The following is a 265,508-nucleotide window of genomic DNA, read 5'->3' as shown; positions in this document are numbered from 1 at the left end:
AACGTGGTAGGCTGGCTGAAAGGGTCAGCCGCGGCCTTTAAGAATTCAAAGTTGCATTGCAACTGCCTTCAGTTTTTCTTTGTTAAACCTGAATAGTTTGACGCTCAGCTCTGACTAGAAAAAAAAAAAAAAGGCAACAAAGGCAAGTCGTTCATAGTTTTTGATTTAATGTTGTCTATTTTCCCCCAACTAAGTGTTTGTGTGCGTGCACTTCCAGGTGTATGCGACCAAAGTTTTGGGATCCACGTGGCTGAGTTGGCTTGTTTCCCGCCATTGGTGGTCGCCATGGCGAAGGAGAAGGCAAAGGAGCTGGAGGAGTTTCAGGAGTCGGCGTCTGCGACGGGGGACGAGCCCGAGGCCAAGAGACGGCGCAGCGACAAACAGGTAAGCGATTTTGAGGAAAAAAACGAAACCCTTCAGACACCAGGTAAACATAATTAGTGTGAACCCCTAAATGCCACAAGCTGTGCATATTTTTTAGAAAAATAGTTGTAATGAAAATGATAAAAATAAGAAATATTCTGTCAAAAAATACAACCTCATTCATCAAAATTTTGCGGCCCATACGATTCCATCTCTGGCGATTCCCCCGCAAAACGACTTTGTTGTCGTGGCGACGCAGGCACAAAACGACGCCTCACGTCCGTCGTCCGTCTTCTCCCGTCAGGTAGGAGAAGACTTGGTCCGAGACTTCCTTGAGGAAGCCAAGTCTCTTCCCGCCGACGCCATGACGGAGGAAGAGGTGAGGGCGGCCTTGAGCCGCATGAAGGAGGCGCTGCTCGCCAAAAACAACTCGTACGTCGCCGAGCTTCTGGCGCGCTCGCTTCCCGTCACGTCTTGATCGTCTTTAACACGCGCTTGGAGTCACCTGCACAAAAACTAGATCCACCTTTTTGAATTTTCCTCTAACGTGCAACAATATAAATAAATAGAAAAAAAAAAAGCTATTTTTCACCCCCCCCCCTCCCCTTGGGTAATCTTCGTTTCTACAGTATGTTGTACAGTTTTGTCAATAAAGCTTTGTTACCGCAAGGTCATCTGACTTACACTTTAAAATCATTTTGATGCATTTAAATCCAATTTTAGCTGTGACATTGGTGACATTTTGCCACTTGAAGCGTTAGGAATTTAACAAATCTTTTGCCGCGGGCTCAACTAGACAAAGAAATGCTGTTAAGTTTTAGTCTAAAAAAAAAAAAAGTAGCCTTTAAATAAACCAGTGTGGATCCTTTAAGTCAGTATTAAGAACAGGACAGCAGAAGGAATTCCGGAAAACCTACATATAACAAAGAAAAGACTCCTCAGTTCTAATAAAGTTTTATTTTCTTAGAAATGGCCAGTTTCCCGTTTCTCTTTTTTGTTTTACCTTCCAAAGAAAGAAGGAAAAAAGTATACCCCCCCTTTTTAAAAAAAAAAAAAATCCAACTAGCATCTACATAATGGTTATTGAATACTTCACAATATATTAAGTCTAGATGTTATGGTACATGCATACGATTCAGGCTGCATGAGGAGCCACAGTCACCACGATACACTTGGGGGGGCGATTCAAGGAGGAAGGGTGGGGGCTGCAGATCAACTCATGGGGGTCCAGTTTAAAAAAAAAAAAAAGAGCTCCGACACATCCTATTGGAACCCTCTCCACAAAACACTGACTGCATCAAACTGTACACACGCACACACACGTTAGACACATTTGTACAAGAGTGGGCGGAGTGGCCCCACCTGTCAATCAAGCCCAAACACAGAGAGGGTTCTTTAGTGTTTAAACCAGATTCTCTTTCACAGAAAGAACTTGCGCACTGGCTCGCCAGGGAGCGTCTGCAGCCGCTTAGACAGGGATGAGACGGGACAGGACGCTAACCAAAGAAATAATAATTATAATATATAATAAAATAAAAGACATTCAAATACAGTCAGCTTTTTGCTTGGAAATACAAAACTACATGATAAAGCATTGAATTAAAATCCACTGATCATAATGTCTTTTTTTTTTTCCCCCATTCCTTTTTTCCTTTTCTTAAAAAAAAGCAGAAGTGCTCCACACCACACAAAAATCACATACACACGGAGGAATCTCTTCAGTCTTTCCTCTGCCTCCCCCTAGTGGAGCTTTGCCTGCACTTCCTCACCTTCTGCACCGTACATCTTAGCGTCTCTATGGGGTCGGGTGCAAGGGGAGGGGGTGGGTAGGTGGGGGGGGCAATTCTGCGTGTATGTGTGCGCGATATCATGCCGCCAGTCCCGTCGCTCTTGTTCAATTATGCTGCAGCGTGTTGGACTCGATAGGCGGCGCAGAATCGTACAGAGTGTCCGTGTCGTGCGTGGGCTCGCCCGCCAGCGTGCACGGGTTGGACAACGTGCCCGCGCCGCAATCGCAGAAAAACCTGGAACGGGGAGGGTTACAAAAATGTAGTGCAAGTCAAGCTCAAAAAAAAAAAAAAAAAAATCACGTGGCCTCACCTATCGTGCCGTATAAACTCCACGTCGTGTCCTTGGTGGCATTTCTTGATGCAGTTGACGCAGATGGCGTTCCTGTCTGTCGTGTTGCAAGTGTGACACCTGCGTGACAAGACGCCGTTGTCAAGTGCGCTAGGGATAGACGAGACCAAAGGTGCTCTCCTCACCTGTAGAAGTCGTGCATGGGGTAGCTGGTGTAGCTGGAGATCTTGTACAGGCACTGTCCTCGGCTCACCGCTTTCTCGATGGCGTCCTGGTTGTTGTTGATCTTATTGTCTGATCACAACAATCACGAGTTTTTTTTACGGGAAACTGGACCTTTTGACAGAGTTTTGTACCTTTCATGGTGACGTTGACGCCCGACGCCAGAAAAAGACCCCCGAATCGATTGTTGAAGATCTGGTTGCCCTCTAGGGTGGCGGTGGCGTGGTTGGTGATCTCGATACCTGGAGGGAGGACGGCCGGTTTGAGCGGGACACATTTGCAACTGCTCACTTTCAGCCCTTTGTGATTGTGACCTGCGGCAAAGCCGTCAAAGATGCGGTTCTTGCGTAGGATGGGGTGACTGTTTGTGCTGATCAGAACGCCCGCCTGAGCGTTGCGGAAGATGTCGTTCTCCTCCAGCAGACCTGCGCGCACGCGACAAAAGTGTTTGCGGCGCGAACGCACGTGTCGTGCGGTGTTGCGACCGTACCTCTCCCTCCGTTGAAGATGCAAATGCCGCCGTCTCTGCCGTCGTGTATCTTGTTGCGCCTCAGCGTGGGGTTGCTGTCCGTCTTGATCCACACGCCCGCCATGGCGTTATCGAAGATCTCGTTGTCCTCGATGAAGCCCAGACCTGAGTTGTAGACCAAAATGCCGCCATTTTGTCCGCCCCAGATCTTGTTGCGCCGGATCTTTGGGTTGCTGCCCGTCCTGGCAAGAGCAAGCAAATCACATTAAGTCATGTTTACATACGTAGCTTTTTTTTTTTTATGCATGCAGCTCCTATTGATCATCTACAAGTTACCTTATTTGGACACCGGAGTACATGTGATTGTAGATGTCGTTGTCCTCTAGCACGCCATGGCCGTTGTCATAGAAATACACGCCCACCTATGACATGCCAAACAACAATTGGAAACCCTTTCCTAAAGCACAATGTAACAGCACCACCAAGTGGGGACATTGTGTTATTGCACTCTGACCAAAACCATTTTTTGTTTGCCAGTGTGCTGTTTGTGGGACCTGTTTGCCGCTGTGGATGCGGTTCTTGCGCAAGACGGGGGTGCTCCCCGTGGTCACCCAGACGCCGGCCAGCGTGTTGCTGTACACCTCGTTCTCCTCGATCACCCCTTGGCCCTTTTCGTGCTGCCGGTCGATCACAGTGTTTATTTAGCCTTACGTCAAACTAAGAATTAAAAGCAGGGTGGGAAAAAAAAACGCTTACCACGTAGATGCCGCCGTGCTGGCCGTCGTGGATCTTGTTGTGGCGCACGATGGGGCAGCTATTGGTGCGGATTTGGATTCCCGCCAGGGCGTTGCCGTAGATGTCGTTGCTCTCTATCAAACCCCGCCCGTCGCCAAATATGTACACGCCTCCCTGGTTGCCATTAAAGATGGCGTTGCCTCTGCGTTGGCGACAAAAACATCGCATTTTTCAAATCCATTAATCAATTCGGGCCGCTCAAAAACTTGCGAGCCTCCAAAAGAACCCCTTACCGTATCGTGGGGTCACTGTTGGATGTGATCCACACGCCGGCAAAGTTGTTAGCGTAGATCTTGTTCTCGATAAACTGTCCCCGTCCCTTCTCGTGCACGTAGATTCCGCCCGTCTGGCCGTGGTGGATCTCGCAGCGCACCACCGTGGGGTTGGCGTACGCCTTCACCTCGAAGCCGGCGATGCGGTTCCGGTGAATGTTGCAATTCTCGAAGTAGCCCTGGAAGCGCACAACCATGAAATGACAAAAAAGACAAGGGCCATCCGAGCGACTGCAAAACGTATTTACCATGCCGTGATCGAACGTGAAGACGCCCACGTCTCTCCCGTGGTGGATGTGGTTGCGTCTGATGATGGGGTTGCCGTGGTTCTTCACCCAAATGCCCGCCAGTGCGTTGTTGCTAATCTCGTTGTCTTCATAAATGCCCTGAAACGGCGCGTACGTCCTCGTTAGCACTTTTCTTTCGCCTCGGCTAGCTAAGGTGCGCTTACCTGCGCGTGATCCGTGATGTACAAGCCCACGTTTTCGCAGTCGCTGATGTTACAGTGCTTGATGGTCGGGCACGCTCCCTGGCCGCTCACGCACACGGCCGAACCCACTGAAAGGCGAGATCGGACGATCAGGGAGTGTTTTGCGAACAGAGCGCAGAAGGACGTAGCGTCACGTCGCCGCGTACCTGTGCACGTGGAGCGGATGATGCAGTGGTCGATGTTGGGACTGCAGTTGACTGTGATCTCCAGACAGTGATGCGCGTTGTGGTGCTGCGCCGACTTGTCGTCGGGGTTGAACTGAGAAGGGAGAAAGAAAAGTCCTTTAGTCCTTTCATGAAGAGTTTTTTATTTTTTTTTTATAACTAAATAGTCAAATATTTTTTTATTGCTACTACGACAAATCATTTGTCACTCTCGCTAACCTTTATGGTCATGTAGCCGACGTACGCGTCCTCCGAGCCCTCCATAAAGACAAACGTCGAATCTCTGGTGTTCTCTATCACCACCTTGTCCGCCACTTTACCGGGCGCTGAGGGCGACGAGGGCAAGGTTAATGTCAACGTGCCTGTCGGGACGTGAGAAAAGTGCGTACCTGCGCCAATCATAGTAATGGGAGACTCGATGTAGATCCACTCGTCCGTGTAGATGCCCGAGTGGACAAAAATGAGGCCCTCAAAGTGGGCTTCCTGCACCCCGCCCAGCGCATCCTCGATGGTGTCGTAGTACTGAAAGGAAAAAAAAAAACTTTTCAGTCAAAAGTATTGGGATGCTAGCTAAAAACCACAGTTCACGCTGGACTCACCAGCATGTTCTCCCTGCCCTTGTACCTGCCCGGGTTGCTGTAGAAGTGCTCGGCGAAGCCCGGCTTGACGTGGGCACCTTTGTACTGAAACATAACGGTAACATCTCAGTGACGTTCGCCAGCTGCGCTTGTTCTACGGTGCTTACCAATTGTTGGAAGCTCTCCTTCCAGGGGTTGGGGTGTTCGTGCTCCTCGGGGCTGACCTGGTAGAAGCGCCCTGACTCGGGGTGCATCATGGGACGGGTGTACTCAAACACCTCCATGTAAAGACGCTTCCTGGGAGAAGTAAAAATAGGAATACATCAGCCTCCCGAATTAAACCAATAAGGCGAACCCTCCGGGGTATCTGCTGACCAGAGTATGGGGTCGTTGGCGAGCTGGCTGAAGCGCTTGCAGACGCACGCCGCCCGGCATAGGTCTTGCTCCAGCAAATAGGAGAAAATCTTTAGGACCACCTCGTCAGGGAGCTTCTGCTGCAGATATTGTTCCGCTGGCGCTGCTGAAAAAGGAGCACAGCGACATGTCAGGAGGGCGAGGGGAAAACGACAGCCATGTCGCAAATGAAATAAGACTGAATGGAAAAAAAACAAACCTGGCAAGTCGTGGCTCTTACCCGACACGCGTGCCCGCTTGGCCCGATGGCCGAAGGCCTCTGTGGAGGACGTGGATGCTCCCTGCAGAAGAAGCACACGCTCCAGCTCACCACACAGAAAGGCATACGCTGCGACGAAAAAGACCAAACCTCCATCAGGCCCTTGCTGGGGCAGGAGGAGGCAGCGGCGGAGGCTGCGGCGCTCCTCTTGGGGAGCAGCGTCTTGCGTCTGAGTTGGTAGGGACTATTCTGAGCTCCCGGACCAGACTCCTCAATAGCCATCTCTGCTGCGGCTGCTGCAGGAGCCTCCTCATCTGCACACATCATCAATGTGGTTATAACGCACATAGATGGAGGGGGGGGGGGGGGGGGGGGGGCAAAAGGGGCAGGGCTGAACATGAACTGCAGTGTTTGATCGGGGACAGAACGTGCATTTAAGCGTGGTGGAGCTGGCTGACAGTGGCTCATGTAATGCAGACAAAGGTTGCTTGTGATTGAGAATACTGTCATGGTGATCAAGAACGCACACGTTCATTTTGCACGGCGTGATTGTGCTGCAGGCCAACGAAAAGGGGGCCGATAGAACGCCGGGCTAAAGCCTCCAAAAGCCAAGTGCGTAGCAGGCAAATCCGCGGTGTAAACAAATGCAGCTAGCAGCAGCGGCGGCGGCTAGTACGCAGAACGGGGAAGGAGGCAAGCAAAAGGGGCCAGAAAGTCTTCAAACCGCCCTACAAAATGGACACGGCAGCAGAGGCGCATACATCAGTGTCCGTGCGACGGTTTTGGCGCAGTGTTAGCCGATCGTCGTCGCCCCGATGACGGCCGCTTCATGTTTTTGTTCCACCCCAAAGATGGCAGTGCTGCGGGACGCTGCAGATTTACACCCTCGGAATCGTTCGTGACAGCTGGGAATGCGGCGAGAGAGACAGCAAAGGGGGCAAAAAACCGTGGCAAGGGTGTTCCCGAAAGGACAGCCCTCTTTCTCCCCTCAGCACGGGCCGAGTTAAGAGGGCCGATCTCGTCGGCCGTCTAGCTCCATACGCATTACGTTAAGCGGAGACAACCCCCCCAACCTTCCGCTAGCTGGTAGCCTAGCCGCGCTACAGTCAAGCCAAACAAAGCGCGGCCTGGCCTGGGCTACACACAGCCAAGCCACGGTCTTTCCTGCACAGACCGGGAGGCGATCGGGCGCTAGCGCCGTGCCCGCGTCAGAGGGGACGAGGGAGTGGGCTGCGTCCTGCTTGACGCGGCTTTTAAGGCCCTTGGCTTACCTCTGTCCCCGTTGTTCCGCTCGGGCTGCACCGGGCGCGGCCTCGACACTCGCCTGGGTCTCCGGTTGGTGGCTCTGACGGAGTTCATCTGGGGAGTTGGTCGCTGGTTAAAAACACAGAGCTGTCCTCGAGCTGAGCCGACGCGCGTCTAAATTTAACCCTCAGCCCTGCACTAGCGCCCGGGCAGCCTCTCTCCGGTTACAGCGAGACAACTGCGACAGAGATCCCGCTGCTATTTGGGTTGCAATTGGCCGTTTTTCTCCGCCGTGTTCCTGCCTCCCCCCGTAACGCCGCTAGAGCCAGCTCCGTCTCTGTCTGTTGCAGGAGGAGCCATTAACTCACACGGGAAACAATCGCGAGAAAAAAAGAAGAGCCATGTCCCTCTGGCCAATCATTGCAGAGCTTTCATATTCACCGACCAATCGAGTGACGCCTAACAGAGGCTTTTTCGAGCATTTATTTTAGCTTTAGACGCAACCAGCCGGCGCTTGACAAATAGTACAATACATACATTCATACTTTATTTTTAAACAACCATACAGTAAAAATACACCTTTTTCGTCTAAATAGACGAATGACGTATCGTATAGCATTCATCTTCATCAAATAGCATACTGCGTCACAGTGCTGACTCTAAATCGATTATTTAATTTCCGGTAGCTTCTTGTGATGTTTTTTTATTTATCAAAAGACTTTTTAAATAAAAACAAATGTACAGTGGATTTATTGCTGCATTACAAAATATTGATTCGTCCAAAAGGAAAACGCGAAACACAGTCGTGACGTCACCAATTAATAGGTACGTACAAAATACGTCGGAAAAATGTCATTGAGACAAATATCGATCAGTGTCATAAATATTAAAATTTTATATCAACTGTTACATTAGAAATTTCCTTTAATTTAAAAAAATACTTATTTTGCACAATATCAATAAAGAATTGCAGACTTCTCGTTTTCCCCACTTGGGGTCGACATTTAGCCGGAACACATTTTTTCCACATCTAAGCATGACAAACATGTAATCCTTGCTAATATCCATTGGATATTACTTTTGGAAGCAGATATTAAAAACTGGAAAAACGACTCACTTACTGTATTTGACTATCTTTTTAAATTAGAAACACCAATATTGAAATACAGCTTGATTTCCTAGTTTGTTGTCTGAAACAAATATCCAACAACTGTTTAATTTTCTTTTTTTTCTGCACCGAATAGAATGTAGCACCAGACACAAAAACTTGTAAGAGTAACCAAATATAGTTCACATGTGGAAGAAAATAATTTGTCATTTAGAAGTAATACTGCAATCCGCCACAAGACGGCAGACTTATCTATACATTGTGGCGGAAACAGTCAGGTGAGCGGCCGTTCTCGTGTAAAAAACATATAAAATGGCAATTAACATACCCCTATCAATGTCTGATAAATTGATTATTTGTTAGGACAACGAAGTGTACATGTATATTATTGTCAAACTAGCCCTCATGTTGAGCTCCGGTTAGCACTTGCTGAGAGACTAAGCCTAATGCTAATGCGCGCCAACAACTTGTTTTAGGTTAACTAAGTCTTGGTAAATAAATTAGTGAAACCCAATCAATGTCCTATTAGTGTGAAACAGCTTTTTGTCATGGTGTATGTTATTTTATTGTGATAAAATAAGTAGACGAGTTCTAATTAGTGATTAGCATGATGCTAGCAATAATCGGGAGTGGTTAGCCGCTACACTAGCATGTACTACGTGACGTAATGTCCATTGTTGACTGCCAATTGTGAAGCTAGCTAACCTAAACTGCTAATATTGCTTTTAGTTCATTCATTTTGGTTAAGTAAAAGCTTTAAAAATGTACACAGTTGATTGAAAATGGTTCATATCAATTATTAAGATACAGATTTGTGAAATATGAATGTATACACTGTAGTTATGATACTATAAATGATTTTTTTGGGTCTACCAGATCATTTTTGTAATGATAACCTCCCCTTGATGCTTTTCTTGCCAGTCAATAAAAAATGGTATTGTATTATATGTGTGTTATGTCTGTTCGTATTTGTGTGTGTGAATGGGTCACTTTGTTACTGTTTTTTTTTTTTTTTTTTTTTTTTAAGCGGGTGTTCATGCACAGCTTGCAGGTCTCCCTGTTGGCGGCTGGGCTCATATTTTTAGCAGCGTCGTCCTATTTTCTATCTCCATTTGACATTATCGCCACACACACTCGCGCTCCAGCTTTATATATTTTTTTCCAACTCCCTAATTCTCATGAATGACTCAGCTTGTGTCGTGCTTTCGATTTTCTCTTCCCATGCAGATTTTATTCCTGGTGGAGGTTTTAGCGAGGAAACAAGTGTTTCTTGGGCCTCTCATCCCCCGTCGTGCTTGAAGGATTTAAGCGCGTGCACGTCTGCCTGATGTCAATTGAGTGCAAAGCGCTGTGTTTAGAGAATGGCGGACAAGTCTATGTTGTCAATGGCCTTGCAGAGGCTTTCATTGAAGGAATTCAACACATCCTCTAAAATGTACAGGTACTTGTGTTACTGGCGGATATAATACGTGGCTTTTCAAGATTTAAAAATAAATACAGCGGTATCCTACCATAGTGACATAATTCAATGGAATGTAACAAATGAAACCTTTTTCACCTCATTGTCCTGATTGGCCACCTGAGGGCAGTATAAATACTTATGGACACGGAGCCAGTAGATGGTCAGTATGTTGTAATATTTGTAATTTTCTCTAAATGTGTTACTCCCCCTTCTATCCATTGCTTAAAAGGTTAACCACTGACTAGACAGGAAATTTGTCAATGGCATTTTGCATTGTTGATTAGCAATGCGCTAAGTGGTCTTTGCTTAGGAATAAAATATTCAAAGTTTTGATTTCAGATACAAATGAAAAAAGTCAATTTCTTTATCAAATGTATTTATATTTTCCCGCCTCGCCACTGTCCCTGACTGGAATGGGGTCCTTTGTGTCCTTTCAGGCCGCCAAGCAGATTGGCAGCGGACGGCATGTTTAATGGATTAGTGGCGGCACGGCGAGATGATTGAAGTTGGGACGGGCCCATGGGACAATGGAAGGCCATTTGATCGAGGGAAAAAAAAGTGATAGGAAGAGCCGATGCTGGAACGGAATCCGAGAGGAGGAACATTACACCGGTAATACTTTCACTACACTTGTTCCACCGTTGATCTTACGAAGCATAACTGCCAAGTCATCCCCTAATTGACCACCACATTGGCCTTCTTATTCATATTTAATCACCGCAGTGGAAGCTCACATGTACCTGCGTGCGCGTTATTTCAAGCTGATGAAATTAACACTCAAGTAAGGAGGCGACCGGCGGGCACGTTCCCACCTGTTGTCGGCCGCCAGTTGTTTGTTGACTTGTCGGACGTGTTACTTGGGCGTGTTAAGCGTCAAGTCGTCATGAAAAATATCTCCCGGCTTATGCACGTAATCCGCTCTTAGCGGCTTTTCTGTCCGCGGAGCCTTAATTCTCTCACGAGGATGCTGCAGGGGGGGGGGGGTCCACGATGGACTGGGGTATGACCAAAGCTAGAATTTCTAACTTTGACTCTCAGGCAAAACAAAACAAAGCAGGTAGAGCAGCTTGAGATGGAGACCAAACGGGAATATCTTTAATTATATTTTACAACAGTTCTGAGAATTGTCTGTGCTCCACCACATTTGCACAAATTCCTGCAGAAACGTGTCTTGGCGGTAATATCATACACACAAAATAGGACGAGGATTCTCTTGGCCCGAGTCAATATTGAGCCGGAACATACTGTCACAAATGAACATGATTAAAAAAAATTGGCGCCAGAGAAGAACACAATAGAAAGCATCCATCTCCTGGTGCACACAAAAGCCATGTGCTGATAGTGGCTTCCATGGCTGCTGTCAGCTCCTCTCTCACTCTCTCGCTCTCTCTCGTTCTCACAGGAGGCAAGCGTCTGATTGGCCGCCGCGTCCCAGGGAGCGGGATGCTGGAGCGCGAGGAGGAGAGTGCAAGATGCGACGACCGATTGCTGCGGAACTTCCTCGCAATATGTTAGTATCGGGCTCTTCTTTGTTTTGTTTGCCTTTTTTCTTATAAAATGGTGGCCCACCGCAGTTGCCGCCCGCATGGAGCCCTTCCTCGCCTCACCTCTGGAATGATGTGACCCCCCCCAACCTGGAGCGGGCTCACCATGCCGGTGATGAAGGGGCTCCTGGCCCCCCAGAACACATTCCTGGACAACATCGCCACTCGCTTCGACGGCACCCGTAAGTGTCCTGCGTGACTTCAACGTTCAATCTTTCTTTGCCGGCGACGTGTAGTGACAGGCAAAACGATGAATTGCTCCTTCACTAGATGGCAGAAGATCCACCTGTTGCCATTCGTTCAGAACAATAACTTTGTCTTCAACTTAACAGGTTCCCTAAGTACATCTGTGATTGAGTTAGGATCTTCAATTTCAATCGATGTGAAAAATATATATACTCAAATGATCAGTCCATCGTTCTTTACACTTTTAATCCGCAATAAAAACAAACAACAAAAAGACAATTTAGTTTGTTGTGTAACACTTCAAAAACCCTATATCATATTTTATTTTTATATTTCACTTTCTGGAATCAAATATCTTAAGGAACACGCGTGAGTAACCCTAAGTTCAAACTTGGATACCAAAAGAACTTTGCGCCCCAAAAAGAGAGGCAAAAAAAAAAAAATGCAACGTCAATTACACTAAATGTGCATCCTTATTGACTATCAAACGATGCATTTTATTTCCTTTCCCTTCAAACGTTTAGGAGCCACGTTTGCGGCAGCTTTGCTATGTTGTTTTTTTGCTTCTGCCTCCTCGGGGGAGCACGTGCCTCGTCGTAGGCCACGGCCGTGGGGGACGCGTGTGCGTATCATGTGTGTTGTTCCAACTCTCCTCTCGCCTCCGTAGCCACCAATCCTCGGAGGCCCACGCTAAATTCACGGTTAAATATGATGCAATTTTGCCAAATTATTTTACAGTGTATTTGTTGTCAGAATTACAAGGGGGGAGGCGTGCATCTCATGCCACTTGCCCACCGGCGTTATAATTAACAAGGGAATCGTGGCGTAGCATGTCGTCGTTGCTGAAGCCTTAATTACATACAGCAGGTCGGCACCAGCAGATTATTATTTTTTTTATTTTGACATGATTCAATTTTTTCTGAGTGGCGTAGTTTTCTTTGAATAATAATTGCTCACAATTGTATTCAGATGTGATTCAGCTGGCTGGCTGAAGCACAGCGCAAAGGCCTCGTCCCCGAGCCAAAATGTCCGCCGCTGAAAATAGCTTGCATCCTGTTGCCCGGGTGACGGGTCACCACCTCTTGGTGGGTCATCCAGTCAGTCGCAGATGGCAGAGAGACCCTTCCAAATTCAAAGTCATTCAAGCGGATTTGAAACTCTACTGTTCAGGTTGGCCCCGCTTCTTATTTAGCTCAGTGCCTAAGAGGCCATTTGTCCATTTATTTTAACGACCAAGCAAACGCCGACAACAATTCATACGGTGAGTTACAAATATGTTGAGCTATGTGAGAAGGGAGAGCACAATGTGTCAGATGGGCAAAAAACCTGCAGGGAAAGTGCCGACTCGGCAGCGGCGAATGTCAAAACACTGGCTCGGATGTGTCACTCTTAGCCGCTTGTGCGCACACGCATATTTTTATATTTTACACAGCCACCAAATGGTTCGCGTCAATTCAACTACGCTGTTACGTTAACTTTTCCGTGCTTTATTGCTCTCATTAGAAAAAAAATCCATTAACATTCTAATTAATTTTATTTCGCCAAAGGCATTGATTGGAGATTGACACGTAAAAAGAAATAATATCAAACTGAGTCTGAAAAGCAATTAGATTTCAGGTCGATGCTAAAGTTAGCACCAGTGTCTTTCTCAATTAATCAACTCTTTGGTCTTACTATCTTTTTCGCGTCATGTCATCAGCGGTAGAGTTCGGGAAAAAAAAACTTACAAGCTTATTTTGACTAAGAGCACAAAATACATTACTGCAATAAGTTTTGCATGAAGGCCATGGCGTCGGCTTTTAAGTTGTCGTCCTCACACACATAACCTTTACCTGTGTTTGTGTGTATATTTGTGCCATTTAAACGTGTACACACATTCTCACCGTGACAGCGGCGTTGTGGAGCCAGCTGCAGGCCTAGATAAGAAGCCCTTTTGTACCCGCAGAGCAAACACCTTTCACTTACAAGACGAGCGAGCGAGATGTCCTTTTTCTCGTCGCGTTTGCACGCTTTTGGCCTACCAACATGAAATGGAACACGTTTGCTAATCGGCGCGCGAGCGTGTGACGACGCCAAGCGGTCTAATCTTCTGCTGGAGATTGCTCCCAGTGTCCCCGCCCCTTCCTTAACGACACATCTGCACCGACTCGCCGCCGCTGTAATCTGACTGCAGTGGTGGTGGCATGCGACGTTTCGCACCACTTTCTTAAAGGAGACATAATGACCCCCCCTCAAAGGGTCTTAATAATGTTTCCAAAATAGGCCAAGGATGAAAAAAAAAAGCTGTGAAATTATACAATGTGAAGACGTGACCTCCTGTCATTGACATAAGTCGAAAGAAAAAGCGAATAAGTTGTTACATGGCCTATTTATCATTTTAAGCATAAAGCTGCGACATTAAAAAAAAAAGAAATTTAAAAAAGCAAACAAAGTGTGAGCTAATGAGCCAAACAAGTGCTGCAGCTTGACATTTGGATGAATTGCACCCTCATCTGCTCTTTTATGGCTTTCTTCCGTCATTCTGTCTTCTAACAGCAATCATAATCGTAATCATGCCGGCGCGGCCTGGTAATCATGTGGCTAATAAGGAGCCGAGGCTGGTGTGTGGAGATATTAGCGTGCGAGATGATGAGAGTGGCAAATGGCGCCGCTTTAATTTGCCCTCAAGACTTGCTTTGGCTGCATTTGTTTGTTTGTTTTTCTCAGTGGCGACTTCAGATGGACTGGAATCACTTTGCCTCCGCTTAAATCCAATTTTAATATATATTGGAGTGAGAGCACTGAGCAGAAAGGAAGCCTAACCTCTCACGTTTGTCTTTTTCCTCGTCTCGTGGGCGCTGCGGACGTCAGACAGCAACTTCCTGCTGGGCAACGCTCAGGGCCATCGCGGGTACCCCATCGTGTACTGCTCGGACGGCTTCTGCGAGCTGACGGGCTTCACCCGCACCGAGGTGATGCAGAAGAACTGCAGCTGCCGCTTCCTGTACGGCGCCGACACCAGCGAGCGCGTGGCACAGCAGATGGAGAAGGCCCTGGAGGGACGCCACGAGTACCAGGCCCAGGTGCACTTCTACAGAAAGGACGGTAGGTAGGGCTTATATGGAACGCTCTCATCATCGCAGTACCAGGCAACTCAAAAAGATCAACTCCTAAATTTTTTGTGTCAGGCGTGGCCTTCTGGTGCCTGCTGGACATCGTGCCCATCAAGAACGAGAAGGGCGAGATGGTTCTCTTCCTCTTCTCCTTCAAGGACATCACCGACAGCCACGGGAAATGTCAGAACAACAGCACCAAGGAAGGTAGACGAGATGCTCTACTTCTTAGCTCAGCAATGAATTGAAGTCGTGCAGCATCAAATATTAGTATTTTGATGTTTTGTTTTTTTTTTGTGTGTGCTAGTTTTGGAGGAGGACCAGCGTCAGCGGCGAAAGGGCAGCTCGCGCCTGAGCGAGGCCCGCAAGCGAGGGCGCACCGTTTTGTACCAGCTGACAAGTCGCTTTTCCCGCCGCGCCAAAGGCGACATCAACCTGGGCGGGGTCAGTACGCCACAATACAGAAACTGTTCAAATTTGTTTGGTCCAAGTTTGACCGGCGAGTATTTTGCCTCATGGCGGCGTTGCGTCCACGTTTGCCAGAACATGATGGATCGTCCGTCGGTGCCGGAGTACAAGGTGGCTGCGGTGCAGCGCTCTCGCTTTCTGCTGCTGCACTACAGCGTGTCCAAGGCGCTGTGGGACTGGCTGATCCTTCTGGCCACCTTCTACGTGGCCGTCACCGTGCCCTACAACGTCAGCTTCATGCCCTACCACGACAACGTCACGGCCGCTCGCTCCACCATCGTCAGCGACATCGCCGTCGAGATGCTCTTCATCACAGGTTGCCGTTATTCTCATCTAGATCCGAAATCTTTATAGGTTTTATAAATGAAAATAATTTTAATCAAATAAAATAACATCCTGAATTGATCACATTTGGAATATGATGTTTATTTAGTCATTTGTCATTCAACAAAATAGCTTTGACTCCAGATTGGCGTTCATAAATCATGTGTGATCATTTTTTTGGTGTTGCAGACATAATCCTGAACTTCCGCACGACCTTTGTGAGCCAGTCGGGTCAGGTGGTGTACCAGTCGCGTTCCATCTGCATCCATTACGCCACCACTTGGTTCTTTGTGGACCTGGTGGCCGCTCTGCCCTTTGACCTCCTCTACGCTTTCAACATCACAGTGGTGAGGAAGCCGAAGCGAAGACCCGTAATGCACTCTCGCGCGAGTGGGCAAGGCGAGCCAAAGCTCTTCTTCCTTTCATCTCGGGGTATGGCAGACGTCACTGGTGCACCTGCTGAAGACGGTGCGGCTGCTGCGGCTGCTGCGGCTACTGCAGAAGCTGGACCGCTACTCGCAGTACAGCGCCATGGTGCTGACGCTGCTCATGTCCGTGTTCGCCCTGCTGGCCCACTGGATGGCCTGCGTCTGGTACATGATCGGACAAAAAGAGCTGGAGACCGGCCACACCTGGGAAATAGGTCAGAGCACTCGTTGCGACCGGAAAGTCTCGCTTTCGAAATGAATAAGACGAAAACGCACGTGAAACGAAAGGCGGTGTGGCGCAGGATGGCTGCACGAGCTGGGCAAACGTCTCGAGACGCCGTACGCCAACAGCACGTCGGGCGGTCCGTCGGTGCGCAGCGCCTACATCGCCGCCCTCTACTTCACCCTCAGCAGCTTGACCAGCGTAGGCTTCGGCAACGTCTGCGCCAACACCGACGCCGAGAAGATCTTCTCCATCTGCACCATGCTGGTGGGCGGTACGTACGCGGGCGCGATCCCCGGCCGGCCGCCGGAAGCGTCCGAGGACTGACGGCAAATTCTCCCCGTAGCGCTGATGCACGCCCTGGTGTTCGGCAACGTGACGGCCATCATCCAACGCATGTACTCGCGCCGCTCGCTCTACCACACCCGCATGAAGGACCTGAAGGACTTCATCCGCGTGCACGGCCTGCCCCAGCAGCTCAAGCAGAGGATGCTGGAGTACTTCCAGACCACCTGGTCGGTCAACAACGGCATCGACGCGAACGAGGTACCCGCTCGTGACTTTTTTTGCTTTTGAAATGATTTCGCCAGTAAAATGTAGGGGGAACTATTATCGTTAAAAACGTTCCGCACCTCCTGCTTGTGTGCAGCTGCTGCACGACTTCCCCGACGAGCTGCGCGCCGACATCGCCACGCACCTGAACAAGGACATCCTGCAGCTGGCCGTCTTCAAGGGCGCCAGCCGAGGCTGCCTGCGCTCGCTCTCGCTGCACATCAAGACGTCCTTCTGCGTGCCCGGCGAGTACCTCATCCGCCAGGGCGACGCGCTGCACGCCAACTACTTTGTCTGCTCCGGATCGCTGGAGGTCCTCAAGGACGGCGTGGTGCTGGCCATACTCGGTTCGTACACGCCGCCGCTAACACGCAAGCTAAGGACTCGATGAATATAGCCTCATTAGAATTAAAAAAAGAGGAAGCCTTTTATCTTGGCCCCGGGTTGTATTTTTGTCGCTGTAGGAAAAGGCGACCTGATTGGCTGCGACCTGCCCGACAGCGAGCAGGTGGTCAAAACCAACGCAGACGTGAAGGCGCTGACCTATTGCGACCTTCAGTACATCAGCGTGCGCGGGCTGAGGGAGGTGCTTCACCTTTATCCCGAGTACGCCGGCGTCTTCGCCTCCGACATTCATAATAACATCACCTACAACCTGCGAGAGGGAAGCCAGGATCAGGTATCAACACACATACTGGATTGCGGCAGACGACTAAGTCCGGCTTTTTTTTTTAAATGACAATAATTTGTTTATGTAACATAGCACAGCATCTTCATATGTCGATGCTTCTTTCATATCCAACTTGTCTCACGCCACCTGTTCAGAGTTTGAGGGCAAACAAAATGACGTCCAGCAGTGACGCAGTGGGACACTTTTCAAGGGCAGGAGACGCACCGGGAACCCGTCCAATTCCTCAAGCCATGAGTTTGAAAAGATGATAAAACGTTGCCGAGGAAACAGGCCGTAGCAAAATCAACCGCAGTCCAATCTGGCAGATGGACGGCTATTTTTAGGATTTTTTTTTTTTTTTCCAGAGTCAGGGAAAACCCTTCAATCCTGCCTTTAAGCTCGTGTTTCGTAATAAAATGCTGGAAGGGAGATGAGGATGGTGGCAGTCCCAATGGCGTGGTGTTTAATGACCACGACTCGGGAATTGTTGAGGAAAAGTTGCAATTTGATGGTTCAACACCAAATGCTCGCCATCCACCGACTTTGTTTGTTGTTGACTGAAATCCAAATGCACATAAATTGTGAGCTTCACCTGGCTATTTCTTCTGTCTGCAGGGACTTGGCAGGTTTTCAAGGTCGCCCAGGATCCCGCATGTGAGTTCATTGCCAAGCCTTTTCTCTCCCTGTTAAGAAGTGTGTGTGTGCGTTTGTGTGTGTGTGTTTTGTGTGTGTGTCTGTTTTTCTGGGACACAGACTTCCCCTTCAGGTGGGAACTCATTTGGAGTGGGGGAAGAAGGTCGTGGTGGTGGGGTCCCTGTAGCTTACAGCCAGTTAACTGCTTCAAGAGTTCCTTTTAAGATGAACTCTATGCTTGCCACCAATCTTTATATTAAATCGCACACGTGGAAGTGTTTATTAATTAATTTCCAAGATCACTAACCTGGAGCACAGCTGTGCCAGAATCACAACAGAGCCTGTTCTGTTTTTTTGGGGGGGGGGTAAATGATTAAGAGTTTTACATAAATACTGACATAGGTTATTTCTTTTCATTCCTTGATATAAATCATGCTATTTTCAAGGCAACTTATTTATTTTTGTTTTATTTGAGGTAAAAAAAAATGCCCAAGATTGAAATTCTCATTTTGGAGTAGAAATGTGTGGAAAGCCATTTCTTTTGTGTCCACCAGGAAACGCGACTGAGTTCCTTGGTGGAAACAAGCAAGCGGGAGGATTCGTCCCCGTCGGCGCGGTCGCGCCGTAACCTGCTGCTGCCCAACCTGAGCAGCCCCGTGCGCCGCACCTCGCTGGGAAACCTGCTGGGCGACGAGCTGCGCCAGTTCAACGCGCTGCGCCGCTGCCGCTCGCCCAACCTCGCCCGCAGCTTCCTGAGCCACGCCCCCGCCTCGCCTCAGACGCCGCCGGCCAAACCGGAGCGGGCCGCCTCGGGCCGTGAGTCCGGCGAGGAGCTTAAGCCTTCCGAGCTCCTCATCCCCACCGTCACCTGCTTTGGACCCTCTGAACTCAGCCCAAGGTATACTCAGGCCCTTACCACCTCCAAAAATCTGTTGGCCAGACGTCCTTTCATTGAACGCACTCGCGCTGTGTTTACTTGGCTCAAGGGTCGTGGATGGCATCGAGGACAACAGCCACGTGTTCCATTTCAACGTGGAGCACGGCGGGCCACAGGCCAGAAGAGGAAGCGGCGGAACACAAGGTATTGAATGACGACCACCCGCTCGCCTGCCATCTGCGTCCGATCAGGGGAGACGACCAAGTCCACATTGGGCCAACACTGACATTCATGCACCATCTTCAATTTCACCATTTCAAAAAGGCAATTTTGCAAGAGTGCAGATGTAAAATGAAAGATAAAGTGAAGTTAGAATTTTTCAAGAATGAAGTTGAAATATGGAAAAAGAAACCCCTGCTGATTTTTCCGTAGAGTCCACACGGGTGAACGTGCGTCTCTTGCTTGAAACTGAGGAAGTTCAGCAGAGCATCAGTCTACTCCACCAAAAGGTAAGAAGCTACTTTGCAGGGGGGATGGAAAGACAGTCAAAAACCTTTGAAATAAATGTAAATGTCAATAATGCATTCTTGCCCACCCAAAAAAATGAAGGTTGTAATGCATTTTTATTGAGAAAAATAGAAACTAAGATTTGAAAAATTGCAAAAAATCTGCTGGGGAATCAAATAACAGTCAAACTAAAAAAGGGCAAATAAATGCAATCAAATGTTTTGTGTACCAAAACCATGCTCGCAAATGGGGCCACTCGTACAGTATGGCAAGACGCCGCCGTATTATTAGTGGATCCTCGTTTGTCACCGGCAAAACCGTTTTGTGCCCCCCAAAATGGATGATAAATAGGGCGCAGGCAGCTCCAGATGGGCTCAGGTAGGAGCGCTGCGAAGCGACCATTCATTAATCAGCAAGACCCTCTGGAGAGCTGACTCAACATTGTAGAGACCCCCCCCCCTCCCCACCCCACCCAGCCAAAAAAACTGATGACGAACCAGCCCTGTGTATTTTTCCATTTGGCGGCGTCCCTGTGGATTTGAAACGGCTATAAAGCGGATTTGTCCACTTTTCTCCGCACAGATGGGCTCGTTAAACCAGGAAGTGTCGGAGCTTGGCAACGGCCTGCGCCGTATCACGCACCTCCTCCAGGCCCACGTCAACGCCCATCACAACTTGTATCTCCACCACCAGGTGGCGTCCCCCCAGCCAGGCCTCCCCAGCCACCCGGCCGCCGCCCACTGTCACGCCGCCACCTTGGCGGCGCCGTCATCGTGGACGCCGGGAGGCTTCCCCGGTGGAGGCCTGGCGGGCCCCACCGCCATCAGTCGGTCCCAACCCGCTTTGTACCCGCGGCCCGACGCGGACCCCCCCGCCGACCGCCCGTCGGCCGGTTCCTACCCTCTTCTCGGGCTGTTGCAACCCGTTGACTGTTTCGCCCAAGACTCGCATCCTCCTTTAATCCCCGCTTGTGCGTCCCCATTAGCACCCCAACTGGGCCCACTCGGTCGCAGTCTAGACCCCCCTAGTCTCAGTCTAGACCACCCCAGTCTGGAATGTCTGCTGAGCGGTCGCAGGGAAAGCGAAAGCACGTCCAGGTCCAGCGTTGGCGTTCAGACTCAGAGTAGCGAGCAGTCGTGGTGTCTGGATCTCACGGACTAAAAAAAAAACAAAACAGTGTTTCAGAAAATAAAAACAGAGAGGATGATTTTTTTCCCGCTGCTGCTCGTTGGAGCCCGCTGCTTACTGCTCTGCAACCGCTAAAGTATATGATCACAGCACTTAGCTTGCTGGATGAAGAATAAACATGGCATTGTCTTTTTTGCTTTTGGGTTTTTGACAACTTCCATCGGGTCACATAACTTTTACATTTGCAGTCCGCCGAGGTAAGAACAACTCAACCGGAGGTTGAAGGCAAACATTTCGGCAAACAGTCTCCATTGACAAAAGAAGTCTGCCATTTTGCCTTGAAGCCACCTTTAGAGATTCATTTGTGGACATTACCAGAAGTCCAGGGGTTCAAGTGAAATAGTTCTATAGACAAAGAGTATCAGATGACCTTTGAAAAACTCTGGATCCTCACAATATTGCTTCATGCTGTACTTTTCTGGGTGACGCTATCAGCAATGTGTTGCAATGGATTATTATTTTTTTTTTACCTCTAGCGTATGTTTGTGTACTATTGTGTAAGAAAGTACTTTCCTTGATAAAAACCCAAAACAAACAAACAAACGGCGAAAGGGTTCATAATTAACTTTTACGCCAGATTGGCTAAGAAGGTCGATCGCATATAAAAGGAGGCCAAGCAGAGACGAGCGGCACCCCAGCCGGCTTCTCACCTGAACAACATGAAAACTATTCTCGTTGCTCTTCTCGTCTTTGCGCTCGTCAACCAAGGTGAGTACGGCGTGCATCGTTCACAGTCACACCAATGGGCTTCGTTGCGCCCATTCAAAACATCTTCCTTTGTCCAGGCGAGGCACTCAGGTGTTACTGCGGAGGACGCCGTGTTTGTGCGGGAGGGATGGAGACATGCGTGGCTGGAAGCGATGCATGTGCCGCTGTCATCTTTGAAGTCGGCTCCTGTAAGTCGTTTGCTCCAATCTCCAAGCATGTCGTGGTGTATTTTTTTTTTCAGAATTTATTTTCATATGATTTTTTTTTTTTTGTCCACAGCTCCCAGCTACTTTAAAGGCTGCAGCTCGTTGTTTAACTGCCAGCTGATGAACAAGCCCGGCATTTCCAGAGCTGTCTGCTGCACCACCGACTTGTGCAACAGATGAAGCTCAGAATTGGTAACGGCATTTGCTACTTACATCACTGGATGAAGAATAAAAACATGCTTTGGCTGTGAGCTTGTCTTTAGTAAAATTTTTTTTTTTGGGGTTGGGCGGTGAAGTCACAGAGAGCATACTCCATTTCAAAGAGCAGGCGTTTGCCACTTGAGAATGGGGTGGAAATCAGCATTCAAGCCATTTCAGCTTGTTTTTATGTTTCACTTACAAATGTATTTCATTTTTTGTGTGTTTTTATGAGTGAACTCTCCAAAATGTTTGCCTTTGACCTCCACAGAGTTGACCCCATCCTATTACAAGGCAGACTTTTCTGTTCATTTAGCGCCCTCCGGTGGACAAGTTGGCCCACTGCACCCACAATTCATTTGAATGGAGGGCACCAAACCATGGCTTGCCCCCCTTGCCCTCTATTGTCTCTCTCTCTCACTCTCTCTTTTTAAACATAAACTCAAAATTTAATTTATGTAAAGTTAGGGAGTGATTTTGTGCCCCAAATTGAACAAATGTGGAGAAAAAAAGACTACAAATAAGGTTTTCATTTTTTTTTTTTTTTTTTTTTTGAAAAAAGTCTTTATACTGTACATCTTCAGACAATTTTGTCTCTTGCGCACACACACGCACACACATGCACACTTGTGCTATTCACCATCTTTGATTAATTTCTGCAGCTTTCATAACTTAAAATAATTTAAATTGAAAAAATAAAATGGGCACTTGAAGAGGAGGATGATGATGTTTACTGAGCTCAAACGTGTGGTGTGTGCGTGACTGTGAATTTGGGTGATTTTTTTTAAAATTCTGATATTTGATAGAATTAAAAGTCTGATAATTGATTGATTGACCAGTTAAATTTAAACCATGCAATATAATAACTTATATTTCTGTCCCTTAATGTTTACAGTGAATCCCCACTTATTTGTGGTTTCACATTTTGCTGCTTTTGTGCCCAGGCTAAAGCTGTTATCTAATATCAAAGTAGTGCTTTGGTGCCAAGCAACAATGTCATGTAGGTTGCGGCCTTGTCTGGTAGGAAAAAGTGCATCGCTGCCATCTTGTGGCATCATATAGAAACCTTTTGGGGCAGTCATCAAATGTGGATTTTCGCTATAGAGCGGCGGTTTGCCGTGTAGGTCAGAGGTCAGGGTTGGGAGTCCCAGACGAAGGCGTCGTCGTGCAAGACTTGCGCCAGCTTGCGGTTGAAGGGGGCGTAGAAGTGGCGAAGGACGTGTTGTGTAGCGGGCAGCATGGGGCCCAGGTTCTTGTCAGCCGGCCTCCTGCTGTTGGAAGCGGGGCTTCTGTTCAGCTCAGACTCCATTGACTGGCTCAGTGGCCCTATTGAAGCAAAAATGGTTCATTGTTAATATGACTTTATTTTCATAAAGTATAAGCTTGCTTTTGTGCATATTTCCAAACACTGAAATGCCGTTACAACGTGACGTGCAGCTTGAGCCGCTCATTAACATGCGGTTAATTGATCCTGCAGGCTCACCAAGGCCGAGGAAGCGGAAGACGGTGTGCATGGTGAACTTCCTGTTGGAGGCGTGGTCCTCCAACCTGAGCACCAGAATCTGCTCACGGCTGAAGACGCTCAGCCAGTCCAGCAGGTAGACCACGTAGAGGCCCACCTGTAATCGCACCTGCACACGGCAAACAAAAAAACTTTTTTTTATAGATTTATTCAACCTTTTTAAATGTTTCATGACAACTATTTAAATTTTTTCCATTATAGTTTTTGCTTTGTACGCTCTCTATTGGCCAGGTCTGACTACTGCACCCCTTGCAGGTGTCAAAGGTTAAAAGCAAGATGGCCGCCGCAAGTTGAGGTGTGCGGATTGAGTTAAGAAAAAAACTCGGTAAGGTTTTTTAAAACATTGTTTGACATCCTCTCTTATCTTCAAGCTTGAAAGTAAAGATGAGAGAGAGTTGATGTATTTTCAATCATTCCCCCCATCCAGCATCCATAAGCCGTTTGTAGACCTCCACGCCTGAACTAACCAACAAATGGTGAGTTCAATGCTTCTCCATCTATCTGTTTGCGAGATAAATTAGAAATTGAGTAGGATGTCCTTTAATTGAATAGTGGATTTTCCTATTAATATTGAGTCGCCCACTAAGCGCTAGCTGACCAAGTGTCATCGTTTGGCCCGGGAACTTTTCTCGCTGCCTGTGAGGACAGCTGTAATGCATTGTCCGCGCTCCGGCAGGCGTGAGGCCATATTAGCGAATGCGCAATTAGGCCATTGGCGGAGCGTAGTGAGTCCGTAATAAGACAGTCTGCTCTGGGGGCACTGGGACGGGGGGGGGGGGGGGGGTCTGAGTTGAGACTCTGGAATGTGGCTAGCGCGGCACTCACGGGCATGGCGTTGTTGACACTGGTGTTGTAGACACAGGAGCGAAGCGTGTAGTCGGCCAGACAGCCGTCCAACAGCTGCAGGGACTCGGACACCTTCTCGTGGAAGTCCTCCGCCGACTTGTTGGCGATGCCGAAGTACAAGTAGTCCGAGTAGAGCCTGAAGAGACAACTACGTGAGGGCCGCAGCTAGATGATATCTTCAAAATGGATGATTTTATAAAAAGGTTGCTGGCGTACCTTTCCACCGGGTCCCTGAGCATGACGATGAAGCGGGCGTCGGGCTGCAGGGCGTGCAGGAAGTCTTGGATGAGGAAGGGCGGCTCCCCCCCGGTGGTGGCGTTGTCGTAGAAGTACACCCAAGCGTTGTTGTCCCACATGGTGGAGGCGCTGGCTTCGCCTGCCAAGCGCAGTGGACATATGGCAATTTTGAAAAAAAACTTTTGTAGACATTCAAAAGAATAACAAGGCAGATAAAGTTCTAGTATGCACATAGTACGAATAAAGTTCAGCCCCCCCAAAAAATGATTTATCCCACCGGCGGGCGGGCGGGGTCCAATTATCCAAAGTCAGAGGCCGGCTCATGTGGTTGCACATGAAAGGTTGAAGGCGGCCATGCGGCAAAGTGGCTTTCCAGAAGGGCGTCACTCTGGCCCAAGACTCTCTCTCTCTGGCTCGGTGTGTGAATACTGATCAGCAGATTTAGCGCCTTACCCGGGATTATTTATTTAAAGCGAGAAACAAAACAGACAAGCCAACTAAGCCGCGCTCAATAGTTGCGACGTGATCTTTTTGAGCTCGGATGATTTGACCTTACCGATGATGACATTGGGCCGACTCGGCGTTTCGCTGTCGTTGGCCGCCGGGCTGCCTTGGATGAGGTGAGCGGCCTGGTCGAACAAGTCCAGGTAGTCCTCCACCGGGTAGCGGTCGTGGAAGCCCTCGCTCAGACGGATGATCCCTAAAAGGGGGGGGGGATTGCATCCATGATATTTAATTGTAATAAAATTAGACCGGAGTCAAGTCATGTGACTCGAATCTCCCACTTCTGGGCCTAAAGCAGCCGAGAGCGTAGTTTGTAAGCGTATATTTATTTGTGTGGCATGCAAGGGAGTGATTGTCGTAAAAAAAAATCTTATCTTACACTACTAATTATCCCTGGTTTTAAATTTAGGCTTCTTTTACGAGTTTCTCACTAAAACGGCGTTACAAGCATCTGGCGAACTCACCAAACCTCTTGCGGGTCCACCAGTGCGGCTCTTTGAAGGTGGAGAACTTGACGTCGGGGTGCAGCCGCAGGCGATCGTAAAGATCCGTGGTGCCGCACTTTGGCTGTCCGATGATGTAGAAATACGGCAGGCAGCGGATGCGATAAAGTTTCCCGTCGCGGCTCGACAAGTGTTTTTGGAAAGTGCTCCTCAAGCGCTGGAAGACGGTGCGGAAGCTTCGTGCGTAGCGCGCGTATAAGTTGGAGCGGTACGGGTCCGAGGTGACGTTGCCGGCGTATTCCTCGTACCAGCAAGGGTTGCGCAAACCTGCGAGGAATTGCCGGGGGATGACTGAAAACATCTGAAATGAAAAACAAAAGAATTCAGCACAGCTTAAAAAAGTGCAATATCAGCACGAGCCAAACAGATCAAGCCGATCGATATCCGTGTAATCAATTGAGTATTTTCGAGATCCGAATGCGAAACGATCGCTGAGGCAATTCTCCTCATTTCAGATCGTCTCACCGTTAAAAACCCGAGAAAGCTCCTTCAAACGCAATTAACAACCAGACACGTCAGGCGCGGGATATCGATCGTCCCTCCCGTGTGGCGTCCGCGCTCCTTTTCATTAGCGCGTCGGTCGAGAAATGAGTTATGTCGCAAACAGCCCGGGCTGAAGTCGTTATCGTTCGAATTAACGGCCAATCTGAGACGCGGCCGAGGCGGGGTGCTGGCAGCCCCGACGGAAGACCTGGAATGACTTTCAGATTTTCGACACTGTAGTCAGTCTCTCAATTGATCAGCGTGACAAACAGCAACATTACACTCTGGCCGTCAATCCCAGACGGACTTGACGTTGTTGCTCACGTACGTGTCGCTCACTGCGAAGCAGAGCCTCGAGCTCCGGCGGCCGTCTGCCAGCGTGGAACTCCACTTTGGACTCGATGGACTTGACCACCAGCTGAAGGTGCGCGTAGTCCTTGACCAAAGACAGGTTGAAAGCCGAGAAGGTTCCCGGGGGGTTCACCAAGTGGTGATAAGGCGACGGCGTGAGCAAAAGGTCCTTCCTGTCCCCCGTTAGGACGTACGAGGCCATGATGACGAAAGTGACGGCCACGCCGAGAAGCACTCCGCACAGGCGGACTTTGCGGAAGTAGCCGGGAGAGCCCCGCCTCCTCGGGAGCTCCGGCCTCACCTGCAGGACGGCGAACAGGTTCATGGGAGCCTGGTCCACCTGTAGGAGCAGCGGTCTCTTGCCGTAGTCGTCCCCCCCTGAGTCCAGCAGGGTGTACTTGTAGTCCATGTGGGTCATAGTCCGTGACTGCTGGAGTCCAGAGTTTGGAGGAGGTTGGGTAACTGTCCATGCAGAGGCCACCTCATCCGCTGACGCCACCCTGAGCGGAAGAGATTGCAGCTTTGATTCATGTTTTTCGTACACGTAAGCGCAGTTCGCGTGAGACAAAAAACGGGAAGTTGCAGCGTTTCATGAATCACTTCCGTATGACATCACATGATCGTAAGCATTTAAATATATTTGAAAAATTCTGCCACTTTGGTTCAATGTTTGGCTCTTTTTGGCCATTTCCAGCACAAAGTCACTATTGAAGTGTTTGAAGGGATTGCTCCCCCCCCCCCTGCATGGAATGGCAATATGGAAGCAGCGATAAGAACATGGGGGGCCGGGCTTTGGTCCGACATCCAATCCAACAAAGCCAGTGTGGCTTGGCCGAGAAACGATTTCATCAGAAAATCGTATTTCTCACGCGGATCAAGAGTTAGGAATTATTATTTTTTTCCTAGATAATAGAGGTCAGCGAATGCAACACGGTTTTGAGTCACTTGTGCAGACGTGATGGTGTGAGGTTGTGCATCAGGCGATAAACAAGTGCTGTGGAGGTGACTCATCACCCCCCCCCTTCCCTCCCGGCCACCCCCACAGACAGGTGCACCCCCATTCCCCTTATCTGTGGAGCCGATAAGAGGACGCCTCATCCGGTGTCATTTACCTCGCCATCTTGACACATCAACACAGGCGGGGGAATAACGAGAAGAACCCCCCCCCCCCCACGCCTCTTCCCGGCTTGCCGAAGAAGCTTTTTATCGATGAAAAAAGACGAGAACAGCTGTGACTAGTCAGATAGGAACTTGTTTTTTGTTTTAAAGACCAAAAAAAAAATGAAAACATCATTCCGAGCCTGAAAATGGAGGCCCACCTGGCACTGGAACGGTACCGTGCAATTTAAAAGGGCATCAAATTTGCACAGCCGAGTTTTGGATCCGTTAACAACACTCAATTTGTGAGTGACGAGTGTAAACGGTGCGTCTTAAGTGTGTCAACAAAAGAAATCAATTTCCACTAAGGCGTTAAATGAAGTGAGAGCAAAGCTGACAGTCGAGCGTGAAATTAATCCGACGCGACGAGAGAAAAACAGTCGGCGAGCGCGTTTCCTCCTCAGCCCGACCACGTGCGCGAGATGCTACACGCTGTTATGTGCACGCTAACCCTGCATATGGCGAGTCGTTGGATTGAACTATTAAAATTGGTGACAAATACAGTGGATGTCAAAAGTCTACACACCCCTTGTCCTATTTTTGCAATTACAAAAAAAATCTGGAGATTGTTGACACATACAATAATACTCGCCAGAAATTCCTGCGGCAATGTTGGCTTCTTGGCATTGAAACAGGGGTGTGTAGACTTTTTCTATCCACTGTTAGATGCGTGTGCTCAAGTGGCTTTTCCGATCCGCATCAGGCTCCCACTTATCTTTTATTCATCCTTTCATCTCGCTCAAGGCCGACGCTAGAGGGCCAACGGGGATCTTTAGCAGCGTAAACAATCGCGGAAGCTAAAAGGGAAGGAAAAAAAAAATTGTTTTTTTTGCAATTTTCCCAGCTGTTCCGCTCCGTGAAGAAATACGCACACACACTTTGTGTTTACAGCCTTGTCATAATTAGGAGTCTGCCGCCGCACAATTTCTTAAAGGGCAAGCGCTGATCACTTGCTGGAAAATCAAGAATCAATTCACGAGGGTGGAAAAAAAAACACACAATGCATGTGGGGGTGCTCTCGGGGAATGCCCCCCCCCTTTCCAAAACAGACGGCGACTTATCACGCGACTTGTGAATGTATTATTTGACAGGGCTCCAGCTGCACACACACACGTCAAAGTTTGGTGTGACGTGAGGCATTGATGGTGCGGGCTGAAAGGAGGTCGTTATGCGACCGAGGCGCCCGCAAAACTTTTCCACCGGCTCCGTGTCAGGCGTTCGAAACGAGCGGAAGCGGCTCCTCGCTGCAAAAAGCGCGCGACTCTCCCACGCGCGTGTGGAGATGACGCTCTGCATGAAAACGTACCATGTGTTGCCGGCAGCCGCTCACGCCGCCGCCGCCGGGATGCAGCAACTTGTCGCCTGGCCGCCGCTTTCCATCCCCACGTGGAATTTGCGATGAAATCCAATGCGAGGGGATTGTGTGAAAACATACGCCGAGTCCGAGCTGATCCGTCTCGCTTCCTTGCTGCCTGCTTGCGATGTGAACACTGACATGCTCTCTCTCTGCCTCCCCTCTGATGGGAGGGGGAGGGAGGGAGGGAGGGAGGTCTGGGGGCAGGCAGGGGCAACCCGCCCTCCATCCATAGGCGAGCCATCCATCCCTTCCTCCCCACACTGCACCCACGTCATCCTCTTACATACCTTTTCCATTATGCGCACACACATTTTTATGCGAAAAATTAGTCAATGAAAGGAAAACACTTTTACAAGTGACGGAAAAACCAGTCGGCCATATTAAGTGTTTTCACTCGCACTCTACTTACTATTGACACACTCACACACGACTGAGACGTTCTTAGTCCAACGATAACCTTCATATCGATATTTACGTTCATTCCGTATGTGCACGTTATTACGGTTACAAAATCGCCTCCTTTTTTTCCTCCCATCACGCTCGGATTGTTGTGATGTTGAGAATCGATGGTGTGTGACAACGGGGGGGGGAGGAGTCGCTACGACCACCAGCTGCAGCCCAGTGGCTGCTTATTCACTCCCAGTCATGCAAACGTGCTTTTAGAGGCGGCACGAGCCATTAGATGATGTCGTGCGCAATATAAGCCAGCGTATCTGCATGCATCGCTCAGTGCACTCCATCAGGTGATTTATTCGAGGAGCAGGCCCGTGCGTGCGCGTGTGCCATTTGGACGACACATCCATCAATGCAGCTCGCGGGAATTTTCCGGGATTTCATTAAAAAAAAAAAGCATTTGGAGATGAAATGAGATTTAAAGATATGATGCAAATGCCCCCCTAAAAAACAGTATGAATAAAGAAAGACTTTTAAATAGAGCATTTGAGAAAAAGCCAATTGGAATGAATGTATTCAGCTTGGAGCGTGCTTTAATAAGGACTCGCTGCTGCACGCTTTTCAAATAAGCGTCAGTTTGTGTTGGTCTTCTTTATATGATTATTATTGCAGGCGTTTATTGCAAGAAGCGGGCAGACTCCTCAGGGGGTCTGGCTTCCTCACTGTATAGATTTTTTTCCACAATTTCATCATCGGGCCTCATGAATCCTTCTGTGGCTCCGTGATGATTTTGTCAACTTTTATTAAAAAAAAAAAAAAAAAGTGGTTGTTTTTGAGGGAATTTCAACCTTGAAGTGATTCACCCTCTTTATTTTGTCGTCACTGTTTTGTTGCTATGTCTGGTTTTGGCACCCCGGGGGGTTTCGGCCGCCGGGGGGGGTAGTCTGGTGGTTCGGCTCGCGTTTGACTCAGCGTTTTTTTGCTTCCGAGGAGAGTGTGTGAAGGCCGTGCAGTCGTGACTACGTCTTGACCCTGATCCCAGGCGAACTCGCAGTTGTTGGCTTCTATTAAAAGCGCGGCGAGTCGTTTCACACATCCCATCGTGTTTAGTAATCGCGGAAAATGCAAGAATGCTATTCTACGGCTAGCTTTCATTTGCTATGCTCACTTATAGCGTAACTGGTCAAAGCTAAGTTGCGTTCGTTTTGACAGCGTGACTGTACTAATGAAGGTCATGTTCCAGTGCCGTACAATAGAAGCAGTGTTTCAATCCTGACATGGGCGGGGGGGGAGGGAGGAGCCCCCCCCCCGTCCCACAGCTCACTGGAAGGGGTCACCCGCCGAGCTATTTTAAGGCCCAACTATAAATATAGGAAACGTTCGTCGATGCGGGATGTAACACTCGACGATCTGTTGTTCAGGAATTTGCGAAGATGAAAAAAAAAAAAATCCGGAGCTCGTCACCGAGGTGCCGGAGAGCTGAGCGGAAAAGCAAACGTCTCGGACGGAGGGGGAAAATGGAGGCGGGAGGGGCAGCCAATTCTGCTTGCTACGCTCTGTATAACATACTTGACAGATTGTAACATTCTGCTGCAAAAATTCCACCCTTAAATCTTGTCACCTGCGCTGTCGAAAGACGTAAATCGAACAACCGTTTTGGAACTCAATTTAGTCTTGCAAATTTGGAGCGATGGAGAGGCCGCATCGATATATATATATATATATATATATATATATAAATGTCATTATATTTTGAGCGCTTCGGTATTCCGTTAAGCGCTCATTCAATCATTGGCAAATGGAATGTGGAAAAAAAAAAAAAGAACACCCATGGGATTATCCACAATTAGTAATGCAACCTCATGAATATTAATGAGCATCTTTATCAGCCACGCGCAGATGACTACCTCGGGCTCTTTTGAAGGCACGCCGAGGCCTCCTTTATCGCCTCAAACTCACTATTTTCATCTCACGCAATCGTAAACAAGCGGAGGTGTGAAAAAAAGAAAAAAAAAAGCATGTTGTGTAAGATGCTGTAAATGTGAGAACGGAGTGATCCTTGCTAGCTTTCATTCTGGTCCGCTCTTTTTATTGGATTATGATTTGTAGAATAAAATCCCATCCTTCTTTCTTCTACCACTCACATCCAAGTGCCGCTTTCCTTCCTGTCAGTTAATTAAAATAAGTGTACATCTCCTGGAGATCCATTTGGGACGTTGGCCCATTTCTTCCACGAGTGGCCTTTTCTCTCCTCGTGTTCCCGTGAGACAAAAAAAAGTTGCTCGAAAAGTTTCTGGAGCTATCCAAATAACTACTAGACGGCCATGTTGGCAATAACAAGTCACTTCATCCCCCCCCCACCCCCGCCCGCACAATTTTTTTTTTCATCCCTTGTAAAGACAGCAAGAACCAAAAAGTGACGCTTGAGGCGACTAAAAAGCGGAGAACAGAGCGGACTTTCATTAAAAGGCGACTATTGAAGCTATAAATCAGCGGCGTTATGAAAATGCAAGCGTGGAATGTGCTGTCATTGGAGATGTTTCCACCAGAGGATTACAATTATTTCGCTTTTCTTCACTCTCCGTGCTTTTTATTGACTCGACAAAAGCGCCCTCGCTACAAGTCGCCGCTTTACTACAAATTTTCAATCGATACGTTCAATCAAATTTGATAGATCTAAAAAACAACAAAAAAGGCAGGCTTTGTGTTTGAACTCGGCCGTACGAGGGGCATACTAATCGCAAGCAGGTCCAGTTGCTCGCCACGCTCGGCCGAGTATGCTTGATTGTGAAACATCACACGGCGTCGCTCTCGCTCTGGCACGTAGAGGAGAAGCGAGGTGGCTCACTGCCGTGTCGTCGTCCTGCAGGCTCCCCTCTCGTCGCTGAGTGCTTGCTTATTACTCAAGCTGGCGGCGGCTTCGCCGGTGTCGCTGAACTCGCCGTGCAGCCGGAGCCGTTCCATGCATACAGATGCGCCTCTCCGCTCGGAGTACGAGTAATGAACGCGATCTGTGCTCGAGACACTTCCGGCCTTCCGTCTGCGGCTTTCGGCTTCCCCGAATAGTCACAGGCACATTTTACGGTGAAATGTACCCATTTTTTTTTTCTTTACGGTCGTTTGGGCATTCACGCTCGCCTCATGAGAGTCCCCGGGAAGCCAAACTGGCGTTCCGAGGGCCAAAAAGTTATATTAGGAGGTGTGGCGCACCAGCTGGAACGCTTGAGCGACAGGATTTGGTTTTATGGCTGCCGCTATGATTAAAGGGGAACAAGTCAAACATTTGCCTGACAATAATGTCGTCTGTGCGGCCCAGCTTGTCTAAACACGGCATTCTGATGAACATGAAGTGGAAAAAGACGGCCAGGATGAGAAGTTAGCCCCGAATAAATGTAACATTACAGAGGGACGGACTCGGGGGGGTAAAATTGCATCGACAAAGTGTCCTCGGTACTAAACCAGTGGACATAGTGCCAAAGGTGCTAATGGAAAGAAAAGCTCCCAGGAGGCAACGCGGGCTCCTAATGGCCGTGCACGCTCGGGCCTCATCCATACAGAGTGCAGCTATTCCCCACTGGCAACTCACACGGGAAAAAATGGCCCATGCGCAATTCTATTTCAAGATGAAGTGTCATTTATCAGCGCGCTCCCAAGTCGTAAACTTAATGCAGAAGCGAGCTACATTAATATCATTTATCAGTGGTAGAGGGAGAAAAGCTATTACTCATCATTCCCCCAAGTCGACGTTTCTCGGCTGTAGGGCTCGATGTTTTTATGAATTGAAATCGTTTGGCCATTTTGTAATATTTAGCACAAAACGGAATAGTACCAGAAGGAAGTGATTAGCCATGAAAAAATGTCCGCCGAGTCCGAGTCTATCAACGTTTCACTCGTCAACGTCGGCCAACCTGCCGAAATCGAAGCTCGTTTACGAAAAGGGGCTCGGGCGGCGACGCATGGCCGAGCCTGGAGGGGCCTCGCTCGCGTTGTCACCTGGCGACAAAAGACCGCTCGCTGCTGCCAACCTGGAATTCCGCTCATATTTCACAAGCAAACTCGGAGGCCTCGCTCGGCTGGCTGCCATACGGAATAATGAGCTGTCCCGTGAGAGCGCGAGCGGTCTGATTGAAGACACTGACTGGGCGCCGTTGTCCTCTTCCGTAGGCCTCCCGTTCCAAAACGACAACTGCGGATCGTCTTAGCATCATAGTTATGAGGCCAACTTTTAGATTTGACTTAGGAAGTTGCAACATAATTGCTGTAAGATTGACTCATAACATGATTCAATTAGTCTTAACTGATAAAAATGTTAAAAATGTAATTCTTGGTTAGTCTTACTTTTCACTAGTACAATAAATGAGCCACACTATTCTAATGTACTCATGCACCTGTAATGTTTAGTTCCCACGTTGCCTTTTTTGCAATTGAGTGAGGTCACTACCCCACCTAGTGGCAGTCCTTGTTACTGCAGAATTGCCAAACGTTCCATTGTCATTTCTGTTAGAGATTCACTTCACACCATTGTTGGCTGCAATAATTTATTGAAATAAGTTCAAGATTTCTTCAGTCTTGGAAATTAAAATATGCTGGTACCTTGAGTGACAGACAGTAACCATGGTTACGTGATGCTCTGCTATTGTAACTGTGCCCATCCACATGGATGCATTCACTATAAAAAACACCACTAAAAATCTGATCCTTGAAATCCTGTGTGCACTTCTGATAAGTCACACGCAATGTAACTAAACAAAATTCTAAAGTCAAACCTTCAAGTTTCTGTTCCGCTGCATCTTGGAAGTAGTTTTTCAAATTTTTTTTTTAACCAGTAACACTGCAGGGTGAACCAATATTTGCGCATAAACTTTCCCGGTACCTCTCTCGGCTATCGTCAAAAGGTTTTGTATGTTTTGATAAGCTCTCTATTTGTTTAATTCATCACTGCATAATTGCAGTTGAACATTCACGAACAAGTCATACTTGTTTAAGCTTGGGGCTTAAGTGCTTAGCCATTTTATCTGTAACACTCGTAACGCTTGTAACTAGTTCCTTGAAAATCAGTCCTAAACCAATATGCTGAGTCAAGTGAAGAGGAACAAAAAACAGATGAGTGACACGTGTGGTACTTTTTAGAGCCCGGCGACGGTTCTGTAGATGATCTCGATGCACTCTCTCAACTGGGGCTCGTTGATGGTGAGGGGCGGAGCCAGGCGGATGATGTCGCCGTGGGTGGGCTTGGCCAGCAGGCCGTTGTCGCGGAGGCGCAGGCACACTTTCCACGCGTCGTAGTCTGAGCGGGGAACGACACGTGGCTCGTCAGCGCCCCCGTTGGGACAAACGCGGTCAAACGGCGCGGCTACCTTTGGTCTCTTTGATGACCACGGCGTTGAGCAGGCCCTTGCCTCGCACCGTGCTCACAATGTCGGACGGCAGCTTCCTCAGCTCCGAGCGCAGCAGCCGTCCCATCTGCTCTGCGTTCTCCGCTAGCTTCTCCTCCTCCAACACCTGCAGAAAAGTGTTAGTTGTAAGGGTTCATTTTTTTTGTTTGATCAAATAAATGACTGACCTCAAGGGAAGCAATGGCAACCCGACACGCGATGGGGTTCCCTCCGTACGTGGAGCCGTGCTCCCCGGGCTTGATGGTCAGCATGACCTCGTCGTCGCACAGCACGGCCGACACCTGACGCGTACGCAATTGTTAGGCCTTGCACAAAAGTTAGAAAAAATAACCAAAAAGAACACTTACTGGGTAAACCCCTCCCGAGAGCGCTTTCCCCAGGATGACAATATCTGGCCGCACTTGCTCATGGTCAACGGCCAGACGCCGCCCGGTTCGCGCCAAACCCGTCTGCACCTCGTCGGCGATCCACAGGACCTTAAATACATTTTAAATCAAGTTTTTAAAAATCAAGTTTGACTCTTTAGGCTAGCATGAGGCTAAAACGGCATCCTCACGTTGCGCTGCGTGCACAGCTCCCTGACTTTGGTCAAGTAGCCGTTGTCGGGCACCACCACGCCCGCCTCTCCCTGGATTGGCTCCACCATAAAGGCGGCGACGTGCGGGTCTTCGAGGGCTTTCTGCAACAGACCAAAACATGGTCAAGCCTATTTTCGGTTTACGCCGAGAAAATAAGCAGTTGCACTTTTGGTACAAAAAAAACAAAACAACATCTTTGGTACAAAACAATCCAGTTAAACCTCAGTTCACTCTTATTTTGATTACTAGAATCTAAAACCAAACCTCAAGCGCGGGAATGTCGTTAAACGGCACAAGCTCAAATCCGGGCATGAAGGGGCCAAAGCCTTCGTAGCTGCTGGGGTCGGTGGAGCTGGAGATGGCTGCCAGCGTGCGGCCCCAGAAGTTGCCATCTGGTACACAAAGAATATATATATATATTTTTTTTACTACATGCATTGCAAATTGACTTCATTTGAAGTTTCACTGACCAGCAAAAACAATCTTGGCTTTGTTCTTTGGCACGCCCTTCACATTGTAGGCCCACTTACGAGCCAGCTTGCAGGCCGTCTCGCCGCCTTCCACACCTTTGACAAGATGGCCGTCAGCGTCTCTCACGTGCTCCCAAACGGACGCTCGCGCTTTTCCTTACCGGTGTTCATGGGCAAGACCTTGTCGTAGCCAAACATAGCGGTGACGTACTCCTCGTAGGTGCCCAGCACGTCGTTGTAGAAAGCTCGGGAGGTCAGCGTGAGCTTGGAGGCTTGGTCGGTGAGGGCGGCGATGATCTTGGGGTGGCAGTGGCCCTGATTGACGGCGCTGTAGGCGCTCAGGAAGTCAAAGTAGCGGTTGCCTTCAACATCCCACACGTAGATTCCTGGATCAGAAGATAATACAGTACTTAAATTCAATTCCTTGAGTTTTCTTCATGCAGCGTGTTAGCTCACCCTCGCCCCTTTCCAGCGCCACAGGGAGGGGATGGTAGTTGTGCGCGCCGTACTTCTCCTCACGAGCGTAGATCTCCTCCGAGGTGAGCGGCTTGCGTGAAGAGGCGGGACGCACCGCTGAGTGGACGCCACGGTACGGCGCAGAGCTCCTCAGGCTGCGACTGAGCTGGATAATCAATGACTTCATGCCGGTGTGCGTACGTCTAAGGCAAAAAGGTGGAAAACATCAAGGGTAGCTGTGCAATGATGACGTCCCGGCTGTTTTCCGTCTTTTTTTTTTAAAGTCTTTCAAGCACAGTAAACATTGTATGCTTTGTGAAGCGTAGTTAAAAGGCGGTGACCACCACTTAGCTCCCACTTAGGAAAGAAAGAACCCCCCCCACCTGCAAAGGACAAAATACACCTAGGACACGTTGTTAAATTGTAAACAGCACAGGAGATAAGTGTCCTAACTTTGGCAGTTGCTCACTTGCCCCTGAAAGATGATAGGCTTAAAGGTCCAGCCTCCAAACACACCCCCACACAGACGTTAGAGCACAGAGCTAAATTTTTTTTTTTTTTATATATATATGCAATGTAATGTCATTTATGATCAAAATCATCACATCCACGTTGGGTATACATTCACGTGGTATTCCACGGTTTTAGCTAGGTAGCTAAGATAATCTTAGCTGTCAAGTGTATAAATAAGGCAGAAGAAGAGAACAAAGCCAGTACCAGAACGAGGTGGAATGTAGTTTAAGAGCGTTGTGTGTCTGCTTGTCTGCTGGGTTTATCCTTATTCGATGTAGATCGGTGCCGAGCCGGTTAGATCGGATTTCTGATCCAAAACGCCTCCCAGGCACGGAAATATACTAAGCGTGACGTCACAGGAAACGCCCCCATGTTGTAACATTCGCCTTGATTGCAAGATTAACAGTCCGACTCGTGATGTCTTTATTATTATTATTACTTTGTTAAATTTAATATGTGTCGTAAATCTGTTTATTTAAACGTATTTTTTTGTCTTCTAACGTGATCGTAAGAAGTTGACAGCTGGTATCACGCATGCGCAGAACGGGAGGGGTAGTCGTCATGGCGGACACTTGCTGGCCGAGCTGCGCTACGAATTTAAAAGGCGTCATACTGGACATGTGCGGAGTTTTGTATGACAGCGGGGAGGGAGACGGAGTGGCCATCCCTGGTTCCATCGAAGCCGTGAGGAAGTGAGTTTGTAACTGTAGGTACCAGATCTACTCGGTTGGTCAGATTGGCTCGGGGGCTCGCCCTTCTTGGGAACGTCACACTTTCTGATTGGCTGGAAAAGTGACGGATAAATTGTGATTGGTCTATTGTGCGGAAATGGGATTGTGGTTCCTGACCATCTCATCACCGGATACTCTGGCTTGCTTTTATGTGTTAGGCTCAAAGCGTCCGACCTGAAGTTGAGATTCTGTACTAATGAAACTCAGGCAGCGAGAGAGAAGTTTGTGGCCAAACTCCAAAGATTGGGATTTGACATTTGTGTCAATGAGGTCTTCTCTCCTGCACCTGCAGCTGTTGCTGTGCTGAGGCAAAGAGGGCTGCGGCCCCACCTGCTGGTGTATGATGGTACTGCCTGCTCATACGTCAAGTGGTTTTTAATTTGACTTATTATTCGTTTTATTTTCCATCTAATACTAAAACAGTGTGAAACAATTATTTTTTTCCTGAAACTCATGCTGCTAAAAAAAACAATTGTGATTAATGGTCCAAAACACAAAACTAATGTAAATGCATGAATGAATTAGTCTCATTTTTTTTTTGTGTCTTCCGACAGCGCTTCTGCCTGAGTTTGACGGTATGGACACGAGCGATCCCAATTGCGTGGTGATCGGTGACGCGGCTGATAAGTTCTCTTACGCCAACTTGAATGAGGCATTCAGGGTCCTGATCGGCCTGGAGAAGCCAACCTTGTTCTCTCTCGGAAAAGGGTATTGTGGATATTATTTTTATTTATCATATACATTCTTCATAGCGTGGTTAACACTATCTGTCCACAGAAAGTATTACAAAGAGACGGATGGTCTGAAGCTAGATGTGGGAGTTTACATGAAGGCTCTGGAGGTACAGTGGCCATCACACGAGATGGGATTGCTAGTCACCATGACTGGATGCTTCTGGGTTTGTCTTCATCTAGTACGCCTGTGACGTGGAGGCCGAGGTCATCGGGAAGCCCTCCGCCACGTTCTTCCAGAGCGTTCTCAACGACATGGCTCTGCAGCCACATGAGGTGGGGATACTTTGCGTAAACCCAGAAGCAATATGCCGGACATCACCTTGTCATTTGGACCACAGATTTGTTACTACAAATACATTTTCATTGCTCCGGTAGGTGATGATGATTGGCGACGATCTGGTGAACGATGTTGGCGGCGCCCAGCAAGTCGGAATGAAAGGTGTGCAAGTCCGAACGGGAAAATACAGGTTGGTGGATTATGGGAAAAAACACAACACTAATTATTCATTAGAAAAAACATTTCTAGACATGCTGTAAAATACCGTCTGGCTCTCTGGAGAAAAAAAACACTTTCACTTAGTTGTCAACAGAGGGCGCCAGACAACAGTTGTTTATTCCACTGATGTTCTTTTTTTGGGTCAAACTTATAGATGAGTACATTTTATTGAGATGCCTCCAAAAATAGCACAAGGGAATCTCTGTACGGTTGACATATTTATGATACGAGGCTGCTCGGGTGCCTTGGTGATAGAATAATTACAGACTCATGCTGGTGATTACATTTGTGAGGGAAAAAAAGTGCTTTTGTGGCGCCGGGGTGGGTGGGGGGGGAGCGAAGTGTGCAAGCTGCGTGTTAAAATTCCAGTTTGTGCCATCTCAGGAGAAAACTAGGAAAAAGCACGTCTTGCATGACTTCAGTTGGTGGATGCTACAGCAGCAGCAGCAGCAGCCTGCTTCAGCTTTTTTAGCTTTTATGCGCTCTAAACTCCAGTCAGATGTGGGAAAACACAGCTGTTTCCACATGGAGCAGATGCCGCGCAGACCTCTGCTTCCCATCAGGCTGGAAGGAAAAAGAGCCGGCCGCAAATAGGCTAGCCGGGCCTGGACCAGGAAAAAAGACACAAATCACTGAAAGTTCTTATCGTGCGGCTTAGAGTAATCAGATCGGTCAACACTCCGCACATCATTTATTCATAATAACCGCCAACTCGTACAATAGAAATAAACCAAAACGACTGGAAAAGTCACACCCATAATCAATCGTTCTTGTCAATTGAAAACAATGACTCGAAATAACCCACAGTCATTGTTCAAACGGCCCAGCGCGAGTATGTTATTCAAATAAGTTTCTTTTCCTCCTTCCCACACATTTAACGACACAAAGTTGATGGGATTATCTTGTTGGGCCTGCAGGATATGTTTCCAGAAGGAACTCGTTGGTTCATGTGTGTTTCTTGATTTAACTTAGCTGCAGAGAGAGGAAAAAAAAGGCTTCAAATGGAGGCTGTAATCAGTTTCACATGTAGTGTACATGCAAGGCCGCATCCCCCCCCCCCATCCCTCCACAAGAACATGAGAGTAGCCGGCCACATGATTAGGAACACCTAAATAAACAAGGGAGGGTGTCGGGACATGCTGCGCATTCTCATCGGAGTTTGGCAGATGAGAACGCACGACAAACATTTTCGCACAGCAGCCGCCGTTGCCGCCTTGAAAACGGTTTACAGTGTAAATCACAAGGCCCGGCGGAGCGCCCACGCTTGGCTGCACGTGAAAGCTGAAGTCAGGGTTTTCCAGCAGGTCAGGCGGGATAGTCTTTCGGGAACGGCTCAACAGTCAGGAAGTGAGAGTTTTTTGCCCGTGAAGCATCACAAAAACCCAGCGAGAACAAAAAAAACAAACGTTGGATGATGATGATCTTTGTTTCCATTCACTTCGAGGACACGGACCGCAAGCACTCTTTCGGTTTTGTCGGCGTGGGTTGTAATCGGTGTCATCAGGTGTCGCTAACCTCTTATCGCTTATCTGGATGGCACATGTTGGTTTCTCTTTCACAGATTGAAGCGCCAACAATCGTGCCGACGTTACAATATGCCTTGCATAATGTATTTGCGGCAATATCATTGACGCTTGCTAATTAACTTCCAGACTAATCCATGTTGTTCCACTCCCTCGCTTGGATCCGAATCGGCAGCTACGAGCGAAACGTAAACGCAATCAATTTTGGCAACGATCGTCCGGCAGACTCCGGGACGCCGTTTTGTCCTCTGACCCGTCGGTCTCTCCGCGGTTAGCATTTGCATCCGATGCTTTAAGTGGAATATTCCGCAGAAATCACCGGTTTGAAACATCCGTCTGCACTCTGGCTGCAGGCTTTCCTGCTTCCTCTTGTTGCTCAGATTCCAAGCGGAGCGTGTCGGACAGTCCTTTGTCCGTCGGAATGCTGCAGATATTGCAAACACCTTGCTTGACTTATCATAACTTTGAAACCAAATGTGGTTTTACTTAGTAGCTACTATGTCGATTTTATGCTAACTTCCTACATTGCCATTACCGTTAGCCAGTCCACACTGCCTGAATTTGGCACATTTTTCCTTTTTAATTATGTGTGACTCAGCAGTCCCTTAGCTGCAACAAAACGCTCTTGCGCGTTACGATATTGACGCGAAGGAGACTGAGAAAGTCGTCAGCAGCCAAAGCTGCATCTGAGTTGGTGAAAATATTTTGTCCAGGAAGGATAACAGTGTGTTAAGAGAAAACAAAAGCCACGGGCATAAGACTCAGCCCTGGGGAACGCCGGGTTCAACGAGTGCAGGATCGCCAAGTGTTTATAATAAATTGCTAATTCCCCATCTAAGTAGCGGTGCACGGTATGGAAAACTTTATTAAAAAGAGATTCCAGTGTGTTTGTACTGCTTTTTTCGCCTAGTTGTAGTGTTTGTTTTTTATAAAGGACTATCTCGATGTTAGAATTAATGAAAATTGTTTAAAGCCCAAGATTGGCAAACGCTAAATTGAAGCTCTAACAACCCAAGAGTGAAACTTCCTGCTTGTTCAGCTTGAGATGTGTTTGCGTTGGAAAGGAGCAAGAACGGTTTTGTCCGTTTGGGGATCCTCCATCTTGTCTCGCTCTCAGGCCTCCGCCCGCTTAAGCAACCTCAGCTGCTCGACTTTTGCAGTCAGGTGGCCGAAAAAGCCATTTGAGTGTGTGTGAAGGCCGCAGATTTAAACATCTGTCACCGTCTGTTGACATAACACTGCCGCCTCAGTTGAGTCTGCAGCCCCGCAGCTGCATCGTGCATGCGAGCAGAAAGACGCTTTTGTCTTTCTTTACCTCATTCAGAGCATTCTTCGGGGCCGCGTTTAAAACCTGTGACATCACACAGCGGCGGCCTTCCCTTTCCCCTCGGAGTTTGTTTTCGCGAGGGTGAGAAAGGTGCTTTTCTCGCCAAGCGTGCACTGTGAAAACCTTCTCGGCAACAAACTGACTCGTGGGTTTTTCCACCCTCGCGTTGGCAGCCCTATGACTGTTTTTCGGCGTTCGGCGCCGCTTCGCTCATAAATGGGATTCCCCCCTCGGCGAAGCCAGGTGAAGTTATGTACGACGTTGTGTTATTTAGAAAACGAAAAAAGCAGATGTAAGAGATTATCTGATGAGAATGACCTTGAAGTATGCAGGTCCAGAAGGACTTGTCAGACCAGAAGTAGAAGATATAGAATGCTACGTTAGCTTCTGGCACCAGCCGCCGCCTGGCACTTGTGATTAACGAGGGCGTATCCGGCACGTCACCACCTTCAGACCAAAATCGGGTCACTCTTGAGGTTTCCATGTCGACCCTCATTTGGGTCTTATCTGCATTCTGTGCTAAAAAAAAAAAAAAGGCCCAATTTAACGGTTTTCTCGAAGGCAGCTGAAAGTCACATTTGAAGCTGACACTTGACACGTCTGCTTCAAACATTAAATGGAACATAATATGACAGCGAGGCAACGCTGTGACTCATTTGTATCTGCTTCCAGCTCACGTCAGTCATGTTTACGGGAGCCCGCTTCTCATACGGCACCATCCACAGCTGCTTTGAATTTTGATGCTTTTTCTCTCAATTATGTGTAACTCTGCTGTCCACTTCCAAGATGGCTGTGAGCTTCTAGGTGCGGCACCTTCTGGGGTTTATCACAGGATGGTGACAAAAGTCCCCGCTCGTCTCTGGCCGATCATTGACCGACTTGGCCGAGCGTGAGTCATCGGAGTTGGCTGGCCGGCCGGCATTTTGTCGAATGACCTCGCGGCCGTGTGAAAGTCACCCAGGGCCCGCTATCTCGCCACGTCACATGTGTGCCGTCCCTTTCGTATTCCGTAGACCTGAAGGACGCGTTACCTCATCGGGTAACACAAGATGCTTTGTCTTAAATTTTGCATGCGGCCATTTAGCCTCTCTCTCGCTCTCTTCTTCATTATTCACAAGATGTTTGTGAAGTGGATCCGTCGTCGAGGCCGCACGGGAGACCGGGACCATCAGCGGCTCGGTTCACGTCACCCAAACGTCCGACGGCTGACAGACGTGCGCAAACACACGGCAGGCAGCGCTTCCCCGCGCCGTTCACCATTCAATAGCTTCTCTTTGCAAAGCCCAGCGCCTGGCCTCCTTTCTGGCGGCGTGCAAATATTTGCCGCGGTGCCTTGGCGAGCTCTCGGAGTGCAGCTTAATGGCGGTGTGTGTGCCACACACTCAGCACATGGGGTGGACGCGGGGGCCCGGTGCCCATCTGGAGCCTCGACCCGTGGCTCGGTCCAAGACAGAGGAAGGGGGGGCATTTAGGCCTCCTCTCCATAAATGAGTCTGGGGGCAGTCATGCGGATGAATGAAGGAGGCCTCTCTTGTCTTTTCAAGAAAAGGGGGGCCTGCATGAGGGTAGCGATCGCATTTCCCCCACCAGCTGATTACGCCGCCTTATCTCCCAACCATCGCTTGGCACTGAGCCCAAACATGGCCGCCACCAGCGTTGTCACTCTTTCCAACTGTTGTGTAGGATGTAGATACCAAACTAATAGCATAAAACTTATTTTGTTAGATTTACACATGTGCTTTTTTTACAGACACACACACACCTGCTGTTTTAACCAGGCTTTGAGCGTCCACATAGTTTTGCAGCGTTCATCATCTCAGGGTTCACTTGAGTCTCACCTGTAGCTAGTTTGCACCCGTAGGCATCGAGACAGCTCCGCATACTTTGTTGACGTGCACTCTTGTGATCTCCTGGGAACAATTTAGCACCGGAATCTTCCGGTAGACACCCTGTTATCAACTCTTCTCCTTTTGGGTTCTCCTCAGGCCCAGTGACCAGAGGCACCCGAGCGTGACCGCCGACGGGACGGCCGACAACCTGGCCCAGGCTGTGGACGTGATCCTCAACCACAGGGGGGAAACCCTAAGGTGATTTAAACCTTTGTGTCAATTATTGAAATTAGAAAAAAAAAAATCTGGAAACTCAAAAAAGCTACTACTTTATCCATAAACGTTAGACTCAATAAAGATCTTAATGATCTGTGACAGTTATCAATCAGTCAGATGTTGGGATAGTTTAATGTCTACCCGGAATTCCCTTTTTTCCTACATCTGGGAACGGGAAGCCGCTTGGCCGCTGAGACGACAACCGCAAGCCAAGTGTGACCAATCGCCCCTGGAATCTCCTTTCAAAGCGTCTCACCATCATCGGCGTCACGGACAAGCTTTTCCCGGGGGCCCGGCCGCCTCATTGTTACATCATTAACCGCTCGTTAGCATTCACTCCGGCGTCCCGCGCTGAGGTTTAGCCTCGGCGAGAAACTGGGCTCGGGCAGGCCAGCTGGAACAAAACAAAAACGATTGTTGGAAGGCGGCTGCCCCGGAGCTTCCAGCGTACCCGAATGGATCCAGCGCCAAGAACAAAAGCCCATTGGCGAGTGATTCATTGAAGGCTTCGTGGTTCACTTCACCATGAACTGACACAAGCTTGACTGTTAATGGGCAATTCGAGTTCATGAAATGCTCCAAAAAGGACGCAAGCCACGCCTCTTTCTGATTGGCCAAGGAACCCGCTGCAAAGTGCTAGCAAGCTCATTCTTAAGCTGATGATCAATGCTAAGCTGACTGACACTTTGAGCAGACAAAGCCTGGAGTCTGTCTGTTAGACCTTCTCCATCCCAAAAATTCATCTCTTAGATTGTGCAGGTGTAGCTAATGCTATTTCAGAAGAGCAATAAATCTCACAAAAAAGCACCTAAGGCAGAAGTGTGAAGTATTTGGAGTGCACTCTTGCCCTTGACCAGGAATCAGCGTGTCAACTCAACTCTGCACACCTGCTCACTTTGAAATCGGTATTTGAGATTTTATTTGAAGCTCCTATCGCCCAAAGCTCGCTATGTCTAATTTACTTCAAATTTGTGGTTCGCTTCTACAGGAAAGGGTGTGACTTGTAGATTTGACGACATGAGCGAGCGTCGGGCCAACTGTCACTTGATAAGACCTCAAAGAACACTTCCTATCGTTTGATTGCTACGGGGTGGTGGAGGTCGTTTGCTTGCCGTTGAGGTTGCCGCGAGGTTAGCAAGGCGGCCTGACACATGGCCCGCATTCACTTCTCCCACAAAAAAAAGACCCTTTTGTTTCCCCCAGTGCAAGGAAGCCTGCGTGGGCTGGGGGTTAGGCCTCTGGGGTGAACAGCAGTTTAGCTCCGTCACTCCGGCCGTAATTATCACCCCCCCCAAAAAAAAAAAGCGACCGACATCATCCTTGTTCGGTCGGCTTCACAAACACAGGCTCATCAAGTACGCTGTGGCTTGTCTTTAAATTGGGTCACTTTGCATTGTTGCATTAAATACAAAATAACTTATTAAAACTTCAGTTGGTATCCCGCAGAGATCCTCTTTAGGTCCTCTCCCGATTCTATTCTTCACTAGCTAAATCAAGAGAAAGCATACACGTGGCACTTTTCAAACTGTTTATTCATATAGAAATACGCTTGTCGTTACAAATTGTAAAATATTAATGCTAGTGAAGAGAAGCCACATTTTTCCCGTTTGTACAAACCTGCCGCAAATTCTCCAAAATGCGATAAGGCGAAGGGTTAGGAAAAAAAAATTAAGACTTGTTATTTCACCTGGACATTCCACACGTCCTGATTGCTTTGTCTCCTGAGACACACTTAGAACCCCTGCGTAGTTCGGGGACAGCTTAAGACCACTCCCAACAAAAAATGAGTGCATAACAACGTCCGTAAGACTTTCAAGTCTCAATTCCGCTCGATCTGCTCAATGTCCAGCTCGCCTCCCAGCAGACAGGCGTCCTTCTCGGTGCCTCTCCAAAGTGCCACCTTATCTTTATGAGGCGTGGAGAGCCGCTCCACCTCCCGCGTGGCGAGGCCGCTCGGCTCGTGCTTGGTCATAGGCGCAACGTCGTCCCAAGCGTTGCCAGTAGAAAAGTCCTCGCTGTGTCCGGACTTGCCTGAGATTCCCGGGCAGCTGAGGCTGTGGAAGTTCTGAAGTTTCTGCAAAGATGGCCGAAAAAGAAAAATGTTACAGTTAAGAACTTCTAAGTGCGACAACACCACGTGCGGCACATGTGATTGTGGCACAATCAAGGCATACATGGAGGAGGACCTTGAAAGGACCTCGTGCAGAACGGATGCCAGGATCCTGACAGCTGCGCATTAAGATGATCCCATCTTTACGCTTTAATGCCGAGAAGACGGAACAGCTGCCTCGCGCGTGACGGAAAAAGGAGCCCAGTCAGAGCTAGCTTACGGAATCATCCAACGGGCCGTGCTGGAGATGACTAGAAAGACCCTTCGTGAGAACATCTACCAGGTTCATCATCTACTCTGACCTTGACTGGCCGTCTATAGAAGCTGATTGATATCTCAGGAGCCTGGCCTGGCCTGTGATCTGCCCGCTGAAGCTGAATTGATCCCAATCAATATCTCTTTACAAACACGCTCCACTGGCGTGACCTCTGCCGCAGCTGTTTCACTCGCGTTTCATGACTTAGTGACTGTCTGAAACTAGTTTGACCGCCTTTCCATGTCGGCAAGGAGTGGCGTCACAAGCTCTTGCTTGAATCTCAGGGATTCCACTCATGCGTATCATGGCTGCTCCACCAACCTGAGTCATCTTTGCCAGATCCAGCGAGGGCCTTTGCATGTCATCTGGCCTCCTGCGCTTGACCCCGATCTTCTTGTCATTGAGAACGCAGGGCTGCGAGCGGCTACGGGCCAGACCCCCCGGCCCTCCTCGGCGCTCCAGCTCAGGGGTGGAGTCGGGCGAGCTGACGGGCTCGGGGATCTCTTCCTGAGAGAGGTAGAAGGGCTGGGCCGGGGCGGCGGTGAGGCTGAAGCTGGAGCTGCGCTGGATGGCCGGGAAGCCCGTGTGAGGCATTCCGCCACGGTGGACGCTCCCACCGCTGTGGCACCTCCTCTTTTCAACCGCCGTCCACACTCTGGATCCCTGGGGTCTCCAGGTGGAGCGGTGCAGCTCGTCGAAGCAGGAAAGCGAACGGCATTGACGTTTGCTAGGCGGCGCCGCCGGGGAAGATGCGGCGGCCTCCGTCAAGCTGAGGTCCTGCAGAAGGCTGCTGATGGTACCGGACGCGGAGCCCACATCCCAGCCCCATTGGGAAGTGCTCCGGTGCACCTCGGGCAGGACGTCCCAAAGACTCTCCAGGCTCGTGCCGACCGGACTCTGCGGCGAGGCGCAGCCGCGTGCCACCTCGCACCATGGCCTTGTATCTACAAAACATTCAGCAGACGCGTTTAAATTCCTTCCTCAATGGAGTCTCACCGGAACCTCAACTGAGATAAGACGACATGTCATGACTTTTTTTCTTACCCGCAAGTTCACGAGGGAAGAGCGTTGTCCCCTGGCTCATGGTCTGCGCCCGCAACTATGGAAGTAAGACCAGAAAAATCAAGCAGGCATCTCGACGTCATTGCATGTGGCCCAGAGGGCAGCACAAAATTCTTCCTCTCCTCCTCCACCTACGTGATTTACAAAATGAGTCAGACTTGCTGAACGTCAACGACTCTATTGTGACAGCCAGTGGAGGAAATGGAGAGCGGGTGACAGAAACAGACGTAGCTGACGGAGCTCCAGAAACTGAGCCATGATGCAATTCAATGTAACGGCGAGACGAGCGTCCCCGTCTTCTGAATTTCATTTCCCATCAAAATTGGACCTGTAATTAAAGTCGACACTCACCGAGCCCAACTGTGCGCTTTTGCACGTTACATTGTCGCCGCCCTTTACTGGCCTCTTCTTGCAAATGATCACCATGGCGACGCACATCCCGGTCCTGAGCTGTTCCGGTGAGTGTCAGTCAAGTGGGCCATGGCCAATGTTCACTCCTTCAACTGCCAATTCTGATGGAGAGACACACCAAGTTGAATTCATAACTATAGTAACTTAGTAGCTTTTAGTTCCAAGTTCCTGGAATTGTCTATTTCTTTTTTTTTAAACATATTTACCTATACTTAACTACCACCACAGGCTCTCACCGCCAAGTCACCAAAACCGCGGAATCCGACACTTGTTTTGTTCGAAAAGGACGACTCACAGCCGTCCGGGAGTGAAAGTTATTCTCAAAGTCAAAGTTGTGTAAGTCAATCCTCATTGTTGGGGGGGGGCGTCCAGAAATAGCCGACCTTGCGGTTATCAAAACAACCTTCCTGTTCGTGGAGGATGCGAGTAGCATGTAGCAAATTTGCTAATACTCACTGAATGACATTTTCATAAATGAAAAGGAAGAAAAAAAAGGAACGTCTCAAGTGACTCAAAAAGAAAGTACGTGAATAGTGGCCTACTTTTTTTAGCTTGGACTCTGTCTTGTGTCATAATGTAGAGGGTGTGTTGTGACAAAGCACGCCATAAAAAAAAAGACACGCTACAAATAACCAAAGCTAATTGATGGTTGGACCAGTTTTTCGGACGCAGCATGCCTAATCACTGTGGTAATTCACTCAAAGGCCAGTTGTTGTTAAGAATTAAAGGGCAGGTGCCAGGGTGACGGACTAAAAAGAAACATAGGCTACGTTCACCTACATCTATTTATGAATGAATGAAATGAGGCGCTCATCAGACGTGGGGGGGTACGGGGGGGTCCTCCAGCTTGCAGCTGCCCGCTTACCATAAACACAAAGACTCAGCATGGCCACCAAGCAGTGGCGCGCTCCCAAGGGGGCCGCTGTTTAATTATCCCCCCCCACACACATATAATCGCCGCCACTGTATACATTGGCGCAGGAGCGACGTCCAAAACGGAGGCCATTAAGGGCAAACAATTGAAAACACAAACATCCTCCTACCCGCGCAGCACGACAACACCGAGCCCTGTCAGAAGCGCACTCGTCTCTTTTATACGAAGCTTCTGCAAAACTGCTAATTCAGAGCCTCAGCCTTTTTCAGAGAACCCACGTCATTATTATGATATTATTATTCATAAACCTTTCAGAATAGAGAACAAGTTCCCAGTAATTCAATTCGTAGAAATTGTTTGCTAAAAAAAAAAAAAACAAGTTTCGCTTTCCTGTGACATCATTCTTTTGCCTCACTCTTCAGGCATGATCAATCTATTTATGTTCAATCCAACCGGGCCGATCTTTAATCTTGTAAATTACTTCCTGATTGATTCCCCTTAATTCCCACGGAAGGTTTCCAACTTTGAAAAGGCGGCCTACAATCTTGGACTATGTATAAATGTTATGTAAGTAGATCATCTGCAGAATCATACAAATTTTTTTTGGGGGGGGGGGGTGTCCCACCATTAACAGCTGAGATCCCCCTCACGAAAGGAGAATTACTTTGCCGTGACGAGCGGCCACAGAATGTTACACGCAGGCTAGAGAGCAAACACGAGTTCTGTGGCGATCCGCTCGGAAATGGATCGTCTGCACTTGTAAAAAAAAAAGAAAGAAAGGGTCAAATGTGCAGTGTAATATTTTCCACATGTATTGTCACATCGAGGAGTTCAAGGGCTGCGTTTATGAGCCCCGTCGTGACTGACTGACTGACGGCAACGAGTGCTTAAACTTCTGGTTCTGCTGGACTCATAAGACGGCAACATTCCAGTCTAATAGCCTTTACTTGAACACACAAGTCACAAGAAAAAATAACAATAAAACACGTTTTTAAAAGCTCTCGGCGAGGTGTTGCAAAACCTTTCATTGATTGTCTTTTGCGTCACATCGAACTTTCTTATCAAACAAGCCGTCTGTATTCATACGGAAGTAAATAATACAAAATAGACCAATTTTTGCACTAATGTGGCAAAGTTTAAACTTATTTGTATGCTATTTTTGCTTCTAACTAGGCACGAGCCATTATCAGATTATTTTATTATTTTTTATTAATTCTAAAAAGTTACCCCCCCCCACACACACACGCCACCCTCAGGTGGATGCCCGAGCCCCCCTTGCGTCACCCCTTTTCACGCCACTGTACCCCATGTGAGCTCCCGACTTTATCTTCCATGACAGAGTAAAAAAAAAACAAAAATAAACGACATACTTTTCGGCATCTATTTAGGGAAGTAAATGAAAACTCCTATGCGTGGGGGAAAACACAACTTCGGTGAATTGACGCACACTATTAAAAGAAGTACACATTACAGACAAAAGAAACATGATCACGGTCCGGTAAAAAAGTTTTCAAAACTATATAAAGTTATTATTTGACAAACAATCACTACCTGTATTGATCGGGAAAACATGTAAAAGAGTTAACAAGTTAGTAAACAGAGTTCGTATTTACGACTATTGTATTGACATAAACGCAACAATAGTCAAAACATGAGTCGGGTGTCTAACATTACCTTCTAGTTGCTTTTCAGTGTCGCTGGATCATATTGAGATCTGGTCTGCCTTTTTAAACATTCAAACAGAAAATATAAAAATGCAAAGCCAGCGTGTGTCAAGCACGCAGTAAATAGGTTGAGGGATAAAGTGCAACATTTACTCAAGTCCTCTGCGCTACTATAGTGCGTTCCAACGTTGCTCGTGACATCACACACTGGACGAAACCATTCACGGCCTGCCGGGAGGGGTGACACATTCCCAACGCTAAAGTCGCCATCCGAACAGCAATACGTGAATTCTTCTCCAACAAACGCTAGCATATTTGTAGTTATTCCAAGTGAAACACTCATATTTCCAACTTGTGTCCCGTTTTGTCTATTCAATACCCATTTCGAAAATATGACCATTCAACGTAATGGATCAATCCGGCCGTGCTGTCATGAAAAGTAATCCATTATAGCACACACTAAAGTTCTTCCATAACAAAAAACTTCTAACCTGGTAACTTTACCATACCAATGTGACGCAGTGGGGGTTAGTAGTGAGATCTAGCTTTTTAAAACTCCAAGAATAAACTTCCTTGAAAAGGGTGGAAGGATGATAAATACATTTATGGCAAACAGATGTCCAGGAAGTGACCTTTAACATTGCTTTAACCCCATCATGAGTACTCAAGGAAGAAAAGTCTCACTGTACTAACCACATCTTGTTGTTGTTTTTTTTCAGAGGTGAAAATACAGTAGATGTGATAAATACTACGCTGATGTACAACCACCAAACAATGACAGTAGGTATAATGCTCCCCTTTGATTGACAAGGAAGTGTTTGTGATATTGTTCCTCAAATAGCATTTTGGGCCAAGTTTTTTAAAAAATGTTTTAAACAAATAAACATCTTCTCAGTCATGCACATCATTTAGACTTATTTGGAGCCGTAAAATGTCAAAAACTAACTTTAGTGGTGTTTTTTTCACATGTATTTAATACATTAGGTTGATTAGTAAGTTAGTAAATATGGAATTGAAGCGATAAAAACAATTTTAGTTCTTTATGATGCAATGGTTGCATATTATTTTGGACACTTGTTGTTTGTGCTGCATTTATTTTGTGATTCTCCATGTATCCTATGTATTTAGAATGTGGTTTGCCAAGTCATGTATGTCACCCCTGGCAGAAACCCTTTTGTTAATCAAGGAGTAACATCTGTTGCGTGCCACTAATCCCCCCCGGTGGCCCCCCCTTCTCGACTGTCTGCCTTTCGCCTTAAAGGCAGACAAGATTTGTGCTTGGGGGTGCAAACGTCTTGGCATGTTTATGACACACTTGCAGTGTGTTCATCTCTCCCGAGGAGGGCGCTGTCTACCCGTCACAAACGTGAATGAAGCTTTTGTTTACATTTCAGCTGAGCTTTCTCGGTTGCTGTAGACATCTTTTTTTTATTGATGGACTCTGTCAATCAAGGAACACGTTTATTTTGTCAGTTTGATTCAAGATACTATTTTACAGCCTGTTTTAGAACTTGACATGTTGATAAGTCTTATGTCTGCTTTCACACAGATCCGCAAACACACTGATGGCAGGGGAAAGAAGAACCAACTCCAGCAATAAAGGATAAAAGAGTTGAAAACAGACTTGGATTGGACTGTTGCAGGGCACTTTAGCGTGCGCTCTCCGCCTTCTCGACATCCATGTTCGTCTCCACCATTTTCCACAGGGCCCGGATGTTGCCCTCACCGAAACCGCTCGACCCCCGGCGCTCGATCAGCTCCAGGAAGAAGGTGTCCTCCTCAAAGATGGCCTTGGAGAACACCTGCAGGAGGTATCTGGGGAGGAGATGACACTGTTGTTGAAAATAGTGATGGACTCGTATCATCCATTGTGAAGACACTGATCAAATGATCACCTCTGCGTCTCGCTGTCTGACGAGGACCGTTGCTCCGGATCGGTGTCCACAAGAACGCCGTGCTGCGCCAGCTTCTGAACGTCCAGTCCCGCATCCTCAATCTCCTGCAGTTTGCCTTGCTGTCATGCCACAAGTTTGAAGAATCAAGAAGGTTATTAGCAGAGATTAAGCATCCATTTCGGAGAGTCAACTATTTGGGAAAATTTGAACTTTTAACTAAAAACGAATTGCACAAACTGGGTACAATCAAGGTGAATACGAGGCATTGCATGCTTTGAAGTAAAGAACCAATGATCGTTTGAGTCAAGTGTGGGGAAAAGTAATTATGAAATAGAGCCCTGAGCGTCACCAAGAGTTTAAAGCCAGTGTTTTCTCACCAGTTTTGTTTGAAAAGTTCATATGACTAGGAAAGGAACCCTGGGGCACGCTGAGTGAAGTTTGTGTAATGATGATTACTGTAATTATTTCTGTTGGCGGCCTTGGAACCATTTGGTGTTTGCACATACTTCGGTATAGTAGGCAGGTGGCGGCGAGAAGAAGGGCACGCCGGCGTCGGCCATGTTGCGCACCGCCTCCACGATGTCCCTGGTGTACAGCCCGATGTGCTGGATCCCCGCCGCTCGATGCTCCTCCAAGAAAGTCTTCACCTGGTTACTGCCTGGAGGGCAGTGCAAGAACATTGAATAAATAAATGTAATTCAAACCATGCCATCTTGTTTGCTGCTGTTGTCACCTTGCTCAGGCAGCGATTCTGCAACGACAAATTTGCAGTCGGGCTGGTCTTGCTGTGCCCCGGGCAGCGAAAGTCCGGACTCGTCGCAGTTCCAGTATGTCATTGCGGCTAAGCGGAGGCCGATGCCCTTCTGGTGGATAACAAAGCCGCCGTCTGTCTGGTCGTTTCTGCAAAGATGCCACCTCGCATCAACTGGGAGAACATGAATTGTTTTGTGCAAAAGGCATTTTTTAAAATTGGTTAGACCTGAATGGCCTTCTCACCGATGGATGAAGAACCTCTGGAACCCAAAATGTTGTTGGTACCAACTCAGGACTTGCTGGCTGCTGCCGATGGGACACACATACGTGATGTGATCCACGTGGGTGCCAGCCCACGGAAGCTGCTGCTGCTCTTGGCAGCCTTCCATAACCACAAAGCCGGGCAAAAAGCTTCCCTGGTACTCGCTCTTATCAATCAACGTGTGACACACGTTGCCCACTATAGAGCGTAGCACAGCGTAGGTGACCTTCCCCTGGTGGTCCCGCACGGTGGTGGGCGGCACCGGGAAACTGCAGCCCAAACGCCGAAGAGCCTCGAACGTACCGTGAACGTCGTCCACCTCGAAACACACGTTGCACACCGTGTCCACCGGGTAGTGCGGGGAAATATCGTAAAGGCATCCCGCCGGTTGCTGCTCTTCCGCCTGCTGCTGCTGCAGCGGCGGCGGTTCGACATTGAGCCGGGGAGAATGGACTCGGTTCGCCCTCTCATTGACTATAAATACCGCCGCTCCAGTCCTGAAGACCAGCTGCCGGGTCCGCTCCGTCAGCCTGGAGGCGAACAAGTTGAACTTGAATTTGTTAATAAAGTCGCTGGCCAGTTTATCCACATTGGAGACATGCAGAGAGATGTGGTGCATCCGTCTCATGTAGGCAGCCATGTCGGATGTGGGGAAATTGTTAATTGGGTGGGTCTCTTAAACTAGTAACAAACAATGTTTTGGTGACGTATTGTCAATATTTTAACAGCATTATTTTCCATTTGCGGTTATTCAAACGGCCAAAGGGATTATGGGGAAAAAAATAATCTCTATACATATTAGCCTGTCAAATCACTCGCGGTTATGTGACATTCATCCTGTAGTGTTGCATAATATCAGTTTGTTTTACTTTATGCACTGCCACAACTTTCATGTGCTTATATGCAATATACATTTACAGTATATGTTAATTCCTAGGTTGCCATTTACCTTGTCGTCCAAGGTTATTCATTTATTATTACCTTATTGTTAACAACCACACAATCCTTTTATTACTTGTTTTTTTTTTCTGAGCGCTTACTGCAATTCATTTGAGAGCATGATCAGCCTTGTTTAAAAAAATGTAACCAAAAAACACTAAAAAAAAGGAACTTATTCAAGTGCCTTGACTTCCTCGACAATTATGTCACAGTGTACTTGAACGCCTCGTGACTTTGTCGCGTTCTCTTTTCCCTCGACCCGCCGTGAACGTAACGCCGTTGTCTTCCCACTTTTGTCCAATCACAGCGAGCGCTGCTCCAGCTGATTTGTGACGTCACCAGGCCTAGCTTTATTTTGGCTCAAGCTACGCTTTCGTCTCCGTGTCGCCGCCATTAAACAACATAGTCCGTGTAAAAAAAAAAGCCTAAACAAAACAAAATAAACAAAAGTCTCAGCTGACGATCGGGATATTTCTTCATCAGCTTGGTGATCGTGTCCATTGAGGTAAACATGAGAGAGTACAAACGGCGGTTTATTACATCGGTTCGGGATAGATTTGACCAACAGTAGGCGGCGGCGGAAGAAGAGGAAGGGGGAACGTACAGCAAAAACAAGACGGGTTTGTTGTGGTTCTCCTGACAACACCTTAAGGAGACGGTAAGAGCGTAGAATACTTCATGGACACTATCAAATGTTCGGATCCTGTCATTGCAAAATGCGTCGTCAGGCTAGCGGAGTATGCTAAGACAGCTAGCTCGTACTATAGTTTATTTAAATACCAGCTGTCAGTCATTTTCCTCGCTGGCTACATCCAATTTTTAATACACCAAAAAATAGCCACAGTGTGTCATCTCTATTGCTGAATTTAAATCAGTGGATTTGGTCGTTAAAAATTGTATGTCATTTCTGCAAAAAGTGCAAATTTATCACAATAGTACAGTCCTTTCCCACGCCTACTCATTGAAAAAAATAGTTTGGATTTGCAATCTATCTTGATCTTTTCCAATTTGGATTCAGATGTTAGAAGTAGATGCACATGACAACAAAAAGTTGACACCTGTTCCGCCCCGCAGGTGATCGACAATGACGGACCCGAGGGACAAATGGGCCTGTGACTACTGCACCTACGAGAACTGGCCCTCAGCCACCAAGTGCACCATGTGCCGCGCTCACAGGTCCCGGGGTCCCATCATCACGGAGGAGCCGTACAAAAGCGGGTCCGACTTGGACCCGGCGCGAGGCTCCTGGGACCTCCCCGCCAACGAGGGCGGCAGCGGCAGCCTCCTCATCTGCCCGGACTCCAGCGCCAGGCCCCGCGTCCGTCCGGCCAGCATGGCCGAGATCGCCACTAAGTGGTCCTGCCAGATGTGCACCTACCTGAACTGGCCCCGAGCCGTCCGCTGCACACAGTGTCTGTGCCAGCGTCCCAAAAGCGGCAGCCCTACCGAGTCGCCCCACACCTCCGGGTGCCGCCCGGCGCCGCCCCACTCTCCCGTGGACCCGTGCGAGGAGTACAATGACCGCAACCGCCTCAACACCCACCAGCAGTACTGGATGTGCCCGTCGTGCACTTATCAGAACTCGCCCATAACACTCGTGTGCGTCGTGTGCGACCACCCGCGGGCTATCGAGCTGGCCGCCCCGTCCGCCGAGCGCTCGCCCATTATCAACGAACAGGACCGGTCGCGATGGAGGGGGAGCGTGGGCGGCTGCAGCACCGGCGTGGGTCCTCTGGCTCAGAGGAGGTCGCCTCCCTTACCCAAGAGGGAGGACAACGTCCAAAGGGACTTCCAGAGGATCGAGCTGGCGGCGGGAGCGGTGAGCGGCAAGGAGGAGCAGGAGATGGACTTTAAGAAGCTTAAGCAGATACGAAACCGGATGAGGAAAACGGACTGGCTCTTTCTCAGCGCCTGCGCTGGTGAGTTTGTCTCTCATCTGCTCCACGCAGAGATTCATTAAAGGGTCAAAATGGTTCCGGCAAGAAAAATCCTGACGTATTCTGAAAAAAATCAATCGATTCGCACCGCTTTTCAAAGCGGCCGACTGGCCGTGCTTGTTGCGCCGGGCGGCGACAGACGGCGTGCGGGAGAGCAGGACACGGCTCCTTTGTGGCTTCTCGTGAAGAGGGCCTTTGAGGAGCGCCTGGTAGCCCAGCTGCCGGACTGGTCATCGGCAGAGCGGCCCGCAAGGACCTGGACGGCGCTCAAAACCCCCCCTCCCCACCCCTTCCTAGTAAACACCTCCAAAATAGAATGCTAGGGCAAAACACACGGCAAATGTTTTGCTGCCGTACATTAATCAACAGGGTGATATAGCCATGAAATAGAATTTCGCAAAAGTCCAATGTCTTTCTTTTCCTAGCATTAATTTGCATTCATTTGAAAATAAGTGCAGCCTCTTAGAAATTTTAAACTTAATGCAGGTTTCCTCCTGGAGATATTGTTGACAGCTAATGCAAAAATGTCCTTTTGGTATCGAAAGTCTCCAAGTGTTGCGCAATGTTTTCTCACGTTTGTCGGCTTGGCGGATGTAAATAAAGCTTAGCAGTAACTCGAAAGGTTCACTTTGCCAAGACCTATGTGACTGTCAGCAAACAATCCACGTTCCCAGCGCTCCAGGAAGTGTCCGGCGCCTCTGAGGGCGGCCGAGCACTTCCTCGAGTGCAGCAATGCTGAAAGTCCATCCGCGCATTCCAACTGATTATTCAGAATGTTCTTTTTCATTTGTTAAAATCAAAATTTTCTGTGACTGATTTTACTGCGTATATTTCGTTTGCTTTAACACAGGCGTCGTGGAAGGAGACCTGGCGACGGTGGAGGCGTACAAGTCGTCGGGTGGCGACATCGCGCGGCAGCTGACCGCCGACGAGGTGCATCTCCTCAACCGGGCGTCTGCGTTCGACGTGGGCTTCACGCTGGTGCACCTGGCCATTCGCTTTCAGCGGCAGGATATGCTCGCCGTGCTCCTCACAGAGGTCAGTCTGCCGCACGCTGTTGCCGAGCAATCCATGCATCCCCGGCGTTCGTTCCCCTTCAGGTCAATCAGCAAGCGGCCAAGTGCATCCCGTCCATGGTGTGTCCCGAGCTGACGGAGCAGATCCGCAGGGAGATCACGGCGTCGCTGCATCAGCGCAAAGGCGACTTTGCCTGCTACTTCCTGAGCGACCTGGTCACCTTCACGCTGCCCGCCGGTAACTCGGGCCCTCCGTTTTGCAACGGCGCCTTTTGCGTCATTCTCCGTCTTCTAACTGCTCCGCCGGGCTCCCCCGCAGATATCGAGGACCTCCCTCCGGCTGTCCAGGAGAAACTGTTCGATGAGGTTTTAGATCGGGACGTGCAGAAAGGTGAGCCGCGTGTTTATTCCGAGAGCTGCAAATGATAATCAGCTCTGACGCCATCTTGTCTTACCTGCGCAGAACTGGAGGAAGAATCGCCGGTTATTAACTGGTCGATGGAGCTGGGCACACGTCTGGACAGCCGCCTCTACGCGTTGTGGAACCGCACGGCCGGGGATTGCCTCCTGGACTCGGTTCTACAGGCCACGTGGGGCATCTACGACAAGGACTCGGTCCTGCGCAAGACGCTCCACGACAGCCTGCACGACTGCTCGCACTGGTGAGTCGGAAAAACAGTCAGCCTGCCTCATCTTGTTAAGAATCACTTCTATTTTTTTGCTTAGGTTTTACACTCGCTGGAAGGAGTGGGAATCGTGGTACTCGCAAAGCTTCGGTCTTCACTTCTCCGTGCGGGAGGAGCAGTGGCAGGAGGACTGGGCCTTCATCTTGTCCTTGGCCAGCCAGGTGAGCATCCTGTAGGAAGGTGTTGCGTGACGGCCATTTGAAGTCGCATCATAACATGAGAACTGTTTTCTTTTTCTTTGCCTTTCCCTGGGTGCAGCCCGGGGCAAGCCTGGAGCAGACCCACATTTTCGTGCTGGCACACATCCTCCGCAGGCCCATCATCGTTTACGGCGTGAAGTACTACAAAAGTTTCCGAGGGGAGACGTTAGGATACACGCGATTTCAAGGTGAGCGCACGCACGGTTTGGCCGACAACGTGGCTCTCTGTCGAATACAACACGCATGGTAATACTTGATGCAGGCGTGTACCTGCCGCTGCTGTGGGAGCAGAGCTTCTGCTGGAAGAGCCCCATCGCCCTGGGCTACACGCGCGGCCACTTTTCGGCCCTGGTGGCCATGGAGAACGACGGCTACGGAGACAATCGCGGCGCGGGCGCCAACCTCAACACGGACGACGACGTCACCGTCACCTTTCTGCCTCTGGTGGACAGCGAGCGCAAGCTGCTGCACATTCACTTCCTGTCTGCGCAGGAGGTATGCTCCCGTCGGATTGGTTGATTAAAACAAAGAAATGAATTGGACCTGTCGTATTTGGTCCCAAATCTGCCCCTCGCCCTCATGTCGGCTTTTCCCTGCAGATGGGCAATGAGGAGCAGCAGGAGAAGCTTCTGCGCTCGTGGCTGGACTGCAGCGTGACCGACGGCGGCATGCTGGCCGCCATGCAGAAGAGCTCGCGGCGCCGCAACCACCCGCTGGTCACGCAGATGCTGGAGAAGTGGCTGGACACGTACCGACAGATACGACCCTGCGCCGCCCTCTCCGACGGCGAGGAGGAGGACGACGAAGACGAGTGAGTGGCAGACGCTTGGAAAAAAAAAAAAAAAGACGACAAAAACAAATGCGCAAAATGTCACAAGGACTATTTTCTTGCATGTGATGCAGTCTTCCCAGTACTTATTATTTCATCCTTAAGAAAAAGCGCACTAGTTTTTGGTTGTTGTTTGCAACTTGCCTGACAGACATTTAGCTGAGAAAGCCCCTCGACCCCACCCCGGCCTGTTTGATCATTATTGATGCTATTTATTCTTTTTTTTTTTTTTTGCACAACATAACAGCTGCATTCTGTGAAATGGGGGGGGGGGCACTATACTGACATTTTTACATTGAGACTTAGTCGCTCAGAAGTGGCGGTGGCCGGGGGGGAGAGAAGCAAATGCTTTCTTTTTGGACAGAGTGCATTCATACGCTTAAAGTTGATTCACTTGCATCTTGTCTTTTTGTTTTCTTTCACTTGTGTGTCTGACATCCGGAAGGCGCAATTGCCTGCTGGAGCTCTTTTAATGTTAGTCTGAAGAAAGAAAGATTAGGAATTACAATAATAAAATAAGATTTAGTCATTTATTAATTAATTTATAAATTTTATTAATTCATACAAGATTTAGTGGGCAGCTAAATGATCAATTTAATCCACCTTCAACAAGCTTACCACTCAGGATTTTTACAGCTATATATTTAAATAAAAAAAATATGAACAAGAAAAACAATCATCTAAAGCTAAAGTCTAAATGCCTTGTTCTAAAGATGCAATATTATCAATTCAGATTTATTTCCAAACTGTTTATAAAAGTACCATGTTATAAATTTACTATAAACCAAAATGCATGTATTATTTAAATATATACCTTGGCAATGTACTATTTGAATAATACTAAATGAAACCAATGTATTTGAGCGCCCTCCTGTGGCCCTAAAGTGAAATAACACAATTTAGCAACAAGGTATTTCAGAATATTTTTTTACTTTAATTTTTTTTTTTATTGGAACTGCACTGAATGCTAAATGTTCACCTGATACAAGAAACAAATACAAATACTCACGCTAAAAACAAAAGCAAACTTTCCAGGGGGGGGGGGGCTGCCTTGCTCTGCTATGCCAAACTACAAACGGGAGTTTTCCGCTATTGCTTTCGACAAGAGTACAGGATGAGCCTGAACAAAGAAAATAGAAGGAGGAGGAGTAAGTGGGGACACACGTGACGAGGCTTTATAGGAACATCCAAGTGACAGCAATCTAACAGGACTCTGTCAAAGTCTTCAAACACTGGACTGGAGATGTGAATTGTATTTTGTCAGTTCTTCCCCCAGGTCTCGGAGAAAACTGAGGAAAAAAAGAGGCGGGGTTTTCCTGAGTCGTTAACGTTGTCATCACATTGGAATTAATCAACAATCAAGTGCACAATCTTTTGTTTTACTAATCACTAATTGATTTTGTGTTTACAACTATGGGGCCTAAACAACACACATTAGTTGGAGAAGATGGCTGGGTCAAAGGGTGGCGGCTTGGGGATAGAGAAGGGTTTAAAAAAAAAAAAAAAATAGACGCTGGGTTGCTGATGCATGTTCCCAAGACTGCAGTCCCCTCTTCCCCCCCCCCGAAAAATAAAAATATATAAACAAGACGTTCCAAGTACAAATTCCACTGGAACCTGTCGGAATGGGGGCACTGTCTCTTGGTCCCGGTTGAAGGGAGGGAGGGGGGGTGCTGCAAGGGGCTGGGAATGAAGAGGGGTGGGGGGGCCTGGTGGTCCGTTCTGGCCGCTATTGCTCGGTGAGGTGCTCTCTGGGCTCGCCGTGTTTGGAAGGCTGGTTGGGCGACGGGGCCTGCGAGGGGTGGGTACCGGAGGGCAGGGTGTGGGCGATGGGCACCCCGCCGGGCACCATGCCCTCTAGCGCCCCGGCAAGGCCGCCTGGTGCCACGCCCACCACGCCCGGTGGGTATCTGGTGGAAGCAGAGGACAAGTTACTTTCCAAAACTGCACAGTTAGAATGAAAATTAGTTACAAGGTCGGCGGCGAGGCTCGGGAACGGATCCAACAAGTAGAGAGCCCCTTTTGACCTGGCAGTAAGTAGGCGGAGCATAGCGGGAGAAAGGAATCAGCTATCTATATTCATTCCACAATTGGAGGACATTTTCTGCCTGAAAATAAAATGATCCCAAAATATTTGGAAGACAAAATAACCCCCAACAACTTGCTTTATATTTGAAGTAGGTGACTGAGAATCTGTAACAGACACAACAAAATATTCTAAAATAAATCACTTCTTGGAAAATCTCAGCACTTGAATTGTCTTGCAATCGTGGAATGAGCCATATGTTTACTGGGGGGGGGGGGGTTGAAAGGTAAGTTTGGGTGGCGCTCTAGCAGCCACTCCCGGTGCATTTACCTGCTCCCCATCTAGGCGTTTATTTTGTCTTGGGGAAGGCCGGTAGCGACGGCCGGCAGTGTTTGGTTGACGTGGCTGCGTGGAATGACAACAACGCAAGCAGACATGACGACAACGCATTCGCACCTCACACACTTCCACTTCAAGCGTCAAAAGCACGTCACCGCCACATTTTCTGATTTTGCGTGCTTTTGGTTGGACAGCGATGAAGTACACAACATGAAACGAAATTATTTTGGATTTTTCGAATGGTAATTACTCTTCACACTGTTTCTCAAACGACTTGACGAAAACTGCCTTTTCATGTCGATTAAATATGTCAATTATTCATTGTGAGCTCACCTGTAGGCTGCACCGTTGAGTTCGGGATGAACGGCGGGTTGGTCCATCACGGCCCAGGGCGCCGTGGTGACGAAGAACTCCTTGTTGACGCAGTTTCTTAAGCTGTCCGGGATGCGGCCTGTTGCGCGACACCAGGTAAAGGACGCGTCGGTCGACTGCCGGCAGCCCGAGCGTGCGGCCAAGTGCGCCACCTACCTGTAATGGCTCTTCGGATCTCCGTGGCGGCGGCCTCCCTCATCTCCAGGGACGCCTGCTCGCTGTACCAGGCCGTGTGAGGTGTGCAGATCAGGTTGGGCGCGTCTTTCAGGGGGCCTTGAGCAAAGCTGAGCACAAACGATTTCAGGATACTTTGCACGGCGAGAACATTCATGGACCTCTAAGTTCTCCACTGACCTAAAGGGCTCCGTTTCATGGACATCCAAGGCGGCCCCGCGTATCCTCCCCTCCTTCAGGGCCTGGGCCAGGGCCTTCTCGTCCACCAGGCCGCCCCGGGCTGTGTTTACGAGGAATGCTCCCTGACGCATCTACACAGAAACGCACAAGGACGTAGAAAATGCGGCAACATTCGGAGCGATAAAAGCGCACGCACCTGTTTGATGGTGAAGTCGTTGATGAGGTGGTGGTTGTGCTCGTTGAGGTTGCAGTGCAGGGAGACGCAGTCGCTCTGGTACAGAAGGTCCTGCAGGGTGTAGACGCGCTGCACGCCCAGCGAGCGCTCCAGCCCGTCCTGCAGGTACGGGTCGTAGAACAGCACGTTGAAGCCGAACACCTTGGCGCGTACCGCCACCGCCTGCCCCGAACGACCTGATGACAACAGACCGTGCTGTTAAAGATGATTTATGGAAGAGACGATGTGGAACTACAGGACAAGATGTGTTCACTCACCGAATCCGATGAGGCCCAGGGTCTCGCCACGGATGCGCGCGGCGCCGGACGCAACCTCCCGGATCTGCTCCACGCTCTGGACCCGCGTGCCCTCGCGGAGAGCTTGGTAGAGCCACGTGTTCCGCCGGTACAGGTTAAGCACGTGGCACAGGGTGGAGTCGGCCGTCTCCTCCACCGCCGCGGATGGGATGTTGCACACTGCGATGCCTGCGGGTGAGGGTGGATAAATCAGTATTTTTGTATTTGAATTGGAAATTAATTTTTTTTAATTTTCATTCATGAATTTTTATTAGGCATTTTCACAATATTTAGCAATTTAAAAATATTTGCATGAGCCATTTTGTTTTCTTTTTTGCCTTAGTTTTGTTGATGTAATTTACTTCCACGCCACTAGAGGGACTCATGCATTGCGCTGGGAAGCGTCGAAAAATCCGCGGTGAACTTGAACATGGCGTTAGTTGACAGGTAGTCAACAGTTCCGTGCAAGAGCAAAGGCACATGTCTTAAAACTCCATTTATCAGTGCCATGAATGGACTATATAGTGTTTATTCAATTGGATGGGTGGAGAACGGCATCATTTGGATTCATTTTGGATTATTGCACGTGGCGTTTGTTTGGAAATTCTGGATGTGAGGAGGCCAACGCCCGATTGAGGTATTGTTTGATCAACTGTTTTTTTTTTTTTAAATGGCCATTATTTATTGGCGTGCACACATTTGCAAAAAAAACGATGCATTGATAAGATTAAAAAAAAATCGCTTTGCACGCTGAGACGAGTTTGTGGAACAGTGCAAACGCTGCTGCATCTAAAAATAACTTCCATTGGCTGATATCTTTTTTTGTGTGTGTTTGCGAGCTTCATTGCCAAGCCAATTGACCTTTCGTGGACATAATAGCTGTTGAGGCAGAACGCCATCTTAAAGTGACTGAACTTGGTAAAAGTGCTGATGTAAAATCAATGCTTGAAAAATGTGTGGTTAAATTACCATCAAATGCATTGCTGGAATAAAAATAAGCATGTTAGAAAAAACAAAAAATCTTACTTTGGCAAACTGAGTAACAATTAGACAACAGTTTGGCAATTTGAATAGGTTGTGTGTATGCAGACTCAATTAGAGACATTTTTCCTTTTGCATGATTGTAATTTACCTCCATGCCACTAGAGGGACTCATGCATTATACTGGGAAGCATTTCAAACCTATGGTGAACTCAAACATGGCAGCAAGCCAACACTTTTTGACCGCGTGCTTGTCATGTGGATTTTTCCTCCCACGTCTTCAAATGATTGTCCCATCCTACCGAGCTCTCCGGCTGCTTTGATATCGATGTTATCGTATCCGCTGCCGATGCGAATGATGATGCGCAGTGCTTTGAACTTCTCCAGGTCTTCCCTGGTCAGCGTGATGGTGTGGTACATCATGGCCCCCACCGCTTCGTTCAGCACCTGCCAACCAAACGAGATTGTTCAATGTGAGCTCCATGCAAATGTTGGCTCAGCTTTCTTTTTTGTTTTGAATATATCCCGCCCGTTTTAATGGGAAAGTATAAAGAAAAAAAAAACATCGGCAAGATGCAGCAAGCGATCTGCGAGGCCGCGTGTTGTTTTTGGAGTAATAAAAGAGCCACGAGCCAAAGTAATTACAGCGCTGCACGCGGCGCTCCGATAAAACTCGGGTTACCTTCTCGTGAATCTCCTGCGTGGACTGCGCGTCGCAGAAGGCGACGGTGGCCAGGTCTTTGAGGATGGGCATCTCCACCGTGCAGTCGCGTCCGTCCAGCAGCGCCACTAACGGGCGCGGGTGCATGGGCCCGTTCATGATCTGAGGCCGGATGCCTGCAAAGATGGGCGATATTTTATTCGCAGGAGGAAAAATTGAATTGACAAGCTGAAAGAGACTTGATCGTGACATTGATTCCGTTAAATGTCACTATTGTTCAAAGGTTTCTCTGCGAGAATGTAGGCTCACTATTTGGCGAGATCAGAGACACTTTTTGATAGTCTTGATCAATTCTGTTAAATGTCAGCAATTCAAACGACAGTAATTGCGAACGCACCATTCGGACAGATCAAATACATTTGCCAGTTTGATCCGTCGGATGAAAAGTCTGAGAGCCAGAGAAATAGGGGGACCACATTAGCACGAAAGAAGGATAAAAACAAACAAACACAACCCAGGCCGTTAGACCGAAGCGCTCTCAAGAGACGCATCGGCGACAAAGAGGAGAAAAGGAAGGAAGGAAGGAAGGAAGGAAGGTGGCGGGCAAGCGAGCGAGCGGTCCGGCACTGCGGAGGAGGAAGAGGAGGAGTAGGAGGATGAAGAGGACAGTAGCGGAGGTGTCGTCTCTCAGCCTGTTGTCATGGTGATCACTTCATCGCCTTTCAAAGTACTTTGACTTGATTTCAGGCCCACGACGGACCTCGCCGTGAATGTGAATGTCCTCAGACCAATTAAAGACCCGCTGACAAAAAAGTGAAAATACAGTCTTTTCATTTGGCTAAGGATGGATTTAGCTAATGTCGTTTATTTGAACGGCAACAAGAGCCAGACAGAAGTGTAAATAAAAAAATCTAGCGGCGGGTAAAGTTACAGCCTTGAGTGTGTGTGTGTGTGAGAATCATGCAGCAGGCTTTCTGTCTTTTCCTATCTCTCTCTCTCTCTTCCCTCCGGTGTGATAGCATCTCTTGTTTGCTCACTTCTCCCTTTGGCGGTCTTTTTCTCGCCTATCAATCCTCAGCCGTCCCCCCCGGCAACCGCTGCCCCCCCCCCATCCATTTCTTATTCTGTCTTGTTGGCAAGGGGAGAAAAATAACCCCAGTCGTGTCACCGACCTTTGAGTGACAAGCCAAGGCCGAGACTTTTGGCGTTGATACGAATGTTTGAGAGGTCTCGTTTCTTTACGAGATCTTTAGCCGCGTTGACTTTACAAGTGTGCTGTCGCTACGTGCTTCCAAGTTAGCTGCGGCCAATAAATATGAATTGACTTGATGTCTCCGCGGCGTTGACGGTCACTCTCGTTTTCCCTCTTGCGTTCCCGCTCGTTGCTCAACTGTTGCCTCGCGCAGAAGACGGCGGCAGCTGTCGCAGCGGCGCTTGCCAAGGGAGCGCAACACGTGAGCCAGCTCACAACCACCCCAACGCTAATAACCAATGAAATAGCATATTTAATATCGTATGATCATAATGATAATTCAAAAGGCAACAGGGCAAATGGCGGCTTTGTCGTTATTTGGAGACTCCTAAATGCCAAAATGGAAGTGAAGTCGAAAGACTGCCGCCGCTGCTTCTGCTGCCCTTGGTGGATGGAGCCAGCGACACTTAGTCAGAGTTTGGCAGCCCAACGCAGCAGCAGATGAGGCCAGAGTTTCCATTATGTGGCCAGCCTTTTCCTACCACTGCTAGGGAGGGAGGGAGTGGGGGGGGCAGTGTTGGTGGGTGTTTGGCGGGCGGAGAAGAACCAGGAGGGGAGAGGGAAAACACATTTACCAGCAGACGAGCTCTCTCTCCGTGGCATTATCTTCATCTGCTGCTGACGGCTACCTAGCAACGGCAAGCTGCTGATTGCAGGTGGCCAACGTCAACTTGGAGCTTGACCACCCAAAGCTGAGTTAGCCGGCTGACGGCCGTTGCCAAGTCGTACCTTTAGTTGACGAGACCCAAGTTGCCAATATTGCTAGCCCATGACGGATATATTTATTTCTTTTTATCTCTATTTTGCATTGTTTTCCCTTAGCGAAGGGCTGGCTGGCCTTGACACGGACACAACAATCGCTACCTCACATTCTTGGCGACTGGCCCACAGATGTGCACATAGTGGTGTTCCCGCTTTTATTGGGCCAGAGTTCGTACCCCCAGTCTGCTGAATGACTCATTTACAAGAAGAAAAGGCTCCGGCAGCCGGTGGCAGCGCGAGGTCACGGCGTGTGTTTGCGAGTGGGCGCCCACCCCCTGAAAAATTTACGCACAAAGGACGCTTGTCCCACACTGTGCCCCACCCAGCCGTCCGCCGCACCGTCATGGAGCGCACGCCTAGTTTCTTTTATTTGATTTTGGGGGGGCCGGAACAAAAGCTAATGTCAACAGCCTGTGCGCCAAGTTACTACCACGCTAAGTGCTAGCGCGCGGGGATGACAACACGGTGGGCAAGCCCCCCCCTCCCTCACGGACCCTCTCCCCTTGCTCCGTCCCACATGCTCGACTTTATTAAAGGAAACATGCCGCTTGCCTGGAAAATGTTGCCGCCACATTCTTCCTCGCGCTTATAAACGTCGCATGGCGGGGGGTGAGAACAAACCCAGTTGAGGGAAGCAAAAAAAAAAAAGTGGAAAACGATAATCCAAGTATGACCCCTGCTCCCCCAGAACCCCTCCGGCTCCTTCCCTGACCCCCCTGGGTCTGGAAGCTTAGATCACTGGGATCGCAGTCGCATCATTTTGGTCACAGAGATGCAATTTTGGTCCTTTAAAAAGTACCCCCGTGGATGAAAAAAGGCGGCGGGCGGAATGGCTGCTCCTTTCTCCGACAGCGGCGCTCGCCGCTACATCGGGTCTGGACGCGCTCCGGCAGCACGAGACCTCCCTCCCTCCCTCCCTCCTCCTTCTTCCTTTTCCCTCCTTCTTCTTCTCCTCCCTGCTTTTTTGGGGTATGTTTTATTTCTGATCTGGACTGCTCGCACCCCTCCCCTCCCTTCACGCACACACCCCTCTCCTCGATTATTTGGTTTCCTCCACTCCTGCTTTTTTGACAGCTGCATATCAAGCAATTTGTATCCGCTCGACAGTTTTTAGGAGCCTTTTTGAAGCTTAGCAATTTTACATTAAAGTCAATGTAAAGTGAAAACAAGGCTTGTAAATCATTTTGCTATATTCTTGAAAGAATAATGGGAAATCGCTATTAATGAGTGTAGTCTGATTTCTTGGGATGGCGCCTTCGCAATCCCCCAAGCTCATAAATTAAAACAATATTTGTGCGTAAATTGTGGAAACGGGAGACATAGGGGACACGCCCTCCCCCGCCGCGTCCAAGTCGCTCTGTCGGCTGCAGGTGGCCTCCAGATGTGGTGACTTGGGGGGGGGGTCACTCTAGTACATTTTAGGACCTTAGCCCCCCTTCTTTAGTCCCCCCTCTGCAGTGACAGGAGCCATCTGGAGTGACTTCCACAGCCATGTGTGGCCTCCTGATCATAGCAGCAAATAAATTACATTCACGTACTCATCAAGTTGATACCGTGAGATGATACCATTTCACACGGGACTTGCCCTGAGGGGCCCCTTGCTGTGTTTGTTGCATTGATTTACAACACAGGTTGCAGATCAAACCTCAAGACAAGGTTGGGGGTGGGCATGACAAGAAGCGGCGCAAATCGGAAGTTGTACTGTTCGTCAAAGCCGACCAGCTAGTTGGATTAAAACCAAACGCAGTACTTTATTCTCGTTTTATCCCCATCTTTTTCATCCCACCCCCTCAGACTCGGAGACCAAGGTAAATATGCGCGGCAGGTAAAGTGATGGGTAAATCTTAAAAGAGCCCGGTGGCGAGATATGCCACTCTTTACACCCCCCCCTTTTATATTTCACGCTGAGAGAAAGAGAGGGGGTTGTGAATAAAACACACAAGGTTGGCCAACACTTCACAGAGGATATTCAATATCCATGAGCTTTTTCATTTCACACTGATGAATAATTCAGGGTGACCTGCCCACAGCTGAGAGAGAGAGAGAAAAAAGGAAGAAAAGGAGAGAGAGAGGTGGGGGGGAGACACTCCAAAACAAAAAGAAAGAAAAAAGGATGGACGAGGTGTGCAGTTGTCTGTTTTTGCAGCTGTTGCATCAACATGCAAAGACCGACGTCTATGCACTGCTTTTGTTTTATTATCCCTGATTTTGTTGTTGTTGTTTTAGTCGTGGCTAAAAACGAGGCTTTATTCTTCTCTGGCGTGAGTCACCCCTCCCTCACTAGAAAAAAAAAATCATGAAAAATTCAAGAGTATAATGAAAAGCAAACATTGCTATCACCTGGTGGGCCTTGCACTAATTTGTGTAACATCTTTTCACTTTCTGGAGAGGTCAGCTGGCACACACGGCAAAATGTGTTCCTCATTTGCTGACACAGTCGAACATGGAGCAACGCATCGCTCCGGTGGAGGGATCCACTGAGATTTTTTTTTAAGTAATGTGCCAATCTGTGGCACAACCTGTTTATCAAGGCCAAATTTCTCCCCATGTCCTGACATCGGCTCGGATGAAGAAAGACCTGGACCGGCCGCCGGCCAATCACACCAAGACAAACAAACCAATGGCGACGTTGAACTCGTCAATGAGAATAAACATGCATGTTGGAATATGTTTGTAACCTCAGAACTCTGACATGCTAACAAGCACTTGGTCACCGTGCTGCCCTGCTTAAATACACAAAGATTCAATTGCTCCCTTCTACACTGGCTTACATAACTGTCAGCGGCAACGTTGACGAATTCCAGACATTTTTTTTTTCCTAAAAGGATCTGCCATTTTGACAAATGTCCCAGGAAGTTCCGAATAACACCTGGGCGCCGTCAATTGATATTGCCCTAGGCCGCTACAAATTCTCCCGAGTGAAGCCCCGCCCCTTGAACACGCAGCCCCGCTAATACTCCAGCTAAGAAAAGCCCGGCTGAAGATCCTCAGTGGATTATCTCCTGAAGGAAGCCACGTGACGACACACAATTCAACACCTGCGTTAAGCCAATGACGCGGCGAGTTGACGTCACGTGACGTGGAAGCGACCCACCTGCGGTGCTGCTGCTCTGCGGGACGCCACTGGCGGACAACTCCATGGCCGAGGCGCTCGCTGCCTACCTACTTTGGCTGGGAAGATGGTAACTGTCACGACTAAGCCGGACTCCACTGTTTAATACCATTATTGACGCTGCTTAGCCAACCAAGACGTCGCCCTGATGCAAATCCCTCCTACCACCTGATACTTTAGCCACAATCTTAAAGGAGACATATTGAGTGAATTCCAAGAATCAACAACAGTCGGGCCTTGGTTCGAATGAAAACCAGTAGGCTGGAGCATCTCGTACGCTTCGACCACGGCGTCATTGTGTGGGTGTTAATAAGTAATAGGTCTCTCAAATGTAATCAGTCATTGTCAAAGGAATAATGCGTCGCCATTCCTAAATAGGCATGTTTGAACATAAAGGGGGGGGGGGGGGGAAGGAGGGATGCGAGACGAGAGCCTCTTCACCAGTCGACAAGAGCTCCGGGCGTAAAAAAAGAAATCCCTCGAGAAGTGAACGGCAACAAAGAAGTAATTATTTGCGCTCAATTTTCTCTGGCTCGGAGCAGGGGAGAAAAAAAAAAACACAGTAGTGTCTCTTTTCCCCCACTTTCCTTAAATGTGAAGATTATCTACCTTCTGATTGCAACCGGAGCTCAGGTTGCCTGGCAACACGCAATTAAGAAGTATGCTTTCTGATTGTCTGTGTGCAAGGCCCCGGCGTTATCAGACGAAGTCACCCAAGCAACAAATATCAGCGCCATGTAAATGAGTTTGTTGTGCTGCCAGGGTGGCATAACAAAAAAAAGAAATACTATAACCTTGGGAAAAAACAATTTTCTTCACCCAGATTGATTGAACTAGACGCGAAGGAAAACCTTTTCATCCATAAATGGATTTCCAAATCAGCGTCATTGCTATTTAACTTTGATTTTTTTTCTCACGTCAATAAAAGCAAAATAAATATGCATTTATTAACCTTTAAGACGAAAGAGCAGGGAATTGAAGTTCAGTGATTACTGTCAGAAGGATGTTCGGTGAAATGAATAAATAATTAAGATGTACCGCAAATGAACAACAAGGTGTCTATAAAAACTGATTCCTATAATAGCCTATATCTATCATTAGACTAATTGGATTTACAGGCAGTTAAGCACCTGATTAGGAGAGAGTGTAGAGTAAAATAACAAGGACGGCGATATTTACCGGAAGAGAAAGACGCTGGATGCCTGATTTGGTTCAGTCTTCCGAAAAACTAGACTACCGAATAAGACTCAAGTTGATTCTCACCAAGTAAAAACTAAATGTCAATCAACGGAGGGGGGGGGGATAAAGAGAGATTACTGTACTTGTGTCAGGTGTGGTGGTCATGGTCGAGACAATGACTGGGGGACCCGTGCGGCGTCCGACCAACTTGGTGTTGTTGAGGTTTTGCGCTTGGAGAGAGGCGGAGGAAGCCGTGGCAACCGCGTTAGCCTCGGCAGCGGCATTGATCCCTTTCCGGAGGAGTTGCGGGCTGTGAATAGGGCTCGGAGCTGCTATGGGCGAAGCCGGGGGGAGGTTGGGGGCTCGTTTCATCAGCTCCATAGGGGAGTAAGAGCCTGAGAAGGTTTTGGGCGCAGCTCCAGGAGATCCCGGGGCAGGAAGGGGCTGTTGGCCAAGAGCAGACATAGCGAGGCCGGTGTGGGCGTTGTACATGGAAATTGGTCTACCTTGGGGTATGGCGCTGCTATATCCTACGGGACTGACTGGTAAAGCTCCAGCTGCCAGGGGGCGTGGTGCTGGATAAGTGGTGGTCTCCAAAAGATGTTGAGACGGAGCACTGCTGGGTCTTCTCCCGAGAAATTCTCCCAGTCTAGGGGATACCGTTTGGATAGTTGTGGGGGGTTGCTGCATCAGGCCGGGATCCATAGTCAAACCTTGGGGCGGCACGTAATAGTCGTTGCGGTGGCTGAAGCTGTTGGATCGGGTACGCGGTGCCGTTCCAGAACTCTTGTAATTCAACACGACACGGGAAAGAACGCGGGCCTGGGCCAAGTTGGGAGCGACGGAGCGGACGTCATGGTCTTCCATCATACCCAGCATGGAGAGGGAATCAAAGCCATGTTGCAGCAGGAGAGTGATGGTACTTTCAGCCAGACCTTCAGCTCGCAAAAAAGCCAAAAAGGAAGGATCCACCATCCTCTTAGGGTCCGCAGCACTGGGGTGGTGGGGAGGCAATCCGGAGGACATTCCTGCCGTGGCAGCCATCATGGCTGCACTAGGATCATAGTTCGTCTCATAAGGATGTCTTTGGGAGGCTAAGGCTCCGTAAGCACGAGGGAGAGTGCCGTCCATTCCCTGCGAAGTTGGGTCCCCCGCAGAATCGGTGGCGGCCGACTGACGGGGTTCCAGGGACAAGCTTCTGAAATGGTTTAATGTTTGCTGAGCGGAGACAGACTGCTCAGCGCCGTAATTGGGAAGATGGGGCTGAGGTCCGTAGTTTGCGGGTGAAAGGGAGCTGCCAGCAATGCGCTGAGCGTCCAAGATAATCTTAGATCCCAGACTTTCCCTGTACAAACGGCTCAGCTCATGAACAGGAAGGGGAGGAGGAGGAGGCGGGGGAGGAGGCGGCGGGGGTGGAGGCACAGGGATAGGTGTAGAACCAGAGGCCTGCACGGAAGGTGCGACTCTCGCTTGATCCCATAGAGGCTTCAACCCCCTCACGCTCTGTCCGTAATGCGAGGCTGACCTCGTGAGAAGGTTCTGGTTATCCCTGTAAAAGCCAGACTCTTCAGGTGGTTGACCCGTCGAAGCGGCCTGAAAATAACCATGAGGCGGTGCGGTGCCACGGCCTGACATGGCTTGCTTGAAGTAAAGGTTGTCACCAAGATCCAGCTGCGGAATCTTACTCGTGAGCTGTCGCTGCCCTGGTTGGTGAACCGGATCACACGCCGACGATCCGAGGACCGGAACCTGTGTCTTGAGATCCGAGTGTTGCGGAAAGCAACCTTCGCTTCCACCTCCACTTTGTGCCAATGAAGTCCTTAGGTCAGGAATGGTTCCGCAGTAGTGACAGCGACTTATGGCCCCGTCTCTCTGGTCCTCAGACCAAAACGTACCCCACTGGCCTGGAGAACCCCCGAAACGCGACTGCTCACTTGGGTTAGGCATCAGGGAAAACAAAATGGACTACTATAGGAGCGGAAAATAGACATGTGTTGTGTTTCAACTCTCCAATTACATGCACGCCTATCAAAAAGGGAGGAGCGAAGAATGAAACACAACCCACACCTGATCTCCACCTGGAGGCTCCCCCTTATCCTCATGTTCATGCGATCAGGTGGCACCCGACTAAATAATTCAGCCCTCGGAACATTAGAACTTCATACAACTTTGGGGCAAGGTGCTACTACTGCTTGTGCTTGCTTGGATTACTTTGAAGGCCAAAGCACTCCAAGAAGACAACACTAGCGTAACGACAGGGAGGGAAGGAGATGCGCTAATCCAATCGAGTTAACGCACGTCATCTACACTAGGCGCTACGAGGGATTAGCAACCAACCAAAACATGCGCAAATCTGCAGAGAACTTTGCGTCCACCAGACGCCATCTTGAGCAGAAGGATCATCGTAAGAGAGTCACTGGCTGTGCGATGTAACCATACAATAAAATTTTATTTTTACGTCAAAAGGATGAGTGTCATCTACCTGTTCCTCAAAGTCACCTTGCTTAAGCTCCAGATACCATAGAAAGTGCATGGACACAGGATGTTTGCTGTAGACCAACTCTGGAAACGAGATAATTCGGCGCTTTTCTACCCGAGATGCTGCCGTTGGTGATAAACTTGTGTTTACTTGCCGAGAGCGAGTGCAGAGCAAACAAGTGGCAGGAGAAGAACGGCGAGCGCTGATAAATGTGCTTGGGGGAAAAGGAGCTGATAAGGTGCTGAGCGGACAAGCGTTGACTTTGTCACCTTCAAAACACACGGTGACTCCATCTCCATCGTGAGACTTTGTTTTTATTTTACCGATCGAATGCAATAAGCGTACGGGCCGAAGGCTGCTCGAAGCGCAACCCCAATATCATGTCAAGTGATTCATTTCCCACAGTTCATTGGCAAGAAGCAGCCAGTTGCCAAATTTATCTTGTACGCCTCTCTTGAGGTCTGCTCCATAATTAAGTGAGCATGCTATATTACACTGGTGCAACGGGGACTAGCATGAATTATACAGGAACAAAGGAAAAGTGTCAAACGACGATATTTGCTGCCAAAACGGCAACAATGCGCCAGATGTGATCTCTTTCTAGACTTTCCTGGCGACTTTCAGGAATGAACGCGCGACAGCGGGGCAACTTGATTCAATTTCGACTTTCTCGAAAACTTGCTCGCGTTTGCTTGACGCAGCGGAAACCTTTTGAACGGCGACGTTTTACACGTGATTATTTGCCTTCTACTTGTCAAGCCCGTGGCCCGTGCTGCCTGCAGCACAGATGGGGCCGACAGAAGGGGAGCGGCGACGGCCCACTTGCTTTCTGCTCAGACGAGGGAGGGGGGGTGCGTAGCTAAGCCACACTAGAAGGGGGCGGGGCTACGCGAGACGGGGACAAAACCGCAAGCCGCAACGGCAGAGTGGCGCTAATCTGACGTTGAAGTCTGTCCCCGGAAACTAAAAACAAGTGACTAGGTGATTTGTTAAAGATGGCCACATTTTTTCCCCCCCAATTTAACTGAGAGAGAAGAGCGAGCATCGCTCCTTCATCTGCTCTTCATCTTCCTGCCAACGGTGCCAACCTGGATCAAGATGAGTCACGCCAGAGAGGATTTTTAGCCTCACGCCAGAGACAATAACCGGTCAGGGCCTCGCTCGGTGTTTGTTTTTCTCCTTGAGCCGAGATTGTCGTCATGGCGGCCTTATCGTGTCGCTCCATGCGATCGTTGGGACAACTTTTTTCCACTTCTTTTTACCCAACGAGAGGCTCTGCCAAAACCATTTTCTCTATTTTAGGCGGGCTATTGTTTTGGATTCTTATCTAACATTGTATTTTTCTATTAATTGTTCATTTTGGGGAAGGTGTTTTTCTTGTAATTATGGTCTTTTATATTTCCACAATGAAACAATATTTGTGTAATATGTGTTTATTTTTCATAAATTAAATTTTTTGTATTATTTAGATTTTTTTTGGGTAATATTTGTGCAGTTACTCTATTGTTTGTCTTGTCCAAAATTCATTTTACTGCGATCCCTACCTTCACAAATTCGGTCCAGCCGTTGCCTCTTGACTTTGTGTTTGTCGGTGAGAGACATGGCCCCCCCAAAAAAGGACGTCTCGGCTCAACGGGCGGCGGGCGCTGGGGTGGCTTGGGCTTTATGACCGCTGACAAGGTTCAGATGCCTCTAGTGCACTGTGGGCACTGCTCCCCGGGGCATAACGCCTCGGCGCATATACCTAAAGCAAGAGGAAAAAAAACAAAAATAAATATTCTTGACTGCACAAATAATAAGAAAAAAAAACTCGGGAAAATGTAACAACACACGGAGCCCAGTAGAGGGTAGTTAAAAGCAACTCTGTAACTCAATCTCCAGGGAATCAATGCCGTGTCATTCCCCTTTAACAACTTTAAGCGGGAATTTCTTCTTTGCTAATCGCGGCCAATCGTGCACAATTGCGTTGTTGTTTGAGAGAAAACCAAAAAGTCAGACGAGCTGGCTTTTTTTTTTTTTTTTTTTTTTTATCTCCTTGCTGGCACAAATACAGTGCAAGTACAGCAAAAACACACACACACAAAAAGGATTAATTGTTGCACTAAAAAAGTGCTTGTTCAGTACCAGAGGCAGCCTTCCTCCCACCGACTACACAGACGTTTTTGTCTGATGCAAGCAAGCACACAAGCATCACAAATAAAACATGGGGGGGAAGAAAAAAAAAATCCTTGCCTGAGGACTTTCAAGTCCTCTGTGAAAGGAAGCAGTCCAAAAGCACAGCCATCAAATTGTTTACAATGGGGAGGAAACACTCTCAAAAAGTTAAGGTAGCTGCAAATGGCAGTTGGAACTTCAAAAATGATTTTGTTGATGTGCACACGATACTAAATATTAATATATTTTAATGCATGCTGCATTTTTAGGTGATGTATTAGAATGCAAAATGTGCCAAAGAGGGCAAAATGAAAATGAGATGTTGGACGGCTGGCCACGGCGGCTGTCCGTCAGTGGGGGGATTTGGCGGCCAAGCGGTGGTTTCAATTAGCCACGAGCCGAAACACTTAGCGGCCTCGTTAGTCGATTAATGGATTTCGCCGCAGACGGGTACTTGACAAGTGATCGATCGCCATTGTTGCTTGTGGTCATTTAAGCGAGTGCTGGTGAAACGTTCTTGCGGCTCTTTGGACATTTCCAATATTTAAGAAGCATCAAAAGACTCGGCGGTTGCCGTGAGGAGTCTGAAATATGTTGCTCTTGGATGTTGGGCCATGGGCAAGCACGATCATCGGCCTTCGATTGATGAAGGGGGTGGTATCAATTAGCATCCAGCAGAAAAACACTTAGCTGCCTCATTAGTGGATTAATGGATTAGTGGCAGACGAGTACTTGACAAGTGATTGATCGCCCTTGGTGCTAGTTTAGAAAAGCTCAACCAACCTCAGCAACTTAGCAATCTGATCGATTGCTCTTACGAAGACAAAGCGTCCGAGAGAAACTCCGCTCAGCGGGCATCTCTGGATGCGACTGAATTATTCAAAAGGTCACGACCACCTACTTGCTGTGTGAGCCCGACGCTCGGATGCTGCGAGGGAGGCCCGATGCCAAAGGAAGTAATTCGGAGGACTCATCAATTTTACCCTCAAACGCATCCAGAGTTAATTGGCTACAATTAATTAGCTGACATTAAGCCACCGGGGGTAGTTGGAAGGTTTATGATAAATCTTAGGATGGAAGGTGATGAGGAGACACTTGCGCTGATGCACGAAGAGCAATACATCTCCACGAGTGTCAGTCAAGTGTCACGGGGCTGAGATATACTTCCTCCGATGCCAGAGTGATGGATGAGTTCGGAAAATCCATACAGTCGTCTATTTATATTCCAAACAACCGGGCACCATAATGTGAGATTTCCGAACGAGTTCCGCAATATGCGTGGGCAGGTGACAACTTGACACAAAGTAAAATTGGCTGGAAAACCGTGCCAAGAAAAATGCTTCCCACTTGCGGCATCGGGAATGATGCTTGCGTTTAAGAAAGCTATCTTCGCCGAGAACTAGCCAATCGATACGCTTGCAAAGTTCCAGCAGGCGAGGTTATCTGTGTGTAGCAGAAGCCAGGAAAAAAAATCCAGAACAGGAAAAACCGCCTGCAGCGTGCCAACCTGTTTAGCACAGGGAAGGTGTGGCGTTACCCAATGCCAACAGCAAAAGGCCAGCCGGGCTCAGCCGGCCGCTCGGTCCCAGCTCAGCTCCCTTTGCGTCCTTCCAGGAAAAGGTGATTCAGAGATTCCCACTCCTAAAATTGAGGTGCTTCCACCCCCCGTCCTCTCTGGAATGTGCCCACAAACTTCCCGCGGGATGGTTGAGACAGCCTGTGCTGCTGTACACGGGGCTTTGCATTGGGAGCGTGCCAGTTCAAACAATGTGCTGATAGAGTCCAGAGTACAAGCGCTGAACCGAGTTGCAAAACACGGACGAGGACTCGCGCCGGCAGGAATGCTCAAAAGGATCATTCCAGGTTTAGAGTCCTCAGTTATGGCCCGCACTAGTGTTCTGCCGTTCGATTCTGGGGCGAAAGGTGACTATCCTGCCACCAAGCAACCCCTGCTGATCACGACGGGCTCACAAGACAAGGTTGACCCCCACCCCCTCCTCATCCCTGTTCTCCCCCAAGCACATGGTCCTATCATCTCCAGCTCGACTAATACACCACGCTTCAAGCCACCAGCACTAACACACACAGACTGGCACTTCTCACTCAATTAATCTTGGCCCAACCTTGCAGCTGGGAGATAAATGGTGGTGGCGTCTCAGCAGCGTGCTCCTTGTTTCGCCGTATGTAGAACAGGTCTCCCGAGGATGGCCAGCCCTTCCGCCACGGATCCCAAGTGCTCCCACGCTAAACGATGACTGTCAGGATGGGCTTGACACAGCATTTTTTTTCCTCCCTATTGGCCGTGTTACCGTCGTGCGCGGATGAAACTGCGAGTCAGGATTCCGAGACGGAAAAGCTTCAGTGACAATGCCGGCGTTCGCGTGACGGCTGTAGTAGTCCATTTCCCAAGGCCATTCGAGCTGAAAGCCTGCCGTAAATCATGCCAATGAGCCATCTTATCCGGACAGACATGACAATCCTTTTAACACTTGACACCCCCCCCCCTCCCAGCTAGTGATTATGGTCTCTCCCATCTAAGGACATCGCATCTGACTCCCCCTTTCGTTTTCTTTTACAGGCTCCGCTTCAGGCTTGGATGCAGGTGTTACAGTTACAAGTGAAAAATGACCGTCAGAGTGCACTTGGCCCGACGGATTAACTGCCGAGTGAAAAAAAGTGCTGATGGGCAACAAAAGAATGGAAACAGCGATTCATCACTGTGACACGCAGATCAAAGCTGTGCGTTTCTCAAAGCGCACTGCTTGAGTTACTGCGGAGCGCCGGCGTGGAGGCAGTCACTGAGATAAAGATGCCTCCAACCTTGGATTGAGTCCAACGCGGCCGCATCCTCCGCGTCCAAAGAGGTAGCGCGTTCTGTTTCCTGAGTGGTCTTTTTTTATCAATTTCTTAAGCAAAGCACCCCCCACCCTAAAAAAAAAACTGAACACCATTGTGTTTATGATGAGACGGCATTTCCGCGGGTATCGGTGCGGAAATGAAATCACTTATTGCACAAGTGGCTCGTTTTGATTTTTAACGCTGGGCTCACAAAAGGAAAATAAGGCTTGGAATGAAAGTAGGGTCAACAATTAATTACTGTCATTAATTAGAGTAACTGAATATTGGTAAGTAGTGCAATTGACATAATCGTTCATTAGCTAATTAATTGATTGAGCAACTCTGCAATTTTCCGAGTTTCTCTCTGCATTTGAACAACAACTAGCTGTGCTTATCCACGTGGGGCATTGAAACGGATCCGATTCATTTTGCGCGAATGGGGGTCACATAGACATATACTAAAATAGCCCAACGAGGCCTCCTCCTCCTCGGGCCCAATTGCTCCCACGCAGAGACACGTAGCAGTCGATGGGATGGATGAATGGATGAATGACGCAGATTGAAAAGAAAGAACGAGCGCCTCAGGGTTGAGGTCACGGCGCAGTTTCGGCGGCAAACCGCTTGTGAATGTTGCATTCTCGTATTAATATTATATCCTTGTGACATTGAATTGTTTTCTATGTTATTCGTTCCTCTGCAAACGTCCTTAGTTGGCCTCGGTTCTCTCTGATACAAAATGTTTCCCGACGCACACACCTACAGCTTTGCCAACAAACATGACCGAGACCTCCTCCTTCTTGGAGTTGGACTCCCACTCACCTCTACCTGGCTCGCTCAGTGTGCTCTACAGAAAAATCCGACCCAACCTCGTGTTCAAACAGGACTACGTTATTTACAATACTAGTTAATTGGCGTCACAGGCCGCAATATGGCGGCGGGTCTTAAAAGATTAGTTCAAATGATCTGAAACAGATTCTGGCAGACGGCTTTGTGAACTCTCTGGGATTCCAAAACTGTCTTTTGAGGTCCGACCCCCAGCCCCCCATCCATCCATCTGGTCCCAGACTGAACAGCCCCAGCACTTGCCACATACAGAGGGGCCGGATTAAATCAAGTGCTGAGAGGAGCAGGTCCCCAATTTCCCTTGCAAGAACCACTTGAGCGTCTGCTGTGCACCCCCTCCTTATTATGAAAGCAGAAGGCTGAAGTCAATCGGGGAGGGCCCTCGGGGATCGCCCCCCTCCCGGTGAGCGCCACCCCGACAGGGTGAGGGTGGGACGTGACCAAGATGACCGCAATAACGGGAGGGCTTGTTTGGCCATTGTTTAACAGCTGATGGAAATTGGAAGCGCGAGGCAACGGGACACACATTAAGCGCGCTTGAATGATAGCGCAAAGCTAGCTGAATTAACTCCGTATATCAAGCCTGGTCGGAGGGGCCTGATCTAATTGGGGGGAGGGTCGAGGGGGGGGAGTAACCCAACATTTCTATCTTCCGCCATTAAAGTTAACCACTTCTCCCCTCGCTCTCTCTCCAGAGCCATAAAGCTGCCAGGAGGACGCCTGATTTATCCCGCACCCTGGCCTGGGCTTCTGTCTTAACTATCGCATGCCTTCAATTAATTTTTTTTTCCTTTTCTCCAGCATCCCCTCTCTCTTAAATGTGATGAGATTGCGGCATACCACAGTGGAGGAGAGGTAGGGTCGTTTGACAAAAACTGCTGACTCGGGTTAATGCAGAATTTCCTTAATAAGTGCTGAAACCTGCCTGCGAAAGCACAAAGAAAAATTTCAAATGACTTTCCCCTGCTGCAGAGGTAATTAAAGAGTCATCAAGCCGGCGTGTTATCAACCAAGTAAATGACGGAGTGACTGAAGCAAACACAGCGGAGGCATCTTTACGAGATGGACGACACCAAATCCATTTGTCCGCCTACCCGCCGCCCACTCGTCGCCGCTTTGTACCTTTCAACGCCGCCAGTCAGACAATACTGAGGCTGAAACTTCCAGCGACCAAACAAGCCACTAGTCCATCTCAGGAGGATCTTAGGTACTTCCCTCCAGTCACCTGATAGCTTTCAGTTTTCCCTCCGTGTTGTGTCGGGAGCGTCGTCTCTCTTCCCACGAGGTGGTCGGATGGATTGTCACTTTGTCTCGCACGGCTTTTGTGCTCGGTAAACAGAAAATATCCAAGCGAGCCAACACTACTTGTCTTTTCCAGACACACCCTTACAAAACATGGCACAGGGTCTTAATGAGGCTCAGAAGCTTTTGGAATTTCTCCCGCCTAATTTGGCATGCTTCGTTTGAGCCGAGTTCTCTCTCGCACGCTCTCCGCAGACCTCACATCCTAAAACGCCGAGGCTTAATGAATCGACGTAAACAAAGGACAAACAAAACTTTGCACCGCAAATATTGTTTTCTCGAGCCCCCAATTATCTTCAGTCTCAGTCCGAAAGCCAATCCGCTGTGCTCCCTCCGCACAATCCGCTCTGCTTGAACAATTGACTTTTGTTCATTAAAGTTTGTAGGATACGTGGATAAGTCTCATTTTGACGATTGTTCCTAAAGTTTCCAAAGGCCTGCGTGATATAAACAAAAAGGTACTATGTCATACGAGTTAGCCCCTAATGGTGACATCCATCACATGGGTTCTGGATGTCAAGGACCCACAGGAGCTTCTGCTAAACGTAACCTCAGGTGATAGAGCTCCATTGAGCCGTCTGCTCTCTTAACAGCAACCGGGCTCGGGCCCAAGTGGAGCAGACTCATTGCATTTCTCAACAGGCAATGTGAGTGGCCCTTGGTCTTGCTCTACTGCATCTTGCACTCAACTGGACCGATCAAGTCCTGAGATTAGGATTCAAATTAGCATTGGCATTCATTAGTTCAAATGGTATGGCTAACGCCTAGTACGAGAGTCAAGCTCCCAAAGAACTCAGTTAATCTTGCGTAACTAGGACATGAAGGCAACATTTTGTAAACACGAGGCGGCCGTCTCCTCGCCTCCCTTTGCGCGCTTTACGCAAGCAAACTCCGCGAGTCATTACCCAACATGAGCTCATCATTAGAGCAATCATCATTCACTGTTATGGATGATGTAATTGCGCCATTAATCAGGGGGGGGGGGGGAGCCACAGCGGCAATATACGAGTCTCATCGTCACAAATGCGAACGTTAAAAGACACGGCGGTTGTAGTTTAGCGTCGGATTTACACGTCACGGATCGAGGGACGTGATTGCGAAATTTGTAGATGGGAATAGGTTCTGATTTTGATCTGTAGGGATTCAGAAAATAATTTACTGTCTTAAACGCTGTCAAGAAATGTATCGCCGGGCGGGCAACAAAAACGGCGGGAACCGTACTCGGATATTTTCCTCGGCTGCCTTCCTCCCCCGGATTGCACTTAAGGCGATGTCTTTCTGAGTAGCTTAAGAGTGGGAGAGCTTGAGAATGTATATGTCGCACCCCAAAATGGGACCTAAGTGCTTGGCGTCTCAGTGGCAACCTACACACATAACAACAAAATGGTTTCTGGCTACAGTTGAGATGCTGGCAGAGCTTCATAAGGTTTAACAGCGGCTGCCGGGACCCAAACACAATACGCCCGGAACGGAGAATGGCAAGAAACCATTGTAAGGAATTTCCGATGTGATGCTTGGGGGAGCTTATGCGTTCACCTTGTTGAAGTGACATTTGAATAAGCGGCAGCTATTTTCTCTCGTTTCTCGACACACACACCTCATCTTCCCTTGCCGCTTCTTGTGTGTCGCCATAATTTGAAGCTGTCACAAACAAATCCTCTGCACAGAACCTTGCCAAATGTCAGGTCCCATCAAACTGGGATGACGGGTTTCGGAATTTAGAAAAAAAAAACAAACGGGACCTTGGAAACTTTAGTCGAAAAAAACACGGGAGTCTGAGCGCCCCGTGAATATTTATGAGCGTCCGCCATTCACTTCTTGGAGACGACAGACTGAGCTTGCTGATCTGACAGTCGCCTGACTCCAAATATTCTAAGTATGGCTCAGCTCCAGCTTACGCCATGTATGTATTCCATCGGTTGACGGGAAACTATGCGAGCTCGGGAAATTGAGTTGTTTGCTTTTGTCAAGTATGAAAGGCTGGTTGAGTTAGCACACTTTGACGTGGTTAGCTGCTGTCTCCATTTTTAATCAATGACAGCTTAATGAATTGGTATATTAAATTTGCCACTGAACCTGATTTTTGGGCGGTGTTGATGTGGCGGGCTGGACTTGGCCCTTAACGAAGCGACGACTAAAATCTGCCTTGTACTCTTAACAGGAATGGGATGCCCTGTTGGAAGGACACATTTTTCCAATGACATCATCACCAATGATGGATCCAAAACGGCCTTCAAGATGGAGGGAGCTCCTGTCTTGCTGCCTGCTGTTTGCGCGGCCATCGTCTAATCTGTGCTGTTGCAGCTGCACATTATGTCACCATGTCCAGCAGGCCAGACTTTTTTCCAGACAAGGGTGGGGGGGATGGCGGCGGAGCAGGGGGGGGCTCCTTTCTCTCTTCTTTTTCTTGCACCGGGCAAAGGATCAGAGGCTTTAACATGGCTGCCAGGGAGGCAACAGCCATTTAATAACAATGCAATCGTTGCTCACAGCGGTAGTCCGGTGTCGCTCAATACACCCCGCCGTGTGCAGATGGTACATTGTCTGCGCTATCCCAAAACATTACCCGTCTCTCTCCGAGATTTGTCGTCGATATTTAACCCTCTTCCTGACAGAATCAACAAGCAAGAAAGAAAGGCGGGATTTTTTTTTTTTCGCCTCCCGCAGCGGACGGACATCTGGAGGAGGCGTTTCCGTGTACAAACAGAAAGAGTCCAGGCCGCAATTGTCAAGCGCCCAAGGACGTAACAGGCTTTCATTAGCATACAAAAAGAGAGAGATGGTGGTGGTGGGTGGCGGCGCTTCCGTTCAAATCAACACACTTAATGTCGCCATAAGGCAGTCACCTTGCCAAGTTATCCCGAAAACTCATTCGAGGGCAATTACGCCACATTTTGATGAAAACGACCGGCGAAACGGCGTCGCGGCGGCCATTTCGCAAAGGTGGATGTTCATTACGTGCCAGCAGGGAAGAGCTTGGCCTTAATAGAGCGGCGGCCATAAACATCGCTCATCATCACCGGGCCTGCCATTTGATCTCCCGTCGTGGGGATTGCAGGGGCCGGGCATCTTCATTTCGCCGTGTGTTTACTCGCTAATGGACTCGGCCCAAAAAGTTGCTAGCGGCGGACAAAGCCGACGCGCCCGACGGAGCTGTGATTAACGAGTGAATTACAAAAACAACTCGCGGTCACCTTCCTTAACTTTGTGATGGATGTTCCAAACGCGGAGATTCCGACGGCTTTGGGTAATAATGGCGACGCTCCACCTGTGCGTCGCTGCGTTCCGGCTCTTCTAATCGGAATCAACGCTTCCATAAATCAGCAAATGCCGCAATTAGCAGTCATAACACTTTAGCCGGCGGGCGATGCTTTACGGCCTGCCCGACGCGAGCGACTGTAGTCGGGCGTCTGCGAAATCTCTGTTAAGCGCTTGCCCCACTTTGTCTCCGCCGTCACGGGCAGTTTACGAGGCTGCAAATGAGGCTCGCCATCTGTCCCACCTCGATGAGAGTTTTGCGCAGCTTTGACATGCCTGACTTCCCCCTCGTGCTGCAGCGCAAATGTTTGGAGACATTACATAAGCAGCGAGACCTTCACTCGGCTCGACGGGGGGGGATGAAGAGCTCCTCTTTGACTCCTGAGTAGCGGTGCGTTCAAGCAAACAATGGCACTCCTGGTGTGATCCCGGGTTACGTTCTGGGCCTCGTCGTGACTATCCCTTGTTGATATTCTTCAGGGAATGGACGGTTTAGCTCAGTGACCCTTACCGCTGTGAGCTGCACCCCTAGAAGGAGTCAAATATTTTCTGCCAAAATGAAATGCATAGCGAAACATATAGGACTTGTTGGAAACTAAGGTAGCAACCCCATTGCTTCTTCTGGTCTTGGCTTTCAGACATGATCATTAGCAGGACTGATCTGCATATACAAAGTGCTGAGCGGCACATAGCAGGAGATAAAATAGCGCAGCCACGCCGCCGTTACCATGGCGGCCCTTCACCCCCACTTTGCTGCCTGCGCTGTAATTAACCGTGCTCAGCAATTTTCCTCCTCTGTATTGGGCTCATGTTTTCCTTATGTGCATAAGAAACAGGCTAATTCTCTCAAATGAGAATCGCTACTGAATTGCTATTCAACGAAAAAAAAAAAAACACAAGGCCAAGCGAATGATGGCCAAATAATAAGCATGCCCCAATCCAATAAATCCACTTAGCGGTTCTGTAAACACTTGAAAAAGAAGCCTGTTGAGTTCTTATCTCCAGAATAAAAACCAAGGGCAACACAGGGGTGGATATCGCAAATCACATTCCGAGGACATGAAATTAAGCCGTCCTCTCAAAACATTTGGCCGTTGCACAGTCTAACCTTGAAACCGCATTTATCTTCTTTGTCAGGGGAAGCCATAACCTCCTCCAAGCTCCTCGAAAAAAAGGAGCGCTTTCGCGTGACTACAATGGCTCCGGCGAGGTAATTATTCAATATGATCCTTGGCTGCGGCTCGTGATACCTTGTAATTTCATTTCACTTAGGTCTGTTTTGCGGCGCAACGCACAATGAGGCGTCCCAAAAGGCCACTTCCTCCGTAAGATAATAAAGGCCTTTTGTGCTCGCCTTTGAGAAATCCTTGGTGGATTACGCCAGAGCACATCAATTAATACGCATTAAATGAAAAGAGTATGAAGTTGTAAGAATATAATCGCTTTGAATTTAGTCCGCCTGACGACGCGACGTCATCCACGAGGGGTGTGGAGGGGGGGCTCCGTGCTTAACGAAAGGACGTGACCTAGTAAAGATAGAGGTAGCCCGTGTTCGCTCGCCGACCACAATGACTTGCGGCAAAAAAAAATAGACAGCATCGATAGGCTGGTGTAAGACTTATCGCTGGATCTTCTCCCTTTGAGGAGCTCAGCGCTTACTGTCACTGCGATAAGGACATCCATAGCTCCAATTATCCTCTCACCTACACAAAACACAATCGTATCAACTGTCAGGAAAGTGGGCCGAGCAGATGACACGAAGAAAGTTCGATGCCTCCGTTCCACTTGAGCACTTTTTAAGTTATTCCCCGCCGTGTCCGAAATAAAAACAAACGCTTTATCATTGCCTAACCATTCTAATGACTTTTAATTAGCCTTATTTGACATCCACGTTGCAGACGGCACCAGGTAATAAATATCGTACCGTCTGATTAAATCGTGCTTTTGCGAAGCTGTCAAAAAAAAGCACGAGCGAAACATGTCATTTGTAATATATTTGACGCCTCAGCCCGGAAGGTACGCGACGGCGCTGACACACGTTGGCTCGCTTGCAGGCACTTGTAAGGGAGAGCCGCTGCCGTAAATCCCAGCTAATGGTGGCCAGCGAGGGAACTTTTTAACGCGGAACTTAGAGAAGCCGCCGTTATTCACCCATGGAAGGAGAGAGCACAAGGAGGGTGGCGAGGGGGGGATGGGGGGGGCGTTTCAGCCAAGGGTTTGACGGATGGTAATAAATATTGCACGGCGCCAACAGGGGTCCCTCTTAGAGAGCCGTTCAATTGCCATGAGTGATAGGTCGCTGCTGGGCAACACACGGTGGAGGATGGCGGAGGGCGCATTCCTCTCCAGGGGGAGTCTGTTCTAGTAGCTCGACAGCAGACATTTTTTACCGCTAAGGGAGAAGAGGAAAAAAACAGGAAGCGGGCCGCTCGTTTAACTTCTGTCGAATAACTTTGTAGGATTAACAGCCCGCTTTGATGGAGTTCATGGAACTGTCCACCATTTTAACTACTTCCTTGGCAACAACAGAGCTGATGGAGGACCCCTGTGTATCTGGACAGTGGGGAACTCAACTGAGCCCATATTTAGTGCAGACCCCCCCCCCAAAAAAAGGGCTTACCTTAAACAGTGAGCTTCAGCTGTTAACTTCCTACCATTATTAAGACCATTCTCTGGATCATCTTAACAGGTTTACCACGATGCTTTCTTCATTGACAGGACCCAAAGGAACCTTACCTGCCTGTGGAACTTCTACTGGAATCTTCCATCATGCAGAAGATCACTGTCAAGCCAGCGTGCTATCAGCCAGTAGGCCAATGCGAGGTACTCCTCTGCTAACATGTCTCCTGAAAATGAGGAGGGTGTTTGGGCGGAATCTCTGGGTGGGTACTTTTTTCGGCTAACAGCTTTAGTTATGGTCTACTGGGGGAAAGGGGGCGGTGTGAGTTACTGGGGATTTACTCTATAGTTCTTCTACCAAGTGTGAAGGTTGTTCAACAAATAATGATGACTAATTTCAGGAAGGAAATCTTACTATTTTTGAAGCTGGTGCTAAACCACAACAAACTGCAGCAGCAAACTCTTAGCGCAGACACTAGCTTGTTGCATAAAGACAGCATAAACAATCCATAACAAAGAAAGTGTCAAAGACCTGGAGGGCCTCACTCACCAGGGGAGGGTTCATGGCGAGGGCATCTGACAAAACACAAGGTCAGGGTCATTTCCACACGACAGATGCGACAATTTAGCGGCTAACTGTAGTGTGTTTAAGTAATTGGGAGCCATTTTCTTCGTGAATCTTTTACACCGATTTGAACATTCCATAATCACATTTTACCCCTAAACCTTGTATTATATAGTAATTAACAAGTCCACTATTGTTATTACGTAGTTATAAAAGTCTAATCACAGTATGACGCCTTTATACCTGCTGTTGCATCTTCATGTGACTTTTAATCGCCGGGTCAGATGACCTTTTGAACTAGAGCACTTCGCGTACCTGCCCGAAAAATAGGAAATACGAGGACTGGCGGGAAAAGGTCAACGTTTTTCTTTACTACTCACCGCGCTTGTTTTGCGGCGACATGAGGTCCGAAGAATGGCCGGCATATGGTTGAGCTCTCCCGAGGAACCTGACTGAGGTGACCAGCGGGAGTTGTGGTCGTGCCGGATGGCGCCCACCGCGGCACATTTTGAGGACCACCACAACTATTTTAACGGCTTTAAGGGGCCATTCGTCGGACTACATTTCTAACTTCGCCATGCTAACATGTTCGCTATTTTGGCTTAGATGGAGATACGGGGGGGTCAAGCTAGCCCTCGCAACGGAGCTAATGAACCAAGGTGGCGGACATTAACGCGGGGGGAGGCGCCCTGTCAGTTGGACCGACCCGACGCTTCCCTCCACGGCAAGCTGGCCACACATGGCCGCTCGACCGAGGGGAGGCTGCTTCCAAACATCGCCGCGAACTGAATTGAAACACCGTCTTCGCTCCAGTTACCTTCTCGAACTGTGAAAACGGGGTAAGTTGACTTTTCCTAGGCGCACGTCTTCGTCGTTGTCGTCTTCGTGGTGGTCAACAGCGGGGGCAGCATCATCCGTAATTCAGGATTCCACTTTATTAATCCTCCAGGAAAAGATGGAATCGTCTTCCTCCTCCTCCTCTTCTTCTTGCTTCTCCGACCGTCTAAAATATGCCGAGATGATACACGTTTACCTCCTTGTTGATCAAAACCGGAGTCCAAGTGTTCCGCGCCGCTTTATTTTCTCCCCTCCGCCTCTTTTTTTGCTCACTATGTGCAACTCTTGTGTGTGTTTTCTTCCCTCTCTCTCTCCCTCTCTCTCTCTTTTTTATCAAGGCGGGGTCTTGGCTCGTTCAAGCCAATGACATAAACCAAGAAGCCCCCCTCTCTCCTCCTCTTTTTACTCATATGGCCAAAGCATCTCTCAGCCTCCAGCAGATTTGCACTCTAACGATCCTTATCTGACAGTCAGCAATGCATATGCTTGCTTTTTGCTGCAAAATATTGTATCGTGCAAGATGCCACACCAGCCTCACATTTTGACGTCTTCTTCGGCCCATCTCTCCTTAAAAGATTGTAAAACAAGTGTACTAACCATCAAACTAACAAATAAACTATCCATACAATCATGTCACTAAGTATAGAACCAGGTAAAACTAATAACTAACAGGTACTAACTTTATGCGTCAATAACAGTGAAGTTATTTTTTTCAACAATGTAAATGTGTCACCACAGCATAGTTAACATTCAAAGCCAATCTAATAAACACGTGCACAATGGCTGCAATTCTGGTGCACGAAATTCTTTAACGTGATAACACTCCTATAAAGTAGCCCATAGTTCTCTGCTCATAGTTGCAGAGTCAATCGTGCGGAAGCGATACGACCACAGACAAACATCGTCATTCATTTTCTTCATCCTTAACTTGGTGGGCAAAAGTGCAATAATTTATTCCATCATGGTGTTTAAAAGTCGAATAGTGAGTCATAACAAGTTTGATGCTTCGGCACAATATGTTAACGTCTCACCGCCGTTTGTACGGACTTATGATATCACTGCGTTGATATATGTAGGCCACGACAACTTCCTCCCGTCCACTTCCCTCCTGTCATTAATATGCAAATGAGGTTGTCATTGTTGCGTGGCGAGAAGAAAGCTGTCATGTCGTTGCTTGTGTTTAGATTTTTTTTTTCCCCCCCTCGGTAAACATGTCTTATCTTTGTTTAGCCGCAGAAACAAACATGTAAACATTGCTTCATTAGTATCCGTCGGCCAGCTATGCCTTTTAATATGCTCATTTTATTGTTGCTCTCCTGCTGATTTGTGACCTCCTTTCTTTTAATTCCTTGTAGACCGTTTTTTTTTAAATTCAAGTTCCTTCAAAAAAGAAAAACTTATTTCAACCTTTTAATAGGGATCAAAAAGGGTTCCGGATGCAACTAATCAAAAGGGGTCGTCGCCATCTCATCAAAGCTAGCGTTTAATGAACGATGTTGTAATTATTGAAACAAGATCTACATGCAGATACACCGAGCTGTGCTAATGGACTTTGCTACTTCAAATCAAAGACATGAAAATAATTTGGGGGTTTTTGTTGTTTTAATGTTGGTCTGCAACGTTATATGATCGCAATATAACAGAATATCAAATTTGGGCTGTTGAGTTGATGGCCTCCCAAAATCGTGCCAATTTCCATCGTTAAAACATCCCAGATTGAAAAAGGGGCCCTTTCAATTACAATGCAGCGTTTTCAAACGACAAGACGCACATAAAATCCAAGACGCTTGCCCGTTTATGACTTTCGAGTGCTTTGATGGAAAATGCGCTTTATTATTGCAGCGACACCCAATTTGTTTCCCCCGGCGAGCTCTTGTTGTTTATTTTCATTGCCTTATCTTTTACGTTGTGACGCGTTGTCGTTCACGAGGAGAGTGGGAGAAATATGCCGTTAACGCTCTCTGGCCCCTTCATGAATCATCCCTGACATGGAAATTCGAGCGGGAGATGGATGGCGGGATACGGGCGCGCCGTTAACCCCTCCACCGCCCACAATCAATGAGACTTCAAACAACATTCAATCCAAAAGCAAACAGCGCAAGAACGCCGCATTATCTTCAGCCCGGCTGATACATTTATTACTCTATTGATATTGATTAGTGTCTTTGATGCATGCGCTCGTAGAGGCAGGACGGTTTCTCTGATAGAATGCCGAGATGAATACTTTAAGCCAGTACTTTGCAAACTCTTTACTGCAAGTATGAACTGGAAAAAATGGTTGACTCGCTTTCCCTAAGTACAAGTATAAAAAAAAAAGTGTCAGGTCAATTAAAAGGCTGTAAAGGATAAAGGTGGTGCAATGAAGTGTTTTCTTTTTAATATAATTAGCAGTTGTAGTACTTAGCAGTATTTGATCCTATTTCATCGTGTCTTAAAATTTCACATTAGCCTGCACATATTCAAATTTACTGGTAGCTCCAGAAGTTGTTTTTTTTCCCATGTTCAATTTTGTTTTGTGCTTTTTTTTTTTTGACAGAAAGGACTCTGGCAGTTGAGGGGTCACCATGTTGTGTGAAGTTTTCCTGGAGCAGCAGCGCTGCCGGGCAGGAGCCAGCGAGTGTGGCAAGAGCGGAAGTGGCGTCCTGCTGGGAGACGCAGTCTGGTGTGGAGGTAATGGGCAGAAGGAGGGGACCAAAAAAAAAAAAAAATGAGGCTTGCCTGTGGCACAAAATAAACGACCGCCATCTTGAGTTTTCAATAAGGATAAAAAAAAAAAACTAATGAAATATTGCAACATTTGTGCCACTTGCTCCATCACTGCGTTAAAAACAATCTAAATAGAAGACGGGTAGAAAAATGGACACCAGCCTTCAGCTTGTCTCTGGAAAAATCATTACGCCGTGCGAGTATCCGCCAAGCCCGAGCTTGCTGACTTCTTATTGCGCCATTAATAACTTTTTTTGCGCTGCCAAGCAGACATCATCAGGCTCGCTCGAGGGAGGCGGGAGGCGCTAAATTAAAACCATCAGTGTTACTTTTTCAACGCTTTCTGCAAAAGATCTCTGAAAGCAGCAAGTTGTTGGAGATCCAAGTGTCAAATTAAAACAAAAAATACATATATATAGTTAATTTCAATATTAGGCGCCAACCTTCAATTTTGTAAATTCCCGATGCATTCCCATGGAAAGATGCCAACTTTGAAAAATCCCCAAATTCTATAAAGAGTGTAAGCAGTGTCCATTTGCCTAACGCCACCACGCGCAAGCCAATGAGGGACGAATCCCTCGGCATCATCGGACGGTCGCTGTGGAAACGGAGCTGGCGAAGGAAGTAAGCCGACGTATGAAGGAACGCAAAGGGCGGCTTTCATGTCAAAACAGGAGAGGTGGCACAAAGTGTTAATCTGTGAAATTGGATGAATTTAAATTGCCTGGCAAATGGGATTAAAATGTATTGGCTGTACTTGGAAAAGGGGCTGAAAGGAACGGCTATGCGTGTTACACTATTAAAAGAAGCTCCCCCCCCCTCCCTCGCTGTAATATACAGTACATTTCAACCATCGGGAGCTCGGGGGAGGTTCAAGTGTCAGCTCGAGAGAGAGAGAGAAGCTGCGTAGGACGCCAGATGCACACAATGTAAACACGGAGCGTGACCTTTGTCTTGAGTTTCGATCCCGCCCACGGCGTAGGTACCGCCGAATCTGCTTTGCTGCAGTAAAAAGGCAAAATGTCGTAAACTGCAAACTCACAGGTCAACAAGGTGACCTTTTGAAATATTGGACGTATTTTAAACAATCCCCAAAACACGCCGTCAACTCATTAGCATTGATCGTATTCGTGCAGAAGTAACAAATATCTGCAAGGCGACGCCACTTGTTAGGATTACTGTACAAGGAGATTATATACATTTTTTTTTTTTTTGCATGAACAGTCCCTTTCATCAATCCAGAGGATAATAACTCTGCATCTGCCTCAACATTTTTGTGTAATTATTCCACTTCCAGGCGCTGCAATAATTCCACAGCGTAAACAAGCAGCAAAACCGACACCCTGCGTGCTTTTTTTTTTTTTTTTTTTTGGGGGGCGACGGCTCGGCTGGTAATGAGCTGAAGTAATTAACCGCTGCCACCCAAGGGTGAAAGGTGCTCGTGGTACATACTAAGCAAGTCCGAGTGGGGCTAATAATGAAATCACATTCAGTCCCTCGCATCCCTCATGGCTGTCAATTGAGTATCTGCAAGGAGCCACATTTTTGGAAAAAAGACAAATTATAAATACTTGGAAGCAGAAATGAAGAACGCTTGACATCTTAGCATTTCCTCAACGCAATCTGAACACAAATTGGCCTTCTCTTCAACATGATAATTATTTGCATAATTCATTCAAATTGTTTCAAGAGACCTGTGACAGGTGAGGGCATGCAGTTCTCCATTAGAATCCATTTTTGTTTTGCCTTTGAAAAAGCCTTGTATATTGTTTACTGATACTCTGCCTGAACCTGATTTGGCCTTCACTTTGACGTGCATGTTTTATCGGCGTTATTCATGTGAGGCAAAGTACTAATGTTATTATGTTTTTGCTCCCTCGGCAGTCTTAAGGATGAACCATTCCCCCTCCGCGCCCCGGCGCTGTAAATTAATGGCAACAAGGGCGCGGCATTAGGATGCAAATGAAAAGACCTTCAAACGGCGTTCACATTTGGAGCCAAAATGGCGGGTAAGTTTTGCTCGACCGCCTTTTACGAGCCTCTCATCGGTATTTTCTTTTTTTTTTTTTTTTTTTGCGGGAGGAGAGGAGGTGCTGTACTCCAGTTGTGTCGGCACGTTGATAAAAAGCATTAGGCTCATTTACACGTGTTCTCCGCTGAGCAAATATTGACTCATTTTGGAGTAATAGTTTTTTATTTTTTTTTGTTTGTTTCACAAGGAAATGTGCAAACGTCTCTCGCTCTCCCTCTCTCGCCACGCTGGAGACATTTCTCCAAACGACGGCATCTGCTAACTTCTCCGTTTAATTTCCCTCCCTAGCGTTAACAGAGTGTTTCTGGCGCGCGCAGATGGACGTTGGCATCAAACTGTGAACGAGACGCGTCGCTTTTATGGCCTCGGAGGCGATTAAGCAAAAAAATAAATGAGAGCTCATTAGAAGACGAGATTGTCTCATTTGAAGGGTAATAAATAAAAAGGGCATCACATCAGAGACTCAAGTAGCTCTTTGCAAGCTGGGAACCATATTTGGTTACTTTAGGGCCCAAAATGGCTGCCTCGCTATCCGACACTAAAAATATATGATCATATATGATCGTTGTGATCTCGCGACGTCGAGTGCAGGCCTCCCCCAAGGCCAAAGAAATTATTTTCTATCTCGAATGAAATTGACTCATTGGCTCTTAGGGACAAAGAGAGGCAATGTGGTCTAAATAAGGACGTTGTGGCCATTTTGCCAGAAGAGTAAACAATGCAAGCTCTTTTACCCGCTGCCGGTGGTGGAGCATCGCTATGGCAACACCCATTTCCCGCTCATATCTTTAATGAAAAGGTAATGAGAGAAACATAACAGTCCCAACTTCATTACAGCGCTAAAGATTGGGCAATAAAAAAAGTCAATTAGCGTGTCCGTCATGTGCTGCGGCTGCAGTCAAGAATGGGAACAGAAGGTTTCCTCTGCCTGCTCATTAAAGATGAATATGATAGTTTAAAAAAAAAAAAAAAAACTTCTCGCCTTTCACCACTTCCAACAAGCCTCATTTAGCCTCCCAATTTTAAGCCCACCTGCATTTACAAAGCCCACAATGTCATCTCGTACATTTTAATTGGCCACGTGTGCGATTTGTCCCCTGTAACAATTGGACGACGACGGGGATCAAAAAATCCGGCGGCCAGGTATCAAAGTGAAAACACCCCCCCCACCCCCCTTTCCTCTGCAGCCTTCACGCCTCTTCCATGGATAATTAGGAGAACACTTTATTTGCTATCAAAAGACATTCCCTATTAGTATTTTATGTACAATATATGGACTTACCTTCGCCGATGGCTGACTTTTAATCCGCGCTCCACTGCAGGCCGGTCTAAACGAAAACAAGTCTGCAATTATACGTCTTCCCCGGGGAGCCGCCATCAAACACCGCAATGAGGAATCCCAATCACGCTGATGTAATTAAGCATTGTGCAACCTCATGCATTATGTAGCATTTAGCCGCTTGCTAAGTAGCTAATAAACGTGACTCCCTCCCCCCCCAACACCCCCACATAAAGACAAGGGGGGCTTTGAGGTTGCCATTTTGAGTGGCAGCTGTGAGTCTGGGGGTGAGGGGGCACGCGCAAGGTCGCCCGCATGAGAGGGACTGTCAAGATCTCAAACCCTTGTCGCATTTTTAAAGTGATACGGCGCTACTTTAATTTCATTTTGGAACGTAACAGCAGGTCGCTCGCCCCAATTGTACAAGGAAATTACGCATTGCCTTGTTGCCTTGCCGAGCCCACCCTTGGTGTTCCGCCACCCTCCCCCTGGCAAACGGGCATATGGCGCTAAAAAATTTCCGTGAAAAAAATTCCTTTCACCCTCCCTCGCTTCCCCGCAAATGGAAAATGTCATGTAACACATTTGCATGGTGTGATGCGTGATGAAACGCTGCTGCAACGGGAACTTTATTTGTTTTATTCGCCGAGGCCGTCTTAGCGCGCAGCGGGCCCGGCGTCCACGCCGAGCCTTTGCGAAATCAACAACGTCCGCCGATGACTATTCGGCGCGTCACTGTCAGCCGTGGATTTATTTCCGCCCCAATATGAGACCCCTGCTCACTTGTGTCAGAACGCTTCACTGAATTATGCATGCTTTTCACCTTGAAGGACATTAGCGGCGGAAAGACTTCAGAATATTCCCAGTCGTCACTAAGGGATGATAGTCGAGTCGACGGCTGGCTTATTCATATCTATTTTCCGATTGACCGTGCTACCCGTCTCATTTAGAGTCAAATATTTGCGCACGCTGAAGGCACCGCTGCAACTTTGCTGTTAATCGACCTCAAACTGTAATCATCATTGCACCGTTGATTAGTCGCTTCAAGCCCGAAAGGACAAAATGCTCCCCCTTCGTGAAACGCATTCCACAAAAGCAGGCAGGAATCTTACTTGGGATTTGCACCCTGGCTGCCTCCCATGTAGGTCACGGCTTATTGGTAAAGAAAAGCTCTTGAAAGTTCTAACCTCCTTTTCTACCCCTGTTTTTTGAATTGTTTGTTTGTTTGTTTGAACTCAAGATTTTTTGGGGTGACGAAGCGCTGAGAAATCGGGAGCGACGTCGCCACCTCGCCGGGTGGCACTCGTGCCAGGCGTCTTGTTTTGTGCCGGAGATTAATGTTGCGTCAGTCACATTCTTTGTGCAAAACGGCTCGCCCGGAATCTGGCGACATTGCAAACCCAACAGCGGGGGGGAATATATAGGAGCGCATCATTCGGGGACGCAATGCTAAATTTATTTGACGTGCGTGGCGTCCCGCTGTTTTCCGCCAGTCGACGCTCGCTTGCCGTCGGTGGCGTCATTAAAGCTCCTCGTGGGCGGGACGTGGCTCGTCCTACAAGGCAGGTTTTCTCCCCCCCCCCCCTGCCCCAACAAGGCTTTGCTCAGGGGCATGACACATTTCTGAGGGGCTTTTGGATCTCCTGGCCTGATAATTCCTTTAATTATTCAACGCTTGGCTGGCAGATGAAGTGAGGCCTTGAATAAGGAAAAATCTCGGGGGCAGTGCACACGACTTGCATGAATTCCCTTGGATTGGACTCGATGCTGTTCTTGGTTGTCATTGGTCAATCCGTCCATCCGTAGAAAGAAGTCACGCATACCTCCAGGTGGCAATGGCCAAAAGTAAAGCAGCCTCTGTTATTTGTCCATGAGTCTGCTCCACTTTGAGCATCCGTCCCTCGGCGGCCACGCCACACTCTGCCCGTGCAAATAAACAAACCCGAGACCAATTAGTCTTTGTTGAACCCGTCGCACGATAATGAAGTTCATGAGTGCGCCAGTCGAGTCGTTAATGATGCCTGCTGCCTGAGAGCGCAATGACCACAACAATACACAAACGCCAATGTAGGCTCTGACTGACAATTGTATTCACACAGGAGCTGCACACTAGTCGATTTTCTGCTGAGTTTTAGGTTAGCTGATAAAAAAAGTGTTGCCTTTTGGCTATTTACATAATAGCTCAACTGAAAGCATTTGTTAATAGATATTTAATCTGAACTTTAACCCATACTTTGGCCCCAACCTTAAACTATTGCAATGTATGGTGAGTTGAGGAGCTTCATTTCACCTTCTGATAGAAAATAAATACTTTTCTGCCATCTTGCGGCCTCTAAAGGCAATTACAAACATTTAAGATGCTCAGCGCGGAGCACAACTGTTTGATGATGAAATGCTTTTAAACAATTGATTTGAAAGAGAAAAGGGAGGATTGTGAGGCTTCACTCGCTCTTGCGGGATTAGAATGGCTTCTAAAAACAGACAATCTCTTCACTGTTAACTTAAAGAGGAGAGAATTGTGAATAACAGTCATTCTGGTGATGACTTGTCTATGGGTCGAGGTCGCCCTCTGCTGGAAGGTTTTATTTTGCCACAGTAGACCTTTTCAGAAGGATCTTAACATATTAACATCATGCTGACATTTTCATTCACAGTCTCATTGCACTCCAAATGAATGGCACAATGTTGATGAAGTTTGTAGCTTGGGCTGTAACAGAGATCACACGCATGGTGTATAATCTCATTCTGACATTTTCCCTCATTTTCTTCTAATTGATTTCTCTTTGCAGTTATTGGCGGATGCCTCAGCTCAACTGCAGCGTCAGGCTAGTGATCCGCCGCCCACCGGTGGTCTCGACCCCCTCCCCATCCCTCCAAACCCATCTGAATTAATAAGTGTTCCAGGTACGTATTGATTAGCCAATCGATATCTTGTTTGTGTCGTGCCACGCTGGCGTGATGAGTTTGAAATGGAAACGGCACAAAGAAAAGCAGCTGCTCCTTTTTCAATCACTTTTCATTTAAATCACAAGACGCGACTGTGATCGACGGCCGTTAAAGCTGCAAATGGGTAATTACATTTCCTTCCCATGCTTCAAAGTCTCAATTCTACCGTAGCCAACAAAGTGATTGTTTTTGTTATCCACGCTCTTTTCATTTAGTTATTTGCCGGTGCTGTGTGGAAAACAGAGAAAAATATCATTCCATTTTGTAGCGCTGTGACGAGACTGTTGAATGGTCTTCATCGGGTCAGCCTGAGTGCGGTGGGGTGGACGTTGCAGATGTCGAACCATTGCCGCTCCACTTGCTTGTGCGGCAGCAGGCCGTTACGCGGCAGGAAGGGGCGGCGGCGGCGGTCGCGGCCGTTCGCCACCTGCCAGAAGTGCCGGTCCTTGAAGAGGAAGAGGGCGTTGTGCGCGTATGAGAAATAAGCCGCGTCGATGTTGCCGCCTGGGTGGTCGCCGTTGGACACCGGCGGGAACACCTCGCGGATGGCTTTGGGGAAACCCGGCGCCACGCCGTTGGACTCCACGCTAAAGGCGTACACCTGTCAGAAAACCGACAATTATTATACGTTTCGACCCTGCCGTCAGCTGACATCCTTACGAGAGTGTTTTTGAAGAAGTAAACCCGCGAGTCTCTTCGGTCATAAACGGCCGTGTCGATGGGACCGGAGATTCCCGGGAAACCCTCTGAGATCTTCCTGGGATAGCGGTGGCCCTCAGGGTCCTGCGTGACGACCTTGTCGTTGTCGCTGTCGTACTTCCAGAACTGGGTGCCTGTTATTACAAAAGAGGTCTGAACTTTGGAAGATGTCTCTAATCACTCGGTGATCAAGTCTACCTTTGAAGAAGTAAACGACATCTCGTTTCTGGGACCAAACGTGCACGTAGGCGTCCACGCCGTCCTCAGGGAGCCCCCGCCAGCCCATCTGCAGCGGCACCGGGTCGCCGAAGCGCGTCCGGTTGTTGCGGTTCTCGTACAGCCAGTACCAGCCCTCCCTCATGAAGTAGGTGTTGAAGCGGACCACCATCTGGCCGTAGGGGGTCCTCTCTCGTCGGATCCAGTCGAACACGGTGCTGAAGCGGCCCCTGCAGGCCCCTGCGAGCAAAACGCAAACAGGCTTTGAATGGAGAACTCACCGTGCCCGTCCAGAACCCGGAGGCTGCTCACCGTAGAGGTTCTGTATGGCCTTCCTGTCCATCCAGCCCATTTCAAAACCAGCCTCCTGGGGCAGATAGCTGGGCTGCATGATGGATCCAGGTCTGTAGATGTGGGGAAGCCCTAAAACGTGCCCGATCTCGTGAACCGCCACCTAAAAGAAGACGTCCACTCAAGATGATTGACGGAGCCGTAAGATCCAGGCATCCTTTGACGCTCACCTTAAGAAGGCTGATTCCACTGCCGGTATTGGGTGCCGTAAAATGTTCATCGTCGTCAAAGTGGATGTCGCCCAGGAACCAGGCGTGAGCGAACTCTTGACCGCTGCCATCGAACCTCTGATTGCAGCCAAGATGTCTTCCTGGACGGCGTACAAGACAAAACAAGGTGAAAAAAAAAAAACCATCAAGGATTTTTATCATTATTATTTTTCCATACCTGTGCCAAAGCCCAGCCTGATGTCAATGTCCTCCAACGGGGAGCGGTTGTCCTCCATGAACTGGAGCGGCGACACCTCGCTCCACATCCTGAAGGCCAGCCTGAAGATGTAGCGCTGCTCCTCGATGGACAGCTGATTGCTGTAGCCTTCGCCTATCAGCCGCCACTTCAGGACGTTCTTGCTGAAGGCCACGTGTCCCGCCTCACCCAGGTCCCGCTTGTGCCTCCTGCTCTTGTGCACCAGGGCTGCCAGGTGGCGCTTCCTGCGTGCTACCGCCGGACTCGGGCGTATCTTTGCCCAGCTCTTGTCCGTGGAGGTGTTTGTTGGTGTCAAATCTGAGCCCAAACCGGTGGTGTTGGTGTCCAAGAGGCCACTTATTGAGCCATTAACATTCGCCAGGTATGTTTCAGAGTCATTAGCGACACTCAGCGATGTGTCACTTGTTGTGTAGTTGCTCTCAGTGTTGTTAAAAGTCTCCTCACTGGTCCTGTTTTCAACATCCAAGGCTAGACTCTGGTCGGGTTCAGGTTCGGTGCTGAACACTTCAACGGGGTCCTCTGGTTCCTCCTTGTCGGGGACGCCACACCTCGGCTTGTTCATGGCCTCCCTGGTGGCGTCGTCGAGCGCACCCGTTACCGGCAGGCCGAACAACCTCTGGAAGTTTTCAAGTGCCGCACTGAACGCTTGGTTTTCTTCGTCTTGCGAAAGGCGATCCCTGGAACTAGGGACTGAGGTCCCCTCCTGGATGCTCACTTGGAGCTCATCCAGGAAACCCTCACTGTAGTCCAGATCCTCGTAGCTGTCCCGTGTCTCCTCCCACCTCACCGGCTTCATGAAGCCATATCGGGAGAGGAACATCTGAAGGAGATGGGGATATGTCAATGTCATGGGGGTTCCTCTCCTGTTTTGCTGTCATTTTACCCGCACTGTATTTTTTCCTGACTTCATATCAACTTACCTCTGCTGTGTACTTGTCCGTTATGCTCTGGGCATGCTGGCCGTTGAACATCTGCAAATCCGAGTGATCGCGATGGTGGAAAAGTTTCTCGCCGTTGCTCGTGCAAAGAAGCAAAGAAGTGATCAGCTGGATGGAAGTCAGCATCGTGGTGGCATTTAGCATTTGTGGTCTGCTCAAAAAAAAAAAGTTTTGGCCGTGTGGCTTTATAGGACCAACCAGCACAGGTGTGGTCACCCGGATGGGGAGGTCGTCCCACAGCGTTGTGTGAAAAGCAAACTTGTTGTTAGCTCCAAAGAGTGCTGTATAATGCTCTGCTGGTTTTGAAAGAACTTTGAAGAACACCCACTTTGAACAGTCAAGTCAACTCTTTAATTAAGAAAAACAAACAAACCAACAATACAATCCAGTTCGATAACAAAATAATACACACTTCTGTAGATTTTTAGGCTTGAGTGCAAAAGCTCAGGTGGTCATTTGAGCGCTTTGCAAATGGCCTCCGCCAGGTGCTGTGCCGTGGGCTTCTCGGCGGTGCAGCTGACGCTCAGACCCGCCGCCTGCACGGCGTCCCGCGTGGTAGGCCCGATGGCGGCAAACTGCACACGACAGGCTCGGTGACTGATCAATTCAATTGTGCGTCTTTGTCATCCGTGCAGGTTTACCTTGATCTGCGCGAGCCGCTCACCGGCCAGCCCGCGCAAGGCCGGCAAGCAGAAGCTGACGCCCGACGGGCTGAAGAAGGCCACGCTCGCCGGGGGGCCCTAAGGGTGACGTCGTCAAAAATGGAGGTATGTTTATATTATATTCCCAAGCAGTGTGCCTCCAGATACATCAAGAGTCGGGTCTGACCTGCGCTGCAAAATAGTTGCTAAGATTCTTCACCACGTCAGGATGCTCGGACGTTTGATAGATTGTCAATGTCTCGAGGGGAACTCCTAGGACATAATCATCACAGGATTAGATCCAATAGGGGGGGGGGGGGTATCTAAAAGGACATGCTACCATTCTCTCTCAAAGCTGTAGGCAGAACTTCTCTTTTGATGGAGCCGCAGGGGAAGAAAAGTGGAGGGATACTGGTGTCCTCTCCTACATGGAGAGGGAAATTCTCAATTGCATTACTATACAGTATTTCTAAATAAGGCAACAAGATGAATCACACATTTTGCTTAATATATCCCGACCCTTCTTTTAATGTCAAAATAGACAGAAACCACGCCACCGTACGTTCAATGATGACGCGCGACAGGACCTCCGCCGTCCCCGTGTCCTCACCGAGGGGGTTCAAGCCAAGTTGGCGTACTGAAGGGACGAAGAAAAAAAAAAAAAAACCATAAATGTCAACATTTTCATTTAGTTACTTCCTACCACCCGCAACTACAACAGCCCCTCGTTTCCAAACATTATGAAAAGCTCTGTAGGCCGTAAAAGAACAAAAGGTGGTAGGACACACTTCAGGAAGGTGTCCCACCTGCTCAGGAACAATAACCAAAGCGTCGCAACTCGTTGTGACTTGTGCTAACGGCACCTCGCGTGTTCATGTCGGTGGCAGGTGACTTTACCTAAGGCGCCCGTCGCTTTGCCCACCACATAAACGGACTTTGCGTTCCACTTCTCTTTGGCCGTGCGCTCCCATTCTGTGGAAAAACGAAACCGTTACATTTTGCTTTACACATTTCTCAGAGGTGTTTTTCCACATTTCGAAGCATGGCTGAGTTCTCCAGCTTGTCTCACCTTCTCTTCTGTCTTCCAAGCACATCTTCACTGCTTCCACTGCTCTCGGGCTTGTAAATATGAGGCCGCCGTGTTTTTCTGGTTGGAAAAGCTTTGGGGAAAATATAAATTCTCTTGAATTTAAGATGACATTTTTAACAAAGAGACTAAGAGAGGGAAAAATGTCTCGCTACCTTATCTGATAGGGTATTTAGTGAAACAAACTTAAACGAGAGCACAGGCAGAAGAGTTGCTTGCAGGCCACGTGACGTCATCTCCTGCAGAATTGTTAAAAATAGACAACCAAGTATTCAAATATGACAAAATGATATGGGTTTTATTATTTCGTGCCTCTACCTGGATATAAGGATCGGGCCCTTGCTCTCCATCTCTTGGCTCCTTCAGAAGCAGCACGTTCATCTTGAATTAAAAGCTGCAGAAATGACACACCATAAATTAACTATTCATCGATAATGCAATTGAGATTTGCAGGACAATGAATGGAACTGTCATCAAGACCTCAGTGAAGTGAGAACGAAGCAGGGCGTGAATGCACAGGAAGCTAAACTACACCCAACAACTGTCAGTTTGCTGATAACAACATAGAAGTAGCTGCAATGCATTTGATGAGCTTATTCGCTCACAAATTATTCAATAAAGCCGCAAAACAGAAAAATTAAGGAGAAGCCACTTACTTGCATTGCCTGTAACGTACCGTGACATTTGTTTCACCATTGTCGCGATGACAACATTGTTATTAAAAAATGTAAGCAACACTTTCTCGCTTGCGGACAGCTGTCAGCATATAGACCACATATTGCAAACAAATGGGGGTCAAGTTATTTTAAAGTTTACTAATGTACTCTTCTCAAGCACGACTTGCGTGTAACAGCTAATATAAACTTCTAAAAAGGCCATAATTCTTGTTCTCTGAGAATCTTTAACAAATATCTGACTGCAAATTGCGAATGAAACACAGTTTAAGTAAGTGTCACCCCCTTTTGTGATTAGTTTATTCCAACTGACGATCCGAGTCGCCATTTACTGACGTAACTACGGCGAGTCGGAGGGACTTAAATAAAATGGCTTCCGTGTATACAGGTTTCCTCTAAAGTGTCGCAAAACATGGCGTCAATAAAATGCAAAGGATGAGATAACTATAAAGGTGAATTGTGTTTGAGTAATGCAAGCCCTTTGCGTTCACTGAATGCTTTATTCCTTATTACAGCGAGCCATTGTGGCTGTGACGTATGGGAATCCCCGCCACGCCCACTCGTTGACAACCGCGGTCGACGAGCACGCTCGATCCCTGTTTGCAGCATGGCTTCGTCAGCTAAGAAGAGAGCGGTAGGGCTCGGGGAGAACCCCCAGGAAAGCGACGACAGCTCGGACGAGAGTCCGGGGGAAGAGGACGACTCCTCCGGGGAGGACAGTGAAACGTCGGTAGAGGAGATTTACGAGGTGGGCATGACATTTTCGAGCCGATTGAATCAATGCTCGGCCCCGCTAGGTTGCTAATGCTAACACAGCCGTATGACAACAATGTGTGAGTTTAACCTCGTAGTTGTGCTTAGAATCTTTTTTTAGTGTTTGTGCACTTTGCAGGTGCATTAAAATAAGCAGATTTGTTTGCGCTTCAGGAGGTGACTGTAGATTTTGAAGCGCACGCCGTTTCGCACAACGACTTCAACGGCATCAAGAAGCTCTTGCAACAGGTTGGTTGTATTCGTTAACATTTTTCTTTTAAATATTTAAGTGTGAATGCGTTTTGACCCCTCCGGTGATTTGTTCTGCCCCAAGCTGTTTCTGAAGGCCCACGTCAACACGTCAGAGATGACGGACATCATTATCCAGCAAAATCACGTCGGAAGTGTCATCAAGGTGAGTCGCTGCTATTTTTAAATTTTATAAAATGTTAGTATTTTATTCATGTTATCCTTTATTTGAACTATAACTGCCAATTCCAGTTATTATTTTTGTATTTTGAGAATATTTTATTGACTGTATTGAAATTTAAGCCTGTTTGTATATTTTAAAACAATTAATTTGACAAAGATTTGTATTTTTCCTAAATGTTTTGTCAATTTCATTTCCAAGCAAGCAGAGGTGCCCGAAGACAGCGACGACGACGACCCGGATGAAGTGTTTGGCTTCATCACCATGCTCAACCTCACCGAACAAAAGGTAAGACCGTTGGCCGCTATTTCCCGACAGTCTGCGACGTGCATTGTTGTCGCTGCAGGGCGTGCAGTGCGTGGAGCAGGTGAAAGAGTTGATCCTGGACCAATGCGAGAAGAGCATGGGCCGTGGCGCCGCCGAGCAGCTGGAGCAGATACTCGACGACACTGCCAAGCCTGTCGGCCTCCTGCTGAGCGAGCGCTTTGTCAACGTGCCACCACAGATCGCCCTGCCGCTGCACAAGCAGCTACAGTGAGTTGCTCCACCTTGTGTATGGATTGGTCACTGCTGGGTGGGTATCAAAAAATTAGTTCTGGTTTTTGAAGAAAGGCATTTAAAAAAAAAAAATCCCTATTAGTCAGATATTTTACAAGGAAGAAAAAATGCAATTAGAATTATTTTTTTCCAGAATCAAGCGTCCTAACGACCTTTATTTTTAACAGGAAGGAGATCTCTGAAGCTGAGCGTACAAATAAGCCCATCGGGAAGTACCACTACTGCCTGATGATCAGCAAGACATGCAAGAGCGTTGCCACCGAAGGCCCCGCCCCCAAGGACGAATACATGTTCATCAACGCCGAGGAGGAGTTCTTCTATGAGGTACTCGAAACAGTGCTACATTACATTGATAGTGCCAAAATTGTTACATGCCTGGCAGTTATACTGCTACGCTAGTGAGAAACATCTGCTAACTGAGATCAAACTTTCTTCTCGCAGCACGCCGTCTCAGAGTTCCACTTCTCGATTCAGGATGAAGCCGATACGTGCCTGAGCGGCCGTTGGTCCTTCGATGACGTTCCCATGAAACCATTCCGCACTGTCATGGTAATCCCAGTCGAGCGAATCCCCACCATCATGGACAAACTGAAAGAATATCTGACCGTGTGACGACTGGTCACATCATAGAATAAATGGCGGGAGGAATTCCCAGAGAAAAATGGACATTATTATTATTATTATTGAGATTTCATGCGGTTATCCGCTGGGATAGACTGCACTTAAGTGGGAGATAAAACTTTTGTCAGTATTCTGAAATAGTTTATTATATATTACATGACAAGGAAAGTTATTGGGCTTTATAGAGAAATTTTACAGTGTTTTAGATTCATTCGGTTTTCTATCCAGTGCTATAAAAAAGAATTATGATTATAAAATGTTGTCAAATTCTGATGACGATTCCGTCTTTAATTGAATTTCTTCAAATCATGCTATGCAGTTATAAAATCCTGTTTTGCAAAGTTTTTCTGAGTAAAAATGCCTTCCATGAGCTTCTATTGTTCCAAACTCTTCACTTCCACCAACAATTATGCTTCACTGGATGACACAGCGATCAGTCGACTGCACGTTGCTACTGCTGCTGTCGTCGGTGAGGTTGCTGGCTTTGTTTTTATTGTTCTCGCGAGTAGCGTGTGGCTCTAACATGTCCTGCAGGATGTCTTTGCTCTCGCTGTGGGGCAGGTTGTAGAAGTAGTAGAGCGGAGCCGTTTGGGTGAAGCTACAACAGAGAAAGAAAACTTCAAGCTAAGCGTGTGACGGGAAGTGTCCGATTCTGCAAAACTTACACTTGTGGTGAAATCTCTGTGACGATCCTCATGTAGTTGTTTTGTGCCAGCGTGTACTCGTGGAACAGCACCCACTCGGGCAGCCCCAGCTTATTGAGGTACGGCCCGTAACCCGATCGCGGGTGCACCTGGGCCACGTGCTTGTGCGCGAGGATCAGGTAATTCCCTGAGCCGTCTACATCCCGAGCGACCTTAAGGAGGCCAGAAGATGGAAAATGGAGCGTTCAGGAGGTATTATGGAATTTGGCCGATGTACCTGCATGAAGAAGCCAGCGAGCAGGGCTCGCTTCAAGTTGGCTGCGTTTTCCCTGCTGCCGAATGCTGGTTCCGAGACGGGCAGCTCGATCCGGTTTAGCGTGTTGGTCAGCTCCGCCCTGATGCTCTCTGCCGTCCGGAGAGCCGAATAGTCCAGGAAGTTGTCTCGGCACCATTGTTCTTCACGGATATCTGAGGGTAAAACTGAAAATCTTGTAATAGAACAAAACCAAGTGGCTAACACTTAGACCGTAATCTTACACGGATCCTTCTGGCTTCTCTTGAAGGTATCGAAGACATTAATGAGGGAGAAGTGGTCGCCTTCATGGTGCCGGAATTTCCTGTGGCACTGTGAGGCTTCGTGGCTCATTCCGGGCGGAGGTTCCAGGAAGCAGTTGGGAGCTGAAAAGAAAACCCTCCAATCCAAGGTACAGCAATCAAGTGTATTTTTTCTGGCTGGTACCTGAAAGCATGGCCGCTACGGTCAGCATCTCACTGACGCAGTCGAACTCGCAGGACGCCAGCAAAGCTTTGGCCAGCTGAGGCTCCAGGGGGATTTCAGACATGATGATGCCAATCTCGGAGAGGTTGCCGTCGTCGTCCAGAGCCGCGAGGTAGTCCAACTCTTCCAGGGCCTGCATGAGACTCTCGGGATCTGTGCCGAGGGAGGACAAAAACTCGCCCATTGGTAATCAAAATAGAAGTAGTTTGAGGAAGTTCCTGTGCTGTTCTGTATCCATAATGATTGACACGCAGATTGACCAATCACAGCTCAGGAAGTCAAGAAAGGTTGTGTAATCAATAATGAGTTGACCCCCTTTTGGCCCTACTGTCAAACAATGGCGGGCAGCCGGCGAGTGTCCGCTCGGGTCAGTCACGCCTGGATGAGTCCAAACAGACTGAGCACAAAACGTGGGAACCAGACCTCCTCCCTCTGGATCTTGGTAGCAGACAATTAGCAAGCGTTTTCCCGCCGAGCTCACCGGGTCGGTCGATGAACTCGCACTGGGCCAAACCGCCGATCTCCATCCTCTTCAGGAAGAGAACGGTGGCCGTGATGTTGGACTCCAGGATCTGCGGGGATCTCCATGTGGGAAGTTGGTTGTCCTCCGCGTATAAGCAGAAACATTTACCTGTGACAGAAAAAGCTGAAATCAGGACAGTTCCAGATTTCCAAGTATTTGACACCAACCAAAAATAGCTGCTAACTAACTGCTGCTCTTCCAGATATGCAATGACTGTACCTGCTGGTCCACACAACCTCCTGCGTAGTTCTGCCTGGCAACGACTGATGGACTGGAGCACCTCGGAGTTGGCCCTTATTCTCGGATTGTACACCATTTTTTTCTGGACTCCGCAGTCGACGACAAAGTTGACAGAGTCCATGGCCCACCACGTATCCTCTGAGTGACGAGTGGCGAGGAAAACTCTCCTGGTTTTTCCGCCTGGTCCTCGCTCATCTGGAGGAGGCCCGAGTCCTCCCCGGCCGGGACCCAGGACGGTGGGCAACATTTGACCGAGGTGCGCTCCAAGTCTGCTCCCTTCTTTCTGCAGGATGCCGTGGGCGCAGTTCACCTCCTGTGGAAGGAGTCAGACCTTAGACTACTTTTTGGTTAGATTAGTTTCAACAAAAACGCACCTCCTCCGATGCCAAGAACACCACGACGTCACCATCCTCCCTGGTGCGGTGGATCTCCAGAACCAGCCTCAGAGCAGAATAGAAGTAGTCTTTTCCACCCCCACTCCGTACCACCTTAGGCTGACCCGACAAAGGTGACTCCAAGCTGAGGGTCGGGGCTCTGCAGAAGTGATTGCGGAGGCTGTCCGTCAGCGGCGGTGCGGCGAGGACCACCACCCGCAATTCGGGCCTTTGCACCACGATGTCCTTCAGGAGGCCCAGCAGGAGGTCAGTGCTCACCGTCCTCTGGTGGGCCTGGTCAATGACAATCACGCCGTAATGCTCCAGAAAAGGGTCGGACATCATCTCTCTGAGCAAGATGTCATCGGTGCAGTACCTGAGAACACAGATTTTCTCAAAGGTTCTACTTAAATATCACGAACCTGTTTTTGCAATAGATGGATAAAAGAGGTGCCGACCTGAGAACAGTGTCGGAGGAGCAGCACGTCTCCCGGCCGATTTGGTAGCCCACTTCGTGGCCCACGGCTACGTCCATTTCGTCGGCCACGCGTAAGGCCAAGTCCACAACCCGCTGCTCCACGTGCTGCGTGCACACCACGGTGCCGTAGCGGTAGCCGGCCGACAGGCACAACTCTGCGCACCACTGAGGGATCTGCAGAATTAAGAAAAAAAATCTACATTTCCATCTGGTTGCAATCACCAACAATGTCAAAGGAACATTATTATGTCTTTGAAAAAGCAATCTGGAGTTAAGATGACCTTATGTGTGGGCTCTTATTTTGGTGATGCTGTTGCACTACCTATCGTGCCCTCACCTGCGTGCTCCTGCCGGCGTCGGCGTGCGCGCACACGAGCACAATCTGATCGTGAACGAGCGCGTCTTCCAACCTTCGCCGCAGCGTCCACACAGGCAGCGTCCTCCTCTCCGTTAGCAGCTTGTAGTACCGCGACGAGAAAGGTAAGCCGTCGAAGCGATTCAGCTCCAGCTCATCCCCGAAACAAAAGGAACCCAAAACGCATGCACCCTCGGACTCGCATGCACTTTGGTGCTTGCTTTTGGCGTCGTCACTCATGTCGCGTTGCAAGTCGGTGCTCCGGCGTCCCGACTGCACTTGTTGCCCGACACTGCCCCGACTGAAGCCCCACCCGCAGCCCGCTTTGCTGTCCCACGTGTTCTCGTACTGGTCAAGCTTGCATCATTCAAGACCAAAATCTACATGCAAATAAAGCAATTATTGTGGAGCAAATTCAGTTAGTAATAGTCAAATATTTAATATTATATAATCAGAGGCAATTAAATGTGATCTTATATATTATTTTTTTGTCACATGAATTTGATACGATTGCACCAAAAATGACTAGACACAAAGAAAAGGACACTTTGGACAGTTTTTACTGCACATGGAATGTATCAAACATTTGGCTTGGAAAAACATGTGTTCACCTGGAACACACACACGTGTGCGCGTGCATGCACACTGATATATATATATTTTTTTTAAAAAAGCAAAAAGTAGTAAAAAATAGTGCATGGACACAGCCTAAATTGTATCAAAAGTAACAAGTTCAGTCCCATTTTAGACTTTTTTTTTTGTCGGTTGTTTGATGTTTCACTAACAAAATTTAAAAAACAATTTTGACTGTCAACACACACCAAATGACTAAACTGGAAAAAGTCAAGGTTGCTCACAGGTAAGCGCTCATAACAATCACCTTTTTCTTTTTTTAAACATAAATGAGAGAAGACAAGACAACAAACATGGCTGTAACTCTTGGCTCTTAATATAAAACAACAAAAAAAGTGTCAGGCACAGTGCACTGCGTGGCAACAAATAAATAGGGATCAGACAGATAAATAGTTCATTTGCGTGTACCTGAACTTTTAGCACCAAGGTGTGCCAGGGCCGCCATTTTGAAGGCGGTCCTAAGTGCAAACAAATTCACCTTCCGCCGCTGTGACGTCATCATCTGCTGTATTTGACGTTGGCCACCACGCGAGGCTTGGGGAGCGTGGCTGGCTGCTTGGCCACACTTCTGACAAAAACACAAATAGAAGGAAATAATATTTGTATTTGCCTATAGATGCCGAATGTATGAAGTGGATTATGTTTTTGGTGAACGCACTTTGCCGGGTGTGGGCGCTTGGGTCTGGGTCCAAGTGCAGGGTGAGAGGTCCGGGGGTCTGCAGGTAGGGGCTTCTGAGGTGGGCCAGGCCGTTCTGCTTCCTGACGCAAGAGGAAAACAAACAAGAGGATGACATAAAATTTAAAAAAATAAACTTGATAGAAGAAAACGTGTGCTAATAGTTCTTCTTGTTATTATATAATTCTATACAATGTTATTTCTAATTCATTAATGAACAAATGAATCAATTAATTAAATCTTGAATTAATTTCAAAGTAGTTTTATATTTTATTATTTTGTGCGTGAGGATAAGTGGTTCGTAGAATGGATAATGTATGTGTTTAAATGTTTATTTAAACTCAGATAAATAGTTCATTTATTTTGGGTGGAAAAGAGAAGAAAGTATGAAATAAACTATAAATTACAATTACATTTTAAATATAAATATACAAAACATAAATTCGATGATCGAAGAAAATGTGTGCTTCGTAAATCCTGGACAATGTATGACGTGTGGTACTGAAAAAAAAGTGGCACTTAAAACGCTCCCTCCATAGACTTAATGGTAAAGATCGCCCTCCTGTGGAATCGTCCTGGTATTGCACTCTAGTCAAGTCTATGGAGGAATTGTTTTTAATATTAATGATAATGGTGATAATGACAATGACAATAATAGTTATTATTGTAATTATTGTAATTATAATTTTATATATATTTTATATATAAATATATATATGTTTATTATATGTTTACTAATTTATTTTGGGTGGAAAAGAGAAGAAAGTATAAAATAAACTATAAATTACGATTACATCTTAAATATAAATGTATAAAATATAGATTTGATGATCGAAGAAAATGTGTGCTTCGTAAATCTTGGACAATGTATGACGTGTGGTACTGAAAAAAAAAGTGGCACTTAAAACGCTCCCTCCATAGACTTAATGGTAAAGATCGCCCTCCTGTGGAATCATCCTGGTATTGCACTCTAGTCAACAAGTCTATGGAGGAATTGTTTTTAATATTAATAATGATAATGATGATAATGACAATGACAATAATAGTTATTATTGTAATTATTGTAATTATAATTTTATATATATTTTATATATAAATATATATATACATAGATATATATATAGTATATATATGTTTATTATATGTTTCCTAATAATTTATTTTGGGTGGAAAAGAGAAGAAAGTATGAAATAAACTATAAATTACAATTACATCTTAAATATAAATACATAAAATATAAATTTGATGATCGAAGAAAATGTGTGCTTCGTAAATCCTGGTCAATGTATGACGTGTAGTACTGAAAAAAAAAGTGGCACTTAAAACGCTCCCTCCATAGACTTAATGGTAAAGATCGCCCTCCTGTGGAATCATCCTGGTATTGCACTCTAGTCAACAAGTTAATGGAGGAATCGTTTTTAACAATAATAATGATTTAACGAAGCACACATTTTCTTCGATCATCAAATTTATATTTTATATATTTATATTTAAAATGTAATTGTAATATATATAGTTTATTTTATACTTTCTTCTCTTTTCCACCCAAAATAAATGAACTATTTATCTGAGTTTAAATAAACATTTAAACACAAACATTATCCATTATACAAACCACTTATCCTCACGTACAAAATAGTAATAAATAATAAAACTACTTTGAAATTAATTTAAGATTCACTTAATTAATTTATTTGTTCATTGTTGACTGATAAATAAAGATATAACATTGTATATATCTATATAATTATAATAATTATAATCAATAATAACTACTCCTATTATTATTATTATTATTAATAATAAAAACTAAAATATTATCATCATTATCATTATTAATATTAAAAACAATTCCTCCATAGACTTGTTGACTAGAGTGCAATACCAAGACGATTCCACAGGGGGGCGATCTTTACCATTAAGTCTATGGAGGGAGCGTTTTAAGTGCCACCTTTTTTTTCGGTACCACACGTCATACATTGTCCAGGATTTCCGAAGCACACATTTTCCTCGATCATTAAATCTATATTTTATATGTTTATATTTAAAATGTAATTGTCATCTATACTTTATTTTATACTTTATTCTCTTTTCCACCTAAAATAAATGAATAGTAAACATTTAAACACATACATTATCCATTATATGAACCACTTATCCTCACGTATAAAATAATAATAAATAATCAAACTACTTTGAAATTAATTTACGATTTAATTCACTAATTAGTTTCTTCATTAATGACTGTAAATTACAAATATAACCTTAAATACTGTAATTCTTATTTTTGGATGCTCACCGTCTTGCAGACGTTGAGGCCGGCAAACGCCCCAGCCGTGCTTCTCGCCACCGCCACGTGAACGTGAGGATGAAGATGAGGAGCGGGCGGTGGCGGCGCCGGGCCCAAGGATACGCTCAGCGTGAACGGCTGGTACTGGGGCAAGCGGTGCAGGCTGTGCGACGGGTACGGCGGCGGTGGCGGGAGCTGTGGCCCCCTGTGAGGGGGCTGGAGTGAAGATGGAGAATTGTCAACATCCAGGTAAGAAGAACTCATGTCAAAAACAGTGTTGGGATTAAGTTTGGGACAGACTGGGATCATCATGAGGTGACCCACAGCAAAAGAGGCCGAACCAAGCCAAAATATGAGCTCTTGCTGTTTGGACCAGATGTTGGAAGAGTACATATGAGCTCATGTGCCCCCCCCCTCCCACGACCACCGGAGGAAGAGGAGGATGACCTCACCTGCACCGCACTCCACTTCAAACATCCTCGGGAAAACCTCCATGATGAGAACCACATGATACAAACTCGACTAATGTGCAGCAGCTGGATGTGTGTGTGTGTGGGGTATATCGGGGTGGGGTGAGGCATGTCCCGCCATGTGATGACATCATCACCACCAAACGTACCTTGAAGATGGTGGCGCTGTGGGGCAGAGGCGGTGCCGGTCGAGATGGGGACGGCGCACCCGTCGGCTGATCCCGTTTGGGAGTGGATGCCGCACCCGTTGAGGCCTTTACAGATCTAAAGAAAATACATAAGGGGGATCAACTACAAGAGGACACACAATTGGCTTTTCAAAATATACCTGAGCTTGTCAGTTGGGTCCTTCTTGGTGCTGGAGAGCACCCACCCAAGACTTTTCCGCTTGATGCACACCACCACTGCAGCGCCCACCAAGGAGAGCAGCACCGCCAGGACACCCACCGTCACACGGATGCCATCTGTCACCCCAAATAAGCCCAGAATCAGATTTGAGCAAAATGAGATAAGCGTGACCTTTGAGTTTACCTGCCAGTCGGACGGGACCGCTGTCCACGCTGCCGCCGAAACCGGATGTGTCGCAGAAAGGTGGTGCGCGGTGCGCCTCGCAATGACAGTTCTTGTTGTTGTTGCACACCTGACAAAAAAAGGATGAGGCTCATTCCCAAAATCTGATGATGAATAGTGACGCCATTGTGCACTCACCCCTCGCCCGTTGCACTTGGCGGCACACTCGTGCACGCCGAAAATGCTGACGTTCTGGCACCGGCGGTTTAGGCACATCTGAAGAAGAACCCCGAGGTGATCCCTCCAAACAACAAAATGGACCGTCAAGGTTTTCTCACCATTCCGCTACCACACTTGGTCCCCGTCAGCACCAGGCCCGGGTCTGGCATGTCGTCGCCCAAGTAGACGTGCGTGCCGCGGCACAGGATCCGGCCGCCATCCTGCAAAGGGATGTTGGTTTCTATGGAGACGGCGTTGGTGCCGATGACGGGGCGGTTGGCGCCCCCTTGGCACTGGACTTTACCACATTGGGCGTCCCTGTGAAAACGGACGCAAGATTAGGGACACCTGCAGAAGCCATTGAGATGGAGTTGGACACTTTCGAGCGCCTCGTTGTTGCGGTGCGAAAAAGTGTAACCATAAGAACGATGCTTTACCGTGCGTCACATTTGGCAAAGGATCCTTTAGCGTCTTTGCCACAGTTGCCGTAGGGATCGCCCGCCGAGTTGACTCTCTCAAAGCAGATGCCGGGCGCGGCCTTGGCACCTACAACGGCGAAAAGTCATTGCCGGCGGAGCGGGGGTGGGCTCTTCCCCCTCCCCCCTTCTGCCCTTACCTCGCCCCCACAGCGTCACGCACTGCTGCTCGTGCGTCTGGCACACGCCGTTGTAGCAGTAGCCGTCGGCGCCGCTGCAAGCGTGCCCGTCGTGTAGGTAAACATTGGCGGGGCAGTGTGGGCCGACGCCCGTGCAGAACTCGGGCAGGTCGCACGAGTTGCCCGACTCGCGGCACGGCGTTCCCGCCGGCTTCAGCTGCGAAAGACGAGCATGTAAGCATTTGGCGGCGGAGGTGGGCGGAGCGCCGTACCTGGCAGTCGTGGCAGCACTGGCCGTGGGCGCACACGGCGTGGCCCTTCAGGGTGCACGTGGTGGCGTTGCAGCACGGGTTCAGGCATTCCTGCCCACACAACATATTGCCGCTTTCCATTGTGCTGTAAAATATTCAAAATCAAATATTTCCACAGAATTGGAAACCTCGAGTTCGCCGCAGTCGCACTCCTCGCCCTCCTCCACGTAGCCGTTGCCGCACTTCTGCCCGCCGTAGAGCACCTTGACCTCGGGCATGTTGAAGAGACACATGCCCACCCCCTTGTCCAAGCTGGCCACCAGATCCTTCTTGCTGCAGCTGCTGAACACGGTAGGAAACGGATACCTGTGCACAGTTGCAAAAGTCTACACACCCCTGTCTTTTTCTAACACTGTACAATCCAAATGAAATATTTTAGAGAAGTCCAAATCGATGACTTGCTCACATTCTTTGTCATACTACTAAATATGAAATGCATGCATGATGGAGTGTTTTTAATTTCGTTTCTGGATGCGATAGCGCGTCCACGCCTGTTTCATAGTTTCGTATTGACCTCCTCCTCAAATGACATACGTGCGATGCTATCAACAGATAAAGAAGTAAACACAAAATGTTCCGACTGAGATGAGGCACACCCAAAAGTTCAACCCGAGCGTCGCATTCGATCACCCTTTAAATATTCAGACGGAAAAGATAAAAAGTAGTCAGATGATCATAAAGCATCCATGTTAATTAGAGGCCAGGAAAAAAATCTTTGACTATGCGGGGGTTCTCTGTTGTGCAGCAGATGAGCAAAACTGATGACAATGGCGAGTGTGCGTTAATCCTCACGGCCTTTTAAAAACATTCAAACGCGAGGGTGGGGGGGTGCAAATGTCACCAACAAAAGATAGAAGAGTTGCGCCTTTGAATACACCAGTGCCTTAATCCCGGATTTAAAAATCGCACACTGCCACGTGAAGCAATACGGATTATTTGCGCCGCAAATAAACGTCACGTCTTATTTGGACCTGATTAATATTTCTATGTTTAGCACCTCGGCGTATTCCAAAGCTGATGTGCAAACAACAACGCCGGATATTCAGGCCAACTTGGGAGAAAAAGTGCAGAAGGAGACGCTTTGGAAGAGTGCTTAAGTATTTATCAGTCGCCACGGAGAGATTTTTTTTCCGACATTAAACTTGCATGTGTGTCAAAGAATAGCGACTGGCTGAGAATAAAGTGAGAGTGGCCGGCCGGGGAACAAGACACAACTCTTTTTGTTTAATCTACCAAGAATGACAAAAAGATGTATTCATATTTTATCCCCAAAAAAAGTTCATCTTGAAGAGTTGGCTTGATTCAAAATATCAGTTTGTGAGCAAAAAGCAGAGAAAATGAGCTTTAAAAACGGCCGCTCACCCGGTGGAAGGAGTCATGATGCAACCGCCGCGCTCCGCCGTTACCCGGCAACCGCAGCCCCGCTCGGGCGTGTCGTGGTTCATGCCGAAGTTGTGGCCCAGCTCGTGGGCCAGCGTGACGGCCGCACCTAGGGGGTTGTCGGAATGATCCTGAAAGGGAGGCGGAGCTTCAGATGGGCTAGCAGAAATGAGCAACACGTTTGGGTATCTTCAACCAGATGTATTGTACGGTTCTCCAGGTGAGCCTAATAAATGTGTGTCATCAATTTGTGCCATCTGGGATGTGGAGAAACATCTGGACGTGGATTAAAAACCAAGATAATGACAGGTTACGGTTTACTTCGGAAACATGACGTACCATGACGATACCTCCGGACTGCTCGGCCGTGCACATGCTCATGATGGGCGCCATGCCGATGGTGGTGCCTTGGAAGTACACCCCGCTGAGGAAGGAGAATTATTTGAGGTTGGAGTCATTCCATTTCCAAAGTCAAATCGGACCTGATGAGCTGGGCGTTGTCGTGGGCTTTGCGAGGCAGCAGCTTGACTTTCCTCCAGTCCAGGAACTCATGCAGGGTGGTGAAGGGGTCCTGCGTGACGGGACATTTGTCCATGTCGCTCCAGACCTCCAACCCCACCAGGGCCACGCGGATGTTCAAGGCCCTGTAGAACTGATCCAGAAGCGCTTAATCACGAATCACCTGAATCAGCCCCGATCGGACGCTCACCTTGTCCACGTAATTGGCGATCTCGGCCAGACGCTGCTTGACTTTCTCCACGTCCTTGCCTTGCTTCTGAAACTGAGGCCGAGCGTCGGGGATGGAAAGGAAATTGGCGACGGCGCGCTTACCTCCCGGTTGTCGGCCACGATGATCAGCTCCACGTACTTGGTGGTGCTCTGGATGTGCCGCTTGTGCTGGAATAGGGCAAATTGTTGTTTTGCTAGGTGACTGGTTGACCCGGATTGGCCGAGCATTGCGGACCTCTTCCAACTTCTTATCAGAATCCTTCCTGCTGGCAACCCCGCGGCCGCGACGTGTCGAACTTCCGAACCCGAATCCCACAGCTGTTGTTCCAATAACATCGGAAAACAACATATTGCCTTCCCTCAAGTCCCGTCGGAATGGGCCTTCTTCCATTTTCATAAGATTAAGGTCTTTTTTGACAACTTTTTACCGCAGGGACTGTTTGCGCCTCAGAGCGTTAATGCTCCGATAAAACGGAAATAACAGCAACGACGTCCGTGTAGCATCACCTTTCATGAGCGATTCAGGATGAGTGTTCTCTTGCCAGACCCCCCCTCCCCCCCCCCCTGTCTTCCAGGACGCCCCTTATCTCAGCCGCCTCAAGCAGCCTTATCAAAGAAGTCCCACAGCTTATCAAAAACACCCGTGTGGACACATTGAGTTGCATCCCTCTCGGGCAAAACCACTTGTCTTTTTATCCGTCCATTGTGTGTGTGCGTGTTTTGCTTCGTAGAAACTTTTCATATTGTACAAGTTGCAAATTGTATTGAGTCCTCCTTGGCAGTAGTTGGCGCTATAGAGCGGCGTTTCTTGTGTTTTGCATATACTTGTGAATACATGCGACCTTAATTGACCGATTGTCCGATTTTTGGATCCCCAAAGGGAAATAATCCCATTTGTTGTTTGCTTATTGTTAACGCCTGCGCTTAATCATCATCGAGCAATTATTGGAATATGCCGTAACAATAAAAGGAGAATTGTGCAAGAGCGTTTTGAAGCGCCACATGTTTGGCGTCTGTCCCGACAAACATGCACGCATCCAAGGGAATGATTTACAAGAGATGGAAATCACGAATGGGGGGGTGGAAAGTCCCTGACGTGGGTGATGCGTAGATCGGAATGGTAAGCGTTTCCTGCCTGTAGCCATTGATCACGCCTAGCGTGGCGTCCCAATCTCTAAAAGAGGTCGGGTGAGGTGGGCGAGTTAAAAGCAGATGCGTGCGCCGCCGTTTAGCACCGTTCCCGCAGCTTTTTTTGTCTGCCGGTGCGCCGTAACACTAATGGCTGCCATTAGACCCACCGGAAGGGCCGGTTGAATAATTCAAACAAGCGGCGCTGGGATAGAAATATAAAAAGACAATCTCACGAATGATTTGCGGTATCTACCATGCAGATTTTCATCGGGTCAAATTCAGGCGAGGGTTAGGATTAGGGTTAGGAAATCCTCACCCTGGTGCTGAAGGATTTCAACGGGTCGCCGTCCGGCAGAGCGACCGGTTCCGACCCGTTGGACAGATGCCCGCAGGTGCCGGTAGTAAGGTGGAGGTGTTGCGTTGAGTAGATCCAGTGAGTGCCGTGGGTGCCGTGGGTTGCTGGTTCCACCATGTACGATCTGCCGTCCACGGATATCAAGCCCCTGAACACATTTTGTGTCAATCATGCTAATATCACTCCGCTAATCCCGAAAGAACGGCGGACTCACCTGAGTGTGGAGTTGCAGGTGCTCAGGCTGACGTCCGAGTCCGGATGGCGCTCCACCTCGCCGTGGTAGTAGCAGTGAGCCTTAATTAAGTAGAAAACTTTTTGCAAGCCAGGCTTCAAACTCAAAATTCAAGCCCGACAGTGATGTGCGGTGACGTTCAGGATTCGAAACGAAAAGCCGGGCATGCGTGTTTTAACGAGAACAAGACCGAGCGGTGAATATTTCATCTCTTTTGACTTTTCAGGCACACTTAGTCTACAATTTGACACTTCCATTTTACCTAATGCTTTTTTATGCATATATCCATTATAAATGAGTTAAGTCTCCCCCCCCAAAAAACTGCCAGTCGCTTCTCTAACCTCATCGGACTCATCCAATATTAATGTTGTTCAAATAAAAACAGTCTTTCTAGATAAACACTATAATAATGAATAATTACATCATATAATATATGTAAAATAATAAACAAATAAATATAATATATAATAATAAATACATTTATAATAATACATTCTCGTAAGATTCCAGCTTTTCTTTTTGGTGTGGCTGGAATCGTTCTAAATATAACAGGAGCCAAAAGTTCCATACCAGCGAGTTGTGCGACCCTGTGATTGCGGTGCCGTCACGTAGGTAATGAGTTTCTTTGTAGTCGCTTGCAAACAGACCCCTAGAATAAAAACCAAAGACAACAAATGATTAGCGATGACCTTGAGGGGCACCCGCAAAAAAAATCAATCGCGCTGTGGGGCCCGCAAGGAAGATCTCTTAAGATGCCTTTTAAGAAGCGCCGCCGCTTCAAGGATACGTAAATTGAAAGAGCAAAAAAAAAAAGCATTTCATCATCAATAAAGTGACCCCGAGGTGAGTCAGAGATGCATTTACACTTTCATAATCTTGACAACGCCGCAAATCAACACGATAAATGGAACCGGCGGGCGCCGTTTTTCATTGTTTTTGGAGGCACGCATTCGCCCATGTGATGCTAGACACAATAGCACCAAAAAAAAAAAACCAAATAAAACACATTGGGCCATAAAACACATTGTCAGCAGATTGAAGAGTTCAAATTACTTTTGATCTATTCGATGGGGGAAAACAACAGCAGCGGAAAGCCAAAACAAGTTCGCCGCACAACAACTAAGACGAAGTGGGGGGGGGACTAACAAAAGTTTTGCAACGGGAGTGAGGACAGACTGTACACGTCCAGGAATTAGTCAGGTCCCTCCTTGGCAATTTGTCATCCGCTTTGATACGAGACAAAATGGCGCTGTTAATTGACCTTTTTTGTGCACCGACACCTCGGCGGCCATTACTCTTCTTCCGAACGCCATCGTTTCTTTGGCCTCGTGTCTCATTTGTTCCAGACGGCGCAAAACTTCTTGACTACATTTTCCGAGGTAATTGTGACAAATGTGAGGGGCATCAAGTGCATAAAAGTTTCGGTGCGGATCAAATGGAAATATGCGGAGCGGATGAAATCATTTAAAGAGTTATGTGACCCGTAAAAGCTAATCTTGGAAGGCCAATTAGCACAATAAAAGCCGTCAGAGAGATTCACGAGGCAATGTGCTTTTAATAATATCCCGGCTTCACTTGTGGAAAAAAGTTGTGAATGGTTTCACATAGAAGGAAAAAAAAACTGGGACTGAATAATTTTTCCAGAAGCGCGGGAAGCGATCCAGTCCCGCTGGCTGCGATGTGTCTGACATGAGTGCCAAGTGGAGCAGACAATTCCCAGCGATTACTCCGATCCCATCACTTCATTCCCAACATTGCCTAGACAGGTTCTTTTTGCACTCCCAAAGTCAGCAGAAGCCACGTCCGCTCGAAAACTGTGACTCATAAGCTAATAATTATTTGAAAGCTAATCTTTGCGACAACTCGTCACGGCAGCTCCATTTATTCCGACGGCCTCGTTATTATTCTTAACACCCGCCTGGCGTGGAGATGCGGCGAGACGCTCGGACGCGATAGCCATTAGCATCGGAGGCTACGCAATCATCACAGTGACACTCGGCCTTGAGATTGATGCGAGCGAGCTCAGGCGTGCCCCTGGAAATCAATTAAGTGTCATCTCTGTGCAGCGTCTGGAGGACAGATGAGTCGAGGTATCCCAATTACAGGCCTGGCGGTGATGAATACCTCCCCCTCAACAAAAGGATTAAATAATTGCGACGGGGAGGGGGAGGCGATGACACCCCGAGATGATTTAGCGAGATATTCACACGCACACACGCAGGTCTGTGCAGTCTTGAGTTTCTCAATTGGCTGCTTATGCGCACACAACGAAGTCCATTCACCTCGTTTAATTGCAAAAGCAGGCCAAGCGTTCGGGGCAACGACTCTGACCTTGCGGAGGGAGCTGACTTACCGGACTGTGCCGAGTCATCAAGTTTGACTGTTGAACTTTGGCTAGGTCTAGCAAAATGTCATGTTGCCGTTTGTTCCGCGAGGCCCGGCGTGAACCTGCTGCGCTGACTTTATTATGAGCTCGTCTGGGACGCCGGCGGCTCGGCTCGGCGCCGCTGATAAAGTCCAGATGTCCAAACACAGACAACATCGGCAGTTGCGGGGGGGGGGGGGGTTGTTTTCTTGCCGCTTTGTTTCGGAGTAAAGGCTGGAGGGTGTAACTTACTGGTTTTTGCGCAGCGTCAAACACAGTTGTCGACCTTCCGCCTCGATCCGCAGCTTTAGCGACGTCGGGTGATTCTGCTGAGCGACGCCGGTACGATTAGTCGGAGGCGGCCATTTTAGGATGCGGCGGGCCTCACCTGAGATTGCAGCAGGTGCATCGCTCTCCACTCTTGTCCGACCAGCTGAAGCGGGACCGTAGTCTCGTAGCGCTTCTGATCGACGCCGGGTCCGCCATACCCGGCCCGACTATCTGTAAAGAAAAAAAATAGTTTGGCTTCCACGAGATAAAAACCGAGAACGGACAGAAGGATGTTTTGCAGCATCGTCCAGGATGCGTTTGAGGGATTAGTTTTGTTCCTAACAGGATTTTCGCTCTCTCTTTGGATCTGTGCATAGTGACGGCTGGTAGGATTAAATTCATCGAATGTTTTACGCAAACAGTCGGCGTGTTTCTCAGAAGGCAGACATAGTCTGACTGAAGCGGAAAGAGAAGTCAGCGGTGGTAATCAGCTCCCTCGCTGTTTGAAAAAGTTCCAAAGAGCAGCGGGGGTCCGTCGGCGGCCAACATGCCAAATTGACCGTTTGCTCGCCTGTCGTCTTCCAAGTATAACATTCTGTCGAAACCCGGAGGGGGGGGGGGAGGTTCCGCAACAGCCGGCGAGACTTTTGACGTGTAACTTGGCTCGGCTCTCTTGACGCGGGATTTATCCTCAGCTGACGAGTTGGAGAGAAGAACGGAACAAGCAATCTTCTTCCAACTTTGGGAGATGATTCAAGTTTTTTTAAAAATCTCATTACCAAGAATCACGTTCGTTTGAATGAGATCTGAGCCGAAACGTAGAAGGTAAATCGAGTCAAGGGTCTTACGGCCTGCTGTCATTTATTTTATTTTATTTTTCTCCGTCCTTAATAAACCGCCCTGGCTCGGCAAGGTCGACATGCACGGCGCAATTTGCTCTCCCCGTTTTCCCGTCTCCCATGACTCACACTGCTTAATTGCTGAGTCTGCTTTTTATCCAGCATTAATAACTCCCCAGCTGAGCTTTGTTCAGCGGGAGAAAAAAAAAACACCTCCCGCTCTCTGTGGAGTTCATCATGCTGCCCCCCCACCTCGGCCATCATTAGTGGTGGCGAAGGTTGGTGTCAACACAAAGAAGGATTTCGACAAGTCTTCAAAGTTTCCTGAGTGGCAAAAACACTTCATTTGTTCTCCTGCCGCATAAAAAAATAAACACAGGAGGAACTCCAGGTTTTATTTCGGGCTCTCCGCATGATAAGCTTCCTTTATTGTAAACAAAGACACCTTGTTCCGGTTTATATTAGCAAAATAAATCAGTGCTAGTTGGTGGACCGAAATGTCCCAAGTTATTGGTGTGAACGTTTGGTCGGCACACACTTGGCGTAGCTAATTAGCCTTTTGGCTAATCTAAAACAGTCACATTGAATTAGCAAGCGCTAAAAAGCAAAACACTCTTCATATTCATTTCTGAGAAATCAATCCAAATGCAATTTTGTGTTGTCTTGTTTTCGCCCTGCAACAATGGAAGCTTGTGTGCAATAATTCATTGCGGTGGAAAATAATCGGGGTGGGGCGGAGGCAATTGGAGTTGATTGTTTTTTGCCTGCGAAGGACGTTTATGAATGAGGATCATCCATCAAGCTACTCTTTCAATTAGCATCATTTGTTAGCGCCGTGACATGCTTGTCAATCACTGCCGAGCACTCTCTTGCCTGAATTTCAAACCTGAACTTCAGAACTGTGAGCCCATGTTGCCAAAGTTGCGTCTGGGAGATTTTCCTGGATAGACCCCCCCCCCCCCTTGCACAAAACCTCCTCGTTCATCATTGTGGGGTTGACCTTCTTTCTTTCTGTAGTCTCAACTCACCATTGAGCCAGTTTCAACTCATCACTATTCCCTGATTTGTTCCATATGCGCTCCTTGAGGTTCGCCTCCCTCCATCAAACGCATTCCTACTTTTCAAAGACATTTTCTTTTCAAGAATCGGACAGATTCTCCAGATCCTCAAACGTGACATTGGCGTGTGTCCTTGTACGTCTTTTTTTTTATGTCTGTAATTAAGGCCACTTTGTTGATGTGCCCGTCGGATCCCATTTCAGGGTCCACGCGGGGGGCCGCCGCCTCATCAAGTGCCCATTGAGGGAGTCATGCATCGGATAAGCAAATGCATGGTGTCATTTCATGGTTGATTTTTATGTGAGCTGGTCACTCGTCTGTTCGGCAGTTAGTCAAACCGCGAGTAACAAAATGTAAATTATTTGACTATTACTCTTTTATTAGTCCTTCATTCTGAACATTTTTTCCTTGCTGCTTTCTGATAATTAGCCACAATATTAAAACTATCGAACTTTGAGTTGTTATTAATCTTCTATAGGTTACATAAAATATGCTATTTAATGTTCCTTAGTATAATACGGAGAATTTATTTCCATTTCCATGCACAGTCCTCATAGACTAAAATGTACACGCGACTATCGGACATTCTTTGCATGGTGAACGCGTGCGCGCGCATTCCATCTGGCCGTGCGTCTTACCTCCCGTAGGCTGATGCGCGCTCACGCACGCACACGCCAGAAGTGCCGTCCAAAGCCCTAAGTTTCCGCCGGCCATGGCGCTGCCCGCGCGCGGATCAGTGCGGCCGAAGCGTCACCTTCATCCTCAGCATCCTCATCACCACCATCAGCATCATCAGTAGCATCACGCGCGTCAAATGACGTCGCCAAACGTGTTCAAGTTGGAAGGGAAATCCCGTGCACGGCGAGTCGTTTGTCGGGGAGTCCGTGCGGGAAAAAAAAGGTGCGAGTGGAAGGAAGTGGAGACGGAAATTTTGACAGAAGGAAAAGGAAAGAGGAAAAGAAGCTGCAGCCGCTCAAGTGTTTTGTGAGTGACTGACCATTTGCGTGACGCGTGGTCCTAAAGCCCGCCCTCTCCCCATGGCAAAGATCCTTCAAGCAGAGGTGTTGCCCAACACAAGGAGGATCTTTAAAAAAATGGGCCACGTTATCCAAAAATATCTTTTATTCAGATTTCCATATACAACTTCACTTGTAAAGTGGCACGTTGAATCTTGGAAATGGGAGGTGGCTTAATGTTGAATCAGAAAAATTGTGTAAAAACGGATTTTCCCCCATTGGTCAAAATTAGAACGGAACTTTGATTCATCTGCTGGATCTACAGTACAATAGCTTGTCTGCATGTAATATCTCAGTTGCCACATTCATGCACTTTGGCTGAGTTGTGCAATAAAGGGCCAGTGTGCGCTGGGACAAAGACGCCATTCAAGTCGGTCGCTCTTCATTAAAAACGTGGCAACGAGGTCACATTCAGCCATCTTGCCGCCTCACAGCTTGGCGCTGGCGCCACGTGATGGCCGTTTGTGTTGCGCAATGAGCGGTGTGCAATAAGTGTGTGTGCTTTTTAATAAGGGAAATGACATTATAATATGGTACTTGGGGGCAGTATGATACGAACATGTGGGGATGGGCATAAGCAAGTCAGTCGTTTTCAGACAGCATAAAGAATATCGTTAGTGTCAGTCTATGTGTGTTGCTGCACCGTTTGTGTGCTATAACAGCAACACAGTAGCCTGTCTATGGCGATTTGCATATTATCATTATTATTGTCATGATTATTGTTGTTATCATCACTGATACAATCCATAGAACTTCCTGTCAGTCGCCATTCAGTTGCTGCTCCTGTGTAGAATCTGATCCAAAAGTTTCTAGAAATTAGAAAATGAGTACGGAGTAAAATTAATTATAATCACAAAAAATAGGATCGTCCATCCATCCACCCTGTCATTGGTTTAGCAAACAAAAAAATGGGCTCGTAGCTTTAAATTCTGGCAAATGTTAGACAACATCGTCCTCTAGCGGAAAAAGAAGAAAATACACCAATGTATCAAATGTAATATTTTTGGGTACCTTTTTGAAAATGTCCATTCGCTGTCTGTTGGTCAAACAGGCCTCCTTCTTCTTTTTCTCTTCCTCTTTTTGCCGCCTCACATCTGTTATTGGCCTGGTATAAGAATTTGGAAATAATCAACATTCCTCCAATTTCGTATTCCCTTCAATAATAAATGCATACATCCAAAATTACTAACCGATTTGATTTGAGCTCCTTGGCTCCCTCCCTGGATTTGAACAGATTATCTGGAACACAACATATATATTATATATATTTATGTATGTTATATCAAGTATATATATTTAAATCTTATGTAAAATGTATAAAAATGCAGCAATGGAAATAGTAGTTGTAATTCTCTACAATGGCCACAAGACGGCAGTGAACGCATGTATATGAGTTAATAATGTCCAAAATGTACTTTTTTTTTTTCTTTATCATTACACACCGGACTTTTTACCTTTTGGGGGTATTGTCTCCTCTTACCGTTGCTGGAGCGGGCCTGTCTCTGGCTGCGAGTGGCAGATGTTTGGGAGCCTCCTGATCTGGAGCGCTTCTTCCGCTCCTGGGCCCTCCTCGCCATCTCCTGCACGCGCTCCTGCGAGCGAGCGATGAAGCGTGGTCTGGACCTCCGCAGTGCTTCCTGCACATATATCCAAATCATATTTTTCTTCTTGTGAAAAAAAAATCGCTTATAAAAGCTCCTTCCTCGCATGCCAGCTCCACATCGCCTCGAGATATTCCTCACAAAGGAACTCTATAAATAAGTCAGCCGTGTGTGATTCCATTAACAACCACTGTGAATGAGCAAAACAGCGGCCTATATTTCTATTTGCGGTGTTTTGTTCGTTGGGACGACAGCTTCATATTTCTGCTGGACTTTTGATTTAAAAGATGATAAAACGGCGCCATTGGGCTTCCGTTTGTAATCCCTCCAGGTGCCACAAGATGGCGGCAAAGAGGTGTTTTTGTATTTGATATGGCTTTTGCCTGACCGTAAAATCACCGTGCTGCTAAAGTACAAAATGATCAGTGGTGTTCAAACTACGGCCTGGGGGCCATTAGTGGTCCAACATCTATTTTCTCACCTGGAGAGAAATGGAGTGATGTGATTTTTGAAGATCGGGAATGGTCGGTGCGGGTTGGGCGCGAGACTCATCCAGCTTGGGAATGTCTTTTGTGCATTGTCCCCCGTCTGTCGCTGAGGGAGAGAGAATTATGCTAACGAAAGTAAAACTGCAGCGCTTGCTCCATTTTCTGGTCATTGTGAGCGAGATCGATGTTTATTAAGGGTGGGAAGTGATGATTACATTAGAGGAGTAAATAATCCCACCTGAATTTCCCTTGGGGGAGGTGGAGGAATCCTCCTCTGAATTGCAGGGCGACGCTTTCTTCATACTCAGTTGCCTTTGAAGTTTGATGTTGGCGATGATGGCGGCCGCATTTCGGGCCAGAACTTCCTCCGGAGACTGGTGAGGCTCTGCAATGCGAGCCAAGAAAAAAAAAAAATCTGTTTGTGACATTTTCAGCCAACATCAGTTCTTCGATTCTTCTTCAATTTGGTTCTAAACTCATTAAACCTTCAATTTCATTTTTGTATATTCTCAGTATCTTGAGACTCGCACGTACTTTTGTCAGCTAATATATCACATAATGTGTGTCCTTTATATGAGGCTGCTTTGGGCCCACAGCTGACGATGCGATGAAAGAATATTTATTCACTGCACATCGCTGGCTCCCGCTGCTTCGTTTGCATAATCAAACAGATTTGTTAGTGCGAGGGCATCACGCTGAGTAACATCTTTTCCCGCAAGGACACCAGTGAGGACCTTCTAGTCGCAGATTTGTCAGGGCCGAAATCACAGTGGGTTAAGGAATCTAGGAATCTAAAGCGGCTGTCTTTTTAGACCTTGGCAGAGAACATGGAAGAGAAAAAAAGTGCTGATGCAAAGGAGCGTACCCGGCGTTTGAATGAGGGTGAGGCATGGAGTGGAGCTCCATCTGCCGGAAAACGCCCCCTGGTGGTCTTTATTTGGGCTTTCCTTAAAGCTCTCTTGAGGGAGCCCCAAGCTCCATTTCCTGACAGCCGCTCTCTTGGGTTCTTGTTCAGAGAGCTCCGCCGGAGGAGATTTTCCGTTTTGTAGCGGAGAGGTTGCGGCTTCTACTGGAGCGAATCCGTTCCCGTTGCGAGTTCCCGGACTGTAGCTCTCCTTAAGCTCGGTCACTTTGATAATTGCGGCCTTTCCTCGGGGAGCGGAGCTGACCGTGGTCCTTTGCTCGGTCACTTTAACGATGGTGGCCTTCCTCGGGTTCATGTCGTCGGCGGCGGTGAAGCTGGCCGAGCGGTTGACTTTACGACTGGAGATGGTGATGGATGAGAATCCTACTTTGCTGTGAGGGATGAGAGTGGCGGGCGTGGACGTGGTCTGGATGTGCGACGCTTGCAAGCTGTGGCGTCTGTAGGGGGGCGTCGCGGTGGAGGCAGGTGGACTACATAGCGAGGGTTCTTCTACTCTTCTTGGCTGCCTTGGGGGGTCTAAGGACAAAAATAAGAATGAAGACACACAAAGTTTGAAACATTGGCTACACTGGAGGAGAACCACCTTGCTGCACCCAGTCAGGTCTGCCATACTCGGCAAAGGTTCTCCGCGAGGGCTCTTCTATTCTGCTTCTTGTACCCAGAGGGGGTTCCTCACGTGGGACTGAAGAGCCACTCCCTGACAGCCTGGTATTATTCCAGCCTCTTCTCAGCGCTTTCCAGATTCCAGGCCTTCGCTGCTGGCTGGTAGCACAGTCCTGTTTGTCCAGAACCTGCAGTTGAGATGAAAACAAGTTTGGGGACGCTGTCTTGATGCAGGCGCTATGCTAGCTTGCAGAAAAACACCAAGGCTTCATTAATTACGACTGTGAAGATTTCTTTTTTTAAAATAGCGGGTCAGTCAGCTGCCTCGCCTCCCTTCAGGGCTCTTACGGTTTATTTTCAAGTCAGATGACTCTGGACCTGACACAACCACCGAGGCAGCGAGAGAGACGATGCGACTGAACACTCACAAAATGACAATGAAAGCAAAGAGACACAAAAAAATGTGGACACACACACGTGTCAGGTACCTGTTTGATGACAGGAGACGACCGATCGGGAGTCTGCCACGTCCTACGCGGACTCCTCTCGACTTGTCCGTCTACGCCAAAGTGTATCAAGGCAAAACAAACGGTCACATGTGCACGTCCTTGTCTGTTTTCGATATATACGTGTGTGTTTGGCTCACACTACCCGTGTTGACACTGTCAATAAGGGATGTTAGCTTGTGAAATCCAGAGATACAGGTAATAGTTTGAAAATGTCCTCATTTAACTTGTGGAAGGAGATGGGAGGAAGGGAAAACTCCTCGAGAGCATCGAATTTCCATCTGCTTCTGTTGCTATGGCGACGGTTTGGGGATAGCCCCCGCATCTTTCGCTTTTCGGAGCCGTTCTCATTTCAGCAGGAGACAACTTTTGAAAATGGCAGCACTTTTTTTTCTTGCAGAATGTGATCGCAGTAAGAAAAACACGAATAATGTGTTGTTCAAGATGTTACCAGAAGCAAAAGAGCCTCGCCGCGTTCCATCTGACTCACCCGATGTCTCATTTGTGTCTTGGCCACAAAGCAAAATCCCGCCAAAAGGCAGCAAACTAATTTGTGAAAGACTTTTTTTTGGCTGACGTTGCCTCATTAGCGTCACATTTATTTAATGGTTGCCATTCACCTCACTATTGATCATCTCTGGGCTTCTTTCAACGTTGCTTATGTTTTCAGCCGCCCAGGATGGATTCGTTTGATTCTGCCGTCTCGACAGGGCTGATCGATGAGTGAACAAGAACGGGGTTGAGGGATCAACCCTGGGATAAAAGCGGCCGAGTGAAGGACTGCCATGCTCAAAGATTAGCGGGGGGACGAAAGAGGGGGGCTGCTTTTCCAATCAGTTCACATCTCGTCTTATCTTTCCACCGTGAGGTCTCTATCTTTTTTGATCACCTTTTCTCGGCTAATCGAGTCTCCTCTCCATCAATCCTGCCGCGTGGCTCGAATGAGCTAGCTACTCGTGAGCGGGATGAGCACAAACCTTGGTGCAGGCTGACTGTTCCTCGACTCTTCAGAAACGTCGGCGTGATGGGTTGTTTCAGTTTCACCTATGAAGAAATTGAAAGTCTATCACGCCGTAGCTCCAAACGAGTTGCAAAGTTTTAGAAATAATGCACAGTAAGCACTTTTCAAAAAGAATGGAGATGCCTTACCTGGACAGCAGGTTGCGGTGAAGCCATTTGTCTTTCGTCCACCGTTATCACTCTCCGTTGAATCGGGAGCCATCCGGTTTTCACCGGCGTGACGTAACCGAGCTGGGACTGCTCCTTCTTTGGCGTCTGCGAGATGTGAACCCTTTCCAGACTCCCCCTGCGTCCCACGGGGACAAAGAACTCACTTTGCAGAGACTCCCGGCTGCCTAAAGAACTTGCCGTCGTGTTGCCACAAGACGACACGCCGCTGAAGGAGGGAGTCCGGTACGGTCTCCGGTTCCCCTCACTCCCTTCTCCATCGCCTTGCATTCCGTGGAGCCAAGCGTCCATCTGTCTACCCTCGATGGCGCTGTGCGGCCGAGCGTCTCGGCGAGGGACGTAGGAGAGACTCTCCCCCTTGGAGCTCCGGGTCTCCCAGTGGGACTCGTCGCCGGATCTCCTCCAGCCCATCGGCAGGTGAGCAGCTGGCCTTCGGAGAGTCATCTCAGGTAACCGGGTCTCCGGTTTCAAGCTGCGATGAAAGACTTCTACACCGGAGGCCACCCTCGATCAAGACTGGCCCAAAGTGGATGCAACTTTTATTTCTCTTGCGCCCAACTTTAGATGTTTGACGGACATAGTCTTCAATGGACGGACGGGGTGCTGCAGGGCGCTGTCTCCGGCATGCTGCAGTGTGATGATGCTCAGCCAAACAAAGGAGTCACTGAGCACAAGGGTTGATCATTCAGTACAAGGGAGGGCAATGGGAAGATACAAGAAGGGGGGGCAGTTGGAGGAAAAAGCACACTTGATGATTCCAGAACAAACCACAAATGACTTTTTGGTGAATTGTGTTATCGTGGGACATTTGGGGTGCCAAGGATACCATATGAAGATAGCGTCTTTGCCGAAATCAACTATAAATGTTAGTTATGCCATGACTTCCGAACAGTTAGATAATTTTCCTTGGAGAATCCCCCCCATTTAGGCCCGGCCCGAGGATCTTGTGATCGGCAGATGATCAGATGATTGTTTGCCTGGAGCCTCTGTTCGAACCATGTGACCCTCGCAAAGCGGTCAAAAGAGTCAACGGGCGGGTTTCTTTTGTACGTGTTTTGGGAGACTCAGTGACATTTTGACATTACTCAAAAGAGCTGACAGAGCAAATGTAAAACCTTTTTGACCAAAATGAAATAAAAAAAGTTTTTCATGATGAGCCATAAATAGCCTTTTGTTGCATCAATAACTTTGTAACATAAAATAATATTCCAGTAAAACTAATAAATTGCCATTTTCATAGACACGTTTTGTATAGGTGCGTTTTGTAATGACTTTTGGTGCTTTAATACTTTATTGCCTTAATTAATCTCCTCTTGTATATTAAGCTTCGTAAAGCTGTTGTCTTGGCATGTTTTCTCTCCTCGCAATAGTGCATAAAGCTTGTATATAATTTTACGAGGGAATAAAAGCACCCCCCCCCCCAAAAAAAACATTAGCCATCTGGGGTGTGGGCGAGGCGGGAGGTGCATAATTGAGAAGGCCCTCACACAGCATGAGAGGCTAATGTGCGCATAACAATATACTACCTAACTGATTGTTGTGAAACTTTCGGCTGTAGTAGAAGAATTTGTTACATTTCCGATTTTTTTTATTTAACAATATCTTAATGACAAAAGTCAGGCATATACAAATAATGATTAGCAATTAGGTGAACAATTAAGGTTAAGGTGACGATTTATTGGGCCTGGTAACCAATTGTGTGCTCTATAAATTCTGCCTAGTGACAAGTGAAATATTATAACTCCAAGCGCTTCTATTGGTCAATGTTGCTACAACTACTACTAAATGTGACTTATGAAGTTTTATGTTTTAATTCTGTAAAATGATCGAGAGACCATCAATTTATTTGAATATAAAACACCAATTTATTACATAGATTGAGTTACAACTCAAATTAATAGCCAGAATGAAAACAGCGATTTTATTGGTCTGCTTTGCTACACCTGCTGGCTCTCTAAAATGTGATTTCTTTATGAAATATACTTATACATTACAACCCATTAATTAAAAAAAAAATCATGAATATTAAGTTTAGTTGAGCTTGTTGCTCCACCTCCCGGACCGGTAACGTGAGTTCTGATTTCATTTAGAAAATCTGATTTACAAAAATTTACTTTGCCAACAAATATTGCAGTGATATGTGCTTATTGAGGCTTAAAAATATTAAAATATTTTTTATTCTTTTAGGATGCCTGCCGGGTAAAAAAAAAAGTTCCCGGGTTTCCCCCTGGTGGAGCCTCCCGTCAGCGGCGGGAGAAAAAAAAAAAAACATGGCTACCCAAGGAGCTGCTCAACTCTCGGTCGAAAAGTGAAGCAAAAGTCGGGCGTTTTGCGAGCGACAAGGTCTCGGCTGGGGACCTCGTGGAAACGGGGAAGGAGGTAGGAGAATGTCTCGCTGGGTGCCCACCAAGAAGGAAAAGTACGGCGTTGGTGAGTACAAAGCAAAAGCAGCAACTCCATCGTTAGCGTCTGTTAGCTCTGAGATTGAACAAGTTTGGGAAGCGAAGGGAAGGAGAAGCTGGACGCGGGCGCCCCTCTCCGGCTTCTCCTTCGAGTCCAGAGAATGTGGGTAAGTGGTTTTTCATAATGAAAGTTGACATTGTGTTTTAAAGAAAAATTCCCGAAGAAGAGTCTGTTTTCACGGGGTTGGGAAGAAGCTGGGAATTGTTTCGAGGCGCGCCTAGGCTGCTGTTTCCTGTGAGACAGAGACAGAGGGGCCTCGATCTTCCTCGGCAACTTTTTACAAACATACTTTGGCTCGTTTCTATTTAATTTACAACTTCTCCTTTTTGTACTTTTACAACCAGACTCAATTGTTCGACTTTGTTTCACTTCTCTCAACAAGTCCATGCTATAGGAGGAACAAGTCACTCCATTATTTGTTTACGAAAGCATCGCTACCAGGGATGTATCACGATTTATAATCATGATGCTCGGTTTGGTGTTATGAGCTTGTTTTAATCATTGAACTGGAGGAGGCAATCACAATGTCACTGACACTGATACAAAATAATTGCTTTGGAACATCAAATTGTTTCTTGAGCTTCGAAAACTGTGATGTAGTTGACGGTAATTACATAAATCAGAGAAATTATTTTGGAAGTGTTTGGAATTTTTGTTTGTTGTCAGCTATGAGTCAGTGCCAATCTTTTTTTTTTTTTTCTATGAAGGATGAATTAGTCTTTCCGATCGGTGGTTGCGGTTGTCTGTGGGACTGACAACCCGAGACAGTGCTCATTTGGTACAGCCTCTGACACATTTAAACGATGTTTCGGCTTTTTTTCCCCCTCAACCTCTGTAAGACCATAAATCACAAGCCCCCCTTCACCCAAGGCAAACAATCTTGGGTGTGGGAGGCTCCCAAATATGGTAGCAATTAAAACCGTACCGCTGAAATTTCAGCCATGCTTCTTAAATCATCAGCTCTGACCCGTTTCTCGTGACGAATGTGACGCTTGCCCTCGGTCGCGTCTCGCCAGCCGTTTCAGGTCCAATAAATATGGCTACGGCGGCTCCGCTCGTCACTTTTCATCGGTATACCGGTAATGAAAGGTTTGAGTGGTTTTGAAACCGTGGCATCCCTTCAAACTGATAAGCGGCCAGAAGATGCTGCGTCAGGTGCTCAACTCCTAACCGACTTGTTCTGTCCAGAGCGGTGACTGTTTTTGACAGGTGGTGTGTCAGAGGCTTAACTTTGGGGCGGCTCAAGAAACCGGCATTTCTTCTTTTGGACAAAAGCTGCGGAGGAACCCGCGTATAACGCTGCCCCCGCCGCTCCCCTGTCGGTATTGATCCGAACAGCGCTGGCATTGTCTCCCAAGGTGCCCCCGTCGCACTCCCTGACAGATGGTCCGATGGCGTGCCAAACGTAGTTCGGCGACGTCGACCGCCGTCATTACATAATTTAGATGGGCCTCGCCGAGCCGCCCGACTGTCAGCTTCCATTAGGCGGCTGCTTGCGTAAATGCCGACCCCCCCCCTCAGTTCACTGCAAGTTCGTTCAAAATATCATCACTAAGGGAAGATAACATTTTTGCTACTTTTTATTTGCAACATTCCCAAAAGTGCCGATGAAAATAAGTAAAGACAACTAAAGCATGATAGTGCCACTGTTGAAAATATTGGTTACAAAGTTTCTTGAAAGGTTATCTAGGCTTGGACACCAGATGTACTCCACTTCAAGACAGTCTATCAGCGCTTGTTATTCTCTTTGAAAATTATTATTCGCACATCAACAGGCTCAGCATCGCTGGGGCAATTGGGGTCATAAATAATGTCAACGCCATCTTAAGTGCTTGTTATTGTTGCGTTTGTCCCGTGTTATTTTTATTTTTTTTCATGTCCTTTCATTCCAGGGTTTCTGATGGAGGTGTCAGTCACCGCAGACGTCAAATTGCCCCCTGTAACTCTTTGGCACGGCTGCCATTTTGACCAAAAGGCCATTTGGTCTATTAATGTGTGCACTCATGCACATTAAATTTTTCAACTGATGAGTTGGATGACTGGAAAAAAATTCTGGTGGTATGCGCAAGGGCTTTGGTCCCTCCCCGAATGCACACGGCCATGGAGGAAATGCCGCTTGAGGTTTTGAAAACAACACAATGGATGGAGAGCTTCCAGTCATGGCAGAAGGAAATACAGCCACAATTGTTAGATCTCCCATTTTTTAAAAAATCTAATCTAAATTGTCTACACAGCCCAAAGTTTTAAACAAATATGACCCGGATTATTTATTTATATTTAAATTGCAAAGTCTCGGCTGAACTTCCTGCAGTGCAAACCTTAAAATAGTCGCCTTTGCAACTCTTTCGCAGTGACTCATCCGATCCGAAACAATCACAGCGACGTCAAGTCAAGCCCGACCACACTTAATCTGCATTGACTGCTTTTGCGAAACGTCAGCGTTGAGCTCCACGTCGTTCGAGAAGTGTTTCCTTTAAGTTCTGTCTAATGGGACATTTCAACTGGGCTTGAAAATAAACACGCTGGCATTTCCTGCCATTAGGGATTGCATAATCGAGCTTGTCCTGCTGTAAAGTGACAAAACGGCCTGACTGTTTTTTGTTCGCAGCCCTCGGCCCACCTCGGTACCTTTTGTGTACTTGAAACACGCCGCTCGCATTTCCTGTGGGTCGTGCAGGTCTTTGTTTGCACGTCAGCACGGAGCTCTGGTGAATTCTGCAGCCCGGCTGGATTGTTTGAGGCCTCACAAAATCACCGGCGCACATTTATTGATGGCAGCCTGTCACGCCAGGCTAATTGAAATGTGCTTCCAGTGCAAGTTATTGCTTCCACTCCAGGATGATCTGATTGACCTTTAAAAAAAATTCTGTTTCATGTTGATGGTCAATTTTTAATCCTAACCATTGCTTCCTCCTGCTTGGAGGTTACTCAGTGACAACTTGAATGTCTCCTAGCTAATATTTGGAAGAAATAAAAAAAATCACATTTGAGGTGAAGGATGTCATCCGTCCGCGGCAAGCATGTTAACGCAAGCGCCCGACACCTCGCCCTATTGTTTTAAGACGTCAGTCACGGCCCGTTGCGCTTGGACGTGACAAAAAGCCAATTTTTATTGGACGCTATTAAAGTGGCCAGGGAGCAAACGGGACTTCTGTTTCCTTTCACACCGCCTACAGTGTTTTGGTCTTTCCCACCGCCTGTCGATGATGACACCACCATCGGCGGCGTGGGTGGACGTTGTAAAGTGGCGCCGTTTCCTCCTGGTAAGAATTTCCTCCGGTCTCTTTCAGCCATCTACAACTACGATGCCCGCGGGGAGGAGGAGCTGTCGCTGCAGATTGGAGACACGGTGCACATTCTGGAGACGCACGAACGTAAGAATCCTCGCTAATCTACACTTTTGGGACCAATGCATCAAACCTGAAAAAAAAAATAAAACTCCTCCTTAAAAAATCTCCCTGCAGCACCTGTATTCTTTCCCATAACTATTTTTTCCCCCAGACTGGTTCCGAGGGCATAGGCTGAGGAGGAAATCCAGAAAGGTGAGCGTAACGCAGTCAAGTCGTTGACCGGAACGTGTTTTGCATCGACCCGTCTGACTCGTGTTCCGCTCCGGCAGGGCATCTTCCCCGCCTGCTACATCCACTTGAAAGAGGCCACCGTCGAGGGCAGCGGGTCAGTACTTGAACGCTGCCTTGCTGTGATTGCACAATAAAACCACTTAAAGACCTTTCAAATCAATTTTGGAGATTTGTTTCCAAAGACAGGTCGACGAGAACTGCCCAACGAGCATAGACGAAGAACTCTGTCGTCCATTTTTGTTTGATATTAATTTTATTTCATTCTAGATTTTCATAGATCTTTCGGACAATGTCTCGATTTGTGAGTAAGTTGTCGTTTTTGGCGCAACAGGCAAAAGGAGACGGTGGTTCCCACCGAACTGCCGCTGGTCCAGGAAGTCACCACCACGCTGCGGGAATGGGCATCAATATGGCGCGACTTGTACGTGGTAAGTGGCGACGGTCTTTCAAAGTCGAGAAATCTCCGGAGTGTCTTGACTGAAGTTCTGGGCGATTGCAGGGAGACAAACGCGAGATGTTCAACTCGGTCCGGGACATGATCTACGACCTGATCGAATGGCGTTCCCAAATCCTGTCGGGGACGCTGCCGCAGGACGAACTTTCCGAGCTCAAACAGAAAGTCACGTCCAAGATTGACTACGGCAACAAGTGAGGATTAATCCTCTGAGTTTTCCAAAAATGAAAGCATGGGAGGCAGAAGATGGGCAAATGTGCGCCTTCTCTTTTTTGCAGGTACTTGGATTTGGACCTGGTGGTTCGCGACAAGGATGGAAACATTCTGGACCCGGAGCTCACGAGCACCATCAGCCTGTTTCGAGCGCACGAAACGGCCTCCAAGCAAATCGAGGACCGCATCCAAGAGGAGAAGGTGAAAGCAAATATTGGCTTGAAAGGATTTCCAAATCATTTTGACTTGAAACGACTCATGTCCCAATGGAAGCCTGAAAAGCAAATTTGAAAAGCCAACGTTAAGTCTCTCTTCCTTCTTCCTCCAGTCGCAGAAGCAGAATATCGACCTGAGCCGACAGGCCAAGTTCGCCTCCACGCCGGCCTTCGCCCTCTTCGTCACGCTCAAGAACGTGGTGTGCAAAATCGGAGAGGACGCCGAGGTGCTCATGTCGCTCTACGACCCGGTGGAGTCCAAGTTCATCAGGTGAGGCCCCCGAGGAGGACTCGCTGTGCCCGGGCGTCGTGGCCTATTTACTTATATTTTCTCTCTGGCAGCGAGAACTACCTGGTGAAGTGGTCCAGCTCGGGTCTGGTGAAGGACATCGACCAGCTTCACAACCTGCGTGCCGTCTTCACCGTGAGATGTTTTTCCAAACCTCTTCCAAATAACAACACACAATTTTGTACTAATGCAATCGTGGCAAAGATATGTCCTTGTGCAATTCTTTGTTTTATTTAATTGTAATTTTATCGTGAAGGGAATTGAGTTGTATGTCTTTGCTCTGCTGAGTGACAAAGGCGGTGTCGTTGCTTTAAAATAAAAAAAAGATGGATTCCTTTTCAGGATTTGGGCAGTGAAGACCTGAAGCGCGAGAAGATTAGCTTTGTGTGTCAAATCGTGCGAGTGGGCCGCATGGAGCTGCGAGACAACAACACTAAGAAGCTCACATCAGGTCTGAGGAGACCTTTTGGCGTGGCAGGTGGGGCCCGCTTTGAAAGAATAGATCAAAAAAGTTGGGGGGGTGGGTTGAATCAGTAATTAGCAAGTCTTCTTAGCCACTCTGAGACCATTTTGTGTGCGGCGCGAAGCTCCGAGAGCGTTCCAATAATGCTCTCCTTGTCGCCCTTCCCGCAGTCATGGACGTCACTGACATCATCACGGGCAAAACAGACGACGAAGACAAGCAGCACTTTATCCCGTTCCAGCCGTAAGCGCACAGCACCGTCGCCTTCCCGTGTGATTGCGTTTCCCCAACAGTCCTTGACACCCGATTAGCGCGGCGGACCTTAAGAGAGGCGCGCGCTCCCTCCGTCCCCCCCCCACTGACTCAATTAAGGCAATCTCATTAACAGGCTGCCACTCTGGCAGACAGGCGGAGTAACCTTTTGCTTAACGCCGTTTTCCGCATAATTGCAAACACTTCAACGGGGCCAACGGGTGACCCAGAATTTCATCCGTCCGCATAAATTACGCTCATTACTGCCCATCTCCAAACGGGCGTGTGCGTCACGTGTTGAACGAAGAAAGCATCGGGGGAAAAAAAATCGCACTTTGTACAATGCTACCTCCACTAGCTCTTAATTCACTTCACTGATACTTATTTATAGCACGGATAGAAATGATGTAGTACATTTATTTCAATCACGTAGCACAAAATGAAGTGAAATGAGCTGAAATGACTTGATACCATTTATATTTCCTCATCACACAAAGGGTGATGTCATTAAGACCTGCACACAAAAAGGAATAGTCAGTAACATCCACACACAATAATCCACAATCTTTTTTTTAATATATATTATTAGCATTTCAGTATCTGGGGATTGACATCATTCTCTTGATTGTCAATTATGCAGCACCAGATTTGGCCTCAGAGAAGTCAACGACAGCATTTGCTTTGTCGGAAAGTCGCCCATCATCATTACACTCGTTTCTCTCGGCATGACTATCACATCTGCTGCAAAAACATGACGCCAAATAACAACGATATGATAATGAGCATATGAGGTTGTTGGTTTTTTTTTTTTTTCATAGCCCAGGAATTTTCCATCTGTGAAGAGTGACCGACGCCAACTGGTTGCCGTTCCCGAAACGATCACTTCTGCTTCATCGTTAACTGATTTTGTCGTTTTTTCCCCCCCCCTCACTCAGGGTGGCGGGCGAGAGCGACTTCCTGCAAACGGTCATCAACAAAGTCATCACGGCCAAAGAGGTCAACCACAAGGGCCAAGGTCAGCATACTTGAGGGTCGCATACAATGAGCATCAGGATGGAGCAAAGCATTTGAAATCAGGCACAGGCCGATCAAATTTTCTATGCAGGGAAATCTCATCATGCTCAAACGCAGCATCATTCTCTGTCAAGCACTGACGCTTTTCCTTGTACCGAAAATAACCCCCCATGCGTCGTCTCCATGGCAGCAGAATTCCTCGGCTAATGAAGACACGCTGCTTTTCTGCTAAGATATAATCACAGATTTGACATGCAGGAAGGAAGAACATGCAAGGTGTCTCCTGGTTCTGTCAGCATCTTTCAAACACTCCCCCGGATAAACGGAGCGCTCGGCGTGGCTCGCGTATCAAAAGGCTTCCGGCGAGTCTCCTAACAACATGAGGCCCATCAAAAAGAAAAGGTTGAGGCAGTTTTGGATGGAAAAAAAACACACGATAGAGGAAAAAAGACCCGTTAACTCTTCTCACTATTGCACGGCCTTTCAGTGATGGCATCAGGAAAAATGCAAAAACAGCTAGGTCAAAGCAAAACACACACTTAAGTCTTTTTTAAATCGTTAGGCCTGTGGGTCACCCTCAAACGGCTTCCCGGCGACATCCACCAAATCCGCAAAGACTTCCCTCACTTGGTGGATCGCTCCACAGCCGTGGCCCGCAAGATGGGCTTCCCCGAAATCATCATGCCAGGTGTGTGCAATGTCTTTCTCTCAATGTCGATATGTTGTTGTCCTTTTTCTGCCCACCACCATAACATCTCGTTTGTTGTTGCTTTCCGAAAAGGTGACGTGCGAAATGATATCTACCTGACCCTGGTCCAGGGAGACTTTGACAAAGGGAGCAAGACCACCCCCAAAAACGTGGAGGTCACCATGTCTGTGTACGACGAGGAGGGCAAAAAACTGGAGGTACAACACCAAACACGCTATGGTCAGATAAAAAAATATTAGCCGCCCTAAATACTCCAAGTTCCATTTGGACTCATGGCTTCATCCAAAATTTGCATACAAGCAGAAGATACTTTTTAATCATCGGCCAGGCCGTCTAATTAAGCTTCAGCGCCCTCTAGAGACTCCAGCCAGAGGCCGGCCTTTTTTTCTTTGCGCCCGATGTTTAATTATTGCCGACCCTTGCAGGGACCACGCCTCTTGTTCTGCAGAGGCCGTCGGCTAATAGGGAGCAGGGGAGCTGCGCAACGCAAACTGGGCCGAAGATTGTCTGCCGAACACCGTTGACTTTATTTGCCAGCTATCTCGAATCACGGTGGAACCTCCAAAGTCAAAGCCACCGAGGCAGCGATTTAGTGAACAGGATACAAATATAAAAATAAAAAGGAGGATGGCGCAGAAAATGTGCAAATGCGCCAACTCGGAACAATAGTAGCTCTCTTTCTCCTCTCTGCCTCCATTATTCTTCATTTGTTTCGCCGCCTCCGGATTTTTATTTTTCGTCATCGTCCTCCTGTTGCCGGAAGGTTTTGTGATGCAGGCGAGCGACCGCTCATCACCCTGGCGTATTTACCACCACCACCCCTCTTCATCACCTGTGGCTAGACTCCCTTTTTTCTTTTTGGCTGTCATGAAATTCCGCCGAATTATAAAGTGAGTTGTGTGCCCTCCGGTGGCGTTCAACCGGGCCTGGAGTAAACTGGGGGCCCCGTTATTCCTCATAATTGCCGCTTGTCAGAAGCCATTAGCAAAAGCGCAATAGCTCAGCGGCGGAGTCAGCTGGAAGACTCTTGGGCAGATTGCAAGGAAACAAAGCCATCCGCTGACAAGCCTCGTTGCTACGCCGGCTACTTTGCATATGCACGCCGACCACCTTAAATAATTAATTTCTCATTTAGCCCGCGAATCGGCGAGGCTTGTGGGAGATTTGCAGGCAGGTGCTTAAGCACGAGGATTTTAAAAGGCCTGCAGCCGGAGAGGCGGCGCAATTTATGAAATAAGTGCAAACTGCGGCAAGTCAGATCACGTTGGCTGTCAAGTCGGAACGAATAAATGTTTCCACCCGCATTCCAAAGTGAGTCCAAATGGGCTCAGCAGTTCATAAAAAAGGTCGAATAATGAACTTTTTGTCTATCCGTATGTTCCAGAATGTTATTTTTCCCGGCGCCGGAGACGACGGGATCAGCGAGTACAAGTCGGTCATCTACTACCAAGTCAAGCAGCCGCGGTGGTTTGAAACGATAAAGGTACTTTCTTGAGACTTTACGAAAGTTCCCGCTGTGACGTTGCACTCATTGCAGGTGGCGATTCCCATCGAAGACGTCAACCGGAGCCACTTGCGCTTCACCTTTCGCCACCGCTCGTCGCAGGACTGTGAGTGCCGCTTCGTCGTCCCATCATCATAAGATTTCAATTTAATTCCCTTTTTTCCCTCCCTTCCCGAATACACCTTTATCCGAATGCCGGCGGGCGCTCCTCTGCTTTAAAATATGCAGCACAGCAACGTAAACATAAATCTAAAGTGACAGCCCGAGTTAAAGTCAAACGGCAGCGCACCTTCCGCACAAATGTAACTTTGATTGGGCCACAAAAGGAAACGCGGCCTGAAATGAACTCCTTCCCCCTCGCGCTTGCCTCCGCCGAATGCCATGCCTTTGCTCTCCCGTGGCAGGCAGCTGCCAGGAATTATTCACGGCTAGGGCCAGACGGTACAGTGGGAATTTATGCAGATGGAATACACGCTACAGCGGTGATGAATCGAACCTGCCCAGCACGTAAATCCGCACTTGTTGATCGGCGCTCGTGATGGATGCGGCCGTGACCTGAAGTCCCGCTTACACGACGCCTGCCAGTCCTCCCGCTTCTTTCTGCAGTCGCAAGCATTTTATGTATAATATTTTGTCTGTTAGAAAATAGAAAATATTATATTAAAAAATATATCATTTTTTTTTTGTGCCACCGAGGAAGCGTAATGATTTAATACCAGTTAAGGACAACTCACTACAAATTAATCCCCGCAAAAGATTGGGAGCACCAAAAGTGAAGATATCTTCCTGTTTTTTCTCTGTTGCATTTTTCTTCCCCTCGCAGCAAAAGACAAATCGGAGAAGATCTTCGCCCTGTCTTTTGTGAAGCTGATGAGGTACGACGGGACCACCCTGAGGGACGGCGAGCACGATCTCACTGTCTACAAGGTACAAGAGCAAACTCACCTCCCGCAATACACACAGAGAGGCTATTTTCTTGCCGGCCGTCAAATTGGCTGAAGATCAGGACATGCGTATTTGAGCACTCGCCTTCGAGAAGCTGGGTGACTTCTTCTCGTCATACTTGCAGGCGGAAGCTAAGCGATTGGAGGACTCGTCCTTGTACTTGAACCTGCCCGCCACCAAGCTGGAACTGGAGGAGAAGGGCTACTCCAGCACGGGCAAGAGCACCCACAACCTGGGAAACTGCACCGTCAGCAAAGACTCCTTTCAGATCTCCACCCTGGTGTGCTCCACCAAGCTCACGCAGAATGGTGAGCAACCTTGCCTGTCCAGTGATGAATTAAAAACCATAGGGGATCTCCCCCCCCCCCACCCCAAATAGGTTTTCCCCTAATTTGGCCTTTTAACACATCAAAGCGTCCACTAAAACACACGTTTAAAATATTCCTTGTACTGCCGCCCCATCATGAACAATGGAGCCTGTTTAAAACGGAAGGTCACGGCCTTTGAGGCTCTTTGCGTGCTTGCTCATTGAAGAGGAACCATTGCAGCGAGTAAATATTCCCCTTAATGGGGAGCATTTTCCATTTCAATTGCGCCGCGCCAATGTCGCCTTTTTTGTTCCTTTTTTTATATCTTTTGTTTGAGAGCCTTTTGTTGACATTAATGACTGCAAAAGCAGCTGCGCGCTTTTAATTTCTGCACTTCCTTTAGTTGCTTCTTAAATCAAACCTACCTTCTGTAATGCATTTTTGTTTTTTTCTCCGTTTGTTTTCCCCAGTGGACCTACTGGGCTTGCTGAAGTGGCGCTCCAACACCAGCCTTCTGCAGCAGAACCTCCGACAGCTCATGAAGGTGGAAGGCGGCGAGGTGGTCAAGGTCAGTCTTGGGTTTCAGGCTAGTTTTCCGTCTCACCTTCTTGGATTAGGTTTTCAAATGAGTATTACAGATGGAGCACAAGAATAAACAGAGGTGTGAATGGGGACTCGTTGTTAATTAGGTTCCACAGAAAACGTGTGTGTGTGTGTGAGATGCGCAGACAGATGAGCACCTTGCGTGTCTGAGCGTGTTTGGTGATGTTACCGGCGCTTTCCCTATTAGTAAACAGATTCAGCAAGGCTGGCTGATACATCTCAATCGTCAGCCTCCAAGTCAACACGCCGGGCGGGCCCTGATGTTATTCATCATGTTTATGTGTCAACAGATGAACAGATGGTGTCTAAAAAAGAAAGAAGCACAGAAAGTTGCCTTTGTTTTGTTGCTTATGAGTCACCCAAGTGTGAATAAAAACATGGCGGTTCAAATCAGGTAAAAGCTTTCAAACTGGGGAGTCGAGCAAGTGAGGATTTAAAGACAGGGGTAGCGTTCAAATTTGACTTTGGACGCGTCGTGACTCTTGGTGTCCTTTCTAGTTCCTTCAAGACACGCTGGACGCTCTCTTCAACATCATGATGGAGAACTCGGACAGCGACACCTTTGACACGCTCGTCTTTGACGCCTTGGTGAGTGAGCAACGAGTATGAACATTCAAGTTTGTTACTTAATGTCAATTAAGGTCTAACGTGTTTTCTTTTCATCTTTGCTCAGGTGTTCATTATCGGTCTCATCGCCGACCGCAAATTCCAGCACTTCAACCCGGTCCTGGAGACGTACATCCGCAAGCACTTCAGCGCCACGCTGGCCTACACGTGAGTTGGTCCGGGGTCACGAGAGAGCGACGCCGTGTACTGACGAGGCGCCGCGTGCGCTTGGGCAGGAAGCTGACCAAGGTTCTGAAGAACTACGTGGACAATGCCGAGAAGCTGACGGAGCAGCTGCTGAAAGCCATGAAGGCCCTGGAGTACATCTTCAAGTTCATCGTGCGCTCGAGGGTCCTCTTTAACCAGTACGGCATAACCGGGCCTCTCCTTTCATTCGTAAAAAGTCACAAAAACTAACTTAGCTGTGCTTCCCCCGGCAGACTTTATGAGAACAAAGGCGAGGCTGACTTCATGGAGTCTCTGAGGCACCTCTTCACCTCCTTCAGCAACATGATGAACAGCAACTCGGAGAATACGGGCATGGTGAAGGTACAGGCCATGCGTGAATGGAGTGGCGTTTGGATTCCCTCGACTCACTACGCTGTTTGTTTCTTCATCCTTAGCCACGCTTTCTTCTACCGTCTTTTCTATGTGATCTTAATGTAAGGGACTGCATCTTTCATCCGCACACACTGTTTGTTTTTCTTCTGTCTCGGTGTTCTTTCCTCCTCTCAACCTTGACTGTCCTGTGAACTGCTGCTCCTCTTGGCTTTCTGCCCTTTAGCTGCTCCTCAAGGTATTTATCTCACCATCTATTTTGTGTGTGTGTTTCCATTTTGTCATCCTTGACCCTCACACTCGCACACCAAACCACGTCTGTGCTCCGAGATAAAACATTTGGCAGGTGGGAAGCACGCTCGTGCGCCTGCTGTGTAATTGGCTGCGCAATATTTGTCGCTAATTTGAAAAATGAACGTCGAGGGGAGGCTACGAAAGTCCATCACCTTGTCAGCGCAACTTTCAATCACTGCAATGTCTTTGTGATGATGACATGGTGGGAAGCAGTAGACAAATTCCAGCCCAAAAACAGGGATTATTAGCTTCATTAAAAAAAATATAATGAGGATCAGCTAAGTCATTGATCTTCATTAGAAATTTTACTAGCAGATGCTTGACTGAGAATTGTGCTTTTTGTGTTCAGGGTGCTGCACTCAAATACATTCCCACTATTGTCAATGACGTCAAGCTGGTGTTTGATCCAAAGGAACTCAGGTAAGAAACGTTCAACCTTTTGTCACCCCAAGTAGTCCATCGATTCAGTCGGCCGTGACGCTCTCTGCTCCATGTGCCGATAGCACATCTCGAGCCAATAAAGCTTTGTTCAACTCTGCAAATATTTACGCCGCAGTCACCGGAGTCACAGACCTGGGAAATAAATACTCCAGTCAATCGGCAGCCAGCTCTTTGTAAATAAAAGACGGCATTTGGAGTCTGACCACCTGCTCTCCAAATATATCAAGACGAGACGTCAACACACATTAAACTCTACGTCGTAGATTTTCAGGACTGCTGCAGAAGACGTGAAGCACGATGAAGTTTCCAATGAGAGTTTGAAAATGTCAGTGTATTTTTAGCACTGGAAAGTCATGAGCAAAAAAAGCATTTTGACAAGAGCGAGAACAATTTACGGAAAGTGCCCCATTTCTCCTTCCTTTCATTTAAGCCCAAATGGCCGGCCGGCTTCAAGCAAGGTAGGCATCAGCTGTTCCTGCCGTTAACGGCGAACGCCGAGCCCAAATCGAAACCTCGGGGGCGAGCTGGCGTCTTTCATCTCCCGCCAGCGCCTTCGTTCTCGCTCCTCCAACATAACGAGCGTCCCGGGGTTCAGCCGGCACGTTTTCCTCATGCAGATGTTTGCCACTTGAGACTCAGAAGTCACAACCATCACACGCTTGCTTTAATGGAAGGCTGTAAAGTGAAAATCAATACGGCTTCCAAATTTCACAGACCAGTGTTGAATAAATGCTCGGCGTATAAAGCGAGGCTTTGAAATGATGAAAAATTGAGCCCTTCTCTCCGCTTTCAAAAGCTGCGATTTGTCTGCTGAATGCGCTGAATTGCTGACATCGTGATGACTTTTCTTCTGTCCTCATTTCCACAGCAAGCTATTCACGGAGTTCATCCTGAAGGTCCCTCCGGGTCGCCTGGTGAAGCAGAAGCTGGACTGTCTGATCGACATTGTCCACAGTGATCTCTTCAGCCATCACGGTAGGAAACCCGCACTCCAGGCGGTGTCATGGAAAAGGTCACGCTAAAAAGGCCAACGTCGAGAGTGCTGCTTCCCGTGTAAAATAGAAATCACAGAATTAGAAGTGCAAATTTGACAGAACTTTTTTTTTTTTTGTCAAACACCTGCGCATAAGGGAGCTCCTTAATGCCGGGTTGGGGATGCCACACCTGTTATGTTTCCAATCTGTTTGACAAATGCATTATTTGCATTTAATCCCCACGCGTGGAGGAGGAGTTCATTTGAAAGCGCCGCCCGTCTGCATCGGCATATGTCCCCCCCCCCCCTTTCTCCCCGCCACTGGAGACTGTTTTGCCTTCCCTGCAGATTGCCGCGAGATCCTCCTGCCGCTGATGACAGAGCAGCTGAAGTTCCACCTGGAAAGGCGCGAGGAGCCCAAGGCTTGCTGCCAGCTGCTCAGCGACATCCTGGAGGTGCTCTACAGGAAAGATGTGGTGAGGAACTCCCTTTGGGCCACTTTGAGCACTGCTAGAATGGTGGCTCTATGTTGCCGCCACCTGTTTGCTTTGTCAACATTACAAAAGACGTCTGTTCGGTGGAGGACAATTGCAATTAAATGATTCAAATCTGATTTCTTTTCTGGTGCAGGGTCCCACCCAATGGCACGTGCAGGTCATCATGGAGAAACTGCTGCGCACCGTCAACAGGACCGTCATCTCCATGGGCCGAGACTCCCCGCACATTGTAAGTTCACGGTCACACGAGCTCAGTAAAAATTAACGCAAATATATAATAATAATAAAAATAGATGTGAAGTTGCAGAGGCTTGATTTTGCCTCAATTAGTAAAAATAAATGAAGTCAAGTCATGCCAACAAAAAGTACGGTAAGTCAAGTTGTTATTTTGTTCACACAAGTAGTCAAGTCATAAAATCTTCGGTATGATCAGCCCTCTCTTAAATGAACGCCCCCCCCCCAGGTCCCCTTATGAAGCTCAGCCAAAGAGTGCTCTGCCCCTCCCAGTTTTTCTTTCCATTTTTTGCGTCTTATCTGCTCGAATGTGTCTGATCTCCAACTCGTTAGACGTCAGGCGATACCTGGCAGCGACGCGTGCGTCGTATAAATAATTTTCCCAATTTGCATGACTTTAATTTGTCATCCGAGCGGTCTCCAAATAAAAGTACTTTTCATTTTTCCCCCCTCTTTGAATGTCGCGCCTTATCTCCGGCGCGTCTTCATTAGTTTGTCATCGGACGTTGACGAGAGCAGATCATCAATGTTAAACAATGAAATGTATTTTTGTGACAGAGGCGTCTTTGAGGACAAACATTTCTGACATGTTTAAAGACAACGAAGCTGACTTATTAGTGTCTTCTAGCAGCTCACCTGTTCCATTCATTGCCATCCAAGATTCTCCGCCGCGTGTTGTGCAAATATTAAGCGATAACGCCATTGTTGGGCGGCCCGTTTCATTTCCTCGCTCATGCGGCGCCGTTAATTAGCCAAACCGTCGGCCTGAGTTGAAGCCCCGCGCATTCAGTCGGCACACAAAAGGCCGCATGTGTACGCTTCTCATCTGGCAGCCACTTTGCTTGTTAATATGGCCGCCAATAAACAGGTCAGGCGCCAGCTATGACGTCTTGTTTCTGCAACCTTCACCGTCGAGCCCGCTTTGGCTCTCCTGCGGCCGGCCTTCCTTCTCTGCCTCCTCGTCACTTTCTCAAACTCTGCTTTTAGGGGGGAAAAAGTCCCTCAGAACATATATTGTCACTGGCCAGTTTTATTTTTTGTGCTCCCCCCCCCACACACAAATCGATACCATTAAAACATCTTGTCGCCTTTAAAAAAAAAATACTTCCTTGAGTTGTCGGCAAAGTTTTCTAGACAGACTGTGCTCTTTAAAAGTTGATTCTTTCAGGTTAGTGTCAACTGGGACGCTCAGTCATCTCTGGACGCCACAAAAAAAGTGCTCTAGATCTTTCCGGAAACGCCTTGCCTTTTCAAATGAAGGCGCTCTCAGAAACTCCATCATTAGTTTGCTTGAAATTTTTAAAAAGGGACCGGCAGGAAGCGCGGCGATGGTCCCCCGCGGCACTTTGCGCCAGCCCGGCCGTTGACCTTGTCCCACCGAGCGGCGGCCTCTTCCATTTCGATTTATGCATTAGCGTTCTACTCCGCTTCACTCCTCTCACTCCTCCGTTGTACCAGGCGCTCGGACAGAATGTAGATGAAGCGGCATCACGCGGGCGGCTGACGGTTTTGTACCGCATCTATCTGCAGTTTGAGTTTATTTCTGCGCTACTTCACGGCGGTTCTTCCAACCTTCTCATCTCATTTCAGTACGTCGCCTTCCTGGATTGACATCCTGTATGTTGTTGACTGCCTGACAGCTGGCATTGTCACGATTTCAGGAAAGGGAAAAAAAAAAAGAAAAACCCCCCGTTTTTTTTTAGATGTCTGCCTCTCTGCCTTTTTTCTCTTTGCCATTGAACTCCGAGTGCCGCAGCGCCGAGAAGCATAGCGAGAAATGGCACTGCATCGTAATCAGTTGCTCTCTCGCGTTCAATCTCTGAGCGCCCTCTTTTTTTTTTTCCCTCAGGCCACGTAACAACATACGAACCTGCCGTGTTTATCACGACTTTGTAAAGGATACAGAAGACCTAATTGGCACACTCAAAATAGAATTACAAGCCGTTTCGCTTGCTGATGATAAATGCTGTTATTTTGGATGACAATAAAAAAAATAGCATCAAAGTCACCGCTTAGCTAAAAATGCAAAATGAGCTCACATGATGTCGACACGGTGCAACAGGTAGGAATTAGCTGTACGGAAAAATAATACTGAGCTCTGTAGGTGTCTGCGTTTATTCTTCATCATTTGCATAATAAAGTGTTCATTTATTTATATGTTTTTTCAAAACAGTATAAAATACACAGTATTGCACATAGTAAAGCAATTGCACTTTTTTAAGATACAGATAAATAATGTCGGTTTCTCTCTGTGCTAATTTTAACGCTACGGACCAAAGTGCCTCATAAAGTTGAAGTCAAATCGTCCTGGCACTTTTTTTATGCACGCGAAACCACTTCTTGGCTGTTTTTTGGCTCGGTAGGTGACTTTACATTCCTATTAATAAATGTACCTTTTTATACGTATCAGCTATGCCTATTTGTAAAATAGAACGAAGCCGACTAATGTAATTATCAGAAAATTTATTTAGAATGAATGCAAATATCTTGGCTATATAATCTATATTTATAATCCCTCTAATCGGATATTTGGGGTCCATTGTCGGGGTGCGAGTGTGTAAAAAGGAACAAGAACACGTCTGTAAAATTCAGTAGTTTCTTTTTGAAAATGCGAAACTCTGCAAAAATGCGTGGCTACACCTGTACATTCACTTCTGGGCTCGGTTTACTGCGCCAATACAATCACGTGTATTCGTAGTATTGATTATTTTCAGGGCTGGAACTAATAAAATAATATGAGAGCTACGACTCCGCTCTAAATGATGACAGTGGCTTAGTCGCAATAAAACTGAGCTTATACACTCGACCGCCCCCCCCCCCTTCATAAATATATCCAGCTAAAATTTTAATACAGTTCTAGATAAAAATGTCCTTTGATGTCCAAAAATGCCATTAAGAAAATAAGTGTCATTTAACAATATTCTTTTTATATACATCTCCTTCAAAGTTAGTCGAGAAGTCAAGGTGACACTTGAAAGATGGATAAAATTGAGGGTAGGCGTCTTTTCTTTTGACGGCGAAAATAGTCCCGGAAATCTGGAAAAAGTGTTTCCTGAACTGTGTTGGTTGTGCTTTGCTTTAGGCGAGAGGCAAGTCCAAGTGACCCACTTCCATCCGCGTCAGGGAACTCCTTGACGGCTGCGTCGAAAGTTAGCCGTTAATCACATTTCGCCAAAAGTGCGACCCCCGGGTGCGACTTCACACCACGTTTGACGATAATTGCTTCCAAAATAGCTCCAGACGGAAGCTGCCGTGTCGGGAAATCGTGATTTTTCCGGCCGCCCCTCCCCACGACACCTTCACAGGAACCAAAGTCTCCAGCGGGCGTGCTTCTTAGACTCGGCTTTGGACTTGCGCTTGGGCGTGGACGTGAAGGCCTCGTGGGGGTACGGCAGGGCGGGGAAGCGGGTGTCGTCCGAGGGGCACAGCCTTTTCATGAGCGGCTGCAGTTTGTCCTCCTGCTGCTTGAAGTCCAGCTCCACACTGTCAAGCAAAAAACGGACACCGGTCAGACACGTCGGGAATAACAAAGAGGAAAAAGCGCTACTCCGTCGGATTTATCTACAGCCGCCATCGTTTTTAATCCTGAGTGCTAGCTTCTGCTAAATGGGAGGGAGGGAGGACTCAGATTACAGCCTCGACCACGCTAAATGCGCCAGCGCTTTTAATCTTCCGACGTGTCCTCCGGTAGCAGCACCTGGCTGGGTTGATGACGGTGGCGCTGTGGGGGTCGCGGCCGGCTGCAGGATTTGCTTCCTGAAATCAAATTTTAATGTTGAACTTTTTTATGGGGCTGATAAATATTTAGTGGTCAAGGTATGCCTGTCTTTCTAGTATATTGAAATATGGACATTTTAGAAGAAACTCTCGAACACAATGACCCTAAAATGTCCGCTTTGAAGCAAAATGGATGACTTCCTGCGGGGGCTAGTTTGGGCTCTCAGCACTTTGCATTCCCCCTGACTCAGGCCTTTTTTAAACTTAAGGCTGAGACCACCGCAGCAATTAGCAATGAATCACATGTGCTAAATTACGGGCTCTAGAAATCAATCGGAACGAACTTGGTCCAAGTTTGTATCCTTGGAAATGTGTCTTGCGACTGTAAAGCTAATGGGGAAGCTATTATGGAAACACTTGACGATAAGGGGAATTTATGCACTGAGGCACGGATCAATAACCCTAGATCATTTGGGACATCCATCCAATCATCCATTTTCTATACCGATTATTCTCACACCGGAGCCCATTCCATCTGACTTTGGGCCACAGGCAGCCGATGTGCAATGTCGCCGAGCGATTCTCGTAAAGATGACAGTCCCGACACCGATTGGGTGAGGTTGCAGATTCGCCTTCACCGATGTCAGTCCCCATGGAGTCGCCGACAGCAAAGTAGATAATTGATAACTTTTCTTCGGAAACTTTTAGGTGAAAGGTTAGTTCAAGTGCTTGCGCGTGAACCCTGTAATTAATTTGAATTCCCAAAGCATCATTCTTATCATTTTTGGAGTAATTTTATAGTTATGTGAAAATGTTGGACTTGTCTGTTTTTAAAATAAATGAGTTTTTTAATACGGCCAAGCTTTGGCGATTTCCTCCGGCGGGCAGCCAGAGAAATTGTCTTTAATGCGACTCGTTGAGACCGAGCGATGGGCGAATCAAGAAATTAATCGCGTTTATCCCGCGGCTGTCTGAAACGACGCTCCTCGCATGTTAATGTTCCCAATACCGCCGTGGTCGGAGGAGGCTTAAACAGACGCCAGGAGAGCCGAGTCACCTCGCTGCGTTTTGCGTGAGTGGCCTCCTCATGGCTGCACGCCGTTTTAATTGCCACCATTTGTATTTTGATCGCAGCCCGCTAAAGGTTACTGACGCAGGCGAGTAGGCAGCAAAGTTTGAACCCACAGCTCAAATTAGCCCGACGTGTCAGCCCGGCGTGATCAATGACGCGGCGTGTTTGTCTGCGGCTAATGAGGATTCGCAGCCGTCGCCCGCAAAAGTATTTCAGCGTGGCTCTTTCATCGCTAACAAAGCCTTAATTGCGTCTGCGCCAAAGCTCCGAGGGGCACTTTCTCATCCATTCCTGCCATTTTCTGTTTTTCTTTGGGGATCACTCATCGAAATGCGCTCGCGCACGTACGCCGCCGCTATCACCATAATAGGCTTTTCCTTGCTCTTCACTGTAAGCCCATAATACTGTTGAGACTCTTGTTACTCTCCATCCGTGGCTACAAGTTATTATTTCCCTGCATGGACAGAAAAGTCCATTTAAGCTCCTTTTAGAAAACAGCTATTTTGATATTAATTAACGCCCGTTCACATTTATACTTTGCGGCCGGTCAGAAATTTTTTTTTTGGCCCTTTCTAGGGATTCTTTAAAGGCCGGTTCCTCATCAGGTAAAGGTTAGCGTGGCGAGTGCGCTGAAAAGATAGTCATTGGCAATATACTCAAAAGGACATTTCGATGAGATTTATCGGCCCTGTTCCTGCCCAGTTCTCAATGTCTAAATGTCACCAGGTAGCCTGCGTCGGTCATTCTTTTCCGTCTTCATAAGTTTTGACCCTAACCCTAACCCTAACCTTCTCTTAAGATGCGGCTTTCTGAAGAGTTAAGTTTCACAATCCAAACATCTACGTAAGTAGGAATCAGAGAGGCAGTACAGTACAATTCAGTCCAATTAGGATATGGGTCACTGCAACTACAATATAATTTAGTCCAATGCCAGAAAAAAAATCCTTTAGAACAGCTTTGAATAGTCTCGTTGACTTTCCGTTCAGCCTCTCCCTTCCCCCTTCCACACCTTGACGCATTACATCACCCGACGATAGGCCACGGCCGCCGCTAATCTTTTCATCCCTCTTCTCATCCGTTCGGATTTAAAGCCGCGCACGTTTGTATGAAAAGTGCCGAATGGCTTCCCGTCGGCCGCGCTGCACCAAGCCGATAACGCATTCCGGTGACATGGTTCAGGAATCTTCAAAGGGGGGGGGGGGGTTTGAACCTGGCAAGGGCGAGTGTGTTTGTGTATTCCGCTTGAAGTCCTCGAACTCAGACGCGTTCTCCTTTTTTGATATATTGATCACGCGGAGGGCGTGTGACGTCCTCCTTTCTCCGACTCGTCAGAATGAATCGCCTCGGCCCAAAGACAATCGTGTACCCCGTGCGACACGAGACAATACGATCGACTCCGATAACGATGTGAATTGATTCACTCCCGACGCAATTCAATTTGATTTGGCCCACCTGAGTACGTTGTGATGCAATTCAGCCCGACCATGATCAAATTCAATATCCATCACATTAGTCCATTACGTTTCTCCAGTAACGAAGCGATTCAATACGATTCAGCCCGACTCCAATCCGATCGACTGCAATGCCTGTATGACAGCTATTCTACCCACGCAGCCTTTGTTTTCCGTCACGGCTGTGCTTCCTAACCTTGCTCCGCTTCCTCCATCTTCCACCTCCAGAGAGGTAGCTTTCATGGAGGTAATTAGATTGCTCTTTAATCCTCCAGCCCGCATCAATGCTTTTGCTATATTTGAGTCTGTGTCCAATCGACCGCATTTTTGAATTCCCGCCATTTTCCAGAAATGAGCCTCTTTTGGGTCATTCAGTTGTTCCGCACGTAGTTTGGAAAGAAAGCCATTAGAAGATCGGCGGTAGGTAGCCGGGATATGACTTCCCCGACTAGCACAAATTTAACATGAAACATTTTACTGACCTGTAAATAATGCATGCGCTGTTCCGGCATGTGTCGCAGTTGGCCGTGTCCTGTCCGGTGCGATAGGAGAGCCTGGCGAGGGAGGAAGACGAGAGTGCTGAATGTGTAGGCCTTGTTAAAAACGCTGCCGCTTTCTCGCCGACGTATGTCTCCCGCTCGTTAGCGGGGAGTCACGCCGCGCAGCGTCCGGCGAGCGTGAATCTGGGGCATTAGCCACGCTCGGCTGCCCGGCGACTCCGCGGGCTCCACTAAGAGGTAGCTTAATCAAAGCCCGACCACCCCATTGACAACATTAGCTCACAATTACAGCCGACTCCCAAGGGCACGCCGGCTAATTATTTTTCGACACTGTCAGTTCATATTATATATTGGCCACTCAAATGTCCGGCCCAAGACTCCGGTCCACGACCCCCAAGTCCAACTTTGTTGTGTTTTAAGCCTCGTAAGAAAGCTCGAATAAACCTCACTGCGGGCTCGCTGGTATCGAAGGCAACAAAGCGCCTCGATTGCTCCCTACGCTACTCGCTAGCCACGATGATAGCTACCGTTTTATGTGGGTGTAATGGGATGTTTCACTCAGAGCAGATGTAATATTCTGTCTTGAGCACTGCACAAGGGCTCTACCTCCATTTCTGTCTGTGGGGGGGCTGAGGGGTGGTCAGGCGATATCTCCAAACTCTTAAATGGAATGTTCGACATTGCTGTTTGATGACCCCTGTCGTCTTTTGCCGCTTTATAGGATTCGCATTCAGCTCGTCGTGCGTCCTAATCACACTCTTTCTCCGAGGTGCCGGGGCCAGTCAAGAAAGAAAAATTAAACAGCTATCGTAAATTCCCCGTTCTTTATCTGAGCCTTTGTCCCACCATATGCGCTGACAGATATAGCGACGATTGAGTGCAATACTTCAAGCTGATTGGGCGATGTGGCAACGTGCGCGGGCTGCCAAATTTTTGTTTTGACTTGGACATACGTCATACAATCGCAAACCTTTTTTTTTTTTTTTAAATCAAAATGCACAAAGCGAGTCTCGCGGATTCAAAAATAAAATCTAAAATAAAAATAACTCAAACGACCTGGACGAGGCCACGTTCGTTACCATCGGAACAAAATGGCCGTGCGTCACGCGCTGTCGTCGTCATGGTAACGCAAAGTCTGTTATAATTTGTCCAGAAGAAAAAATGGTGCCTTAATTTTTCAGACAGTTCAAGGAAGTACGTGACATGAAAGCATGTTTTTTTTTCTTCTTGTATTGTATTTTCTTTTTCCTAACAGTACAATCAGCAATCAAGTGGCCTGAAAATCCAAAAACACCCATTTCAGCCCGTCCCCCGCTGAGCTAATAAGACAAAAGGCCTGTGTTTAGCGGGCCTCACCTGAGGGAGACTGAAAGCAAAGGTGCCATTAGCCGTATATTTAGCGCCCTGATTTTTCCACCTTTAAAGGTCACCGTGTGGGTGGGCGTAAAGGCGTGTACGCCAACTGTCTTATTAAACGGGACAGCCGTGTTTTATCGAGTCGCTCGTGTCTTCCTTGATGGCAAATTTCAAAAGAGTGCAAGATCGCCGTGAGCGCGGCTTTTCTGTCACTTGAATTAATGACAGTCTTGCTTTTTTGATGCTGAAATGGATGCGGCATCCTGGCATCTCTTATTTCTAAACATTATGAAAAGGTTGATGGTGTTTGGGGTGGCTCTCAATTGATTCAATTTGAATGGCCACAGTGTGACTGAAAGTGATGGTGGGAGCCACTTACCCTTCTCTGTGGGCCTCTCCCTTCTCCAGTTCTTGGATCACCCCCAGCAGCACCTTGATGGTCTCCTGGCTGGAGCTGATGAGGTTTTCCATGGCTTCAAGCTGTGCTTTTACCTCGCCATCCTGATTCATAGGCACTATTTGCTTGCAGGCCTCCCGGTCAGCGGGCCGAGGCTCGGCGGCGGCGGCGTGGCACTGCGCCCGCGCGACGCAGCCCCGGCCGGCGCGCGGCAACGTCTCGCTCTGCAGCCCGTTGAGCTGCAGGCTTTTCTTGCGCTTGTGCCGTGCAGACGGACTATCCAGGCACTCCACTTGCGTGAGGGAGTTCCACGCGATGGGCCCCGTCACCTTGGAGGCCCTGTCCGGCAGGGTTCGCGATCGGCACGAGGCTTCCTCCTGATCCAGCGGTAACGCTTTGGATGTCGGGCCGCAGAGCTGGTAGTCCGAGTTGACGGCGCAACTCGCCGTGTCCTCGCACGGGCCCTCGGTTGCGGCGCCCTGCTCCAACCTGGCCGCCACGCGCTCATTAGTATGGAGCAGCGCCTTGGTCCGCCAAACCCCGCTCCCCGCGGGGGCTCCCTCCTCCTCTCCCTCATCGACAAAAGAGCGCCGCGCCGCCGGCTTCACCGCCACGGCAAATCCATTATCCTGACCTCTGTACGTTTCCACGGCCGCCACGTGCTTCAGCGTGTGCCCTTTCTTGCGCTCGAAGGGGAACGTCTGGTAGCGCTTCTTCAGGTCGGGCGACGTTTGCACTCCGGTGCTGCGCGTGACGTTGGGAATGGATCGGCGGGCGGGCACGGTCATGTACTTGCGGTACGCCGCTTTGTAAGAAAGCGGATTCCCATCCTTGGCCAACTCCGCCTCCCTTTGCTCGTTTTGCGCCTCGCAGATATCCTTGAAACGCACTTGCAGGGCCTTGTTCCGCTTCCTCACCTGCCGACCGGCATCCAGAGAATACTTGACTTGCAGCGCCAGCGAGGCGGAGGGCAAGGGCGCCGCTGCCGCCGCCTCCGAGTCGGACTCGGAGTTGGTGAGCACGCATCTGCTGCCCTCCTTGCTCACCATGCTTCCTAAGGGAAAGATAGGGCCTTCGTCATAAACAAGCACGTATTAGCATAGCATATATTTTACATTAGAAGAAAATAATCACAAATAAGAAACACCATGGACAAAATAACTTAATGAAAAGCACGAACATGTCCCTGGGATGTCTTTATGAATTAAAACAAAATCCCTCTTCCACAAGTGTAAAGGCATTTGCTCTGACTAATCTGTCAGGGTTCCTCTGTAATCCCATTCTCTGCGAAACCTGAGATTCCAATTTTTGTTGCCTCCTTAATCCAGGGTCATCCAATCCATTCATTTCGCTAGTCGTCATCATTTATTTATTCATTTTTTCTCCCTGACAGCGGCTCCCGGTTGCTAATGGAACTTGAGCACGGACAAGTCGCACTTTGGCTCACAATAGCGTCACGCCGTCGGCTGTTATTAACGCCCCCTTTTTCTTTCCTTGTCTTTTAATTGTCTGACCTTTTCCTCTCGCTGCAAACAACACAACTTTATCCAGCCAGAGAAAAACACTTGTCTGCTTTGACACATGACAATTTCTTGCGTGATAAATATTTACTTTTTGGACTCCCCAACTTTCTCTGCATCATCTGGAGAAGTGTGCCACCCTGCTTCCTGCACAAATTTGCTCGTAGGTGAACTCGTGAACGGCGAGGTGAGATTTACTATTGCTGCCAACACGGCGCAAAAAGTAGATCCAACCTGAGCAGAATGTAATCATTTAGTGTCGGGCAGGCTCCTTAACTCTTGACACAAACACAGTATAATTCCTCGCCCGCTGATTTACAACAAGCAAACACTCGGCAATCTCGCAGAGATGTTGAATCAGACGGGGCAATTATTTCCCTTCAGCTTTGCTTGCGTTGCTGCCGCGCTCTGTCAACAAGAAAAAAAAAAAAAAAATCAAAGCGTTGTGTTTATTTACCTGCGGGCCGCAGAAGGAAGGTTTTGATCGCCTGAGCCCCTTCTGCCGCATTAGCTCTCTGGCTATTTATTTTTGAATTATGCAGGGGGAGGGGGGGGGCATTGTCTTTTGCTATCTTAACGATCTTCTTATCTAACGGCCACTCTCAGCTATTCCGTGCCACACTTTGCCCCGATTCAACGTTGTCTGCTTTTGCTGGTGTCAAAAGAAATACTCCACATTCTCCAATTTGCTGCAGCATTGTCGACTTGTTGCTACCAGTCTTCTCTGGGATCAAAAATTGTGATTATTTTTACGTCGAATCAAGAAACTTTCAGGCTGACTAAATACAAACACGCACACACACACCACCTGCTCTCCAAATGAGGTCATCGCTGCTCTGAATGACAAAACGCAATGTTTAAGATGATGCACAATTTGATGTGACACGTCGCTCCAAATAATCCTGACAATTAAATATGAATTGAGTCGGTCTGCATCGATTCCCTTTTGCCTTTGATCCTTTTTTGACGTTTTGGCATCACTGCAGGCTCTTGACGTAAAAATCCTTGTTATCTTGATTTGCGAGACCCCCCCCCCCACCTCCTAGCGTTGCAGAAACACCATGACTCATCACACAAAGCCACTTCTAAGGCTGGCCCCCTTTTTTTTTTCAGGGTGGGGAGGTCTACCTCCCGGGACTGTGGGCCTTTGCTTCTCAGAGAGCGGCTGCTTCTCAGAAAGCCCTTTCGTAACAGTCCAAAGCAAAGGCAATCCAGATTACCACAGTAAAACAATTAATTACTCTGTAATGGAAATGTTTTTGGCACCGCGGGCACATGCTAATTTAACGCGACGCACCCTGAATTCAAATATAGTCGCCGGCCCAACCCTGACTCAGCACTTTTGCATGACAGTCGTCGCTGCGGGTAAACTCATAAAGGGTTGAAATTCCAGCGCTCAGCGTTTCCAAACCCTGAGGGGGGATCCGATGTTTGCCACATTTTTTATTTTATTCCTTTTTTTTTTTAACCACAGACTAATTTTGTCTTATCTCTCACGCTCCATCGAAAGGGAAAATTCATTAATGTTGTGTGCATCGCAAAAAGCCCGGAATTAATTAAGCGCTGGAAAATGTGGCCGTACATGTCAATGAGGGAGAAGCAATGCAAATCGACTTTGTGCAAATGTTGAATGGGCCAAAAACAAGCTAAACAGCTGCACCGCCATTCAATTTGACTTTGACGCTAAACGAAAAAGTCTCCGCAATATAACCCTGAGGGACACCGTTTGATTGACTGTCACATTGAGCTTCCCGAGAAGAGCCTGATTAGGCATATTCGGCATGTCTATCGTGAATAGAAATGGATATCGAAATTTTCCAGGCAAAGCGAATTTTGATGACCCGCCATAAACCAGTAGCCTCTTTCTAACTCCTCGAGGTCAGATCTTGACCTAACCGTCTGGAGTGTGATGAAGGTTGAGATTCATCGGCGCCTCCTGGTGTACGAACCGGCCGCGCCGCTCCCCTCGGTGGCCCGTCGCTCACTGCTTTTAGCTTTGATTCATGTCGCTGCGATAAAGCCCGAGCGAAACACGACGGTCCCGATCCGTCGAGAAATTCCCACTCTCCTCCTGCGACAATTACAGCTGCCAGGCTGCCTGAACAAATGAGCATGATGGAAGTTTGCTGTAATCCTGCTTTATCTCTCTTGTTTTGTCTCTCTCTCTCTCTCTCTCTCTCTCCATTTGCCGCTTCTTCCTCAGCTCATCATTACAAACGCTTACGAGTGTACGGAAACGTCTTTGATCCGCCTCGAAACCCGCTCGGGGCAAAATCGGGATTGCTCCAGAACAGGGAAAAGGAACAGTTAATGGGACGCCGATTATGCAGGGAGGGGCCGGGCTACCCGGGATGATTTGACAGGCGGCACGGGCGGTGTGTTTTACAGCCGTGACGGAATCTCTGCGCCGTAACGCTCCGCCGCTTTCCGGGCCCGAGTGATTGACCGCAAAGGTCAGCGCCGAGGCATCGTCGGCAAATCCTTTGTGAGTTCAGCGCCGGCTTAACACCCTTGCGATTAAAAGACGGCAGGATTTGCAAGGGCGCGTCTTTCTGCCGGTTGTCGCTCGGGCCCGAGCTGTTGCTGGGTTGTTGCCTCTTCGGGGATTTCCCCCTGTCGCATCTTCACGGATCCACACTTTTCTTTTCTCCCCTTTTGAGGAGGGATCTTCTTTGTTGTCTTACGGGCGACGGAAGGTTCCGCCACACAGCGAGCCGACTTGAAAAGCACACGGTGGCACATGAAAAGACGAGTATGCTGGAGGATGAATCAGATGTTGCTCAGTGTGGGTCTTCCCCTCGTTAATGTTTAATCTCCCCTCCGCTCCGGCGTAGGCGCTCTTCACACAATTCACGCTTAGGATTCATTCCGGCACGCTTCAATTTAGCGTTTGCCGAGAGCGTTCGTTTGGAATCGATTCAAACTCATCTAACTTTTTCCTCGATTCTCTCCGCTGCGTGCGAGGCGCCGATTCGGAAGATTCGAAGTCCACCTGGCCGCTTTGGATGACAATTGAAAATTCTCCTCCAGGTTCATCTTGTTCATCTTGCGCTCCAACATTCTCGAGCGAGTCATCCTTTTGGTTTTGTCTTAACGAATCCCTTCTAATGGCCGCCCTCGGCCCGCAGAGGTTAAAGTTCAACTTTGGAGCGGCGGCGCATCGTTTGGACATCTCGGCCAATGCAATTTGGGATCGTTGTGAAGCGGCGTATCAGCATGCAATAACTCTTATCGTCTTCATGGCTCCGTGGGTGAGCTCGCTCGGGGAAGATGCAATCAAATCAAGACCTGAGTGGAGCAGTGAGGCGTCGCTGAAAAGGACTCACAACCATCCGCAGCATCCACACACACATTTTTTCTCCACAGAGTTGGGCCAGTCTATTATTCTATTTTAGTTTGTGTGTTACTTCATTGGTGTGTCGGCGCTGAGTTTTGTGGGTCTCTTTTGCCCAATTGGAATTTAGGTGATCGTTCCCATAGCTCAACTTTAAACCCGGAACAAATAAGAAGTTTAGTCAGCATCATCAAACGCTTCCGTCGTCATCCGCCTGACCTTCAAATTATGACTTTTCTACCTCCACAGTGGAGCTCTTCCACCCTTGCCTCCATTTTTTTTTTTTTTTTGGGGGTGAGCTGGAGTCTTTCCCAGTTAACACCCCGTACTGGTCTCAAAGTCCGATATCAAGCGTGCCCTGGAGATTCTTCAACTCCACTTTTTTTTTTTTTTCCTCACGATGAGACTCACCTCAGTCAGTCGTGCAGCGCTGAGGGAAAAGCTGATTTCCCACTTGTATTTCTTGCATGCCCACCGACAGGCGGTAGGAAGGCTACGCCATGACAGAAGTTGGCCGGGCGGGAGTCGGGAGTCGTTTCTGCACATGGGCGTCCTGCGATGCGCCGTCCTCTAAGTCCCCCTCGACTCCCCTTTCTCCTGTCTGCGTAACGACGCCAGCATGGGCTCCCGCTCGCTCCTCTCCCGCACTTACGCATGCATCCACACACACACTCAGGATCGCAACGTCCTTACGGGTAGAATATCCCCACGGCGCTTCCCCCGCCGCCGTCGCAGCCGCCGCCGCTCCTCACGCTGTGGCTTTCTCCTCGTTTCTGCATGCAGGCAGGCGAGGTGCGCGAGGTAGAGACAGACAGAGAGAGAGAGAGAGAGAGGCGAGATAGAGAGCAGAGGGAGGAGGGTCGCGCAAAGTAAGGCTTTTGAGGTCGTCAAACACTTGTATTCAACTTGCTTGATGAACGCCGATCGTTTTGTCATTCAGTCTCCTCTCAAGTTATCCAAATGTTTCCCCAGGCCGCTTTCCCCCGTCGCATTCCCTCCGCGTGTACCGACGACATCTTTTCAATGCTAATCTGCCTTGGTTATCGATCCCAGCTCGGGCTCCCGCTCATATTTCCCCCGAGCGCTTGACCTTGGTGCGCGCCGGTGATAAGCGCTTTTTTTTTTTTTTTGTTTAATGGACTGACCAGATACGTTTGTGGGAGAAAAGAAAAGCCTCGCCGTTGTCTCTTTTCTTTTTATTAGTTTGTGCTCAGCGATGTGCTTGTGTAAGCAAACTGTTTCTCAGCTGGATAAACCGCTGGAGTGACTCCTCTCTCGCTCTCCCTCTCTCGCTCTCCCTCTCTCTCTCTCTCCCGCCATTGATTTCATTAGCTCGGAGCCAAACCCTCGGGGGATCTTCTTCCGTGTCCTTGCCGGCCGCCCTGCATGGCGAGCCGCCGCGGTCAAAGCCGTAGCGTCCTGCCGCAGAGCCCGTTGGCATTGTAAATTGATTTATAGATCGCTGGCTTTAATTTACACAGCCGCCGCCGCAGCAGTGTTGCGATCAACTATCAGCGTGCGCGCTCGCATCAACTCGTGTCCAAAGCGTATTTGCGAGAGCCCCCCGCCGAGGTCCTCGTTCCGCTTCATATCCAACACGCCCTCTGAGATTTCCCGCGGCGCATCCATGCGCAACACGCAGCACTTAAGAGTGTCTGCAGAGAGCCAGCGAGCTGCTCAGCTTGTCCTGGATCTTCACTTTGATGACAAGACGGCGCCTAGAAAAATATAAAAAGGCCCTCGTGTGCTTCCATGGATTCTCACCGTCAACAGGAAGCAAGAAAATAACGCTTCATTGAATATAGCACAAAACTAACACGATATTTTACGTTCAAGTCATCGGAGGGAAGTTGATAGGAAAGTTTGAAGGACCAAACCTGGTGTTTTCTATTGGCTGCTCCACCTTAGCGCTATTCAGAATAAATTCGTATGTGTGTGTGTATTCTCTCGAGCAAGCAGATCCATATCTCCTGCGATCCGGCGCTTTGAGAAGAAAACAAGTCCTCATCTTTCTTCCTGCCAGATTGTCACTTTTCCAGAAGTCTCCCCGGAGACCGCCGTCCCGTTTCCTTGCAGGCGCCAATTAAAGCCTTAAAAACAATGAAGGGTTTTAGTTTTTTTCAGAGGGGGGGGGTCAAGATAAAGATTATTTTTGTGGGTCACAAATTAACAGTAGTCCCCATTTCGCTTCTCCCAAGCTGGAGATGGAGCCCCGCAGGATACGGTGATAGATGTCAGCACTCTCCGCTTTGCTTTATTGTCACTCTGCGGGAGAAATCAAGTCAATAAACACCGCGCCTCGATGGGCGGCCATTAGATGATTGACTTGGAACGTTGATGGATGGGTCGGGAAGGAAGGAGCCAGTAGAGTTTATTCGCTGTCCGTGTGCATCTGTTGACTGCTAAGTGCTTTGTTAGTCGGGGTCTTTCGGCTTGCTCTTTGAGTCGTGAGTCAGCTTTGTCGGCCGGTGTGAAGCCGAGCCAGATTGAGATTCCTCTCGGTCGCCGCTCTGATGGGGAAACGGCAATCAAAGACTCGTTTGATGATGACAAGCGGTTGCGTCTTCATTTTCTTCAACTAATTGCTGGTTCTAAAGCGTAGAGCTGGCATGAAGGGCGCTGGCTAATTCCCCACGCTATAACTTTAGGAATAAAAACGGCGGAAACTTCAAAGCCGTCCTCGCGGAACGCACGCTGGAGAACAGCAACAGGGTGGACGCTGGGGCTCGCCATAAGGCCGGCGCCTAAGCCACTTAAGCTAACGGCCATGCAGCCGGCCAATCTTACTTTTGATTTCATGCCCGTTAAATGCGGCCCGTGATGACTAAACCGACCTAATTGCTGCCGGAGGCGGCGGAATCAGCCGGCGAGTCCTAATGGCAAATTAATTGGAGGTGAGCACATCCGTGCGTTGCTTTTTTTTTTTTTTTTTGTGAGCGGTGGGCTGCCAAAAAAAAAAAGGAGCCCCGCCACAATTAAGATTTAAATGCAGATGCCAGATGCTTCAGCCGGCGTGAGCGGAATGGCAAATGTTACTCAAATGCTGCCGTGCGAAAAAGCCATCAAAAATGTAGTCATGTCAACACTGTTGACGTTTCGAGGCTTCCAAAAAGTTTCCACCGGTTTTTCTCGATCTCTCTCGCCGTGGGTTTTAATGAGGCGTTTTTATCTGTGCTTAATTTCTCTTGATTGTCTCCGTGATGCGCTCAGCCTCTCTCCAGCAATACCAATCATGCAAATGATTATTCAGATACCTTCTGCATCATTTGTAGCCTATTTAACTCCTCGCAGAGCCCGGCCGGGGACATTGTGTGCCATTCAGTTGTTTTGCGTTTCAAGTCCTTTTGGCTTCAAGGACAAACTAAAAAATTTAAAAAAAAATTCAATTCGGACCTGCCAGGTTTGCGTTGGATTCATTTGTGCCGCTACTTTCCTCGCATTCAATGTGTCTCACCAAATGTTGTGAGCTAATTAGATAATATAAAAATTATATATATAGATATATAGAAATACCTCAGCTCGGCCCCCTATCTGCGCTGCGCAGCGATGCTAACCCGAAGCAGCTAAGGCGGCCCCTTCCGGGACATCAGCGGCCTTTCTAATCAGCCGAGACGGCCGGGTTAATGAGACAGGGCGCTCCCCGGCTCGCAAACTGCCGACCGATCAAGTCCGTGGCCGCTTTGGATTTACTTGTGCTTGTTTGGCAGGGGAGCTTCGTGGCCAGCATGACGGCCACGCTGAGGCAGATGGACGACTACCACTACGCGCATCTCATCAACACCTTTGGCAAAATAAGAAGCGACGTGGTGGTGAGTGCTGTTGAAGCAAAGGCTTGAACGTTGTCACTCGGCGACCTTGACCGTCGGGCCACACCGAGGCTGTCGGCAAGACAAACAATCAGAGCGAGCGAGCGAGCCAGAATCCTCGCGCAGATTGATTGTTCTTCTCGCAGCCGTCGCCACATTTCAAAGCAGCTCACAGGAGCTTTTGCGTTGTTTTTTTTTTTTTTTTTTTTCTCCCCTCCCTTCCTCTAAACACCTCAGATCCCTGAAAGATGCACCCCAGACTTTACCACTTTCTTTTCTCCTTGTTATTTTCCTCAGCCAAAGAATGAGATAGACTTTCCAAAACATCTCAAGAAGTCAACAAGCCTCGTATCAAAGTCAACTTTGTTTTTGCAGGATTTCCTAATGGAAACCTTCATCATGTTTAAAGACCTGATCGGAAAGAACGTCTACCCGTCGGACTGGGTCATCATGAACATGATGCAAAACAAGTAAGTGGCGCGCCGCTGTGGCCTTTCCAGTCCCAACGCCGACGTTGCTAAGGAACAGGAGTCAAAAGTGGGTTAGCGTAGCTGCGCCGCCTTCTCCTCCCTCCCCCGATCCCGCCGTGCAAATAATATCAACGCCGGGCCTCGGCTGCGGCAGTCAGACCGACCACGGCGCCGATTCCAAACGTCTCGACTTTCCGTCCCTCCGGGCCGCACAACTTTTTGGCGCAACAATCAAATTCAGTCGGCGGGACGTGGCGGCAAAGTTTAAGCGTGATAAACGGATGGCGCATTCATCATGTGCCTGAAATGGAGCTAATCGCCTTCATAAATTGATCTGATAACAAAAGCCTCGCGACCTTCCCGTTATCTCTTGCCACGTAACTTTCGTCCTCGCCGTAGACGGGGATCATTATCCAAGATGCTCTCTGAACTCAATTAGCAAGTATGATCTGCTGATAAACGCTCACGGGGGTGGAGGCGGAGGGACGTCAAGGCAGCCCGACATACATTGAGGATTCAAAATGGCGGCCATCCATCAAACATAATGAAGCCATTCCTCCGACGGCAGAACATTGATTGAGCGTATTTATCATCAACGTGACGCGTGTGTACTGTATGCAAACGGCTTTTAATGCCGAGCGGCGGCTCCAAAGCACCAAGGGGGCCTTCCCATACGGGAATTATTCGTCGCGCTGTTACCTGGGCGACCGTGACGACTCGAGCTGCATCTTCAAGTCAATGTCAAGTCCGAATAAACGTCTTGTGAATTTGACGCACCACGGAGAACGTTCCTGCCAAATTTGAGCGATGAATAAAATCGTCCAAAAATATTTGAGCGTTGGCTCACACCGATGGCAAAGAGCCTGATTAGTCCTTGTTTATTTCACACTTTTAATTAACGGCAGGATGTGCTCACTGTCTCCGAAATGTCTCATGAAATATCGCAAACACGTCTATCACGAGTTAAAAAAAAAAAAAAGTCTCCATTCAGTGGCATGGCACCTGTTTGCTTTTGTCTGTTCTCCTCCCCTAAGAGCACTTTAAATATCCCGTCTTAATATTTCCCCGCTGGCGGGGTGCAGCCATTGGAAAGCCGTTTTAGCATTAGCCCCGGCCGTTAAGTATATATTGGCATGTGCACGGCAGCAGAAAATTGACTGAGGCGTGCATGCACACGCAATGCTGGCAAAAGTCTTGAGCACTGAGCGGGGCGGGATTTATTTCTTTTTTTTTTCCCCAAGGGGAGCTTGACCAAGTATGGCTAATCCCGAGGTGTTGCGTGACGGCTGTTAACCTGCGCCAGTCATGATATGATTAAATATTTGCATATTCGCAACGTCACCTATTTTCAGGAACGCGTCTTGAGGTGCGTCTGATTTAATTTTTTTTTCCACACAGGCGGAGGTATGAGTTGAATAAAGTCCCCGGCAGCCTTTTAAAAGCTCCACGCCGTTATTAACTTTTAATTGCGGGACTTCACAACGGTTTAATTTTTCAGACGCTATTGTGGCGGCATGCTTTCTCTCGCTCCGCAGCCCTTCTGCTGTGCTGTCTGGATGCCGCCAGCTGATCTGCTCACAGCACTTGATTCATTTATGGCGACGGAAGGCGAGGTTATATAATGAATATTGTCATGTTAAAAAAAAAAAAAAAACAGACAAAAAAGTAAATAAAAAGGACATTTCAGGAAAACCAAAAAATCTTACAATATATAAACAAAATAGAAATAAAGTGACCTTTCATGCCGCATAAAAGGGAACAAAATGCAATAAGTTTTTTGTTTTCTTAATCCATTTTCGAGATCATATTTGAAGGTACACTTATCAGATGTGAGCAGCAAAGCCTTTTGTGCCGCTCTTATCTGCGCAGGGTCTTCCTGCGGGCCATTAATCAGTATGCGGCTGTGCTCAACAAGAAATTTCTGGATCAGACCAACTTTGAGCTGCAGGTAAGAGATGAACTCCTCCGCACCTTTCAGTTTCACGCCTCGTGACACGAGTTTCACCTCGAAAAAGTCGCGTGGTGGCCCCCCCGTATGGAGCTTTAACTTGAGAAACTTTGTTTGTTGCGGTAAGCTGTGGAACAACTACTTCCACCTGGCGGTGGCCTTCCTCACGCAGGAGTCGCTGCAGTTGGAGAACTTCTCCAGCGACAAGCGGGCCAAAATCTGCCACAAGTGAGTCCAACATCAGTCAGCCTTTAAGTTCTGACCCGCTGTTGTTTCACTTTTTTGTTTTGATCTCAATGATGCCTTCAGGTACCAGGACATGCGGCGACAAATTGGCTTTGAGATCCGGGACATGTGGTACAATTTAGGTAATTAACCACTTTTGGATTCGGGCTGTTGATCATGGTGTCAAATGGAGAAGGTGTACTTTCACTGGGCTCACATTGTGTCCCCCGAACCCAAAAAAGGTCCCCACAAGATCAAATTCATCCCCGAGATGGTGGGCCCAATCCTGGAAATGACACTGGTCCCCGAGATCGAGTTGCGCAAGGCCACCATCGCCATCTTCTTCGACATGATGCAGTGCGAGTTCCACTTCACGTGCAGCTTCCAGAGGGTATGGCAGCGATTTTATCTCTTTTCTTTTTTTTCTTTCAAGTTGCAAGTCATTTTTTCAGGTGGTTGCTATCAATCCTCCAAAAAGGTGCCGAGTATGCTTGCGTCAACCTGTTTATGGCCACTTGTTGGCTTTAAAACAAACATAAACAAATAATATTCTATTCACATCATTTTGTAAAACAAATGTCAGCTAGCTTAATGTGAAATGCCATCAATATTATGAACCTTTAGGCTCTAAATATGTCTGAATCAGTTTTTTTCTCTGTATGAGTTATGCTGACCCCTGGTGGCCAAAAAGGAGCAGCACCGCATTCATTGAATTGAAGCATAAACTCCTGGTGCAAAAACGTCTTTACCTTTAATTATTTCTGGATGTTTCTTTTAAATAGCATACAAGATTGTAGAGCGCTTTTGAAATCTAACTTGACTGCCATCACATGGGAGTGAAGAAGGGCAGATAATAAACAGCGTGGCGCTGCCAGCTAGCTTGTAATTGGGCAAATCTCATTCTGTGTTGTGCCGCGATTATCAACAGTGGCGCCGAGAGCAACCTAATGTTCTGCCTCATTACGGCATCAAATGAAGCTTTTCTGCATGAGGGGAATCCACTTTGCGGCGCACGGTAGACGCCTTTAAAGGGAGGTACAGGGAACCCCGGATTTTGCAGGAAGGGGCGAAAAAGTTTTCCACACATAGAAAGCACCTTTATAAAAAAAAAAAAATTGAAAAAAAACATATAACTTAACCATTGCAGTTTGAGAACGAGATCATCACCAAGCTGGATCACGAGGTGGAGGGCGGCCGCGGCGACGAGCAGTACAAAGTTCTCTTTCAGAAGATGTAAGTGTGACGTGGCGCCCGCAGATGGCGCTAGAAGGCTAACGCTCTCCGTCCCGCCTCCAGTTTACTGGAGCACTGCCGCAAGCACAAGTACTTGGCCAAAAGCGGCGAGACCTTTGTCACCCTTGTGGTGCGCCTGCTGGAGCATCTGCTGGACTACCGCACCATCATGCACGACGAGAACAAGGAGAACCGCATGAGCTGCACCGTCAACGTGCTGGTCGGTCACCGTCGAGCTTTTTCCTTTTAAAGTGCGGAACAACATTGTCCTTTTCCTCCCCAGAACTTCTACAAGGAAATCGACAGAGAGGAGATGTACATCAGGTAAGCGCGTCCTTCTTTGGAGACGGCGCCGGTGGGTCGACCTTCACGTGTGTTTTGTATTTTCCTCCTTCTAAAAGGTATTTGTACAAGCTGTGCGACCTCCACAAGGAATGCGACAACTACACGGAGGCGGCGTACACGCTGCTGCTGCACGCCAAGCTACTCAAGGTATGCGATGGACTCACAACACAAAAGCTGAGTTGACGGGAACACGTTGTTTTTTCCCCAGTGGTCCGACGAGCCGTGCGCCGCCCACCTGACCCAGCGAGACGGCTACCAGGCTTCCACTCAAGGGCAGCTGAAGGACCAGCTCTACCAGCAGATTATCAATTACTTTGACAAGGGCAAGGTCAGCTAAAAATACTCGACTGATCATTGTGTGTGTGTTTTTTTTTTGCAAACACTCTGAGGGTGGCTTTTTGTTCGTCTTCCAGATGTGGGAGGAAGCCATCATCCTCGGGAAGGAGCTGGCCGAGCAGTACGAGAATGAAATGTTTGACTTTGAGCAGCTCAGCGCATCCCTGGTAGGTCACGTCCATCGTTCTTTCTGGCTCAGTCACGCAACAATGTTCCTCAACCGCGCTTCCGTCGACAGCGTAAGCAAGCGCAGTTCTACGAGAACATCGTCAAGGTGATCCGGCCCAAACCCGACTACTTCGCCGTGGGCTACTACGGCCTGGGCTTCCCGTCCTTCCTGCGGGTAAGTCTGTTGTGGCTGTGATAAGATCAACGACGGGGAGAGACGAGCGGATTTAATATGGATTTACTCAGCTTTGTTCATACTTAAGCGGCCGCATCTTTGACAAACATTCAAATAAAAATATTCTAGGTTAAGTCAAGGCACCGCCGCTGTTGCTGCTTTAAAAATGGCTGACAGAAAGTGTGTGTGTGTGGGGGGGGGGGGATTCTGTCTCTTCTTTCCGATATTGCTCGTTTCATGTACTCGTCTGAAGAGTCTCGACGATTTTGTTCAAAGCGACAACTACAAGGAAAAAGATGGTGATGGTCCACTTTGTAGAACCATTCTTCTCGAGTCGGCCTTTGATTCTTTCATGTATCCTCGCAGACGGCAAATTGCGTTCAGCTCATGTCGGGCTTTATTCAAACGTCCTTTTGAATGTCTTATTGTCTCCCTTTTCACGACCTTGTCAGAAATGTCTTCATTGTAAGTTGGAGTTTGCGTGTCCCCAGAACAAAATGTTCATCTACCGCGGCAAGGAGTACGAACGCTGGGAGGACTTTGAGGCCCGTCTCCTCACGCAGTTCCCGAACGCCGAGAAGATGAAGACCACCACGCCACCCAGCGAGGACATCAAGAATTCCCACGGACAGTGTATCCAAAATCCAACCATCACTCTTTTTTTTTTTTTTAACAAATATTTTTTTTTGCTAATTGCGTTCCTTAATGCTTCTGCATGAAGACGTCCAGTGCTTCACAGTGAAGCCCATCCTGGATTTACCCGCCAAGTTCCAGAACAAACCCGTTGCGGAACAAATCCTCAGGTTGTTGTTGTTGTTTTTTTTTTTTGTACTTGACCTTATTTTGGTTATCTGACATTTTATTGATTTGGGCAAAATCCTTTCGTTTTTGATTTTTTAAATGGAGTGTTGAAGGTGGCCTTTGCACGAGCGTGTACATTCCGAGCGTCCCAATGCAGCAGTTGGCTTCATTCAAAGGCTTGTTTACCCGCGGAAACCTTTTTGCAAATACACCTGGCCGGCAGCTTTTATCGCACGGCCGCAGGGCTGCCCTTTTTGGTTGCCTTATTTGCTCGCCGCGCGATTAGCATGCTGCCACCCCGCTCTTGCCCAAAGCCAGAGTCTTGTTCCAAGCGCCTCATGGGTGAAATTTGCGAGGAGGCCTCCGCCATTCGATCAGCGGCTCCAGTTGGAAACCTCCCGTGTCCTTCCTGACTCACTTCTCTTGTCTCGTCTTTCCCTCAAAGCTTCTACACGGTAAATGAAGTCCATAAATTTCAGTATTCGCGACCGGTGAGGAAAGGCGAGAAGGACCCGGACAACGAGTTTGCGGTGAGTGACATGATCACTGAAATACTGCTATTAATAATAATTTATAAATAACTTTTGTTTTGTTGTTCAGAACATGTGGATCGAGAGGACCACCTACACGACGGCCTACAAGCTGCCGGGCATCCTGCGCTGGTTCGAAGTCAAGTCCGTGTGCACCGTGAGTCGCGGCTCGTCAAATTTGTTTTGTTTTGATGTTCAACAATCAGAACAAGCGCTCTGTGAGTCTCCCCGTTGCACTTTTGCTCGCTTAGGATGAAATCAGCCCACTGGAGAACGCCATGGAGACCATGCAGCTGGCCAACGACAAGATCAGCAGCATGGTGCAGAAGCACCTGAGCGACCCCAACCTTCCCATCAACCCGCTGTCCATGCTGCTCAACGGCATCGTGGACCCCGCCGTCATGGGCGGCTTCGCCAACTACGAGAAGGTCATCGTCTTGTTTGCCTCGCAGGCCCTCCACATGTGCTGAGTGTGCGTCTTCACTCCGCAGGCCTTCTTCAACGACAAGTACGCGCACGAGCACCCGGAGGACCTGGACAAGATGGACAAGCTCAAAGACCTCATCGCCTGGCAGGTGTGACTGGGAACCATTCGCGGGGAAACTCAATTTGTCTTTCCGACATGACGAAGTTGATTCGAAACATTTGTGAGCTAGCGTGGAACAGCAGGCCAGTCTCCCCAGTCGCCACTTTGCTCATTCAAGTCTCAACTTGACGCAGTGAACCAAGTTGGGCTGCAAGCTCTCCAACCTTGAGCGGGCGTCGACGTGCTCCACAAATAGCCGACGCCGTTTCTCAGCGCACAAAGCGCGTTGCCATGCCGCCACTCGAGCGCACTCAATCATCCTCCGTCATGCGAGGCGCTATAAAAAGAACGCCAACGGGTATCCCGGGAGAACGGGAATCCTGCCGCACGACTCCGTCCGTGTGTCCCGCCTTCGCAGAGTATTGTTGCCCTCCTCGGGACAATAACCAAGAATATTATATAATTCAAAATTTAGAAAAGCTTTTTTGAAAAATGTTTTGGGGAATTTTTGAAAAATAGAGGAATTGCCTGAAACGTTTTACTTTTGGGGAGAAAATGAAGGAAAGTGCCTTTCTTTTGTTTGATGGCAGATTCCGCACCTGGCGGAGGGCGTACGTATCCACGGCGAGAAGGTGACGGAGGCGCTGCGGCCGTTCCACGAGCGCCTGGAGGCCTGCTTCAAGCAGCTCAGGGAGAAGGTGGAGAAACAGTACGGCGTCAAGACGCTGGTGAGATGCACCGCAGCTCGCGGCCCTGAGAGCGCTTGGAAAATACCAAAAGACAAGAGCGCCTCCCTCTGGCAGAGAAGGACAGTCACACAACATAGATTTAAGATTTTTCTTTAAAATAGTAAAACAGTTTTTTTCATGTTATTTGAAAAGAACTCCTTTAACTATCTCTGTGTAAAATACATTTCATAATATATTTGAAAACACTTTCAATGACTAAAATCATGAATCCCTCACATGTATTCAGAAATCGTTTGCTGAAAAAGTCTTTTTTCTGTCCCTTGTAAGCCGCCGGCGGCCGAGCGTCGCGGCTCTCGTCCTCACTCGATGATTCGTTCCTTCACCATGCCGTCATCGCAACGGCCTCTGTCCGTGGCGTCTGTCACCTCCGTCTCCTCGGACAACTCGCCCTCCAGGCCGGGATCTGACGGGTAACGAGCTCCAAAACACCAAGGCCAATCATTACAGAGTATGGGGTGCAGTTTACTGCCTTGGCCACCTGGGGGCAGTATAACAAAGACCCCAGCTCCTCAGTAGTCTTTTGATTATTTAATGTGTCGTTTGACTGCTAAACTGTATTTTTTGACTGCAGTCCCAGAAGATGGCTGCTCTGATGTTTTTTTCTTCTTCTTTTGTTCCAGTTTTGCGCTGGAGCCTTTGCTCCCCAAGAAGCTGCACACTAAGTCACAGGACAAGCTGGACCGCGACGAACCCGAGCGCGAGCGTCGGGACAAGAAGAAGGAGAAGCGCAACAGCAAGCACCAGGAGATCTTTGACAAGGAGATGAAGACCACCGAGATCCCGCTACAGCCCACGGAGGGCGTCATACTTTGCGAGACGGTAAGGAGACAAAACATTTGTTTTTCTCCACATCAACTTTATTTTTTTATATCTTGCAGATCAGCCCGCTGAGGCCGCAGAGGCCCAGGAGTCAAGTGCTGAGCCAGATCGTCGGAGGAGACCGTCGTCTCTCCGTGTCGCCGGGGCCAGCCGCCACCTCGTCGTCCAACTCGTCCTCTAACTCGTCGTCCTCGCCGGGACCGCCGCCCATCACGCCTCGCAGCAAGCTCTCCTTCAGCGTGCCCGCTGTTCCCAGTGAGTTGCCGGTCCATCTGCTGCGTTCTTCTTTTCCACGCTAAGATGAATTAAAAACTGCGTTCAGATGCCGAGCTGAACGGGGTCGGCTGCGGCGACAAGGCGGGACTCCCGCCTCCTCTCCCGGTCAAAGGCAGCACGGCCGATTACGGCAACGTGCTGGATAATCAAGACTTGAGCGCGCCCATCAACGCCACCACGCCGCCACCGCATCAACGAGTGTGTATCAGTTGGAGATGCCTCCATTAAAATATTTCTCAGGATATTTTTGATTAGGCCAACATGCTTGTTTTTGTGTCTTAGCATTTACCGCCGCCGCTGCCCAGCAAGACGCCACCGCCGCCCCCTCCCAAGACCACCCGCAAGCAGACGTCCATCGATTCAGGAATTGTACAGTAAGCGCAACGACGTCGACAACCGAGACCAGCGCAACAATGACGGCTGCCCCCTCCCAAAGCACACACACACTCGACGACACACATTCCTGCCACTCCCGACCCACCGTGACAAGATGAGTACCTCATTGCGGTTCTTTTGAAATTCTCCCCTTCCAGCCATCAACTTCAATATCCCGCTATGTATGTACAGAGGTTTGTATATATGATTTTATTTTGGGTTTTCTACGCCATTGTTTGTAATAACGCATTCTTAGATCACACGAGGCATTTTTACAACTTTAGAATCAAACCAGAAAAAAAAAAAAGGGCTGTCGCGTGAGTGACTTTTACCGGTGAAAAGTTTGGCGTGCACAAAGCAGCTTACTAAACACGCATATGATTTTCATTATGAACTGCTCCAAATTCACTACTGACACCACTTTTGAATAAACATTCACAGTGTATGGATTTTGAAAAGCAAGACGTCTGCTGCCTCCTGATTGGACAAAAAAAATATTGATATGAATATGAATTCACAAGTGTATCAAGATATCTTGAAGAGGAGACGACAACGATTTGCCAATGATCGCCAAGAGCAGAGGTAAGTCCATTGACTCATCAAAACGAACTGATTCAAACTGTCATGTCTGCCATCACTCTCCGAACACCTCTTGTCTAATCAAATTGCTTGCTCGCTGTTGGGTTAAGTCCATCAACAAGCTGTTTTGTCAACAAAGGCAAGAGGTGTCAGAGTGTGATTGCTCCCAATTGTGAAGTTTGCTAATGACTTGCTCGCTGCAATTAACGTTGAACACACACACGCTGTTATTACTTTGGATTTACAACAGGTTGTCATGTTGGGGCCTGTTTGACATCTGTCATTTTAGAGTATTCCCTCAGGGGAAAAACACACTTGTGTCATTTTAGGCATACCCTTGACGTAGTGAACCAACTTTACATTTTCATTTGTAAACACCAGTCAGTCTTTAAAGCACACACACCTAAAAGTCACCATTATTCCAATGAAACATACGGACACTGACCCCTAGTGGACAAAATCAATAACTGCACCTCACTTGCAAGTTAATGTGTTTAATAAGGGAAAATTGATTTTTTGACCAAAAAAAAAGGAGGTTTCTGTCTTAAAAGTATGTCTAATATTTTTGTTGGCCACTGTAATATTTAGAACACTGTTTGAAAATGAACTTGAATGTCAGAACATACAAAACTATTTAAAAAGGGATTCAGTAAGAAGGTATTGCACAAATATTTTCGCCTAAATAACTGGTTAAAATTATTTCTAAATGTTTTTACTTAAATTACACTTGAACTATAATCAACAAAGTACCAGCTTAATGTTACCAAAACGCCTCTTGGTCAAATTTGCTATTTAATTGCTTTTGTGTTGCACTTCAACAAAATATTTGCGTTTTTTTCACTGAATAATTTGTCATTTAAAAGTCAGATCATATGTAAAAAGAAAAAAAGTAACCACAAAAAAGTATATTCCTCAAATGACAACTGTATGAAGTGTTATTTTGCCATTTTGTACAAAGTGTCACATTTAAAAGCATTATCTTATGTTTATTATATAGCATTTTCCATTTGGATGTAATTATATTGGCTCCACTTTGGCGCCGAGGTACTGTAAGGGGGAAAAAAATGGAGTAAAAAAGTGCTGTATCTGTGCTCAAAGAAGATGGTATCTTCATCAAATGTAGATGGTATCGGAGCTCATTGAAAGGCAGATTGGGCCCGATTGAAAAAGGAGGTGTGACCGAACCCCTTTCAAAAGCAAAAAAAAAAACTGCCGGGGGGCTCCACCTGGCCCCTTGTCCATAAATACGCCTCCCTCGCCGGAATAGGAGTTCAGTCGAGTCGGGAACGCGTCGACGGTGCTTGTTTTTGTTTTGCGCGGATTATGAACGCGTTCGGAGCGCAGCAAGCCTCCAGCCAGCAGAGTAACAGCAGCGCAAACGCCGCGCACGATCTCCTGGACATGGCCGTTTATTGTGACAACTACGGCGTTTACCAGCACCAGAACCTCCACCACCTCCACCACCCCCAAAGAGCTGCCAACCACCCCTCCGGCTACGGCTTGAGCGACTACGCCGCCCCGCCCACCAATCCTTACCTGTGGCTCAACAACTCCCCCGCTTCGCCCTACCTGGGTGGAGGTGGAGGCGCTGCTGCAGCTTCCACTTACTTGCAATCCCCTGGTTACGGTTCTGGGAGCCAGCGGCCGCTTTTGGGGGCGCCCGGTGGACTTGGAGGCCCCGACATGAGCTGGTTATCCCTCTCCAGCCAGCAGGAGCTCTTTAAAATGGTCCGGCCTCCGTACTCGTACTCGGCGTTGATCGCCATGGCCATCCAGAACGCGCAAGACAAGAAACTGACCCTGAGTCAGATTTACCAATACGTGGCCGAAAACTTTCCGTTTTACAAGAAGAGCAAAGCCGGTTGGCAGAACTCGATCCGGCACAATTTGTCTCTTAACGACTGTTTCAAGAAGGTGGCTCGGGATGAGGACGACCCCGGTGAGTGCTGCGCGCTTTTACGCATGGATTCATTTAACTCATTAGAAGGAAACTCGCGTGTTTGTATCGTTAGGTTAATGAATTGTGCACATTTTATATTGGACCCAGCTAATTCCAGTTTGTAACGTATTTTAAAAATACAATTATTAGGTTTTTGTTTTTTTTTAACAATTCTATTCACTTTCCTTCTCCCAGGGAAGGGCAACTACTGGACGCTGGACCCCAATTGCGAAAAAATGTTCGACAACGGCAACTTTCGACGCAAGCGCAAGAGGCGAACCGACATCAGCACCCCTGCTGAAAAGCCCGATTTAGACGCGCAACACAAGCTGTCGGACACGGCCAGCCTGCTGAGCTCGTCCCCGCCCAGTCTGCGCGCTTCGCCGGCCTCCACGGAGCCGCGCTCGTCGCCGTCCAACTCGACCGATCACAGTCCGTGCTTCGCTGGATTCATGTCCAGCGTCAACGCGATGTTGACTACCGGAGCCGAGGCCTCCACGAGGATACCGGATCGGGACTTGGGCACGGAGCTGTCCCAAGGCCGCGAGGGCGTGTCCGGACTTGGCTCCTACTCGCCCTCCTTGCTGTCTGACAGCAGAATGAACTACTACAACCTCAGCAATCACTTCACAGTCAACAACCTCATATATGGCCGGGAAGGAACCGAAGTCTAATGTGGATTCACCTGAAAAGATGACTAATTTATCTCATTTAAGGTAGCCACTTGTATTTTTGTTTTTTGCTTGTATCAAAAAAAAAAAATCCACATGGTGTTGCAATATCACACCTTTGGATTCAAACACTTGTACACATTATTTTTGTAAGTATCATGTATTTTGTTTTATTTAAACTTTTTGAATAAAAGCCTTTTTTTTAATATGTGCTTCCCATTTGTAATTATTCTCATGTTCCCATTTTATGACCACCCCAAATAAAGCCAGCCCCCCTTAAAAAAAAAAAAATCTGCCAGGCTGTCTACAGTCAAGTGGCTGTAAGGCATCAAAGTGTGTAAACCACAGACATTTTCCGCCTGTCACCCCCAATCGGGCCTACGAGCCCCCCTCCAACCTCGGCCCGGTTCACAAGTTCAGCTTTTTGTCTCTGTCCAGTTTCACGTGGACATGAGGGGAATATTTGCACCTGTCCCCCCACACGGCTGTTCCTGAACATCACGCACGCATGCAGCCTTTGCTCGCTCCCTTACGGAAGAGCGTTCGTGGAAGTAAAATCCCGTAAAGCGGAGGAAGCGCCGCTTGTCGGCGGGATAATTGAGTTCACCGAAGCTCTGCGTGAAAAGGAGAGCACAATGGCCACTTGGCATCAGGGGCGCTCCCCTCCTGCGCTCCGATGAAAATATTGAAGATGTGGGAACAAAGCATCAGAGCCCGGGGACACCTTTTGTGCCATTATCTGGGAACAAAGCGCAATGACGGACAACATTCCAAAGTTTGTGGCCAGAAAATGTTTATTTACATCAGTTGGCAAAAGTGACTCTTCTAGCTCTGATTTAGATGATGACAAGAATCCATCTGTCAATATTCCCTGATGCTTTGAAGACCCAAGTGTCCAAAGTTGTCATCTACTGTTGTTGAGCTTTCTGGCTTGTGAAGACAGCACATGTGATGACACATGTGAAGATCTGGAATATATGTCCGCCTGCAGGGGGGTGAGGGGCGGGTGAGTGACAAGTGAGGAGAATGTCCATCAATGTGCGTGACCTGATTGGGTTTCATCCAAAACTCATGATGCATCATCAGGACATGCACATTTTGATGTGTTTCCATGCAGTACAGACACTGGGGGTGAAGGTGCACCATCTAGAAAATACGATGGAAAAAGTTCTCCCAGAAAGAAAACTTGTGTAGTCTGTTATGTTACCAAATAGAAGTCAGAGGACTTTTTTTTTTTTGTGGTCTGTTCGTGGTGACAGCACACAGCTTGAAGCACCTGCACGCTGTCATTGCCTGCTTGGCACAGACAGGAAGTGGTGGCAGATGACACAGGAAGTAGCTGTAAGGACGGGGGGGGGGGTCCATGTGTGTCCCTAGCCGGAAATCTCAATGGAGGTTTGCACACGTCTGAGTTTCACCTGCTCCCATGATGTGTGTGCGTGTGGATGTGTGATAGTGCCCCCCCCCCACCCCCCTTCGCCCTCAAAACAAAACTTCCCCCAGGCCCTAATGAGACCCCCTACCTGCTCCTCTATTATGAGAGATGCATACCAATAGAGAGACAGCAGAGGGGAGACAGACTCACAGACCTGGCCAGACCGACCCCCCCTTCTACAACCAACACCCCCCCATGTAAACCAAAGGCCATAAAGACAAAAGTTGTGTGTTTAAAACAAGCACAAAGTTTTGTCCACTTAGCTTAATGTTAACACGTAATGCAAAATCCCATAGACGGGCTAACAAAACTAGCATTGCTGTCATGTGGAAATGGGCGACGATTGCCCACTAGAGTCGTTTGGAGTCCCGTAAAGTGTGTGTGTGTGTGTGGGGGGGGGGGGGTCCCCATCAACATTTGACCTTGGGTTCTTGTGATGATCTGGGGGCTCAAGACCCTAAATGATAGCCTTTCAACAGCCCCCCCCCCCCCCCCCCCTCAACCTCAGCCCAGCTTCTTTCAAATGCTCCTTTTGTGTCGGCCACCTAATCCTTCAGTCCACTTCAAGGCCCCCGATTCGCTTCCAAGACACCTGGAGGAGATAGATGTGTGTGTGGGTGTGAGTGTCAGACTCCGCTCCGAGCTCATAAAGCAACAGCATGATGAGATTTTTTTTTTTTTGGTTTAATAAAGTTGACAGCATAATCGTAGCAATGTCGCCCAGCCACTATATTTAAGTGCTCATCTCAGGCGCAGCTTTAATGAAGAGCGCAATCTACAGTAATGACAAGGCGGCACCACATAATGACACAATGCTGCCAAATTATAGCAGAGCCCGAGCGGATCCGTCTATGCCCTGGAATGGAACATGACCATTTTTCCTAACTTACCGAAATTGACCTTTGCTTGTTTTTCCCCAAACAGAGTTGGCACATCTTCTTTTTCACTGCATCCCACAGATTTTGATATATTTCTAATTGCATCTTATTTTCCAGAGCTGACTTTGCGGCCTTTTCATTCCTGCGTTGCGTCACACTTAAAGGATTGCAACGCTTTCGGGGACGAGCCAGGCCAAAGGGAGCGCTTTCATCGGTGGAGCCGGCGCGACGTCGGGCCGGCGTCCAGAAAGTCGGCAGGAGGTGGTACGTATGGATTACAAGCCTTGACGGCGCCGCCGTATTTCACTTCGTCACGCTTACCTGTACTTGATGTTTTAGGTCTGCACGCGTTCAAGCGGCAAAGACGCGGCGGGATAAATCACGGCCGATGAGCACTACTCAACACGTTCCCATACAGCTCCAGTTTTATGGCGTCTTCTCGGGTTTTTGGATTCCGGAACAAGTGGACCAGAAGGTACGCTGGTTGAGTGCCAGTCATGTCTGCCGTTCATCATGTGACATGTACACTTGCATTTTTGTCAAGTCATTTTTTTCATTTAATCAGAATGAGAATGAAATTTTGTCCAAATTGCTCATTTAAGTGTGATCGGGTGCTTTTAAAGCACAAGCGACAAAGCTTTTCGCCCTTCGGCCGCACGCTCGCACATTTTACGGCGCCGTCCGAAAAGTCACGGCTCTTAACGCTTGGGAAGTCAGCAGCAGGAAAAGGAAAAAAAGAAAAGAAAAGAAAGAAACTCGACTAAGTCCTGAAGGAATTTCCTCCCTGGGGGATCCCTGAGTGATGTCCGTCTCCTCCCAGTCCATCACGGGTGAAACTGGATCACTTGACACTCGCTTAAGTGACTTTGATTCCCCGGAATCCTGCGCTGCAACTTGTTGTTCCGGGAATTTGAAGAACCAAAAGAGTCGTCGTCATTTCTCATCATTCTTTTGAAAAGCCAATTAGGCGCCATTGAGGTCAAACAAATTCTAAAAATACAAATTTTTTTTACTTGACATGACATTAATGCTAGTTTTTTTTTTTTACTTTTTCCCGTGTGTGTAATTCTCTTTGCATTGTGTTTACTTTGACAGCAATCTCCAAGTCCCAAACTTTTGAAGCCTGGATGAATTGTTTCCTCGCCTGCCAAGCGTCTACTGGTGAGTTGACTCAAACCTAATCTGAAGATTTTGCTCACAAATCAAGAGCAAAAAGTTGAGCAACTTTGTCGTTTGGCTTGGAAAGGAAGGAAGGGCGCAGATAAGGCTGTCTCTCTTCACCCCGTTCAAGCGTCACCTCATCACCTCGCCGTCCGGCGTCAACGACGGACGGAAGAGGCGAGCTGGGACGCCAGGGGACGGATAGCGGGTGAGGAGGGGGGGGGGCTTCACGCTGACGACACGCACTTAGCGTACCAGCGGTCGGAGCCGACGTGTAGCGGTCGGGGGCCAGGGGGGTCCATTCGCTCACCCCGGGGCGACACTCGGGCCCGGCCTCGGCCCCCCCATTGTCATCAGGCCCAACTCCATCCGCCGTGCTTCCTGCCGCCGCATTCTTCCCCCACCAGTAGCATTGCGGGGACGAGGGCTAACTTGTAAGGGCCCTCGCTTCAAGGGTGATCTATGAAACGCAGTAATACGACGCCTCCGATCCCGACCGCGGGAATAGGGGCCGCGCGGAAACATCGGCACGCCGTCGCTACAATTTGCATGCCAGGCCACTAGTTGGCGCTCATCGGCATCCCGTTGCATCGATTGGGAATCGTTTAACTTTTAAATTGTGGGGCTGGAGGAGAGAGATTGTAGCCAAGACGGGGGTCCGCCGCGTCTGTGGAGCGGGGACCCCTCGAGCTGTCAGACGGTGTGTCTCCACGCCCCCTGCAGGGCGCCACCATTGTTGAAGCGCAAACGCCATTTTGTCTCCGTCAGCAGGCCAGCTCGCCGATCCCGACAGTCCGGTTTGCCAATTGTCGGTTAAGAAGGTCAAATGGCGGCTTCCGGAGCCAAACGCGGGTCCAGGATTGAGTTGCAGGCGCTCATTTGTAACCGCTCGAAAGATGGAGCGGTGCTGGCCCTGCAGCCAGCTCCGTTGGAAGGGATGATTGACAGCTTTATGGCTCGGCTTCTCACGGCCATTCATAAACATCGGTGGGGGGAGGCAAAGCATGGGGGCTGGGGGGGGGGGCACTTCTGCCAGAAATTGACACGTTGTAGTGGAAGCGCTTATCAGGTGTCGGCTTACTTCATGGGAAACATCAACTATGTTACTTTGCACTTTACACAACCAACCATTTTTGGTGTCTTGAGTTTCTGGGCAATTTAGGGACCAAGGTTGTCCTCCAAACATGTAAAAATCTGGTGCACTCCAGGTTGCTCACCTTGTATATCTTTGCCATTAATCTTAATTTGTCACCGAGGGCTGGAAAGGAGGAGGAGGGGGGGACTGGAGGGGGGTGGGGGTAATTGCCCCCCTGCTGCTCCATTATGGTGTCATTCCTCTGTTAACAGGCGATAACATCTTCTCCAAAGCACCTGAAGCCAATTCTCCACTTTACCTGCGTGGCAGGGACACACGCACGCACGCAAGCGCGTGCACGCACACACGGAAAGAAAGCTAGAGTGGACCAGAACCCGCTCAGCTATTCTTGTGAGTCGGCAAAGCCTGATGGATGGGATGAGGGGGCAAGCCAGCACTTTCTCTGCTGATTGACAGGTGTGATGGATGACACACGTGCACACATACACACATTATACGCACGCACACACAAAAATTAAGCATTGTCCAGTAAAAATTGGAGGTCAGCAAAAAATAAGACAAATTAAATTACCGTCTAATTTTATTATTATTTTTTCTATGTAAATAAAAACTATCATGGGAGGGCAGCAAAACTTTACAGATGCTATCAACCCCATTTTAAAATTGCTTTTTTAAAATATACAGAAATGATAGATAATCAGAAAACTACAGAATATCTAGAATGTTGAAAAAAAATCAGTGTCACCCAGTTTCTTGCTAGACCCCCATCGACCCCCCCCTCCCATCCCCGCCACCTGCCCTGCAGCTGGAGGTGTCCATTTCACAGGGCGGGGTCGCGTTTCACAGGTCCAAAAAGTGGCCCTCTCTAATCCTATCATATAAGAGTATCTTCATTTAATCCCAAAAGCATCCCGAGAGGAAGAGATTAGCCGCCATCTCTGATTTTATTCTAATGATGTTTGCAGGGGGGGGATCGCTTTCAATGTTTTTTTTACCGAGGGGGGGGGGGCAGCACGGGACGCTTCGCCACACTTGAACGCACACATGAGAAGGTGTGAGATAAAGTAGCCTTGAAGCCTTTAAAGACTCAATGCGAGGAAAATGGATAAAGTGTGGACTCATGAGACCTTTAGCGGTCCTCATTGTTGGCCAATAGAAGGGCTGAGAACAGAGCGCCTCGTCGTTGGCCTCGAGTACACGCAGAGAGAAAGCAGAAGAGCGAGAGCGTAATAATTTATCCCGCTTCATCTCGAAACTTAGTTGTGCTTCATCCAACAAGATCTCATTTATCCTATTTTGAAAAAAAACCCCGGCACACGATGACTAATTGCCTCATCGGCAGATCAAACGGAGGGGCCCGCTTCCCGTTTCCTCTCGGCCGAGTGCACATCCTCCGAAACATAATCCATATTCGCCCCAAAAAGCAAATTGCCAGGTCCCGCCGCAGCCGCCTTGAAGTGCGAGAGGCTCTTTGAAGGCGGTTAGCCGGCGTTACGAGAGGAGACGTGTCCCAACACGGTCCAGGTGAGCCATGGGACACGGGACACCTCGGCTCCCTGATGCCACGTCAACGCCGGCAGCTGCCATGACAAAAACCTTTCCCTTCACTTTCTTTGTTGTTTTTTTTTTTTTTTTTAGTGGCGCTTCTGAATGGAAACTGCATCACGAAAACACTCGGACGAGGTGAGTTGCCTTTTTCTTGTAGTGTTGAGTGTCGTCAAACAAAAAAGAGATTTCACAAAGGATGAAGCAACATTGTGATTTACAAATTTGAGGACTCACATGACTATTTACAGTTCACAACCCGCAATTTGCAATAAGTTAATTGACGTTCCCTCAATTAGGGAGGCGGCTAGTACATCATGATCTCCTTGGGGGCGTCCTCGGTGGGCCGCTGCTGTTCGCGCCGCTGAGTGTAGGCGGCGTGGTCGTACATATAGATGAGGCCGATGGCGAGCAGCGACAGCACCGCGTACGGGATCAGCAGGTAGTAGCCCAGCTCCATCTGGAAAGACTTGATCTTCAGCTCCACTGGGACGTTTCCGGAGAAGCTCCTCACCAGGTCCTCCGCCACCGGGGTCACGCTGAAGTAGACCACGAAGATGACGAGGACCACTACAGACAAGCACGCTATAGGCGAGACAAAAAGGGAGTGTAAAGTGCATGCTAGAGCAGTAGGGGGCGCTACAGCCCGAAACCGTAAAGTCGTTTTTTTTTGCCAAATGCTTGTGTTTCACCACACAGCGTGTCTCACCACTCATGGCACTGAAGGTGTAGACACCGATAGGCCCCATGTAGGTCTCGTAGGGGTTGCTGACGCTATTGTACAGCGAGATAAGAATGCTGAGGGCCGAGCACAGCAGACACAACACCAGCAGAACCAAAGTCACGGTGTGGAGCGCCAACGGGACACCTTGAGTCTCCATCAACTTGGGGAAAACTGCCAGGGCAACACAAAAGTCATTTCTTAACCAGTGTTGCTTTCTCGCTACATGTTAGCGTACCAACTGTTAGCATGCTAGCATCTGATCTATTATTTCATCATTGGAAATTGTACCAATTATACAAATTATGTTAAATCCTTGCCGACGTTAACATTGTATCAGTTCACATTAGAAATAATAATAAGAAATGTCGTGGATGCCAAGAAATGATCTCAAGTCCTGCTTGTGCTTTCTCTTATTTGATGTTAGTATAACAAATGAGACATGTCAACCTTGGAAGTCAACGGGCGGTCCAAAGAGGGGACAAAGATCCCGTTGCAGTCTACCGCCGAAGATCTCCAGCGTGACCGAGGCGGTGCCGTTGAAGAAGTCGTTCCCGTCTCGGGCGCACTCCATGCTCTTGGTGGCCCATGCCGAGGACATGGCGAAGCCCAGGAGACCCGCTGATATGCAGGTGACCAGCGCGCTGGACAGGAAGTGCAGGGTCTTGGTGGTGGACGGCATGCCGGCTACGCTCGGGTCTCAGAATGACGACGTGTGTGTGTGTCTGTGTGTATCTTCCAGGGTGGAGTGAAACGCTGGCCATAAAACCGCCCCAGTTATGACTATAACCTTTGACCAGGCGGTGAAACACAAATGTGGTTGCCAAGGCTACAACGATGTCCTTCTAGTTAGATCTAGACTGGGCCGTGTCTACAGACGGAAAGCAAGTGAGTTTCTTCTGTGTCTCTGTGACAGATTCCCAAAAGGCCCGAGAAGCAGCTGTGATTAATACGTCGTGCCGAGTCCTTGCTAAAGTCTCGGGGGATCCCCGTCTCAAAGTTGAAGTCCACGTTGAGGGTCATAAAGCACAATTAAAGTGAATGATTTACCTTGGCGTGCAGGCCCTGCCAGGAATGGCAACACCCCTATCTTGAATGAGTGGATGTACTGCTTCCTCATGTGTGCGCATTTTGGCCACATGGGGGCAGCACATGTAACATATTGAGCCAAAAATGTCAGTTACTCAGCAGCAATATTAATCATTCACAGGGAAATTATGTTGTTTACATGTGTTGCTCCCCCACTCTAAACTTCCACTGGGTTAAAAAGCCTGGCGCCTGTGTAATGTTAACTGATAAATTGTAAATTAAATTATATATTTTGATCAAATAAAATATTTTTTAAAAAAATATGCACATATAAATATACTTTTGCACTGGACTTTATCCCAAATCTTCCCAAATAAACATACTGTATCGTTGTTCTGTCCCAACAGAAAGTGAAAGCTGGTGTAGTAGACAAAGTATCCACAAGAGGGCAGCATTTCCCAATCTTGGGAAGAGACAGATGATTGCCGCCACCTGCTTTCGCTGGAGTAAACACTGGCTGGCTGGCTTCCCTTGCTGGCTCCTCCTTTGGCACTGACAGGCAGGCGGCCACGCCGAACGCTCCCATGTTCGCCTCGCCTTCTTTTTTCGGCGTGCCTCCGAGAAACTCAGCGCTGCGGGGACACATGTTGAAGCCTCCCAGGTGAGTTTAGTTCATATTGCTGCCATAACTCGTCGTCGTCGTGCAGCTCCCCCTTCGCTTACTGTACATTTTTTTTCCCTCCCACCTGTCTGTCACGCTTTCTCTGCGCCTCGTAAAATGTGCATTTGACATCTCAAATGAGCCATATTCGTTTATTTTCCTCAATCCGCGGTGATTTGCAACGTGCACCCCCTTTCGAAGCCCCCCCGAAACGATGTGCGTGTTTAAAGTTATCGTTCATGTCATCCCTGCCCCGATTAAATTGATTCATGCTTCCCCTGAGAAGTCCATGGCGAGCTGTGAGCATCCTTGCCAGTATGTTGCCTCAAAGGGAAGTTGCAAAAATAATCTGGAGCATGCAAACACATAAATTAATAATAAAAATAAACTGTTTTCAAATATTCAAATAAAAACTACAGGGCATTAAAAAAAGTAATTATAAATAAAGTATTTGATATATATTTAGATATTTTTTCTGGTATTGTAGTCAAGGTGGTTTTGGTAACTCTTGTAGGTATTGCAAAAGTTGTTTTAATGACCGTGTCAAGCATTTGAAACTGTCAGTTGTGCCGCCGCGCCTTGATCAAAGTGGAATTGGAAGTTGCGTTTTTGTTCGTGTGCCAAAGCACATCGCCACGTGTGGCAATCACAAGCTTGCATGTGTCCGCTTGCAAACCACAAACCGCAGAATGCAAACCTTCCGCTTCAATGATTGCAATAATGACGTGGAAGACAAACATGCGGCATGACGGCTCCGTCGGAGCCACCACTGATGCGGGATGGCGACTTTGTACAGGGAATCCTCAATTCCCAATTTTATCCAATATCTGGCATCAGAAGCCCCCCCACCCCAAAAAAAAAAAAAAAACCTCAGTTGTGTAATCACTGCTGACCTTGTTTGAAATGAGTCGTCCTATTGTTACGCGGCAGGAACAAAAAGCGCCATTGTCTTTCGCCCGCCGTGCGACTAATCCGCAGCTGTGTCGCACGGCCTCGAGATCGCCTTTAATCCAGATTGGGTATTAATGACTGTCTAATCCGTGCATTTTTTTTTCTGTCCCCCCGGAGGAGGCCTGACATGGCGTCTCTGTGGTTGGGTGATTGGGTGGGCTCGCCTTTCGCTTTATGTCTAGAGCGACGTCATCCGCCGTTCGGATTGAGACACCCAGCTACGGCTTCTTTGTGCACTTTGTTTACGCCGCCACGCCTGCCACGAATCAAGCGACTAATAGCGGCGTCATGTCGCGTGCCACGAAACGATAGAATCCAACGCCGAATCAAATACTTCCACTCTTTGAGAGTTCTCAGGCCGCTGCGCTTTACGCAACTTTTAACTTCCTCAAGCGCAGACCTCAACTGGAAAGACTGCCCTATGACCTTCGATGATGCATTAGCAGCCACAAACAACTTTGGAGATGTTTTGTTTTTGCAGCCGCCTACATTCCTACAGGCAGGCGTGTTATTGGCGTGTGACCGGCGAGTTCCAACATGCCAAAGGAAAAACTGCAAAAAACAAACCCTGGCCTCGCCATTACTAGCCCCTCTCAAAATTGACAGAGCACAAGTGTGGGAAATTCCTGCTCCCACTTCAGAGGGGTGTGTGTGTGTGTGTGTGCCGACAGCAGTCAATGTTTGAGGTCATATTTGCCAAAGATGACGTTTTTGTCCAGCCCTCCCCTCCCGCTAATCTGGCTTAGCACGGCCGAGCAAAGCAAAGCCTGTCACGTCTGTGTTTTTGTTGAAGCACATGACAGGAAGACCCCCCCCCCCCCCTTAGCCTTAGACTCGATTGTTCTACCTAATCTATTGTAAATGTGAAAACTGTAGTTTGCGTTCGTTCGGCCGTCCGTCCAAACGCCGTCTCTTCTCGTTCGTGAGTCAGCTCGCGCCGATGATAAAATTACCAGGGGAGCCGAATCCCCAACGCTGCGTCGCCAAGGTCGCTCTGGAGGTCGCTTCCTGTGGGTTTCTGCTTACTTCCTGTCCCTTCACTGCATCCTGTTGACCACAAAAGCCGTCATAGCAGAAGTGCTTTGATAGCGCCTCGGACTGAGCATTTTTCAAAGAACCCAAATCGAAACGTGATTGTAGCTGACAAGCGACACTTTGTGTGTGCGTGTCAGCTCTTCTCTCTATAAACGGATTTGTTCTGCGCACTCTCAGATCTTCGTTTGACGCGTGATTCAAATTGACCGCAACCTAAACACGAAGGTGTCCAAGCGCTCGTCAGCCAACAGCTGTTTGACATTTTTGGACCGCTTGCAACCCCCCCCCCCCCCTCCCTCCCACGCAGCGCCTCTTCCATAACCTGCAGACCACATGTGTTACCATGGCAACAAGATGTTTCTTCCCCTCTGTGACCTGACATGGGCGGCAAAGACAACGTAAAAGCAGAACTGGCTTCGGAGCCCGAACGCAAGATCTAACCTTTCGCCGCTTTCTCGGGCCACAACATGCTACAAATGAAAACCATGACAGCACCTGTAGCCCAAAAAAAAATCCACGTTGCACCAAGACTGGAACTCGGCGAGAATTTAAAATCCGAGATCTATTTCAGATATAGCTGGCGGCGAGCTGCTGACCTCTTTGTGCGAGAAGGGACGCATGCAGCAGATTTTGCACGTTCATCTATCACCGCAGCCTAGAGAGAAAGCGAGAGGCGAGAACGCCCCCCCAGCCCCCCGCGCTGTAATCCACCTCTCTCCTGCGCCAGCCTGTCTCCATGGCGACCACTTTCCACGCTCCCCGCCACATTTTTTTTTTGCATCACGCTCAAAGAGCAACGTGGACAAGGAAGATTTGAAGGACTTGAAGTTTGAATTCTCTCTGATGTATAAATTGTGCCACTCCCCCCCTCCCTCCCTCGAGGGGACGCTGGGATTAGCGATCAGATTGCGACCAGTTGTGCAATACAAACAGATTTGCGGGATCAAATCAAATGTGAGGATCACGAGGAAGCATCTCTGATTTTGGTCCGCTGGACAAAAAGCAAACTTGTTGAACCGCTCTTCGCTCATTTGAATGTCGCCGCATTTACGCGTTGTGACCGTCATCTGCTTTTTACGAGGCTCCCCTTGGAGTCAAACGACATAATTATGCAGCAACCGTAGCCCACAGGCCACTCCCAAAGGCATTCTCTTCTCTTCTTTTTTTCTGGCCGCAAGAAAACACCATACAGTCACAGCTACTCTGATGAGGATAAAGAATATGCGCGTTTTTCTATTATTACGTTGTCCATCTACTCATCTAATATATTGTTTTTTTTTCAACTGCAGGCGGTGCCGCCGAGCCGCGTCACCCGCTTCCCGGCGCCCAGGTCGCCCGAGGACCATGTGACCCTCCCGTCATGTGACCCGGCTGCTATGGAAGTCACCCTTGGCTCGCTTTAACAGGTGAGGCTTGTTTTCTACTTTCCAGATGGAAGGAATTTGTTTTTTTGTATTGCTCAATAAATAGGACAGCTAACTTGACAGCACTGGTTGTGTTTTCATAAGCTGACTCTCACCTCTGAGCGTTCCAAGCTTATCCAGGGATTTTTTTTTTTCTTTTTTTGGGGGGGGTGGCTGTCTCACTCGGGTTTCCTCCGTAGCACAGTATACAGGAAGGCCAACGTGCTGCTTGGCTGCACAGGACAGGAAACCGTGTTGCTCAGCAGATGGAGAATGTATTCCTTTTTTTTTTTTTTTTTGCTCACATCACTATCGTCTCCTCAAGCACTACTTTTGTGTGTTTTAAAAGACGATTTGTCTCGTTTAACAACGTTTGGCTCGCTCGCTGTGAAATGAACTGAATGAATTTCACCGACGCTGATGTTTGTCGGCTGTGATAAGAAAGCGGGCAGCGGGAGATGAAGTGCGATATGCTCGCTCTTCGCCATGGCAACAGCAAATGTTTGCCCTCCCAGTCGGCCAGAGGTTTTTTTTTTAAAAAAAAAAAAGAGAGCCTCAGAAGGAAGGTTTTGTCCAAGACGGCTCTCATCTTCTCTGCGTGGGCTTTTCACTTTGTCCTCCTCACGCCTCCTCTCTTCTTCACGAATCAAGAGGGTTTTTGTTCGACGGCGCTCATCGCTCGTTTCTCCACCGCTGGCCTCCCTCCCTCCCTCACTGAGAGCATGCATACTTTTCCAAGTGGGACTTGAAATTGGCTATAAATAGAAGCAACGTCTATTTTCTTGTCATTGACTTTGTTTACCAACAAAGCACAAAAAGACTTTTTTGTGCTCGCCTCATGCAAACATCTGCACACACGTTGCAAGATGTTGAAGGCGGCGGCGTCTGGAGTGGGTGGGGGCGCAGTCGATACCGCAGCGCGTCAGCCGGCGGGTCTCCAAGGTCATTAGCGCCGGCTGGAGCCCCCGGGAAAGAGGCGCCATTGATTCATGGGCGGGAGGGCTAGCGTGGTGTCAGCATTCGCCTCAGGTCGCAGTCATAAACGTTCTGGCGCTCAGACATCCCACCGTACCTTTGCTGCGAGCTCCTCACATTCCCCGCCGCCCACTTTGCCAATTCCCCAATGAGGAGACAGAGGGACTTTGTGCCCGGCGAGAACCGCGCTCAGCTAGTCTGACGCCGCCCTTGTCTGCAGGAAGAGGCAGCGCTTGAAAGACCTCTGGCAGGTTTTTTATTTTCACTAAGTCACTATGACTTGTGGAATCTCACGCTGTACAGTCCACATCTTGAGAACAAAAGCTTTTGATGAGCATCCAGATGTCTGGTCATGCGGGGTGATGCTCCCTAAAGCTCCTCGCCAACATTTCCCATCCCAAAGTACAGACGTCTCCAAAATTTTCATGATGGCCGATGAGGACATTGCACAAGCGCCGCGGCCGCCATTTGCCGCGTCTGACCCCAGCTAAACGATGACTCACGCTTGAAGAAAAAAAAAAAAAGTCTAATTTGAGGCGTGTGCTGTTTGGCCGCCTCACGCTGAAAAATGAGACGCTTGTGGGAATAGAACACCGCTTTATGAATAGCGATATCGGGGACATTGTGCAAGGGAAGGAAGTGAGAGAGATGCTCAATGGGTCAAGCGCCGCCCAAGAATCTTAAAGAGAACAACAATAGGTGACGAGCCTCGAGGAAGTCACGGAGATCTCAGAGGATGAACAGACAGGTCGCTGTGAGAGTTAGTTGAAGCTCATTTTCGGGACTTTCCGCTGAAGTTGATGACATCATGAATACTCACAAATAGCCAACCAGAGAGGGAGGGGCGCTGATGAGGGGGTTTCGCTCCCGACTCCTCCTCTGCTCTCCTCATCAGTCTTTCAATGGGGTCTCCTCGCATATTGATGGCCCCGGGAATTGATATTGACCTGCACCTTCTCCTCCTCCCTCCACCCAGCCCGTGCTGACTCCAAATTCCTCCAGCATCCCCTCCCCATCCCTTTTGGGGATGCTGCCTGGCAGCTCACCGCAACACAACCACCTCATTGATGACACACTTAGCCATTCTTCTTCTTCACGCAGCTGCAGCACACACCTGCAGCCTTGAGGTGATGCAATATGTGACTTTTCATTGCTTTGGAAACACAATGAAACCTCTCAAGGTCTGTTGCTTCTCTCAGCGGCAACAGCAGGTCTTTAAATGTCTCGCCGGAGACAGATAATTAAAACCGATGTCGTGGGACGCTCTGCCGTCCGCCACGTTGTGTCACGTTGAGCGCATAGACATATAAATATATAAATTGTGCATGTTTGCTGTATGTTTTACATGTAGGCTTTTACATTCCCATCCAATTTACATAATCATATCAACATTATATTAGCTCAATCTGTTTTGGCATAAAACATATTTGACATGCGGTCAAATAAATAAATAAATGAATGAATAAATAGCAACTCATTTATTTGAGTTATGACTCTTTGCAGTTTTCTCAATGAAACGGTGCCATTTTGCTGAGTCTGGCTTCCAAACAATGGACCGTTGCGCCCTCTTGTGGCCAACCGCGCACCGCTTTCATGAATGAGTGTATGGCTCCATTGTGACTCCTTGACTGGATGAGCACATTGGGGCCAATGTGAACGGGGCTATTCTTCCTTTGGCGTTCCCACGCGGGGAAATTTAATATCCGTCTTGTTGTTGTTGTTTTTCCCCCGCAGTCACAATGCTTCTGTTTTTGGTGGCAACCACAACCTCATCGAATTCGAGCAGTAATGGCAACCATACCCGAGGTGAGCAAGGCAGTCATCGCTTTAGCCTGATGCAGTCATTAAGAATGCCGCTGAGGGATGGTTTTATAACAATGAAGAACTATTTGTCCCCTTGCTCCTCAGAGGGCGTCCTGTCCACTGGCCACCACGTCCTCCCCACCGTGCTGGTCCTGTCCCTGTTGCTCTTGGTCGTTGTGCTGCTGGCCTGGTACTTCCTCAGGTGACCCCCAACCCACCAACATATCTGACAGTCTACATCTGATGCTGCACCGTTTGTGTACTGCTTCAAATGCTAAAGTGCCAGAAAGGCTAAGCTACGTAAATCTATTCACCGCTTTAGTTTTGTTTTTAAATTGAGTGGGCGGGCCACTACGAATTCTTCCTAGCAACAAGCAGCAAACTGAAAATGGACAATTGCGTCGTTGTCAACCGAATCATGTCGACTTGATTGTGGCTTAGTGCATTGCAAGGCGAAGTATGTGGCGTTTGTCTATAAACAAACGCCAGGGTCTCACCCCTCCTCCTCCTCCTCCTCAACCGTGGGCCTTCACTGATTGGCTGGTGGCCAGATTCTGAGGCAGCGCTCCGGGTGACAAACACTTCCTCCTTTAGTCGCCGAGGCGGAGCCCAGAGTCAGGAAGCCGCGCTCGTTGCCTCCCTCCGACAGCCGAGTCAGTAAGTCACACACTCGAGAGCGCGAGAACATACAAACGCCGTCTGCCCAACACGTTAGCTCATGAGAAAGACGACCTTCTCCAGCTTCAGATGGTAGGCTGCCTTTTTTTTTGTGTGTCTTCTGGACTTGCTTAGATTTGGACATCTCCATTTTTTAAGGTTAAAAAACCAGAGGAAAGCGGCGGTCACCACAGTGGACAAGAAGATACCAAATGGCATCCTGGATGAGCAAGGCAAGTCAAAAACAACGCAGCAGTAGCAGAACGTCGCCAGACGTCACAACCACTTCCTGTCGATGATGTTAGAACTTCACGCCATTGATGATTTCTTTTTTGACGCAGACGCCTCGGTGGTCCTCCTTCCCAGCTCCGCTTCAGCCGCCAAGAACTACCCGCCCATCGCCGTGGAACACCTGGAGGACGAGTACAGGCTGCGCTCGGCTGACGATGGAAAACTCTTTCGGGAGGAGTACAACGTAAAATTTTTTTGACATATTTAAGAAACACGACTCGAGCGATGCTGCATCATCATTTTTTCTGACTTTTCCATCGACTCCAAACGTCACATTGCCACGCCGCCACCTACAGGCACCTGTCGGTTATTTAGCAACAAAAACCCGATGAGCGCTTCCTCCACAAAAAACTCTTTTTTTTTCCCCCCATGACACATGCATGCACCCTAACATGAAAAATACCCTTTTCCTGTTTCAGTATCTGAGTCACCATTACGTTAGCGGTGTGACTTTTATTTAGCTAATAGAGGAAGCGCAGGCGTTAAACTAATGAAGGGTGTGATAATGGAGGAAATGACTAAAATACACACGTGAGCTCGTCTGACATGTTGTCGTCCAGTCGCTGCCGGGGGGTCACGCCCAGGGGACGTACGAGGAGGCCAACAAGGACGACAACAAGGACAAGAACAGATATCCCAATATTCTTCCCTGTGAGCATTCATAGCCGCCGCTTTGGTTCGAAATGGATGACTGTGATTGGTCGGTTACATAAATGGCTTTCCCTCCCGCAGATGATCATTCCAGGGTGGCGTTGACCCAGCTGGAAGGATGTCCCGCCTCCGACTACATCAACGCCTCCTACATCGATGTAAGCGTAGTATAGATAATCACGTGACGGTCCGAGTACTTTACGAAGGTTTCCTTCCTGACAGGGCTTCACCGATAAGAACAAATTCATAGCAGCGCAAGGTAAGTTGAAGTCTTCAGTCTTCCATTTTCTCTTTTTATAAAACAATTTTGTGGCGGCAGGTCCAAAAGAGGACACGGTGGCCGATTTCTGGAGGATGATATGGGAGCAGAAGGTGTCGACCGTCGTCATGCTGACAAACCTGAAGGAGAGGAAGGAAGTGAGTATTTATATCGGCGGTGGAGAATTCAAATTTGTGCGGTTAGTTCTATGAAATGATTTGAATGTGTTTCAGGACAAGTGTTACCAGTACTGGCCGGATCAGGGCTGCTGGAGCTACGGGAACGTCCGCGTGGCAGTGGAGGACTTCACCGTGCTGGTGGATTACACCATCCGCAAGTTCTGCATACAACACGTACGCTCCAGGGCCCAAAAAAAAAAAAAACATCTGGTCGTGTGCTGCGCTGACACCTCCTCGCCACGTTCCGCTCGCAGCAATCCGGCGACGCCGCCAAGACGCCGCCGCGTTTGGTCACGCAGCTCCACTTCACCAGCTGGCCTGACTTCGGCGTGCCCTTCTCGCCCATCGGCATGCTCAAGTTCCTCAAGAAGGTCAAGACCGTTAACCCGACTTTTGCCGGGCCCATCGTGGTCCACTGCAGGTACTGCAACTAGCGAAATATATGGGGAATATTTTTCAAGAATTCATAATAAAAAAAAATATTTCCTTGTCCTTCCTCAGCGCCGGCGTCGGTCGGACGGGCACGTTCATCGTGATCGACGGCATGATCGACATGATGCACGCCGAGCAGAAAGTGGACGTCTTCGGCTTTGTCTCCAAGATCCGAGAGCAGCGTTCGCAGCTCATCCAGACGGATGTGAGCCGGGACCGCCGAATTTCCCTCCGGACGCCGGCCATTTTGGAAATTCACGCTTCCTCCTTTGCTGACCTTTCCGTGGCGCAGATGCAGTACTCGTTCATCTACCAGGCGCTACTGGAGTACTACCTCTACGGGGACACGGAGCTGGACGTGTCGTCTCTGGAGGGACACCTGCACAAGCTGCACAACACCTTCAAGCAAGGCGACCGCGTCGGCCTGGAGGAGGAGTTCAAGGTCGTCGGCCATTTTGCTTTTAGGAGGAAATCTCCGGCGAGCACTCGGGTGTTGATTCTAACCATTTGCGACCTCAGAAACTGACCAACATGCGTATCATGAAGGAGAACATGAGGACGGGGAACCTACCCGCCAACATGAAGAAGAACCGAGTGTTGCAGATCATTCCGTGTAAGAGAAGAAGAAGAGGAACAACGCTGCGGATGACACCTCTTCTCTCTACGTTTGACCCTCTCGCTCTTTCTTCCTCTTTTAGACGACTTCAACAGAGTTATTCTCTCAATGAGGAGAGGGCAGGAGTTTACCGACTACGTCAATGCATCCTTTATAGACGTAAGTGTTGCGTAGACCTTTCTTAATGGACCTTCCTTAAATTTTCTTGGTGCCCGCAGGGATACCGGCAGAAGGACTACTTCATCGCCACGCAAGGTCCGCTGCAGCACACGGTGGAGGACTTCTGGCGCATGGTTTGGGAGTGGAAATGTCACTCCATCGTTATGCTAACCGAGCTGCAAGAGAGGGAGCAGGTTCGTTGACCAAAAATCCATGCTGGACAGAAACAAATATTACGCAAGGGTTGAACCTGTCTTTTCAGGATAAGTGTTACCAGTATTGGCCCAGCGAGGAGTCGCAGACGTACGGCGATTACAGCGTGGAGATGAAGGGCGACGCCTTGTGCGACGCCTTCAGCCTACGAGACTTGGTACTCACCTTCCTGCCGGTAAGAGCGCCCACAACAACGCTTATAAATGAAAAACATTTCAATACGTCTCACGGTTGTTGTACTGTAGGAGAAGGCCACGCGGGTGATCCGGCACTTCCACTTCCACGGCTGGCCCGAAGTAGGCATCCCTGCCGAGGGGCGGGGCATGATCGACATCATCGCGGCGGTGCAGCGGCAACAGCAGCAGTCGGGCAACCATCCCATCGTGGTGCACTGCAGGTACGCTGTCCATCCCGCATGTTCCCACCGGAGGGCGCCAAAGCTATTCTTTTTGATTGCGTGTGCCTGAAGTGGGAGTAGGATGCGTGAGGTGACGGCCAAAAGGTCTGCGGGGCGCTAACGGCCTTCTGTGGCTTTGTAGCGCCGGCGCGGGGCGGACCGGTACGTTCATTGCACTGAGCAACATCTTGGAGCGCGTCAAGGCAGAAGGCCTGCTGGACGTCTTCCAAACGGTCAAGAGTTTACGCATGCAGAGGCCGCACATGGTCCAGACGGTGGTGAGTAGCGGCGTGCTGCCATTTTTATTTTATTTTTTTATGCTGTCTGCAATTGTTTTCCTCAATTGAGTAATTTTGTTTATATTTATAAACCCAATGTAATTAACGTGTGCGATTGGTCTGACAGGAGCAGTACGACTTCTGCTACAAGGTGGTACAAGACTTTGTGGACATTTTCTCCGACTATGCCAACTTCAAATGAGCTGCTTCTTTGCCTTATCAACGTTGTCATTGTCCTTTTTTTGTCAGATGGTTGGTAAACGATCTATTTTTTGCTATGCACTTGTCCTAACGTCAACTAAACCTCCGCCCCGCCTGTATTCTGTATAAAAAGAATTGTACATGGGTTAAATAAAACAAAGTGATAATTTATATTTTGCAGTATGGATGACAGGTGTCTGTTTATTTGCTCTTTTACTTGTTGTATAATATTGTACTTTGCAATCTCATTATGTGTGTCTTATTTTTCAAAGTTGTGAATGTTGTTATGTACCAAAACAGACCTTTTGTTCGTTTTGTTTTGTTTTCCTGGCATTTATTGATGACTGTGTAACAGGTTCATCAAGTCCTCAAATGTGATTGAAGCGGCTCATCGACACATTGAACTCAAGAAAGAAAAAAAAAAGCACAACAAAGTCAACTTTCTCCAGCCAACGATTTGCAGTACGTATTTTTTATGCCATATGTGTTTCTTTTTTTAATGAAGCCTAATTTTACAGAATTATAATATAAAAGAGGAAGCAAATTTTAAAATATAATGCGGTGAAAGTAGATGATTTGAAAACTTAACATGTTTTTTGAAAAGTGATTTAGATCACTCGACGATCGCATTACAATCGACTTTGGGAGGAATTTCATGCAATTAACTAAACGTGTTAAAGCAGTTTGTGTATTTTTTTTAAAATTGAAATAATGTTTGATTTACATTTTTTAATTATAAACAGTAAAGAGAATTTATTACTGAAAGCTTTCATTTATTTCAATGACTAATTCAAAAATGGTTGTATAATTTTATTAATTTATGATTCTTTTTCAATTTTATGTTTAGATATATTTATATTTTTAATAGTAAACATACCCAAATCGAGCTGTTTTAAGAATAAATTTTTTGTAATATTTTTATTTTACTTTGTTGATTCTGCAAATATTTTTTTGGAGCATCAGTAACAAACTGATTTTAAAAAAAATAAATCCTTTATTCGCGCTTGTTTGGTTTTATTTCTTTTAACCACTTGAGGGCAGTGTTGTCTCTTTTACAGGTTCCACTTGAATTACCTTCGTCCTTTCTCAATAGACATCATATTTCAGTTTAAATAAGCTCTCCATCAGTTCCACGTGAGCATTTAAACTTGTGACATCCAAGCTCAAAGCTGCGTGATGTTCACAATTTCACTGCATGTCCACCAATCCTGTTTCTTCTGTTGCAGACCATCTCAAAGCTTCTTTGTGGACTAAAGCTTCTTCAGGGTCATCATCGCCACGGTAACGCGCCATCGGCCACCCCCACCGGAAGGTCAGCCGCGTGTCGAGAGGTCGTATGAATTATGTATTAACTCCGTTGACTTTCTATTTTGGACTTTCCTTCCGCTGGTGACGCTCACTGACTTTCATTTACGATATTTGCAGCAACTTTATCTCATCATTGTTCATTATTCTCCCAAATCAAGACATTAAACTAAACAAACTTAATCATCTTGCGAAAGGTCACCGTTGTAGACTGACTCATCTGTCGGGCTGTTTGTAATCAAATATTTCCTAACTAATTCTGACGAATTATACTTTCTGGAGTAGGTGGAACCTAACGGTAAACAATTTTCAGAAGTCTTTTCCTGTGTCATGATTGGCCAATTACGATCTTGCAGAAAGTCTTCCCAGAAGACATTAGCATTCTACTCCCTATAATATGCTTTCTAATGTCATTTTTGAGCTTTTAGTGCAATGTGATATTTATATTTTATGTGATATATTGTAAGGTGATACTTTGCGGATGGGAGGGGAATAAAAAGGTTTAAAATAACACCAAATGTCTAGTTATATTCCCAGCGGGTCCCTAAAAATAGCTCAGATGGACTCTTCATCTCGCTACTTCGTCCTCATTTCAATGACGGATCCGGAGCCGGAATCACTTTAAAGCTTTCAGTCAACAAATAAGTCCATGTGTGTCTTTTACAAGGCTTCACAGCTAAACACACCCAGACGTCCGCAAAGGCTTCGACGGTCACTTTTAAAATATGTGGCCAAATGTGCAAATCTGATTCTGATCCAGTTGAGCTTCAGATGGGCACATTTTGTTTCGATTTAAATGTGCCTTGTCAGCTTAAAAAATGAAAGTTCATAGGGCAAGACGGGCGAAATATTGACCATTTTTAGTCAAACATTTTGCAGAGGTGGCCTTTTTCGATTATAAAACCAACGCTGCTCTGTTTGAAAAGCACTCGTATGGTTTTTTTTGTTCCCACGCCGTACTGTGTAAACTCAAAAAGGCCCCTATAGGTAGACATCTTGAAAAGGACAATGTATGCAAGCGCAAACACATGACGTTCATGTTATCACCACAATGACCTCAACCCCCCCCCACCTTTGTCCTGTTACCGAAAATCGGTCTGTTTGTGGTTACGAAACAGGATGTGTTATTAAAATATTCTCACACACCTCTCGTTCCGCCATCTTGGTATCAAGTAGCCACTCCTGTTTGTATTGCGCATTGCTAACAGGGCAAGTCGGGCAAACATTTTTTTGCCGTCTATATGTGTATGCGGGCGCGTGCTGGTTAGATCAGTTTGAAATTAAAATGCCACAAATATTTGGATAGTTGAAAAATAAAATTATGTTTATATGCCTGAAGGGAATTTAGCAGGTAGATAAATTGCATCGAGAGCAAAAATTAGCCCCATAACATTAGCTCTGTTAATCTCTTATATCTTATTTGATGTAACAATGCTAAAAAGAACAAAAAAACTTGCCTTACATTTAAATATAGATATTTAATATGTAATATTTTTGGTCAATTCTGAGCCAAGTCACATGACAATGTGGTGCACTGTCACCAACGAGCGCGTAACCCGCAAGTGGCCCTGGACTCAAGGTTTTCCCATCGGGCTGGAATGTAGTTATGTAACGACCCCCCCCCAACTCCCCCGCAACCTCGCACCCCACCCTTCACGCATTTTAAAGAGGCGGCGTAAAGGCTGATGATGCCATGGCTTTCCAGGGCTTCCATATTAGCATGTGTGTGACCCTCTTTTTGCAGACAAAGACAAGGAAGATGGAAAGTTGAGGAAATGGGGGGCGGCGAGAAAGGTGTAACGGGGTTCTGAGGAAGAGGAGGAGGTTGAGCGGCAAGTGCACGAGAGAGAGAGAGAGAGAGAGAGGCAGGAAGAGGAAGTGGATGAGAGAGGGGGAGACACAGTGGCTTTAAGGGAGAGAGCGCGGTATAGACACGGCATTGTGGTGCTGCTGAGATGTCTGAACAAAGAGGTGAGTGAGGACACTGATAACACACACAAGGAGGGGTGTGTGTGTTTGCAAACAGGTGCTTATTGTCTGTGTGTGTGCTGTGGCTTATTAATTGATGGAAATCTTGTGTGCTTAATTCAATAAGAGAATTGCTTGATGGCATGTGCTTGGGCGTAATGATTACTGTTGTTCATGACTCACTGGAAAGTGTGATTGCACAGCCATGACAGTAGGTGGCAGTGGTGCTGTCGTGTTTGGACAGTCTTTGTTGCAAGTTTTATTGCTATATTTCTTTCTGCCTATTTATCTTTCCATCCATCTAGCCATCCTGTCTTCCATTTTAGCCATCCGGCTATCAAATCAAGACAGTTTCATTTAAAAACAAATATGTGAGTAAATTCAGTAGTCGGTGTCTTTCTCAATCTGCGAAGGAAGACCATCTGCACCCTGTGACTTCCTGAGCCCAGGATTTTTTTTTTTTTCTTCAGTTTCACATCAGTGTCCCATCATGAATGTCGAGCGCATCGTCTGCCTTGACTTGTGACATATTTGACCTCCTGATGTCCTCACTTCCTCTTTCTTCACTTCTCCGATTTTTCTTCTCATCTCATCATCATTCCGAAGCCACAAAACCTCCTCTTAAGTCCCATCAGAAAACAAATTTGGCTCATTAAACGTCGTTAGATTTTTTTTCCGCCCCTCCTAAGATTTGCCCTACAACTTTTTAATGCAAAGCTAAATGATGGCAATTCCGATCAGGCGGGGAAAAAAAATGAGGTAAACAAGGCATGGCTTTTCTGAATGGCTCCACAAATTTGCAGGCCAGTCACACACACACTTCCACAGAGGCAGGCAGGGGATCCCGATCCGTCACAGTGATGACATCATCTGGGTAATAAACAAGAGCCAAACAAGGGAGTCCCCCACTTCCTCTGCCGCTCTCATTGGTTAGCGGGGGGAGAAGGCGTCGCCATGGAAACCCTGAAGGGTGGCGGGGTGTTCATTCCAAACTCACACACGCAGCGGCCACTTGTAACTCAGAGGGCTTTTCCTTCTTTGGATTTTCTTGAACTTGGCTGGTGTCAACGAGGCAGGTAGGAAAGTGCCGCCTTTCGCCGACGGCCAACACGTGCATGCTCGCAACTTGTTCGTTGTACAAACATGCCGGATCAATGTGTGTGTGTGCAAGTTTGTGTTTCCCAAAGCGTCACTAAGCCCTGAACACACTTCAAAAGATAAGGAAATCCGCCACGCCGCGTCTACCTTTCGACTGTCAATTTCCCGACAAGAATTTTGTAGGATTTAAAAAAAAAAAAAAGAAAATCTATTTTTTTAGGAAACTGCAAACGCAGGACGACGCAGTCCGCCAGCTCGCTCTGGTTAAAATTTACACAGGCACATCTGGGCACAAGCCGATGTCATGCTAACCACTTTCCTGTTTCCCCTTTTTATCCCCCCCGCCCGGCCTCTTCTTCCTCTTTGACCCCGACAGCAGACATGAAAGAGAAGAACCCGTGGTACAAGTCTTGGACGGTGGTGATTGTCGTCTGCGCGTTGATTGCCATTATCGCCCTGGTGGTGGTCACGGTGGTCCAGAACATGCCGCTGCAGCAAAAGTACAAGGTGAACCAACTTTTATCGGCATTTCAGCGAGAAACCATCTAGCCAGATCAGTTTTGCGTGGAAAATTTTCTAGCACGTCTTCCTGTCCATTTTTTGGCATGTGGTGGCCTCTAAGTTGCCAAGGAACGCATCCAGCTTAGTTGGAACAACATTTTAGCGCGAATGGCTGTTGATGTCATGGCCTGACAATCTCTGCCGTCACATCTGTTCTAGATTAGCATCTAAAGCTGTTTACTAAACACTTCCTTAATACGCTAAACAAGACATCGGCATGTCTGCACACACTTCATGGTTTCACGCTTCTCAGCATCACCCTTAACGTACACACACACACACAAATGTTTTGACTGGGGATTCCTTTTTGTTTCCTTTTTTAGTATGGCATTGTTCTGGACGCCGGCTCGTCGCACACGACCGTCTTCGTCTACGCCTGGCCCGCCGAGAAGGATAACGACACAGGCCGGGCCGAGCAGAAACACTCCTGCACTGTCAAAGGTACGCTGATGTTTGCATTTTTGTTTGAATGGATGGCTTTCCAGGGTAAAAAAAAAAAATTAAAAAGAAACCTCAAATAGCATATTTTTTTGACACACTGAATGTGGCAGGGCCAGGTATCTCCAGCTACGCGGCAATGCCGTGGAAGGCCGGCCAGACATTGAGGGAGTGCATGCTAGAGGTTGAGAGGAACATTCCCAAGAAACGACATGCCCAGACGCCCGTCTACTTAGGAGCCACTGCCGGGATGAGATTACTCAAGTAAGGAAGGAAGCCATGTGAGAGTTTGACCCCTGTTGTAAACTTTATGATGTAAACAAAACACTTTGTACGTCATTACCTTCTGGTATGGGTGCTTTGGCCACCAGGGGGCAACGTACTGCAGGTAGACAATTATAGATTATTGTCTCTCTACATGCGTTGTTTTTTATTTCTTTTATTTTATAGTCACTGCAATGTTGATGCTAATTCCTGATTTTGTTATTGCGCAGTATGAGGAATAGCTCGGCATCCGAGGAGGTGTTCCGGGCTGTGTCGGCGACCCTACAAACCTTCCCCTTCTCCTACCAGGGCGCCAGGATCCTCAGCGGCCAGGAGGAAGGCGCTTTCGGATGGGTCACCGTCAACTACTTGGACGACCGCCTCAAACAGGTTCTGAAAAGCGCTCCTTCCGTTTCAGTGAACGCGCCAGCTCTGAGATCAAATCCGTCGTTTGATGCCTCGAAGCGTGTGCGTCACCAGGGCCTGAAAACCACGGGGGCCCTGGACCTCGGCGGGGCGTCCACCCAGATCAGCTTTGTTTCCAAAACGTTCGACGGCACAGAGTCGCCCGGCAACTCGGTGACCTTCCGGTTGTACGGAAACGACTACAACCTTTACACGCACAGCTTCCTGTGTTACGGGAAGGATCAGGCCCTCATCATGGCGCTGGCGCACCAAACTCAGGTTGACGCCCTTTCAAAGCATGACCTTCCAGGACTACTCATGAGCTTAGAAAGCATGGCTACTTCATGTCCATATTTCAAACGCTTGCATTCTTTTCTTTCTTCTCCGCCAGTCAGGTCCCCCAAGAATAGAGGACCCGTGCTTCCACCCGGGCTACGCGGAAATGAAGGATTACTCAACGCTCTACGACAGTCCCTGCGTGTCGGACAGGAAGCCCCAGGGAGCACCCGCGTCTTTCCACCACTCGGGTCTAGGAAACTTCCAACAATGCCAGGACGTAGTCCGGACCCTCTTTAACTTCAGCCAATGTAAATATAGCCGCTGCTCCTTCAACGGGGTCTACCAGCCAACCGTGGAGGGGCTCTTCGGGGTAAGCAGACCGCCAACACCAGCATGAACGTTGTAATCAAATCAGATTATTGTTTTCATGATTTTTTTTTTCTGCTGCCGTCTTTTACCCTGTGGTAGGCATTCTCAGCTTACTACTACACTATGAACTTCTTCAACCTCACCACCACGTCCTCTCTGGACACGGTCAAGGAAACGATCGCACGTTTCTGCGCTACACCCTGGCAGGAGGTCACCATCCACCGATAAGTGTGTGTTTACGTATAGTATACAACTGACTGACTAACTGTCCAGGTGAAGCAGCAGAATCCAGGCACCAAGTTGAAATATTTGGTGGCCTACTGCTTCGCCGGCACCTACCTCATCACACTGCTGACGGACGCTTACAACTTCACCTCAGAGAGCTACTCCAACATCACATTCATACACAAGGTGCACTGACTCGAGGTTAAAATGTTATTTCGAACTGTATATGATGATGTCACGTTCTCAGATTAAAGGAAGCGACGCAGGCTGGACTCTGGGCTACATGCTCAACCTGACCAACATGATCCCGGCCGAGGCTCCCGCCGCACCGCCGCTGCCTTACGCCGGCTACGTGGCCATCGTCACCATCATCGTCGTCTTGCTGGTGGTCCTGCTGGTGCTCATCTTGCGCGCCTTCGGGCTGAGCTGCTCTAAGCGGCCGCACGTCGTATAGACGCGGGCGGTCAGCACTTTGAAAGACTCCTGTCAGACTGTATAAATGAAATAGCCCTCACTTATATGGTTTCTAAAACACCTTTTAATAAGTCTTTTTTTTTTGATAGAGCCACGTAATGTACAAAATATACAAAAAATTATCAAGCAGGTTTGGTGAGTTGTGCGATTTTCGTGTTGAAAAAGAAAAACTGATTTTACTTTAAGCCTTTGGAAGTACATTGAGTCTAAAGCAGGCAAATGCTGCCCTCTTGTGTTTTTATCTATATTGCACCTGTGCCTTTACAAAGACAGTAAGTTTTGTATGAACGTTGCTTCTTGCTACCTCTTGGGGAAACTACACTCTAAAAACTGTGACTTCAATTAGTCACACTTTTTTTAAGGTGTTGGGTTTCCACCTTTTTAAAGTCAAGTCAACCTATTTAGGTTTTACAGTGTTGCAAGACAGAACTTTTTTTGGCCATCTTTTCAGGAACAAATCTGTCATCTTGTATAGCAGGCCTTGATGGAGGTCGGCCAAGCACCTATTTGGTCATTATTTGTTATTTTTTTTGGCTACAACGTGCAGGTAGGTGTTTATAAATCCAAAGTCGTGGCACGACGCTCTTCCTCCCATAGCTCCACTTTGACAGGAAGTGGAAACTTAGCCACCCTTCCTTGGCATTCACGCCCCAGCTCTTATCTGTGGGGAATGTTCTGACAAGGGAGACAAAATAAAAATTAAATGACCAGACTTTCAACCTCCATATCAGCTACATGGAAGGCTTTTTTTTCCCCCATAGCTGCTGACTTTTTCATCGTGCTAGTTGAGCTTCCTATTGGGCGCCAGCATGTACGGCACCGCCGGCCGGCCGCCGTTCTGCAAGGTGTCGGCCTGCTCCGACACAGAGGGGATGACTCGCTCGGACACGTCGGCGGGATGCTCCCGCTCGATGATGTTGGCCGTCTCGGCGTCCAGCTCACGCAGGTCATCCCGGTAAAAGCGCTGGCGCAGGCGCTTTATCTGCGGCAGCTCCACGCATGTCTCCATCAGCACCAGAATACACACCAGTCCCAGTACCAGGTACACTGAAACACACACAAAATCACACACTCACCAGTATACTCATATTTTAAATCTAGCTGACAAATCAAATTGTTTGTATGACGACCTATGACCTGCCTAAATGAAGCTTCGCCATCACTTCAACACTTGTCACACAAATGCCACTAGAGGGCACTAAATCACAATTTTACATGAGAATTGGCAATAACAACAAACTGGCCTTACGAGTAATGAGCAGCTTGTAGATCTTCCCGTGAGGGTTGTCCTCGATACTGTGAGTCTCTCCTGGGACGTAGTCTCCGAGGCCAATGGTGGTCAAAGAGATGAAGCAGAAGTAGAGGGACTCCAGGAAGTTCCAGTCCTCCTCCAAGGCATAGAAGATCCACGCCGGGATGAAGAGGACTGCAAGAAACATCACCACGGCGAGGATCGCTACGTGGGCGACGGCGAACTTGGCCTTGGACACGGCCCACCGGTGAGGGAAGTGGGCCAGGGGGCGATGGGTGACCACCACCATGATCCTCTGCACCAGGACGGAGAGTAAGAAGAGGGTGAAGGGGATTCCCACGATGGAGTAGAAGATGCAGAAGGCCTTCCCTTCGTCTGACAGAGGAACGGTATGGCCGTAACCTTGACACAAATAATTGTGCATATTTGTATACAATTCCTATCAACACAATTTGTATGTAATGGTCTCTGATGGATCCTTCAAATGGAGATTTTGTGATGTCTAAAGCGGACCCCCCATGGCATCCAGGGTAGTCGCGCGCCAGCCCTGAACGACACCTGCACGGTGAGCCTCACCTGTGGTGGTCAGCACGGTGCTGGTGAAGAACAGCGAGGACATGAAGTCCCAGTTCAGGGGGCGACTTTTGCCCACCACCGACACGCCATAGTTGTGGGCTTCCAGGGCGCGCACCAGCAGCTGGTGGAGGCTGGCGTCCGACACGCAGGTGTTGTTGGCCAAAAAGTCCCTGCGGCTGGCCTCCAGTTCATCGCGGAGCTGGACCTCGTAGGGCAGCTCGATGGCCGAGAAGATGCCTGCGCCGATGAGCAGGTAAACGCCGTAGGTGACCACCAGCAGCGCGAAGTTGAGCGCCAGCCGGTGATCCTCGGCGAAGCGAGCGCAGACGCCCCCCATAGCGCGGAAATGTGGAAAAAAAATCCCTTTTGCAAGTTGAACGAACAATGGAAACCAATCGACCGACAGTGGCGACTTCTTCCTGCTTCGTCACATCACCGACGAGGAAGAGGTAACGTCACTCACCTTGACATGCTGTATTCGGAAATTTCGACTCAAATGTCCGCTATAAAAAAAAGTTTTTATTTTTTCGTCCAACTAACTTTAGTTGTGAGATTTGCTTTTGTTTTAGCCGGTTAATGTCATCGCAGGGGACATGAAATTGGGCTCCCAACAAATCTAAACCGGTTCAACCGGTTTTGGGTTTGGAATCACAACAATGCACAGACGGGACAGTGGGACACTACATTAGGTACACTTGCACAACCGAAACCAACGGCTTGCGCCTTTATTTGCCTGTATCATAAGAAGGAATGCATTTTTAAAAAAAATAAAATTGTACTTAATATAAACATAGCGTCATAAAATTTAAAAGGATATGAATTGGAGCTCATGCGGATTATTCAAGTGTAGTTTACCTATTGAAGTTGTGTTGGCTCAAAGTGACCACTAGACGGCAGTGCAGACCACGTTGCCGTGGTAACAAAAGATTACGCTTCCATGCACAGATGGCAAGAAATAATTGTTTACCAACTTTAATGGAAAGTAAATTACACGGTGGAAGTCATCAAATTCAGCAAATTGCTTTGAATGAATAATGTAGCATAAAAAAACAACATAATAGACAAAATGATGGTGGCTGTTTTTTCCTGTCCCAATTAATGTCAATTGTCTGAGGATAGAAACAAAAAACATGTTCTATTCATAATCAATAAGAGTCAGGATTTTCGCTGATTTTCTTTTATACCTCTACATTCATGGCTACATATTGAGAAATACTTAATAAAAGCCACTAGGTGATCATATTGCAGAGAAAGAGTACTTTCACTTTATTTTTGTTTAATTAGATTGAGAAGTGAGTGAGTTGATCCAGTCAGTCAGTTCGGGGTTAGTGGGACAACAGAGAGACAGTAAATAATCCAGTTAACGTGCCATGATCCTAATAATCGACAGATTAACCCAATCACGCAGGCTCCAGGGGATTCTGGGATATGTAGTTCTGACTATTCATTTTTGATTTGACTGTAATTGGCTACATTACATGATGTCAATCAAGTTTATTCTCAAGTGGTGTCATCAGATACTCCAAATATTTTCTTCTTGTCAAGTTATAACAACTTGTGTACAATAGAAGTGACTGAATTATTCTTTGCGTACTTGAGTGCATTTCAGAGTTTTTATTTTTTTTTAATTTTTTAAAAATATATCAGTACTTTTACTTATTTATTTATTTTTATTATTTATTTATTTAGATTTATTTGTTGGGGGTGAGTTAGGGTGAAATGTTTTGGCACATCGTCGTCATGACGTAAAGGAGGCGACGCAGCACCTGCGGGTCAGAGCGGAAGCTGGACATTACCAGCCGGCTTTACTCAACTCAATTAGCCGTGACACACTTTCGCCGATTGGGCATTCGTCTGACTTCCGCCCTGTGCGGCTCCCTGGATTAAGTTGTCAGAGCTTGCAAAGCACTTCCATGACTGCGCTTCGGCTCGTCACTCTACGCAAAATATTCGGTCATGACAGCGTTGGTCTTCCAGAAGGAGCTCGTCTATAATGGGCTGCTGCCGTACGCCGACCGACTGGACCGGGAAGCCTCAGATCTTTTGGAGAACATCAAAAACAACCTGTCCAGAGCTGTCCTCCTCCGGGAACTTTGGCCTGGTGTCGCCTTCTGGTGCAAAAAACTCTTCTCGTAAGTTCGGCAAGTCATTCAATTTGAAGTATTCGACAACTCGACCCTCGTCGTCGAATTTGTTTGATGAATATATTGCCGACCTACTCGGCAGCCATTTTGAAAACCCAATTTAAATTGCCCCAAATATCCTAACCCCCCTCATTTTTATTTTAATTCCACTTTATTTCGTTTGAGCTCAGACCTCGTATGTTGTGAAAGTTTACAGCTTCAAAAGCTATTTGTACATTTTTCTCGTGAAAGGTGACCCCATCTTATACTTTGAGGGTACATGTCAATTTTGACAAAATGGCGACAGGAAGCATGGAACACCTTCCAATGTGACCCACCACCTGACCCCACCTACTTTGGTCTCCTCGCAGGTTCTTAAAGCTCTACGGCCGGAGGTTCAGCAAGGACGAGCACATTCTCTTCATCAAGCTGCTCTATGAGTTGGTCACGCTGCCCGGCCTGGAGCCCCACATGATGCAGAGCTTCGCCCGACTGCTTATTCAGCTCCTCAAGTGGGTGTCGTACATTCAAAACGACAAAACCGAAACAACCTGGCCCTTCGGTCTATTTTAAAAGCCAATTATGGCTGTCAAGTGCCAGTGTGTGCCCAGCCCTGCTTTCAATTGAGTTGTCCCCAGTGAGGGGTTTACACACACACAATGATGTCTCCTTAAATCAGATGCCACTACCGCGTCAACATTCATCACTCGGCTTTTGTCTCGAGGTTGTTGCCGCGACGACCGCATCCATCACCGCGCCATAGCACCTTCGCGTAGATGTCAACGACTCAATACGAGGTGTCCCGGCTCGCTGCAAAAAGATGGATGTCTTTTTGTTTCAATCCACTGGTCTTATTATGGCTTATTTTTCCAAATCTTCCCAATGAAAGATTTGTGGAGTTACTAACGACACCGGCAGAACTTGGCAAATGAGCGCAACAAGCAATATGTTATTCGATTGTATCCCAAATGTTTTTTTTTTTTTTGGACAAGCAACTCATTCACTGCTTTTGGGCATTTGTACACTGCACACTAACAGGAAAAAGGAACTGCTTTCAAGGGACGACCTCCAGTTGCCATGGCGACCGCTCCACCAGCTCTACGAGAAGGTGGTCCACTCCAAGACGGAGCATCTCGGACTTGTCTGGTTCCCCAAGTGAGTTGTGCCTTTTTGAATAATCACTTCAATTGAATGATTTTGAGTTATATTGACTTTCTTTGTTTACAGTTCATTGGAACACATTCTGAAGGCTTTGGTTAAAAGTTGCAGACCGTGAGTTTTGTTCACCATTCTCACCATCGGCATTGGCTTCAGTGGTCCCATCCATTTTTTTTCTTGTAGATACTTCCCAGCATCCTCCACCAAGGAGATGCTGGACGAGTGGCGCCCCCTGCTGTGCGTTTTTGACGCAGTCATGCAGAAGGCCATCGGCATCATGGAGCTCTTCTTGCCCACCATCATGCCCCCTGAGGAGCACGCCCAAGGCTTCCGGTGGGTACTTATTACATTTCTGGTTTATTACTTTAATTATGATTCTTCACATGGATCATGAAAAAAAAGTCCATTATTTTACTCACTTGGTCTGTGAACCAGGATGAAAACCTGTTCCAAATGATCAATAAGACAATTTCTGGTGGCTCCCTTTTTATGTCTGCTTTAAGAGGAGTGAGTTTGGAAAATTGAGTTGTAAAATCTCAACCGATGAGTTTGTAACTGGCTTTTAAATGGCGCCTCTTAACTAACTTCTTAACTGTGAGCTAAAGTTGAATCCACAGATTCACAGTTGCTGCTCGGAGGGAATGGAGGAGCTGTTGGGGATTTCATTAGCTGGACAAATGTATAGAGACCGTGTGAAGTGAATGCAGATTTTTCTTTCTTAATACCTTCTACAGCTTTGAAGATAAAACTGAATTGTGGAGCTGTAGCGTTGCTCTTTTTCACCATTTCAAATTGAAAAATCTAAATTTAAAACAAGACATTTATCTTGAGACTTGGGTTGCTTCTAGCAGATCTGAGCATGCATCATGTGTCGCAAAAACCGCAGGCACCGTCAGCACCTTTGCAACATCAAAAAAAGATTCCCTCTATCAATCGCCGCTCTCTCCGTCACGTCAGGCTAACAGCTGGATTTCTTGGAAATGCTCCCGCATATTTTTTTTTCAGTCGAGTTCCAGATGGTAGCGGTGACACGATCTCTCGGTGCATTTCTTAACCGTGTTTGGCCTTTCGAGAGACATTTGTCAGCAGCGAGTCTTGGAACGGCTTCCCGTAGTACATCACTTTTAATACTCTCCTTTTTTCCGTTCTACTCCCCATTTGACAGTTTGGTGGGAGGCAGTTCAATTTTTTTATTGGATTGGAGACGAATGGGAAGAATTTGTTGGCAATGTCAGGTGTCTCTTTGAGTGTTTGTTTTATATTTGTGCAAATTGGTGGATAGCAAGCATCTTTTTGCCACTTACTGTGTATTCCAAATGTCTGTAGATTGTAATCTTCAACCTTGAAAAAGGCCACTTCAATTAATGTCAGTTTCTTTTTTTCAGGCTGTGGTTCAGGGAATTGATGGACCTTTGGTTGTCGGTGCAGAATCAGCCCAGCTGGGAAGGGGTGAGACAAAAGCACACAAATGACGCCCGTGCTTGAGTCTCGGCTCGTCAGTGAGCCTTTGCGTTGTTTTTTTTTTTTTGCCCCGCAGCATTTGGTGAACCTGTTCGCTCGCCTCGCCAACGACAACATCGGCTACGTGGACTGGACCCCTTACATCCCCACGGTGAGTGTTTGCCGGAATCGTGCAATCTCAAGCAAGTTGGCTCTAATGGAGAGTGTTTGCGTTTAGATCTTCACCAGGATCCTGCGCAGCCTGAACCTCCCCGTGGGCGTCAGCCACATGGCGGCGCTGCGCTACCTCACCAACTCCTACGACGTCGGACACGTGGTGCTTTGGATCACGGCCTTGCTGGTAATTTCACTTTGACACTTTGCCTTAGAGGTGTCCAGATTAATCAATACATCGACAACTAATCAATCAGGAAATAAAAAATAGAGTGAACGCCTGTCATTCACTAATTGAAAACAAATTTTGAAGACAATGCAATAAAGTGGGCGATTGAATGGCAGGGCAGAGCTGGCAGTGGATGTCGTAAATCGGTTGGTCCGCTGATTTTTGTTCATGTGGCAGGGTGGCCCAGGAAACCCGGCGCAGAAAGAGCTGACCCGCCTCTTTAACAGCATCGCCTCCTTCTATCATCCATCCAATCACGGTCGCTGGCAGGTTAGCCACATGCACACTTTCAGAGATAGCCGTAACTCTGGGTTGCCAACTTGGCTCGTTGTCAGCGCGCGCCACTTTTGGCGCCCCTCTGCCCGTGAACCATAACGTGTGGGCGCGTGTGTTTGCGCAGTCTCGCCTCATGCGCCTGCTCCAGCGTCTGCCGGCGAGCGTGGTGCGCCGGGTGCACCGCGAACGTCACGCCACCCCCGGCTGGATCACGCCAGTGCCCGAAAGTCAGCAGCTGAGCGACGAGGACCTGCAGGAGTTCACGCGCAGCCTCACGGGTGCTGCTCTGCTGGCCATGTTCAGGTACTGTCAAATCTGGATCCCATCCAGATGAAAACTTTCCATTCATGGATTTATTCCTCTATCCGTGCCGGAGCTTATCCAGTTTCCTTCCTATAATTTATCGCGCAGCAAAACGGGCAGCACGGACGCCGCCTTCGCCCTGCAGAACCTGGCACTCCTCACGCCACAACTGGTTATTCCGCCCGTGCTGGAGAAGTAAGTCTGCCCATCCAGGGCCACGTATTAGGGCGTCTCAAATGCGACCCGACCGTTCCGCAGAACGTACGCGGCGATGGAGACCTTGACGGAGCCGCACACCCTGACCGCCACCCTCAGCTGCATGATCGGCATGGCGCGGAGCCTGGTGGCACCCGACAAGCGCTACCCGGAAGGCCGCCTGCATGTGCTGCCGCTGCTCATGGGCTCGCTGCCGGGCGTGGACCCCAACGACTTCAGCAAGTGCATGGTGAGTGTTAGCGGCAGCGCTAGCGCCACCTTTGCTTTGGAATCAAACCTGACTCCAACAGCTGTTTTTCCAGATAACCTTCCAGTTCATCACCACCTTCACCACGCTGGTGCCTTTGGTCGACTGTTCGTCAGCTCCGTCTCGACACAGCAATCTGTCAGAGGTGTGCCGTCCATTTAGTCACCAAATCCGTCTTCACAACGGGTGGATTTTGCCCCTTCATTGATATTCCGCACACAGTATTTATCGGTTTGGAGTAGTGGGGGGGTGTAGAGCATATTATCTATCGTCAAGAACATTTTGAGTTGACTTCCCCTTTGAATCAAGGCGCCCTGCAGAAAAGAAATTCGCTGACAAAAGCACACAAATGTGCTTCTGCTTTTCAGATGGAAAAAGACTTGTGTTTTGCTTCTGCTGAGTTTGAAGATTTTGTCCTGCAATTTCTGGACAGGTAGCATCAATCAAGTTCAGTGCTTGTTTCTTATCAGGTGGCAGCCACTCGAGCAGAATATGCCCTGTTTTTTGTTTGCGCAGGTGCTTTGCTGTGATCGACAGCAGCACGCTGGAGCAGACGCGCGCCGAGACCGAGACGGACACGCGCACGCACCTGGAGAGCCTGGTGGAGCTGGGCCTGTCCACCACCGTCAGCACCGTCCTCACGCAGTGCTCCACGGACATCTACACGGTGACGCTCGCACGCGCGCTCGCACACCCACAGAGTGTCATCTGACGCTTTTCCATCCTCCGGTCTTAGGTGGCGCTGCAGAAAGTCTACAACTTCGCCACCTCCAACATCTTTGAAACGTGCGTGGCGGGCAGGATGGTGGCTGATGTGTGCAGAGCAGCGGCAAAGGTGGCTCCCAGTCACTCCGGGGACTTTCCTCAAAATATCTTATTGCTTTATAATTCTTGCACTTTCATTTCTATTCCATTCACCTTGTGTTTTTGTTGAACGACGCTTCCTTTTCTGTTTTTCTGTCTGCTATTGTTTGTCGTTTCCAGTGTCATCCTGCCGAGTCTCTCAAACTCTTTGTCCCGCATTGTTGCAGCCTCATTTTCCAAATTACTGAAAGTCAGTATGACATTGTGTGTGTTTATTGGATGAAATTACATGACTACTTTTAGCACATTTTTAAAAAATGATTATTTTTAGATCATCATCTGATTATGTACGTGTGTGTTTAGATGAGGATCTGCGGAGTGAAGAGGAGCTGGACAAAGAGCTGCTGTGGAATCTCCAGCTGCTGTCCGAGGTGAGAACGTTTATGTGAGCGCGAGAGGCAGATGTGCTAAGCACTCGGCCAACGTGCCGCCCTCGGGTACGCGGAGGGATGATATTTTATCTCTGCTGAAATTTTCTGATATTGCGCCAGAAAGATGGAGGGCCGGGGGGGAAAAAGTGATGACCACACGACATTTCTTACAGCGGGCCCCTGGCGCGCCGCGGCCTCGTAAATAACCGGCCACTTTGTCGCTAAGCAGAACATATTGATACCTTCTCTGTTGTGTTTTATTACTCATGGGAGTAGAGCGAGCCAAACGCTGTGACTTACTGCACTGCTTCCATTTTTAATATACAACGCGTGTGTTTCAGGTGACCCGCGTGGACGGCGAGCAGCTTTTGAGGTTTGCCGGCGAGCTGGAGCGCGTTCTGACCGCTTGCGTGCGCCTGCGTTGCAAACGGGCCTACGCGCTGGCGGCGGGCCTGCTGGAGCACACGCTGCGCTCGTTCTCGCTCATCTACCCCACCGAGTACCGCAGCACCCCGGGGGGTTTCCGTGACGACCTCCCCGTACGAGTGGGTCGCTCGTTTACTTGCTGTCATTTTGGGTGCTTTGAAAGCACCTACAGTGTGTTGTTCCTTTACCTCCAGGACTGGGGTCGGCCCGGCGACGTCGCCGCTTTGGGTGTGCGCTGGCACGTCCCCAGCATGGAGGAGCAGAACTTTGTTTTCCAGCTCTTGTCCCGCCTGCTGAGGCCCGAGCTGGAGCGTATCCAAGGCCACGTCTCGGGAGACTGTCCAATGAGCAGGTGGGAAAATTTGACGGATGGACTGATTTAATAAAAAAAATTTTTAGCATATGTCAAGCTTGTGTCATGTGCGTCTCGGTTCACAGGGAGGAGCTGTTGCAGAGTCTCGCCATCGTGCAGCACTGCCTGCTCGGGGCGGGCAGCTTGCTGCCCCCCCTGAATGGACCTCACGTCCCTGACCTGTGAGTCTTGCCGACACACGCCCACGCGCCAAGAAAAACGCACACAAATCTTCAATGCATGCTTCTTAACCTCTGCCCGGCCACAGAGTGCCCTCCATGGTGAACCTGGGGGAGTTCAAACTGCACATTGGCGTGGACTACGGTGAGGGAGCACATTCAATAAGCGTGCCAGCAGCTTTGTGACCTGGCTCATTTCACCCCGTGCAGACGATTCACGCGAGGACTACCGAGAGTCGATCTGCCGCACCGTCAGGCTGCTGCTACGTAAGCAAACACACACACAGGCAAAAAGCACCCAGATGCATGCCACTGTAACGTGAGCCTCCTTGCCCGCCCACCAATCAGATCACATCCTGGAGCACACGGAGGACGACACCAAGTCGCTCTTTGTCATCATCAAGGTGACTGTGTTTCATAATTGCAATGAATTGAGTTTGATTTCATAGTAATTGTTGTTACAGGTGTCTCACAATGGAGTTTCAGTTAAGTGAATAAAGATTGGATGATTTCTATCCTTTAGTATTTTGGCTCCTGCATGGACCCACGATTACACTTGTAATGGTCTCCTCTGTGGAGAAAAGTTCTGACCGAGTCTTTGATGACTTGTGACCGCAGATCATCAGCGACCTCCTGTTTTTCCGAGGCACACACAAGGAGGAATTCGACTCACGTTGGAAGAGCTTCACGCTGGTCAAGAAGTCGATGGAAAACCGGGTGAGCTGTCGCCGCTGCGTTTGCTGGCTTTTTCTCCGCAGCTAACATTTCGCTTTGTTTCGTCGCCGTCGTTTCTGCGCAGCTTTACGGGAAGAAGCAGCACATTCGATCACTGCTCATCGACCGGGTCTTGCTCCAGCACGAGGTATATTGCCTGACTCAGAAGTTCAATTTGCCAAGGCACACCTGCTGACTTGGAATCACAACATTGGATTGTATTCTGTAAAATGTACTCAATACGACTTTGGTGTTTGATTGAAAGATGAGAAAGTTGGTGGTGGATGGCAGCGAATACAAACAAGTCCACCAAGAGCTACTGGGCGATGTACTGCTGCTGTCAACTAGCACTTACAGCCAGGTACAACACGCTGACAGAGCAACCAGAAAGTACTCAGCACGTATCCAAATCGAAATCAATTTTTTGTTCCTTGGCAGGTACGTAGCAAAGCCCAAACCGTGCTGACCTCCGCACTGGCGACCTACAGCTTCTCATACCGAGACCTGCTTCCTCAAATCGTGCAACTGTTGTCACCGCAACACACGGCCGGCACACGGCAGCAATTCAAGGTAAAGCTCACACGGAGGAGTCCTTTCCAGCTTTGCCTACTGGGTTGCCAGTTTGGGCTGGGTGTTTCTAACACTCACCTCACCCTCAGGGGGCGCTGTACTGCCTGCAGGCGGCGCACAGTGGCGTTTGCTTGGCGAGCGCCCGCGACTGGGACTGCGTGGGCGCCGTGTGGCCGGCGCTGGTCCGCTGCGGACTGTCGCCCGCCCCGACTCTGGACGAGCACTCGGTGGGCCATCTCCTGGACGACATCGTGGACCGCATCCACCGGCAGCACGACACCATCGGCATTTTTTTCACCGTGAGCAAGCCTGGGCGTGATTGCCTTCATGACTTGCTCATCGCGCTAAAATGTGCTCACTGCCCATCTCCAGGTGTCGGAGGGCTGCGTGGAGATAGCCGAGCGCATGGCGCCCTCGGAGACGCTCTCTGCTGACGAGCTGAAGGAGGGGCTTCAGCGCCAGCAAATCAAAAATGTTGTTAATGCTCGGTAGGAGACGTACGCCAGCAATCTCTCATCAGCCGCAGTAATACAGAAAAACAAAATATTTTTTGCTTCTTCAGGAAATACGAGAAGCTGGTAAATGATCTATTGGACTGCCTTGAAGACAGAGAGCTGTGAGTTTTACAAATCATTTTTTTACCATCACCTAAGATGAAACATGGAGTAGCTCTTCAAGTACTACAGTCACAAGCAAAACTGTGTCTTGTGATGCAGGCCTTGGAAGTTTGAGCACACGGCCGCAGACTTGCTGTCGCTCCTGTTGAGGGACGACCACCCGCTGCCGCCAGACGCCGTCCTCTACTTCACCCAGGGCCTCATACACGACTCCATCAGCATACGCAAGGTCCGCCTCTTTCCTTCTCGTTGCAGCTCAGGGGAAATAAAGGGAACAAAAAAACTGTGAATAAGAAAACATCACTGCATACTTTATTTTCTCATGTTCTATTTCTCTCTTAGGTGGCAATATTAGCAATGGCCGGTATCTTGAAGCAGCTCAAAAGACCGAGAAAGAAAGTCGCGGTCAAGCCATCTGACGTTTGTGAGTAGAAGAGTCATTTGAGTCAATTAAGTCAGTTCATGTTTTTTTTTTTTAATTGCCAGCATTTAATTTGCAGGTGGCGCAGTGGACCCGGAGGGCACGTGGGCCGGAGACCGGAAGGCCAACGGCTGGCTGCAGTACCGCAGCGCTGACCTGCCTCTCAGCGAGGAGGCGTGGGACTCGCAGCTGCATGTGGAAAAAGCGCACGTGGGCTACTACTCGTGGCCAAGGTGAGGGGGAAACAGCCAGCAGCAGCGTCCATCGGACGTCCCGGGGGAGACTTTTATGTCTTTTTAACGGGGAACTAACGAGGTGGAGCCGCCGCATGGCACGGCCTAGATTTTATAAGCCTGACTGGATGACTTACAGCTTGGCCCAGATAAGACAAGTACAGGGGCGGCACTTCCTGTCCCCGTACGCGGGCAACTTGCTGACTAATGGACTTTTTCCGTTCATTCATCTTGGCTTCTCATCCCCGGACAGGAGAAGGCCTCGCCCATGTCGTCTGTTCGAATCTAAATGGGGATGTAAACAACTGTTTACAATGACAGATTGGAGGGGTCGGAGTTTTGGACACCTAAAAATAGTTAAATGAAATAAAAGAGCACTTCATAAGACAGCATTGAAAAAAAGATTTTTAAAATTTGGGGGACACTGCTTATCTTTTGCTATGTTAATGTTGCTTCTATTTTTAGCGAAATGATGATCTACGCTCCTTTGCAAAAACTCAAAGATGACCTGCCCTATGAAGAGATGAGCGAGGTACGCCCACAAACACACAAACACCGCGTTGCAGGCAGATGCAATGCCTCATGTGTACGTTCTTTTTTTTCAGGCTGAAAAGATCATCTTTGAATATTTCTCCGACCCGGAGTTCATCGAGCAGTTCATAGAGTTCCTGTCCCTGGAGGAGCGCAAAGGCAAAGACAGCTTCAACCCGCGCCGCTTCTATCTCTTCAAGGTACGGCTTCGACGTTGGCCGAGGCCCGGCGCGGCTGACCCCGATTGACCCACACTCGTTGCTTTGACCCGCAGGGCCTGTTTCGCAACTACGGCGACGTCTTCCTGCCTCTTCTGTGGCCGCACTTGGAGCAGTTAGCGAGCGACCCGCACGAGAGCTCGCAGCGTTGCGTCTGCGAGATCACCGCCGGGCTCATCAGAGGCAGCAAGATGTGGAGTTTCAGCAAGGCACGACCATCGCATCCTTCCCGTAACTTCGATGACGACTGACCAAAACCAAATTGTGCTCGTGTGTAGGTGGACAACTTGTGGCGCCTTTTGTGTCCGCTGATCAAGACGGCGTTGAGCAACGTCACGGTGGAAACCTACACCGACTGGGGCACCTGCATCGCCACCGCATGCGTAAGAAAGCCCGTTTGAAAAACGCCATTAAAAGAAATCAATCATGTCTAATTGAGAATTGGATTTTAACGGGCTCCCACAAGCATTAGACGGATGCAGATATTCCCTCAAATGCGGCTCCGTTGGCTTTTCTGGTTCTCCAACCAAATTACACAGAGAAAGATTTATTTATTTTCTTTAATGAGGAGCGAGTTCGGGAGCACATTTAATCAGCTGGCTAGCAAATCTTTAGAGTAGACTAATCTTTAGCGCAACTATCGTGGGTTCAGGTTTCAAATTAGGGTTTCTAACCTGGTTCGGGGTTTACAAATGTGGTTAGTGTTTCAAAAGGGAAGGCAAGTTGCACCTTGTGACCGTTTCTTGCTGCCACCAGGAGGGTCGTGACCCCAGGAAGCTCCACTGGCTGTTGGAGCTGCTGATGGAGACGCCGCTCATCGGCGAAGGGAGCTCTTTCCGAGACGCCAGGTGCTTTTTACGCCTTCACGTCGTCGGTGGCGCAATTTCTTACGTTCTGCCTTTTCCCCCTCAGTTTACTGTACGTGCTTCAAGGCGGCCTGGCCCAGCAGCAGTGGCGAGTGGCCGAACTCCTGCACCGGCTCCTCACTTACCTGGAACCCAAACTCACGCAGGTGTACAAGAACGTACGCGAGCGCATCGGCAGGTACCGACCACATATTTTGCTGGCATCAAAAGGCGAGGCGTCGCCTTCATGTTACGCCGCGGTCGCAGCTGATTTGCATCCACGCTTTGAGCCGCGAACCAAAGCTTTGTTTTTGTTTTTCTGCCTTTAAGCGTTTGAACTTGTCTCCCTTTCCTCTTCTTTTTCTTCTCGCCCTCCAGTGTCCTGACCTACATCTTCATGATGGACGTGGCTCTGCCCCACACGCAGCCCACCTCCTCCCCTCACGTGGCCGACTTTGTCGCCCGGGTGCTGGAGCGGCTCAAGCCCCTCACGTCCGAGGCGGAGATCCGCAACCACGTGCCCGAGGAGAACGCCCCCGAGACCGCCGACGAGTGCACCCAGGCTGTCAAGCTGCTCAAGACTGGTCAGAATACTGATTTTTTTTTTCCTGCAACTTGCCCCATGAAAAAGAGGCAGTGAATTTAAAAATGAACAAACTCTAAAAGGTAGTCAGGTGGGAAGCTTACAAAAAGGTGTCACGAGTCTAATTTTAGTCCTTGTTCCTGGTCACAAAGTGCTGCAGTGTCCATTAGAATGTATTAATCATGCTCACTACAAAAATAGACTACATGGGAAAAAAAAAAAAAAATCCGAGCCACCCTATTGGTCCATTTGCCTCCGTTTTGTCTACTTTAAATGATTTAATGAGGTGTAACGAGAGTTAAATTCCCTGCGCCCAATACGGAGTCGGAATTGCAAAATATCAAGTCAAAATATCCATGACTTTATTATCCATAGTTTAATATTTTATTCGTCATTAATTGTATTTAGAAAAACAAATCACGTATCGACCGCCATCAGCTCAATTGTTTTGTCGTCAAACGATGATGAATGGCGTGCTCGAGTGAAGGCGTCACACTGAGGTCACCCTGGCAGGTTTATTTTATCAAATGGCTTTTCATTGTGTGCGTGCCTGCCAGCCAATCTTTCTTTCTTTTTTTTTTCTTTCTCCTAGTCTTAAAATGGCTGCTGGCGAGCGCTGGCCGGACTTTCACCACGCCTGTTCAGCAGCAACTTCAACTGCTGCCTCTGCTCTTCAAGGCAAGCACACACACACACACGCAGAGTCCCCGTGCAGCGTTATTACCCACTCCATCTTACTTGGCCATTAGACTCCATTTCTCTCTTCATTTACTCACAACGCTGCCTCGCTACCTTTCTCCACCTCCCTCTGCCGTGGTGGTTCTCTCTCGCCCCGCTCTCACCCCTCCTCGCAGATCGCCCCGGTGGAGATTGATGAGAGTTATGATGAGATGAAACAGGACGCTCGCACATGCCTCTCGCTGATGTCGCAGGGCCTGCTCTATCCGCAACACATCCCTCTCGTCTTGGCAGCCCTGGAAGAGGTCACTGGCGCATCCCGTATTTTTATTTTCCTTTTATGATGCCTTTACACAATGTGTTAACGCAATGGTTTGAAATGAAACCAGTCCAGACGTGATGGAAGTGTAGACTTGTCGTCCCCCCCCCCCCCCCCCCCCATCTCAAATACCAGCTTCTTTGTGTGGCCTCGTTCGTCACGCTTCCGTGCTTATTAACATGCGCTGACATTTGAAGGTGCTCGACACGAACATACGCCGCAATCTGCCGCAGATACGAAAGGATGGAGCGTGGCTCACGCTAACCGGCGCCTTCCTGCGTGTGCTTGCAGATGGCCGGCAGCAGGTCGTGGCACGCGCGCTACTCTGTGCTGACCTACCTCCAGATTAGCGTCTTCTCCAACTTATTCACCCTGCTCAGCGTGCCGGCGGAGGTGCAGCGCGTCCGTAAAATGGTGATGCGTCTGCTGCTGGACGAGCAGCTCGAGGTGACAATTAAAAAAAAAAAATCTTCACATTAAAATCCAGCCCAGTCTATATTCTAAATATTTGGTATTCAGCTTTCCCTTAGGAAATTCCATTTAGCCTAATGTGAGACGCCATAGATAGGATCATTATTTCTTCCCTCCTTTAACCTGCCTGTTCTCGTGTGTAGGTGAGGGATATGGCGGGCACCACCCTGAGCGGTTTGCTGCAGTGCCACTTCTTCCCTCTGGACCGCAATCTGCAGACTCAATTGCAGACGCTGAGTCACACGCGCCTACCCAAGGCCAGAGGAGAGCTGGCTTCCACGGGTACACACACACACACACATGAACGCCCTTCAGAAAAGGTGACCATTTTGTTTGCGGTTGCAGATTTGGTACGTCGCCACGCGGGCGTGCTAGGCCTGAGCGCGTGCATCCTGTCCAGTCCTTACGACGTCCCAAAATGGATGCCCAACATTCTGATGGACCTGAGCGACCACCTGAACGACCCGCAGCCCATCGAGGTACTTACCGGCCTTGAAAAACAACAACCGTAAGCGAGAGACGATGACTCGGTGGGCCACTTGAGGAAAATCTAGAGCCCCGGGTCTCAGACGTAACACAACCTGATCAATGAGAGTAAATAATAGATGAGCGCGCCGGGTCGGCCAGAGACGATCATTCAGTGACTACTTCTGGTGCAAAGTCAAACACAATTCAGTAGACTTTCGACACCAGTCAGTCCATAAAAAAAAAAAAAAGGTTTCTCAAGCACCCGGTTTGAAATCGTTCATTTATTCAAATGAACACGGCGCATTAATAACTCATGAGTACATCTTCCCTGGTTGTGATTGCCTTTTTGTGCTCTGGCTTTGTCCGCTGGCTTGTCACACTAATTCCAAGGCTTGCACGTGGCCTTTTAGCATCAATAAGTGAAAAGCCTGCTCGTTGGGTTTGAATCTAGAAGTGTTGTTTGTCAGTTTCCTCGAATTACAGACTGTTGGGCCATATATCCTTGTTTTTTTTGGGCTTTGAGAAGACTCAAATGACAATAGGCCCTTTCTCTTGGTATCAAAGAAACGTCAAATCCGGCAAAAATAGATTTAAAAATAATAAGTGGGATAGATATGCGTTAACTGTTTTGTTCAAAATGGGTTGCGGATCCCAATGTTTGGACGTGTGATTGTTTGCTTCCAAGTTGACGGTGAAGAAGACCTTATCGGAGTTCCGTCGCACGCACCACGACAACTGGCAGGAGCATCGGCAGCGTTTCACCGACGACCAACTGCTGGTGCTCACTGACTTGCTGGTGTCGCCGTGCTACTACGCTTGAGGAAAAAAAACATTTTGTCTCTCCATCTGTCTGTTTGCTTGCTCGGGAAACATTAAACAAAGCCGGGAGAATCGCTGCCAAGAGGCCACCCAGAGAGTCAGCCTTCACCTTACCTAGACGAGGACAAAACACTCCCTGAGAAAACCGGTTTGTTTTTTTAAAAGTCAATTTTTTTTTTCACTAATCACTGTAGATTTAAGTCTCCATAAACCTGTTTTTGATGTTGATTTAAAAAAAAAAAAAGTATTTTCGAGATAGTATCAGTCATTCGAGATATTTTTTTATTCTTAAATTTGACTTGTAAAAAGCTTGCACATGATAAATTCTTACCATGCATTGTAGTTTGTTTCAAAAACAAATTCCGCCTGTTGCTGAACCCAACGCCCTAATTCCTAAATCTTACATAATACATTACTGCTCCTCCTAATTCCTCATGTGAGGATTCAACTCTTGTCTGATTAGTCAAGCAGTGACATAACAAACTTGTTGTGTACTGAATATAAATATTTTAGTTTTGTGAATATTTGTACAGTTTATTATGTTAGCATAATAGTAAGAAACATGTATAGTGTGTCCATTGCTTTATGAATAAATCTTGCTATAATGCTCGCATTTTGCAGAAAATGTGATTAGCATACTTTTAAAATAATTCATCATGTGGAATATATTTTAAGCCTATAAAAAAAAAGCAACTATGAATGCATTTCTACTGCTGTGTTGTTAAATAAATGGATCTTCTGCAATTCTGCACAAAGATGTCCTCTTTAGGTCAGTCTTGTGGACGGTCTTCTGGTTCAAACGCTCGTCTCGCAGCAGAAAAGTCAACGTTCCAAAGCCCGCTCGCTTCCAGGTAAGGCCGATTCATTGATTTGCATGTTTGAACGAACCACGAAGACATGAACTTTGTATTCACTGGGTAGCAAAAAAAACCTTTTATTTATTAGGATGATGATTTAGGTGAGCTGTCATCCTTGAGTCTCTGACGTACAAGCGTCTCCAGGTGAAACAAGTGCACGTCGTTGTCCTCGGGTAGGATGTTTCTGACGGCGTTGGCCAGCTCGAACAGATACTCGGTGTTCTGCCCGCTGGGCCCCGTGGAGCACACAATCTGATTGGCTATCTCCTCTAAAGGCGCGGGGCCCAGATAGTCGGGGTTGTCTCGCGAGCCGATGTAGAGCAGGGTCTGGCTGGGCGGCGGCGCCAACGGCGGCCGCGGGTGGAAGGCCACGGTCATCACGCGGTAGCCGCCTTTTTCGCGGTGGTCCAGCTGACGCTTCACTTCCTGCTCGCGCCCTGTGGGGAGCTTGTAGGCCACGCCCCAAACGCAACCCTGATCACAGAATTAAATGAAAACATATTCATACGTCTTTGCTGAGGATAAAGTCTAAATATCTGTTGGCAGTAAACAGTTCGAACCCCTTTTTCAAAGAATTTGTTTACTATCCATCAACCGAACAGCAGCTCGTATCCCCCGAGGCACTTCTCTGATTTTAGGATGTAAACTTTACGCAGCAATATTCCCAGATACGCATCTCTGGCTTCTTTCATGCAGATTTCCCAAGCGTTATCGCCGTCCTCCCGGGCGACTGGGAAAAATTATCTCCCATCCAAGGTCGCAATACGAGGCGCCATCCTCGCTTTTGTTTCAGGGGAATACGAGATAAGGCCTTTTTATGTGCGTTGCCGTGACCTTGGTACAGTTTGGCGACGGGGCTCCTTTGTATGCTGCTCGCATCAGAAAACGACAACGGCTTACAAGGTAGTAAACGTTACGATCATCGGCCGCTAATTGGCGTTTTATGGCTGTATAACGAGGCGTTGTTTCATTAATCTTCATCTGTTATGATAGTAAAGGTGAAAGGAAGTCGGTGTCATAAATTTGGGATATAGCCTTTGGCGTAGATGAGGGACCACCAGATGTTTGAGTGGAAAGTATAGAAGAAGAAATTAATACAATAACAAACTATCCCACTCCTATTTTTCTTCTTCTAGTGAAGATGAAAAGAATGTGACCTTACCTCAGGGTCATCAATTAGTGTCACCACCCGCCCGGGCTGTGAGGAAAAAAAACAAAAGATGTAATCTATTGTGAATTAATGTTATCAATGACAACAAATACCTGGGAGTGACTCGGGTGGAAAAAAAATCTAGTCGACTACAATGTGATGAAAGATACCATTGGTATTGTCATTATTGCTTGACAAACCAGTTTAGTAAGTTTAAAATAGTATACACGTATACATATAGGGGCTTATTCATTTCAAGTAATTTAATAATTAATATCAACATAACTTTTCCCCATAGGTCTGCATTTTTTAAAATTAATCTATGAATACAACTTGCCATTTATTTTTTTTAAGCTTCAATGTGGCCCTTGAGCGCTTTGCCTTCATCTACATCCAAACAGACGTGTAATTTCCAATAACTCATGATAAAATACTTGCGCTAATCTTTGTGACATGAGTCAACAGTGATAAGGTAGTCTCGCGTGTTTGTTGTGACGTCAGACTCACTTTTCCCGGCACTCCGCGGTGGTCGGTGCTGCCCTGCCAGAAGCGACGACTAAAGCCCCTAATGTAACCAATTTGCATCGCCTCGTAGGGAAAGTCCACCTTCCAAATGAGCGAGCCGTAGCCGAACACCCACATGACTCCTTCCAAAAATAAATAAATGCAAAATTACACTCTGAATATTCTATTCAATAGCACGATTGCGGACATTATGAAGCGGGTCGTGAGCAAAGATCACGGGCAGCCTGTGTGGCTTAACTACTTCCGGTTCCCCTTCACAATTAAAGTGACAATCGTCAAGTGTAAGCTGTATTTCAAGGTTTAACAACCTCAAAATCACATATTGTACTTTTTAACATGGGTGCATACCAAATAGCGGCACTATTCGAGTCAAATTCTATGCAGTACGCTGCAGTAAGCGTGTATCTTTTAATTGTTAAGTCAACTCTGTCAATACAGGAAGTGTAGCTTAATCGCACGCTCTTTACAGTCTGTGCTACGCGTTACCGGTGATATGCACAAAAAAGTGTTTTTGTCAGCGTGCTAACCCGCTTGACCTTGTGCATTATTAATTTGTCAGAATCCTCCAACGTCATCGTGCATTTGCAATATATAACATGTTTGTTAAAGTCGAGTTTTGATTGATTTTGGTCGCCGGTGCTCCTCTCGAATAACTGTTTCCAATCGGCGTTTCATCGCCTGGACACTAGGGGTCGCTGACTTTCCTTTAACGTGAAATACACAAGCAGAGTTTTTGTTTATATCCCCCCCAATTATTCTATATTATAATTTGCAAGAAACATTAAATATTTTTTTTTTCAGAGTTTGAGTTCCTGGGTATCTTATAAATATATCAGTAGTGTGCTTTTTTCCTTCCCAAAAGATTCTGACATTCCTTACCAATGAAATGGCTCATGAGTCTGTTGCAAGTGAACCTATGTGAGCACCATTGAAGTTTCTTTTAAAAGACATGTTAACATTTGAACCTCCCTCATCCACCCAACTAACCTCATTGATTTCATTTTACCCTCGCTGCAATTGAGGTCACGGATGGCGGGATGGGTTTGATAAATGGCCTTCCCAAAAAACTCTAAAAGCCAAATGCATTCCAAAATAGACCCTCTTGATCTTGTGACTCCAGTCTGGAGAAGTGTTGATCCCAAATATGCTCTCTCTCTGCATCCCTTAAGAGGCCTTTTGTGACTGTGACTCTCTACTGACTGTAAAGCAACAAAAAAAATTGAATATTCTCAGGTTGGACTCAGACTGTGTTAAAAAAAACAAAAAAACTTAGATGCTTCTGACTTGAGTCGGGTAGTATGTGTCGCAATTTAATGTTATGGTGAGTAATAAAATGCAAAAAAAAAGTGTTCTTAGTTGAAAATATTTGATTGATTTTAATTGTCCTAAAATATTTGTCTTAAAAACATCTACCAACTAAAAAAACAACAGTTGCAAATTTGGTAGCACCACGGACAGTTCTCAGAGCGCATCTCCATCCAATATCTCAAATGCTACGTGGCCTTATGCTGTTAGCAATTCTGACTGTAAAGCAACAAAAAAAATTGAATATTCTCAGGTTGGACTCAGACTGTGTTAAAAAAAACAAAAAAACTTAGATGCTTCTGACTTGAGTCGGGTAGTATGTGTCGCAATTTAATGTTATGGTGAGTAATAAAATGCAAAAAAAAAGTGTTCTTAGTTGAAAATATTTGATTGATTTTAATTGTCCTAAAATATTTGTCTTAAAAACATCTACCAACTAAAAAAACAACAGTTGCAAATTTGGTAGCACCACGGACAGTTCTCAGAGCGCATCTCCATCCAATATCTCAAATGCTACGTGGCCTTATGCTGTTAGCAATTCCAACCGTCGAGCAAGCACAGTTTTTATTTTTTTATTTGTTTGTTTGTGCATTGCAACGTCTGCGTCATTTAAGGGGAGATTAGTGCTGATCTCAATTTGTCGACGAATAAAGAAGCCTTGCTTTGCTTTCTCTCTCCGGCTGATATCAGATAGAAGAAGCTCTGTCAGCAAGTTAAATGATTGATTTTCTTCTTCATTTAATTTTTAATGAGCTAAAACACAAAGCTAAATTGGGGTCATTGGAACCTTTTGGGATTTCTTTTTCTTCTGTCTGATCACAGGACTTGTTTTTATATTTGAATGTTTTCCTCGCCAGCAGGTTTTCCCCCTCCCTCGCTGAAGAGATGAATAAAGCCAAATACGTTCACTCGCTGCCACGAGCACGACACCATCGAAGAGTAATAACGTATGTATTTATATTTCTGTATAGAGAAGCAATCCCGTAAGCGACTACTGTAGCCGCTACTCCTCTAACTGCCTGTGTGTTTTCATGACAGCGCTCCTGCAGATCAATGATCCCAGTTGCCTAGCAACCAGCTGATGGCAAGGATGACGATGAAGGAGGAGGAGAGCGAGTGAGCAAATAGAGGTCTGGAGAAGGAGTAAATGGACAATCGGAAGTAAGAGAGTGTGTCAAATCACCCGCGCCCGCGTACGTCTCGTCGTGCTGATACGGCGGCACTCGAAATAGAACGTGCATGGTGCTTCCATGGTGACGCCAGCAGTTGATTGAATTATCTTTATCTTAAAGCGGAAACAAAGTGCTTAAGCAGGGAGAAGGAAGGAGGAGGAGGAAGATGGGATGGGATGGGGGGGCTGAAGGAATAAAGCAGACACCGCATTTGTAAAGCCGTTTTGAATCTTACGCACCTTTTTCAGTCCCAGAGGAGGCCTCCGTTCCTAGCTTGGAATAACGCTTCAACTTTACGGAGAGTAGAAAATGGACAATTAGCATCTCCTATGTCGTCGTCATAGTAACCCTCCTATCCCTGCCCACTCTTCCTTATCCAAGCCCCCGCCCTGCCTTGCCACACCTGCACGATTTCCCCCCCAGATTTATTTATTACCATATCTTAGATACTTTTTATAGTGAGCCCGGGCTTTGTTTGGGCTTGTCAGTCACTCACCATCTGCTGGTCAGATGATCAATGCTAATTCCGGTCGAGATTTCTAATGACACGCAGATCTATAAATATACGGACAGCGTACACAAATCGGCACGCATTTTGCAATCCTTTGACGAGGACGGCTCGCCGCTATTGTTATAAATGACCGAGCGAGGTGACCCGCTCTCCCCTCGCGCGGACACACACTTGCGCACGCGCGCACACCCACGTGGCTGTTTGCACTATTGGCAAGCGGAATTAGTGAATGTACGAGCTACACAGAAACTCATTATAACGCGATTAGAGGCAAACCTCCCGTTTAATCTCATTTAGGACGCCGTGGCTGCCCGTCAGGCACACTCGCTCGCGCACACACCTTAACTGCAGGTGTGTGCGTGTGAGACTCCCCTCGCACCGTGTTTTCACGTCTCACTGGCTACTCCTCTGTATTAAGTGTATTCATGTATATTTTTTGCGTGGAAGACATTTCTGTACGGGAAAACCTGCAGGAGCGTTATTTTTTGAGAACGCCTTTTACTCCAAAAGGTCAGCTTGGCCCGCGGATGGCGAGGAGGGAGAGGAAAGCCAACAAGCAGTTAGTTTGATGAGGGCTGGGGGCGGTGGGGGGGGCAGTCCATTGGGAATGCAAACGGTGCTGATGTTGAGATTGTTACCATAGTAACCCAATCCCCGTTTCTCTTTCCCCCTCGCACATCAGATCGCAGCTCCTCGGGCTGGCATTTAATGTCGGCGCGGCTCTCGGCGGTCTTAAATATGCTTAATATCTGCTTTGCGGCCGTGCCGCGCGGTCGCACCGACGCTGTTAATCAGCCCTTATTGCCTCGCCGGAGTAAATAGGTCCACATAAGCGCGTATTAGCCCAAAAGGGCGCCGAGATGGCCGCTATTAATGGAGAGTGTGCCTTTGTGTTTGATCACAGGAGACAACGCAGCCTGGCGCCAAATTTGCTCAATACGAAAAGAGACAAAACGTGGCCCAGCTGACCTTTTCCCATCAGAAGACAACGTCGATTCTACCTGACCCAGTCGATCAAAATGTACGTTTTTACATTCAATACAGAGCAATGAGTGGTGTCTCTTCTGTGTCTCTCTTTCTCTCAGCTCGTTCTCTCTGTTCTCTCTCTCCCACTCTACTTAGTGTGTGTGACCCTCTTTTTTGTTTTTGCTGACGGAGCAAGTCCAGTTTGCCGTGTTTAGGGAATTTAGCAGACCGCATCGAGGGGATAGAGGGCGTTTTCTTTTGCACCCCACGGGCTCACTTGATCAAAACGTGACTCATATTACATTCTTAAATATCACATTGGTGTGCATCACATCCTCTAAAATTAATCATCGCAGAAATTGAGTCATTGAATGCAATAGTATGATGGATCTTGAGCACTCTTTCACTTCGGCTTGTCCCTCTCTCGTTCTTTCTCTCTCTCTCTCTCTCTCTCTCCTTTGTCTTTCTCACTGGCTGTTCGGCATGTACATATGTGTCTGACTCTTCCTCGCCCCTCGCTCACTTTTTCAGCTCAGCTTCTGTGTCCTCTTGTCTTTGCTCTCTCCCTTTATTTTTGTCTCTCTTTCTTAGCTCTGCGTCCATCTCTCTCTCTCTTCCGCTCTCCCTCTCTCTGTTCTGCGCCTGTGTCGCTCCCTCTCTCCTCAGTGTCACGTGACCATCTCTCGCTCTCTCCGTGCGCGTCTCTGCTCTCTCCGAGCTTCATCATCATCATCCGACTGCACCTTTTCCTCCTCCCGGGAGTAGACGGAGAAACACCTCGTAGGTGAGGACATCCGCGTGGTCATTTGTGTGCGTGCGCGACTGTGTGTGTGTGTGTGGAGCGGCTCTCTAACCGCCGCGTCGCCACCCACCGAGCGCCGACCACCGCCGGGCATCAGAGCCGCGGTGAGGTTCACCTCCGGCGGCGGCACAGGATGCTTGCGAGGTAGGCTGCTGCCAAGGTTTTGGACTCCATCAATTTGGTGGCAAAGATGTATTTATCATTTATGCCGGGTGGTGGGAAAAGGTAACGAACGTGGAGCTAAGAAAAGACGAGCGATCCGTGGAAGGAGGGGGGAGCGAGCAACGGCCGCAAATCGACAATCGATATCTCAACCGCAGTCATTCCCGCCGTCTATCAATAACCGGAACGTTGCTCCCCTCTGCTGGCTTTCGTCGTCGTGCACGTGTGCGCGCCCGCCGATTTGTTAATTCGACGTTTGAGTCATCCGCCGCAGCGCCGCTTTGCTCTTCTGTGATCAAGGCCACTTTAAAACAGAAGGGGGAAAATAGGCTGCCGCAAGATGTCGTATCGATCCGACGACCACACCACCACATAAAAAAAAAAGAAGTCCGTTTTGGAAGGAGGCGGTTCTGGAATGCTCTCCGCAACCACGCGAAGACTCTGAGGCCAATCTGAGTGTAAAGTGGCTTGATTGTGCCATCTTGCTTTCTCTGTAGGTGGCTGGAGAGCGATGACAAGGCACACCTGATTTCCCCCCACGCACACTTGCAACCTTGCCCCTACTGAGGAGGAGGAGGAAGGAGGAGGAAGGATTAGAACTCTGCAATGACGGTGTCTTTTCTCGCCACAAGCTGCGTGTGAGACGTGCACGAGCGCACGAGCGCGCGCAGACACTAAGCCCCGTGGGGAGTTTCCCGCATGGGAGGAGAGGGCCCGATCTAGGCCACCAAGATGGAGTTGGCGCCCGGCGCAGGCTCGCGTGCTCACCTGGCGCAAGACTGAGAGGGCCAGACGCAGTCAAAGATGAGAAAAGGAGCTTCGGCGTGAGCCCACAGCGCAATCCAGCAGGAAGGGTCTTTGAGAAAACGAGCGCAATGAGGCAAGGTGTCAAGCTCTAGCCTTTGCCCTCAACCACCAGGACCACCACCACCAATCCCCCTTTCCCCTCAGTGTGTGTGTGTGCGTGTGTGTGTGTGAGTGAGCAGCACAGCAAGCGTGTGCATGAGTGTGATGGCCATGTGCGTCTGGGCGGCGGCCCCTCTGCTCTTCCTGGGCCTTTGCCTGTGCAGCGCGGGGGGCCAGGCCCAAGGCGAGATGTTGGAGTTTGGCGGCGTGTCCAGCCAGTGGGGGCGCTTCCCCGTGTGGAACGCCTGCTGCGAGAGCGTGCTGAGCTTCAGCCTGCGGACGCACAGCCAGGAGGGCCTGCTGCTCTACCTGGACGACGAGGGCTTCTGCGACTTCCTGGAGCTTCTGCTGCTGCGCGGCCACCTGCGCCTGCGCTTCTCCATCTTCTGCGCCGAGCCGGCCGAGCTGCGCTCGGGCGTGGCGGTGAGCGACGGACGCTGGCACGCCGTGCGCGTCAAACGGGATTGGAAGAACACCTCGCTGGAGGTGGACGGGCGGCTGGAAGGCTGGGCCGAGGTGAAGAGCAAGCGGAGAGACATGACGGTGTTCAGCCACACCTATGTGGGCGGGGTGACGGCCGAGCTGCACGCCTCGCCGCTTCGCCTCACCGCGCCGTCGGTGCGTGACCACCCCGCCTTCCGCGGCTGGATGGGGGCGCTGAGCATCAACGGCTCGCTGGCCACGCTGGAAGCCTCCGAGGGCGTGACGGTGACGGTGGGCTGCGGGCCCGAGCACCAGTGCCAGAACGGCGGCGTGTGCAGCCTGGTGGACGACCGGGCCGTCTGCGACTGCTCCGACACCGGTTACCAAGGCAACGACTGCAGTGAAGGTAAGACCCTGACAACCCTGCTGACCCCTTGACATGCATCTCATCCTACACAAAGAAACACACACACATTCCGAATGCAGTTACACCTCGGTTCCCAAATTTGATTTAAAAAACTGTTTACGAAACCAAGCAGTCATTTCTATTTAAATCAATGGAAGTGGATTTAATCGGTTCCAGACCCCAAATCTATTTTGATTTTTCTTGTTAAAAAGAAATCAGTGAACGCCTGCATATTAAACAGGGTTGTACGTGAACCGAGTTTTGACTGTAGAAGCGCCAGCAACACACACATATACACAAACACACACATTTTTTATACTGCTGCTGCTGCCTCTCTCCGTATCTGCGGACCGGCGGCCTTCACAAACACGACGAGATGTGCATCGTAATGCTGATGTAAATTGATTTGCTGTTGCTGCGCCAGCCAATTATTTAGTATGTGAACCTTCCCCTCCATGACTGTTATTCCCAATCACCGCGTTGCCGTGAGACATCATCGGGTGTGCCGTGCGAAATGATCAAATTAGAAAGTGTTGTTTGAAAGTCGCGTGTTTTAACACCAAGCTCGTCGCAAAAACTATTGAGAGAGAATTTCGTAGGATTTCATCCAAAAAGTCGAAAACTGGCATGAAAATGACATCACAGTTGCTCAAGCGCTAACCAATCACGGCTCAGCTTGTGAACGTCACCTGACCCAAGACCGACAAGAACCGTTTGGACGCCGTTGCTTGAGTTGTAATTCGCTTAAGAGGCTGAAAATCCAGGCTGTTTACGTGCTTGTCACCTGCTAATGGATTCCCATCGATTCCGTTGGGCCTTTGCGCCACGGCCCATCTTACGACCTGCCAATACTTTGAAGGCTTTGCGGCGTTTTAAGACACCTCGGTGCACGTTGCCGTGTTCTTGCGCCAGATTAGACGGCGGCGGTTCCAAGTTGTTAAATACCATAAAAACCAAAAGGGCCGACTCCCATTAAAACTAGAATAGCGCTACGGAGAGGCCTAACAATGCTCGTTTGGCTCGTCGCCAAATTGTGTTGCGTTTCAATGCATGATTTAATGAAGGAGAACGTTAACGGACCAAAAACGAGCGAACGGACAACAGAGGTAAATATTGTGTTCCTCGCTGGATGTTTTCGAGTGGCCCCTCGTTTAATAGGCTCAAATCCGCCTTCAGCTTAAACAAGTGTCACGATAAAGAATTGTATTTTATAGCTGGCACTCCAAATAGCAGTGAGGGATCTGAGTCCCGCCGGCCACTTTGATCCCGATGAAAAAAAGGTGCCCCGGTGGATGCCCGTCCCGTAGTACGGCAATCAAGCTCTTGGAATTCAAAATCTCCCCACATGCAAATTTGCATTCTTAATCAATAAGCCCTCTCCATGACGCCATTTCCCGACACCTCAGCCGCGCATCGATTCTCCGATCGACGGCGACTCGTCAGCGTGGCCTCGTTTGTCACCGAGAGGACTTCACAACTTCACACCCCGAGCTCGCGCCTCTCTTTAGACACCCCCCCGCCTCCCCTCCGCCCTCTCCTCTTACCTTGGTGCCTTTAGCACTGACTGGCCAGTGTTACCATGGAGACAGCACTAATAGGGGAGACCTCATGCCGGGAGCGTATCTCCGTCCTTGTGCTTCCTGTCCGTATCGCCGTTCCTCTGCTCTAGCCCCGCCCATTCCCGCTACTGCCCTGTTTCTAATCAAAAGCAATATGTCGTTTTTCCTGAGATTGATACATTTCATTGAATCATATTTGAAGGAATATTTAAGATTCTCATGAGCCACTCTAGTTGTGCTGAGAGGCGATTCATGAAGGAGGCCTGTTTTTTTTGTTGTTTAATTTGCCAACTAGGCCTCCGTGGACTAAATGACAGATTGATCGATACACAAGTCATGGCGATGGCGGGGCAACGGGTGTGAACGTATAGCCGCAGCGTGGAGGCCTAGCGTTGATCAATGGCGCCGCAGAAGCCGGAGAATTACATGTGATTGCAGTGCGACGCGTGCGCAAACGGCCAAACACATTAGCGCGTTGGGCGAGGAGCCGCCATTAGTCACAGCGGCCGCGCGGCTCTTCCAGCTAAACATTTTACAGCCGGGCTGATATATACTGTACGGCGTGCAACGGCTACTTTTAATGGCCTCTTTTATTTGCATACAGATGGATTCGCATTTCTATCACGATTGATGTTGCCGCCGGGAAGCGATATCCTCGCAGCAGGAGCACTTTAATAGCACCCGCCTCTTAAAATGGATCCGCAAACCGTCGCCGTTCCCATCAGATGGTTCATTTTCTTTGGAAGCTTTGTCGCGCGCTAGACCGAGAAACCTTGAGAAGACGGCGAGTATTTTCAAATTGGAATGACGCTAAAACAGAATCAGAATCTTTCCCAGCGTTTGTAATTTTGACATTTTGGTATATTTCATTCTACTTGAGTTGTTTTATTTTCTAAATTCCATTGTCTCCAAATTACCAAGGAGATGAGTCATAGGGTCCAAATATTCCTTTTGGACTGGACTGTTTGTTTTCAGATATCTCCCAAAACAATGCTAGCCCAATCAAGGCTGTTTTTTTTTCTCCTACTGTCAGTGAAGAAGAAATTAAATGGGCGAATTATCAGCCCTCCTCCTACGCTCTCAATTATAACTCGGAGCGCCTCGTAGCGCGTCTCCAGTCAAGAACCCGTCGGCCATATTTGCATGTCCCGGCGCGATAGCGGCGCGTCTGCAAAGCGTGTTCTCATTGCTCATTAGCTAACCGCCGGGCCTGTCGCTCTGAACCGGGCGTCGATAAAGTCATTCAAAAGAAACGTGAAGTTCAAGTGAATGACTTCAGTGGCCACTCGAGATTGTTTTAACAGCGTACAGGGAACTGGTTTCTTCTTTACACGTTCGTTCATCTGCGATCACGAGCTGCAGTAGGGCTGTCACTATCCAATGCCAATTCTTTTCTTAAAAAGATTATTCTTTCCATAAATGGACTAAAACATCACGACTGGCGGCGGCAGATGATTGGCCGAGCCCGGCGCGACTTCACCGGAGGGGCTCGTTAGGCTCGGCTCGTCCTTGAGGCCCCGCGCGCGGTTAGCATGCTAATCGCTCCACCTGTTCCTGCTGCTCTACTAGCACAAGGGCACGGACACACGCACACATGCACGCACACACATGCACATGCGCGCTCCTGTGACGAACACATTGACACACCGATGTTGAACCTTGCATGCCCCTTCCTGCACTGCGCCTCCATCCCTTCCTGCTATTTCGCATCATTATTATGACATCATTTGTCAGCGCGTGCGTGTGTGTGTTAGTGAGAGTGTGTGAGTGTGTGCGTGCAAGCCCATGTGTGTGCATGCTATCTGTCGGGGTGGGCTCGGGGGAGTGGAAGCGGCCTCAAGGTAAGTTTAGGGGGCAAGTGGCTCTCTAACCCTAACCCGCAGGTAGGAATGTGTACAACGGTGCTCTCTACCCACAAGTGTGTGAGCAAGTAATACACGTGCTTTTTTGTTTTTTAACGAAGCTGTGTGTGCGTGCGTGTGTGGACCAAATGGTGGCGTCTGCATGCGCGTTGCCACGGTAACCCCGGAGCGGTGTGCATGTACAGTAAGTAGTAACCATGGTGACCCGAGGGCTTGGCATGCATGTTAATGAATGTCTGTCTCTCTCTCTCCTCGCCTGGCCGTGACACCCGCCCAGAGCACAGCTACACCCCAGGTAGGTCGCCCTGACGCACCCTCGATACCCTCCGGCCCCCATGCTGTATTTCCTCAAATAGCGGGCACTCGGCGCCGTCGGATGGACGCCACGCCACATGTTAGAACGATAACGTGATATTATTTTATACATAACTTTGTATGTGACGGAAAAATGGAACCGTTACGTGAGGGAATGCAGCATTCGTGTTTATCTGGATCGCACATATTCATCTGACTTTTCACTTGCTCATCCGCCATTGTTTTGGGAACGCATTGTGCGGCCACGGCGAGGCGGCATGCCGGTAAGTGCTTCAAGGGGACATATTCTCGTAGACGCACAGCGACGTAGTAGTTAGCAGTCGGCTGCCGCACGAGGACGAGTAAGTGCGGAGGTATCCATCAGCGGGACCTTTGACCTCGACGTGTAGTTAGCGTGCCACACAACACACTTGACGCCTCCCCCCATGATCCTTTGCTGTGCTGACTGTGCTCTTGTCTTCCTTTAAGGTCTGGCACACCTGATGATTGGCGACCAAGGTATGGGCTACTTTTACTTTCTCTTGTTACTTGGCTACATACTATCCACCTCCCCCAAGTCCCCCCCCCCCCCACCAGCACACACACACGCCCCCCCCTTTACCTATCCTCCTCCATCTTCATCCCCACATGGCGCAGTTGTCTCTCTAGGCGCTGAACCAAGGTCAGTTCTTTCCTGTAATGGAGGTTTTTTGTTTTCCGCCGTCGCTGCCGCCTCCTTTTAAACGGTCCCGTGGAGACGATGATTGGCTTTTTAATTCAAGCCCAAATAGACGCGTTTGTGCCGGAACTCATAAATGCGAAACGCGGCTTTTCAAGATGATTTCCGAGAAAGATGAGAGAGCAACGTCTCGGCCGCCTCGCTCCGTGAGGTACGGCGGCGCGTCACCCGACGGGCGGCCTCGTACCTCATCGAGTGACTCGGCTCGGGGGCGCCTCGACATTGCTTGGCTGCGTCGGATGCTTGCCGCTGTGTGCGTGTGCGCGTGCAAGCGTGGCAGCCCTCCCGAGACGGCCATTCATCCTCGCCGTGTTTTTTGCCGCTTTTCTACGGTGCCCGTACACCGGCGAGGGCGCATGTCTCTCTGAGCAGATGTTGTCGCAGTGTATGAAAGCAATTCCCACATAGTCTGCTGCTGCTTCTTTTTCTTTTATTTCTCAACGTAGCCCCAAAAGCAGTGCCATCGCCACTCTGCTGTTTGACTCAAAATGGCCTTTTTTTCTTACACCTTATTTCCTTCTCTGTGCCCTCTTTGGACCGCTCACTGTGTGAATTTAGGAAAGCTCCGAGGTATTTGACTGATTTTCCCTTTCCTGGTTTTGACAAAGGTTGTTTGATAGCAAGGGGTGGGCAAAGTGCCTGTTTGGTTCTTTCCATCCAGACCAATAAGCCTCTGATTCGTCAAGAGGCCTTTTGTGGCATTAATTAAGCACTTCCATGTCAGAAAGACAACTTTATTTTGTCTCCAACACTTTAAGTGACTTTTTTTTCTCAAAGTTGTGCAAATGATGTTTTCTCAAAAATGGTTTTTCCCTTATAAAATAGTTTTTCCCTTATAAAATTCATTTTTTTCCCCCTCAAATATAGTTACTTTTTGGTATTATTTTCTGAATAATTATTATGTACAAATTATAATTAAAAAGCGCTAAAAAATATAAACTTGACCTGATTGGCATACTAATCAGCCCTTAGTATGCTGATTAGTTCGTAATCGTCGAATCAATCTATTTGATTCGTATCGGAATGAAATGTTGCCCTTGAACGGGAAAGTTTGCCCACCCCTGGTTTGTACTTTAAAACTCACCGCTTTAGTGATGTTAAAATTTCAAGATTCAGGTAAGCCGCTGCTGCTGCGTGTGTGTGCGTGCGTGCGTGCATTTGTGAATCTGCTGATTGACGTGCGCGCGCACACACGCTCAAATGATTGGGAGCTGTGGCCACTGAAAACGGTAGGTGCTGCACCGCATGACGCTGATGAATGCACTGATTGGCCCACATGACTTTGATTGGACGGTAGAACATAACGGCCGCCGCGTGCTCAAATACCAAACCATCAAATGTAAGAACCGGAGTCGTGAAATCTCTCGAATGATGTAACCTCGAATGAAAGCTGTATTTTTTGGCAGAGTAGAACTTTTAAGCGTGGTTCCGGAACCTTCCTCGCTCTATCTGCAGCCTTGTCCGCACGACGTGAAGGTTGTCAAATGGCGCCGACGAAGCTTCTCTTAGGTTAGCTGGGCCGTAAAGAGGCGTTCGCACTAGCCCGCAGAGCCCAAATGACTTTCTTTGAGGGGGCGGACCGAGTGTCTTTGAAAGATATACGGCGCGCGTGTCTGCGAGCGTGAGGAATTGAAGAAAAGGCGAGGAGTTAAAGCGCAGGCGATAAAGCCCGCCGTCTCGCCTCGCCTCGCCTGGCTTGGCTGTGATGTGTGGCGAGCGGCCGTATCTGCAAAGGCGCAGCGCTGCTCCCGTCCGCCCGGCGGGGCCTCGCTACTCTGGCCCCGGGGACGGCAGCCCCGGCGGACCTTTGCCCTCCTACGTAAAACACTGCTATCTTTCTCCTCGGGAAAGAAACAGATTGAGGGCGGCAGCCAAAATGGATTCTCATTTCGTTTCGCCGAGCATCCTCTTGTCATTCTTTGCATTCCCATTGGAAATCAAAAAACGCCGATTGGTGGGGAGTCCTCACACGTAATTGGCTTGTTGATCCTGATTAATTTTGCGCCTTACCCCTCGAGGCCGTTTGTCGACTAATGGCGCTCGTCGGCCGAGTGGTCTCCACATCGAGCCTTGCAATCTGCGCGCCGCCTCGTCAAGTGGTCAGCACTATGACCTTTAAGCGTGTACATGAAGCGGCAGACCGAATGACACGCACGCACGCACACACACTTAACGCTGGCACACAATAACCTTTAAAGAGTGCCTGCTGAGTAGGTGAGAGTTTGTGCGTGTGTAAATATGCATGAGTAAGACTGCCCGCACAAATTGTTCACGGTCAGCGGACGGAAGGCGAGCGAGGACGAGGTGTGTGTGCGCGCGCCGCCGTCCCCGGTGCGAGCGCTCAGGGGAGGCGGATCGTGAGTCACCGCTTGTGACACATAAAGCGTCGGCAAGCCCGGCCGGCTCCTTTTTTTACACATTCGTCTTATGGCGAGCGAGCGCACAGATGGACGGGCGCTCGGCCGGCGCTTTTCGTGTCAAAATCGGCCTCTTGTCTTTTGCTACCTCCTCCTCCTCACTCCGGGACACGCACGGAAAGCTCTTTGCTGACTCGACCATATGCCTGCTCGAGGACGGTAACAGACGCCAAGGCGCAGGGAACCAGTCGGTACCAGTAAGGTACAACATGTCCCGTACCTCTTAGTCATCCTGAGCCCGGAAGGCTGATAAAAGCCACACGGGCTTGATTCATTTTGGATCAAATACAGCCTCGCTGTGACTCAATAGGAGGAAAATCATATTCGTTATAGTTTTTTTCTTTTCAGACAGATACCAGTACGAGCCCTCAAATATCGTTACCAAGTGCCGATACCATTCGTATTTTGCTACATAAAATCTCCCCAAACGTATGTTGGTATAATCAGCTAAGCCCGAACAGTTGGACCGCTAAAAATACATAAGCGAGTGGCCCATCGGAGGCACGAGCGACAGCAAGCCGCTGTTAAAAGGTCCAGTGTGATTTTCGCAACTTGAGGCTGTGAAAATAAAACTGCCAACACAGAGCGTGCCCCCTTTGGGCGTTGGCACTCATTGGGCTAACATCTCCGAACGGAACCGCGCCGATAGCAAAGCCAGCGCAGATAAAGCCGGGAGAAAAAGAAGGCCGGAGGCAGGACGCTAGATAAAACTGCAGCCGTTCTCGTTCCGCGTCGGGATTCGATGCGGATACCTCACCCGAGCTGCTGACGCACGCTCACGCACACACTCTGCCATTGTTTTTCACACGTTTTTTATAGCCTCCTTGCAGACTTTCCACTCGCGCCTCACATCCACTCACTCATATGTCACCACACATTTCTTTTTTTTTTTTTCTTTCTCCCCCCCGCTGCATCCACACGCTCATAACAATGCTGCACTTAAGCCTCTCTGCAATTGGCGATTCACTCCAGTGCCCCATCTGGCATTTCAAGTTCATTTCTTAGCTGTTTGCCAACACAAGCGCAAGCACACTCGCACGCACACACTCGGCAAAAAAAAAACTCAATTATTTTTGCCCGCTTGTCTGGCATTAACACAACAACTGAAATAGCTACGGCGTCCATTAAAGAGCTGATTCATTTCCCTCCCGTCCACGGAAAGAGATTGCTTATTATTTGCAAACAACACGTCTTGGCGGAGTGCGTGTGATGTCGTACAAAGCGTATCCCGGGCTTGTGTGACGAAAAAAGTAGCTGTGATCTTATCCCGCTTTAAGACAAACACATTGTTTCGCCCGCAGACATTGTCATGGAAACAAGTCGGTGCCGGCGGGGGATGAGGCCAAAGTGAGCAGAGGGAGGATAAATGCAGATCAAGAAAACCCCTAAAAAAAAAAAAAAAAAAAGTCCTCGAGTTTTCCAAATGGCTAATAAGTGTTTCAGCCTTTGCAGCGTATCAACACAGGTCAACCAAACGGCGTTCTTGTTTTTCCCGCTGCCTTTTTTTACTTGGTCACCGCGCGGCGCAATCAAGGAGCCGCCATTACCCAGCCAATCGATACACATTCCTGACGGCGGCCATTTTAATCAGCACTAATCAGCGTTACTCACTTCTGTCGCTCGCTGACAAACCGAGTCACCTTGGCCCGTGACAGCAAAAAGTGGAAATTGGTTACTTTGCAGTCGGCTGCGGCCTTTTGGCTGACGAATAGTTAGTTCGTCATCTTTTTTAGCGATGACGTGAACATCAAATGAGGGCGTGTATATATCCCGTAGCTAAATTAAAGCTTTTTTAAAAAAAATCTGATTGCATATCAAACTTTGTAGTGCATAAAAAAAAAAAACTGCCAGCAAGCAATCTGTTAGCCCGGCGTGACCCGCTATTTGCCGGCCTTCTCGTTGAGCAGCTGCCAGTGAGTGACTGGATTTTTATTTTTTAAATATGTTTTTTCATTTGAACAGTTGAACCGCAAGGCAGACGTTTGCATGCATTTGCATCCATTTGCTCGTATATCTGTTTGCGCTAGTTAAGCCCGTACGTAGTTAATCCACCTGCCGGTTATTAAAGAAGGGACGTGTTTGTGCGTGTGTGTGTTTGTGTGTTGGCGACTGATAGCAGAATTGCATCGTGGGCTAAAAACGAGCAGCGAGGGGAGGGAGGGGGGGGGGCGCATTGCAGCGTGCTATCTCCAGAATGACAGGGGTGCTATGATTGAAGCTCGCCGCGCTGGGATTTACTGTAGATGGAGCAGCTTTTTTTTTTTTTTTTCCCCCCCACTCTCCCTCATTCACCTCTCCATCCTTCCTTCTCCCTCCATTTTGTTTGCCAGTCTTGTCTTTATTAAACAGCCCCTCCTTTGCAGTAACAGGCACACCTCGCCGCCATCAAGTGCGGCGTCATGTGCGCTCCCCTCCGTCCACCATTTTGATTCAGTACAGCTGTCCGCGATAATGTGCGCCTCACTCAATCATGCTTTCTCTCTTCCAGGCCTCCCCCCAAAAAAACACCGGTTGCCATCGTAACGGGGGAGAAATTAGAATGAGAAAGAGACACAAAGCGGCCGAGTTAGTCACCTCGGCAAGGCGCGGAATGCAAAGAGCTGGTCAATATTCGGTAAAATTCCCAAGATGGTACCCTGGGCAATTTTAGAAATGCAAATTCCTCATTTTGACAAAATCTGCAAATATTTATTTTATTATTCATATATTTCGTTCACAAAAAGAGGCGAGGCCGGGTGGGATAGCGCCCAATGTTCGTGTGAGTCTCTCTGCGTAAGCTGTGGCTGACAGAAGCGTGCTTGCACATGCATTTAAGTAACGAAAGATGAAAAATTTAAGAAATTGGCAGACAGGAAACAGTTTGATTTACTCCCCCTGCCCGTCTTCTCCAATTTATTTTTAGTACAGCTGTCCATAATAATGTGCGCTTCGCTCAATCAGCCTCTCTTTGTCTCTCGCTCTCCACGAGAGGGGGAAAAAAAAAGCCCACCCAGTTTCCGTGGAAACGACGAGAAATTAGCAGGTGAAAAAGACGTCGGAGACACAAAGCGGCGAGCCGCTCGCCTCATTAATTTCCGGGATGCCCGTTTATGGTTTGATTTATCCTGCTTTTGTTGCTCGTCGTATTCTACATCAAACATAAATACCAAAAAAGATCATGTAAATTGCTCGTTTTTGTTCTAGTGTTTTGATGAGCCTCGTGTCAAGGTTGTTTGTGTTGAATAATTTAAGAAGTGAATCGTGTCGATGCTTTATGATCCTCTCCGGCGCCACTTCTTTGCTGATCCCAGCAGAGCTCATCGCTCGGCCCCTCCCGTCAGGCACGGACGTAAACATTTTCCACGGTCCTCCAAACGTTCATCAAACTTTGATGCTCCTCGACGGCGGGTGTAAAACGGCAATTTAGTCGGGTCCATCTGTCCGTGACACGCTTCTGATCGGAGCCCATTTGGGGAAATTCCGTCGTCAAAGCTTTGGAATGGCTTCAAAATGGCAGCTTCCATTCCAAATGGCTGACTTCCTGTTCCATTTTGCGCCTTGGAGGTGTTTTTGTGGACATGCTTTCACAATTCTTCTGTCATTCCTGCGTGTTGCGAATTCATATCCAGCTTATACTGACTCACTCGCTTCATCTGAGATGAGGCTCTTGCCGTGCGTGCGTCAGGTGTGCCAAATATTTTGTGTGTTTGTGTTACACACGTATGTCGATCCATATGCCGCAAATGAGAATTTGCAACAGGAAGTGGAAGTGTTAGCTTTTCGGGGTCAGCGAGTGTCACCCGTGTGTGTACATTTGCAGGGAGAGGTTGCGCAATCCTAATGACACCCATTTATTGGTGTGTGAGTGTGTGTCACACATCAATATTTACAGACGCCATATGTCCATGGAAAAGCTGGACTTGCTCACTGCTAAACTTGTATAGGGCCGAATGGTTTTGAAAAATAATCCGATTGCGACCTCTCCAATAAAATAAAAATTGCGGTTTCGTATTCTTTCGAGGCGAAAGTCCGAGGTCGGCCAGTGCTTACAGTAAAATAGAGCGGCTTCTCCCTCATTCGTCGGCATTGCCACTTTATCGTTTTCTTCTTCACGTAAAAGGAAGACAATTTGACATAATTGCTTTTTGAATTGTGACATATTCTCACTTGCGCGGCGGCCCCTCCTCCTCCTCCCCTTCATTATTCCGTCAGCTCTCCTCGCCAGAGTGCGGCCCCATTTCCATCGGGGCGCTCGTCTCCGGCTCAGCCGTAACAAGCAATTACACTTGACTCTTTTCATTACGCCGCCGCCCCTCCCCTCGCCCGGCTCGACCCAAGATGGCGGCCGCGGCGCCCTCGCTTGCGTATGCGACGCTCGTGACTTCCCGCGCGTGCGGGTAGATAAGAGGCCCGAGAGCTTAAGGATGATGGATCGCCAAACCTTGGGATAATGTCCTTGGGGGTCACCAAGCTGGCAAGCTGCCATTGGTCGCCTCCCGCTCCCCTGGCGGGGAATCCTAATTGGCCACTCCTGCTGCGTCTCTGATGTGCGGCAACGGGAAATGTTCTAATCGTTATCGTCACGTCAATGAAGTCCAAACTTTTTTCTTTGGCGCGGCAGCACGCGAGGAGTACGTGGCCACCTTCAAGGGCTCCGAGTTCTTCTGCTACGACCTTTCGCCCAACCCCATCCAGTCCAGCAGCGACGAGATCACGCTCTCCTTCAAGACGCTGCAGCGCAACGGGCTGATGCTGCACACGGGCAAGTCGGCCGATTACGTCAACCTGTCGCTGAAGAACGGCGCCGTCTCGCTGGTCATCAACTTGGGCTCCGGCGCCTTCGAAGCCCTGGTGGAGCCCGTCAACGGCAAGTTCAACGACAACGCCTGGCACGACGTCAAGGTCACCCGCAACCTCAGACAGGTAAACGATCAAGTCTTTTGTTTTCTTTGATAAACGACTACCAACAAATTTCAACATTGTTGTTTCCGAATAGGAAATAATGATTTCCTTTCTTTTTTTTTTTACATGTATTTGAATCCTTTGTGTTTAATAGATATTGTTGTTTTTCAAGAATTGCAACCCTCTTCAAATGATTTAGCAAATTTGCAAGGTAACGCCGAGCGGGAGCCGCTAGCGCTCATGTCCAAGTTGTCGGGCGGCGCGTCAATGCGTTGTTGTCCGTTTGCAGGCGTGCGGCTCTAGGTGAGTTCTTCTTGTCATCCAACCCAGTGACTGAGTGACTACTTCCCACTCCTACTAACTTGTTACTAACCTGCCAGCGCCATCCATGGAATGACTCATACTACTAACCTAACCTGTGCCCTTCTCCTAGCGAAAAGCGCTCCTCGCCAGAGGGTCAAATTTTTTCTGGCTTTTTCTTTTTTTACGTTTTTTTCCAATTCCTTCTGTTCACAGTTTTTGATTTGCTTTCCTTTCTTCCCCCCTCTCCTACAAAGCACTCAGGCATTGGACACGCTATGGTAAACAAACTCCATTGTTCGGTAGATACCATTCTAATTGTTTCCTAGTTTGGCTTTTGCCCCTCCACCCTTCGTGTCTTATTTCCTTTTTACAACAACAACAAACGTGAGCAATAAAAGGATAAGTGCGGTTGTTAATTTTTTTTAACGCTTCCCAAAAAAAAATTGTCCTTCCCACCCAGCCTTCGCCCCTTCTCTTGTTGCCAAACTTCTTTCTTTCTTTTCTTTCTCCCTTGTTTTTTTTTTCTCATGACTTCTGATTGGCTCATGCCAGCATCCCCGCCTCCTCATTTGCATGCACAAAAAGTTGCTCATTATTTTACGGCCCGCGCAATTACCACAAAAAAAAAATCCTCGAGGAGGCCCGGCTAAAATTTAAGAGGGAGTCGGGCATATTCAGTTAAAGCGGCCCATTTTGGGAAAATTCCAGCTCTCGTGTTTTGATGGGCTGTCAATAACAAACAAAATCGAACAGTCGACTTCATTTTGAAGCAGGTGACTAAAAAAAAAAAATGACAGCTTTATGACGCCCAAGTTTGAGCGTCATTTTGCTGCTCAGCCGTGACAACTGGGATGTGAGGGCCCTTTCATCGCCGCTCTTCACTTGAATCATTTTGATTTTTTTTGTTTGTTCCCAGCTTCCGCTGCATGCTTGCCATCATGCCATCATTCTCTTTGCGCATGTGGAATGAGCAACCGCGCCGCATGTTTTTAGATCTGCTTGTGGAATGAGCTGTGATCCATCTAACAGGTGTCAGTAAGTAAGTGTGTGTATTCTTTGCTAAGTGTGTGTGTGTCTGGGTGTCATCTGAAAAAAGAAAAAAAAAAATCCCAGCCCCGAGATGGCAAAGCCCACTAACAGCATCATCGCAACTAACAACACACTAACACCATCGCCGCTTACTAACATCATCAACCCTGACATGAGTAACTCGACACTACTAACTAGCACAAAGAAGACTTAACCAACACCTTCCACCTGCAAGCGTAACCAAAGAGTAGCGAGTCGACTTGAGCTGCTTGTGTGTTGAGCGAGGCGGCCTGTTAAAAGTCGTATTGGCGAGTAAATCGAGTCACCGACGCGACAAAGGACTTTTAACGCCGAGTCGGCAATCTTCCGTGACAGCCTTTGTTAAAGTGTCCGATGACAAAGTGACCTTCGTAGCGGACGTGAATATCTGCCAGAGCGCAAGGTGCTTCCTCGGGCCCGAATTGTACGATGATCCAATAAGACTTCAAGGTATTTGGACTCGATCGGGGTCCAGGCTCCAATGCACAGGTGTCACCTGACCTTTGGCTTCTTTGCCCCCGACAGTAAGCTGGAAAGCGAGCGCCGCACTTTCGAACACGGCCTCACTTGTTCCACATGCAACACACACACACACGATTCCCCAAACCAATCAGGCCATCTCCCTGCCCGCCACAGACATATTTGGAGTAGCGGGGGCTAATTTGGCTGGTCGACGCCTAGCTAGCCTTTGGCTGTGAATATATAGCGTGTCCTTTCCCTGTGCTTTGTTGTGTAGGTGACCATCTCGGTGGACGGCATCCTGACCACCACGGGCTACACCCAGGAGGACTACACCATGCTGGGCTCTGACGACTTCTTCTACGTGGGAGGGAGCCCCAGCACGGCTGACCTGCCCGGCTCGCCGGTCAGCAACAATTTCATGGGCTGCTTGAAAGAGGTGGGCCGCTTCCTGTGTGTATTTCAAAACAAATATCTGGATTCACTTTACAGGCTCCTCCAACAATTTGTACGCTCCTTAGCTCACTTACATCTTCCGTCTGACTGGTTCAGTCGCTTACGATAGATTCGCTGTCCCGAGACGGTACTAATCCTGTCACAAATCTCTTTGCCTTACATCGCTCATGCAGCTGCACGTCCCGTTCGTCGACACGAAATTGAAAAATAACCACGGACGTCCATGTAAAAACATTCCACGGATTATCTTTCAAGTGTTTTACGGTTCTCTTTTTTTTTTATTGGCGGATGACGTCAGGGACGCCCGATTCAATGCCTGTTTCAAATTAAATTCATACTCCCATCTTGATTCTGTATCAAACTCTTTATATAGACTCTTTGTATAGTAATTAACATTTCACCCCAAAAAATCCCGCGACCAATCCGAGAGGCTGGCAGGTTCTCACCAAACGTCCCAGACACCTTGCCGACATCAGAGAGAATCGCTGATGTGGAGCAGCGTTGGGGGACGAGCCGCATGCTAATTAGCCGGGATTGTTATGCACGACGCGTACTGAGGAGACACAAATTCACGCGCACCGACTGCGTGTCTTTCATTCACTTAGCCAGCCCGAGTCGTAAACAAACCAGGCGACAGATGATGTGGCCGGGCGGCGCCATTAAGTTTCCATAATTAATACGTTTGCGTACGTCATGTTATTCTGCGCTTTTCGCGGGTCACCATCATGCCATCGTCATATATTGAACGATTACAATTGATTTGTCGCTTTAGATACATTTCACATTTGCCTGATTGTTTTGTAATCATCTTGATGGGTAAGAAGATGTCAAAGGAGCCGAAGGGAAGGGGAGGGGGCGGGCGGGCGGAGGAAGCTTCGGTCTAATAAAGCCGAGCCTGTGTTTGCGCTGGTCGCATCAGAATGCTCGGCACAAGCGCCGTCTTCTGCCGCTCGGTCAGAGAGCGTTCTGTGTCGGAGCGCAGCAAGCAGGAAGAAGACAAGCCGCCGGCCTGGCTCGCTGCTTGCGAGATGGAATTAAAAGGAGATGTGTTACGCAACACACACACACAGGTGTGGTGTGCTTCAGAGTCAAATGTTTAGCAAAAGCGGCAGACAAAAATGTCACAAGTTCTATTTGAGTAAAAGCTAAGCATGTGGCTTTTTTCAGCACTTGCTTGATGTCCAATTAAGAGTGCTTGAAATGACTCCCAAGAAGTTCTTCCAAATGAAAGGCTCCATCCTTTGGGATTGGAAAGGCACTTGATGTTTCAGCCTTTCTCCTCCTACCCCCTTAAATAGCTTTTCTTTTTTCTTATCCCCCCCTGAAGGTGGTGTACAAGAATAACGATGTGCGGCTGGAGCTGTCTAGACTGGCTAAACAGGGAGACCCCAAGATGAAGGTAGAGTCGGCCATCTTGCTTTCTCTCTCGAAATGGGATGAAGATCCTGATTTAAAGCCCCCCTCAGGTTAGCGGCGTGGTGTCCTTCAAGTGCGAGAGCGTGGCCACGCTGGATCCCGTCACCTTCGACACGCCCGAGTCCTTCGTGGCGCTCAGCAAGTGGACGGCCAAGAAGGCGGGCTCCATCTCCTTCGACTTCAGGACCACCGAGCCCAACGGCTTGATGCTCTTCAGCCACGGGAAGCCCCGGCAGATACAGCGCAAGGACCCTCGCACACCGCCCACCATCAAGGTAAACGTCGACCTCAAAATGTCCTTGAAGCGACTAACGCGATGGCGTCCCGTTGGCCGTTCAGGTGGACTTCTTTGCCATCGAGATGCTGGACGGCCACCTGTACCTGCTGCTGGACATGGGCTCCGGAACCACCAAGACCAAAGCCATCGACAGGAAGGTCAATGACGGGGAGTGGTACCACGTGGACTTCCAGAGGGACGGACGCTCCGGTAGGAAATTTAAATGTATCCAATTGTTTAATTTTTTTTTTGTATTTGATGATCGCCTTTTTTTTTCGTGTTGCATTCATTTGCTTATCCAAACGTGCTTGACTTATCTCACTGATTCACTGTGCAAACAAAACAAGAACACATTTTCTCCCTAAAGTACTCTTGTGCGTATTATGATGTGAAGGAGACAAGACAAGACACTCCATTCTGGAGTGTGGGGGGGAGCAGCCACATGAGAAGACCCCCCCTTGCCTCTGCCTCGCTCGCCTCTCCTCTCCTAGAGCGTCACTTTTTGGACGGCGTTGCTGGCACGACGGGGCCCGAGCTAAAATTTGCCCGCTTTGCTGCTCCCCTGTGGAAAAGGCAGTAATCCTGTTTGTCTGCCTGCTGTCTGTAGTCAGAAAACAAACGGCGCATTATTGAATCCAACACTCCAAACATCAATATAGCTGGCGTTGTTTATGACTTTGTAATTGCAAAGAGCGCACTCACTTTTCTCATCCTGCCCTCATTACTTCTCCGTTGTTAGCGGCGCCCCGTGACTAAAAATAAATGGACTATGATTTATTGATGGCAAAATGGTGGCCGTTGCTCGCTCACCGCCGCCACCGCTGATGATGACTCACGGGCGAGGGTGCGCATTTGCGTCGCTTGACATGAGGAGGAATACAAAGAGCGGGATGATGACGATGGTGGCTAAAGGTCAACGGGACGATGTCTTTGCTGCGTTCAGGGACCATCTCGGTGAACAGCGTGAGAACGGCTTACACGGCGCCCGGAGACAGCGAGATCCTGGACCTGGATGAAACGCTTTACCTCGGGGGTCTTCCCGAGGACCGCGCCGGACTCATCTTCCCCACGGAGGTGCGTCGGCTCCTGAGTTTGACTTCGTTGCTCCACCAATTAGATTTTAAGAAGCTGCCAAATGTCAAAGTCGTTGAAAGCCTTACTTGACTTTTTTTTGCGCCTCAGGTGTGGACGGCGCTGTTGAACTACGGCTACGTGGGCTGCATCCGCGACCTGTTTGTGGACGGCCAGAGCAAAGACATCCGGCGGCTGGCTGAGGCCCAGCGGGCCGTGGGCGTCAAGCCGTCGTGCTCCCGGGAGCTGCCCAAGCAGTGCCTGTCCAACCCCTGCCAGCACAACGGCGTCTGCCGCGAGGGATGGAACCGCTACGTCTGCGACTGCTCGGGCACCGGGTATCTGGGACGCTCCTGTGAGAGAGGTGAGCCCCAGAAATATATATTTTTAAACCTTACCAAAAACAGTTTGAGCTTCATGTTGACGATTAGCTTTCGGCCAACCCCGGCGCGGATGAACAAAAAGCCCCCTCGTGAAGATTGATGACAAAACGGCGGCGCTGTCCTTTTGCGAGAGCAGCTCGACGTCTTACTTTTATTCGGCGGTGCAAAAAAAGCGATAGGAGCGGCGCAATCGATGCGGCGGGGACGGAGGCGCTGGCTCGGAACCGATGCCACCTGACAGCAGGTGAGGGAACGACGGCTATCTCGACAGCGAGATACGGAGGGGGCGGGGGAGGGGGGGTCCAGAGAGGGAACAGCCGCGGCGGGACTGATACAGCCGGCGAAATGGAGTCAGACAAGAAGAAGCGGCGGCGATTGTCGCGGGACTCGAAAGTGTTTCTCATCCCAAAGTGTGTGCATGTGTGTGTGTGTGTTGTGTGTGTGCATTGAGGGGTCACTAACTGCTGCGTCGCTGGATTAAAGGAAGCACAGATGGAGAAGCAGATGGAGAGAGTGATTGGCCGTGTTTACGCCTTCTACCTGCGGTTTCTTCCTCCCTTTCTCTTTTTTTCATCCTCCCTCCCTCTCTCCCTCCCTCGTCGTCCTCCTTTGCCGCTCTTTGTTCCAACCGCTCTCTTCTTAAACCAACACGCCGCCGCCGTCAATGTTCTCTCTCTCCAAAGAACGGACATGTTTCCTGTCACCGCATCCTCTTTGAAAGATGATTTGACGCCGTGATCTGGCGCTAGCGTTTACAGGCAGCGTGAAAGGGGCCCGCCCCTCCCGAGGCGGCATTTTGCACAATCCACTTGGCAGGTGCCGTGCCGTTCATCCAAATCAGTAGCGGTAGCTTAGTCTCCACCACACTACCGTCAATATGTGACAAAATTATATTATTTTATAGATTCTTTTTTTTTTCCTCATTGGAAACAAATTACTGGCATTTGCATTCGTGTCAATGGGGAGTAATGATTTGAGACGCTCTCATTGCGGCGGCAAGTGCTGCTCTTCTTTTCTCCGGCGCTTTTCACGCTACGCCACCATCTTCATGGTCTCGGTGCTCGTCTTCTCTCCTCGCCTTTAATGAGGCTTCATTTGCATTTTAACCAACAGCTTCCACCGCCCTCCCTCACTTAACTAAACCCTCCTCTGTGCACGCATAAATTCGCTCACTTCTGACATGGACACGCATGCACGCTCGCACACGTTATCTCTCTCTCTCTCTCTCTCTCTCTCTCTCTCATCAGTATGCATGAGCCTCCCTCTCTTCCTGTTCTGTTGTTTTTCTCTCGGCTCTGTCGGAAACAGGACGAGCGAAGGGGGTAGAAAGCAAAGTAGGAACGGAGAGGGGGGGGAAAAAAAAAGCACGGGGGAGGCAAAGAAAGAAGCGAGCGAGCGCGTTTAGCCGCGTGCGTAATTGTCCAATAAAGAAGGGTGTTCTCGGAGGTAAACAGTTTAACGGCTGAGGATTGGCCCCAGCAGGTAGCGCGGTTGAGAACAGATGCATATGCAAATGAGCATGCAAATGAGTCATCACCTGAGCCGCTTGCATGGCCGAAGCCCGCGGCCGTTTCTTTGCCACCGCCGCATATTCTGATGCAACCTGATCACTGCAAGCCGGCAGCTAGCCTGCGCTATTTTTAGAGCGGGGGGGTTGTTGTTCGATGAAGTCACGCTATCTGTTGTGGCAGGCCCTTTCGCTAATATTGAGGAACATACAATTTGGATGCAAGATCCATGTTTCGAGTAGAAAGTCATTCCTGCCCGTCCAACAATCTTTCTCGCACCCGCAGACGCGACCATCCTATCGTACGACGGCAGCAAGTTCATGAAGGTGCAGCTGCCCATGGCCATGCACACGGAGGCGGAGGACGTTTCGCTGCGGTTCCGCTCGCAACGGGCCTACGGCGTTCTCATGGCGACCACGTCCCGCAACTCGGCCGACACTCTGCGCCTGGAGCTGGACGGCGGCCGCGTGCGCCTCACCGTCAACCTAGGTACTCGCTCGAGGCGTTACAGCGGAACCTCTTCAGTTTCCTTTAAATTCACCCTCAAATTTTCCCCACCGCAAACACACAATTCTGAATTGAAAGTCGCGAGCCACATGCTGCTTCGTAAGGCCAAAGTCCGTTCTGGAGACTTTCCATGACGTTGTCGTTCTTCTGAATCATGTCATCAGTTTTGTAAGACTTTAAAGCACCACCACCAAAAAAAGAGGTTCCGCTGTATCTTTCAAAAAATTCCAAATATGCCAACCAAGGTTAGCTGTGTTTTTTTTGGTTGTTGTCGTCAAATGTGGAACAGAGGGTCTGAGCTTCAAGCTGCACTCTCTGCTCACTGCCAGTGGACCCGTGCATCACCCCCCCAGCAACGCAAACACATCAACTGTCACAAAATCAAACGGGCTACACACATACTGACACCCCGTCGTCCGATCGGCTGTCTTTCCATCTCGCGTCTCAACATTTTGAACAGATTTAATGAAGTAATTTAGGGAGAAATAAATCTCTGTTAAGCATAGGATAAGCGCCCGGGAAAATCTTTTCGAGGCAGGACAGACCCTTCACGAAAGACAATGAACACCTTTCTCATTTTACCGTAATCGGACTTTGATGGCAAGACGACGAGTGTGTGTGCGTTTCCTAGTGGGGCGGGCGCACGTGCGGGTCTCTGGTTGTCTGCAGCCACGTCTTCTCTGCGGTTGACGCCGCGCGACACATCCGCCACCAAAATAAAAGCAAAACCCAAGCTACCGGTCCATTTGTCCTACGACTCTGGCCCGGGCAGCGGCGACGACCCGTTGCCCTCCGCCCGAGAGTCGTGAGGTGCCGGCGGTGTGTCGACGTGTGCGTCCCCGGGACGTGGAGGCCGCGTACGCGTGTGCGGCATTAACCCTCTGCTCTGCTCTCCCTCCAGACTGTATCAGGATAAACTGTACCGCCAGTAAGTCAGCCTCCATCTCACCTAAGCATCTTCATCTCCGTCCTCATCCTCTTTTTCTTCCTCTTCCTAATGTGTGTCTTCACTCATCTGGTGGCAATCTGTCATTCAACATTAATTTGCCTCCAGCGTGTCGATTCGTTTTCAAATCAGCCAATAAACTGCAGCGGCGACATTTCAATCTGTTAGCGCTTTGTCGTACACGTTTTCCGTTGTCACTCAAAGACGGGCCGTTATTTTTAGCGCAGATAGGAGTCGGTGTGAAAGCTCGAGCTAACGTGCTAGCACGGCAGGCGAGTTAATTAAAAATATGCGGCGCACTTCCACGCCTCGGGGGCTTTTATTTGTTTGCGGCCGCATGAGGGATGTTTAGGAACGCCTTCATAGCGTGAGCGCGCGTGCGACTTTCCCGTCATGCTGCTGCGAGCGCCGTCGAATCCCAGATGAAATTGAATTCCCTGGCGTGGCGTTTGTGTCTGTCACGACCACAGAGCGAGGAAGAAAGCGCGTGAGGGGGGGGAGGGAGGGAGGGAGACGAATGCTCCGTGACGGTGGGAAGGCGGTGAAATGGACGACTGCAGTTGCCATAGAAACGGCGCTAGCCAACCACACGGCCCCGCATCCAATCTTGGACGGGCAACTGGAGATGCTATTCAGCCAACATTCCCGATGCTTTTTCTTTTCGGAAAGAAAACATTAAGAAATTAAAGCTTTTTTCAAATTTAGTTGAAATGATTTTGACCCAAATTCTATTTTTCTGAGGAAAACCTCCCCATGTGGCTTACCGCAGCGACGCCCAGATCACTGCGCCTCCCTCGCAGCAGTCGACCTCAATCTTTTTTTTTCTCCCCCTTTTCTTTCTTGCACTGCATTGCAAGAAAGAAAAGGAAAAGGGCACACACATGGCGCGACACACAGGTGACTACATACGTAGGTGCGTCATTGACTGTCTGCCCATCTCCCGTGCCGGCTGTACGCGGTGCAGCGCAGTGATCCATGCTAACAGGATGAGCTGCTCATGCCCGCAGCACAGCTGAGACTCCCCCGGGGAACGCGCAACACAACACAACACAGCACAACACTTTACACTCACTTTGCAGCGGGCCCAAATGTGTTCAATGTGTTTGTGCGTTTTGTCACTTGCTTGACATTTCCCGCAGTCCACCGACTCGGGGGGGGTCACTTAATTTGCCGCCGTTGATTTGACGTTTACAAAAATAATTATTATTTGTACTGGTCTACTTTGGGACAATTATATCGTGAGAATTACAGTTTTCTTGTATTGTAATATTTTGTCTCATCAGAATGCTCCGATACTACAGCACCCGATACTAGCCTGTCATTTGTATGTTAAACACAATACATGGTTCATGATAGTAATCATAATAGAGGGTAAAGGAGAATAAATGGACTTGGTGGTACGAGTGCACCCCTACTGCGGTATTAAGTGTGCGTACGCGTGTGAGTGATTCGTGACATTTTCCGCAGCCAAACGTGTTGAGGTCGGTTAACCACACATAGGTCAGTATCAGCAGACTCACTCCAACCAACCCACCAGGCTTGCTGGGGAGGGGTAGAACTGAAGCGCGTGTGGGCTTAGCATGGGGGGGGGGGGGATGTGGGTGCGCGCCGCCGTCAAGCTTTGGCGGGTGGGGACTGCGCGCCTTGCGGCTGTCAAGTGCGCAGCGGACGGTGGCAAATTGGGAGCTAGCGTGGGCGCTTCAGCACCAAGGAGAGAGACGCGTTCGATGCTGTGATTGTGCGTGTGCGCGTGTGTCTGTGTGCCTGTGTGTCTCGAGTGCCGCTGTGAGCTTTGCTGAGGTACTGCACGTAAAATTCATCCAGTTTTCTCGTGTTATTTGTATACCGTCTCCCAAAAATATAATTGTTCCCCCTCAACGCATTATAGCTATTTTGTACCATTTGAAAAATGTGTTTTTGCTGCAGTAAGTAGCTCGTATCGGTAGCACCACCATGTGGTTTTGTGGCGTACTGCACTGGAAGTGGATTTCTCGAGCAAATGATTTTATGCGAGTGTGAGAGTCCATCTTCATTTGTTCATTTCCTCACCTTCATCAATCCAGCCTGCCTGGTCTTCTTTTGCTGTCTGTGTCCGTCTCTCCCTCTCTGGCATCTCGTCTTGTCTTGTCTCAACGGCGCCCTCTTGTGTGCATATGTGTAACGGTGCTCTGGACTATGTGTAGGTAAAGGCCCAGAGACCATCTTTGCGGGCTCGGGTCTCAATGATAATGAGTGGCACACGGTGCGGGTGGTCCGGCGCGGCAAGGGCCTCAAGCTCACCGTGGACGACCTGCAGCCCGTGGAAGGTAACCCGCCGCACTCGGGCCGCCGGTCCAATGAAAAGCGGGGTTGTCGTGTTTTGCACGGGACGGCAAGACCCCGGGACAGATCTCAGGCGTGCCGCTGGCCACCCGCAGGTCAAATGGCGGGCGACCACACGCAGCTGGAGTTCCACAACGTGGAGACGGGCATCGTGACGGAGAAGCGCTTCATGCCGGCCGTGCCGTCCAACTTCATCGGGCACCTGCAGGGCCTGGCGCTCAACGGCATGCCTTACATCGACCTGTGCAAGAACGGCGACATCGACTACTGCGAGCTCAACGCCGTCATCGGCTACAAGAGCATCGTGGCCGACCCGGTCACCTTCCGCTCGCGCTCCAGCTTCGTCACGCTGCCCACGCTGCAGGCCTACTACTCCATGCACCTCTTCATGCAGTTCAAGACCACCTCGCCCGACGGCTTGGTCCTCTTCAACCGCGGCGACGGCAACGACTTCATCGTGGTGGAGCTGGTCAAAGGGTGAGCTTTGTTGCGATAATTGATTCTGAAGATGTGCCATAGCATGAACAAAGACCTTCTCCTCTAGATACCTTCACTACATCTCGGACCTGGGCAACGGGGCTCACCTGATCAAGGGCAACTCCAACAGCCCCCTGAACGACAACCACTGGCACAACGTACACATCTCCCGGGACACCAACAACCTCCACACCGTCAAGATTGACACCAAAGTCACCACGCAGACCACCATGGGCGCCAAGAACCTTGACTTGAAGGGTATGCCGGGGTGGTTGGAGGGAGATTAATGTTTGGTCCCTTATTGCTTGCATCTCCTGACACAGGTGACCTGTACATCGGGGGCGTGTCCAAAGAGATGTACCGGGATCTCCCCAAGCTGGTGCACTCACGCGAGGGCTTCCAGGGCTGCCTGGCCACGGTGGACCTGAACGGCCGACTGCCCGACCTGCTGGCCGACGCGCTGGCCACCGTGGGACAGGTGGAGCGGGGCTGCGAAGGTGAGGCGGCAGGAGGGGCGGAGGGTGAGGGCTTTCCATCCTTCCTTTTTCGTTCTCCATCCGACTCATAGAAAGTTAACCCACTAACCCAGACGGAAGGTTGTGTCATCTTTCTGCACATCGACTAACTACCTAACTTGGTTTGCTTTTTTTGTTTTGTTGTTTTGTTTGGCCCACAAAAGTTACATTGATGAAAGCTGACTTGCAAGGTATCTCGCTTTTTTGTGCGTGCGCTGTACATGTCAGGGGAGGGCAAAGGACGGCCCGCGGGACACGTGCCGACCGCTCGCTCCTTCAATCGCAACAGACCGGCTCGCAAATTTCCCCCTAAAAAGAAACATTCGATTTTTTTTTTTTCTTTTTTCCATCGGCGAACAACGTGGCCCGTGTGTCGTTTTCAACTTCCAATGTGGCCCCTGAGCTGAAAAGTTTGCCCGCCCCGGCATGTCCTCCCGCTCGCGTCCAAACTTCCCAGTGCTGTGCAGTCTTGTCGGTGATCCCGAGTCGCAATTGGTCCCGGGCGACCTGTCCTCTCGTGAGCCCCATCACAGTCGTGACGTCCGCACCGGTCAGTCGGTCACAGCTTGTCCCGGGATGACCACAGCTCCGCCGCCAAAAGCAGCATGCCGTGCGTCTTCTTAACCCCGCCCCCCTCCCGTCCTGATCATCCCGCACCGCGAGCTGTGGCCAGCATGAGGCAGGAAGAGAACGGCGAACCAGCAGAAGACCACCCGGGGCCTTTAAACATAACGCTTATGTTTAACTCCTCCTGCTGTCCTCATCCGGACTCACCCACCCCCCCGCATGCTCTCCATTTTGGACTCTGTGGCGCCATCCATAGTAGCAACCGTTTGTGAGCCTCTAGACCAACTGACCCGCACGTGCCGGTTGCAGGTCCCAGCACAACATGCCAGGAGGACTCGTGCTCCAATCAGGGCGTTTGCCTGCAGCAGTGGGAGGGCTTCACCTGCGACTGCAGCATGACGTCCTACGCCGGTCCGCTCTGCAACGATGGTCAGTCAGCACGCACGCCCGCCCGCCGTCGGCGCCAGGTCCGCCTGTCCGTGACAATCTCTCGTTTGGTCCCCACCAGCCGGCACCACGTACATTTTCGGCCGTGATGGCGGCGTGGTGGTCTACACGTGGCCCCCCAACGAGCGCCCCAGCACCCGGGCTGACCGACTGGCGCTGGGCTTCAGCACGCAGCAGAAGCACGCCGTCCTGCTGCGGGTGGACAGCGCGTCCGGCCTGGGAGACTACCTTCAGCTGCAGATAGTACGTCCCGCTACGCACCCGTTTCGGTTTTCAAATCTTGCCGACGGCCGGCGAGTGTAAAAACGTCCCGCGTGTTTTTGCGCAGGACAAGGGCAACATCCGCGTGGTTTTCAACGTGGGCACGGACGACATCAACATCGAGGAGAGCTCCAAGTTTGTCAACGACGGGAAGTACCACATCGTGCGCTTCACGCGCAGCGGCGGCAACGCCACGCTGCAGCTGGACGACCTGCCCGTCATCGAGCGCTACCCCTCAGGTAAGCGGCGGGCCGGCGCGCCAACTCGCCGCGCCCGCATATTTGCCTTTCCTCTTTGATATGAAACTTTTTAAACCATAAAAGTCTTCCTGTTTATGCTAGCTAGCTCTGTTAAATAGTGTTAAAAGGTCATCTTTAATTTAAGTGTTTTTTCTCTAACCATTAAAAGAGAATAATAACAGCTGGTGCATTTTGGGGAGACATTTTAAAAATATCGTTTAAAAGTCATGTCCTATGTTTAACTAGTGAGAGAAAAAAAATAAGGAACAAATGTTGTTTGTTTTCTTCTTCCCTTTTGTTCTGTTGGATTCTATTTAAAGTGTTAAATCTTAAGGTAGTCGTCTAAACCCGATGCTAAATGCTAGTTGTTGTGAGCTGTGTGTCCTGTACATGTTAACCATGGAAGAAGCAAAGCCAGCCAGAAGCTGTAACGTTATTTCCCTGTGCTCTTGCAGATCTGTTAACCCCTGAAATGTCTCTTTAGATTAAAGCCAATGAACAGAGAGTAAGAGTCCGCTCGCCGGAAACGTCTCCGCCGCCTGTCGATTGGCACCCACGCCACGCGGCCACCGCCGCCGCTGCCACGCACTCCTTGCCATAGACATCAAATACACGCGCGCCGCCATGTTGGCGAAAGAGGGGCTGTCGTGAGCGTTTGACTCTCGCTTTTGGAGGTGCTACTTTGAAATATGTAAACACGAATGGAAGTTGTCCAGGAACCTGGACCTGCTCAAGGCACCTATCAGACGAGCCGACAGTACGTTCGTCCGACAGCACAGGCAGATAACATTTTGTTTTTAATATATCCGGAAATTTAAAAAAAAAAATCATTAGGACAACTTGACTATCAAAATGAATGCAATCCAAAAGAGTTAAATGTGGTTTCAAAAATCCACAAACCAAATCAATATTTGGTGTGAGAATAGCTGAACGGGAAGTGTCAACTCGGTCGCGGCGTCCTGAAGTCGAGTCCGTCGCCTAACGTGAGTTTACGGGCAGGTCGGCGGCGTCCGGTCTATTTGATGTCTATGCCGCCGTCCCGAGCCCGTTTGCCCCCGCGCCGACCGTGAGCGGACCCTTACTTTCTTTTCATTGCTCTTCTCTTTGTATCCAGCTCCTGTGCCACGATTTTGGGATGTGCGTAATTACTACTGTGTTCTCATCTCTAAATTAAAGGCAACATTGATAACGAGCGCCTGGCCATCGCCAGACAGCGAATCCCCTATCGGCTCGGTCGAGTAGTTGACGATTGGCTACTCGACAAAGGTAAAAACCCTGATTAAAATTCCTTAAAAGCTTTAAAACAATTCAATATGACTTTACATATAGCTATATTTATCTACATTTATTATCTTGTGCACCATCGACTAACATTCTAAAACTCTAAATCCATAATTAAGTCTTTAAAAGTTGGGCAGCTGTAGTTTGTAATACTTGTGTAATAACTGTAGTGCCTGTTGTTAGTGTGTATCTATCTGATAATATCAGGTTAAAGGGACGATGGAGAGAATTAAATGCTGATAAAAGTGTTAAAAGGTGCAAGGTCAATAATGTGACAATAACAATGTGACAATTGCGTCACGCAAACAACTTGACGTAGCGGCTTTAGTTCCTTCGTCTTCAACGCAAGCAATGCACGTAGCCTCTAGTCCCTTTAACAGCACTTGACCATGTTGTGCATGCTTCTCGGGGCTGTCCGTCCATCCGCCCATCTGTCCAGCTCTCTCTCTCTCTGTCTGTCTGTCTGTCATCACCACGGCAACCATCCGACTCCTCCTGCGGCCCATCCCCAGCCCCCCCATCCCTCTCGCCCACGGCTTGGTCTTTGCCATCCTCTGTCATGGCTCGGGTGTGTTGGCGCGGGATTGTGTAACACTCAAACCTTGCTTTTGTGTGTGACTGTGTGTTTGCGTGCGTGTTCTCTTTCCCCCCCGGTGCGCCTGTGTCTCTGTGTGTGCGTGCGCGTGCCAACGGGTAGGTCGCCAGCTGACCATCTTCAACAGCCAGACGACGGTGCGCGTGGGCGGTGGCGAGCGGCGCGCCGGCATGTTCCAGGGCCAGCTCTCGGGCCTCTACTACAACGGCCTGCGCATCCTCAACATGGCGGCCGAGGGCCACGCGCACATCCGCGTGGAAGGCAGCGCCCGGCTGGTGGGCGACATGCCCTCCTCCTCCATCACGCCGCAGTCCAGCGCCTCCGCCGCCGGCGGCGCCTCCGCCAACCGCTCCGACTCTGCACCCGCCGCCGGGGACGTCGCCACCACCACCGCCAGCAACAGGAAGCTGGGCGCCACGCAGCAGGTCAGATTCAAGCAAAACCAGCGCCGCTCTCAAAATGCATCTGCGTCGAGCGTGTCGGCACGGTTCGGCTGAAATTCTCTGCAAGTTGCCATGGCGATAGCAAGCCCCCGCTTCCCGCTGCTCCCACCCTCGGTAGAATCGCCGCATTCCTCTGTGTACCCACTGCCGGCTTTTTTCACCCATAAATAATGGAACGCCGCAAGCTTGGCCTCGGGTATCAATAATGAAAGGCGGCGCCGCACGGTTGACAGCGCTGTCATCCGTCAATCTCCAGGCGGGCTTCCCCATTTTTTAACCTGAGTCTCGGCGCTGATGTCAGCGCTAATTGCGGGAGTGATCGACAGGTAGCTGCCATGAGATCTGGGTCACATGCTCGCCGTGCTGCAGCGAGTTCCTCCCCCTGAATCTCTTCCGCTAGAAAAGAAAAAAAAAACTCGAAGCAGCTCCTGCAGCCTGTTGCCAGGCAACACACACAAAGGTGGAGCGAGCACAATTGCGGCATCCTTGCATCAGTGTGATAGTGAAGACTGGACGTGCCATCTGGAGAGACATTTTTCTATCCTGCCATGATGAGAGCTAGAAAAAAGAAAAACGATTAATAATGCATGACAGGAGAGGAAGAGCAAAGCGGGAGGGGGGGAGCGCCTGTTGCAGTGTGGATGCACGAGGCTCACAGTTTGGCGTTTACGTCTCTTAGAGCACACCAGCGCCACTTTTCCCCAAAGCGTCCTTCTTTGGAGTTTGTCACGAAATTGGTCCCACTTTTCAGACTTTCACATTTTTCCACATTATTGATTCATTTGCGTCCGACTCTCCCTCCCCCTCGTTGTCCTCTCGCCCCCCCCCTCCCACTCTGCCAAAGCGAGATCGGCCGGCGATTGGCTGCGTCTTCCTATCTCACCATCTGCGCGAGTAGAGCTCGTTTCTTTTCTCCTTTCGTGGCGTCGGAGGCTCTCCTTGGAGTTTATTCTCCTGCTGCACATCCGCGGGAACGATGGCGGCGTGACTTTGGCTGGCAACCAATCAAAAAAAAAAAAAAAGTGGAGTCACCATGTGTGAACTTGGTCAGAGAGGCTCGGATGGTCGCTGGCATTGTTCGACCGCTCAGGTAGAGATCTCACTTTTGTTTTTCTTTTTTCTAAATGCATGTGTGCTCAACTTTTAGTCTCACCTAACAACAAAAGCCGTTGAGTTGCTTTTGTCTCTGCTTGCTTCCCGTTCTTGATGAGAGATGTTTTGTTTTGGGTGAGGGTGGGGGGGGCTCAGAGAGGGCATGAAGGGGTCACAAAATTGAAACCCATCTGCCACCAGACAAAAAAAAAAAAAAACAACGTGCACAGGCAAGCTCAGGGGTTTGGCTTTTGCTTGTTTGTTTTTCATCCAAATACTTCCTGCACTTGACAGCTTGCGAAGAAAGAGACTGCGTGCTTTAGAAGAAGACGTGATGTGTTGTTCAGGCGTGCCACTCTCGCCTCTTTCGCTTTTATCCCGGCCAACATCGACCGCAATGCATCACAATCCAATTTTAATTTCGCGCTGGCGTGACCACACGCACGGCAAAAGTCTCACGCCCGGCGACTTTAACGCTGCGTCGCTTCGTCGCTCACTCAAACCACACCCAGCATCTGTTTTAATGTTTTTTTTTGAGGAGCAGCATGAAGTTGGCGTAGCCATGGCAACAGGAGCGGACAGATCAATGCGGGTTCGAAGTGCTGAGCGTTAAAGTGGGGCACGGCCGTTGCGTGTTCATGTTGACACCGTGCCAACAGGGCCACATTTGCACTCCAAGCTAATGCTGAGTCGCTTTTTCTCTCCCTCGCTAGTCGCCAGACGACATCCTGGTGGCGTCGGCCGAGTGCCCCAGCGACGACGAAGACATCGACCCGTGTGATCCAAGCTCAGGTGAGACGGCAACCGAGAAGGCCACTCCCATCGTGTCCGCTGTTTCACTCTCTCCGTTTTTCTTCTTTTCTGTTGCCCCCATGAATAATTCACAGGCTGCTTTTGCTAGTTTGTGCCCGCAGGCGTTACCTAACAGCTCGCCCGCCCACCCACCCGCCTCGCTTCCTGTTGCCGTTCTCGCGCCTCCTGTCGTCTTTTCTCCTCTTTCTTTTCCTGTCGTTTTCACCCCGAGAGGATTTGCATGCAGATTATTTGGTCTTTAATACGCTGGCACGCGGTGGCGCCGGCGGCGGCTCATTTTGTAGTCGCGCTGCCAGATCATTTGTTAACACCGATTGGCAGCTCTGCGGAGCGAACGTGGCATCTGTAAAGCTGCACTTGAACAATTGGAACGAACGAGCGCACGACTGTGTTTGACGTGTCCGTTTCCCCCCCCACTCGCCAGCACGCCCCCCCCTCCCAGAGGTGAAGGTGTTCCCCGGCCCGTCGGAGGTGGTGCGCGAGAGCAGCAGCACCACGGGCATGGTGGTGGGCATCGTGGCGGCGGCGGCCCTCTGCATCCTCATCCTGCTCTACGCCATGTACAAGTACCGCAACCGCGACGAGGGCTCGTACCACGTGGACGAGAGCCGCAACTACATCAGCAACTCGGCCACGCAGCCCAACGGCAGCGCCAAGGACAAGCCGCTCGGCATCACCAAGATCTCCAAGAACAAGAAGAACAAAGACAAGGAGTACTACGTCTAACCTTTATATACATATATATATATATACACACTATATATATATTCCCAAAAAAACTCAACTAAAGGCTCAATGTACATAAATAGGTATATTCTTCCCAACACTCATACATGCACACACACGGCAACAACGCACACATTCAAGCACAAAGATGTCCGCGGACTGCTTTGAAGGGACAAAATGAAGAAAAGGCGCAGAGCCTCGGGACCGGACCCCTTTTCTGAACCCTCGCATACCATTCCAGATGCTCCGCAGACATGACGGCACAAAAGCAGAGCCCGGGAGAGGAAAGTCGGGGCACACCCGGACGGGATTTATCGCCAGCCAGATGCGTAATTATTCACACCTTTTGGGGAAAAAAAGGGAAACGTTCCTCCTAATCCGCCCGTAATTTACACGCGCATGTGGAATTGTGATCGTAAATATTGAACAGGTTTTACATTTACCATTTTCCAAGCAGCGGATAATCCCTCCCTCTAATCCTTCGTCTGATAATCTGCCCAACGCTGATTTGGAATGAAACGAGAGGACAGGTGCTCAAATTTGGCCCAATCATGGGGATGAGCGTTGCTTGCTTTATCCAAGTCAGCCTCACGCAGTATTTCTGGGACTGATTGTGACCCTTTTATGTGGATTCCTTCAAAAGCCAACAATGGACATTTTTTCCCTTTACGGGCATGAAGCACATACCGGAGAAAGTAAAAAAAAAAAAAAAAACATGCGAGCCCCTTCAAGTATCATCCCATCAACAAGAACAAAAGGAACAAGCACAGGAGCGACGGGACGGGAAATCAGGGTGAGGCCTAAAGCCGCCGGATGCTTTGTGTGGGACAGAAAATGTGCGGCGAGTTTTTACCCCCGGGAGACTTTACATGCTACCTACACACGTAACATACTGTATGAGGACCTGCACTTTCTTCAAAAGAAGACCACAGTGAGGATGATGAAGATGACGGAAGTTCTGACTCTCTGAGGAGTTGTTTGTCCTTGCACGTGAAATTGTGGATTTGTACCGCAAACAGGCGGAGGAGACACCGCCATCATCTTAGAAATACAATCGCGGAAGAGACAAAATGTCCTCCATGGAGCCTGTGGACAAAACTTGGGTTGACGCCATTGGCTCTAACCTCCTTTTTGTCATTTTTGTTTGTTTTTAATTTTTGCTCACCCCCCCCGACCCCAACCCTGAACATGATGTACAGTGGTACCTTGAATTGCAAATTTAATTCATGCTCAAATCAATCCAATAGAAATTCCAGCCCACTGAAAAAAACAAAACAGACCCACAAAAAATTTTAGTGCATTTTAGTTAAAAAAAAAAAAAGCTTCCATGATTTGCATTTACAAATTGTCTAAACTGTCCACTCTTCTTTTCAGCACCCGTGGGTAGCAAAAAAAAAAATACAAAAAGTGTGAGCACAAAACCCAAGACTGAGCAACATGAACTGATGGTAGCTGGATGTTGCTGTCGCCATCTAGCGGCTGAGAAGCACAATCGCATGTCAAGGCAAGGCCACAAGTCCCAAAAGCATTCAAGTTGGCACACTTGTAAGTCAACGTACTGCTGTGCCTCTTCTCGGGTGTGGGTGCCACAACGCCACTTTTCCAGTTCTTCCACACGATGCATGCTGGCAGAACACAATGCGTGAGTGTGCGTGTGTGCGATGACCCCTGATGACCTCTGCCATCTTTCTTTTCCCCCCTCCACTTCCTGTTCTCGCCAGAAGGTTTTCCCTTCTCGGCCTTCTCCACCCTGAGCGTCCGCCGTAGCCTGTCCCATCGACCATGCTATGATTTTCTACATGTGTACACTTTTTCTACAGTATTTTGCGTTGATTTTTATTGTTACGGTTCTTTGATGAACATTAAAAGTGGAAATTTATTATGGAAAAAAAAATAGTTTTGAAGATTAATGAGTAAATAAAATATTACCCAAGTGAGACAATGTGTTGGTCGAGGTGGAGAAGCTACAAACTGCCTTTTAGCTGCACTCTTTTGCTTTTCTCTTCCTTCTGCCCTCTTTTGTCTTGTCAACCTTGAGGAGAAAGAAAAAATGTATATTCTGTTTTACAGTGATGAAGTACAAAATTTGAACAATTGCATCCACCAGGGAAAAAAAAAAGTCCCAAAAGTGATTTCAAACTTGTTTTATCGGTTCTACTTGCTTTGTAAGTTGGTGATGAAGAAGGAGAGACGTGAGCAAAGCCCGCCCCCAAACAGCAACCCTTGTCTCTCATCCCACCTCCTCCTCTTCTAGTGTTTGTTAGAGGTCCACGCTTCCTTAATGACGACAAAGAACAATTGGAGCGGGATGACCTTCTTGATGGTGATGATGATGATGATGGTGGTGATGGCAATGGTGCAGGTCCAGACGACGGGTCGGTCTGAACGAGCCGTGGGCTCGTGTCACCGCGTCCGCACGTTGGACTCCGACATCCCGAGTGGCATTTCGTCCGACACGCAATGCTTGTGAGTACACACACAGTACATAATATATATATACATATTCCTATTAAAGTCATTTTTTTTTCCATTAGTGTTTCACTTTCTCTTTACGTTTGTGCCTTGCATGTTAATATTTTTCTCTAACTTTTTATATCAGTAACAGTCATTTTCTTACCTTTGGTTTGCAATTGACTTTAAAAATTTTTTTAGGTTTTTGTGTATAATTTATAATTTAATTCATCATTATTAGATTTTTTAATTATTTTTTTTATTATTATTTTTTGTAATTATCAAAAAGTGCCACATGAAAAATGTGTACCAAGTGATTTGTTCAGGAAACATAAACCGCAAAATGATGTTCGGCTTAACGAAACGTTTTTTTGTTAGTTTTTTAGAGGGAAAAATGTTGTGTGCTAAGATACTTATAGTAAACATTTGAACAAGCCGACATTATTGTACGTACGCGCATGCTCATAATCACAAAATGCACTCGCTTGTTGCTCCAAGTTGGCCAGATGGCGATGTGTGTGTTCCCTCCAAGGTCAAGGCAGCTCCGTGCAGGTGTGGGAGAAAAACGTGAAGGACGAACCTCCCTGATTGCAAAACACACACACACACACACTGGAATGACTGTTGGTGTTGTTTTTCTGTCAACAGGGAGGTGAAGCGGACCCAAATCGGAGCCATCCGTGGCGGCGCCTTCAGCGGCCTTCACAATCTCAGGAAAGTGTGAGTGCCAGTCATGACAATGTCGTTGGAAACCACCGTGCACGAATAAAACCACTTTGTATCCCTCCACTTCCTTTTTTGGAAAATTCCAACTAAATCTGCAGGAACATCGTTGACAACAGCGTCTTGAAGACCGTGGCCGACTTTGCGTTCTCCCGCCTTCCTCGTCTGGCCGACGTGTAAGTGGCATGTGAGCGACTATCTCTTTGGCTAGAATTTGCATTGTTTATTTAGTCTTTCCTGTGGAACACGAGGAGCTCTGAAAGGCAGGAGACTGGTCGCAAAGCTCCAGTCTAAACAACAAAGTCCCGTGAGAGACCCATAGGCTTACCGCAGAACTTTTAGATCTAACCGCAAGGCCAAGCCCGTCTGGCTGACTTGTTTTCCAAATAAACGGCACGCTTGGCGATGCCGCTCCGTCCACCGCTTTTGTTTGCTTCCCGCAGCTTCATCTCGGAAAACAGCGCATTGGAGTCAATCGGAGCGTTCGCTTTCTCGGATCTCCCCGAACTAAACGAGCTGTGAGTTCTGCTGCCGACGTTGCCGTGAAGTGAACGAAAGTCAGTTTTGCTGTTGTGCGTCTTCCAGGACCATCGCCAAGTCCAAACATCTGACCTACATCCACAGAGATGCCTTCAAGGACCTTGTCAAGCTGCAACGTCTGTGAGTCGCTATCGGGCACCGGCACCCGCATTTTCTGTACCCGAGATCTCAATCAGTCCATATCTAAACTTGCAGGATCATCTCCAACACGGGCATCATGACCTTCCCGGATTTCTCCAAGATGCAGTCAGCCGCTGACTTATTGCTGTAAGCACTGGCGTAGTATGTCAACACGCACAGCCCCGAGTCTTTGAATGTGCGTTTTGTGTGTTGCTTAGCGACCTGCATGACAACATCCGCGTCCAGGAGGTCCCCGCCAACGCCTTCAACGGCCTTTGCACGAGAGCCATCAGAGAAATGTGAGACACTTACTTCGACCGAGTTAGCATGGCTCAATGCAAATTGGGGATATCCTCTTTTTATGATGTCTGTCTAAAGAAATGTGTTTGTAGTGCTAAGCGTAGCTGAGCCACACAAATATAAAAAGTGTTTATTTTAATTTTTGGGTGGTGACAGACGGCTGACCAGGAACGGCATCAGGACGGTGGCGAGAGACGCCTTCAACGGCACAAAGATGCACAGATTGTGAGTCACAACCATGGCACATTTTGGGAGATGTCAACTGAATCATAATCATGGTTCTCTCCTTCTGTGTATGTGTGTGTGTGTGTGTGTGTGTGTGAGGTCACTGAAAGGCAACCGGCAACTTAGTCACATCCATCCAAACGCCTTTGCGGGTTCCAGTGAGTTGGTCTCACTGTAAGCGTGATTCATTCGAGTCAATGTATAGATTGGAACCCAAAAAATGCCGTCTGTTCATACCGCCTACGTGCCGCTTACCGTTGTAGCGATATTTCCCAAACGGCGCTGAGCTCGCTCCCGCAGGCCATCTTGGGCAACCTGCACAGTCTGATCGCCGAGTCGGCGCTTGGCCTGAAGGAACTTCCTCCTCAACGCGCCTTCGGCAGGCTGCTGGAGGCCCGCGTCACCTACCCGTCGCACTGCTGCATCTTCCGCCCCGTGCACAGGAACAGGTGTGCATGAATTTAATTCCAAATTATTGTCACATATTTGGCGTGCTTCTAAAGTAGCATTGATGGAAAAAAAAAATTGTATTTAAGTGGTTCTGTTACTTTTAGTTCCAAGGATCCGCTGTGCTTGCTGCCGGAGGCCCGTGAGCACACGGCTTTCTTTTGGGACCACTGCTTGGAGGACTACAACGCCACCTGCAGCCCGGCCCCCGACGACTTCAACCCTTGCGAGGACATCATGACCGGCGTCCCGCTGAGGGCCCTCATCTGGGTGGTGTCCGTGCTGGCTCTGCTCGGAAACGTTCTCGTGCTGCTGGTCTTGTTAGGTGACACTTTTCGCTGCCGTGGGAGTCAAGTGGCAAAAAAAAAAAAATGGTTGAATTATGATTTTAAATGATTCAATTATCCAGAATTGTGTGCTACAAGGAATGAAGGAATTCCAACCCTTACTGAGTCAGTGCTTCACGTGCAGGCAGCGCATCCAAACTGACGGTGCCGCGCTTCCTCATGTGTCACCTGGCGTTCGCCGACCTGTGCATGGGCGTCTACCTCTTGGTCATCGCCGCCATGGACGCGCTTACCCGGGGGCACTACCACAACCACGCCATCGACTGGCAGACGGGCCCGGGATGCGGGGCTGCTGGATTCTTCACCGTGAGTACTTGCCACGAGTTCACGTGTGTGTTGAAAAACCCCCAATCTATAGATATATTTCCATATTGTTTCTTTTGTCCTCTTGTTTCTTCTATTCAGGTGTTTGCCAGCGAGCTGTCGGTCTTCACGCTGACGGCCATCACGCTGGAGCGCTGGCACACAATCACGTACGCCCTGCGTCTGGACCGCAAGTTCCGCCTTCGCCACGCCTGTGCGGTCATGACGGCCGGGTGGATCTTCTCCTGCCTGGCCGCCACCGTGCCCACGATGGGCGTCAGCAGCTACAGCAAGGTCAGATGCACGCACACTGGCCATTTCATGAGGTCCACCCGGCGTCACAATAGATTGTTGTGAAGCTTCTGACAATGATCTGGAGTGAAACTAAATTTTGGCATCCCTAACCTGTCTCACGCACAAAGGTGAGCATCTGCCTCCCGATGGACGTGGAGTCGGTGTGGTCGCAGGTGTACGTGGTGTCTCTGCTGCTGCTCAACATGGCGGCGTTCGCCTGCGTGTGCGCCTGCTACCTCAGCATCTACCTAGCGGTGCGCCAGCCGTCTGGCGCGCCGGCCCGCGCCGACGCCCGTGTGGCGCAGCGCATGGCCGTGCTGGTGTTCACCGACTTCCTGTGCATGGCGCCCATCTCCTTCTTCGCTGTGTCGGCGGCCCTCAAGCGACCGCTCATCACCGTGTCGGACGCCAAGCTGCTCCTGGTGCTCTTCTACCCCATCAACTCGTGCGCTAACCCCTTCCTCTACGCCTTCTTCACGCGTGCTTTCCGCCGCGACTTGGTCCTGCTGGCGGCTCGCTTTGGCCTGTGCAAGGCACGCGCCCACGGCTACCGCGCCGACAGCTCATCGTGCCAGCAGCCGGCGTGGGCCACGCCCAAGAGCGGCCCCGTCAACATGTGCTTGACGGCGGCCGGCTGCGGTGACAGATGACCATACTGCATTGGTCACCTGTGACATCTGGGATCTGTAACTGGGGTCCTCTGGAGCCTGTGACCTGCATGTTTCAAGTGAAACATGTAAAGCATGCAGCCTTCAAGGACTGGAGTTTGCTCTCTGTACCTTATGTGATGTAAAGACCTTTAAAAGGACAGCATACAAGTACTGATGAATTGTTTGCAGTGGCGGTTCTACACTGAATGACTCCCTGGGCGAGACGATTTCTGAGCGCCCTACCCCCTAGGAAATTGTATACTTTTCATGTGGTGGTGGGGGGGGAGGTTGACTTAGTCGGGCTGCTGTTAGAATTAGTACCCCCTCTAATGAATTATTTGTGTATGGATGTTTTGTTTTTGCCTGAAGCAGACAAGAGGACGGCTGTTACTATGAGTTTTAGTCAAGCCCTTTTTTTATGATCACCATTAAAGCAAAGTAAGAAACTTCAGTAAGTGGTCTGAGGCAACCACTTTCAATTGCAGGATTATGCCTGACCGTGTTGCCCCTGCTGAAAAGCCCTACTGCTATTGTGCATTGATGGCAAGGATGCCGATTCCCTTTTTATTTTTGTGACGTGAAAAGGAAGCAACATTTTCCAAGGTACACCAAAGTAGTCACGACGGGTCACCAGGGGGCGCGAGCGTGCGAAGCGGCGTTATACAAGCAGGAGAAGAAGGATCACTTGGCTTGGTGGATGTAAGTCAATGTGCTCAACCTCCCAGCTTCGTTCTATGGCCCCACATGTCCTCAGCACTGCAAACTTTTGTGAATTAAATGACGGGATTTTTTTTTTTTTTTTACCTCATCTATTATGTATCGAGCATACGAGCTGGTGTTTTAGAACAGCCTAACCGGGGTTTGAGGTGTTGGAGCGCAGCGACGGAGCCACTCGCCAAACAATGCGAGCCCGGTGGTCACCCAGCTTTCACGTCGAGTCATTCTTATCCGTTAAGTATTTCGTTCTGCGCGCGTTGGGTAAGTACAAAATAGTGTTGGCTCATGAGTGAATGATTCGTTTGACAACGAAGTTTTTTTCAGTGAATGAATTACTTCCTAAAGTGATTCGGGTTTTTCTTCCCCCAGTTATGACTTCAACCGGTAGGTGTCAGTAATGCGCGCTGGTGCCACCTTACCGTAAAACAAAACGGGGGAAATGACGTCACTTCCTGTTTACGAACGAGTCGTGAATTGCAACGGATCTGTGAGTCAACGAGTGAGTGATTTGCATTTCCAGTTCATCGCGAGAACGGATCAGTGAGGGAATTCAATGTATCTACTGCAATTTCACATTAGATTGCTGGTTTGAAATTTACTTTTAATATTTTTAAATAAACATGTTAAAACTTGTCTGGTGTTTTATTCCTTGTTTTTATATTCGCCAATTAAAACATAAAAAGCAGACATTTGGTTAACTGCTTTATATGACAATATGTGTTTTCAAAGAGCTTGACACCTGTGACCTTTGACCATGATATTTCCCTAATAAAGTGGCCCGTTATTAAGTACACTTGAAAATGGTGGTGTACCTAATAGTGTCCGAATGACGTCACAGACCAAACAGCCAATCAGAAAGTGGGGGTGTGACTCCCTCGTTAAGTGCAGGTGCGTGAAAACTTTTAGCTTCTTTCACGTTCTGAAGGAGCTAAAAGTTTTCACGCACCTGCACTTAACGAGGGTTACTTGGAAAACATGTTGGAACGTGGCCCTGAGGACTAGAGCTTGACACCTGTGACCTTTGACCATAATATTTCCCTAATAAAGTGGCCTATTATGAGGTACACTTGAAAATGGCGGTGTACCTAATGGAGTGTCCAAGTGACGTCACAGATCAAACAACCAATCAGAAAGTGGGGGTGTGACTCCCTCGTTAAGTGCAGGTGCGTGAAAACTTTTAGCTTCTTTCACGTTCTGAAGGAGCTAAAAGTTTTCACGCACCTGCACTTAACGAGGGTCACTTGGAAAACATGTTGGAACGCGGCCCCGAGGACTAGAGCTTGACACCTGTGACCTTTGACCACGATATTTCCCTAATAAAATGGCCTGTTATTAGGTACACTTGAAAATGGCGGTGTACCTAATGGAGTGTCTGTGTGATTCCCTCGTTAAGTGCACCTGCGTGAAAACTTTTAGCTACCGCAGAACGTGAAAGGAGCTAAATCTTTTCACGCAGGTGCGCTTAACGAGGGTCACTTGGAAAACATGTTGGAACGCGGCCCTTCGAAGACTGGAGGTCGGCACCCCTGGTTTAAGTGAAAAGTGCCACACCCGCCCTCACCCCCACTTTCTGATTGGCTGTTTGATCTGTGACGTCACTTGGACACTCTATTTTCAAGTGTCCTTAATAACAGGCCAGTTTATTAGGGAAAAATCATGGCCAAAGCTTAACTGAAAGTGAAAAGTGCCACACCCGCCCTCACCCCCACCTCTTGATTGGCTGGTTGATCTGTGACGTCACACCATCATTTTCAAGTGTACCTAATAACTTTATGCATTTTTTGTACATGTTAAGAATGTGTATTTGTCTACTTGCTCTTTATTTTGGGGGACACCAACACACATTACACAACGTAAAACACATATACATATTATCATATAAAGCAGTTAACCAAATGTCAAATGTTTGTTTTCATGCCCAAAAAAATAAAAACAAGGAATAAATCACCAGACAATTTTTAACAGGCTTTTAATGTATATTAAAATAATAATAATAAAAGTACATTTCGAACCAGCAATCTGATGTGAAATTGCAGTAGATATAGTGTGACATAAAGCATTTAACCAAATGACAGATTTTTATGTTTTAATTGGCGAATATAAAAACAAGGAATAAAACACCAGACAAGTTTTAACATAAATGTTTATTCAAAATAATAATATTAAAAGTACATTTCAAACCAGCAATCCAATGTGAAATTGCAGTGGATATATTGGATAACAATATTTAGGCGTATATATGCATACACGTTATTTAAAAACTACTATAAGTGTTATGAAATCAAGATGACCCAACGAGAAGCATCACCTCCCCTCCCCGTTGTTGCAGAACGGCGCATCCCTTCATGCAATAAAGTTAGCCGTTAGCGCACCGGTGTTTCAGTGAGTGGTTCTTTCTTTCCTTGGTAAATCGTAAATCGACATTCTGGCTTACATCGTC

The 265,508-nt window shown here is 48.3% G+C and overlaps 27 protein-coding genes and 2 long non-coding RNA genes across 72 annotated transcripts in view; 14 read left to right on the top strand and 15 right to left on the bottom strand.

Annotated features, from left to right (window-relative positions):
- Positions 1-1,037, top strand: part of msh2 (mutS homolog 2 (E. coli)) — a 5,847-nt gene extending 4,810 nt beyond the window's left edge. Inside the window, exons 15-16 of the mRNA XM_088359703.1 lie at positions 218-384; positions 668-1,037. Coding sequence (XP_088215829.1) covers positions 218-384; positions 668-841 — 341 coding nt within the window. The 3' untranslated portion in view covers positions 842-1,037. The remainder of the gene's footprint in view (positions 1-217; positions 385-667) is intronic.
- A 264-nt stretch (positions 1,038-1,301) lies between these two features.
- fbxo11b (F-box protein 11b) lies at positions 1,302-7,676 on the bottom strand. 2 transcript variants are annotated; one of them, XM_088359705.1, is made up of 21 exons: positions 7,317-7,676; positions 6,196-6,359; positions 6,067-6,127; positions 5,808-5,952; positions 5,600-5,729; positions 5,454-5,537; positions 5,244-5,376; positions 5,074-5,180; positions 4,837-4,948; positions 4,652-4,758; positions 4,449-4,586; positions 4,162-4,379; positions 3,890-4,070; positions 3,688-3,810; positions 3,470-3,555; positions 3,155-3,375; positions 2,979-3,089; positions 2,799-2,906; positions 2,628-2,736; positions 2,464-2,562; positions 1,302-2,387 (listed from the first exon to the last, which is right to left on the bottom strand). In XM_088359705.1, exons 1-21 carry the CDS (start codon positions 7,402-7,404, stop codon positions 2,258-2,260), a joined length of 2,655 nt encoding a protein of 884 aa, XP_088215831.1. In that variant the 5' UTR covers positions 7,405-7,676; the 3' UTR covers positions 1,302-2,257. The 2 variants fall into 2 exon arrangements, with proteins under 2 accessions (XP_088215831.1, XP_088215830.1); XM_088359704.1 differs by having other exon boundaries at positions 6,046-6,127; positions 7,317-7,675.
- A 573-nt stretch (positions 7,677-8,249) lies between these two features.
- LOC148382832 (voltage-gated delayed rectifier potassium channel KCNH4-like) lies at positions 8,250-21,257 on the top strand. Of its 2 annotated transcripts, none has more exons than XM_088359702.1 (20): positions 8,250-8,676; positions 9,626-9,839; positions 10,298-10,472; positions 11,263-11,370; positions 11,435-11,586; positions 14,441-14,674; positions 14,758-14,889; positions 14,990-15,126; positions 15,226-15,466; positions 15,664-15,821; positions 15,916-16,117; positions 16,205-16,399; positions 16,472-16,671; positions 16,775-17,024; positions 17,142-17,356; positions 17,963-18,001; positions 18,535-18,878; positions 18,967-19,061; positions 19,290-19,366; positions 21,130-21,257. In XM_088359702.1, exons 5-20 carry the CDS (start codon positions 11,511-11,513, stop codon positions 21,136-21,138), a joined length of 2,604 nt encoding a protein of 867 aa, XP_088215828.1. In that variant the 5' UTR covers positions 8,250-8,676; positions 9,626-9,839; positions 10,298-10,472; positions 11,263-11,370; positions 11,435-11,510; the 3' UTR covers positions 21,139-21,257. The 2 variants fall into 2 exon arrangements, with proteins under 2 accessions (XP_088215828.1, XP_088215827.1); XM_088359701.1 differs by lacking the exon at positions 21,130-21,257 and adding an exon at positions 19,947-20,685 and having other exon boundaries at positions 8,256-8,676.
- Positions 21,111-22,382, top strand: LOC148382831 (uncharacterized). 2 transcript variants are annotated; one of them, XR_015853994.1, is made up of 4 exons: positions 21,111-21,260; positions 21,338-21,448; positions 21,540-21,658; positions 21,936-22,382. It is a non-coding gene; the product is annotated as an uncharacterized LOC148382831 (long non-coding RNA). The 2 variants fall into 2 exon arrangements; XR_015853993.1 differs by lacking the exon at positions 21,936-22,382 and having other exon boundaries at positions 21,540-21,717.
- On the bottom strand, positions 22,215-28,774 carry LOC148382830 (carbohydrate sulfotransferase 15-like). 3 transcript variants are annotated; one of them, XM_088359709.1, is made up of 9 exons: positions 28,575-28,774; positions 27,849-28,065; positions 26,088-26,610; positions 25,238-25,577; positions 24,826-24,969; positions 24,249-24,408; positions 24,012-24,168; positions 23,148-23,295; positions 22,216-22,990 (listed from the first exon to the last, which is right to left on the bottom strand). In XM_088359709.1, exons 2-9 carry the CDS (start codon positions 27,893-27,895, stop codon positions 22,797-22,799), a joined length of 1,713 nt encoding a protein of 570 aa, XP_088215835.1. In that variant the 5' UTR covers positions 27,896-28,065; positions 28,575-28,774; the 3' UTR covers positions 22,216-22,796. The 3 variants fall into 3 exon arrangements, with proteins under 3 accessions (XP_088215836.1, XP_088215835.1, XP_088215837.1); XM_088359711.1 differs by lacking the exon at positions 27,849-28,065; XM_088359710.1 differs by lacking the exons at positions 27,849-28,065; positions 28,575-28,774 and having other exon boundaries at positions 22,215-22,990; positions 26,088-26,543.
- lhpp (phospholysine phosphohistidine inorganic pyrophosphate phosphatase) lies at positions 23,142-52,327 on the top strand. Of its 13 annotated transcripts, none has more exons than XM_088359719.1 (13): positions 23,142-23,262; positions 23,442-23,511; positions 23,614-23,662; positions 36,974-37,123; positions 37,321-37,508; positions 37,717-37,870; positions 37,940-38,003; positions 38,077-38,169; positions 38,272-38,363; positions 43,228-43,329; positions 47,415-47,522; positions 50,444-50,504; positions 51,274-52,327. In XM_088359719.1, the coding sequence occupies exons 4-13, from the start codon at positions 36,993-36,995 to the stop codon at positions 51,322-51,324; spliced, it is 1,044 nt and encodes a 347-aa protein (XP_088215845.1). In that variant the 5' UTR covers positions 23,142-23,262; positions 23,442-23,511; positions 23,614-23,662; positions 36,974-36,992; the 3' UTR covers positions 51,325-52,327. The 13 variants fall into 13 exon arrangements, with proteins under 13 accessions (XP_088215845.1, XP_088215844.1, XP_088215852.1 ...); XM_088359718.1 differs by having other exon boundaries at positions 23,418-23,511; XM_088359726.1 differs by lacking the exon at positions 36,974-37,123.
- oat (ornithine aminotransferase) lies at positions 33,540-36,758 on the bottom strand. Of its 2 annotated transcripts, none has more exons than XM_088359712.1 (10): positions 36,636-36,758; positions 35,919-36,121; positions 35,624-35,848; positions 35,463-35,558; positions 35,257-35,384; positions 34,971-35,093; positions 34,762-34,890; positions 34,582-34,695; positions 34,376-34,520; positions 33,540-34,305 (listed from the first exon to the last, which is right to left on the bottom strand). In XM_088359712.1, the coding sequence occupies exons 2-10, from the start codon at positions 36,103-36,105 to the stop codon at positions 34,145-34,147; spliced, it is 1,308 nt and encodes a 435-aa protein (XP_088215838.1). In that variant the 5' UTR covers positions 36,106-36,121; positions 36,636-36,758; the 3' UTR covers positions 33,540-34,144. The 2 variants fall into 2 exon arrangements, with proteins under 2 accessions (XP_088215838.1, XP_088215839.1); XM_088359713.1 differs by lacking the exon at positions 36,636-36,758 and adding an exon at positions 36,331-36,444.
- On the bottom strand, positions 44,862-49,911 carry fam53b (family with sequence similarity 53 member B). Its single transcript, XM_088359730.1, has 5 exons — positions 49,735-49,911; positions 47,127-47,287; positions 46,758-46,812; positions 46,035-46,657; positions 44,862-45,421 (listed from the first exon to the last, which is right to left on the bottom strand). The coding sequence occupies exons 2-5, from the start codon at positions 47,211-47,213 to the stop codon at positions 45,167-45,169; spliced, it is 1,020 nt and encodes a 339-aa protein (XP_088215856.1). The 5' UTR covers positions 47,214-47,287; positions 49,735-49,911; the 3' UTR covers positions 44,862-45,166.
- Positions 51,172-53,306, bottom strand: hpdl (4-hydroxyphenylpyruvate dioxygenase-like). Its single transcript, XM_088359715.1, has 5 exons — positions 52,616-53,306; positions 52,353-52,519; positions 52,126-52,277; positions 51,620-51,738; positions 51,172-51,539 (listed from the first exon to the last, which is right to left on the bottom strand). The coding sequence occupies exons 1-5, from the start codon at positions 53,272-53,274 to the stop codon at positions 51,374-51,376; spliced, it is 1,263 nt and encodes a 420-aa protein (XP_088215841.1). The 5' UTR covers positions 53,275-53,306; the 3' UTR covers positions 51,172-51,373.
- A 592-nt stretch (positions 53,307-53,898) lies between these two features.
- On the top strand, positions 53,899-58,474 carry zranb1a (zinc finger, RAN-binding domain containing 1a). The gene is made up of 10 exons (XM_088360788.1): positions 53,899-54,231; positions 54,648-55,492; positions 56,361-56,548; positions 56,611-56,764; positions 56,846-56,917; positions 56,990-57,188; positions 57,253-57,373; positions 57,471-57,600; positions 57,675-57,907; positions 58,012-58,474. Exons 2-10 carry the CDS (start codon positions 54,658-54,660, stop codon positions 58,225-58,227), a joined length of 2,148 nt encoding a protein of 715 aa, XP_088216914.1. The 5' UTR covers positions 53,899-54,231; positions 54,648-54,657; the 3' UTR covers positions 58,228-58,474.
- Positions 58,475-59,154: 680 nt separating this feature from the next.
- ctbp2l (C-terminal binding protein 2, like) lies at positions 59,155-71,863 on the bottom strand. Of its 2 annotated transcripts, XM_088360784.1 has the most exons (10): positions 69,933-71,863; positions 63,506-63,660; positions 63,126-63,270; positions 61,825-62,031; positions 61,529-61,743; positions 61,333-61,463; positions 61,135-61,262; positions 60,940-61,057; positions 60,598-60,672; positions 60,006-60,151 (listed from the first exon to the last, which is right to left on the bottom strand). In XM_088360784.1, the coding sequence occupies exons 1-9, from the start codon at positions 71,734-71,736 to the stop codon at positions 60,609-60,611; spliced, it is 2,967 nt and encodes a 988-aa protein (XP_088216910.1). In that variant the 5' UTR covers positions 71,737-71,863; the 3' UTR covers positions 60,006-60,151; positions 60,598-60,608. The 2 variants fall into 2 exon arrangements, with proteins under 2 accessions (XP_088216909.1, XP_088216910.1); XM_088360783.1 differs by lacking the exon at positions 60,598-60,672 and having other exon boundaries at positions 59,155-60,151; positions 69,933-71,843.
- Positions 62,281-86,823, top strand: LOC148382823 (uncharacterized). The gene is made up of 5 exons (XR_015854207.1): positions 62,281-62,479; positions 77,001-77,286; positions 78,905-78,958; positions 79,076-79,310; positions 81,567-86,823. It is a non-coding gene; the product is annotated as an uncharacterized LOC148382823 (long non-coding RNA).
- An 8,933-nt stretch (positions 86,824-95,756) lies between these two features.
- mmp21 (matrix metallopeptidase 21) lies at positions 95,757-98,435 on the bottom strand. Its single transcript, XM_088360821.1, has 7 exons — positions 98,260-98,435; positions 97,301-98,159; positions 97,084-97,223; positions 96,875-97,016; positions 96,545-96,802; positions 96,308-96,480; positions 95,757-96,248 (listed from the first exon to the last, which is right to left on the bottom strand). The coding sequence occupies exons 1-7, from the start codon at positions 98,419-98,421 to the stop codon at positions 95,943-95,945; spliced, it is 2,040 nt and encodes a 679-aa protein (XP_088216947.1). The 5' UTR covers positions 98,422-98,435; the 3' UTR covers positions 95,757-95,942.
- Positions 98,436-98,605: 170 nt separating this feature from the next.
- uros (uroporphyrinogen III synthase) lies at positions 98,606-100,980 on the bottom strand. Of its 3 annotated transcripts, none has more exons than XM_088360814.1 (10): positions 100,682-100,980; positions 100,324-100,399; positions 100,161-100,244; positions 99,988-100,078; positions 99,816-99,890; positions 99,481-99,555; positions 99,259-99,342; positions 99,106-99,191; positions 98,919-99,017; positions 98,606-98,852 (listed from the first exon to the last, which is right to left on the bottom strand). In XM_088360814.1, the coding sequence occupies exons 2-10, from the start codon at positions 100,384-100,386 to the stop codon at positions 98,730-98,732; spliced, it is 780 nt and encodes a 259-aa protein (XP_088216940.1). In that variant the 5' UTR covers positions 100,387-100,399; positions 100,682-100,980; the 3' UTR covers positions 98,606-98,729. The 3 variants fall into 3 exon arrangements, with proteins under 3 accessions (XP_088216940.1, XP_088216939.1, XP_088216941.1); XM_088360813.1 differs by having other exon boundaries at positions 100,662-100,973; XM_088360815.1 differs by lacking the exon at positions 100,682-100,980 and adding an exon at positions 100,486-100,555.
- On the top strand, positions 98,907-103,411 carry bccip (BRCA2 and CDKN1A interacting protein). Its single transcript, XM_088360812.1, has 8 exons — positions 98,907-99,044; positions 101,195-101,427; positions 101,607-101,681; positions 101,767-101,847; positions 102,064-102,150; positions 102,209-102,396; positions 102,588-102,744; positions 102,862-103,411. Exons 2-8 carry the CDS (start codon positions 101,287-101,289, stop codon positions 103,030-103,032), a joined length of 900 nt encoding a protein of 299 aa, XP_088216938.1. The 5' UTR covers positions 98,907-99,044; positions 101,195-101,286; the 3' UTR covers positions 103,033-103,411.
- Positions 103,185-106,773, bottom strand: dhx32a (DEAH (Asp-Glu-Ala-His) box polypeptide 32a). Its single transcript, XM_088360787.1, has 10 exons — positions 106,416-106,773; positions 106,059-106,252; positions 105,601-105,976; positions 105,206-105,539; positions 104,945-105,094; positions 104,425-104,616; positions 104,223-104,363; positions 103,963-104,153; positions 103,707-103,897; positions 103,185-103,639 (listed from the first exon to the last, which is right to left on the bottom strand). The coding sequence occupies exons 1-10, from the start codon at positions 106,671-106,673 to the stop codon at positions 103,456-103,458; spliced, it is 2,211 nt and encodes a 736-aa protein (XP_088216913.1). The 5' UTR covers positions 106,674-106,773; the 3' UTR covers positions 103,185-103,455.
- Positions 106,774-107,131: 358 nt separating this feature from the next.
- On the bottom strand, positions 107,132-121,515 carry adam12a (ADAM metallopeptidase domain 12a). Of its 2 annotated transcripts, XM_088360786.1 has the most exons (23): positions 121,135-121,515; positions 118,718-118,830; positions 118,582-118,655; positions 116,535-116,613; positions 115,947-116,026; positions 115,694-115,880; positions 114,349-114,414; positions 114,227-114,298; positions 114,000-114,169; positions 113,857-113,941; positions 113,500-113,648; positions 112,266-112,443; positions 112,099-112,188; positions 111,848-112,043; positions 111,669-111,777; positions 111,351-111,549; positions 111,211-111,288; positions 111,034-111,142; positions 110,831-110,966; positions 110,652-110,766; positions 110,042-110,248; positions 107,725-107,825; positions 107,132-107,634 (listed from the first exon to the last, which is right to left on the bottom strand). In XM_088360786.1, exons 1-23 carry the CDS (start codon positions 121,208-121,210, stop codon positions 107,565-107,567), a joined length of 2,739 nt encoding a protein of 912 aa, XP_088216912.1. In that variant the 5' UTR covers positions 121,211-121,515; the 3' UTR covers positions 107,132-107,564. The 2 variants fall into 2 exon arrangements, with proteins under 2 accessions (XP_088216912.1, XP_088216911.1); XM_088360785.1 differs by having other exon boundaries at positions 114,000-114,161; positions 114,227-114,414.
- Positions 121,516-121,600: 85 nt separating this feature from the next.
- On the bottom strand, positions 121,601-127,367 carry c18h10orf90 (chromosome 18 C10orf90 homolog). Of its 2 annotated transcripts, none has more exons than XM_088360798.1 (11): positions 126,785-127,367; positions 126,613-126,679; positions 125,618-125,688; positions 125,110-125,317; positions 124,467-125,042; positions 123,840-123,986; positions 123,595-123,701; positions 122,993-123,149; positions 122,703-122,751; positions 122,524-122,617; positions 121,601-122,321 (listed from the first exon to the last, which is right to left on the bottom strand). In XM_088360798.1, exons 1-11 carry the CDS (start codon positions 127,265-127,267, stop codon positions 122,283-122,285), a joined length of 1,998 nt encoding a protein of 665 aa, XP_088216924.1. In that variant the 5' UTR covers positions 127,268-127,367; the 3' UTR covers positions 121,601-122,282. The 2 variants fall into 2 exon arrangements, with proteins under 2 accessions (XP_088216924.1, XP_088216923.1); XM_088360797.1 differs by having other exon boundaries at positions 123,595-123,707; positions 126,785-127,353.
- Positions 127,368-129,055: 1,688 nt separating this feature from the next.
- dock1 (dedicator of cytokinesis 1) lies at positions 129,056-170,030 on the top strand. The gene is made up of 52 exons (XM_088360777.1): positions 129,056-129,253; positions 132,577-132,660; positions 132,788-132,828; positions 132,906-132,961; positions 133,199-133,295; positions 133,367-133,515; positions 133,600-133,735; positions 133,863-134,020; positions 134,092-134,173; positions 134,381-134,516; positions 134,672-134,744; positions 135,689-135,768; positions 136,330-136,455; positions 136,549-136,673; positions 137,861-137,959; positions 138,014-138,086; positions 138,804-138,907; positions 139,050-139,233; positions 139,704-139,801; positions 140,335-140,424; positions 140,510-140,610; positions 140,679-140,807; positions 140,883-140,991; positions 141,644-141,714; positions 142,604-142,710; positions 143,057-143,184; positions 143,339-143,434; positions 160,494-160,595; positions 160,968-161,062; positions 162,932-163,010; positions 163,138-163,238; positions 163,320-163,378; positions 163,478-163,626; positions 164,383-164,468; positions 164,532-164,688; positions 164,752-164,792; positions 164,870-164,960; positions 165,022-165,141; positions 165,227-165,316; positions 165,388-165,492; positions 165,984-166,125; positions 166,214-166,295; positions 166,739-166,823; positions 166,894-166,980; positions 167,075-167,251; positions 167,315-167,398; positions 167,940-168,077; positions 168,366-168,508; positions 168,719-168,917; positions 168,977-169,172; positions 169,240-169,391; positions 169,476-170,030. The coding sequence occupies exons 1-52, from the start codon at positions 129,211-129,213 to the stop codon at positions 169,569-169,571; spliced, it is 5,631 nt and encodes a 1,876-aa protein (XP_088216903.1). The 5' UTR covers positions 129,056-129,210; the 3' UTR covers positions 169,572-170,030.
- Positions 145,539-157,816, bottom strand: insyn2a (inhibitory synaptic factor 2A). Of its 2 annotated transcripts, XM_088360806.1 has the most exons (4): positions 157,198-157,816; positions 151,915-152,986; positions 150,162-150,233; positions 145,539-146,922 (listed from the first exon to the last, which is right to left on the bottom strand). In XM_088360806.1, the coding sequence occupies exons 2-4, from the start codon at positions 152,979-152,981 to the stop codon at positions 146,739-146,741; spliced, it is 1,323 nt and encodes a 440-aa protein (XP_088216932.1). In that variant the 5' UTR covers positions 152,982-152,986; positions 157,198-157,816; the 3' UTR covers positions 145,539-146,738. The 2 variants fall into 2 exon arrangements, with proteins under 2 accessions (XP_088216932.1, XP_088216933.1); XM_088360807.1 differs by lacking the exon at positions 157,198-157,816 and having other exon boundaries at positions 151,915-153,868.
- A 133-nt stretch (positions 170,031-170,163) lies between the features above and the next one.
- foxi1 (forkhead box i1) lies at positions 170,164-173,042 on the top strand. Its single transcript, XM_088360809.1, has 2 exons — positions 170,164-172,086; positions 172,282-173,042. The coding sequence occupies exons 1-2, from the start codon at positions 171,471-171,473 to the stop codon at positions 172,758-172,760; spliced, it is 1,095 nt and encodes a 364-aa protein (XP_088216935.1). The 5' UTR covers positions 170,164-171,470; the 3' UTR covers positions 172,761-173,042.
- A 6,030-nt stretch (positions 173,043-179,072) lies between these two features.
- Positions 179,073-180,760, bottom strand: clrn3 (clarin 3). Of its 3 annotated transcripts, none has more exons than XM_088360816.1 (4): positions 180,644-180,760; positions 180,044-180,237; positions 179,582-179,767; positions 179,073-179,457 (listed from the first exon to the last, which is right to left on the bottom strand). In XM_088360816.1, exons 1-4 carry the CDS (start codon positions 180,745-180,747, stop codon positions 179,180-179,182), a joined length of 762 nt encoding a protein of 253 aa, XP_088216942.1. In that variant the 5' UTR covers positions 180,748-180,760; the 3' UTR covers positions 179,073-179,179. The 3 variants fall into 3 exon arrangements, with proteins under 3 accessions (XP_088216942.1, XP_088216945.1, XP_088216944.1); XM_088360819.1 differs by having other exon boundaries at positions 180,044-180,285; positions 180,644-180,738; XM_088360818.1 differs by having other exon boundaries at positions 180,044-180,704.
- Positions 180,056-191,954, top strand: ptprea (protein tyrosine phosphatase receptor type Ea). 6 transcript variants are annotated; one of them, XM_088360790.1, is made up of 24 exons: positions 180,056-180,225; positions 180,336-180,481; positions 181,030-181,283; positions 184,559-184,675; positions 187,382-187,453; positions 187,556-187,652; positions 188,002-188,107; positions 188,243-188,340; positions 188,449-188,582; positions 188,959-189,049; positions 189,131-189,207; positions 189,272-189,308; positions 189,369-189,466; positions 189,542-189,661; positions 189,742-189,908; positions 189,989-190,124; positions 190,212-190,361; positions 190,439-190,532; positions 190,618-190,694; positions 190,754-190,888; positions 190,957-191,082; positions 191,153-191,304; positions 191,447-191,582; positions 191,710-191,954. In XM_088360790.1, exons 5-24 carry the CDS (start codon positions 187,436-187,438, stop codon positions 191,782-191,784), a joined length of 2,124 nt encoding a protein of 707 aa, XP_088216916.1. In that variant the 5' UTR covers positions 180,056-180,225; positions 180,336-180,481; positions 181,030-181,283; positions 184,559-184,675; positions 187,382-187,435; the 3' UTR covers positions 191,785-191,954. The 6 variants fall into 6 exon arrangements, with proteins under 6 accessions (XP_088216916.1, XP_088216917.1, XP_088216915.1 ...); XM_088360791.1 differs by having other exon boundaries at positions 180,057-180,225; positions 188,045-188,107; positions 188,267-188,340; XM_088360789.1 differs by having other exon boundaries at positions 180,057-180,225; positions 188,045-188,107.
- A 150-nt stretch (positions 191,955-192,104) lies between these two features.
- entpd1 (ectonucleoside triphosphate diphosphohydrolase 1) lies at positions 192,105-199,354 on the top strand. Of its 7 annotated transcripts, none has more exons than XM_088360803.1 (11): positions 192,105-192,245; positions 193,010-193,095; positions 196,534-196,661; positions 197,039-197,156; positions 197,267-197,417; positions 197,648-197,807; positions 197,898-198,101; positions 198,214-198,471; positions 198,570-198,680; positions 198,744-198,881; positions 198,943-199,354. In XM_088360803.1, exons 3-11 carry the CDS (start codon positions 196,536-196,538, stop codon positions 199,147-199,149), a joined length of 1,473 nt encoding a protein of 490 aa, XP_088216929.1. In that variant the 5' UTR covers positions 192,105-192,245; positions 193,010-193,095; positions 196,534-196,535; the 3' UTR covers positions 199,150-199,354. The 7 variants fall into 7 exon arrangements, with proteins under 7 accessions (XP_088216929.1, XP_088216928.1, XP_088216930.1 ...); XM_088360802.1 differs by having other exon boundaries at positions 196,531-196,661; XM_088360804.1 differs by having other exon boundaries at positions 193,010-193,114.
- Positions 199,211-201,634, bottom strand: LOC148382810 (potassium channel subfamily K member 1-like). Of its 2 annotated transcripts, XM_088360811.1 has the most exons (4): positions 200,998-201,634; positions 200,419-200,823; positions 199,939-200,216; positions 199,211-199,844 (listed from the first exon to the last, which is right to left on the bottom strand). In XM_088360811.1, exons 1-3 carry the CDS (start codon positions 201,332-201,334, stop codon positions 199,951-199,953), a joined length of 1,008 nt encoding a protein of 335 aa, XP_088216937.1. In that variant the 5' UTR covers positions 201,335-201,634; the 3' UTR covers positions 199,211-199,844; positions 199,939-199,950. The 2 variants fall into 2 exon arrangements, with proteins under 2 accessions (XP_088216937.1, XP_088216936.1); XM_088360810.1 differs by having other exon boundaries at positions 199,211-200,216; positions 200,998-201,633.
- LOC148382809 (proteasome activator complex subunit 4B-like) lies at positions 200,009-217,726 on the top strand. Of its 4 annotated transcripts, XM_088360778.1 has the most exons (49): positions 200,009-203,129; positions 203,492-203,632; positions 204,159-204,275; positions 204,348-204,392; positions 204,462-204,611; positions 205,664-205,727; positions 205,816-205,890; positions 205,957-206,079; positions 206,299-206,391; positions 206,522-206,700; positions 206,809-206,895; positions 206,959-207,145; positions 207,219-207,308; positions 207,532-207,596; positions 207,680-207,830; positions 207,900-207,998; positions 208,148-208,217; positions 208,331-208,398; positions 208,740-208,943; positions 209,019-209,176; positions 209,263-209,358; positions 209,445-209,500; positions 209,566-209,622; positions 209,704-209,759; positions 209,974-210,072; positions 210,155-210,217; positions 210,335-210,430; positions 210,508-210,639; positions 210,729-210,938; positions 211,012-211,127; positions 211,202-211,255; positions 211,356-211,485; positions 211,599-211,680; positions 211,757-211,910; positions 212,376-212,442; positions 212,516-212,641; positions 212,716-212,868; positions 212,938-213,042; positions 213,416-213,507; positions 213,572-213,703; positions 213,883-214,088; positions 214,680-214,765; positions 214,942-215,070; positions 215,376-215,531; positions 215,699-215,837; positions 215,901-216,034; positions 216,709-216,801; positions 216,906-216,990; positions 217,599-217,726. In XM_088360778.1, exons 1-49 carry the CDS (start codon positions 202,954-202,956, stop codon positions 217,709-217,711), a joined length of 5,559 nt encoding a protein of 1,852 aa, XP_088216904.1. In that variant the 5' UTR covers positions 200,009-202,953; the 3' UTR covers positions 217,712-217,726. The 4 variants fall into 4 exon arrangements, 3 of the variants coding, with proteins under 3 accessions (XP_088216904.1, XP_088216907.1, XP_088216906.1); XR_015854203.1 differs by having other exon boundaries at positions 200,009-201,446; positions 202,975-203,129; positions 215,699-216,034; positions 216,709-216,990; positions 217,599-217,671; XM_088360781.1 differs by lacking the exon at positions 217,599-217,726 and having other exon boundaries at positions 200,009-201,446; positions 202,975-203,129; positions 216,709-217,569.
- Positions 217,727-217,745: 19 nt separating this feature from the next.
- chac2 (ChaC, cation transport regulator homolog 2 (E. coli)) lies at positions 217,746-219,615 on the bottom strand. Its single transcript, XM_088360820.1, has 3 exons — positions 219,357-219,615; positions 218,862-218,897; positions 217,746-218,173 (listed from the first exon to the last, which is right to left on the bottom strand). Exons 1-3 carry the CDS (start codon positions 219,489-219,491, stop codon positions 217,784-217,786), a joined length of 561 nt encoding a protein of 186 aa, XP_088216946.1. The 5' UTR covers positions 219,492-219,615; the 3' UTR covers positions 217,746-217,783.
- A 2,102-nt stretch (positions 219,616-221,717) lies between these two features.
- Positions 221,718-257,404, top strand: LOC148382807 (neurexin-1a-like). The gene is made up of 28 exons (XM_088360782.1): positions 221,718-221,840; positions 223,267-223,383; positions 223,860-224,274; positions 224,790-226,027; positions 229,726-229,743; positions 230,232-230,261; positions 237,499-237,800; positions 238,337-238,360; positions 239,887-240,048; positions 241,393-241,464; positions 241,532-241,756; positions 241,821-241,968; positions 242,702-242,832; positions 242,941-243,193; positions 245,006-245,209; positions 246,129-246,155; positions 248,357-248,479; positions 248,591-248,972; positions 249,040-249,230; positions 249,296-249,469; positions 249,652-249,678; positions 250,364-250,483; positions 250,563-250,744; positions 250,830-251,001; positions 252,178-252,267; positions 252,980-253,302; positions 255,126-255,204; positions 255,650-257,404. Exons 4-28 carry the CDS (start codon positions 225,295-225,297, stop codon positions 255,949-255,951), a joined length of 4,494 nt encoding a protein of 1,497 aa, XP_088216908.1. The 5' UTR covers positions 221,718-221,840; positions 223,267-223,383; positions 223,860-224,274; positions 224,790-225,294; the 3' UTR covers positions 255,952-257,404.
- Positions 257,354-263,701, top strand: fshr (follicle stimulating hormone receptor). 3 transcript variants are annotated; one of them, XR_015854205.1, is made up of 16 exons: positions 258,021-258,116; positions 258,206-258,417; positions 259,051-259,122; positions 259,227-259,301; positions 259,569-259,643; positions 259,711-259,785; positions 259,861-259,932; positions 260,004-260,084; positions 260,242-260,310; positions 260,410-260,484; positions 260,574-260,759; positions 260,865-261,082; positions 261,229-261,410; positions 261,510-261,701; positions 261,830-263,329; positions 263,438-263,701. XR_015854205.1 is itself a non-coding variant. In XM_088360796.1 (15 exons), exons 2-15 carry the CDS (start codon positions 258,233-258,235, stop codon positions 262,349-262,351), a joined length of 2,079 nt encoding a protein of 692 aa, XP_088216922.1. In that variant the 5' UTR covers positions 257,354-257,496; positions 258,206-258,232; the 3' UTR covers positions 262,352-263,701. The 3 variants fall into 3 exon arrangements, 2 of the variants coding, with proteins under 2 accessions (XP_088216922.1, XP_088216921.1); XM_088360796.1 differs by lacking the exon at positions 258,021-258,116 and adding an exon at positions 257,354-257,496 and having other exon boundaries at positions 261,830-263,701; XM_088360795.1 differs by having other exon boundaries at positions 261,830-263,701.
- The last annotated feature ends 1,807 nt before the right edge of the window (positions 263,702-265,508 follow it).

The sequence above is a fragment of the Syngnathus floridae genome, chromosome 18 (assembly GCF_059516105.1).
Source record: "Syngnathus floridae isolate MCC-2025c chromosome 18, RoL_Sflo_1.0, whole genome shotgun sequence".
Taxonomy (NCBI): Eukaryota; Metazoa; Chordata; class Actinopteri; order Syngnathiformes; family Syngnathidae; genus Syngnathus; species Syngnathus floridae.
Note: the sequence above shows the minus strand (reverse complement) of the source record. Positions and strands in the feature narration are given on the sequence as shown.

What these genes read in the sequence shown, in the direction of transcription:
- LOC148382832 (XM_088359701.1), top strand. Translation starts at nt 11,511, where the DNA reads ATGCCGGTGATGAAGGGGCTCCTGGCCCCCCAGAACACATTCCTGGAC. An exon ending in CTGCACCATGCTGGTGGGCG is followed by an intron (nt 16,400 to 16,471) that starts GTACGTACGCGG and finishes TTCTCCCCGTAG; the next exon opens with CGCTGATGCACGCCCTGGTG. An exon ending in AGGAAGCGGCGGAACACAAG is followed by an intron (nt 19,062 to 19,289) that starts GTATTGAATGAC and finishes ATTTTTCCGTAG; the next exon opens with AGTCCACACGGGTGAACGTG.
- zranb1a (XM_088360788.1), top strand. Translation starts at nt 54,658, where the DNA reads ATGACGGACCCGAGGGACAAATGGGCCTGTGACTACTGCACCTACGAG. An exon ending in CTTTCTCAGCGCCTGCGCTG is followed by an intron (nt 55,493 to 56,360) that starts GTGAGTTTGTCT and finishes GCTTTAACACAG; the next exon opens with GCGTCGTGGAAGGAGACCTG. An exon ending in AGGATACACGCGATTTCAAG is followed by an intron (nt 57,601 to 57,674) that starts GTGAGCGCACGC and finishes TACTTGATGCAG; the next exon opens with GCGTGTACCTGCCGCTGCTG.
- LOC148382830 (XM_088359709.1), bottom strand. Translation starts at nt 27,895, where the DNA reads ATGCCAAGAAGCCAACATTGCCGCAGGAATTTCTGGCGAGTATTATT. An exon ending in GTGTCAACAACGCCATGCCC is followed by an intron (nt 23,296 to 24,011) that starts GTGAGTGCCGCG and finishes TGCCGTGTGCAG; the next exon opens with GTGCGATTACAGGTGGGCCT. An exon ending in CTTCCGCTTCCTCGGCCTTG is followed by an intron (nt 22,991 to 23,147) that starts GTGAGCCTGCAG and finishes TTGCTTCAATAG; the next exon opens with GGCCACTGAGCCAGTCAATG.
- fshr (XM_088360796.1), top strand. Translation starts at nt 258,233, where the DNA reads ATGACGACAAAGAACAATTGGAGCGGGATGACCTTCTTGATGGTGATG. An exon ending in GGCACAAAGATGCACAGATT is followed by an intron (nt 260,311 to 260,409) that starts GTGAGTCACAAC and finishes TGTGTGTGTGAG; the next exon opens with GTCACTGAAAGGCAACCGGC. An exon ending in CGTGCTGCTGGTCTTGTTAG is followed by an intron (nt 261,083 to 261,228) that starts GTGACACTTTTC and finishes CTTCACGTGCAG; the next exon opens with GCAGCGCATCCAAACTGACG.
- fbxo11b (XM_088359704.1), bottom strand. Translation starts at nt 7,404, where the DNA reads ATGAACTCCGTCAGAGCCACCAACCGGAGACCCAGGCGAGTGTCGAGG. An exon ending in GCCAACGACCCCATACTCTG is followed by an intron (nt 5,730 to 5,807) that starts GTCAGCAGATAC and finishes TACTTCTCCCAG; the next exon opens with GAAGCGTCTTTACATGGAGG. An exon ending in AGGAGAGCTTCCAACAATTG is followed by an intron (nt 5,538 to 5,599) that starts GTAAGCACCGTA and finishes GTTATGTTTCAG; the next exon opens with TACAAAGGTGCCCACGTCAA.
- hpdl (XM_088359715.1), bottom strand. Translation starts at nt 53,274, where the DNA reads ATGGCTGCCTACATGAGACGGATGCACCACATCTCTCTGCATGTCTCC. An exon ending in AGAATCGCTGCCTGAGCAAG is followed by an intron (nt 52,278 to 52,352) that starts GTGACAACAGCA and finishes ACTGCCCTCCAG; the next exon opens with GCAGTAACCAGGTGAAGACT. An exon ending in CACCTGCCTACTATACCGAA is followed by an intron (nt 51,739 to 52,125) that starts GTATGTGCAAAC and finishes GTGGCATGACAG; the next exon opens with CAAGGCAAACTGCAGGAGAT.
- ctbp2l (XM_088360783.1), bottom strand. Translation starts at nt 71,736, where the DNA reads ATGCCTAACCCAAGTGAGCAGTCGCGTTTCGGGGGTTCTCCAGGCCAG. An exon ending in GACCACCACACCTGACACAA is followed by an intron (nt 63,661 to 69,932) that starts GTACAGTAATCT and finishes CCATCTTTGCAG; the next exon opens with GCATCCGGCCTCAGATCATG. An exon ending in CTCAACGGTGCAGCCTACAG is followed by an intron (nt 60,152 to 60,939) that starts GTGAGCTCACAA and finishes TGCTTCCACCAG; the next exon opens with ATACCCACCGGGCGTGGTGG.
- LOC148382809 (XM_088360778.1), top strand. Translation starts at nt 202,954, where the DNA reads ATGACAGCGTTGGTCTTCCAGAAGGAGCTCGTCTATAATGGGCTGCTG. An exon ending in GACACAGCAATCTGTCAGAG is followed by an intron (nt 207,309 to 207,531) that starts GTGTGCCGTCCA and finishes TCTGCTTTTCAG; the next exon opens with ATGGAAAAAGACTTGTGTTT. An exon ending in AGCTCTTTCCGAGACGCCAG is followed by an intron (nt 213,508 to 213,571) that starts GTGCTTTTTACG and finishes TTTCCCCCTCAG; the next exon opens with TTTACTGTACGTGCTTCAAG.
- c18h10orf90 (XM_088360797.1), bottom strand. Translation starts at nt 127,267, where the DNA reads ATGACTCTCCGAAGGCCAGCTGCTCACCTGCCGATGGGCTGGAGGAGA. An exon ending in CACCCTCATTCAAACGCCGG is followed by an intron (nt 123,987 to 124,466) that starts GTACGCTCCTTT and finishes CTCGCATTGCAG; the next exon opens with AGCCTCACCAGTCTCCGGAG. An exon ending in GAATGGACATTTTCAAAAAG is followed by an intron (nt 122,322 to 122,523) that starts GTACCCAAAAAT and finishes TCTAATTTCTAG; the next exon opens with AAACTTTTGGATCAGATTCT.
- mmp21 (XM_088360821.1), bottom strand. Translation starts at nt 98,421, where the DNA reads ATGCTAAATGCCACCACGATGCTGACTTCCATCCAGCTGATCACTTCT. An exon ending in GGCCATACAGAACCTCTACG is followed by an intron (nt 96,803 to 96,874) that starts GTGAGCAGCCTC and finishes TTTTGCTCGCAG; the next exon opens with GGGCCTGCAGGGGCCGCTTC. An exon ending in ACTTCTTCAAAAACACTCTC is followed by an intron (nt 96,249 to 96,307) that starts GTAAGGATGTCA and finishes GTTTTCTGACAG; the next exon opens with GTGTACGCCTTTAGCGTGGA.
- LOC148382807 (XM_088360782.1), top strand. Translation starts at nt 225,295, where the DNA reads ATGAGTGTGATGGCCATGTGCGTCTGGGCGGCGGCCCCTCTGCTCTTC. An exon ending in TCACCCGCAACCTCAGACAG is followed by an intron (nt 237,801 to 238,336) that starts GTAAACGATCAA and finishes TCTCCTACAAAG; the next exon opens with CACTCAGGCATTGGACACGC. An exon ending in GCACACCGCCCACCATCAAG is followed by an intron (nt 241,757 to 241,820) that starts GTAAACGTCGAC and finishes TTGGCCGTTCAG; the next exon opens with GTGGACTTCTTTGCCATCGA.
- dock1 (XM_088360777.1), top strand. Translation starts at nt 129,211, where the DNA reads ATGTCTCGCTGGGTGCCCACCAAGAAGGAAAAGTACGGCGTTG. An exon ending in GCCGAGACTCCCCGCACATT is followed by an intron (nt 143,435 to 160,493) that starts GTAAGTTCACGG and finishes CTTGTTTGGCAG; the next exon opens with GGGAGCTTCGTGGCCAGCAT. An exon ending in AAAGTTCTCTTTCAGAAGAT is followed by an intron (nt 164,469 to 164,531) that starts GTAAGTGTGACG and finishes TCCCGCCTCCAG; the next exon opens with TTTACTGGAGCACTGCCGCA.
- chac2 (XM_088360820.1), bottom strand. Translation starts at nt 219,491, where the DNA reads ATGTGGGTGTTCGGCTACGGCTCGCTCATTTGGAAGGTGGACTTTCCC. An exon ending in ACCGCGGAGTGCCGGGAAAA is followed by an intron (nt 218,898 to 219,356) that starts GTGAGTCTGACG and finishes TTTTCCTCACAG; the next exon opens with CCCGGGCGGGTGGTGACACT. An exon ending in CACTAATTGATGACCCTGAG is followed by an intron (nt 218,174 to 218,861) that starts GTAAGGTCACAT and finishes TTCTGTGATCAG; the next exon opens with GGTTGCGTTTGGGGCGTGGC.
- insyn2a (XM_088360806.1), bottom strand. Translation starts at nt 152,981, where the DNA reads ATGGTGAGCAAGGAGGGCAGCAGATGCGTGCTCACCAACTCCGAGTCC. An exon ending in GGAGAGGCCCACAGAGAAGG is followed by an intron (nt 150,234 to 151,914) that starts GTAAGTGGCTCC and finishes CTCCCTCGCCAG; the next exon opens with GCTCTCCTATCGCACCGGAC. An exon ending in AGCGCATGCATTATTTACAG is followed by an intron (nt 146,923 to 150,161) that starts GTCAGTAAAATG and finishes TTTGCTTGACAG; the next exon opens with TGTGGAGCTGGACTTCAAGC.
- lhpp (XM_088359716.1), top strand. Translation starts at nt 36,966, where the DNA reads ATGCGCAGAACGGGAGGGGTAGTCGTCATGGCGGACACTTGCTGGCCG. An exon ending in TTTACATGAAGGCTCTGGAG is followed by an intron (nt 38,004 to 38,076) that starts GTACAGTGGCCA and finishes GTCTTCATCTAG; the next exon opens with TACGCCTGTGACGTGGAGGC. An exon ending in ATTCTCAAAGTCAAAGTTGT is followed by an intron (nt 47,523 to 50,443) that starts GTAAGTCAATCC and finishes GTTTTTTTTCAG; the next exon opens with AGGTGAAAATACAGTAGATG.
- bccip (XM_088360812.1), top strand. Translation starts at nt 101,287, where the DNA reads ATGGCTTCGTCAGCTAAGAAGAGAGCGGTAGGGCTCGGGGAGAACCCC. An exon ending in CCGCTGCACAAGCAGCTACA is followed by an intron (nt 102,397 to 102,587) that starts GTGAGTTGCTCC and finishes TATTTTTAACAG; the next exon opens with GAAGGAGATCTCTGAAGCTG. An exon ending in AGGAGGAGTTCTTCTATGAG is followed by an intron (nt 102,745 to 102,861) that starts GTACTCGAAACA and finishes TTCTTCTCGCAG; the next exon opens with CACGCCGTCTCAGAGTTCCA.
- foxi1 (XM_088360809.1), top strand. Translation starts at nt 171,471, where the DNA reads ATGAACGCGTTCGGAGCGCAGCAAGCCTCCAGCCAGCAGAGTAACAGC. An exon ending in TCGGGATGAGGACGACCCCG is followed by an intron (nt 172,087 to 172,281) that starts GTGAGTGCTGCG and finishes TCCTTCTCCCAG; the next exon opens with GGAAGGGCAACTACTGGACG.
- clrn3 (XM_088360819.1), bottom strand. Translation starts at nt 180,723, where the DNA reads ATGCGCACACATGAGGAAGCAGTACATCCACTCATTCAAGATAGGGGT. An exon ending in GGCAGGGCCTGCACGCCAAG is followed by an intron (nt 180,286 to 180,643) that starts GTAAATCATTCA and finishes CTGAGACCCGAG; the next exon opens with CGTAGCCGGCATGCCGTCCA. An exon ending in ACCGCCCGTTGACTTCCAAG is followed by an intron (nt 179,768 to 180,043) that starts GTTGACATGTCT and finishes TTGCCCTGGCAG; the next exon opens with TTTTCCCCAAGTTGATGGAG.
- dhx32a (XM_088360787.1), bottom strand. Translation starts at nt 106,673, where the DNA reads ATGAGTGACGACGCCAAAAGCAAGCACCAAAGTGCATGCGAGTCCGAG. An exon ending in TCCTCCGACACTGTTCTCAG is followed by an intron (nt 105,977 to 106,058) that starts GTCGGCACCTCT and finishes CTGTGTTCTCAG; the next exon opens with GTACTGCACCGATGACATCT. An exon ending in TGTTCTTGGCATCGGAGGAG is followed by an intron (nt 105,540 to 105,600) that starts GTGCGTTTTTGT and finishes CTCCTTCCACAG; the next exon opens with GAGGTGAACTGCGCCCACGG.
- uros (XM_088360814.1), bottom strand. Translation starts at nt 100,386, where the DNA reads ATGAACGTGCTGCTTCTGAAGGAGCCAAGAGATGGAGAGCAAGGGCCC. An exon ending in CAAAGCGACGGGCGCCTTAG is followed by an intron (nt 99,556 to 99,815) that starts GTAAAGTCACCT and finishes TCGTCCCTTCAG; the next exon opens with TACGCCAACTTGGCTTGAAC. An exon ending in AGCGGCTCGCGCAGATCAAG is followed by an intron (nt 98,853 to 98,918) that starts GTAAACCTGCAC and finishes TGTCGTGTGCAG; the next exon opens with TTTGCCGCCATCGGGCCTAC.
- fam53b (XM_088359730.1), bottom strand. Translation starts at nt 47,213, where the DNA reads ATGTGCGTCGCCATGGTGATCATTTGCAAGAAGAGGCCAGTAAAGGGC. An exon ending in CTTCCCTCGTGAACTTGCGG is followed by an intron (nt 46,658 to 46,757) that starts GTAAGAAAAAAA and finishes AATGTTTTGTAG; the next exon opens with ATACAAGGCCATGGTGCGAG. An exon ending in ATCTGGCAAAGATGACTCAG is followed by an intron (nt 45,422 to 46,034) that starts GTTGGTGGAGCA and finishes CCATCTTTGCAG; the next exon opens with AAACTTCAGAACTTCCACAG.
- entpd1 (XM_088360799.1), top strand. An exon ending in TGGACGACCGCCTCAAACAG is followed by an intron (nt 197,808 to 197,897) that starts GTTCTGAAAAGC and finishes GTGCGTCACCAG; the next exon opens with GGCCTGAAAACCACGGGGGC. An exon ending in CCGTGGAGGGGCTCTTCGGG is followed by an intron (nt 198,472 to 198,569) that starts GTAAGCAGACCG and finishes ACCCTGTGGTAG; the next exon opens with GCATTCTCAGCTTACTACTA.
- oat (XM_088359712.1), bottom strand. Translation starts at nt 36,105, where the DNA reads ATGAAGTCATTGATTATCCAGCTCAGTCGCAGCCTGAGGAGCTCTGCG. An exon ending in GGTCTTGCCCATGAACACCG is followed by an intron (nt 35,559 to 35,623) that starts GTAAGGAAAAGC and finishes ATCTTGTCAAAG; the next exon opens with GTGTGGAAGGCGGCGAGACG. An exon ending in ACGACATTCCCGCGCTTGAG is followed by an intron (nt 35,094 to 35,256) that starts GTTTGGTTTTAG and finishes GGTCTGTTGCAG; the next exon opens with AAAGCCCTCGAAGACCCGCA.
- LOC148382810 (XM_088360811.1), bottom strand. Translation starts at nt 201,334, where the DNA reads ATGGGGGGCGTCTGCGCTCGCTTCGCCGAGGATCACCGGCTGGCGCTC. An exon ending in CACCGTGCTGACCACCACAG is followed by an intron (nt 200,824 to 200,997) that starts GTGAGGCTCACC and finishes ATTTGTGTCAAG; the next exon opens with GTTACGGCCATACCGTTCCT. An exon ending in CTACAAGCTGCTCATTACTC is followed by an intron (nt 200,217 to 200,418) that starts GTAAGGCCAGTT and finishes TGTGTGTTTCAG; the next exon opens with TGTACCTGGTACTGGGACTG.
- ptprea (XM_088360789.1), top strand. Translation starts at nt 187,387, where the DNA reads ATGCTTCTGTTTTTGGTGGCAACCACAACCTCATCGAATTCGAGCAGT. An exon ending in TCCCTCCGACAGCCGAGTCA is followed by an intron (nt 188,108 to 188,242) that starts GTAAGTCACACA and finishes GGACTTGCTTAG; the next exon opens with ATTTGGACATCTCCATTTTT. An exon ending in TGGTACTCACCTTCCTGCCG is followed by an intron (nt 191,083 to 191,152) that starts GTAAGAGCGCCC and finishes GTTGTACTGTAG; the next exon opens with GAGAAGGCCACGCGGGTGAT.
- adam12a (XM_088360785.1), bottom strand. Translation starts at nt 121,210, where the DNA reads ATGGCCGGCGGAAACTTAGGGCTTTGGACGGCACTTCTGGCGTGTGCG. An exon ending in CGCGCATCAGCCTACGGGAG is followed by an intron (nt 118,831 to 121,134) that starts GTAAGACGCACG and finishes TTTTCTTTACAG; the next exon opens with ATAGTCGGGCCGGGTATGGC. An exon ending in AGTCCGGAGGTATCGTCATG is followed by an intron (nt 113,649 to 113,856) that starts GTACGTCATGTT and finishes CCTCCCTTTCAG; the next exon opens with GATCATTCCGACAACCCCCT.